The following is a 279,133-nucleotide window of genomic DNA, read 5'->3' as shown; positions in this document are numbered from 1 at the left end:
TTCCATTCCAGATATAACCATAAACTAGTCACTGCAGAAAAAATTTCAGGTTAAATTATATTTTGCTTGCTTAGTCAAAGTATCCATTTATTTCAAATTAAACTTGTGACTGGTTTCTAGTTGAGTGTTTTTGTTGTTTTGGCTGTGCAGCGCAGCTTGTGGGATCTTAGTTCCCTGACCAGGGATCCAACCCGGGCCCGGAAGTGAAAGTGCCAGAGTTCTAACCACTGGACCTCCAGGGAATTCCCTCTAGTTAAGTATTTTAATGATTCCCATTTGAAATTCAGTTGTTTGCCAGAAAGTGATGCTTCATGTTACATCTAAATGTAACTGCTCTCTAGCACCTTCTTGGGGTCTTCTTACCCACCCCCTGCCACCCCCAGTCAGGGTTGTTTTATATACATTTGGCTGGTGCACACAATTTTGGTAATTATATTTTGCCAGAAGATCATCCATTTCATCTAGGTTTTCCAGTATCCTACCCTAAAGTCCTACCCTGATGAAATGGTCTCTAATTCTTTTCATCTCTTCTGATTCTATGGTTATGTTCTATTTCTCATTCCCATTCTGCTTAATCTTTCTTTTTCTTAATAAGGCTCTAAACAAGTTTATCGGCTTTATTGCTCATTTCAAAGAAATTAGCATTTGAATTTATCTCTTTTTAATTTTTCCATGGTTTTTTAAAAATATTTATTTACTTATTTATTTGGCTGCACTGGGTCTTAGTTGCAGCACGCAGGATCTTCGTTGCAGCATGCGGGATCTTTTTTTTTAGTTGCAGCACGCGGGATTTTTAGTTGCAGTGTGCGAACTCTTAGTTGCAGCATGTGGGATCTAGTCCCCCTGCATTGGGAGCATGGAGTCTTAGCCACTGTGCCACCAGGGAATTTCCCATTAATTAGTTTTTATCTTTACTGATTCACCCTTCTTTGCTTCTTTGAGTTTATTTTACTATGATTTTAAAGTTTCTTGGGACTTCCCTGGTGGTACAGTGGTTAAGAATCCGCCTGCCAATGCAGGAGACACGGGTTCGAGCCCTAGTCCGGGAAGATCCCACTGGCCGCGGAGCAACTAAGCCCGTGTGCCACAATTACTAAGCCTGCACTCTAGAGCCCGCGAGACACAACTACTGAAGCCCGCGCACCTAGAGCCCGTGCTCTGCAACAAGAGAAGCCACCACAATAAGAAGCCCATGCACTGCAATGAAGAGTAGCCCCCTGCTCGCTGCAACTAGAAAAAGCCCGGGAGCAGCAACAAAGACCCAACACAGTCAAAAATAAATAAAAATAAATTAATTAATCTTTAAAAAAAGAAAATTCAGCTTAAAAAAATAAAGTTTCTTAAGGTGACTTAAATTGTTTTATATCTATTTTCATTAACAAGTGAGGTAGTTAAGGTTATACATTTTCAAGCATGGCTGTTGCTAGGTCCTATAGATTTTACCACGAAGTGTTCTGTTTATTGCCTGTCCCTAAACAGCTAATGAATTGTCCAAATTCTTATCTCAGGTTTTCCTGATCCCCCCTGCAGAATTCAAGAGTTTGTAACTTCGCTTTTGATTCCCTCTTTTGATCCAGTTGGATTCTTTTCTTTCTGATTTTTACTAGTTTGCCCAAGTTCTAGTGCATCCTATTTTTTCCCTTGTTAATTTGGACGTTCTACTGTACTTTTCCATTCTCATAATGGTTACCTTCCCTAGAACTCATAATCAGACGCATGTTTCTCTCATTATTGGAAAAGAAGATGGCAGTGATTTCCTCTATCAACAAGTCCTTTTTCCCTTACCCCAGTAAACTGCAACCTTACATTTCTTTTTACTCCTCCGCAGGAATTGTTTTTTATTTACTAACGGACACGCATAGGCCGGTGGTTGGGAATATTTTCTCCCTGGGGGTAACTTCCTCCTCAGCTGTGACCCTCTAATCAGATCTGGGAAGATGTAACTAGAAAACAGAACGTAGAGGAGGAAACGCTGCAAAGAGGCCACGCACAAGCTGGAGTTTCCCTGCCGTTTAAATCGGCTTGGACGGCCCCTGGACCTACAACTGAACAGAAAAGCGAGGCCCTCCAGCCATTAAGCCAAAAGGCCCGCTCACGCCGGCCCCGCTCCCCTGTCCAAGGACTGCGATTCCCAGAGCCCTCCGCGACCGGAGGGGCCGCGGCCGCGGGTGCGCAGGCGCACACCTGCCCCCGAGGGTGGGCTGGAAGCGCGCCCCGCAGAAGTGGTCAGATGGGAGCTCCGGGTCCTGCAAGGTGAGTCTTAGCGGCGGCGCCCCGGGTGTCGCTCTTTGGCCCGCGCTGCTATGGCCAGTCCCGGAAGGCAGCGGCGGTTTCTACAGTGAGCACACCCCGCAGGCAGCCCTGTGAGGAGCCGAGGCCAGACCGCGCGGAACGCGGTCTGGGTCCCCACGGTTCCCGCGCCCGGTTGCACGGATTACGTCACGTGTTGTGGAGGGCGGTGGCTGGCCCGGTGCGCCTCTTCTCTTCTCTGGAGATCCCAGGGATTAAAGTGAAGGGTGGGGAATTGTAACTGGTATGGAGGGCAGCCCCCTCCCCAGGCGATCGGGCGGTCCCCTGCCCAGTCCCGTGCGCAGGAGTTCAGCTGGGCGCTGGCGCCGCCGGAGCATCACCCCGAGAAACAGCCTTCTGCGCTCGTCTTCCGCGCTTCCTTTGTCCTCGGCCAGCGCCCCTGTTTGTGTGCCTTTAATGGCCTCTGGGTGCGTCCCACCTCCTTCCCTTTAGACTTTCCTGACGCTGGACACCTTACCCGAGACCACGTCTTGCCCATAGCAGCCGCATCTCAGGACCCTGCTACAGATCCTGGACGTTTGAATAAGATTGCCTCAGGGGCTTCCCTGGTGGCGTAGTGGTTGAGAGTCCCCCTGCCGATGCAGGGGACACGGGTTCGTGCCCCGGTCCGGGAGGATCCCACATGCCGCGGAGCGGCTGGGCCCGTGAGCCATGGCCGCTGGGCCTGCGTGTCCGGAGCCTGTGCTCCGCAACGGGAGAGGCCACAACAGTGAGAGGCCCGCGTACCCCCCCCCCCCAAAAAAAAAAAAAGATTGCCTCATAGGAAATTTAAATTTTTCTTTTGTTGTGGCCACTACAGAAACTTGAGAAAGAGTGGTGGGGCCATCTGGGAGGAGGCTGCCTCTTCAATACCTCTGAGAGTCAGTGATTGAAAACAGGCAAGTTACCTTGCACTGAAAAGTTTCTCAGCTCTGAGCTCTGGAAACTTGGGTTTTGCTTAAAACTTGTTTCTTCCAGTGGGATCCTGGAACATTTTTTTTTCTCCTGCTGTTTTCTCCTGCTATAGCATTTATCTAGTTGTATTATCTAGTGTAGCAAACTCTTTATATATCTGTCTACCAGATTGTAAGCATCTCAAAGGCAATGACTCTTACTGGAATAGGAATCTGGAGAGGAATGGAGAAAAAACTATTAAAGGGTATAGTACAGGGTTTGGCTCTTGGTAGAAGCTGAGTGTGTGTTAATGAATTTAAAAAAAAAAAAAAAGAATGATTTCTACATATGTTACAGGGTGTCCCTGAAAGACTCCTGCTAGTATGGGCCTTCTACAGAGCCAGTCCAGGCTAGGATGGCTGGATCATTAACAGCAGCTGAAACTCTGGCCCTTCAGGATACACAGGATCAAGAGAAGATTATGATGATGGAGCCAAAGGAAGAGGAACAGCCTTGGGAGTATGAGACCAGGCTACATGGGAACCACTCTCCCAGTCAGGAGATATTCCGCCAACGCTTCAGGAAGCTCTGCTACCAGGAGACTCCTGGTCCCCGGGAGGCCCTGAGCCGACTAAGGGTACTCTGCTGTGAGTGGCTAAGGCCCGAGAGGCACACCAAGGAGCAGATCCTGGAGTTACTGGTGCTGGAACAATTCCTGACCATCCTACCGGAGAAGCTCCAGTCCTGGGTGCGGGGACATCACCCTAAGAGTGGAGAGGAGGCTGTGACTGTGCTGGAGGATTTAGAGAAAGGACTTGATGAACCAGGACTGCAGGTGGGAAGGGGAACATACGATCTGTTGTGGGAGCCAGATCAATGACCTTCAGGCTGGACAGAGGGGCAGCAGTAGGGGGAGTTGCCAAGTTCAAAACTCTCTTGGGCCAGGCAGAGCAGTGAGTGTGTGTTTCTGTGTGTTTTTTCTGCCCTCAAGTCCTGAATAAGACTCTAGCTCCTCTTCCTGCCCCTGTGCTGACTCTGAGGAGGCTCTCTAAAGTCTCCTTGGAAGCTTTGGCTCCACAGAAACCGAGTGGTGCCTGATCACCTCCAGGTCCCAGGCCCGGCACACGGACCTGAACAGGAAGAGCCGTGGGAGGAGAAGGAACCTGTGGGAGCAGCCCAGGAGAAACCAAGCATCCAGCTCCAGCCTAAGGAGACCCAGCCTTTCCCAGAGCGCGGTGAGGAGCAGGATTCTGTGGGGAGGGAGAGGAGGAGGAGAGAGTATAAAGGGCATGGAGTAGGTGGTCAAAAGTTGCTATCATCATCTTGGCCTTACTATTAATCTTACCTCTTAGGTGAGAGACTTAGCCTGTTTCATCACTCATAAAATTAGGAATAACGATAACCTACCTCATGTAGTAGCTGTAAGGATTAAATTTCAATCATATCTGGCTGTAAAGCCGCACCAGCATCTCCGGGCTTTAGAGAGCCCTAAAACAGGACCAGAAAATACTTCATTCACTTCCTGCCTCCTCATCTCCACTGCCCTGGGCTACAGGCCAGCCTGGAAATCTTTTCTTGTTTAACTTTCTCATAACTCCCAAAACATACTTTTTTTGGGGGGGGGGTTGTTTTTTTTGTGTGTGTTTTTTTTTGTTTTGTTTTTTGCAGTACGCGGGCCTCTCATTGTTGTGGCCTCTCCCGTTGCAGAGCACAGGCTCCGGACGCGCAGGCTCAGCGGCCATGGCTCACGGGCCCAGCCGCTCCGCGGCAGAACCCGTGTCCCCTGCATTGGCAGGCGGACTCTCAACCACTGCGCCACCAGGGAAGCCCCAAAACATACTTTTTAAGCCATAACACACTCTGCGTGAGACACAGCCTGTCATCACCTTTATCTACCACCTGCCCCCCACCTAAAAGCCCTATTTGATATTCTCTTACGTCTATACTTCCGCCCTTCAGAGTCACCACAAAAACTTCCTTTCCAGCCTGCCTTCATCCCCACAAACATCCTCTCCTCTCTCCTACGGCAAACTCTAGAGTGAGAGCCTCAGGACCACGCACTGTCCTTGCTGAGTGCTGTATAACCTCACGAACCATCGGGAACGTGACATGAATATGTTGCTAATCAAGAAGACTCTATTTAAATACTTCGTTTTACACCACAACCCCACCACCACCAGACAAAAGCATATGAAAATTCAAATTCTTGTTAGCAACAAAATGGGAAAAACTAGAAATGGAGATTAATCTTAGTGTCTGCTCCATAAGTATATTTTTATTTCCCAGCACTTCCTTGCCTTTCTTGCAGAGTTCTCCTTGTCTCCCTTACTTCTGTTTTGTAAGTCTCTCTTCAAAGCTAACTACTGTTTGACTTTTTTTTTCAGCAAGCACGTTTCAGATTTCTTTAACCACAAGCATTTAACCTGAAAAAAAATGTATTTTTAAAGTCTTGCATTACCTTATAGAAATTGCTTTTTGTCCTCTTTAGACTACAGAAAGCATTGCAATTAAAACACAAAAAGCGTTAGAGACGTTTTAAAAACCAAAACGCAAAGCACTCTTCTCTTCGTTTTTTAAGGAGCAGGTCAAAGGGAAAGGCAGAAAGCACCAAGAAGGCAGTCGTCCCTTCAGTAAAGGAGCCAGCTGCTTGGGGATCCTTTTCTGTGGCTAGAGATTTGTGGGGCAGGGAATGACTGGGAAGAGGTGAAGGCCACGGAGTCAGGAGGAGCAGGGTCTTAGCACGTTTAGGAATATCCCTGTTCCCTCAACCTGTGATTCTCATTTTTCCCTTCCCACACAACATCACTTCCCAGTTTCTTGAAAATATTATTTTTGCTCATATTTTTTAAGAGTAAATCCTAAAAAAGAAGGTTCTGCCTTGAAATTTATTTTTCAAATAACATTTTTGCAGTGTTCCTTTAAGGAAGATTTAGAAAAAACAGATAAGGGGGAGGGGGAAGAAAAAAGGAGAAACCTTCTCCCCTACACAATCCCATCACCAACAGACGACCAGTGTTCATATTTAAATGACTTTCCTTCTGAATTCTGTCGTGTGTGTATATTGAATATTTTTTAAGCTTTTATTTTCATGCCAGAAATCCTAATCCAAGTGTCATTTCTCCATACATCCAGAACAGGTATATTTACATTTTCCATCAGTTGTTGCAGAAGATGATGCAGAGCCCAAGGACAAAGGGTCGTTGCCAGAACCACCCATTACTGACGTGGAATCACAGGTGCTCAGAGAAAAACTCACCACCAGCACCTCTACATTTGAAGCTGCCTCTGAAGTTGAGGCCCCTTTAGAGCAGCAGCAGAGAAATCTCAAAGGGGAAAGACTGAAGCAGTCCCCCACTCAGGGGAAAAGCTTCAGGCAGATGGTTGTCACCCTTAAGACAACTCCCACAAGGAAGAAAGACCATGAATGCAGTGAATGTGGTAAAGCCTTCATTTATAACTCACACCTTATAATCCACCAGAGAATCCATTCTGGAGAGAAACCCTATAAGTGCAGTGACTGTGGGAAAACTTTCAACCAGAGCTCAAACCTTATTCAGCATCAGAGAATTCATACAGGAGAGAAACCCTACGAATGTCATGTGTGTGGGAAGTCCTTCAGGTGGAGTGCTCATCTTGTTCAACATCAGAGGGTACATTCAGGGGAGAAGCCCTACAAGTGTAATGAGTGTGGGAAGGCCTTCAGTCAAAGCTCATATCTAAGTCAGCATCTGAGAATCCACAGTGGAGAGAAACCTTTCCTATGTAAAGAATGTGGGAAGGCCTACAGATGGAGTTCTGAGCTTATCAGACATCAGAGAGTTCATGCCAGAAAAGAGCCTTCCCAATGGACTGTGGGTGAGAAAGTCTCCAGACAGAATTGTACTTTTGTCTAATCAGTTTTAGGACTATATTCCATAAAAGTTATAAGCACCTTAAGATTTTTCCTGTGTCTTTCTTGATTTAGGAAAAAATGTTTACCTAGTCCCACCTGCAGCTCATCGCTTCACACCCTCTGTTTGAGATGACTGTATCAAATAGCATGCCTTTGGCTGCGAGTAACAGCCAAGACGCCGACTTCATTAGGGTTCTGGCCCTGGCACAGAGCAGCTGTGCAGGCAGTGGCCATCCTATATTAGTATTATTGTGAATGGGCCTTTGGTCCTGGCCCTTCCTCCGCCCCATACTGAGCTAGTTCTTGGGACAGGGTCACATCTACAAGTGTCCAGGCATGAGACAGAAACCACACTTATTCTTTGAGCAGGGAACGTTTAATACAAAGAAGTGCTAGCTAGTAAAGGGGGATTATCTGTTAAAGGAGGCAACGAGATCTTAATATAGGAATAGCAGCATGGGGAACAGCTACTACCTCTAGGACTGAGGGAGAGCACCAGAGGAAGAAGCAGACCTAGGAGAGCCAACCCTCCCCTGCACCCCCAGCCCAAGACTGGACAGGTGAAATTCAGGCCTGACTGGACAGGTGTGGCTGCCCCAGGGGTATGTGCGAGCTGGTCTGTATGGGCTTGCAACAGCCAGTTCTGCACTTCTTTTCACCAGCCTGCATTGAAATTGGTCATGGTGAGAGTATTCATGCCATGGAAGTCAGGAAACGCTACAAATCAGGGCTTTTTTTTTTTTTTTTGTGGTATGCGGGCCTCTCACTGTCGTGGCCTCTCCCGCCGCGGAGCACAGGCTCCGGACGCGCAGGCCCAGCAGCCATGGCCCACGGGCCCAGCCGCTCCGCGGCACATGGGATCCTCCCAGACCGGGGCACGAACCCGCATCCCCCGCATCGGCAGGCGGACTCCCAACCACTGCGCCACCAGGGAGGCCCAGGGCTTTTCTTTTTTAACTAGTTGTTAAATATTGACACTGGCTGGTGAAGTTCATCAAGGCGCTGCAGGTCAGAGCAGGAAGCCACTGGTCGAGGTGCCCGCAAACTCACCAGAGGACAAGTGCTGCACTGTAAGGACAAGAAGGAAAACTACCAGAAGGACAAGCCCCTTCCTCTTTGCTTTGTCCCTCCAGTGCCCTTTACTGGCAAAGCCTGACACTGTGCCAGCTGGCAAAGGGGAGATGTCGACAGGTCCAGCTCCAGTCTCATAGAGTACGGCAGGGGACGGCAGACTTGGAGTGAGGAGGTGATTACTTGCTAACTGGCCCATGTTATAAGCTCCTTTCCACCTCAGGACCTATGTCCTCATTCTCCATTCCCTAACTCCATGCTCTCCTCCCAGATAGTTACATAAGTCACATTTTACTTTGTCTAGATCTCCACTTAAGTGTCACCTCTTGAGAGAGGCCTTCCCTGACTCTGAGATACAAGTTTTATTTCTCACATAAATGTCCAGACATAAGCAGGTGGTCAGCAAACAGCCCACAGGCCAAATCCATCCTGCGGCCTGTTTTTTTAAGGCCCACAAGCTAAGGATGGTTTTTACATTTTTTTAAGTGTAAAAAGTGGGAAAAAAGAGTAAGTGACAGACTGTGGCTCACAAAGCCTAAAATATTTACTTCTGGCCCCTTACGGGAAATTTTTTTCAAGCCCTGGTCTAAGGAACAGCTCAGTTTAATCTCACCAGGTACGTCAGGGACCCACCTTGCTCCTCTGTCCCCTAGACTAGGATGTGTTTGTCTGCATGGTTGATGCTGGATCATTACCGTATCCACATTCCATCTCCCAGGAAGAGTGAAGTAATGGTCTCAAGGACAGGCAATTTCCTTTAAAGCAGGTGTCACAGAAGGTGACCCAATCCTTTGATGAAGATTCAACTACACAGCCACATCTACCTACCAAGGAGGCTGGAAAACACCTCTAGCAGGGTGACAATTTGCCCAATTAAAACTGGAGAAGGAGAGAACAAATTTGGGAAGACCATGAGCAGTGCTCCACCCCATGGTACATCTCCCCACTTCTGCAGCCTGGTGCTGCGGACTGACTGGGGAAGGAGAGTCCTGGTCCCTGAAAGGGCAGAGCAGGATCTGGGAAGCAGAGGATGTGGTCAAGATGTCAAGGGTATGGATTAGAGCTCTGGTCTTGGTGGTGGTCACTCCAGAAATAGCCATCATTTTGACTGCAGCACCCTGTATTCGTCACTAAGAAGAGCTGAAACCAGAATCTTTTGTAGGCAAAATGTTGACCTGAGGCCTTCTCTTTTGACCTCGTTAGTGCAAAAGAAGCTATTCCAACAGCAGGGGTTCTGTATACTCAGTTTGGTTATATTACAGGAACTAGTTCGGTATCCAAGAGGGGCTCCTGGGAGTTAAAGGTGCCATACTGGTCCAATCATAATCTGTTCGTGTTTCTATGTATGAGTGCCCTGCTCACATGTGCATTTTGGAATTCACTGATAGCAGAAAGTTCCCCTAGCTGTGCAGCTGAATAAACAAAAGAACTTGTACCTGCTAATGAGTGTGGTCTTTTGTCCACAGCAGGAGATAGAGGAAGAAACAGATTGTTTCCCATCTCAGGAAGCTGACAGGCAGCCTGTAGTTGAGAGAACCCTTTCAGCAGCAGTGGTCAGTTCAGCAGTGGTGGGCTCTGGAGGCAGGCAGCCAGTACAGATCCCAAAGCTCAGGACTCACTAGCTGTGGTGATCCTGTGAGTTCATGAGGGCTTCCCTAACAAAGTACAATAGACTGGGTGGCTGAAACAATAGAAATTTATTTTCTTAAGATTCTGGAAGCTAGAAGTCCAAGATCAAAGTGTTGGTAGGGTTGGTTTCTTCTGAGGTCTCTCTCCTTGGCTTGCAGATGACCATCATCTCCCTGAGTCTTCACATGGTCTTCCCTCTCTGCATATCTGTGGCCTAAATTCCTCTTATAAGAGCACCAGTCATCGTGGGTTAGGGCCCACCCTAATAACCTCATTTTAACTTCACTACCTCTTTTTTTTTTTTTTTTTCCCATGGCTCACAGGCCCAACTGCTCTGCGGCATGTGGAATCTTCCCGGACCGGGGCACGAACCCGTGTCCCCTGCATTGGCAGGTGGACTCTCAACCACTGCGCCACCAGGGAAGCCCTCACTACCTCTTTATAGACCCTATCTCCAAATGCAGACACATTCTGAGGTCCTAGGGATTAGGACTTCAAGATGAATTCTGTGGGAGACACAACTCAGCCTTGGGTAAATCACTCTCCTAGTCTCAGCTTTCTCCTCTGTAAAATGGGGGAAATAATAGTACCCATCCATAGGCCGTGATGGGGATTAAATTCAGTAACACCTAGCCCAGTGACCAGAACAGGTAACATTAAAAAATGTTAGCTTATATTAGTGATATGAAATTGTTGAAAGGCAGCAGTATCCTAAGTTATGTCTAAGTATTCCAGAATCTAAAAAACCACCCAGGGAATAAGTTAAGTAGAGAAGGAAAAAGTATTTGATAAACACTTTTTATGTACCTTGATATTCCTGTTCATATGCAAGCAGTTAGAAGAGAAAGAGAAGTCTTAATTAGTGCAGTGGATGCCGAGGTGTGCCCCCCACATTTCCATTCACAGCAGACAGAGTGCTGCCTGCTGACAGCTATCCCTCCCCAGGAACTGCCCTCGTCTAAAGGGAGCTGCCACACCCAAGTGTCTGTCCCCTCCCAGGAGCAGCCCACATCTACTCCATGGGCTTGGGGTTGGGGGTTGGAGAAAAGGAGATGGGTTCAAAGACCTGGCCACCCTTCTTGATGGGAGACATATCTGAAAGGTCCTCCCATACTTCTCTCAAGTTGAGAAGGCTTTCATTGCAGCTGCATCACCATTTAACTTCTCCCTCTGCCCAGCCCATGGCCCCTTTTCTCTCACAGGTGTTCCCAAGAGCATTGCCTCGCAGACTTCCTGCACACTCTCCATTGCAGGCCTGTTTCCCAGGGATCTCAACCTGTGAAAATTAGGCAGCATCAAATAAGCAGAGTAAAAATATGTGAATTGGGACTTCCCTGGTGGCACAGTGGTTAAGAATCTGCCTGCCAATGCAGGGGACAGGGGTTCGAGCCCTGGTCTGGGAAGATCCCACATGCCGCGGAGCCAGTAAGCCCGTGCACCACAACTACTGAGCCCGCGCTCTAGAGCCCGCGAGCCACAACTACTGAAGCCCGCGCGCCTAGAGCCCATGCTCCGCAACAAGAGAAGCCACCACAATGAGAAGCCTGCGCACATCAGCGAAGAGTAGCCCCCGCTCACCGCAACTAGAGAAGGCCCAAGCGCAGCAACGAAGATCCAACACGGCCAAAAAGAAAGAAAGAAATTTAAAAAAAAAAAAAAAAAAAAAGAGAGAGAGAGATGTGAATTGGGGGAAAAGTAAAAATTGCCTGGACTTTCAAGTCGTTCATTCTTAGAGAAGCCACAGATCCCTGCCTAACCTGCTCTTTTGTGTGTCATGCATCAATGCATCCGTTTATTTACATATCCATTCATCAAATTCCAGGTGCCTTACCAGGAAGAAATTTACAACCGAGGGGGAGGTGGAGAGACAAGTAAACAGGGGGGTGGGGTTGTTGGGGTGTGTGTCCCAGCAGGAAGCTGCTGTGGGAGCGCAGAGGAGAGAAGGTGAAGCCGGAGCTCAGTGCTGCAGGTGTGATGTGGAGGGTTAGCAAAGAAGAGGGGGAAAGGGGCTCCGGGCGGAAAGGCCGGGAAGGGTGAGGGAACATTTTCTGGCATACTTGTTAAACTGAGTGCAAGGAACAGAGAGAAAGAGGCTGGAAAAATGAACTGAGGTTCAGCAGCTGGCACAGGCCTTGTGCGCCACCTAAAGGATTTTAAGAGGACAGGAAGCCGGTAATGGGGAGTGACACCATCAGGGGTTTGGCTGTGCACTTCTTTTTTTGTGGTACGCGGGCCTCTCACTGTTGTGGCCTCTCCCGTTGCGGAGCACAGGCTCCGGATGCACAGGCTCAGCAGCCATGGCTCACGGGCCCAGCCGCTCCGCGGTATATGGGATCCTCCCAGACCGGGGCACGAACCCGTATCCCCTGCATCGGCAGGCGGACTCTCAACCACTGCGCCACCAGGGAGGCCCGGCTGTGCACTTCTGAAAGATTATTTAAGCTACTGTGTGGGAAACTGAAAACGTATTTTTCAGGAGGTTGCTGGGGTAACTCCAGAGTGACGTCATGGCTGCGTAAACTGAGGTAGTGGCACAGGGATGAAGAAGAGGAGATGGACTGGAAGGATATGAAGCAGGCAGAATCAGTAGGACTTTGGGGGGTAGATCTGACTTTGCCAGGTGGAAACCAGCCCACTTTCCTTCCTTCCTTAGACTCTAGTTCTACTTATGCTCCAAATAGTAGTGCATATGGCTCCAAGGTTTCCTCCCAAGAGCCTCAGACTCTGTCCAGGAGCTCCACTCCGCAGCCTTTCCCAGACACCTGCCTCTGTACACACTTGAGGGGACCCTGAGCAGCTGCCTGGGCCAGCCTCTTGGGTCCTGGTGGCAGAGGGGCAGCACTATGGGCAGCGTGGGCTGGAACCTGGGGGTCAGGGAGGAGAGCTGCAAACCAGGGAGCAGTAGAAGGGGCCATGGCAGAGGGCTGGACTAGGGAGTCAGTCAGCCTAGGGGCCTTCTTCTCTTCCTCCAGGCAATGAAAACTAATGAAGCAGTTTCTCAGTCTCACTGCCAAACTTATAATACAATGTTACAGGTGAAAAAAGAGACTAAAAGAGATTTAATAATTTTCCCAAGTCACTTAACTTCCAAGTGGCAGAGCGAAAATTGGAACCTAAGTGTGCTCTTACACCCTGTGCTCACAGAGCTCAGGTTGTTTACTCAGCAAAACTGCAAGGAAGTGGAAGAATAAGTGGGGATTTTTGCATGTCTAACTTAACACGTGAAGCAGGAAGAGCCACACTCACTGTTCTGGTCAGCACTGCTGCCGAGATAGGTGGGTGCTTGATCTGAGACCTGACTTTCTCTGCCTCCCAGGGACCAAGGCAAAATTAAATTATTTCTGGTTTGCAAATTAATCCTATCTCCCTAATTGTATAATGGAACAATGAAAAAGGATGGTCTTTATTTCAAAAATGAAAACAACCTTGAAAGAGGTCTGTCACCCACACAATCAGTATAAACAAGAACCTTAGAGATCAAATGAACAAACCTAAATACATAGATAGGACTTCTGCTTCTGGCCATGATGGAGTAATGGGGACTGGATTTACCGTCTCCTCTTAAACAGCTAAAAAACCAGACAAAACCTATGAAACATACACTGGACAACAGGCAGTGCAGGACAGGGAGAGAAGAAAAACAATTGAGATGAGTCCTAGGATTGGCCCAGCTTCCTGTCTGGAGAGTTTCCAGGCTGCAGTACAGAGCAGGCAGACTCCCTGAGGTGAAGGCACAGAATTGAGAATTCAGAGAGGCCAAGGCAGAACACAGTACCAGAGAGGACAGCAGAGCTCCGGAGATCTGCAGGAAGTTCCCCTCAATTCTTCAGCTAAGAACTGATCAGCACATTTGTGTGAGGCAACCACCTGTAGCCAGGGAAAGAACCTCTGGTAAGAAGCTGGTAGGATTCTTAGAGCTCACACAGGTCTGGGAGTAGTCTATGTTCTAAAGAACCAGAGTGGAGAAAACTTGTAATACACAGGGCATCAGCCAGAGCACTCCAAAGGGTCCTGCTTCAGTGATGGGCCACATTACCACTAGAGCGCTGCTCTGTCCTAGCTGACAGGGCATAAAATCAAAGCCTCAGAAGAATCAAACTGCTTCTAAATAACGTACTTGTGTCCCAGCACAAAGCTCAAAAAAATTTAAAGGAATTAAATTTAAAAAAAGAAAAAGTACCCAACAACATACAATTTACAATGCCTGGCACCCAATCAAAAATTAAAGGCATGCAAGAAAAAGGAAAACAGGATCCATAATGAGCAGGAAAGTCGATAGAAACAGATCCAGCAATGACACAGATGATAATTATTAGACAAGGACACTGAATGCAGCTATTATACTCCGTATGTTCAAAAAGGTAAAGGAAAACATGAGCACGGAGAAAGAGAAGAGATATTAACAAGACCCAAACTGAATTCTAGAGATGAAAGATATGTCTGAGATGAAAAATGTACTGGATAGAAACTATCCAAAATGAAATACAGAGATTAAAAAATACTTTAAAAAAATAGATGAACAAAGCATCAATCAGTAAGTTGTGAGACAACTTTAATCAACCTAATACATGTGTAATTAGAGTCCCAAGGGGAAGAAAGAGGAAAGCAGAAAAACATTTGAAGAAATAACAGCTAACAACTTTCCAAATTTGCTGTAAACTATAAGTCTACAGATCCAAGAAGTTCAACAAACACAAAGCAGAAGAAATGTGAAGACAGATACACCAAGGTACTATCAAAATTGAATTGCTTAAAGCCAGTAATAAATACATAGCAGCAGAATTGGCTGAGATATGGAATTTCATTTTAGAAACAAGAACTAAAACTTATAAGCAGTAGAAAGAAGTACTGACTTTTCCTATAAGCACTTCACAATGGAATTCCCACTTGTAAAGGAAGAAATCTTCTGTGATAGACCTGCAAACATAATACATTGGCCCTGACAAAGAAACAGTGTTATAATGGTAATTAGATTCCCATGTCAACTCACAAGGGCTACTTAGTATCCTTAAGGTAGATGAAATAATGTACATTTAAGATAAAGCACAGAAAGAAAAAAAAACCAGGAAATAAAAATAAGTACAATATAGTGGTTAAGATGCAATTTTTATTCTCTTTGAATTTTAACGCTTGTGAGAAAGCATTTTTAACTTGGGGTAAATCAGAGGAGAAAGAAAGTGGGTAAAGGAGAAAAAGAAACTTCATTTATTGGGCTCCTACTATACACAAAGCAGTGGACTGTCAGATATACCATTTTGTACTATACTCCCACAAACTTGAAGCATGGGTATTTTCCCCACTTTATGGATGAGGAAATTGAAATTCAGGGAATAACCAAGATTAGACAATCCATGATGAATTCTGAAGGGACTTCTAGGTGTGTTTGGGGTCTTTACAGGCTGGTGGCACTGGTTATTTGGTTGTTTGCCTTAAAAACAAATGGCTACTTTTCCCTTGATTCACTTGCATTTCCTGCATTACTGCTGTTTCTTTGCCTAATTGGAATTTATTTCTAGCTAATGAATGGGTCCACGTGGCATAGAGAGAAAAAAGGGACACTTTTTCCCAAGGTACCTGAGAAAACATTTTAAGAGAAAAAGAAGCTCTCCCGCTCTCCCTCTCTTCCTTCTTTCCTCTTTCCCTCCCTCTCCCTCCACCATGTGAGGACACAGTGAGAATGTGGTCATCCACAGCCAGGAAGAGAGCTCTCAGTAGGAACCAAATTGGCTGGCATCTCAATCTGGGATTTGTAGCCTCCAGAACTGTGAGAAAATAAATTTCTGTAGAAAGGAAGGAAGGAAGAAAGGAAGGAAAGAAGGAGAGAGAGAGAGAGAGAGAGAGAGGGAGGGAGGGAGGGAGGAAGAAAGGAAGGAAGGAAGAAAGAAAGAAAGAAGGAAAGAGAAAGGAAGGAAGGAAGGAAAGAAGAAAGGAGGAAGGAGGAAGGAAGGGAGGAAGGGAGAAAGGAAGAAAGAAAGAAAGGAGTTAAAGAGGTGTTGCCTGTATTCAATGGACAGAACATCCAGCCTGGCAGGGTTCTGCTGTAGATAGTGAGGCTCCCAACATATGGTTTGTCCTGCAATAGATTCTAATCCTTTCAATAACAAGTCATTTAAAAACTAATTTTCAAGGAATTCCCTGGCCATCCAGTGGTTAGGACTCCACGCTTTCACTGCTGAGGGCCCAGGTTCAACCCCTGCTCAGGGAACTAAGATCCCACAAGCTGCGTGGCTCAGCCAACAAAACAAAACAAAACAAAACACACAAAAACAACTAATTTTCAAGATTATCCTGAGCATAGTACTACATATGAAGAAAACATAAGCCTGTGATGATGCTGAAGCAGCTGCAAAAATAAGAATACTGAATCCCAGCAAATACATTTAAGATGTAGCTCACATGAAGAAAAAAATATAATATATCCAAGAAGATGGAAATAATGTATAAAAACAGAAATGAGATCAAGAAGTAAACAAAGCCTCTTATGAAAGAAAGATTTTGAGGATGGTACAGGTGAAGTATCTGATTTGGGTTTTGTTTTGTTTCAGTGCTGAAAGTTGCAAGGAAAAGAGGTGTGTTTAAAGCAATCTGTGGCTATCTTGTATTTGAGTAAATCGTATAGTGGATCAATTCCCTCAGCTAAAGAACGGTTTTGGTTCAACTGTTTAACGTGTCCCCGTATCATATAAAGAGATACAAAATATATTAGATGGGTGATATAGACCTTTCATGTCATGGCCATCATTTTAGGGGATAAAGGATCTGCATAGAAAAATAAAGGACAACAAAGGCATTATGATTCTACATTCAGTTAATTAAATTTGAAATGTCCAATTCATCATTTATGGCCTCATTTATTTAAGTCATTCATTGGTTAATTTTTGAGTGGCAACCCTGGGCTGAATGCGATACACTCTTCTACAAGGTAGCCCTGTCCTCAAGGAGCAGGACAAAATTAGCTGACGCAAAGGGCATTTCCAGTCTAGTGACATCGGTAAAGAAGAGGAAAGATCAGAGCAAAGTTTCAGGTCGGAATGAAAGTGTCCTACAGTGAGTAAATCCCCAGATCGCTGTGCGCTGTGGATGCTCTGATGCTGAAACTGGTGAGAGTTCTGATCAGAGGTTTTTCCGCATTGGTATTCCAAGGGCCTCTCCAGTACAAGTTTTCTGATGAACTCCAAGGTGGGAATTCTGTCTGAAGGTGGAATTCATTACATTAGCAGGGATGCTCACCAGTGTGAACTCTCTGATGCAGAGAATCTCAGCTCCACCCGACCGCATGAAGACCTCTCGGGTCTTTCCCACATTCGCTGCACTCCTGGGATTCCTCCCACTTGGAAGTCAATGGAGTGGAGTGTGGATTATAGCCTTCCTGTGACTAAAGTTCCGCCCTGTCCCCACCACAACCCAGCTCAGAGAATGCCGACATAACCAGCAGATCAGGGGCACAGAAGCATTTTTCTCCTTTCTAGATGATGTTTTGGGTAATCTGCCCACTCCAATGCATAATCACCCTTCTTAGCAAAAGGCCTCAAATGATCAACTCTGCTGGCCACCCTGCGCTCATTCCCTCCACATCTGTAGTCTTAGTTCCTCCAGCAGCCTCAGAGGACGGTGCTTTCTTCCTTCTTTCTGAAGCCAAACCTGCCTTCTGTACCTTGAGTATGTCCTTTCCCACTGCCACTAAATTAAATTTTAATAATTAGTTATTAGATAAGTATCTTAATAGGCCTGGTTGGAAGTTCGAAAGAACCTGGGCCGCGGCAAGGACTCCATGAACATCTGGGAACGGCGGAATAGATCCCTCCCTGGGATGTGAAACGTCCTCACAAACGACAAATCACGGCGGCCTGAGAGACGCCAGCCCAGGTCCCGTCCGGCGGGCGCCCCAGGACTTGACTTCGGAGTCAGCAGCGCGCAGTGGCCCACTCTCGGGGCCCTCCCGCCTCAGCCTCCGGCCCCCATCAGTCACTAGCAAAAAGGCACCCCGGGCCTCGACCAATCACGCCGCGCACCGCCCCGGCCCGCCCCCGCCCGCCAGGTGGCGCACGGATAAGGGTCCCCAGGCTTCCGAGAGCGGCCCCAGCCTCAGGGCTCGGTGAGGCTCCTATCAATACCTCTTGGTCCCGGAGGCAGTGTCGGCCAGGCGCGTTCGATGACTTAGAGGTTCGTCGGTGTCGGTGCCGGCAAAGTTGGGTCCACCGATGAAAACACTTTCTGCAAAGCGTAGTACAAATAAATAAAACATCAGCATTCTCGTCGGCGGCACCGCAGGAGAGATGCGAGTCGCGGCCGAGCCCCAGTGCGAGGCCCGGGCAGGAGACAAGGACGTTGCAGGGACGGCCAGCGGGTGCAGAGGGGTGAGCTCGCGTCCTGGGGCTCGAGGAGGGGGCCGCGCCTGCCTCGTCGGCCGCCGCTCCCCAGCTCTCAGGGAGGAGGCGGGCTTTCTGCTCCGTGGGAGAACCGAAGCCTTCTCGCCTACTCCCCCCTCCGCAGCGCTGACCTCTACTGCGTGGCTCAAGTCCCCACCAGCCTCGTAGAGCTTAGCCCCCGCGCCTCGCACAGGTCCCAGCGCGTCGTAGGGGCTCAGCAGGTGGTTGATGAATGTGCAGGGGCCCCGTTATTGAGGCTTCTTGCCTCAGGTTATCACCAGAATCACCACGCCCCGCTTCCCACTGGATTTTACTGAGGCTCCAACTCCCGTTCACTTTCAGGGGTTCACCCAGGCGGATAGTCTTGGCATAGCTTCATCCCCAAAGCTGAGGGATGTGATGAGGGAGAGGTTATTGCGGGTTACTTGGTAGTTTTACAGGTAAAAGTTTGATTTCAGGACCGTGTAAAGGACTACAGGGGTCCAAAGATGAGTTTCAGATGGTCCATGAATTCCCTGAATTTGCATGCACATTTTTCCAGGTAGAGCTTTCCTGAGTCTCAAAGACCCCGTACCTAACAACCTAAGGAAACTGCCTCAGACCAGGAGTCACTCAGGAGAACATGTCAAAACAAAACAATAATAAATACCAGCACAGAAATCTCAGTAACATTTTTTTTTAATCCAGAATATCTTTTTTTTTTTTTCCCCCTGCACTGCAAGGCTTGTGGGAACTTAGTTCCCTGACCAGGGATCGGGCCCTCAGCAGTGAAAGCACGGTGTCCTAACCACTGAATCACCAAGAAATTCCAGATCCAGAATACCTTACATTAAGTTGATATCATGAAAAACTAACTGTACCTATCTAGATAAACAAAGTAGGTAACATTTGCCCTGTCATGAAAGATAAAAGACCTCACCAAGCAAAGCAGATCAAGGACCGAGTAAACAGGACTTCCCTGGTAGTGCAGTGGTTAAGAATCCGCCTGCCAATGCAGGGGACACGGGTTCGAGCCCTGGTTCGGGAAGATCCCACATGCCGTGGAGCAAGTAAGCCTGTGTGCCACAACTACTGAGGCTGCGTGCCACAACTACTGAAGCCCACGAGCCTAGAGCCCGTGCTCCGCAACGAGAAGCCACGCAATGAAGCCTACTCATCGCAACGAACAGTAGCCCCTGCTCACCGCAACTATCACACAGCAATGAGAACCCAACACAGCCAAAAATAATTAATTTAAATAAATAAATAAAGGACAGAGTGAACAGCTTACGTAAAATCGGAAGCTACCAGAGCACACGTTGGGGTACTAAGGTGAAATTTATAGGATGGCAGGAAAATGGCATACAAAGTCATATTAAGACCATAATGAAACAATGTACTTTGGAATGTACTTAGAAAGGCATCAAATCAGTAAAATTGTAAAGAAATACTTTATTTACATGAAGTGTTAATATACCAGTAAAACTGTTTAATTAGGGAAGGATGAAAATGTACATGGTTAGGTCTGCAAAACTTCTGAAGGGTATTTCTGGGTATTTTCGTAGGTTTTTGAGATTGTGAGGCCTGGTATTTTTAATGGGTCTAAAATTAAGAAAATTCACAACTTTTCTTTCCTTGATAGAATTCTACTTGTACTAGATTATGACTACCAGTCAATTATATTATGGTCAGATTTTGGCTCCCAAGAAAATTGAGGGGGAGGGGGAAAACAAGGAAAAGAGAAATATTTCTGAGCTAGCTGGGTGTAAGGTGGATAAGGGCAGGTAGTGAGGTTACAGGATGTGTGTATAGTGTATACAACAAGGTGGAAGTAATTTCATTCACCAGAATTTCTCTTGGGAAAGCACTAATATATGTTGGAAAATTCTTCTTAGAATGAGAGGTGAGAACTTCCTCCCTTAATATGATCAGGCACAACAAAAATTGGTCACTAAATTGCCTTCTAATGTTCCAATGAGTGGTCTGTTATTGAAGGGCCTATAAAGGAGCTGAGGTGACAGCCCTGAGAGGGGAGGACAGAGAAAAATCTTCAGTGGCAGTTTGGCAAAGAAGGGACTGCTGAGAACGAGATGTCTAGTAGGATACGAACCCCCTTCTCCACCTCTTACACACAAGAATCTTGAGTAGAGTCCGTATTACTCATGGATATGTTTCTGTGAGGGGATCCTTTCTGGGGAGCTTGAAGAGGTGCTGAGTTCTATATTAAGGGCTGGCAAAGGGTGAATGTGCCAATAAAATATTCAAACACAGGAATAAGAAGTTAAGGGAATAAGTAACATCCAGGTTTCACGTGAGAAAGATATATTTGGGTATAATTCAATTTGAGCTTGAGTGATGAAAAAAGGAATGAGAGCACACTGCACTTGTACACCCTATGGAAAGAGATGAGTTAAAGAACTTCTGCTAACATCTAACTACTAGAGACAGAGGTACCTGGAAGGATGTGGAAACTGTGTAATCAGCTGTTTTCTGTTTGTTTTGATATGGACTTTTTTTTGTCTTTACTGTATTTGTTACAATATTGCTTCTGCTTTATGTTTTGGTTTTTTGGCCTTGATGCATGTGGGATCTTAGCTCCCCGACCAGGGATCGAACCCACACCCCTGCATTGGAAGGCAAAGTTTTAACCACTGGACTGCCAGGGAAGTCCCCATCAACTGTTTTACTTGTACAGCCCTTTTCTCAAGCCAAGGGCATGAGCCCGGGGGTGGGGGCACATATTGGGGTACAGAATAAACCCATTGATGGGTTTTGGCTATGACCAATTGCTTCCAAGGACATGATTTAATTCCATTATATTCAAATTCATGTAGTAATAATGAATAGAAAATGTACAAAGGATTTTGAATAAGGCAGTAATGCATGAACCTATTCACAGTACAACACAGTGCTTAGGAGCACAGCTCAGGGCTGGAGTCTTGGCTCTAGCACTTACCAGCTGTGTGATCATGGGCAAGTTACTTGACATCTCCCCTGCCCCTCACCTTTCAAATTGGGGTAAGAGTACCCACATCACTGATGGTTGTGCAACTCTGTAAATTAACTAAAAAGCATTCAACTGAACACTTAAACAGGTGAATTTTATGGTATATAAATTATACCTCAATAAAGCCATTTTGTTTTTAAAAAGAGAGTACCCACATCATAGGGAGGCTGTGAAAATAAAAATGTAAACTGTCTAGCACTGTGCCTGGCACACAGTAAAAATTCAATAAATACTAGTGATTAGTATTAGTGTAATAAAGAGATTAAAGAATAAAACACTGAAGATATATAGTTAAATTTTTAAAAAAGAAAAAAGGAATTATTCGGCCAGTTGAAACTTGAGATCATTTAGTTCAACTCCCCTCATTTTACAGATGAGGAAATTAGGGATCAGCAGGTGAAGTGCTGTATTCAAGGTCTAGTTCTAAGACCAGACCCCAAGCAAGCTGGATCCCCATTAGTGCAATTCCCACTACCATTCACTGCCTCAGAAACATTGACACATGAAAAATTGAGGATGTGTTTCCTTGAAGAAAAAAAAAAAAAACACATAAGAGAACACAGAAAACACATGTAGAGATGCTGAAGAAAGAGAATTCCAAAGCCAAGGGCAAACTGAGAAGAGGCTGTCACATCCTGGCCTATTAGCCAGGGACCCCAGCAGTGGGGCCCAGGTCATGAGAGCTTAAGTGCTTTGGCAAGGCAGGGTCCTGGTCAGTCAGGTGAACCAGCTCACCACTGTGGCCAGGTGCCTAGTGACAATGAAACTGCAGTCCTCTTTGTTATTTCCCGACACAGGGTCTGTCAGCAGCAGCACAAGCTGGGACCCAAAGTGAATGCAGCAGAGTTCTTGGGAGCACTCAGTCTGAGCGGCCCTGAAATGGGAAGGAGCTGCAAAAGAGCTGCTTCTGCCCATGCTGAGTAGTCTGGCCTCACTTGTTTATTCCCTGGCCTTGCTAATCAGCCCCTCTGGATTCTGAGGGCCTTCACTTAAAATCCTATAAATTGCTTGTCAGTTTCCTCCATCATGGCACCCTCTCAGATGACTAAGGAAGCCTAGCAGGAGATGGGAAATGACCCAAGCTTCCCGCTTCATTAATGCTGCCATCTTCCAAGGGAACCTGATAGCAAGTTTGGAAGATTTTGAAGCTAATAAAAGCTTACTGAATTCCAATGCTAAACAGTGGGAAAGAGAAAGGTGTGTCTTCTAGGCCATGACTTTAACATTTCAGGGGATAATATTCAAGGGGTCAACTCTGTCATTCCTAGGAAGTGGTGGAATCATGTTCCTCCATTTTTCCTGAACAGTAACAATTTGGGCTAGATGGCCAGTAAAGACCCCTAATGTTATGTGATCCACTAGTGGGGAGGGAGGAAGGAAAGGAAAAAGGGATAGTGGAGAATTAAGGCCTGAAACAGCTTTTGTGATTTAACTCAGTACACTGAAACTTCTCAACGAATAGTTCATAAAAGTGCCTCATCATTTTTGACCAACTGTTTAAATAAAAATCAGTAAAAGGACAGAGGAGGTTCTGTCCATTCATTCGATCTGAGAACTTTGGGTACAGACTGAGAACAGTAAGTCTGACTTCAGCTTTTCCACAGGCTTTCATGCTTTGCAGATCATTCCATACAGTGAACACTTTGATGTCGGAGGAGGTGAGAACTCCGACTAAAGGTCTTCTGACATTCTTGGCACTCATAAGGCTTCTCTCCAGTGTGAATTCTCTGATGTATGATAAGTTGGGAATGCTGGCTGAATGTTTTCTCACACTCATTACATTCATAAGGTTTCTCTCCAATGTGAATTTTCTGGTGGAGAAGCAGCTCAGAGTTATCCCAAAAGGTTCTGGCACATTCATTACACTGATGAGGTTTCTCTCCAGTATGAATTCTCTGGTGGACAATAAGGTGAGAGGTCCGCCTAAAAGCCTTTCCACACTCAAAGCATTCATAGGGTTTCTCTCCAGTGTGAATTCTCTCATGTCTAAGAAGTTCTGAGTTTCCTCTAAAGGCCTTCCCGCATTCCTTACATACGTAGGGCTTCTCACCAGTATGAATTCTAATATGTCTAATAATCTCTGAGTTCTGGCCAAAAGTTTTCCCACACTCATTACATTCATACGGTTTGTCTCCTGTATGAATTCTTTGATGCCGGATGAGCTCAGAACTCTGACCGAAGCCTTTCCCACATTCATTACACAGATAGGGTTTTTCTCCAGTATGAATTTTCTGGTGTCTAATGAGGCCTGAGCTATGCTTGAAGGCTTTGCCACACTCATGGCATTCATGATATCTTTCTTCAGTATGAATTCTCTGATGCTGAATAAGCTGTGAGCTAACCCTAAAGGTCTTCCCACATTCATTACATTCATATGGTTTCTCCCCAGTGTGGATTCTCTGATGTAGAATAAGGGCTGAATTCTGACTGAAAGCTTTACCACATTCTTCACATTTATAAGGTCTCTCTCCAGTGTGAATCCTGTGATGGTGGATGAGATGTGAACTCTGAATGAAGGCCTTTCCACATTCATTACAAGCAAAGGGCTTCTCTCCAGCATGAATTCTCAGGTGCCTTCGAAGGCTTGAGTTAGTTCCAAATGTTTTTCCACATTCTTTGCATCCAAAGGGTTTCTCTCCGCTATGAACTCTCATATGCTGAATAAGATGTGAGTTTTGATTAAAGGCTTTCCCACATTCTTTACATGTATGAGGCTTTTCTCCCAGAGAATTTCTATGTGTCTTATTAGGTCCTAAATTCTCTATGAAGTTTTGGCCAGAAGCAGCAAATGTGCTAACTGCCTCTGCTGTAGTATCTCCCTGGTATGTGATCAGGTTTGAGCTAGGATTGTAGGCTCGCTCACTTTCATTATTCTCATGGTCTTTCTCACTTGAGGGTGATTTCTTAAAGATAATCAACCCTGATGCAAAGTCTCTCTCCTCAGGGGACACCTGCTCCAGAATCTCTTCTGTGGACTCTCTGGAATGCTCCTCCAATATGTCTTCTTCACATGCTGCTCCAAACTCGTGACCCTGATAAACCACCTTTGGAAGTTTTTCTAATATTGCCCCATGTGGTTCAGATTCTTCAGAAATTTCTTCCTTGGGAATTACCTCCTTGTTCTCAGTCCCCATCTCACAATCTGAAATGAGAGAGGGTAAGTCTGTGAAGTGGCTGTATCACAGCTAAATGAAGCCAATACTAGGGAGTATGGAGCTTGACATGATTCTGACAGCACCCAAAAGCACTCTCTGTATCTGGTGAGATTACAGGACGCTGTTGAAGAGAAGAGAAAGATATAGGATTATAGTGGACATGCTACACAAAGAGCAGACGCTGACTGAAAAGAGTGAGGGAAATTATCAGAGGAAGAGATTTAAGGAGAGAATAGGAAATGGATGGTAAGAAGATGCAGATAAAAGTTCCATAATATTAACAGTGAATTGAGGCAGAACCTGAGGTTGGTAATAAAAACATTTAAGGAAAATTGTGGCCATATTCATAGATGGTATATGGAAAAGGTTGGGAAAGGGACAAAAATGACTAATATAACCTTTGGGTTTATAGAGGAAGAAACCAGAAATGAGTAGCAAGAACTATCTTTAGCCCAGTTCTGTGGCACTCGCCAGCTCTAGAGAATAGGGGATTGTATACGTTGTAGGGGTTACCTATTCAAAAGGTTAATGTGACTTAGCTACAACAGGGACAGAAGGAACCACCCTTGGCTCCCGTACATTTGGATAAAGTATGGCTCTAGCTTAATTTTCTCCAGATGGTTACTAAATTGTATCAATACCTAATTTTCCTTACTAATTTGAAATGCCTCCTATACCATAGTCTAAAATTCCATATATATCTGGGTCAATTTCCAGGCTCCATTCAGTTCTATTGATCTATTCCCTAACACCAAACTGTTCAACCTACTGTAGCTTTAAATTTTTTAATACGTTAGAGAAAGTGCTCTCTCATTAGCCTTCTTTTTCAAATATTCCTGTCTATTCTATTTCTCCAAATAAATTTTAGTATAATTTTGTAAAATTTCCAAACTTACCCTGATGTTTTTATATCCATCACGTTTCTGTATGTCTTCTCTTCTAGTGAGTTTTTCTTATATTTTCTAACTGGTTGTTATTATATATATGTGTGTGTGTGTATACACATATATATACATACATATAGCAATGTTGATTTTTACTTACTAATATTGTAATTGGTCCCTTTATGTAATTTTCTTAGCACTTTTTTTTTTTAGTTTTTGAAAATTTTATTTATTTTTGGCTGCACTGGGACTTCATTGCTGTGCATGGGCTTTCTCTAGTTGTGGCGAGCGGGGGCTACTCTTCGCTGCGGTGCATGGTCTTCTCATTGCAGTGGCTTCTCTTGTTGCAGAGCATGGGCTCTAGGTGTGCAGGCTTCAGTAGTTGTGGCACAGGGGCTCAGTAGTTGTGGCTCGCAGGCTCTAGAGCACAGGCTCAGTAGTTGTGGCGCACGGCTTAGTTGCTCCACGGCATGTGGGATCTTCCCGGACCAGGGCTCAAACCCGTGTCCCCTGCATTGGCAGGCGGATTCTTAACCACTGCGCCACCAAGGAAGCCCCTCTTAGCACTTTTATAAATCTTAAAGCCTATACTCTTTTAAAACTTCTAAAAGGCTGTGTCAAGGATTTTTAGTTGTCTATCCCAATCTCCACTCTTCCCCACCTCATCTGCAACAGAATAATGAATTTATTTTTGTAGCAATGAGGCTGCCTAAAGAAATATATTCTCAGCCTTCTTTGCAGCTAGATTTGGCTATGTAACCAGTTTCTGGCCAATGAGACAGTAAAATGCAAATGACAGCACGAGGGACTTCTGGGATATCTCCTTAAAAGTAAGGGGATACATTTCTTCACCCTCTTCTTCTATGCTGTGCCTGGGGCATGACATGATAGCTAAAGTGCCATCCTGGACCATGAGTTCACCAGCATACCCTACAGTGGGACAAGAACAGGAAGGCACCTGGGTCCCTGATGACACTGTGGAGCTGCCATACTTACCCTGGAATGCCTGCCTCTGGACTTCTTTTATCTAACAGAGAAACAAGCTTTTCCTTGCTTAAGCTATTATGGTTTTTTAATTTATGAAGCCAAACTTGCTCCTAATTGGTACAATGGCCCCAGGGATTTAGCTGTCCCCTCACAGAAGATCCAAATGCTAGGGAAATGAGCCCAGCTTCTGTTCAGGTATTAAGCAACTGGGAGCTAATATTGAAGAGGAGAGGCCCTTTGCCTAGAGCAGTGCATCTGTGCACCACAGCAAATCTGAGCAACACAATCCTCCCATCAATAAAAGTGTTAATTGCAGAAGGTGATTCTCAAGGAGGAATGGGGCAGCTATGGGACTTCATCCTTATATTGCAGAGTCATGGAATGGTTTTTAAGCCAAGGAATGACACAGTTCATGGTCAGATTAGCATTTCAGGTAGATGCACACAAGTGGCCATTTAGTGGCTGAACCAGAAAGCAGCAGACCAGGACATAAAGGAGATCAGTTAGAAGTCTGATGCAGTCATCAAGGCAAAGGGTGATGAGATCTAACTAGGGTAATAGTGGTAGTGTGAATGAAGAGGAAACAGACTAGAGAAGCGCTTGAGAGGATAAATTCTCTAAGACTTGGGGTATGATTGGATATAGGTGTAAGGAAGGTGTAATTAGATGGATAGTGATACCACCAAGGTTGGGAATATTGAGGAGCAGCTAGGTTAGGGGGGAAGATGATAAATAAGCTGTGTTTTGGACAAGATGAGTTTCAACACATCCATACAGAAGTACCAAGGAATCAGTCAAAATATATTGGTCTAAAGCTTAGAGCAGTCAGGACTAGAGATACAGACTTGAGAGTACTCAGCATAGACAATGAGTATAGTTGTGATAACTGTCAGATACTGAAGACAGAAACCTAGAAAGCCAAGGCCAACATCGAAGAGTACTCCAGTTAACTTCCATGTTCCCCTCCAGATCTTTCAACTTTTCTTCACCCTGTTCTCTGCCCCAGAAGGTAACCTATATAGCACTCATCAAGAGGCCCTCTGGCTTCCAGTTGTGTTCCACCAATGGGGAGCCCTAGCAGGAGGCTGGAAGGAGGGAGGAGAGTGAGGTCAGAGTATTTATCCTCCTGGTTCCTTCCTATGAGATCACCTTGGGTTCATGGTGTCCCTCAATTGAAGCTCATTACTCCTCTCAAGGAATCATCCTACCCAGTTGTCTCTGTGGGCTCCAGGCCCTCCCCTACCTCTTGCCTCTTCTGGCCTAGGGCTGGTGACTACTCTGCTATTGCCAATCCCAGCTTCCTCAGTACCCTGCCTACACCTACATCTTTTATATTTTCTTTGCAAATAAACCCTACTCAAATTATCCTAATTTGAGTGAAGTACCTGTTTCCTGTTAGGACCCTAATGATAAAGGGGTAGGTAGAGGAAGAGAAGCCTGCCAAGAAGAGAAAGAATGGTTAGTGAAGTAGGAGAAGAACCAGAAAAAGTGTCATATAAGTCACCAAGGCAATGGCAGAGGGAACTACAAAGTGTCACACACAGTTGATAGATCCAGTAGGATAAGAACTGGAAAACGTCTGCTGGGACAATTAGGTGGTCACAGATGACATGTGAAAACAGAGTCAATGGAATGACAGAAGCAGAAGCCAGGTGGCAGTGGACTGATTAATTAATTTGTTGCTTCTTTCAAAAAATTTGGGTGATGCCTCAAAGAAATGGCAAGCCAAATGATCAACGTTATTACTGTAATTATCATTAATAAACCAATTTATTTTTTAAAAAATTTGGGTGAAAGGAGAGGACCAAGATGGGCAGTAGTGTAAAAGGTCAAAGAAAGTCAAAGAAGGATTTTCTCTGATGGTAGAGATTTGAACATGCTTATATTAGAAAGGATGGTGCCAGCAGAGAGAAAGGTTAAGAGGGAAGAAAAGATGAGATTACTGAAGAAATGAAGATCCTGAAAGGCAGGAGAGACTGGGGTCAAGTGGTGAGGGAAGGGGAAAGGGGTGATTTTGGGGTGCCCTTTGTACTGACCCTTTTCTCTGCCCAGCCTCCAGTCATCCACAGGATCATACCCTGGGGCCTCCCTAGTCACTCAGGGGTGCAGCCCTGGTAAGCCCTCTTTCCTGACACCTGGAAGGAACCTGATCTCCTACTGAAATCCTGAAGTGTTGGAAGCTCCTTTTGCTACCCCTAAAAATGAACTGGAATATTCTTCAACTTTCCTCCACTCAGCGCCTTCTCTAATTTTCCCCTGGAATAAGGGCAGGCACCCAAAAACTGGATTTCTCCTTTTCACTGAAATTTTTGAAAATTATAGATAATGTGTACCTATGTAACTGTGAGAATCTATTGTAGAGAATTTAGCTATCTTCATCCATGGTACTACTTGAGTTAGAAAGCACTGTCTTATATATATATATATATATATATATATATATATATATATATATGTTTTTTGTTTTTTGTTTTTTTTTTTTTTGCGGTACGCAGGCCCCTCACTGTTGTGGCCTCTCCCGCTGTGGAGCACAGGCTCCAGACGCGCAGGCTCAGCGGCCGTGGCTCACGGGCCCAGCCGCTCCGCGGCACGTGGGATCCTCCCGGACCGGGGCACGAACCCGTGTCCCCTGCATCGGCAGGCGGACTCTCAACCACTGCGCCACCAGGGAAGCCCAGAAAGCACTGTCTTAAATAAATTTCTCTCTAATGCTCAGCCAAGAACAAGTTCCACAAGCTGGCATTTCAGTCCCTATCTACTTCTGACCCCCTCGCTGGCCTTTCCTTTTCACCAGCATGTCTCCTGTAGTTACTTCTTTTCCAGCATCAAGCTCCATACAAAGTCAGCATTCATAAAACCCACATCTGTCCCACACCATATGGAAAATCACGTGTCCACAGTAAAACAAGATGCAAGACACAGAAGTTAGGTATGTGTATCTATCCCCAACTTCAACACCTGGTTCAAAATGCTAGTCCAGAAAGTCTTCCCCAACTAAAATTTGCCCCCTCTGACTATTCTTTTACTTTGCATTCCACCAGTGACACGACATTAATGCCATTTGTTAAATATTGTTTTGTTTAATAGACACCTTCTCATATACAAATCAATGCCATCCTCCTTTTTCTTTTCTTTGGATGCACTGTGCGGCATGCAGGATCTTAGTTCCCTGACCAGAGATCAAACCCATGGCCCCTGCAGTGGAAGCGCAGAGTTCTAACCACTGGACCGCCAGGGAAGTCCCAAAGCCATTCTCCTTTTGGTTGATTTTCCAGAGGCACAAATACACATTAGACCTCGTCCTCATATGGAAACACGCTATTACTCATAGCACAAATTTAAACTTCCAAACATAATTTCCTAAGTTTGTCACTTCTTCACTTTTCTAAATTTGAAATTAGTTGTTTCTGGAGAGAGATAAGATGGATGTGCCATCTTAGGAGTAGGATGACCACTCTTGGTCCTCAATCTGGGGGATGACAAGCATCTACTGTGTCTCCATAGTTCAGAATAGGGTCTTCAACTCTGCAGATCTGGAATTTTTTTTTTCAATGCACTCAGAAATCCTCATTCACAAAATACTGATGAATAAACCAAATATCCGCCTATTAATTAACCATGAGAAATAAAACTTCAAAAGGACCATACTGTCTCCATGAGAAGCCACATAAAACCCTAAAAATTGTTTAGTTGGCTTACAATCATAGCAGGAAGATTTTTTTTTTTAAATGAACGATCCTTAAATAATGATTCTTGGCCTGGAATTAGGTTAGATGCAGAAAAGTCAACTGGAAAATCTCTAAAAATACTAACTTCCAGGTCCCACATCAGACCTCTCAGAGTCGGAATCTCCAGGAGTAGGCAAAGGAATGTGTATTTTTAACAAGTGCCCAGGTGATTCTGATGCCCTATCAGATTTGGAAACCATTGTGTTAGACAGTCTGAGTGACTGGAGTTATCTAACTCTCAGTCTGGTGCATCCATCTCTATCAAGGTCTGGTCCACCAAGCAGATCAACACATATGCAAAGCAGCAGGATTACGGATAACACTGCCAGTTCTTGCTCTACATTCTTTTTTCCTGCCCTCCAACTTGACCCCTCCCCAACCCCTACCCTTAACTTCTGGGAGCAGACAGGGAATATAATACAACCGACTAGGTCACATTTCCATTATGCTTATCAGACTGACCCTAGTTACTGTGACTGGACCTGAGTTTGCCCAAACTGCCTAAATCAGAGTTTACAGCAATCTCTTGGGATAGCAATATCACTTAATCCTCTAAACTTATCTGCCAAAAACATATTGTGATTTTTAGTAAAAAATCATTAAATAATCTATCAGCTGACAGCCTGATTAGGTCTTTTTAAAATGTTGTTAAAAGCAAAGATTGGGGGGAAAAAAAAAAAAAAGGAAAGATTGGGACTTGAGTTATAAAAGGTCCAAGAATCATTTACTTCCTCAGTAAATTGTCCCCCTGTGTGGCACTCCAGAGGTTTTTCCACCCCAGAGTGATATGCCATACTAAAATTAAGGAGGGCATGGGTGAGAGGTATGTCTTTCTTTTGTAAAGGAGGAAAAGAGAAATTGTGAAAAAGGAGGTGGAAAAGAGAAATCTATAGGCCACAGGTCCACTCTCAAGCACACTGGTGGTAGGCAAGGGTACAAACTGAAGTCAAGGATCTAGAGACTGATTTCCATTCAACAATCCATGCATTTACAGATGTTATAGGAAATGTTTGTGGACTCCCTCCATATATGTCATTTGAAGACTACTGCACTTAACAGCATTCTGGGCAGAGCATGGGGTGAGCAAAGCCTCAGAGACTAGGAAGTACAGGAGGAATAAGAAAAGGAACAGAAAGAACATTCTGACCTCAATGTAGCATGTGCAGAGTTGGGGTAAAGAAGGAGAGAAGATAAGTGAGGATGCACTAACCTTCTGGGGAGTAATGAAAGCTCTTACTATGTGCCAAGCAACATACACACATTCTCTTGTTACACCCTTACAACCTCTTGCTGAGACAAGTATGCTGGAGGCATCAGTGTAGAGAGGAGCGAAATCAGCCAATCGGCGTGCTTTCCTGACTTTCTCCAGCAACACTTTTGACAGCCCCAGAGCAGGCTGGGAATCTGGGGACACGTGTGGTGGAAGAATGAGAAAGTGAGGGACTTGAGGATATTAGCCAGGACACAGTTGAGATGACCAACTGAGACAGGGAGACAAATGAAGTGGGGGAAGGAGGAAAGAGTGGAGGTTACAGACAGGGTGAAGGATGTGGTGAGCACACGGATCCAAGGGCAGGAATCCTGCCAACTGGCATGAGGTTTAATTTTGAAATGTCAAAATTTATAACATACCAAAAGTAATATCCTTTGCAACTATTCAAATTCATGATGAAAAAAATGATGAAACATTTTGGATGTCAACTTACAAACATGTAAGGGGATACACAAAGCTTTTCAAATTATTTTATGGGATATTTGAGCAAAAAAGTTTGCAGTGGCCTCGCACTCTTTGCAGGAGATCCGACCTCACCCAAGAGCTCCAGGAGTTAGCTCCAAGTGAGTTAACCCAGTTAATACAATACCATTCCCCTTGCCAGTGACTGTTCAGAACAGAGGAATGTTTCAGGAATGGACAAATGCCTTCATCTGGGTCAATGATACTCTGAGGAAGTTTGCTGGGAACTTCTGGGAATAGTTTCCTGCCGTCCTGAGAGAACCACAGAAGAGACTTCTACATATTGTTGCCTGGAACGGCTGCTGCCATTTCACTACCAGCTGTGGATGAAGGCAGGACGAGCTGAGAAAATTGAGGGGAAACGGAGCCAGCAGGGCCACTAGATTCAGTCATTCCTGAAACCACTTTACCTCTTGACTTCCAATTATGAGAGCTTATACACTTGTATTTTTTAGGCCAGCTTGAATTGTATCCTGTGAGTTACAGACAAAAGCATCTTAATTCATAAAAATACTTTCCCTTAACTTCTGAAAGGTCAGATCCTACTGAATACTCAGTATCCAGTACAAGGATCACCTCCTCCCCAAAGTCTTCACTTACACCTGCAGGAAGGAGGTTATCTCTTGGTCCTCTGAATCAGCATTTCACTCACCTCTTTCTTTGTACTACAGTTATCATGTCGCTTCCTGTTCACTGCTCTCCAATGGCTACAGAATAAAAACTTCTTAACATGGCTCATCATGCCTTCCTGGTCAGGCCCCTATCTCCCTTCCCATCTCCTGTCCCATGCTCTCCAATGACAGGTGGGAGCTGCAGTCATGCTCAGGGTGCTGCAGTTCAAACACTTCTTATTCTTTAAAGCTTCTCTGCCTTTGAGAACAGGTTATTCCCACTTCCTGGAATACTACTGCCCACTTTTTACACTTAACAAACACCTACAAGACTCAGCTCAGACACAGAGAGTCCCTTCTGTCTTCTTCTCTGTCCCTAAGACTCCTTCACCTTGTTGCAGCTACCTCATTGTACTGTTTACTCTATTTTCATCTCTGCTTCCTTCTTCAGACCATGAACAAGGATGATGTTCTATTCATCTTGATATTCCCAGCGCCAAGCACATTTCGGGTACCTGCTAAATATATGTTAAATGAATTTGTGTAAATATCTTATTTACATAACTAATCTGTGACACCTTGAGAACTGGATATTTCATTCATTTTGTATCTAAAGGGCCTAGATCGGTGTCTGACACATAGCTGACGTCAGTAACTATTTGTAAAAATAAGTTCCTTCTGCCGATCTGGATGACACTTAATTTAAAGCACTGTTATCCTCTTTTCCTCTGTCCTCCTGGTTCCCACAATCAAGAAGCCTCTATTAACTCTGCACGGAAACCTGTCTCCTTTCCGTAACTAACCCTCTTAAACCAATATCCGGCCCTGGGCACAGTCTGTCAGGAGGCCTGAAGTTTATGACACTGCCCGCCATTTCGTCCCCGCAGTTTACTTGGGGATGGAATGTCAGAGGAAACCATAGCTCCCATCATCCCCCACGTAAGGACCGCGGAACGGGGTGTCCCTGCTGCTCCCGTGCTCGCGGCTGACAGGCAGGGAACCAGGACGGAGAAGGGCCCTGGCCGAGTCCAGGGTATGTGCCGGTGGGGACCCGGTGGGGGGGTGGGGAGACCATAAAGTCCAAGGTCACAGAGCGAACCCGGGTCAGGCACGGGCCTAAACGTCGGGTTTCAGCGGGGCTCGGGGGCCAGGGGTTCGGGAGCGCAGCACCCTCCTCCCCCCGCCGGGAAAGAATGAGGTCTCACCTCAGGCAGCTACCGCCCCACACGCGCTCCTCTCGGACTCCCCGCGCTGCTCCGCCCGCTGCCTCACAACCCGCAGCTGTTGTCTGGGTTTCACTGGCTACGGGCATCAGCCACTTCCGGTACCCGGGCGGCACTCCAGCCAATCAACGCGCGCCGCACTCCCAGGAGGAACAGGTGGTCGGCAGGCCGGGGTCTCCTCACCCTTTCCAGGCTTGCTTTGCGCCGGTTCTCGCGCTCACCCGAGCCCCATCTCGCCGCTGCCTGCCACACCAGCTCTCTGAAGTGGCCCTGTGCGCCTGGCGATGCCCACTTCAGCCCCAGGATCACTGACGAGCTAGGTCCTCCGAGTTTCCTAGAAAGGCTCCAGGGATGCACTTCCGCCCTGGGATCGGCCGCTCTGCGCGCTGCTGTCGCTCCCCAAGCATTGATCTGGACTTGAGAAATTGGAAGTTGGCTTCGCCTTCTCACCAGGCAGAGATCACGCGACCCCCTTAACGCCCCCACCTGCATCCCTTATCCCGTCACTCCCTCCCTTGAACTACACGAGTCTGGTAAACACAGACCCCTACATCCTAGGAACAGGCCAGTCATCTGCTGGGGGCGAAGGGAGACCCGCTCTTGAAGTCAAGGAGGGCTTACTGGAGGGAGTGATGTTTGGGCTGAAATCTGAAGGTTGAGCGGGAATTACCCGGGTCAAGAGTGAAGGGGACAGCGGTTCCGGCAATGGGAACGGCATTCTCCCCTAGCCTCCTTATTTCTTGAACAGCTTCACCCTTCTCAGCTCAGCACCTTTGTGCTTGTTACTTCCTCTGCTTCTTGTTATTCAGGTCTCACTTCAAAGGTAACTGCATAGGAGAAGCCTTCCATCCTATCTAATGTTGCCTCAAACTATGATACCCCTCCCAAATATCAGTTACAGGGAAGGACTATGATTGGCCTTGTTTAGGTCTGGTGCTCACCCCTGGACTAATCACTGTATTCAGGGGAAAGGGATAGTAGGTTTAGCCAAATCTGGGTCACTTGTCTGCCCCAATTGTGGGGGCAGGCTTCTGTGTTTGCCTCACCATAATCCTATGGAACAGGGAAGGGAGTGACTACTCACAGAAAGTGATATTATGTATGTATCTAGTACACAACCTATCAGAAAAAAAAAAGAAAAAAGAAAGAAAAGGGAAAAGAAAGCTTTTGCTTGAGTTCATGGGATTAGGCCCTAGACTATAGGGTCCATCACTTTAGCCATTCTCACAACAATATCCTTAACTCCTTTGCCCTACTGTCTGCAACTGCATTGGAAGTTTGTTAACCCTGGATCAGTTGAAATGTCCGTTTTCCTTGCCCAGGCTGCTGACAGCTGGTGGGGAAAATCATACATTTCAGAGAAGAACCCCAAAATAAATGTATGGTCTCCACTTCCCAGAGGTCTTTCACTTCTGCCTAGAAATCATCTTCTGTTTCCCTAGTCAGCCTGTCTACCATTTTCATGATTGCTATTTCAACCTTCTTCATTCTGCTTGAACCTCTGTCCAAGCCATGACCCACCATCACAATCACTGCCACCTGCATTCATCCCAAGGAAAGGTGTCCATACTACGAGAGTATCCTGCCGCAGACCACGAATGGGAGACATTTTGTTCTACTGTCTTTATCTAGTACACCTACATTAACAGTCTTCTGTCTGAAGAACCTAGATCAGTAATTCTCAATCTTGGCTGCACATTGGAATCACTTGGGGAGCTTTTTTTTTAAGTGTATGTTTTTATTAGTGAGCAGTATTCAATTATTTTAATGCACCACATTTTTTAATCTATTCACTTATTAATATTCAGGTGGTTTCTTGTTTATGGCTATTACAAAGTTGCTAAGAACATTCGTGTACACTTCTTTATATGCACAGATGCATAAGCTTTTATTTCTCTTGGATAGCTGCCTAGGAGTGGAATGGCTGTATCATATGGTAAGCACATATTTAACTCTTAAAGAATCCAGCAAACCATTTTCTAAAGTGGATGCACATTTTACATTTTCACCAGCAGTGTATGAGTCTTTTTCCTCCACATCCTCGCCAACACTTGATCTGATCAGTTCTTTTTTTCTTTTTCTTTTTAAATTGAGCATTACAATAGAGATCTAGTGGCCTCTTATAGTGGTTTTGCTTTGTGTTTCCTTACTGACTAATTCACCTGGGGATCTTTAAAAATATTAGTGTCTGGTGCCACCCACATAGATTCTGTTGAAAATGATCTGAGATATAGTCTGGGCTTTATTGTTTTGTTTATTTTCCAAGCAATTCCAATATGCAGCCAGCAAGGTTGAAAACCAATAGCTTAGGTCAGTGATTCAAAAAGTGTGCTGTCTGAATCAGCAGCATCTGGAATGATGGTTAGAAATGCAAATTCTCAGGCTCCACCCACAGATCTCCTGAATGAGAAACTCTGGAATTAGAGCTGAACAATCTGTGCTTTAACAAGCATTTCAGGAGTTCTAATGCACTGTAAAGTTTGGGTTTCACTGGTCCAGACATTAACAGTGCTTCATTTGATCACCCCCTGTACATGGGTTAAACAGGAAAAAGATAGGCTGTATCCTCCTGGATATTCCCCTGCCCACCATCTGCTTTATTACATTAGCCAACTTAGGGGCCATCTGGAGTAATGGGGACCTACCAAGGGAAGGAGGCCAAGACATATGGTCCACAAATACCATTCTCATGCCCAGTGTGTATGAGGATGTGTATGACTAGGTAGGGGCCGATGTTTCACTGTCTCCTAACAGGTTCAGGACTTCCATCGAATTGAGTCTTATTACAGGTAAGTATGAGAAGTTTTGCTCCTTTTGAAAAAAAAGGGCAGGTAGGAACGCTGGCCACCCTCTTGAATTCACACAGAGACAGGTTCATGGAAGATAAAAGCCATATAAATAAAAAGGGGGTCGAGCTCTTGCTCGACCTTGTCCCTTCTATCTGTGGAAGATGTGGGAAGGAGGGCTACCAGTACTGGCTACTCTCCTATCTTATACTTCAAAATCGTGTCATTTCTCAGATTAGTTTACAACTCTGATTTAGACCTAGTGCTGATCATAATTATATTTTCTACTGTCTATGGACCATATTCCAAACTACTACCAAACTATTAGTAACAGCACTCAGTGTCCCCTGAGATTTAAATAACATTGTGAATGTAAGTCATTGTTAGGATTCTGGAAGAAATGACCAAAAGCACCAACCCTGCAAACCTTCAGGTCTTTCAAAACCCTTCTCTCCCAGGTGAATAACCCTGGGCCAGGACACAAGGACACTGGCTTGGATAGCTTTCTCTTCCTGTAAACTTCTCTCCTCTTCCCAACTCCCCACATCCACTTCTTTTATCACTATCACCTCTCTCCTTGATCCTGCCTTCCTTTCAACTGCACCAACCTCATAGTACATCCTACAGACCAAAGTCTCACTCAGCATGACACAAACGCGTCTAGCCTTATGTGACTTAACCATTTCCTACAAACATACCTTTCCCCCCATATAGACAGAGCGTTCCTTGAGAGCCAGCACTGTGTTACATGTCCCAGAGAGGTGCTGGCCGTGCTGGGCCCATGTTTAGTAGAAACAGGCTGACCTGAAATATTCATCTCTCACCTCCACACACTAAAGCAACTGGCTGAAGCTGAGTCAAGGCTCAATTAAGTCTTCAGGGAATTCCCTGGCAGTCCAGCGGTTCGGACTCCATGCTTCCACTGCAGGAGGCACACTTACTTCCCTGGTGGGGGAACTAAGATCCCGCAAGCTTTGTGGCGAGACAAAAAAAAAAAAAAAGTCTTCAGTGTTCCCCTTGCACCTCCAGCTATGAAGATGCAACGAAGTAAAACAAAAAGGCAACCTCCTTTCCTAGAGTTACCAATTACCCCAAGGAGCTCAGGGCAACCGATTCTGAGCCTGATCCAGCAAGGTCATGTTACCACTGATCCAAGACAGCAGATTCTTCTTGGGCAAGTTCTAAACCTAAGAGGTGCCTCCAGGGGCCTTGTAAGGTCCACATCTCTTTCTCAGGTGAAACCATGCCCCTTTCACACGGGATGAAATGCAGCAATACCTGAAAACCTTACTCGCCCAGTAACTGCTCCATGGTTCAGTGCCAGGTGGAGAGGCAGAGAAGAGAAGGCTGCCCTGGCAGAGGGGTCAGTGCTGGGCTTTGAGGAAGGCAAGCCGGAGGTGGTGGGAGGGGATGCACTGGAAATAGACAACAGCAGAATGTACAAGGGAGCAAGTGATCAGAGGACAAACCAGGAGCCTCAGGGTACAAGGCTCCTCCTCCCCAGGGCTCTGGAGTCTTCACAAGGTCAGCAAAATAATGAGCCCACCTGCCACCAGGGCTAAGACATCACTGAGCCCTGACAGTGCCCCTGCCCACCGAGCCCCGAATCTGCCTTAGAGCCTGCTCATCACAACACTTCAGGAAACTGCTACTAAGCAGTCTGAATTCCCACATGAGTAGAAATTATTTGCCATCCAGGCCAAGGCAGTCCTACATGAATATTTCTGAGGCTTTATTTTGAGAAACAACATGGGAGGAAAATCAAGTCCAAGTGTCTCCCACCATCACAGGGGCATATAAGTTTCCAATGTGACTAGTGAACCTGAAGGAGGCCAGAATGACTCCTCACTCTGTCTTCATGGTGCTGTTTTCCCAGCTCAAGATACAACCCCTAAAAATCATGGATGATATTCGGAAAAGATGAAAACTCTAACTCGAAAAGATACATGCACCCCAACGTTCATAGCAACACTATTTGCAATAGCCAAGACATGGAAGCAACCTAAATGTCCATCAACAGATGAATGGATAAAGAAGATGTGGTGTATAAGAGACAGTGGAATACTACTCAGTCATAAAAAAGAATGAAATAGTGCCATTTGCAGCAACATGGGTGGACCTTGAGATTATCATTCTAAGTAAAGTAAGCCAGACAGAGAAAGACAAATATCAGATGGTATCACTTATATGTGGAATCTAAAAAATGGTATAAATGAACTTATTTACAAAACAGAAAGACTCACAGACACAGAAAACAACTTCTGGTTACCAAAGGGGGAAGGTGGGGGGGAGGGATAAATTAGGAGTTTAGGATTCAGAGATACACGCTGCTATATATAAAATAAACAAAAAGGACCTACTGTATAGCACAGGGAACTATATTTAATATCTTGTCATAACCTATAATGGAAAAGAATTTGAAAAAGAATATATATATATATATATATCTGAATCACTTTGCTGTACACTGGAAACTAACACAACACTGTAAACCAACTATACTTCAATTTTAACAAAATCTTGGATGAACTATTCAGTCCTTCAGCAAGATCCCTTCTCTATGATGCAACCTTTCTCTCAGGCTAATGCGATCCATTTGCCATCTCCCACGCTCTGTTTATTTGCTCTTCATAGTGTATTTTCTCTTACATCACACACCTGCCCACAATGCTGCCCTTGGGTCCACTGCCACTGAAATCCATAGCTGTGATGACACCTCAGGGTCCTTCTCAAGCAAAAGGATCCCTTTGTCTCTGAGGCTTAATTCTGCTGCCAACACCCACACGTCTTCTCTCTAGATTTATCTTGGGCTTGTTGCCTTCCTCCCTCGTTCAAACTCTCTGCAGTAGTGAGTCATTCAAATGATCCTTAACCTCACTACATTAATGCCATCCATATATGATATCATGATGTACAGATCTTATTCAAGTGGGCAAAATACAAGCTTTGAGGCATGGTTTAAAAGAACAATAAATCCAAACCTTACAAATACCTTACATAGTTTACAAAGCCCTCTCATATAAACTAGCCATGATCAGGGTCTCTGGAAGCTTAGGCTATCTATGGCAACTGTAGAAAAGTCTTTCACAGGTGATGGTGACCCAAATGATTCAGCGACTTGTCCAGGTTTACTCAGGTCAGAAGAAGGGAGGGGGCTTCCCTGGTGGCGCAGTGGTTAAGAATCCGCCTGCCAATGCAGGGGACACGGGTTTGAGCCCTGGTCCAGGAAGATCCCACATGCCGCAGAGCAACTAAGCCCGTGTGCCACAACTACTGAGCCCGCGTGCCTAGAGCCCATGCTCCGCAACGAGCCCCTACTCCGCAACGAGCAGCCACCGCAATGAGAAGCCCGCGCGCTGCAACGAAGAGTAGCCCCTGCTGGCCGCGCAACTAGAGAAAGCCCACACGCACTCAGCAACAAAGACCCAACGCAGCCAAAAATAAAATTAATTAATTAAATTTAAAAAAAGACAAGGGGAGACTAGATTAGCACCCACATCTTCAGACTCTCCCCACTCCAATCTGGCTGCCTTCCTAAAGTCCCACTGAATACACATCTACCTCCATCTCTTCATGGGACTCTGTTTTGTCCAGGCCTGTTTTGCCACTATTTTGACCAAGAGTCAGCTGCAGAGAGGAAATTTCAAATGTGACATCCAGAAAAATCCACATCCGCCTTACATGTACATAAAGTATCTCAGATCTACTGGAATAAAATCCTGCATGATGAGGGTGTTTGGGTTACTTATCTGGCTTCCCTACTTCAAGACCCAGTGCCAAAAAATCACATCCACAAAGACTTCCCTGATTCCTCTCTTCTCATTTCAGTTGCTCCTCCACTGTCCTCCTGACCCCTGGCATTTGGGCTAATTTGACCTTTTGTATCTTGTATTCTCTTGTAAGACTATTTGTCATCTCCCCACCTAGTGATAAAAACCCAACCTGCTCTCTGGGATTTTGCCCAGAGCACAGCACTGACCAGAGACAGTCTGTACATGTTGACTGAGAAATGTTTACCTGGAAAAGTCTTCTGTGATTAAACTGAATTTAAACAATGGCCTTAAGGAGCAGTACCTTAACCCAGAAGACTAAGGGCAGGAATTTGGGGCACAGGATAAAGCTGGTTAAAAGAGCAAATATAGCCAGCTGGCTTTGCAAAGCTCCTTATATCCCATTAGATCAGTAGTTATCATGGGATTCGTAACTTTTTCACAGGGTGGATAAGGAACATTAGCTGACCCTAGCGTCCACAAGTTCTGCCTAATATAGGAGGGTCAGTGAACCAAAATGTAGCAGCAACCAGATGGATCAACCATAAAGCTTGGTAAATTTCATTCTTTAATTTTGGATAGGGCCACCCCTGGATAAGCAACAATCAATCTTATAAAATTATACAGTCTAGATAGTCAAACTAGACCTTTCCTTAATCATGATTGAGTATGTAATTTGACATACCGCGCTGGACCCCAAGGGAGGACACACTGATTCAGGCAGTATCTTTGGTGCCAAGATGTTGAAAGAATCTGGGACTGTTTCCAGCACTAGAGGGCAACTGTTGAAAGTCTCCAGAACCCAGAGGGAAAAGCAGCATCCCTGGAGGAGATGGACAAACAACCTTAAATTAGGCAAATACGTCACACCTCCCATCATCCTAACAAATACTGCTTAATATGAGATGTGGGTTGTTAGCATGAGAGAAGAAAGTGGCTGAACCTGGAGGAAATTAGGATTCATGGAGAGGGACATAAATGATTATATTAGGTCTCGTCAAAATCGGGGGATTCCCTTCCCTTGACAAGGCCTAAGTGTTAAATTACGTGAGACAATGGACATTTCAACCCCTCAGAGACCAAAGGACTATCCTGCTCCTTTAGAATAGCGTGCTCAACAACAGTGCACAATGTCCAGGTATGACTAGATTTGTTTCAGCCCTCAGCTTGTGGGACTAGCCTTCCACCCTAACAGCATCCAACAGATGAATTCTGTTTTATATCCTGAGATATAGAATGTCTACCTTGTGGGGAGGAGAGCCAAAGAGCTTTGCCTAAAGCCAGGCATTTGCTTCAAAGGGGGAGGTGTTCTGACTTCTGAGAAAATCAGCAGAAGCCACATCCATGCAAAACTCCATGACCTCCTTTGAAGCAGGTTTAATGAGCAGATCTTTTTCTGTTCTTTGGTAGCAACATTAAACCACAAAATGTCCTAATTTTAGGGAATAAAAAAAAAATCCCAGGCTGCTCTGTAGACCAAATATTTCAGAATTTCTGGAGGTGAGGTGGAAACGTCAACAAAGCTCCCTGGGGGGATTCCAAAGTGCCCCCAGGATAAGAATCCCTGGTTAGACTATTGGGGAGCCACCTGGATCTGGGACCCAGTTGGCTTCCCTGGAGTTCAGGTGCTCCAGGCAGGTGTAGATACCTGAGTGAAAGTGGCCTCCTGACAGGAAGGAGGAAGAGGGGCAGGCATGCCCTTTAAAGGGTTACGTCCCAGCTCCTGCTTTGGAGAGGCGAGAAGAGTGTTGGATTAAGCATCACAAGACCTGGATTCCGGTCCTGGCTCTACCATTTAGTATTTCTGGGACCTTAATAAGTGACTTAACCTCTTGGCTTCCTTATCTGAAAATGCGCAGACAATATGCCTGATGAGAAAACCACCAAGTACAGAGCTGGCAGTTTTAGGCAAGAAATTAGTTTCTGGAGACATCACATAATTTAAGGCAATTTCCCCAAAAGGAATAAAGATAAAGTGAGCTGGTGTCATCACGTAGCTCATAAGCCTATAATCAATTAATATGTTTTGCTTTAAGGCTATGTTTATGATGTATACAATTTCACAAGGTACTCTCTCCTAAACGTATAGGATCAAGTGGCATAGCAGTTCTTGAAACTTTTCTACGGAGTTTTATTATATCTCACTTTCATTTTTCAATGCTAACATTAGCACCATTACACAGTAAGTACAAGGGTGAGGTTATAGAATGTAAAAACATTTAAAATTATAACAGTACATTTTGCCACGTTTGTAATTCGTTTTACCTTTTTTTTTTTTCGGCCGCACCACGTGGCTTGCCGGTATCTTATTTCCCCAACCAAGGATCGAACCGAGGCCCCCGCAGTGAAAGCACCAAGTCCTAACCACTGGATCACCAGGGAATTTCCTTGTTTTATTTATTTTAAATAAACTTTTTAAAATATAAATTTATTTATTTTTGGCTGTGTTGGATCTTTGTTGCTGTGCGCGGGCCTTCTCTAGTTGCGACGAGCGGGGCTACTCTTTGTTGCAGTGCGCAGGCTTCTCATTGCGGTGGCTTCTCTTGTTGTGGAGCACGGTCTCTAGATATGCGGGCTTCAGTAGTTGTGGCACGTGAGCTCAGTAGTTGTGGCGCACGGGCTTAGTTGCTCCGCGGCATATGGGATATTCCCGGACCAGGGCTCCAACCGGTGTCCCCTGCATTGGCAGGCGGATTCTTAACCACTGCGCCACCAGGGAAGCCCTTAAATAAACTTTTAACTTTAGAACAGTTTTAGATTTATAGAAAAATTGCAGAGGTATTACAGAGTCCTATACACCCCACACCCAATTTCCCATATTAACATCTTTTTATGTATGTATGTATGGATGGATGGATGGATGGATTTATTGATTGATTGATTGATTGATTGCTGGCTGGCTGTGTTGGGTCTTCGTTGCTGCACTGGGCCTTTCTCTAGTTGTGGCGAGCAGGGACTACTCTTCGTTGCAGTGCTCGGGCTTCTCACTGCTGTGGCTTCTCTTGTTGTGGAGCATGGGCTCTAGGCACGTGGGCTCAGTAGTTGTGGTACACGGGCTTAGTTGCTCCACAGCATGTGGGATGTTCCTGGACCAGGGCTTGAACCCATGTCCCCGCATTGGCAGACAGATTCTTAACCAGTGCACCATCAGGGAAGTCCTCCCACATTAACATCTTACCTGAGAATGATACATATGTTACAATTAAGGAACCAGTTGATCCACTGTTATCAACTAACATCCATATCTTATTCAGATTTCCCTAGTTTTTACCTAACGTCTTTTCCCATGCCAGGATCCCATCCAGAACACCACATTGCTTTTATTTGTCATGCCTCTGTAGGCTCCTCTTGGCTGTGCAGTACATTTAAAAATAATAGCTCAATCCACATCACCACAGGAGGCGCAGAAACAAATCAAAACAACTGCCAAGTTCTCATGATACTCACAAAGGAGGCGGTCATTTGTTTACCGGTTCATTAACGTGAACAGTATCCAATTTCCTTCATGAGCTTTCAAATTGTGAATCCTGAAATTTTGTTTTAATTGGAGGAGATTGGCTTTATTTTGCTTTTTGTGTATTAAATGGATTTTATATCACATGCTTTCAAATTACTCAACATCTCATAAAATGCATCCAATAACACCACACAGATATAAGGCAGTTCCCTTATTGAGCAGAAGACAGATTCCATACTGTGGGGCCCACCTCAGGAGACTGTGCTTTTGAAGGTCTAGGACGGGGTCAAAGCTATGTGTATTTTAATTCCAAGGTGGTTAAGTCTCCACGCTCCCAACGTACGGGGCTTGGGTTCAATCCCTAGTTAGGAAACTAAGATCGCGCATGCCACATGGCCAAAAAAAAAAAAAAGAAAAAAAAAGTCACCTTAAATTACTAAGGAACAATCCTTTCGATTTTTTTTGGCCACATCGCACACTTGTGGGATCTTGGTTCCCCGACCAGGGATCAAACCCGTGCCAGGGAATTCCCAGCCTTTCAATTTAAATTCAGTATCCAAGTAACACAGCCAGCCTGGACGCTAAAATTCACACTCAAGAGAATGAATGATGAATATTTCAGTGAACATGTGCGAAGACACATAAGTATACAGGCATCCTTCAGCCTACATGCAGGAGCTGCTCCTAAATTTCATTTTTAGATTAGTTATTGAAACCAGAAATACATTTATTTACCTTCAGAACATTGTTATGACTATTGGATAAGTTTTCCTAACAACCCACAAAAATGTATTTACCCATTAACACAATGAAACATTTAAAAGTGCTTTCCAGGGACTTCCCTGGTGGCTCAGTGGCTAAGACTCCACACTCCCAGTGCAGGGGGCCTGGGTTCAATTGCTGGTCAGGGAACTAGACCCCACATACCACAACTAAGAAGCCCGCATGCCACAACTAAGGAGCCAGCCTGCCAAAACTAAGACCCAGTGCAACCAAATAAATTAAATAAATAAATATTAAAAGTGCTTTCCAGGGTTGAGAACGACTGGTAAAGCATGGACTTAGAGACAGCCCTGCACTCCACTTACTAGCTCTGCATACTTGGGAAAATGACCTCAGCTTTGCACCTCAGTGTCCTCACCTGTAAAATGGGATAATATTAGTACACAGGGCTCTTGGGAGAATTAAGTGAGATAATGCACAAAAAACACTTAGCATATGCCAGGCACTAGAATGTATGCAATAGCAGTTACCAATGCAGCAACTGCTGGTGCAAGTAAGGAGAGGAGAGATTTTCGGGGATGAAGACGCAGTGTCCTCAATGGGCGTCAGGTGGCGCCACAAGCCTAAAAACCAAGTCCAGCCATGCCTGGGAAAGTAGATGAGTGAAAAAGTTGAATCTCAGAGCACCTGTCAACCTGACACAGCTGCCACTTTGAATAGATGTGGTGTCTTAAGTCAGGTGTTAACATTTTAATGGACCCATAAAATTCAATATATAGACCGTTCCCCTCATCCAGATTCTTTCTAGCTACTCCTGTATCAAGGGACATGTTGAAACATGCATTACTGTATGTATGTGTATTACTTAATATAAAAATATCATAACCTGCATCCCAAACAAGACAAGCCATTTCTGTTGGCAAATATGGCATTGAAACAATGGCCCTGGTGGAGAAAGAAAAGAGGAGAATGTAACAAACATTCGTGACAACTGTGGCGGAGATGGGAGGTTGCCTATCCCAGTATCACCCACCCCTCCTAGAATCCCAGAGATGTAGCGGGGCGCATAGCTTCTTGCAATAAAGAGTACAATTCCCAGTTCTCCTTGAGCTGGTGTGGACGTGTGGCTAAGCCCTGGCCTGTGGGACGTGAATGGAAAGGGCAGCTTGTAGGAAATTTCCTTGAGAGACAGATGGCAAGTACCTTCCTCCACTCCCTGCCTGCAACATGGTTTTGATGCCAGCAGCTCCACCTTGTACCTGAAGGTTGGAGCTGCACCCTACGGATGATCCCAAGAGACTATGAGGGCTCCATAAGAACTCTGAATTGTCTACCTCTGGCCTTTTATGTGAGAGAAAAATAAATTTAAATAACGAGTAAGCCATTTTATTTGGGGTCTTTGGTACTCATAGCCAAACACCATCCAACTGATACTCCATGTAAGAACCTGGTTTTGTTTTTAAAGAATACTTCTGTATTTTAAAAATATATGGATAAGGGACTTCCCTGGTGGCGCAGTGGTTAAGAATCCGCCTGCCAATGTAGGGGACACAGGTTTGATCTCTGGTCTGGGAAGATCCCACATGCTGCGGAGCAACTAAGCCCGTGTGCCACAACTGCTGAGCCTGTGCTCTAGAGCCCATGAGTCACAACTACTGAAGCCCATGCGCCTTAGAGCCCACACTCCACAACGAGAAGCCACCGCAAGGAGAAACCTGCGCACCTCAACGAAGAGTAGCCCCCGCTCACCACAACTAGAGAATAAAGCCTGCGTGCAGCAATGAAGACCCAATGCAGCAACAAACAAACAAACAAATAAATAAATAAGCAAACAAAAGATGGGGGAAAACCTAGCATAAAAAAAATATATATATATGGATAAAAAGAATGGAAGATGAATAGAGAAGATGGTGACAGAGATGTGAAGACAACTCTCAAACTTTTAAGACTGAGAAAGAGAAGGGGAAATGTGGACAATAATACAGTAACAAATATCACTAATTTGAGTCTTCTTTCAGTGCAGTCTGAGAAGGAGAAGGGAAAATCCAGAGTGGGAAGACTAAGTGAAGACCCGCAAAGCTTCTGCTGTTGAAACAGCTGGGCTCTCCCACTAGCTGTTTGAATTAATCACCAAATTAGTAAACAGTGGGGCTTAATCAAGACCAAACGTTTCTGAGATGAGAGAGTAACAAGTGGAGGTGAAGTTTAAGGTACTAATCATTCAATAAATCCTTATTGAGTCACCATGGACAGGCACTTTTCCAACAAGTAGTTCGCTTTTATATTTACAGAGACTTTCTGGGATGGTAGTAAGAACTATTAGATAATACACTGTACTTACGTATTTAGTAGTAGTCATTTCCCCTGGGAAAAGGGATGCTTTGAGAGTAAAGACCAGAAGCCCATTAAATGGGAAAGTCACAGATGGGTTCCTCCCAGATAGCCAAAAACAAACAAGGCCCGTTGCCTTGCCTCTAGTCCAGAGACGTCTTTTGTTTGATATTTGGTGAAATTCTCCTTGGGCTGCTAGATTTAGTAACATATAGACAACTATAGCCGTTTGTGCTCTTTTTGATTTGCTTTTTTTTTTGGAACCTTTATCTTTGGGTACTTATAATTGGTTTAAAAATAAAGTTCTGTGACTGAGTTGTTTTTGTTTTTTTGGCAACGCCACGCAGCATGCGGGATCTTATTTCCCAGACCAGGGATCGAACCTGCGCCCCCTGCAGTGGAAGCATGGAGCCTTAACCACTGAACCACCAGGGAAGCCCCTGAGAATTTTTTTGAAAACATAGAAGTCCTTCAAGCCGCCTTGGATCCAAAACAATCTGAAGTCTTCCTGCTCTGCTCTTCCTGGGTTCTCCTCCAAGAACATCTATGTTGGGAGTCCCCAAGACCACCCTCAGATGTGATGATTTGCTAGAATGACTCACCAAACTCAAAAGCTGGTTTATTACAGTGAAAGGATGCAGATTAAAATTAGCAAAGAGGAAAAGGGCATAGGGTGGAGTTCAGGAGAGAGTGGACAAAAACTTCTGTTTCTCCTTTTCCTGGGGAATCACATGGACAGTGCTTAATTCTCCCAGCAACAATGTGTGACAACCCATACAAAGTGTTGCCAACCAGAGAAGCTCACCCAGGCACTGGAGTTCAGGATTTCTGTTGGGGGTCAGTCATGTAAGCATGGAAATCCTGTGTGACTGACCTTAGCTGTTCAGTCTCCAGCCCAGATGTGGCCCAAAGCCCCTAGGCATACAAAAACAGGTGTTCACCATGCATCACATTGTTAGCATAAACTATCTGGTATGGCCCAAGGCCTCAGATATACAAAGATACTTTTAGCAGGCAAGATATTCTGGGCTCAAAGGTTATCCCCCTAGGAGCTGGTTAAGGGTCAGTCTTGAAAATCTTGGGAATGTGCAGAGTTTGTGCAGCCCAGACCTGCTGAGTTCTCCCTCTATTTTTACAATAAAGCCATAAAAATTAATAATAATAATAATAATAATAATCCACCTAACATCTTTATAATAAAGAACCATTACCTGAGCTAGCTTCTGAAAACCTCCTTGGAAAGAGACCAATCAAAGCATATTTCTAACAGCAATGTGTCTAGCGTGGCAGCACTCAGTAAATGAGTCAATGAATACAGGGAGGGCCAATACTGGTGCCTCTGGAGATGTGAGATCTGTGTCTTAGAGCTGCCCAGTTTTTCCAGCTGTGGCTCTGTGACTAAGTCCACTCCTACAGCTCTTTCCCTTGGCTAGCTTCCTCCCAAGTGCTTCCTTCCTTTTTCCTTCCATCCCTTTCTCTCTCCTCCAGCTGTTCCAAGACCCCCAAGATCCAGATTTCCATTCAGTCCCCTCCAAGCAACGCATCCAGGCTCTAGGGCTTCCCTCCAGGGCCAGGAGTAGGCTGAGGCAAGTGAGGCACAAGGCCACAATATTTAAGGTGGCATCACTCTTCGGGTCATGCAAGAGAGCGAGTGCCTCCGTAAATTCTGTACCCCAGGCACTCACTCTCGTCCTGGCACCACATTATGTCTTGAAAGAGTCTCTGCACGGGAACCTGTATCCCTCAGTTTTGCGTGGGCAGGTATGAGAAGAAACACAGAAGCCAGGCCCTGGGAAAGAGTCAAGCATTAATTCATATGCGCATGAATGCATCTTCACTTCCTCCTCTTTAATATACACCATCCCAATAGGTAATTCAATCAACATTAAATACCAGAAAATAACTTTAATGCCAGGATCCACTTGTCTCATTTTTACCAGGGCCCCTCTACCCTTCAACAGTTTCAAAGGCATAAGGGCTCTTTTACCACAGCACCCTGGAATCTTTCTTCCCAGTATAAACTACTTGGTAGGAGAAAATTTGCCAGGACCCTTCAATTCAAGGCCTTCTTGCATTTCCCTGATTCCAGGTAGGAAATTACTACAAGAACTATCAGGAGCTTTGACCCTCATTGACAAGGATGTCTGAACTACTTACATGGCATGACAAGTCAGAATGTTTCCATTAATTTCCAAGAATTGCAACCAGTGCTTTTCCAACTGATGTGGCACTTCTGATGACATAGAAAGAGGAACTGTAGACAAACTTACTTCCAGGAAAAAAAAAAAAAAAAAAAAAAAACTTACTTCCAGGTTTACCATTTGATCCATTATTCGCATAAGAAATACATGAACCAAGGCAGTGCATACAGAAATCAGCTAGCAGCTTCGTGTCACAAAATAAATACAGAGACATTCCAATTGCTCAAGTTTTTATCATCTCTTTTTTTCACAAAGCAGATTCTCAGGCAAAAGTCTAGCTGAGGGTATCCTCACGTTCATTACATTCATAGGATTCTTCCCTGAAATGAATTCTTTGATGTTGCTGTAAAGCTTGACCTAGGTCAGAGAACATTTCCACATTTATTACAGCCAGTTTCTCTCCCATATGAATTCTCCGGGTTTCAACTATAACCGAAGGCCTTCCAGCACTTATGATATTATTCACAGGGTTTCTCTCCAGAATGAATTCTTTGATGTTGAATAAGACTCAAGAGCTGATTAAAGGTTTTACCACATTCAATAAATTATAGGGTTTCTCTCATGAGTAGACTCAGTGATGCAGAATAAGATGTGGGCTCTGAGGAACGGCTTTCCTGCAGTCATTACATTTACAAGGTTTCTCTCCTAAAATGAAGTCTCTGAACTGGTAAGGCTGAACTATAACTAAATGTTCCCCCACACTCCTTACATTCATAAGATTTTCCAGTGTGAATTCATTGATGTTCAATGAGACCTAAGGTGTAGCTGAGGGTTCTTCCACACTCAGTGTACTCATAGGGGTTTCTCTCAAATGAATTTTCCGATGTTGAACAATGTATGAACTCTTCCAGAAACTTTTCCCACACTCATTACATTCCTATGGCGTATTTCCACTGTGAATTCTCTTGATGTTGAGCAAGTCAAGATTGCCACCTAAAAAAGTTTCCCCACATTCCTTACATTCCTAAGGTTTTTTCCACTATGAATTCAATAATACCTAACGAATTCCATTTTCCCTTTGAAAACTCTGGTATTCATTAGGTTTATATGATTTTTCTCCAGTATGAATTACTCTATATGGAGTATGGTATACATTTTTCGGCCACTCATGTCACATTTTCACGTAACTCATTGGTAAAGATTAAAAACAAAAACAAAACCCTCATAAAACTTTGTTGGTGAAGCGGGGTGGGGACATGAGCCCTTGTTCACTGCTGGAAGAATGCCAATTGGTACAAATTCCAAGGAGAGCAAATTTTCCCAAATGAAAAATGCATGCACCTTTGACTGAACAATTCTATTTCTAAGAATGTATTCTTAGATAGGCTTTATTGTGTGTAAAATCACAATTGTACAAAGTTATTTAGTGCAACATTGTTCATAATAGCAAATGGTTTGAAACAGTCTAAATTGATCCACAAGGAAGTGGTTAGACAAATTATGATACATGCATAAAATGGGATACCTTGTAGCCACAATTAAGAATGAGAAAGCTCTTTATAAACCAATATGAAACTATCTTAAAAATAAAAATAAGGTTCAGAATAGTCTTTACCATTTGTGTAACCAAAAACACACAAACAAAAACAAAGGAAGGAAAACCCCACAAATCTGATTGTATATGCACAGCCTGTCTCTAAAAGGATGGAGATCCTTATTCTAGGGAGAAAAACTTTGTTCTGATGCCCTTTTGTTTTGTTTTCTGTACCACACAAATGTACTGGTTATTTTAAAAATTAAATTGAAAAAATCCTGGAATCTAGAAAAGAGACAGATGAAGAGATGTGAATTCAGGCAGGCGATAAGGTTATGATAGAGCAAGGAAGTCAAGAGAGTTCATTATTTAAAACTGTAATCTGTTTCAGTTTCTAGTTCCACATGTACAAAGCTTGGAAATTGCCACTCCATCCTAACAACAAGTAAAGAGCTAAACAAGCTGAAAAATCAAAAACTCTCCTAAGATCCATAAGAGAAGTGAGTTCACAGGGCAAACGACTGCCCCCCAAAATTGGAGAGACAGGCAAATACAGAGAATCACGACATACTGGAGCAGAAACCTCCACCGGAACCAGTGCTGGGCTAGGGAAGCCGCAACTGAAATTGATGAATTACTGGAGGCAATTCTGAGAGTGTGAACAAGTCTTAAGAGTTAAAAACTCTAGGGGTGGGACTTCCCTGGTGGCGCAGTGGTTAAGAATCCACTTGCCAATGCAGGGGACACAGGTTCAAGCCCTGATCCAGGAAGATCCCACATGCCGCGGAGCACACAACTACTGAGCCTGCACCACAACTACTGAAGCCCATGCGTCTAGAGCCCATGCTCTGCAACAAGAGAAGCCACTGAAATGAGAAGCCCACGCACCGTAACAAAGAGAAGCCCCTGCTCACTGCAACTAGAGAAAGCCCGCACACAGCAACGAAGACCCAACACAGCCAAAAATAAATAAATAAAATAAATTTTTTTAAAAAAGAAAGAAAAAAATCTCAAGAGAATTTTAAAAATATTTTGAACTGAATGAAAATTAAAACACAACTTATCAAAATGTATAGGATGCAGTGAAAGCAGTGCTTAGAGAGAAATTTATAGCATTGAACGAATATATTAGAAAAGAAGATCTAAAATCAATCATCTAAGCTTCCACCTTAGGAAACTAGAAGAAGAAGAGCAAATTAAATCTAAAGTAAGAGAAGAAACGAACTAATAAAAATTAGAGTGGAGGGACTTCCTTGGTGGTCCCATGGTTAAGAATCTGCCTTCCAATGCAGGGGACAAGGGTTCAATCCCTGGTCGGGGAACTAAGATCCCACATACTTTGGGGCAACTAAGCCCGCGTGCCACAAACTACAGAGCCCACACACTCTGGAGCCTGTGCACCACAACTAGACAGAAGCCTGCACACCGCAACAAAGAGCCTGCCTGCTGAACGAAGATCCCAAGTGACGCAGCTAAGACCTGATGCAGCCATAAATAAATAAATTAATTAAATATATATTTTTAAAATTAGAGCAGAGGGACTTCCCTGGTGGTGCAGTGTTTAAGAATCCACCTGCCAGTGCAGGGGACATGGGTTCGATCCCTGATCCGGGAAGATCCCACATGCCGCAGAGCAACTAAGCCCGTGCACCACAACTACTGAGCCTGTGCTCTAGAGCCCGTGAGCCACAACTACTGAAGCCCGCATGCCACAACTACTGAAGCCCGCATGCCTAGAGCCCAGGCTCTGCAACAAGAGAAGCCACCGCAGTGAGAAACCCGTGCACCACAACAAAGAATAGTCCCCGTTCACCGCAACTAGAGAAAGCCCGTGCACAGCAAGGAAGACCCAGTGCAGCCAAAAGTAAAAAAATTATTTAATTAATTTAAAAAATATATATCTAAACAACAACGACAACAACAACAACCCTGCAGCTAACATCATACTTAATGGTGAGAAACTTGAAGCTTTCCCACTAAGATCAGGAACAAGGCAAAGATGTCCTCTCTCACTACTCCTTTTCAACACTGTAATGGAAATTTAATGCAATAAGACAAGAAAAGGAAATAAAAGATATACCACTTGGGAAGGAAGAAATAAAACTGTCCTTATTCACAGATGACATGGTTGTTTAATGTAGAAAAATCTGAAAGAATTGACAAAAAAAGCTCCTGGAACTAATAAGCTATTATTGCAAGGTTGCAAGATACAAGGTTAACATACAAAAGTCAATCACTTTCCTATATACCAGCAATGAACAAGCGGAATTTGAAATTAAAAGCACAATACCATTTACATTAGCACCTCAAAAATTAAATACTTAGATATAAATCTAAAAATATACATACAAGATCTGTATGAGGAAAACTGCATACATACTGTTCAAAGAAATCAAGGAAAAACGAAATAATCAGAGAGGTATTCCATGATCCTGGATAGGAAGACAATATAGTCAAGATGTCAGTTCTTCTCAACTTGATCTATAGATTCAATGCAAACCTGATCGAAATCCCAGCAAGTTATTTTATAAAGATTGACAAGCTGATTCTAAAAAGGCAAAAGGCCCAGAAGAGCCAATAAATATTGAAGGAGAAGAAAAAATTTGGAGGACCGACACGATGTGACTTCAAGACTTACTATAATGCTAAGTAATCAAGACATTGTGGCATTGATAAATGAATAGACAATTAGATCAATGCAACAGAGTGCCCAGATAGAACCACATAAATATAGTCAACCAATCTTTGACAAAGAAGCAAAGGAATACAATGGAGAAAATATAGTTTTTTTCAAGTGATGCTCAAACAATTGGATATTCACATGTAAAAAAAATGAATCTAGAATCTACAAACCTTACACTCTTCACAAAAATTAACTCAAAATGGATCACAGACCTAAATATAAAATGCAAAACTATAAAATTTCTAGACGACAACATAGGAGAAAATCTAGATGACCTTGGCTTTGGTGATGATTTTAAAGATATGACACTGAAGGCATGAGCCATGAAAGAAAGTATTGATTATCTGGAATTTACTAAAATTAAGATCTTCTGCTCTGTGAAAGGTACTGTCCAGAGACTGAAAGAACAAGTGACAGAATGTGAGAAAATCAAAAGATATATGTGATAAAGGATACTGTTAAAATATACAAAGAACTCTTAAAACTCAAGAATAAGACCTGATTAAAAAATGGGTTAGGGGGGCTTCCCTGGTGGCGCAGTGGTTGAGAGTCCGCCTGCCGATGCAGGGGACACGGGTTCGTGTCCCGGTTTGGGAGGATCCCGCATTCCGTGGAGCGGCTGGGCCCGTGAGCCATGGCTGCTGGGCCTGCGCGTCTGGAGCCTATGCTCCGCAGCGGGAGAGGCCACAACAGTGAGAGGCCTGCGTACCGCAAAAAAAAAAAAAAAAAAAAAAAAAAATGGGTTAGGGGCTACCCTGGTGGCGCAGTGGTTGAGAGTCTGCCTGCCAATGCAGGGGACATGGGTTCGAGCCCTGGTCTGGGAAGATCCCACATGCCACGGAGCAGCTGACCCCATGAGCCACAATTACTGAGCCTGCGTGTCTGGAGCCTGTGCTCCGCAACAAGAGAGGCTGCGATAGTGAGAAGCCCGCGCACCCCCCACGATAGTGAGAAGCCCGTGCACCACGATGAGGAGTGGCCCCTACTTGCCACAACTAGAGAAAGCCCTCGCACAGAAACGAAGACCCAACACAGCCATAAATAAATAAATAAATAAATAAAGGGCTAAAGAGCTTAGCAGACACCTCACCAAAGAACATACACAAGTGACAAACATATGAAAAGATGCTCCATGTCATATGTCATCAGAGAAATGCAAATTAAAGCAACAATGAAATACCACTAACATACCTATTAGAATGCCCCAAATCCAGAACACTGACAACACCAAATGCTGGCAAGAATGTGGAGCAAAAAGAACTCACTCACTGTTGATAGGAATGCAAAACGGTACAGCCACTTTGGAAGACAGTTGGCAGTTGGCAGTTCTTACAAAACTAAACCTACCCTTACCATATGATCCATCAATCATGTTCTCAGTATTTACCCAAAGAAGTTGAAAACTTATGTCCACACAAAAACTTGCACATGGGTGCTTAAAATAAATTTATCAACAATTGCCAAAACTTGGAAGCAACCAAGGTGTCCTCCAGTAGGTGAATGGATAAACTGTGGCACATCCAGACAATGGAATATTATTTATTGCTAGGAAGAAATGAGCTATCAAGCCATGAAAAGACATGAGGAAAACTTAAATGCATATTATTAAGTGAAAGAAGCCAATCTGAAAAGGCTACATACTGTTTGATTCCAACTCTATGACAGGCTGGAAAAGGCAAAACTATGGAGGCAGTAAAAATATCAGCGGTTGCCAGGGGTTAGGAGGAAGGGCAGGATGAATAAGCAGGGCACAGAGGATTTTTCCGGCAGTGAAAATGCTTTTGTGTGGCTGAACCACACCACACTGACTCCATTCTGTCAGCTCCATCTTAGGACCGCAGTTCTATTCCCTCGCCTTTCTGTGTTCACAAAGAATGCGCCCAAGCCAGATAAGTTCCCTATCAACTTTCACCCTTACCTTCATCTGATATGACAGCTGGAAGAATGTCTTTTGCTGGTGCAGATAGTTAATGGTCATGATACCCCCCGGGGAGAGGAAAAACCCAGGTTTCAGTCTGTGCAGCCATGCTTCTCACTTGGTAGTCAGATTCTATTTTTAGCTTTGGCCACTTTACATCCCCTTGTACCCTCTGGATTGTCCATCTGCCCAAGCCTTCCTACACATATGTAAGTTCCCCACAATAAACTTCATAATTGTACTTCGGAGTTGCCTGCTTCGTTTTTCTGTCTCAAAGTTCCTTCTCAGTTTGGAGGATATTATTCAATACCTCCTCCTCCCTGTATCAAGTCGGTATGATACTATGGTGGATACAGGTCATCATACCTTTGTCCAAATGCACAGAATATACAACACCAAGAGTGAGCCCTCATGTAAACTATGGACTTTGGAACATGTTGATAATGTGTCAATGTAGGTTCATCAATTGTAACAAATGTACCAAGCTGATGGGGGATGCTGCTAATGTGGGAGGCTTGGCATGGGATATCTCTGTACCTTCTTCTCAACTTTGCTGTTAACCTATAACTGCTCTAAAAAATTTAAAAATTGTGTACTTCCCTGGTGGCACAGTGGTTAAGAATCCACCTGCCAATGCAGGGGACACAGGTTCGAGCCCTGGTCTGGGAAGATCCCACATGCTGCGGAGCAACTAAGCCTGTGCGCCATAACTACTGAGCCTGCGTGCTACAACTACTGAAGCCCATGTGCCTAGAGCCCGTGCTCCACAACAAGAGAAGCCACCGCCATAAGCCTGAGCACCGCAACAAGGAGCAGCCCCCACTCGCTACAACTAGAGAAAGTCCATGCACAGCAACGAAGACCCAATGCAGCCAAAAATAAATTTTAAAAAATAAAATTAAAAAAAATTGTGATCTTTCCCACAGCTCCCTCATTTTCTTTCTTTGCTTTATTTTTCTCCATAGAATTTGTCACCATCTGACATACTATTTATTTCACTTATTTGCTTTCTTTATTGCTTTTTCCTTCCATGAGAATGTCCATTGAGGGAAAGGCTTTTTTTCTTACTGCTAAATATTTAGAGCCTAGGACAGTGCCTGGCACAGAACAAGTGTTCTATAAATAATTGTTGACTAAAAGTACAGTTAGGACATACCTAATCAATATGCTTGCTCTTCTGTCTTCAGTAGCAGATCTTGCCTCTACTTCACAATGTGGACCCACAAATCCAGGCTAAGTGCTCCCCCAGGTAATTGTGGGGGTCCCCAAAGGAGGTCTTACATGTACCAATGGACAAGGCTGGTCATCCACAGACTGACACCAGACATTTCATGCACTTCTCCTGCTCAGGACTCCTTCCACTGGGTATCAACTTGTCCTGGCTCCTAGAAACAAACAATGTCAGCTATTATTCCTCTGTTAAATGCTCCAAAGCTTTGAAAGCTGTGTAGAAACTGCTATTATAGAGTTATAAAATTTTTTTAAAGATTTTTTTTGATGTGGACCATTTTTAAAGTCTTTATTGAATTTGTTACAATATTGCTTCTATTTTATGTTTTGGTGTTTTGGCCACGAGGAACGTGGGATCTTAGCTCCCCAACCAGGGATCAAACCCACACCCCCTGCATTGGAAAGTGAAGTCTTAACCACTGGACCCCCAGGGAAGTCCCTAGAGTTATAAAATATTAATGCTGCAAGAGACTTTTAAAATCAGCTAGTCCAAGACTCTCTTTTAGTACTTGCACAAGATGAGACACAAAAAGCAGGAGTTTTGCTCACAGCTCAGTTTGGTGTCCAAGCCAAGCCCAGAAACCAGAGCCAGGACTAGACTCCCCAAGATTCCCAAGCACTCAACGGTTTGCTTAGATATAGTCATAGTTCTGTTATACTTTTTCACTTGGTTCATAGGTTATTTCATCTTTAATTTTCAAAGCTTGGTTTTCTCCTGTACTAATGGGAGGATAAATCAGCATCATTTGGGAAAGAAACAAGAGCCTTAAATACCCTTTCACCCAATAACTGTATTTCTGGGAATTTACCCAGGAAAAAAAAAAAAAAAAAAAAAAGACCAGAATTTGAAAACTTTTGCAATGGGCCCTTGCTGTTTTTACCTACCCAGTGTTTCTTATCCTTTTGTTGGTAACTAGATCCTCCTTTCATCTCCCAATTCATGCCAGCAGGGTTTGAGACTTTCCCTGAATTCTAACCAACCAAAAATACTTATAGAATATGTTTTCCTTTGTCTTTCTTTGATACCTATTCAGAGAGAGCACTTTTTCCATATGCTTATTGGTCAGTTGTACTTCCCATTTATTTATTGAATAATCCTTCCACTCTCCCCCTTCCCACAATTTTGTAATACGACCTTTGTCATTCTCATACTACTATGGGATATCTCTGAGGTATGTCTCTTCTCTTATTAACCTCTCTGTGCTTGCAGGCGTGGCATTCTGAGCTGAGCATGGATGATGAGAATTTCCACGAACAGGAATGGGGCAAGGAGAGCAGTCTGTAGGAACAGGGTGGACAGGCTGTGTTGACAAAGGGGCTCACTGTATGACAACATGGTGCTTCCCAACATTTTTATTCTCAATTTTACTACCCGGGAAATCTAAATTGTGGAGCCCAACATATATTTTAGAACATTTTTCTAATACAAATACTTGTCTTTTAATTTTGTCAATAAAGATATTTGGCAAGGGGAACACTATCAACATCATTTTATTTTAAAAAAAAAAGAAAGAAAGAAGAAGAAAACAAGGAAGGAAATAATTTCAGAGTGAAGGAAAAGCCTTCCCAACAAAGGTAACCTTCTCACACACATTGCACACACACCGTCCGGGGTACCCAAGCACTTCCTTCGGGTCCAGGGCAAACCCCAACGTTCAGGTTGTGTTTGGAAACTCCTGCAGTAATAGAGGAGAAGTAGGGTCTACAACACTCAGAAATGGATCGGGACTTTTCCCCGTGGGTTCAAAGGTGCCTGGGCGGGGAGAACACAAGACTGTGGACAGTCAGACTAAGAGCACGGACCCTGACTCTGATCTGACTGCCCCACGCTTCTTGATGTCTTTCTTTCTTTCTTCTACCAGTCCTGCCTCCAGACCTGATTTCAGACCTACTGGGGGCCTATGATTCTTTCATGAAAGGCAAAGGGAGAATTGTCCTTTGCCTAACTTAGAGATTTATTTTGCTGTAGGGCTGAGACTTCTCTTTGGTCACTGAAAATCACCATCTAACTTGTGGGGTGCAAGGGGGATATTTTAGTGATATTTTAATAGTGACCAGGGACTTCCCTGGCGGTCCAGTAGTTAAGATTCTGCGCTTCCACTGCAGGGGGCACGGGTTTGATACCTGGTTGGGGAAGTTCTGCATGCCGCCTGGTGCAGAAAAAAAAAAAAAAAGTTGGGCTTCCCTGGTGGTGCAGTGTTTGAGGGTCCGCCTGCCGATGCAGGGGACACGGGTTCGTGCTCCGGTCCGGGAAGATCCCACATGCCGCGGAGCGGCTGGGCCCGTGAGCCATGGCTGCTGAGCCTGCGCGTCCAGAGCCTGTGCTCCGCAATGGGAGAGGCCACGGCAGTGAGAGGCCCGCGTACCGCAAAAAAAAAAAAAAAAAAAAAATGTGACCATCGTTTCCTTTAAAATAAACTAGAGCTACACGTGGAACAACTCCTACAGAACACCTACTGAACGCTGGCAGAAGACCCCAGACCTCCCAAAAGGCAAGAAACTCCCCACGTACCTGGGTAGGGCAAAGCGGAAAGATTCCCGCACACCGACCTGCACTCACCAGCCCGAGAGGCTTGTCTGCTTGCCCGCCGGGGCGGGCGGCGCTGGAAGCTGAGGCTCGGGCTTCGGTCAGAGCGCAAGGAGAGGACTGGGGCTGGCGGCGAGAACTCAGCCTGAAGGGGGCTAATGCGCCACAGCTAGCCGGGAAGGAGTCCAGGAAAACTCTGGAGCTGCCGAAGAGGCAAGAGACTTTTTCTTCCCTCTTGGTTTCATGGTGCGTGAGGAGAGGGGATTAAGAGCGCTGCTTAAAGGAGCTCCACAGACGGGCGCGAGTCGCTGCTGAAAGCGCGGAGCCCAGAGACGGGCGTAGGACGCTGGGGCTGCTGCTGCCGCCGCCAAGAAGCCTGTGTGCGAGCGCAGGTCATTGTCCATGCCGCCCTTCCGGGAGCCTGTGCAGCCCGCCACTGCCGGGGTCCCGGAATCCAGGGACGGCTTCCCTGGGAGAACGCACGGCGCGCCTCGGGCTGGTGCAACGTCACGCCGGCCTCTGCCGCTGCAGGCTCGCCCCGCACTCCGTGCCCCTCCCTCCCCCCCCGGCCTGAGTGAGCCAGTGTCCCCGAAGCGGCTGCTCCTTTAACCCTGTCCTGTCTGAGCGAAGAACAGACGCCCTCCGGTGACCTACACGCAGAGGCGGGGCCAAATCCAAAGCTGAGACCCGGGAGCTGTGAGAACAAAGAAGAGAAAGGGAAACCTCTCCCAGCAGCCTCAGAAGCAGCGGATTAAAGCTCCACAATCAACTAGATGTACCCTGCATCTGTGGAATACATGAATAGACAACAAATCATCCCAAATTGAGGAGCCAGGAGTCACTGCTGTGCCTCTGAGGTGGGAGAGCCAACTTCAGGACACTGGTCCACAAGAGACCTCCCAGCTCCACATTATATCAAACGGCGAAAATCTTCCAGAGATCTCCATCTCAACACCAGCACCCAGCTTCACTCAACGACCAGCAAGCTACAGTGCTGGACACCCTATGCCAAACAACTAGCAAGACAGGAACACAACGCCACCCATTAGCAGAGAGACTGCCTAAAATCATAAAAAGTCCGCAGACACCCCAAAACACACCACCAGACGAGGACCTGCCCACCAGAAAGACAAGATCCAGCCTCATCCACCAGAACACAGGCACTAGTCCCCTCCACCAGGAAGCCTACACAACCCACTAAACCAACCTTAGCCACTGGGGACAGACACCAAGAACAACGGGAACTACGAACCTGCAGCCTGCAAAAAGCAGACCCCAAACGCAGTAACATAAGCAAAATGAGAAGAAAGAAAAACACACAGCAGGAGAAGGAGCAAGATAAAAACCCACCAGACCTAACAAATGAAGAGGTAATAGGCAGTCTACCTGAAAAAGAATTCAGAATAATGATAGTAAAGATGATCCAAGATTCTATTTCCAAGATCCAAAATCTTGGAAGTAGAATAGACAAAATGCAAGAAACAGTTAACAAGGACCTAGAAGAACTAAAGATGAATCAAGCATCGATTAAAAACACAATAAATGAAATGAAAAATACTCTAGATGGGATCAATAGCAGAATAACTGAGGCAGAAGAACGGATAAGTGAGGTGGAAGATAAAATAGTGGAAATAACTGCTGCAGAGCAAAATAAAGAAAAAAGAATGAAAAGAACAGAGGACAGTCTCAGAGACCTCTGGGACAACATTAAACACACCAACATTCGAATTATAGGGGTTCCAGAAGAAGAAGAGAAAAAGAAAGGGACTGAGAAAATATTTGAAGAGATTATAGTTGAAAACTTCCCTCATATGGGAAAGGAAATAGTTAATCAAGTCCAGGAGGCACAGAGAGTCCCATACAGAATAAATCCAAGGAGAAATACGCCAAGACACATATTAATCAAACTGTCAAAAATTAAACACAAAGAAATCATATTAAAAGCAGCAAGGGAAAAACAACAAATAACACACAAGGGAATCCCCATCAGGATAACAGCTGATCTCTCAGCAGAAACTCTACAAGCCAGAAGGGAGTGGCACGACATAATTAAAGTGATGAAGGAGAAAAACCTGCAACCAAGATTACTCTACCCAGCAAGGATCTCATTCAGATTTGATGGAGAAATTAAAACGTTTACAGACAAGCAAAAGCTGAGAGAGTTCAGCACCACCAAACCAGCTTTACAACAAATGCTAAAGGAACTTCTCTAGGCAAGAAACACAACAGAAGGAAAAGACCTACAATAACGAACCCAAAACAACTAAGAAAATGGGAATAGGGACATACATATCGATAATTACCTTAAATGTAAATGGACTAAATGCTCCTACCAAAAGACACAGATTGGCTGAATGGATACAAAAATAAGACCCATATATATGCTGTCTACAAGAGACCCACTTCAGACCTAGAGACACATACAGACTGAAAGTAGGGGATGGAAAAAGATATTCCATGCAAATGGAAACCAAAAGAAAGCTGGAGTAGCAATTCTCATATCAGACAAAATAGACTTTAAAATAAAGACTACTAGAAGAGACAAAGAAGGACACTACATAATGATCAAGGGATCGATCCAAGAAGAAGATATAACAATTGTAAATATTTATGCACCCAACATAGGAGCACCTCAATACATAAGGCAAATACTAACAGCCATAAAAGGAGAAATCGACAGTAACACAATCATAGTAGGGGACTTAAACACCCCACTTTCACCAATGGACAGATCATCCAAAATGAAAATAAATAAGGAAACACAAGCTTTAAATGATACATTAAACAAGATGGACTTAATTGATATTTATAGGACATTCCATCCAAAAACAACAGAATACACATTTTTCTCAAGTGCTCATGGAACATTCTCCAGGATAGATCATATCTTGGGTCACAAATCAAGCCTTGGTAAATTTAAGAAAATTGAAATTGTATCAAGTATCTTTTCTGACCACAATGCTATGAGACTGGATATGAATTACAGGAAAAGAGCTGTAAAAAATACAAACACATGGGGCTTCCCTGGTGGCGCAGTGGTTGAGAGTCCGCCTGCCGATGCAGGGGACACGGGTTTGTGCCCCGGTCCAGGAAGATCCCACATGCCGCGGAGCAGCTGGGCCCGCGAGCCATGGCCGCTAAGCCTGCGCGTCCGGAGCCTGTGCTCCGCAATGGGAGGCCACGACAGTGAGAGGCCCGCATACCACCAAAAAAAAAAAAAAAAATACAAACACATGGAGGCTAAACAATACACTACTTAATAACGAAGTGATCACTGAAGAAATCAAAGAGGAAATTAAAAAATACCTAGAAACAAATGACAATGGAGACACGACGACCCAAAACCTATGGGATGCAGCAAAAGCAGTTCTAAGAGGGAAGTTTATAGCAATACAATCCTACCTTAAGAAAAAGGAAACATCTCGAATAAACAACCTAACCTTGCACCTAAAGCAATTAGAGAAAGAAGAACAAAAACATCCCAAAGTTAGCAGAAGGAAAGAAATCATAAAAATCAGATCAGAAATAAATGAAAAAGAAATAAAGGAAACGATAGCAAAGATCAATAAAACTAAAAGCTGGTTCTTTGAGAAGATAAACAAAATTGATAAACCATTAGCCAGACTCATCAAGAAAAAAAGGGAGAAGACTCAAATCAATAGAATTAGAAATGAAAAAGGAGATGTAACAACTGACACTGCAGAAATAGAAAGGATCATGAGAGATTACTACAAGCAACTCTATGCCAATAAAATGGACAACCTGGAAAAAATGGACAAATTCTTAGAAATGCACAACCTGCCAAGACTGAATCAGGAAGAAATAGAAAATATGAATAGACCAATCACAAGCACTGAAATTGAAACTGTGATAAAAAATCTTCCAACAAACAAAAGCCCAGGACCAGATGGCTTCACAGGCGAATTCTATCAAGCATTTAGAGAAGAGCTAACACCTATCCTTCTCAAACTCTTCCAAAATATAGCAGAGGGAGGAACACTCCCAAACTCATTCTAGGAGGCCACCATCACCTTGATACCAAAACCAGACAAGGATGTCACAAAGAAAGAAAACTACAGGCCAATATCACTGATGAACATAGATGCAAAAATCCTCAACAAAATACTAGCCAACAGAATCCAACAGCACATTAAAAGGATCATACACCATGATCAAGTGGGGTTTATTCCAGGAATGCAAGGATTCTTCAATATACGCAAATCAATCAACGTGATACACCATATTAACAAACTGAAGGAGAAAAACCATATGATCATCTCAACAGACGCAGAGAAAGCTTTCGACAAAATTCAACACCCATTTATGATAAAAACCCTGCAGAAAGTAGGCATAGAGGGAACTTTCCTCAACATAATAAAGGCCATATATGACAAACCCACAGCCAGCATCGTCCTCAATGGTGAAAAACTGAAACTATTTCCACTAAGATCAGGAACAAGACAAGGTTGCCCACTCTCACCACTCTTATTCAACATAGTTTTGGAAGTTTTAGCCACAGCAATCAGAGAAGAAAAGGAAATAAAAGGAATCCAAATCGGAAAAGAAGAAGTAAAGCTGTCACTGTTTGCAGATGACATGATACTATACATAGAGAATCCTAAAGATGCTACCAGAAAACTTCTAGAGCTAATCAATGAATTTGGTAAAGTAGCAGGATACAAAATTAATGCACAGAAATCTCTGGCATTCCTATATACTAATGATGAAAAATCTGAAAGTGAAATCAAGGAAACACTCCCATTTACCACTGCAACAAAAAGAATAAAATATCTAGGAATAAACCTACCTAAGGAGACAAAAGACCTGTATGCAGAAAATTATAAGACACTGATGAAAGAAATTACAGATGATACAAATAGATGGAGAGATGTACCATGTTCTTGGATTGGAAGAATCAACATTGTGAAAATGACTCTACTACCCAAAGCAATCTACAGATTCAATGCAATCCCTATCAAACTACCACTGGCATTTTTCACAGAACTAGAACAAAAAATTTCACAATTTGTATGGAAACACATAAGACCCCGAATAGCCAAAGCAATCTTGAGAACGAAAAATGGAGCTGGAGGAATCAGGCTCCCTGACTTCAGACTACACTACAAAGCTACAGTAATCAAGACAGTATGGTACTGGCACAAAAACAGAAAGATAGATCAATGGAACAGGATAGAAAGCCCAGAGATAAACCCACGGACATATGGTCACCTTATCTTTGATAAAGGAGGCAGGAATGTACAGTGGAGAAAGGACAGTCTCTTCAATAAGTGGTGCTGGGAAAACTGGACAGGGACATGTAAAAGTATGAGATTAGATCACTCCCTAACACCATACACAAAAATAAGCTCAAAATGGATTAAAGACCTAAATGTAAGGCCAGATACTATCAAACTCTTAGAGGAAAACATAGGCAGAACACTCTATGACATAAATCACAGCAAGATCCTTTTTGACCCACCTCCTAGAGAAATGGAAATAAAGACAAAAATAAACACATGGGACCTAATGAAACACAAAAGCTTTTTCACAGCAAAGGAAACCATAAACAAGACCAAAAGACAACCCTCAGAATGGGAGAAAATATTTGCAAATGAAGCAACTGACAAAGGATTAATCTCCAAAATTTATAAGCAGCTCATGCAGCTCAATAACAAAAAAACAAACAACCCAATCCAAAAATGGGCAGAAGACCTAAATAGACATTTCTCCACAGAAGATATACAGACTGCCAACAAACACATGAAAGGATGCTCAACATCTTTACTCATTAGAGAAATGCAAATCAAAACTACAATGAGATATCATCTCACACCAGTCAGAATGGCCATCATCAAAAAATCTAGAAACAATAAATGCTGGAGAGGGTGTGGAAAAAAGGGGACACTCTTGCACTGCTGGTGGGAATGTGAATTGGTACAGCCACTATGGAGAACGGTATGGAGGTTCCTTAAAAAACTACAAATAGGGCTTCCCTGGTGGCGCAGTGGTTGAGAGTCCGCCTGCCGATGCAGGGGACACGGGTTCGTGCCCCGGTCCAGGAAGATCCCACATGCCGCGGAGCGGCTGGGCCCGTGAGCCATGGCCGCTGAGCCTGCGCGTCCGGAGCCTGTGCTCCGCAACGGGAGAGGCCACAACAGTGAGAGGCCCGTGTACCGCAAAAATAAATAAATAAACAAAAACAAAACAAAACAAAAACTACAAATAGAACTACCATATGACCCAGTAATCCCACTACTGGGCATATACCCTGAGAAAACCATAATTCAAAGAGTCATGTACCAAAATGTTCATAGCAGCCCTATTTACAATAGCCCAGAGATGGAAACAACCTAAGTGTCCATCATCGGATGAATGGATAAAGAAGATGTGGCACATATATACAATGGAATATTACTCAGCCATAAAAAGAAACGAAATTGAGCTATTTGTAATGAGGTGGATGGACCTAGAGTCTGTCATACAGAGTGAAGTAAGTCAGAAAGAGAAAGACAAATACTGTATGCTGACACATATATATGGAATTTAAGAAAAAAAAATGTCATGAAGAACATAGGGGTAAGACAGGAATAAAGACACAGACCTGGGCTTCCCTGGTGGCGCAGTGGTTGAGAGTCCGCCTGCCGATGCAGGGGATGCGGGTTCGTGCCCCGGTCTGGGAAGATCCCACATGCCGCGGAGCGGCTGGGTCCGTGCGCCATGGCCGCTGAGCCTGCGCATCCAGGAGCCTGTGCTCCGCAATGGGAGAGGCCACAGCAGTGAGAAGCCCGTGTAACGCAAAAAAAAAAAAAAAAAAAAAAAAAAAAAAAAAAAAAAAAAGACACAGACCTACTAGAGAATGGACTTGAGGATATGGGGAGGGGGAAGGGTAAGCTGTGACAAAGTGAAAGAGTGGCATGGACATATATACACTACCAAACGTAAGGTAGATAGCTAGTGGGAAGCAGCCGCATAGCACAGGGCGATCAGCTCGGTGCTTTGTGACCGCCTGGAGGGGTGGGATAGGGAGGGTGGGAGGGAGACGCAAAAGGGAGGGGATATGGGAACATATGTATATGTGTAACTGATTAAATTTGTTATAAAGCAAAAAAAAATAAAAATTAAAAATATATATATATAAATAAATAAATAAAATAAAATAAAATAAACTAAGTGAAAAAAAGCAAGGTGCAAAAGAATACACACACACACACACACACACACACACACACAGGTTTACCTCATTGTATTGTGCTTCTCTTTATTGTGCTTGCATTTTTTACAAATTGAAGGCTTGCAGCAACCCTGCTTCGAGCAAGTCTATTGGCACCATTTTCCAAGAGCATTTGCTTGCTTTGTGTCTCTGAGCCACATTTTGGTAATTCTCCCAATATTTTAAACCTTCCACCAGCAAAAAGATTATGACTCACTGAAGGCTCAGATGATGGTTAGTATTTTTTAGGAATAAAGTATTTTTTAATTAAGATACGTATATCTTCTTAGTCATAATGCTATTGCACATTAAATAAACTACAGTATAGTGTAAACACAACTTTTATATGTGCCGGGAAACCAAAAAATTCATGTGACTCGCTTTATTGTGATATTCGCTTTACTGCTGTGTTCTGTAACTGAACCCGCAATATCTCCGAGGTATGCCTTATATATACATATACTCATATATATAAGAAAAAAGGTGTGTATGTGTATACCTGTATGCGCGTGTGCACAAGCGCACACAAACACACACATTCTGCATTTATAAGAACTGCTGGTAGTTTTGGCAATTGACTCTGGGGAATAAAACCTGAGGCCCTACATCAACTATACTTCAATAAAAAAAGATTAAAAAAAGAAAAAAACAACTTGAGGTCCACCATGGGAAGGAGACCTACTTTTCCTTTTACATATCCTTTCATATTCACATGAATTTTTTTTTTTTTACCGTGCTGTTTTCAGAGTGATTGTTTTAAAATCTTTATTTAGTCTCAAAAAAGGTAACAGATTTTCACTTTGGCATTCTCTTGCCCAGCCATTCTCTCACCCATTTTTTGGTATCTATAAAATAAAACTTGAATAAAGATAAGAAAAACTAGTGATGATGCAAATTATCAGCTATGGACCTTCTAGATTTCTTTGTTGGTCGGCCAAGTTCTCAATGCCTACAACAGAACCTGCTCTCTTCACGTTTCCCTGACACGTGAGATAACCCTTCTTTAGGTGGTAACTGTGGGATTCAGCTTTTACCATCGCCCATTTTCTGTCCTTTCATTTCTCACAGCATTTTAGGTGGTTTGTGTGTTTTAGTTTTTAAAAATTCATTTGACTTGTTACTATTGAAATTTTCAAACACATACCAAAGTCGAGAGAATAACATAAGGAACCTCCAAGTACTCATCACTCTCATTCAGCAAACATCAGCTCACAGTCAATCTTATTTCATCTATAACCCCATCCTCAGTGGGGACATTTGCCTCCTTAACTACAGTTAGATTTGGAATTTGCTTTTCTTGGGGGACAGGGTAGGGGAAGCTTTTATTTAATAGCTTTATTGAGATATAATTCACATACTATAAATTTCACTCCTTAAAGTGTACAATTCAGTGGTTTTACAGAGTTGTGCAATCACCACCATAACCTAATTCTGGAACATTTTTTTCGTCCCAAAAAGAAACTTTGTATGTACCCACTAGCAGTCACTCTCCATCCTATACCTCACCCCAGCCCTAGGCATCCACTAGTCTACTTTGTCTCTAGAAATTTACCTGTTCTGAATAGTTCATAGAAATGGGACCAGAGAATATGTTGGGATTGCTTCTTTATGCCTCTCATAACCTCAGTGACTCAACGATTTAGTCCAATGTGTAAAGCTCAAAGAAGCCTAACCTCTGAACCTCCTGAGGCTGTTAGTCTTCAATCTGGATTCGGCATTCCAACACCGGAATGCTGCTTTTGGGAGTGCCATGTCTCCATGGTTACTGTCCTGAACTCCCTCTCAGCTGCAGGGGAGCACTCAGTGCGTGATGATGGTAAACTGCAGTGTTCTTTTAATGGAAATATAAAACCTGTTCAGGATGCAGTTAAGCTTTCTAAGGTCTCTTCCCCCTTCTCCTTCCGCTCCCCCTTGCAAAGCTGTACAGAAGCAGGAACAGGCCCCCTGTCTCAAAGTTCCTCTGATTGTCCAGTCCTCCATGGAAAATCTTATTGTTTGTCAGAACAGAGACAAAACAAATGTCCTTAAAAGGAAACAAGCAACTGCAGAGGAGGACAACGCTCACCCAGGCAGCCTCCTCCTCACCCCACTCCAGCCTGTACGGAGCAGGGGACAGGCAGACAAGCTTGGGTCCGTGCCGGGGAAGATCCCAAAGAAGGGTGTCTGTAGTCTGTCTCCTCCTTGAAAGAAAGCAGGGCTTGAAAAGGCTCCCTTTCCCTGCAGGCCTCCCCCTGGTGCCAGATGCAGGTACTGTGAAAAGCACCACTCCAACCCAGGCCTTACAACAGGGAAAGGTTCGGAAACAAGTTATTTGTGGTGGAGGGCAGCAAAACAGGCCGAGGGCCAGCAGGACCCAACTTCGCCGTGCTTAACAGCAGAGAATCGCAATCAGAACATGTTTCTTTTCCCTTTCACTCCACTAGTTACGTTATCTCACCTCTTCTCCCTGTAGCATCTCAACCTCTTTCATCTGATAATCCATCCTTAGCCGGTGGAATTAAAAAACCTGTAACACCAAATACTTTTGGTGTAGATAGAAGTGCTTAAGAAAGGCAAGCCCTGGGCTAGCCATTAACCTTGGTTTTCCAGAAAGATAAGAAATAGGTGAGGAAATATTTACATATTAGGGACCACAAAATGTAAGTTAAATTTTACTTGTTCTGTATCCTGTCCTGCAAAAACTGGGGTTCAGGATCTTTTAGTTTTCTTTTTCTTTTTAACCTTCCCATTTTATTTATTTACTTATTTTTTAAATTGAGGTATAGTTGATTTACAACGTTTCAGGTGTACAGCAAAGTGACTCAGTTATCAGGACTTCCCTGGTAGGGCAGTGATTAAGACTCCGTGCTCCCAATGCAGGGGGCCTGGGTTCGATCCCTGGTCAGGGAACTAGATTCCACATGCATGCTGCAACTAAGGAGCCCACCTGCCACAACTAAGACCAGGCATATATATATTCTTTTTCAGATCCTTTCCCCTTACATGTTATTACAAAATACTGAGTATAGTTCCCTGTACTATACAGTAGGTCCTTCCTTTAGTTTTTCTAAAGGGTCAAAGAGCTTTTTCCATCAATATTAGAAGGGCTGTTTTCATGATTCTAAGAATCATTTGTCTGTAGCCTCGAGCCTGTGAATGTTACAGGAATCTTCATTTGTTTGAGTGTTTGGTATAGAAAGCTGTCTTTGTTCACTTAAGTTGTAAACTGTGTTAATCATCACAAGACGTTGACTTTGCTCAGGGACCTGGTCACTATTAACCCTCTGGGACATCACTGCTCTATCTCTAATTAATTCCACTAATAGAAAAACCTCTGTGTGTTCTCAGGAACCTATCTAAAGGCACTCCTTCTTGTAAAAACAAAACAAATGCAAATTAACAAATAAATATATAAGATTAACTGGAAAACACAATGCAGAATCTTGCTTTTCCAAACTCACTTGTATACCCAAACCAAGGAATCCATGCAAATATCTAGAACAATGTAAAGCCGTCTGGGAGGATTTTACAACTCATCGGTCACAGCAGATTTGGGGATGGGGGAAGAAGTCACTAAGTCAGGGAGGGAAAAATTCGAATTACCTGTTGGTGTTTCCATACTGATGACAGCATTTCCTGCTCTGACACTCTTCGAAGGAGGACTGGACTAATGGTTAACACAGTATTCCAGGCTAAGCGCTCACTGACTCCTTAACACAGCCTCATGAAGTAAGTACTACTATTCCCATTTACTGTCGGGGAAGCTGATGCACAGAAAGCTTAAGTAACTTGCCCAGAGTCACACAGCTTGTGAGTGGCTCAGAGTCCATGCCACTGGCCACGACTCTTTACTGAATAAAAGGGAATCTTTCTCTCAGTCGACAAATATTTGAGCATCTACCATAAATTAGGTAATAAAATAAGGGAGCTCCACAAATATGATCTTTGCTCTCAAGGAGGGGAAAATTAATGGGGCTAATTTAGTAGGAGAAACAAGAGAAGTTCATAAATAAATAGTGAAGCAGAACAAGATTAAGTTTCATAAAAGAGGTAAATACATTTTTCCATAGGGGCTCAGAGCAAAGAGGATACACCCTCACCTCATATCTGGTTTGGAAGATGAAGGCTTCACTCAGGAGATGGGATTTGAGCTGGATCTTAAAGGAGAGCAGTATTCTGACCAGAAGACAGTTGCGGAAGGACAGAAGTTGTTCTAGGCCGAGGAAAAGATATGACATGTTGGGGAGTCCCATTTGGCCAGTGGGTTCTCATGTGGACCAAAGTGGATCAGATGGAACAAAGTATGAACTAGAACCAGGTCTCCTGACACCCCGTCTTGGGCTCCTTCCCCTACTCTTCACTGCCTTGTCAATCAGAACATTCACCTGTTGATGACTCGGGCTTCTACGCTTGATAGAACCTCCCCAGGACTCAAGGTCTTTAGTTTAGAAAGAAGTGACTCCTTCCCGGTCTAATTCCTTCAGCTGGAGGTGGACTTCTAGCTCTAGCCTACTGCCAAGAAGCCGATAGTGACTTAATGCTACTCTTTTACTGTTCTCGTGATATCTGCCACACCCACCTTGATATACTCCTTTTATAAGCCTCATGATGGTTTCTCTCTCCTGCTAGTCTTTGCTCAAGGAGAATCTGGGTCTGACTCAAAGATAAACAGGTTCAGTCCCTAACCTCAAAGAGTCCACAGTCAAGGGGAGATGACAAAATTCACAATTGCATCATCACATGGTACATGCAGTAACAGAGATGTGTCCAGGATAAGCTGGAAAAGAAAAGGGTCCCCAACCCAGACTGAGGGAATTGACGTTTCCTGAGATGACAGCAGCTAAGCTGAGACTCCTGGGTGACAGGAGGAAGCCAGTCGAAGGGGGCTGTCAGGTGTGGAGGACCTTCTAGGAAAAACACAGAGGCAGAAAAGTGTGGGGTCTGTAAAGAACAATTTGGTGGGAGGCAGAGAGCTCTCCAGAAAGAAGGCAGGAGAGGAAGATAGAGATATTTAATATGACTTTTGTGTCATCCAAAACACATAGGAAAATGCGTCCTAAGCAGTAGACCCTCCATAGTTTTTTTTTTTTTAATAAATACAATAAGATGATGGATTAAATGTTCTCTAAAGTTCCTTGCAGTCCTCCAAAGTCAATGCTGCTGCTCAAGGCCTCTTTGAGATTTGAGTTCCAAAGATTGCGAGTTTCTAATGGGAGATATCAAACCTCATCTATGGGCTTATTTTCCAGAAAGTGTTCTCCATAGAAGTATCTATTTGGGTGAGGCAGAAGGATGTGAAACCTACCTTAAAGGTAAGCTATACTGTTTTCTGGGTTTGCTCTGCCCTTGGGTGAGTTGTCAAAACAAGGCCCTGGACTGGGGACAATCACACGGGAGGGGTAAGAACTGTGACCCTTTAAAACCACCACGTTGAAGCAGAGGTAATAAATAAGCAAGATAAGCATCAGGCTGATTTGGGCTTATCTCCTCTGACCTCTGAGGCCAGTGTTCCTGAGATAGAGGGGAGGGGACGGGACGGGGGCGCTGTGCTGCCGGAGCAGAAGGCAAACAGCAGGAAGGTGGCAGCACTTACCTATGATCTCCTTCTTAGGCGACTCAGACATGGGATAAATCACCAAAATCAGTACAAAGGGTTTACCCCACGCACAATGGTGCACGAATTAAGGGCCTTCACAGTGCCCACCCCAAGGCCAGTCTTCACAAGGCAATGAGGATTTTGTGTCCACCCTTCCTACCCACCCACAATATTAGAATGTTAAATGCTGCTGTGAGGTCTTCACAATAGGAACCCTAGCAATTGTCTAGGATCCCAGGTACAGTAAGTCCCCTACATACGAACCTTCAAGTTGTGAACTTTCAAAGATGCGAACGTGAGTTCAGGGATGAGTGAAACTGCAGCTTGCCCTCCGTCTCCTATTGTTGGCGATCCTGCAGCTCTACCATCTCCCACCTCCTCTCCCTCCTCCAGTCAGTAACTCTTCTTGCTTGTTCACTCGATGCCAGCCCCTGTAATGCCAGCTGTCGTACTGTACTACTGTCCTTTTCAAGGTACTGTACTGTAAGATTTAAAATGTTTTATTTTTTGTGTTTGTTTTTTATGTATTATTTGTGTGAAAAGTATTATAAACCTATTACAGTACAGTCCTATATAGCCAATTGTGTTAGTTGGGTACCTAGGCTAACTTTGTTGGACTTACGAATAAATTGGACTTACAAACACACTCTTGGAACAGAACTCGTTTGTACGTAGGGGACTTACTGTACTTTGTGGCTAATAGGTAAGGAAATTACAGGAAGGGAAAAGTCAGGGGATGGAGAATTCTTACCACTTGCCCCCTCAGCCATCTGGACTGGATATTATGAGGGACCACGAGGAACCATCATCTTTCTTGGCTGCAGAAGGAAAACAGTGTTAGGTCCCCCTAACTCACTGACTCCCTATCTAAGAAGTGCTATTCAAAAAAAAAAAAAAATTCTTCCCTGGTGGCGCAGTGGTTCAGAGTCCGCCTGCCAATGCAGGGCACTCTGGTTCGTGCCCCGGTCCAGGAGGATCCCACATGCCGCGGAGCGGCTGGGCCCGCGAGCCATAGCCGCTGAGCCTGCGCGTCTGGAGCCTGTGCTCCGCAACTGGAGAGGCCACAACAGTGAGAGGCCCGCGTACCGCAAAAAAAAAAAAAAAAAAAAAAAAAAAATCTTTCAAACTAGAAAAAAAGAAAGAAGTGCTATTCCGCCTGGCAGGTAAGAGCCTTAGGGCTGTTTAGGCACCGTGAGGCCATCCACCAAGAAGCACAGCGATTCTCCAGGTGAGATGGGCATGTTAGACCCCTGCTCCCCTTGGTCATTCCCCCGCCCCCATCCCCTCCGCAGGGCCACCACTCCTATGCCTTGTCCCCCAGCTTCTACTCTTCTGTGAAAATTCATGGTGAATCCCAGGTTTGAAGCACTTCCCACTGAGACCTACGGTGACCTTCCTTCCATCTACGTCCACCCTCTCACCCGAGACGTGAACAAGTGAAACCGAGGGTGGTTTTCAGTCAGATCCATGAAACTCTAACTTCCTTAATAAATAATACACTGTGGGCTTCCCTGGTGGCACAGTGGTTGAGAGTCCGCCTGCCGATGCAGGGGACACGGGTTCGTGCCCCGGTCCGGGAAGATCCCACATGCCACGGAGCGGCTGGGCCCGTGAGCCACGGCTGCTGAGCCTGCGCGTCCGGAGCCTGTGCTCCGCAGCGGGAGAGGCCACGGCAGTGAGAGGCCCGCGTACCGCAAAAAAACAAAAACAGAAACAAAAACAAAAAAAACACTGTAACCTACCTTCACTGATCAGGCTCACCTTAACTGTTTTTACAAAACTTCCATGTCCTCTAAGCTTCACGTAGTCTAAACGATAAGAAGTTTGCCTGAGTTGTCGTCCAGTCAGCTGTCTCCAGTTTGAGCTCTAGCTGGTTAAGACTGGTTGAGACCGCGGGCCTTCCATCTGGGCACGCGCAAGTGTCCCCGCGGTGACCTTTTGACGTCAGCGGGCCCCCAACTCCACCCTCAGAACGTGCTAATGGCGCCATTTTCTCAACACCCGGCCCAGGAAGAACCCTGTAGCTTAGTTGCACCTGCGCAGAACAGAACGTGGATTACCTCGCCTTTTCTTATTCCCATCACCTTTCCCCACGCTCCCCAGGCCTCAGACGGCCTTGCTTCTTTATCCCATAAACACCGCAATCCCTCTCATTCCTGGAGGCGGATCTGAGGTTTGTTCCCCTGTCTCCTCGCCTGCCTCGTGAATAACACTTTGCTGTAAACCTCGGGGTCTCTGCGTTTGGCTCACTGCAGGTGCCCAGTGATATTCTTCCTTAAGGAATATTCCACTTCCTTAAAGAATATTCCTTCCCGTGTCCCCTGCATTGGCAGGCGCATTCTTAACCACTGCGCCACCAGGGAAGTCCCCAGGCACACTTATTTCTGATAATACCTGTTCAAAGCCCACCCCTTGACCCCCATCTTGTGGGTCTTGCCTCTCCTGTAGTCTTTCTAGCATCTGCTTCTCTTCAGTTACAGAGCTTCATTTCTAAGACACAGAGGTTTCTTTAGTCTCAAACTCATTCCCAGAAAGGCATCTGCACTTAATTATTTTCCTTTCCGCGCTCTGCAAGGCCCCTATCCCATAGGCGACTTTGTCTATACATTCTTCTCATTTTTTCCAGTCATTTAAAAATGTAAAAACTGCCCTTAGCTCTCCGGCCATACAAAAACAGGCGGCAGGGACTTCCCTGGTGGCGCAGTGGTTAAAAATGCGCCTACCAATGCAGGGGACACAGGTTCGAGCCCTGGTCCAGGAAGATCCCACATGCCGCTGAGCAACTAAGCCCATGCACCTCAACTACTGACCTGCGCTCTAGAGCGCATGAGCCACAACTACTGGGCCCGCCTGCCGCAACTACTGAAGCCTGCGTGCTGCAACTACTGAAGCCCGTGTGCCGCAACTACTGAAGCCCGTGTGCCTAGAGCCCGCGCTCCGCAACAAGAGAAGCCACCGCAATAAGAAGCCTGCACACCGCAACAAAGAGTAGCCTCTGCTCGCCGCAACTAGAGAAAGCCCGCGCGCAGCAAGGAAGACCCAATGCAGCCAAAAATTAAATAAATTAAATAAATTTTTTTTAAAAAGGTGGCTGGCCAGAGAGACCTCTGAGATGGACAATAAACAAGTGAAGAAGTACAAAGTCGCCTTTCAAAGAGAGAGGAAGGCTATGTGGAAAATAAAACAGGGTGAAATACACTAGAGAGTGTGGGTGTCTCTGGGTAACATGATGGGAAATCAAAGAAGGTTCTCTGAGGAAACAGGATTCAGTTGAGACATAAATGATACACAAAGATGGGGAAAGAAAGTGCTTAGACACTCAGAGATAAAGTGAGAAAGGTGGGTGAAGACCAGATCCTGTGGGCCTCATGAGCCATGGTAAGGAGACTGGCTCTCAATGTAAGTGTCCTGGGAACCACAGATTTGAAAGAGGAGAGAGGCTGTGAGGTTGGGCCCCGGAAGCTTTATTTCTAAGAAGCTTCATATGTGATTCTGATGTACAACCAAATTAAGAACTCTATAGCATCCTAATCATTTCCCCTCAAAGGTCTGACTCTGGATCTTCTGTCTAGAATCTTTTCAAAAGGATATTTCCAGGGCTTCCCTGGTGGTGCAGTGGTTGAGAGTCCGCCTGCCGATGCAGGGGATGCTGGTTCGTGCCCCGGTCTGGGAAGATCCCACATGCTGCGGAGCGGCTGGGCCCGTGAGCCATGGCCGCTGAGCCTGCACGTCCAGAGCCTGTGCTCCGCGACGGGAGAGTCCACAACATTGAGAGGCCCGCGTACCGCAAAAAAAAAAAAAAAAAAAAAAAAAAGGATATTTCCAAAGGCCTTCTTTCCCCTACCATGTAGTGTGCAGTAAGGGCTTCTAGCTGGGTCCTAGTCTCACAGTCCCACATCCTGCCCATTTCATGACTCAAGAATGATCAAGATGTTCTGAATCATAGAGAAAGCAAGCTGGGTGTTTCCTCCATCATGGGAGTGACAGCCACCCGCCTGGTTCTGCATAAACTTTCACAGGAGCTAATTCAAGTGTGGATGCCCTGCCCTGGAATTTAACAAGGATAAGAATCCATCTGACTTTTTACCATATTTATTAAATGTATTTAGTTACTCTCCAATACAGCTCCTGCTGTCTACTACAAGTTATGATATAGCCAAAAGCTATTCATTATGTTTACAGACTATCTCCTTAGTGAGAATTATCCAAGAACTAATTATTATCTGAGAACTCAAGCTTTGATTAAATTTGTAGACTTTTTCCCTCCAGGATGAATTCTCTGAAACTCAATAATGTGAGAAATTCATTTAAAGCAGAACGACATTTGCCTATTATGATACAACAGAAACAGTACCAGCCTGGAAATCTGAGATCTGGTCCCAGACTTACTGGATTCTAAGCAAGTTAGTTAGAATTTCTGGGCCTCATTTCCCTCATGAGTATTAAAATTCTGATAGTGTTTACAATTTCATATACAATTAACGTGCATTATTTTGTGACTTAAAGTCAAATAAAAACCTTACAAGAAAAAAATCAGAGAATTGGGCTAAATAATTTTCCCATATATATTCTCTCATGTGCAATTCAATTCAAATACAGGTTGTAATGCCTTTATCATTTTCACAGCTTCTCTCTTCTGTGGGTTTTCTTGTGTGTGTGTGTGTGTGTGTGTGTGTGTGTGTGTGGTTTGGTTTTGTTTGTTGTTTTATTTTGTTTTTGTCCCCCCCCCCACCCCTCCCTGCAGGGCTTGCAGAATCTCAGTTCCCAGAGCAGTGGATAGAACCCATGCCCTCAGCAGTTAAAGCACATAGTCCTAACCACTGGACCACCAGGGAATTCCCTCTGTGGGTTTTCTTCTCTGAAATCTTCCTAAAGTGATTGTCTCGCTTTTGCTATGGGAATTTCCCTTTAAGACACTAACATGCACTCATTTGCAGATTTCTGAAAATCCTGTTTCCTGGTCATCATTCTTTTTCCTCTGCAGTCCCACACAACCTAACATGCTAAGCACATAGTTGGTGGGTGTTCAATAAATACTTGTTGAACAAACATTTTAGGGTACATTTATAGGAGACAACAAGAGATCCTTTGTGGTGAGGAAATGTGGATTATTACCCTTTTCTTCCTTCTACTTTTCTGTATTTACCGAATTTCGAACAAAGCAAACCACAATCCAAAAGCTCCTCTAGTATGGGGGCATCGTTGCCCCTAAGGTTGGTCCACTTCCCTTGCACCGTCCCTTTGTCAGAGGGTGCCCGATGAACGTCCCTTCTCTTTCCTTTCTTTGGAATTCCTGATCATCCATGATGGGGAAGAAAATACTAACTCTGAAGGGAGTCAGGTCGTTCCCTCTGGAAAACGAAGATGATAGCTGGTCTCGGAAGAAGAAATGCCCGCAGAGCTCCAGGCCCTACACTCCACACCCATGCCGCTCTCTTCGGGCCCCCGAGTCCCCCAGCCTCAACCTTGGGCAGCTCCAAGCACGCGGGAAAGGGAAGCTCAACCTAGCGCCGCGTCACGCCCAGCCTCCTGCGCGTGCACGCCCCCCGGAGACTCAGGAGCGCGCAAGGCCGCGCTGTCTCAAGGCTCTGTGAACGCGCTAGCGAAAAGCTACCCGCAAGCGAACGTGCGCCCTTTCTCCCCCTGGCGGACAACAGTGGAACAACAGGGCTTGGGGGCGAGGCTTTGGTGGATACGGGGTACCAGGCATCGCGGAGGGTTGAGCTGGAGAACACCTCTGACATTTTGGGGGACCCGACCTCATTTTGCGACACCTCTCTTCTTTTTCCAGTCTTCATTTCCAGTTCATAACAAGGGAAAAGGGAAGGCACCAACCTTGAGCTCCCAATATGTGCCAGACCCTTTTCCTGTATTATCTCATTAAATCTTCCCATTGATTAGTCCTGTTTACAAAGAAGGAAACTGAGGCCCAGAGGGGATGACTTACCCAGAGTAACACAGCTAACTAGTGATGAGTCTGGAACCCAGGTCTGTGTGCCTCAGAGTTTGACTGCAGCCCTAACCTTTTGGAGATGGGGTCCTGGGCTTAAAGAACGAGACCTTGCTTCTCCTCTCTGGCTGAGAAGTCTCTGTAAGAACTGCTAGAACCGTTTCCATGGTCATTTTAAAGAAGCTTAGCTCATTAGGCATGAGAACTTTTCAGGCTGGTCCACGTGCCTGGGGCATAAGGCAGGACCCCAGCTGCAGCCTAAGAACTACGGGAGCTCAGGGCAAGACCGTCCCAGGTATCGGAACACACAGTCCTCCAGGTTCGGGGGCAGAGGGAGCATAAGAAAAGACCTAGAAGAGTCGAGATGGAAATCCTCCTTGATGAGGCTATCGGGTCACTGCAGGTTAATGTCAGCTCCTACAACTGTGGGATTGTTTAGGGATGAGAGAAGCAGCTTCTACAACATTCATCTGGTGACCAGATCTTTAGGAGAGACATACTATCCAGATGATGCCACAGTCTCCTCTTGCCTTTCAAGAGAGACAGAAATGGGTGGGAGGAGTGAGAATGTGTATAATGAGGCAGAGGCTGCTGGCCTGAATTTCCAAGGAAACCAAGGGTAAAACTGAGGGAGCTAGAAAGCTGGCAGGTTGTCTGCGTGACTTTTGTCCACGATCCTGGAGGAGGCTTACAAATAGTGGTTCTCATTTCTTCTCAGGGCAGCTTTGGAAGAGACCAGAAACTAGAGGCAGACTCATGTGAGGAGAAGGCAACGTGGTTTCTAGAAGGAAAGATGATCATCCTAGAGGCATGAGACAGTCTGAGCTTCAGTCAAGTTGACCTGAGCTGGAATCCTAACTTTGCCTCTTAGGAACTGTATCACGTTGGGCAACTCATTAATCTATTCAAACCTCAGTCTTCCCATCTGAAAAATGGAGAGAAAAAGAGTCCTTTACAGTTTTAAGTCTGATATGCATAAGGGATGCTAGCATGTGTAGAACAGATAAGAGATTAGTGGGCAATTCTCTGAATAAAATCTAAAATTCATCACATTTTAAAAGACTGAGCTGAGGGCTTCCCTGGTAGCACAGTGGTTAAGAATCCGCCTGCCAATGCAGGGGACATGGGGTCGAGCCCTGGTCCGGGAAGATCCCACATGCTGCAGAGCAACTAATCCGTGAGCCACAACTACTGAGCTTGCGCTCTAGAGCTCGCGAGCCACAACTACTGAGCCTGCATGCCACAATTACTGAAGCCTGCACGCCTAGAGCCCATGCTCTGCAATGAGAAGCCACCACAATGAGAAGCCCCTGCACCGCAACGGAGAGTAATCCCCGCTCCCCACAACTAGAGAAAGCCCTTGCGCAGCAACGAAGACCCAACGTAGCCCAAAAAAAAGATTGAGCTGGAAGAGAGAAATGGATAAAAATGGTAGAATACATTTATACAAGGTAGTCTTGAGGGGAAAATAATCTCACTGTATTTTAAATTAGTGAGCTATCTCTCCCATCTCAAATCCCACAAACTGCCTGTACCACTCAGCTTGCTCTGACGTGCAGAGAACTTTGTAGTCTATCATTTTCTTGCTCACATTTAGTCTCCTTGACCAGATTATAAACTGCTCAAATAAACACAGTCGACAAACCATCCATTACATTCCAAATCTTGGGTCACTGTCAACAGATCCCTTAAGACCTGGCATTCAAAGTTGCCAAAATAAAGGTAGCCAGCATCAGGGTGCAGAAACCAAGAGTAAACAATTGTAGCCTTGCCCAGGGCTGCGGTTTGGCTGCAACTGGGATAATGTCTATGGTTTTGGCTGCTTGCACCTCAAGACTGACATCAGGAAGCTGTGGGCAAGCAGCTCAAATTTTCAAATGGGTGGGAGTGTTTTCCTAAGGTTGAAAACATGGGGATTCTGGGGTTTGGCCTGGTGCAGGCAGAGCAGTGTTGCAATTTAACCTGCAAAACATGTACAATACGGCACTGCCATGGACAGGCTCCTCCAAGCCAGAACCTTAAAACAAGCAGGCAGCATCCTCCTTGAAAGCAATCTTAAGACAAAATACTATTTCGAATACTGAATGCGCCCTGATAAAAGGCAGGAAACACAAAGGGGATGAAATAATCAGGTGGGTGCAGTAAGCTTGATTAACACGTTCATTGTAAAACACGCCCAAGACAGAACAGAACCTGTTGTGGCTGCTTGGGAGACCTTTCAAATAGCTAAGTGATTCAAAGATGCAGAACCACCCCACTGCCCTGTCCCCCAAATCCCTCTATTTCCTGTTAGGAATGGCCAGTTGGGCGTTGCCAGGCTGAGACTCCCTCTTCCTCCCCTCTCATCCCTCCCTCACCTCCCTCCAGGACAATGACAGCAGTTTTGGGGGCAGAAATGGAGACACTGGGTAAGCAAAAATGAAAGGGATATAAGGAATGGGTTACACACTCAAGAGGAAACGTGATGCTGAACATTCCAGAAACCATGATGGAAACATTCTTCTACCTTAACCTGAGTGGTGACCTACGCAAAAATTCACTGAGCCGCACTTGAGACCTGCGCACTTTACTTTTATATAATCTAAACCTCCATTGAAAACCAAAACCAAATGACCACCAGCCGCAAGCTCCCTGTTTTCCATCCTTTATTGAAAGGTCCCACATCCTCAGGGACCCCAGGCAAACCAGACGCCAGACAGGCCCCCCAAATATAGCAGGAGGCCTGAAAGGGGAGAGGAATGACTTATGATCCCACCACACCTCCCTGGAAACAGAACCCACCACAGACGGACAGACAGGGCAGGAGTGGGAGAGACCCTACCCTCCTCTAGGTTCTCTCCCCTTTGTCCCCAATTGAAAAGAAAGTCAAACACCGACTACGTGGCACCCCCGCCCCCCACCCACCCTAGCAGCGTTTGTGGGACCCCCCACCCCGCAAGGGGCAGCCCCGAGGCAGCTTCCCGTCACTCTCCTTCACTTTGGTTCGCTCCTGGCAGCTCCGTGCCCTCTTCCTTCCTCCCTCAGCCTCCGGCCCAGTTACCCCTACATCTTCTATCACCTACTCGGACCTTCTCTCTGGTCTCTAGGGCCTCCTGCCCCAGGGCTTCTGGGGAAGCAGCATCTCCTCCCAGCGAGGGGCTCCGCCAGGCCCTCTCTGCCCAAGATGCGGGGCTCACACGGCCGCCCCACTCTCCTTGAGGTCAGGGGCTGAGCGCTGCCGTCTCATCCGCGGGGGCGTAGTGTATGGGGGGTAGCGGGGCCCTGGGGGCCTCTGGGCTGGGTATGGTTGGGGCTGCTGGGGATAATAGTTGTGCTTTTTGGGCTGGAAGTGCTGGGGTTCAGGCTGTGCAGAACCCCCTCCCCGGGACCGGCCCCCTCCGTCCAGGGAATTCCTGCGGGGACGGTGGGACCTGCGGGGACTTGGAGGCCTGCGGGCAGGGGTGGCCAGAGAGGGGGTGAGCTCCTCAGGGGGCTGGGGTGGCGCTGGGGACTCCCCGGCCCCCGCCCCCGGCCAGGACTCGCGGTGCTGGGGGTTGCTCTTGAAGGGGAAGCGAAGCTTGCAGTCGTGAGGGGGCACGAAGCGGGCGGGGGGTCTGCGCAGCCCCCCGCCCCGGCCCCCGGAGCCCTGCAGTCCCTGCAGCCGCAGCTGCTCCTGCTTGAGCCAGCGAAGGCGCCCCCGACGGAAGGCGGGGTCCTCCTCCATCAGCCTTGACACCCGCTCCCAGCTCGACAGGGGCGGCGAGGAGGGCCGTGCGGGAGGTGCTCGGTCACTGGGGGCTTCCTGCTCTGCTGCCTCAGACCCTTGGGGCTGAGCCCACGTGGCCTCACCGGCTTCTTCATTCTCATCCTCGTGATCCTGGGAGGGAGAGGAGGTGAGAGAAAAGGGGTCACGTGAGGAGAGTGAAGTCCTGAGGACGTGCAGATTCGGGAGGACAAGCTGGAAGGCCCTGGAGCAGCTGGACGTCCGGGGTCCTGAGAGAGAGGGGCATGGGGATGAGGAAGCTGGAGGGACACTGGTTTAGGAGCCCGGACCCAGAGTCAGGTGGCCGACTCAGTCCAGGTCTGCCACCTCCTAGCTGTGGGTCTGGATCTCCAGCTTGTAGCCTCTGTGCCTCAGTGTCCTCACATGTAAGACGACATCAACAATAACAGTACCTATCACATAGGGCTGTTGTAAGATTACCTGAGAAATTCTACCATGCCTCACCTAGTGGGCACTCAGCAAATACTGCTGAATAAATGATGTGCCCTGGGGATACAGCAGTCAACAAAGAGGGAAGAAAAATACCTGCCATCATTTTAGTGGACGGGCACAGTTGATAAATAAATAAGAAAAATATATAGTATGGTACATAAGCTGTACTTCCATAAAATGTTAAATATAAATATATGTATTTAAGTTATTTAATATATATTATTTACATTATATGTAAGTACCATGTTACATATTTTATATAAATGTGTATATATGTATATATTTTATACACATATAAAAATATATATTCACATGGAAAAAACCAGAGCAAGGAAAAGGACAGGAGGCCAGGGTGGGGGTAGATGCAGTGAAAGGACAAGAAGAGATTCATGGAGAAGTTACCATTTTAGGGAACACCCGAAGGAACTGAGGGACGAGCTCTATGGCTCTGAGAGGGAAGGGCGTTCTGGGCAGAGGGAACAGCAGGTGCAAAGGCCTTGAAGCAGGAGTGCACCCAGCAAGTTCAAGGAACAGCAAGGAAGCCCAAGGGTCTGGAGAGGGGAGAGTGAGGAGAGGGGTAAGAGCTGCATTTGGAGCCGTAAGCCTTCAACAACCATGACTGCTGTTATGACTGGCTGCCTGTCATCCCCCCTTAGAAGGCAAGCGGGAGCACGGCAGAAATTCTGTCTGTTGTGAGTAACGCCAGTAGCTAGCACGATGCCTGGCACACAGTAAACACTCAACTATTTACTTGTTGAGTGAATACATGGAAAACGGATAGGTGATAACACTCCCACTCGCAGGGCCACTGTGAAGGTTTACATGGTGACACAGGAGAAGTGCTCAGCACAGCGGCTACCAGAGTAAAGGAAGGGTCACCCAGGAGAGGGGTGGTTCTAAGAGTGGACACCTATGGAAACACTCATTAAGTGGTAACTTAAGGACTGTACCCTTTGTTATCAGTGGTTCTCAAACTTCGTTGTATTTCAGAACCACCCGGAGTACTTATTATAAATGCAGATGTGTCCCCAAAGATGCTGACTCAGTAGGTCTGGGGCAGAACCCAGGAATCTGCATTTTCAGTTAGTGCCCTGGTGATTGTGAGGCAGGTGATTCACAAACTATGCTGTGTTCAACTTCGATAAGATTTTTTACAGGAAGAGGAGGAAGGAGGCTGGACTCTGAGGTGGGAGGTTCAGGTTGCTACAGGGGAGAGATGCAGGCGGGGAAAAGCCGGGCAGGGCCCGTCCTACCTGGGTCAGGGGGATGACCCTCTCCATGCGAAGCATGCGGTCCCTCAGGGCCTGCAGCTCGCGGTCCTTGCTGCTGTTCTGCAGCTTCACCTCCTGCAGGATCCCCGTCAGCTTGTCGATGTGAGCCCGGAGGTCCTCCACCTCTGCGCCGCGGGCTCCCTCCTCACTGCCGCCACCTCCACCTCCGCTGCCTTCCTCCTCGCCCACCGTGTCCCAGACATCCCGGGCCACGGCCCTCCAGGCGTCCCCGGGCCCCTCAGCCTTGCCATAGGTGCGGCACAGCTCCCGCATCTTGAGGGCAGCCAGAGCCTCGATCTCGGCCCGCCCGTGGCGGAAGTCGGCCAGGGCCACCTCGTAGCAGATCTCCTTCACTGCCTGCATCTTCAGGTCGGCCATGGTGGCCCAGCGGGGGTCTTTGCCCTGCAGCCGCCGTCGCTGCGGGATCTGGTACACCCTGCGGGGGGCCCTGCGCTTGCCGCTGCTGGGCAGGCCGCAGCGCTTGACGATAGTCTGGACCGTGGTGGGCGGCAGCTGCTCGCGCAAGGACGAGATGAGCCGCCAGCTCTCTTCACAGGAGCGCTTGTCGGAGTCGTCCCCGCTGTCAGAGTCCGCGTACTGGGGCCACAGAGAGGGAAGACAGACGGGGAGAGGGCTAAGGGCACCCCAGAGCCATGTGTCCCAGCGACATGGAAACACCGTGGTCAGAGTGGCTCGGTGCTGGGTGCACGGCTTAACCTCTGCTCGTCTGCACAGCGGAGGTAATGACGGCACCTCCTCACACATACGTTTTCAGGATTAATGCGCTCGGAGCGTGTGGCACAGAGAAAGTGAGTATTAGCTGTAGCCGTACCAAGTATGGGTTTCGTGTGTATATATCGCTCAGGATGCGGTTAAACATTTAAAAGTAAGTCCATTCAAAGAACAATCTTTTTTTTTTTTAATATTTATTTATTGATTTATTTGGTTGGCTGCACCGGGTCTTAGCTGTGGCATGCGGGATCTAGTTCCCTGATCAGGGATCGAACCCAGGCCCCCTGCATTGGGAGCATGGAGTCTTAACCACTGGACCACCAGGGAAGACCCCAAAGAACAATCTTAAGTAAATAACAACACGGGCGGTACTTGGATTTGGTAAAAATCATAAAGGTGGCACAGGTTCAGCTAGAGTCCAGGAAGCCTCAGTCACCTGGGAGGAACCCTAGTTCCCTGCATGGGCTCCTCCCTGGGTCACATTTCTCTCCTGTCTCCTCCTAGATGCCACCTCTACCCCCTTGCCCCGGGCCCACTCCCCACTCTGGCTCAGGCAGTGTGACCAAAATCAAGAGTCAGGCTGAAACTCTGCCAGGCCGGCTGCTCCAGTGCCCACCAGCCCACCTCCCACCTCTGCCTGCCCCACCGCACCCCTGGCCAGCCCCTCACCAGCCGCTGCTGCTCCAACAGAAGATCAGCCTCCTCCTTTTCTTTTCGGTACTGGTTCTCTAGATCCTGCAGCCTGGGATTGGGTGAGGAGGGGAGGAAGAGCTGTGAGGTTCTGGAGCCACCTCAATAGGGCGTCTGACAACAGGAGGGCGCTGGGGGCTGGGCACCTGGGAGGGACGATCAGCAGGGACCTTGGGCACAAGCACCCTCCCCACGCACCTCTTCTCCATCTCCAGCTTGATGTCAATGCCTTGCTGCTCCAGCAGTTCCTTCTGGGCAAAGTTCCAGTCGACGGGCTCGAAGGGCGGTCCTGGGGGCGGGGGGACCCCTCGCTCCCGCTCTAGCCGCGCCTGCTCCGGGTGATTGAAGCGGAACACGTGGTTCTTGCCCATCACAATCCTATTCCCTGGAGATAGGAGGATGGAGAAGTGGACTCACTCGCCCACAGCAGCACACCCCTCCGCATGCCCGAGGTGCACATGCGGAGCACATGCACATGCACATGTGGGCCTTGCCCAAAAATCCCAGGAGCCCCAACACAATCTCTTCCATCACCCCAAATCCAAGAGCGGCTGGAGCTGAGGCTCCCCTAGCTGACCCCAGGAACCGCTCTATCCCTGACAGCCAAAGGAAATCAGGAGCTTGGCATCCACTTCCTGTTGCCCTGAGGCAGCAAGACAAACCAAAACCTGACTCCCTCTCTCTTCCCTTCCCAGTTCCATCTTCACATTCCCACGCTGTTTCTTATTTGTTTTTGGGTCCTGCCCAGGAGTCACCCAAGAAGCTCTTCCTTGCACAGCCAGGGCCCAGGACCCTCACTGCCCCCTCCTCTACCTGACTTCAGCACCACGGGCTCAGTCACAAGTTTCCCATTGACGTAGGTCTCGGCTCCTTCACAAGGCTCCAGGGTGACCACCACTGAGGCAGGGAGAGAGGAGAGGGAGCGATCAGACCCTGGGGGAGGAGGGGTATGGTCACAGATTCCCACCCTGCATTCCTCCCAAAACACACATACACCCCCAGTCCCACCACCCAGTACCTGTCAGGGGTGCCATGGCCCCTCTGGTGGCAGGCAGCACGGGAAAGGAAGAGCAGAAGGAGGGTTAGAGCCCCAGCTACAGTTCCCAGGAGCCTCTGAGGGGGCTCCCTTCTCACCCTCTGCCATCCTCCCCAGCAGCGGCTTAGCAAACCCGGAATTCTCAGAGGGTGTGGTCTCTCAGGTCCAGCTGGTCGGCAGGCCCTGTCATTTCTGCCTTCCAGATGACCACTCCTTCCTTCCCAAACAACACTGCTACTGGCCAGGTCTGGATTCCTCCAGCAGGCTCCTAGCCCCACTTCTGTCTGATGCATCTTGCACACTGCTACCTAACTAATCTTCTTAAGCCACAGTCAAATATCTTCAGTCAAGATCACTATATTCCCGGGAGGAGATAAAGCCAACCCAACCCAAACATCTCTCAAGGTGCTCCTTGTACAAATCACCAAGCCTGCTGTTTGCTGGGACATGAGGATGCCTGAGGCACTTCCCTGTCCTTGAGGACCAGTGCCCCGTTGTCACAGAGGGGCCCCCGTATTCCAAAGACCCAGACTCTATGACTCCTTAGCTGAGGGACAAAATGGGATAACAAAGTCTTTATTTACAGAGTGGCTGAAAGGCTCAAATAAAGTGATGTGGGAAAGAGAGTTCTTATTTACCTTACAAGGAACAGGGAAACCAGAATGAATGGTAACGTAAGACAGAGACGAGCCTACGGACGCTGTAGGAGTACAAAAATAGCAAAGAGTAACTCGGCTTAGGGGCAGAGGGCTGGAAATGATTATGGGAAAGTGGTAACTCCTGAGCTGATGCTCAAAGGGAAACCTGGATGAAGGGGCAGAAACGATGGAGAAGAAGATGTCAGACAGAGCTACAGCATCACCACGTCGGTGCCCAGCAATGGAGGAAGGTGGCAGAGAAGAGGACGAACTGGCTATAAGGGTAACAGTCTAGCCCCGCCCTTATTTCCCACCACGCCCCAAATTCATCCATCCGTTCCACAAATATATTGCACCCCTATAATATGCCAGGCACTATTTTAGGTCCTGGACATACAGGAGAGATAAAAACCAAAATGCCTGCTCTTACAGAGATCACTTCCACTTGGCAAGAAAGATGATAAACAAGTAACTGAGCAAGTAATCTAAAGTCAGGATTGGGCGGGGATAGTTGTTATGGAGGGAAATGGGGCCAGGTGAGAACCCACACGAACCCACAGCGATCTGAACCGAGGCAGCCCAGGACTCACAGCACAGGTCCTAGAGTCTGCCATGCTGCATCCCAATCCAGTTCTGCCATCTTCTAGCTGTGTAGTCTTGGGCAAATTCCCTAACCCCTGGGAACCTCAGCTCCCTCACCTGTGAGCTACGTGCAAAAATGCAAAGGCACAAAGTAGATGGTAAGTAATAACTATTCTTCTGTGTTCACACCTCTATCCGTGCTGCCTGCTCTTCTAGGCGTCTTTGGTCAAGTATTAAATCTTAAAGGCCCAAGTGGACTAACCCTTTATATAGCCTCCATCATTTGGGGCACAGAACCATCTGCTGCTTCCACTGTGATGTAACCTATTCAAGCCCATCACCTCCCCAAACACACCCTGAGTTCCCGAGGGTGGGCTGCCTCCACGGGCCTTGTGTGGTTTTGGTATCACCCCAGCACATGGCTTGAGGGAACCACAGAACAGGAACTCGGCAATAACTCACTGGGCTGAACGGATTCAATAGCTCGCAGCCCACAGGGCCGGAAGCGTTTGCTGCCGCCAGGGACTTGAACGAGACCAGAACAACTGCATTAATCCACTGACCAGAAAATGGAATTGAAGTCCACCGGGCAGGTCTTCAACCTGAGCTGCAGGCCACACGAGAGCATCTTTTCTTATTTTAAAACACACGCTGACCACGGGTGCCCTGTCTCCTGTCCCCCAGAAGCATCAGACCTGAGGCACATAGCACGGGCTCCAGGTGAGGGAGAGCTCAGGTGTGACACAGCCAACCTCCCTGCCTGACTCACTTCCCAGAGCTTAACTTCACTTGGGCACAACTGAACCCAAATCAGTCCATTAAAAAAAAAATGACCTGGACTTCCCTAGTGGCACAGTGGTTAAGACTCCATGTTCCCAATGCAGGGGACCCGGGTTCGATCCCTGGTCCAGGAACTAGATCCCATGTGCTGCAACTAAGAGTTTGCATGCCACAACTAAGAAGCCGGCGAGCCGCAACTAAGGAGCCCATGAGCCACAACTAAGGAGCTGCCTGCTGCAACTAAGGAGCCCACATGCCACAACTAAGGAGCCGGCGACCCACAACTAAAGGAGCCCTTGAGCCACAACTAAGGAGCCCACCTGCCGCAACTAAGGAGCCCATGTGCCGCAACTAAGAAAACGGCGAGCCACAACTAAGAAGCCTGCCTGCCGCAACTAAGGAGCCTACGTGCCGCAACGAAGAAACCAGCGAGCTGCAACTAAGGCACCCGTGAGCCACAACTAAGGAGCCCACCTGCTGCAACTAAGGAGCCGGAGAGCCACAACTGAAGGAGCCCTCGAGCCGCAACTAAGGCGCCCACCTGCCACAACTAAGACCTGACGCAACCAAATAAATAAATAAACATTTTAAAAAAAAAGACCGAACCAGAACAAAACGGTGACCTCAGAATATGCCCTAAGTGGTACTTAACCACGAACATTGTTTTGTTACCTGTCAGACAGACTACTACCTACACCCCGAGGCCTTGTGATTCCTAAAAGCTTTTGCTGCTGTGGCCAAAAACAGCTAAAAACCTCTGAAAGTTTTGGAACCAAAGGGAGACATGGGCTGACTAACTGCCTGAAACTTTGGTAGTCATAGCTACATAGATAATCAGGTTTTCAGAGATAAATTCAGATATCCCACTGAAAAACCTACAGGTTTTCATAAAAAATGACCAGGGTGCTATTTGAGGCTAAAAAATTAAGGAAGAGAGCAGGATCTCTCTTCCCAAAACCTCACCCTCTGCAGCCACAGTCTTCTGTTTCTGCCTTGGGGACCCTCACCACTCCCAGCTCATAACAAGAGTCTGCACCCTGAGGGCAGGTGCAGATAGCAGGGCCCCCACTGCTGACCAGGAGTTCGAAGCCCCCTCTCAGGGCGAGGACACATCCTCTCATGCGGCGGCTGCACTCCCAGTGCCCGAGCCAGGGCTCTGTATTCAGTGAGGGACCTGTCTCTCTCTCTGTCTGGTCACTCCAGTCTCGCCCCCTTAGCCATTACCTTCTCCGTCTGGCTGAGGGATGCTCCGGAACAGACAGTGTTGCTCCCGAATGAACTGCCCAGTCAGCTTGATGTCCACATCGACCTGGCCGACCCTGGGGAAGCAATGGCCAACATTTTCTGAGCATGTGCCAGTCATACATACACCAAGCCCCTTCTGAACACAAGTTCAACCAACTCAGTAAGCCAAGTATAATTATTCCCATTTCACAGATGAGGAAGCTGAGGCTCAGAGAGGTAAGTAACTTGCCCAAGGTCATGCGGCCCGGCAGCGGTGAAGCTGGGATGTGAGCCCAGATCTGCCTGGCTCCAAAGCCCACATCCTCACTGTTATACAGCAAAGGAGGAAGGGAACCTGGAGGGGGGTGGGTGCCCTCAGCCTTGGTTCCTGCATCCTTCCCATGATGATCACCAAGGACAGCTGAACAGCCTGTGTTGGAAGAAGAAGGACCACCCTCACCCCTTTAACTCCAGGTGACGACCTTGGAGGCGCTGAGCCCCAGGGGTGCATTAGCCAGTGAAGTTACCTGTCATGTGAGCACTGCCCTCAACAGCATGGGGCCAGGGTTATGTTTCCCTTCTCTCTCCCACCCCAAGGGAGGGTCCCACTAAGCGATGCCCAGGCAGTGGTGCTGGGGGCCAAGAACGCAGCAGTCCAAGCTCCCACCCACTCTCTGCCCCAGTAGATCAGGACCTATACCCGCCAGCGCTGGGTTGGTTTGGTCCCAGGAGATCACTAGAGAAGGAAGTCGCCAGCGTGGCCCTCCCTATGCAACCACACCCTAAAAGGAGAGGCTGCCCCACAGGCTGAGCAAACGCTACCTGGTGACACCATCTTTGATGTGGTAGAGCAGACATTCAGACATCAGGGGGTCTTCATTCAGGTTCACCAGGTGTGGAGTCTGAGGGGGAAGGGGCGGCAGTCAGGGGAGAGCCGCCAGGGGTGCGGCCAAGAGGGAGGGAAGGCGCTCACAGACATCCCTGCAGGCTCCCCGCTGCGCCCCTCCCCCTCACTCGGAGGGCGAGCTCTCCCACCCCCTGCTCCCACTCACCCCAATGCCTTCGGGGCAGCCTGACCCACCCTCTCCTCTCACACAAGATGCCCCCACCCTTCTAGCCCCTCCCCAGGCCCCATTTCTTCACAGGCACCTGGACACACCAGTCTCCCTGACCCGAAACCTTAGAAGCCACCTGCCCTCTCTCTGCTTTCCCTGTATTCCCTCTGACCCCAGGGCTCATCACTCCTTCCCTCAAAATATATCTTGCCACGTCGAGAGGGGACTGCTCAGACCTCTCCGGCCCACGCACCGCACGCCTGCCTGACCTGAGTCTGCTTTTTATGCCGGTACTCCTGGGCCTCCTCTACAGCAGGGCCCCAGCCCACTTATCCAAGCCCCTTTCCGGGGCCGCCTCTCCCCTTCTGTGCTCGCACCCAGTGGACTCTGAGCACTCACTCCAAAAAGCCAGCCTCATCCCTGCCCATCCTCTCGCCTGGAACAGCCTCCCTCCTGGCCCCACCTCCATCTCCACCCGTCAAAATCATTCACTTCCGGTCCCTCACGGTCTGTCTCAAATGCCACTTCTTCCACAAAGCTTTCCCAAGCCTTCCACCCGAACACAAGATCCCCTGCCTCTGTTCTGCAAGGATATACCGTGGCCTTTCTATGTGCAAGACCCCACTGAGGTGCCCGGCAGGACACAGAGATGAGTCACACCCAGAGGCTGCTGCCCCGTTGGTCAGGAAATCAGAGTCAACTTGGGGAGATAAGACTTGGAGTGGAAACACCATTGCAGGTGAGCAACACATGACTCATAATAGACTTCCTGAACTTTTCACGCCCTCACTTAGCTCATTCATTCATTCATTCATTCATCCCACTGTATTCTGGGAGGGGCTCATATACAAAAATGAATAAAATGAAGACCAATGGGAGCTCATGGGGGTCAGGGGAGCTTCATGGAAAAGGCAGTATGGGAGCTGGTCTCTGATGATGAGGAGGATGTGGACATGAAGAAGGAAGAGTATTCCAGGTGAAAGAAGAGTCTGAACAAAGGCACGGAGGCAGGGGAGCACAGGGTGTAGGGCAAGACAGCCAGCAGTCAAGGTCAAATATTTCTCTGGGAGCCCCCTGAACAGGAAGCCCAAGGCTATGTCCACGGTGGATGCGTTGTATATCTGTGCGTCCAACGATGACTCTGCAACACTTCCTCTTCTCCTGAGGGATGACCACGCCCCTCCCGACACTGCAGTGTCAGGCCTGCTTGGGAATGACAAACGTGGATGGGTCCTGGAAGCAGAAAGCGATCTATCCCTCGGGAGAGGGGACATGATTTAGGGCAGTGCTTTTCAATCTTTATTCAGCCCTGGAACCCTTTGTTCACAGGAAACCTTACCTAGAAGCCTAACACGTCAAGCAGATAAGCAGAGAGCTGCTCAGGCCGAGGTGGGGGCAGGGGACCCATAGTCCAGTCCTGCTCCCCACTCCCCATTCCCTGTGAAGGAAGCTCTGAGCCAGGTTTGAAAATTACTGACTTAGGAAGTCCTTAGGCCTGGTGGCGAGGTCTCAGGAAAGAAGGGGCTTTCCCTAAGGCCCTTGGCTCTCTCCGGGACAAACTGGAGCTTCTGCCCCAAGGACCCAATTCTCCACTCGACATTTCCTAGGCTTGAGTCACCCCCACCAAACCCGTTTCTCCTGTGAGCCTAACAGCTTTCTCTCTGAAATCCACGTGACTTTTAAACTTATGAGAATGGGTTCATTCTCGCCACCTGGAGAAAATGCAGAAGTTACCTCCCCTAAGACACTTTTTTTTTTACCAATCAGATGGGCAAAGATCAAAAAGTTGAAGAGGATGAGGGAACACGGGCTCTCTTGTATGATGCTCTTGGGAGTATAAGTGGGCATGGTTAAAATCTCTGGAGGCACGCTGGCAAAAGAGATCAAAGTTTTACCTGGCTACTGGTGGACCCCAAATCTCCACTTCTAGGAATATGTTCTACAGACAGCAGACTATTAGTAAGACTATCTTCTGTAACATTGTTTATAGTATCAAAGAATGGGAAACGACCTAAATGTCCATCAGTAGGAAGCTGGTTAAAAGAAATTATCCTACGTCTATACAATAGAATATTCTGACACTGTGGGGAAAAAAAAACCAAAAACGGACAGAACTGCGATACACTGATATGTGAAAAAGTAACATGTCAAGTATGGAACCAGCACCATGGCAAAGAGGGGCGATGTGTGCGTGTGTACGTGGATGATTCTAACACACACCTGTACGTGCAGAGACTACCTCTAGAAGAACACATCAGGAGCCAGCAACAGGACTCGCCTCTGGGAGGGGAACTCGAGGGTGGCAAGGAAAGAGATTTCCTTTTCACCTCACTGTACGAAGTAAACGTTCCCGGCGGGGTGTGCCACCTTTACAAGAACAACTAAGAACACAACAAAACAGAAGCCCCTCCTGTTGGCCCCAAGCTCTAGCAGGTGGCACCCTGCACAGTGTGAGCCTCCCCAGGAAAGAAAAACCCATCCATTAGCCTGTCCATCCCTTTCTACCTTTCCCTAGCCCTGCAGCTGTGGCAGAAGCTCCACAGGTACCTGGCACCCCCAGGTGGCTGGCAAGCCACGCGGAGAGCCCCCTGCAGTCCCTCCTCCCAGATGTGCGCCTCTGGGGGATCCCAAAGCCCTGGGTGCCCAGCCCCGGACCTGACCCCTCAGCCCTGCCTGCCACCCTCAATCACCCACCGACAGCCCTCTCGCCCCTGGCTGTGCCTCAGGCCAGGCAAACCCCTCTCCTCTGTCCGGATCCCTGTTCAGTGGTCCCTGCTTGCTCAGTCACCCAGACGCCTTATCCGTATGAAAATCGGAGGGGTCCCCTTCCAGTAACCCACTGCCTGGAAGAGGTGTATCTCACTTAGAGCCTGATCCTATGATGCTTCGTACCACGGCCCTGACAGGTGTGGCTGGCTCCATTCCAGGGCTGGGACTGGAAGTTCCTGCTTTGCCCAAACTGGCCTCTGCATCACCACTTCACCAGTGTGCACCACTACAGCTGTGCTGGCCGTCGGAAGCCAGCGTCCACTCTGACTGGTTGGTCCCCGTGCTGTGCTGGTTGCTAAAGGTTTTGAATACCATTCCTGCCTCCAACTGAGCCTGATCACTCCTGCCCTGCTTCTTTCCTTCCTTCCCCTCCACAAAGCCTTACTGAGCGCTTACTACACAGCGGGCACATGACAGGTGCTGGTGCGCCCCACTCGGCCGACAATACCCCACACTTGCTTGGCCCGATGTTCTCTCTGCTCCTCTCTACCACCACCCCCGTCCATCTTTCAGGCTCCACTTTCCAAACCACCTTCTCCAGGAAACCAGTTTCCATACACCTCCAGGCTGCACTGATGCTTCCATCTTTAAACCTCTCGCTGCGTTTACAAGCAACATCCTACAGGTTAGCGCTTACTCTTCTCCTATTCCTTTTACAGTCTTGTCTTCCCAAGTTATCCTTTCGAAACGTACTTTTTAGGTTTTTTTTGCATTTGTTTGCTTGTTTTTGAATAGCTAACACATACACAGGTTACAAAATCCAAATGATACAGAAGAGCACACGGTGGACAAGTCGCTATCCCAACCAACCTGCCACCTCCCAGGGTCCTCTCCCTTCCCCCTGGGGTAAACACCGTAACCAGTTTCTTATGAATCCAGAGATACATTCTACGCATGAACTCATACACGCACGTGTGTGGGTTTCTGTTTATAAATACCTAGATTCTAAGCAGCTCTTGAAATCCCCCTAAGGGCAGAGACCCTGGCATCCTGTGGTCCCTAGATGGAGGGAGAAGACAGGGACGGCCGGACAACAGAGAGAGGAGGAGCAGGAGTGGGGACAGAGGTGATGGAGGGACAATTCAGAGACCTGAGATCAGAGGTAGAACTCATGACCCTGCCACCCCAACCCTCTTCTTTCAGCATCCAGAGTCTCCAAGGCCTCCTCACTCACCTTCTTCGGAGAGAAGACGCCCACGGTTCCCCCATCTTCCCGGACAGCCACCCCCATCTCAGCCAGCAACGCTTCTCTGTAGGCAAAGGAAAGGCAAATATTGGTCTTGTCGTCGGTACCCACGAACCCCTCCCCTGCAGGGCCTGACCTTCCCTCCCCACCCCACTCCTTCCAGGGCTCCAGCTGTCGGCCCCACCCTCACACCTCTCCATCCTCAAGGCCTCCGTCTTACGTAGCTTCTCCTCCCAGGTCTCATTCAGCTCAGCTATAATCTTCTCTGTCTCCTGGGGGCACAAGACAGGCAGGGATCAGGACAGTCTGGGACAAGCACCTCCCAGGGGTGCTGCACTTCCCAGCAGCCCCCAGAGCCCCACCCCTTGCCAGCTCCAGCTTCCCACCTGCAGTCTCTCCATGGCCTCCTCAGGCCCAATCTGGGGCTCGGCATTGGGGGAGAACGATGGCTCCAGCTCCCCGTTGTGTGCTGCGGGGGACGAGGGCGAAGCTGGGGCAGAGGGAGACGGTACAGCTGGCAGAGCACCTCCGGGACTCCCCTCATCCACCTTCAGGCCTAGGAGGGAGAAGAAGGTAAAAGAAGGAGGCCAAGGAAAGATGGAACTGATCGGAAACAGAGACGGTCTCACAGGGGACCAGCCTGGAAGGACTGCAGAAGACCCATGGTCCACCTCCACAAAACAGGGAGCCCTCTTACTGCAGCCTTGACAAATGGACACCGAGTCTCTGCTTGTTCCCCTCCAGGGATGGAAAGCTCATTACTGAACAAGGTAGCCAGTTCCTTCCATTGCAGGATGACTCGTACCATCAGAAAGTTTTTAGCTGACAACTTTTCTTAGCTGAAATCTGCCCCATGTTACATGTAGCTCTGTTTCTAGTTCTGCCCTCCGGGATGAGAAAGACTACACTGCTTTTTTCTTTTGCAAGACTACCCTTCAAATGTACAGAGGCGAACATCGTGTCTACCTTCTCTTCCCAAGAACCCTTATTCTCCCCACCGTGCCCCTTAGCACCCCAACTCCTCAATGGGATGGACCCCAAGACTGAATGCAGAGTCCACACCGGACACAGCCAACACGGATCATAGATTCTCTAGTACAGATGCCATTTCACAGTAAGGAGGCTGAGTCTTAACGTTTCAGAAATTAGTCCACTGTTGACTATTATTAAGCTTACGGTCAATTTAGTTCCCAATGTTTCATAAGAACTTCTGTCAAGGCAGGTGCCCAGCAGCCTATCCTTAATGACTTACTATTCACACCATAAATGGCATGACTTGCCATTTACTCCTGCTCCTGTCGTTTCAGTAGTTCCAGGAGCCTGTCAAGGTCCCTCTGAATCCTGCCTGCCTCCCCCCAGGAGGATCAGTCCCTCCCAGCTCTGTAACACCTAAAGGCGTGACCTGTCCCCTCTCCACATCTGCATCTAAGTCAAGGGGCACTTGCTGGGCTTTCTGGGCAGTGGTCCCTCCCTGGTCCCAGGCCTGGGCAAAGGCAAATGAGGAGGGATGAGCTGGGCCAAGGAGCCTCCCTGAGCTGCCCCTCCCGGAGTCCCACCTCCCAGGGCAGAGGCGGAGAGCCCCTGGGCCATCAGCAGTTCCCTCAGCCGGGCCACCTCCTCCTGCAGCTCCCGGATCAGCCGGGCATTAGGGTCCTCATTGATGATGGCATTGCAGCGAATCTGCTTGGTGCGGTCGGCGTACCTGGATGAGGAGGAGCGGGACCGGTGAGGCCCAGACATGGGTGACCTTGGTCTGCTGCCCAATTCCCTCTCCCTCCCAGGTTTCATCATAGTGCAGTAGAGCTGAGGGTCAACCCTATCTCATGGGGAGGGTCCTGAGCTACCAGCCGCTGAGCTCCTGGCACTTTTCGTGTCCCACCCCACCCCTACTAGAGCCCCACCTTAGGGTGCTAAGAGTCTCCTCGTAATTGATGTCCGCGGGGCTCAGGGCTGCAATCATTGCTGTGCGTGAATTCCCACCTATGAATGGAAAGGAGGGGAAAGCTTGAGCTGGGCAGGGTCCTAAGAAAAGTCAGACTGGGTCACAGGGTCAGGGGGCCTCATCGCTCAGGCAGGGGTCCAATAGGGTCACTGTCCAAGGCAGGGTAAAGCTAAGAGTTGTGGAGCTAATCGTGAAATCTGGTGGTCAGAGGAAGTGGGGGTAAGGTCAGGGAGACATCAGACATCTGTGGGACAGTCAGAGATCAGTGGGCGGAGGATGAAGTCAAAGGTGGGTGTGAGGTCAGAGAGCAGTCATGGGTAGCCAAGTCAGTGAGGCCCTTGGCTTGGCAGGGAGGGTGTGGCCTTGATCTCAGCATCAGGACACCTTCAAAGGATGCCCCTGGGGACCAGGGGGAGAGTCAACGGACCACTGGAGGATTTGAGGTTCCAGGGGTGTCAATGGGGCTGGTATCAAAAGGGGGTTGGCAGGACTGGTGGCAGGTCGGCAGAGAGAGACAGAGAGGAGAAGCCCCTCACCCAGATTCTCCTTGAGCAGCCAGGTGAGCACAGAGTCCCTGTAAGGGATAAAATCCGACTTCCGCTTCTTTGATTGCTGAGGGACGGAAGGGGAAGGGGGTTATGGTGGGCCACCCGCTTTGTCCGCTTTCCCAGAGCCCTTTCTCTTCCCACGCCCAGGTCTTACCATATCCGCAAGGGCCGAGATCACCTTCCCTAGAGTGGTCAGGGACTTATTGATGTTGGCACCTTCCTGGCAAGAGGAACATGGGGAATGAGGCCTTCTTCTCCCACTCCGATCCCCTTCCCCCGCTCCTCCCACAGCCAGAGTCCCACGTTGTAATTTGAGACCACTGCACACAGCCCCCAACACTGCCCTGTCTGGCCCTCCCAAGCCCCTCACCTTCAGGCGCATGCCCCGGGCCCCTGAGGAGTCAGCCCGCTCACTGCCAGCAAGGTCCACCAAACTGATCTTACTGACCTGGGTCAGAGGAAAGAGACAGGAGGTGACCGGGTCAGTGTGGGGCAGGCATATCAAGGGAACACCCAGCAAGGGGACTAGGTAGTTGGTAAGGGATGGAGAAAGCCAGAAGTGGGGGACGGAAGGGGGATACATAAGATGACAGTGAGGGTTTGGTTACTTGTCTGTTTCTTCATTTATTCAATCACAGATATTCACATGCCCACTGTGTGCCGGGACAAGGCACACAGTGGGCTCCAAGACCTGCCCCAAGGAGGCTAGCTAGAAGAACAAACATGCAAAAGGAGACTATCCCACTGATCTGACAGGGGAAGCACGGGGGGCTGTGGAAGCTCAGAGGAGGCACTCAGCCACGCCTGGACGGGGAGGGAGGACGCAAGGCCCGCTGATCACATCTCTGTCTCTGTTACCAGGTGGGATGGGGTGGCAGCGGGTGCGGGGGGGCCTACTTTCTCTGAGTCCAGTCCAGTGAGCTGATCGTGGCAGCGCTGTGTGAAGACAATGGTGAAGACGGCGTGGGAACGGCTGCTGGTCTCATTCATGTTGGTGGCGGCCACAGTCCTGGCGGGGGGGGCGGGGGGGAGGGAATGGTCAGTGGGTCCGGCCCCTCATCTTCCTAACCCCGTCTCCCTTGCCCTCCGCCCCATCAGCGCCTGCCTCACCGCGCTTTATTTCCACAGTCCATGAGGTCAGCAATGTCTGCGTAACAGGTCACAGCCAATTTAGACAGGTCCTGCACATAGGGGCCCAGGATGGGGTGCTCTCGGACCCTCAGAGAGCCCCGACTCTTGGGGTTCAAGAGGTCTCGTACCCTCTCACAGTAGATCTCCATGTAGCTCACCTGAGTGGGAGAAGCAAATAAAAAGCAATAAAGGTGGGCTTCCCTGGTGGCGCAGTGGTTAAGAATCCGCCTGCCAATGCAGGGAACACGGGTTCGAGCCCTGGTCCAGGAAGATCCCACATGCTGCGGAGCAAACTAAGCCCGTGCGCCACAACTACTGAGCCTGCGCTCTGGAGCCCACGAGCCACAACTACTGAAGCCCGCGTGCCACAACTACTGAAGCCTGCACACCTACAGCCCGAGCTCCTCAACAAGAGAAGCCACCGCAACGAGAAGCCCGTGCACCGCAATGAAGAATAACACCCGCTCGATGCAACTAGAGAAAGCCATGTGCAGCAACAAAGACCCAATGCAGCCAAAGATAAATAATAAATAAATAAATTTTTTAAAAAAGTAAAAAAGCTAACAACCATACCCAATGTGAAACTTAACCTGGACTCGACTGGATACAATACAGGTAACCTACACTGAGTGTTTACTATGTGTTACTAAGCATTTTACATGTGCAAGCTCACTGAGCCTCTCAACAACCCTAGGACGGGACCCCTGATCATTATCATTTCAGATAAACACGCTCAGGAGCCGAGAGAGAGATCGTCTGCCCAAAGCCACAGTTACTAACTGGTAAAGCCTAGAGCAGATCCCGGGCTGCCTGACTCCAGAGACTGCACTTGGTCTTAATCGCTCTCCTCCTCCCTACCCAGGGGACACTGTGGCTCCCCTCCCAGCCCCCTCCCAGCCCCCTCCCAAGACCTGGGCTTACCTCCACAGAATAGGATAGCTGAGCGCTCTGGTTCTTACTAACACGAGAGAAGAGGTCCTCACAGAGCTGGAGGGGGACACAGAGAAGCACAAAGATGCTGCTGTTCATGGCACACCTATGGCGCCCAGCACCCAGGCCAGGCCAGGTCTCAAGTGAACCTGTTTAACCCTTACCACAGCCCCAAGGGAGGGATGGGATCGTTCCCATTTTACAGATGGGAAAGCAACCTCTGAGAGGTTCACACTTGCCCAGGGTCACAGGCTAGTATTCAGTGAGCCAAAATGCAAGCCCGGAGCCTGTATGCAAGGTCACTATGCTGCAGTCAGAGAGATTATGGTCAACTTTCAGTTCTCCACAAATGGCTTTTCCTACAGTAAACACCTTGACTACGGTACACAAGCCTACCTGAGAACTACAGTCACAAGTAATTACGAGACAAGGTAAGACAGCAGCAAGTGGTAGAAACAAGGTTCAAACCGTGGGCGCTCTGCCGCCAAAGGTGTGGCTGTTCTCACTGAGCCTTCTTGGCCCTGATGTCCAGGTTGGAGCCAACCTCATCCCCCATCACCTTCCCTAGTACTAACAACCTCAGAGAGCCAGGTCTCTGCTCCACAACGCTTAGAACCCAGCCTACTCCCCTGGGGGCAGCTGAAGATGCTTCAGCCCTGGCCGCCCTGCCAGGCCCTGAGTGTACCTGGGGCACGATGCCCTGCTGCCCTGGCTCCTGCCGCCCCATCATGGTGTAGGATTTCCCAGCCCCGGTCTGCCCATAGGCAAAGATGCACACGTTGTAGCCTTCAAAGGCATGGAGCAGCATCTCTTCTCCAATATCCCGATACACCTGTTGCTGAGATGCAAACTGGGGGTCCTCGGCCTAGGTAAAAGGGGGGCAAGAAGGACAGCAGGAACCCTAGATGACTTTGTCCTGGGTATCTAGGCGCCCAAAGGTCTTGTGTGCCCCCACCCCGATCACGGTCCTAATCATCCCTGAGGATCCTATCTAGTCTCCTGCCAGCCCTAAATTATCCCAGGGATTCTGCCTCCCCCATCCTGGTCCTAGTCACAAGTTCAGGGTCCTACCCACCCCCACCCAAGGGTCCTGGTCTTCCCAACCAATTCCCTGGAGGTCCTATTTCCCAGCAATGCCCCCTCCCCAGGACCTGAATCCCCCGTCCCTCTTTGCTTAGCTCTTCCCCCAACCTAACAACCTCACCGAAGTGTGTGACCAGTAGGAGTAATCGAAAGTGAAGCTTTTGGGGGCATCCTTGCTCTGTCTGGGATTGATGATGGCTGAGAAAGCAAAGGAACGAAGACCAAGGTCAGGTACTCCCGGCCGCTGCCCACTCCCCACAAGCCCTCAGAAGCTGGGCATCCCACCCCCCACCTCTATCCTAGCTCATCTCTCCCCTTTAATACTCCCCACCCCCTCCAGCCACCAAAGCTAATTTTGGCTTCCCAGGACCCGCCCCCCTCCCGGCTGCCTCCCTGGATTGGGCAATGGAGGGCTCCAGGCCAACATTCCCCCTCCCAGGGACTGGGAGCACGGAAAGGCCAGCCTGTCCCAGCCTCCTTCCTTACAATTAGCACCTGCTCCGTGCCCAGCACAGCCCTCCTCTTGGTTCGGCCCGCCAGGGCTGGCCCGTACAGTGGGCCCGGGCTGCCCTGCCTGTGCCCAGACGGGCCCCTGGGACTCACTCACAGGTGGTGCTGCCCTGCATGCTGACCACACACTTGGCATCCTGGCTGGTCTCACGGGCGTTGAAGGGCCGAACCCTCACTGCCACTTTCACCGAGGCGCCAGCCATGGCTCCAGATACTCCCACCCTCCTCAGCTGGAGGACAGAGATAGAAGAGGAGGTCAGAGCTGTTGGGAGGCAATGTCTGGGGTACCCAGACATTGCCTCCCAACTTCTCCTAGGAACCAGTCTCTCCACACCCCCTTCCCCGGCTACCCAGCCCCTGAAGGACCCAGTTTCCGTTTCCTTGGCCTTCCTCCCCAATGGCACTCTGCTCAGGGACTCCCGGAGGTGGTCCTGCCTCTCTCCCCAGCCTTTTCCCAGCAGGCAGGGACCTGGGATGTCACCCCAGAGTTACCTGGTGTCCTGGCCCCAGACCAGGGGGGCTGTATCAGTTCTAGCTGCCACCGGCCCTCGTAGGAGGAGCCCCATCCTACACTGGGGGCCTGGCCACGCCAGCTGGGGCTGTAGGGGAAACCCTGGTTGAGGGGGAAGAGTGGTTAGGAGGCACCCGTGGCTCCAGACGTGTGTCTGGGGTTCCAGGGTTGAAGGACAAGGGGTGGGGGGTAATGCTAGGAAAGGTGAGGATGGCTGTTCCTCTGGAGTGGTCCAACGCAATGTGAATCCAAGGGCAGGGACGGTGATATTTTTATTCCTCATCACTCACAAGTGAACTGAATGTTCAGAGACAGAAGAGAGAAAGAGGCTGGACAGAGCAATTCAGAGAGAGGGACACACGGGCAGAGACACTGAGGGTGGTGGGAGGCGGGGAGAGGAGAGGCAGAAAGTCCCAAACACCAAAAAAATGAGAGAGAAAAGAAGACTGAGGTCATGTTACGAAGGAAATAACGGAAGAAAAGTAAGGGGACACACAGAGGACAGCAAACACAGAAACGTTAAACAGGTACGGGAAAAGCACAAATTGGAAGCCCAGAAGAGAAACAAGATGCGAGAAAATCCCAAACATAAGACCTGCCCTAAAATTCCCCCACAGGGTCAGCCAGGGAGAAGTAGAAACCAGCTCCCACCTAGGGTCCATAACCTCCACACAGAGGGAGGGACTGCTGATGAGCAAAGTCCAATGGCTGGAGATACAGCCCAGAACTGGGATCCACAGATCCTGCCTATAAGCCCCAAATCCCTTGACCAGCCCCCAGCACTTCCTCCTTAGGATCCAGGACAATGGGCAGGAGAGGGTGGGGTCATCCTGTAACCATCCTACCAACCACCGGGGTCCTCTGTTGGAGGATCCAGAATACCTGTGTTTATGGGAAGGGAGGATAGCAGTAGGGTCCCCCTGAAGAGGGAGATAAGGGAAAGGAAGCAGGCAGGTCCCAGCTCCAGCCCGGGGCTAGTGCTATGGCATCCACTGCCCTGGGGAAAGTGCCAGTCTGGAGCCCAGGAATGTGGGTGATCCGGTGCCCACACCCTGCGAGGAGAGGCTGAGCAGCCCACACCCACGGACAACAGGGTGGGAGGGTTGTGAAGAGAGATCAGAGATGCTGAGCCCCCTTCTGTGGCCCCAAAGGGCCTCAAACCCCTGTCCTGCTGGGCCTCACCTCACCAGCCTTTCTGGCCAGGGCATGGGAGGGGTGAGAGGGCTGGTCTGTCCCAGGACAGGAAGGGAGTAGCTGAAACCACAGAGGCTGTCTCAGGAAGAACAGCCCTGACCCCCAGACCCTGATCAGGGGAGGGAAAGGACACTGATGGAGACACGCAATTGTAACGCCGTTGTGGCTAACAGGGCAGGGAATGAGGTGGCACTGCTGGTGGATGGCGGGGTAATGGACCAGGAGAGAGGTACAGGGGTCGGCTGGTGCAGCGTAATGGGTCAGTGGGGTACAGGGAGTAGCCGCGGCTGGGGTGAGGCCGAGCGACCCGAAAGGGGGCCTAGGGCCACCTGCACCTTGCTCACCCAGCAGTTTTCACACAGGCCCCCGTCCCGGCCTTTCTGGGCGGCCATGCGGACAGTGTCCTCCGGTCCAGCCAACCGACGGCCGCCCCGGGCCTGGCACCTCTCTGCGCCTCCGCGGGACAAATAGCACATGATCCCGGCTCCCGCGGCCAGCCGGCCCCCGCCGGGTGGTGCAAACCGGGACCCCGGCTCCCCGCCCCCCAGCCCGGCACATTCCTCCGCGGGCGTCCCCTCCCTCACCCCCCCTCTCCCACAGCTCTCACCTCGTCGCGGCGGGGCTCCCGGAGCGGCTGGGCAGAGTGCAAAGGGACAAACTTTCCGGGAAGCGTGAGACGGGAGCGGGGGCAATCCGGGGCCGGTTCGGGGCTGCCCCCGCCCCTCGCCGGGTCCCCGGGCGGCGGGCGGCGGACTCGCGCCCCGGGGGCGGCAGCAGTAGCGGCGCCAGCGGCCGGCGCCCGCCCGGGCAGCACGAGCTGGGGCGGGAGCGAGGGGCGGGGGACCGGCGGGCGCGCGCGCGCGGTTGGGCGGGCGGGCGCGCGCCGTCCCGAGAAGGGCTAGGCAGTGACCCGGACAACTGTTAAAGGGGCAATGTCCCCAGGACTGCGGGGCCCACTGGGCGGAGACGGGGTAACCGAGCTGCGGACACGGGAGGGCGAGCAGGACGCAGGCACTCAGGAGGGTGGCCAGCGCCCAGAGAGCCGGGAAAAGTGGAGGCCGACCCCGGTAGGAGACCCAGGACCCGGACCCGCGCACGTCGCCGCCGTCCGAGGCGCGCTTAGGGGGCGGACCCGCCCGCAGGGCCCCGCCCAGGAGGTGGCTCGGCGCAGGCCCCGCCCCCAGGCGCGCGGCGCCGGCCGGCTCCGCCCTCGGCTCCCGACGCTGCCTCGCTCCTCCTCAGCGCCCGGCGTATAGTTCTAGAACTCGCCGCGCAGCTGCCGCAGGTACCCTGGCCAAATGCAGTCGGCGGCGGCACGGCCACCCAGGCGCTGGGTCCCTGTCTGGCCCTCACGTTCGACAGGCCCCGCAGGCCCGGGTCGTCCCCTCAGGCTTGGGTGCCTTCTCAGGCCCAGGCCACCCCTGCCTACCCAGCCTGGCCCCCGCGGGCCTCAGGCAGTCCTTCAGGCGCGGGCCCACCACCTGGGGGCCACATCGACTCCTCAGGCCCCCAATTGTGCCTTCAGGCTTAGCTGTTCCCTACGCCCCAGTCCACCTACCAAGGGTCCCCTGAGCCCACTAAGGCCTGGCCTTCCCTCCAGGCAGGGACCTACCCCCCCAAGAACCCCAGGCTCTGACCAGCTCCTCAGACCAGCCGGACCCCTCAGGTCCTCAGCTGCCTCGTCAGGCTCAGGCTGCCCTCACAGCCTTGGCTGCCCCCGGGCCAACTGTCCAGTCCTCTGTCTAGCTTCCTTAGGCCCATTCTCCTCATAGATCTGGGTCACCCACGTAGACCCAATTACCTGAGGTCTGAATGCCCCTCAGCTTCCACCTGCCCTCTAGTCCAGCTTCCCGTGCTCTGGCCCAAGACATCCAATTTAGACCCCATCTGCCCTTTCAGCCAGATTTTAACTACGGCATTTGCCACCTCAGCTCTAAATACTCCTCTCTCCATTCTTCACTTTGCCTAACTCCTTTCTCAGCCCATCCTTAGTTGCCTTTGGATAAATACTTATTCACCTGCAACAGTTTCCAATTTTCTGACATTTATGCTGCCTGCAGGCACTCTCCTAACTCATCTAACATTCTTATCTGCCTTTCCTGCCAACCCCCCGCTGGCTGTCAGGTCACCTTTGGCTGTCCCGAATTCTGGCTCTGTGTAACTGACCTCTCTGCTCACCTTCACCTCTAGACATTCCCAACTGCCTCCTCCTTCCTTGTCACCAACTGACCACTGTGTCCACACTTACCTTTTATTAACCCCTCATACCTGGTTTATTTACCAACCCTGAATTCTCTAACTGACCCCAGCCACCAGTTCTGTACCAACTATCCCCAAATGCCTCTGCCCTATCTAGTCCACCTGTCACCCTTTTTCATTTCATTATCCCATGTTGCCAGTTAATTCACTCCACTGCCATCTGTAAATTCCACTTACTCTGTATGTTTGGCTTCAGAACATTTATTTTCTCTTTTCTCTTTTACCACATCCACATTTCCTGGGTCTGCCATCTTGAACTTGTATGTTCAACTAATAGAAATGTTCAGTACTTGAAATACCTTTTCAGCTCTCTCTTTTTTTCTGGCCCCATACATCTTCTTTCCAATCTCTAGACCTGCTACAGGTTCATTCCTACAGCCATTACATGAGTGAATGATTCATTTTCCATTATCCCACCAGCACCAATGAGGAGACTCAGTCCAGCCACCCAGCCCAGTCCAGTCATGCAAGCGCAGGAAGATGGAGACAACCTTATCCCTTTTGTCACGTGAGTCCTCCCCACCCAGTGGGGAGGAGGGAAGATTGCATGCCTGGGTTCTTCCCTAAGAGGAGTAGGAAATGAGGAACAAGAAGCTCAGTGCCTGGTCTCAGGGGATTGGTGATTTATTAATTTATTCAGCAAATTGCTTTTGAACACTACAATGTTCTAGGCACTGTATATTAGGCATTGGGAATTCAGCAATTAGAACATAGGGGTCCTGCTCATAGAGCTTACATTCTAGGGGGAGGAGATAGAATGTGCATACAAATAAATATAATTTCAAATAGTAATGAGTACACGAGAAAAATAAAATAGACGTACAACATAATGTAAAACAGACTGTCTTGGAGACACAAGTTTATATAGGGTGATTGTGGAAGAGGAGGAGGAAGTGAGTTTGAATTGAGATCTGAAAAATAAGAAGGAGCCAGTCTGATAAGAACCAGGGAGCAAAAGAAGGAATAGTAGGTTTTTAAAAAAAAAAAAAAAGCCCAAGAAAGAAACTAGCTTGCTGCCTTCTAGGACCAGGAAGCAGGTTAGCGTAACTGAAACTTAGTGATTAAGGGAAAAGTGGAGTAAAGTCAGACAGGCAGAGGCCAGATCATATAGGATCTATAGGATCTTATAGGCCATTGAAAAGAGTTTGAATTTTATTCTAAGGACAGTAGAAAGGTTCTTAGTAAGGTAATGACATAAGCAGACCTTTTTTTTTCTTCAACTTTTTTATTATGGAAAATTTCAAACAACTGCAGAAGTAGAGAAAATAGTAATCATGAACCTGGAGTATCCCTTTTAGTCAGCTTCAGTAATTATCATTACATAATCTTTTTATTGATACACCCATTCAGCCTCCTGCTACTCAGACTATATTGAAGCAAATCTTAAACCATGTATCATTTCACATAGGCATTTTAAAAAAGATTATTCTTGGGACTTCCCTGGTGGTCCAGTGGGTAAGACTCCGTGCTCCCAATGCCGGGGGCCTGATTTTGATCCCTGGTGGGGGAACTAGATCCTGCACGCATGCCGCAACTAAAGATCCCACATGCTGCAACTAAGATCTGGTGCAGCCAATATAAATAAATTTTTAAAAAGATTATTCTGTGCAGAAGAGATTATTGAGGGATTCAGATGGAAGCAGGGAATGGAGGAGGAGGCTATCTCTGTAGTCCAGAGAGGGGAAGATGAGCTGGAATATGATGGTGGGAATGGAAATAGTGAGGAGTAGTCAAATTTGAGTGTATTTTATGGGGGAATTCCTGGGCAGTCCAGTGGTTAGGACTCCGTGCTTTCACTGCCAAGGGCCTGGGTTTGATCCCTGGTTGGGGAACTGAGATCCCACAAGCCGTGTGGGGCAGCCAAAAGAAAAAATGATTTTTTTTCTTTTTTTTTTTAGTGTATTTTAGATGTAGAACTCACAGAACTTGCTGATAGATTGGATATGGGAGGTGAGGGAGGTAAGGCATACCAGATTTTTGGCTCTAGCAACTGGGCATTTGGGGTGCCTTTCAGCGAGATGGGGGAAGGCTAGGGAGGAGATGTTGAGTGGGCAGTTGAACCTGCAAGTCTGGAGTCCAGGGGAGGAGCCAGAGCAAGAAATGCAGATTTGGGAGTCGTAAGCACATTGGTGGTTTAAAATCATGGCCTGAAACAACAAGGTCCTACTGTGTAGCACAGAGAACTATATTCAATATCCTGTGATAAACCATAATGGAAAAGAATATTTAAAAAAGAGAATGTGTATAACTGAGTCACTTTGCTGTGCAACAGAGATTGGCACAGCATTGTAAATCAATTATACTTCAATTTAAAAAGATGATAATAAATGAAGTCATGGCCTGGGTGAGATCACCTAAGGAGGAATGGAGATAAAGAAGATAAAGTGATGGACGAAGCCCTAGGACACTCTTCTAGAGAGCAGGAGAGCAGACATCAGTCAGTCTGGGGGCTTTAGGAGTGATGAGAACTGTTCTCAAACAGCTTTGCACACCCCTCCCTACCTAAAGGATATTAGTATTTCTGAGATGGGGAGGTAAAGCGGGGGTGAACAGAGGCCCTGCTCTCCTGGATACTTGCATTGACTAAAAGGAACCTGTCGCATCACTTGAGTAGTGGGGGCCTTCGTCTTTGACAGCCCTGCTTGCTCAGTATGATGTTCCCTGGTTGTGAGGTGTACTCGTTTGAGATTCAGTGAGATCTGAAGCTCAAACAGTTGCTAATCGCCATGCTCACTCCAGCTCCAATCTCCTTTCAAATCAAAGGCCTGACCACCTTCCTCAGCTAAAATGGATAAGGGAGGACAAGGTCTGAGGGAGCCTGGGCAGCTGTATGGTCCCGTAGTAAGATAAGACTCCTAAATTCCTGGAGTGAGTAGATGCTGTAAGGGAAGAGCCAGACCTGAGCCTACCTTGTCCTCACCTCAGGTGTTCCAGTGTGGTCAGCCGATCTCCACCACCCAGCTTGGCTTCCCGGAGCCTCAGACTGACGACCCAGTGCTATGGAGACACCTTCTGGGAGAACCTTAGTCAAAGGCCCAGGTGGGTAGAAATGAAGAAAATGGGGATTAACTGGAGGGAGGGAGGGGAAGCTCTACAATTTTAAACTACCATAAAGCCTTATGGTAGCAATAAGCTTTAGCCTGGGGATAATTGCCCCACCAGCTGATGGACATTTTAGCTCCTAATGTCAAACAGGTGGTTGGGAGAGGTTGTTAGAGAAACAGTATGGATGGGGGTGTTCTCTCTGTACTTAGCCCCCTTTTTGTGCTTCACAGCCCCACCTGGATGGAGGAGCAGTACATCCCACCCCTGCTGGTATGACAAACTTTCTGCCCTTTGACACCTCTCGGTTAAAGTTGCACCCACTGCTATCCTAGCCCCAGCTCTCCTTATTACCCTTTCCCTCTGGTGTCCCCCAGCCAGTGCACTGACAAGGCCCTCCTTCCTAGTCCAGTCATCATGTTTTCCAGATCACAGCTGTTTTTGTGATCTGGGCTTCCCAAGACCCCTGACTCCCTATTTCAGTCCCAGCTCCCCTGACTCAGTTCTGCCTTCTAGCTCCTTTTCCCCATTCTCTGGCACAGAGAGCCGCTGGTTGCTCCCAGCCTGGCCTGTACCCCCCTGGGGGGCTCCCACCCCCTGAGGTGCTCTGCAGAAGAAAGAGAAGGAGGCCACATTTGGTGGGAATGCAGCAGGGATCTGGGGGCATCCCAGCCCGGGTAAGGGCTGTCACTTATCACCTGGAGGATCTAAGGAGGCGACAGAGAATCATCAATGAGTAAGGAGAGACATTTGGGCTCTGGGAGCCAAACAGGGTATGGGGACAGGACGGTTTGAACTAAAGAAGAAGTGGAGAGCTTTGAAGGAATTGGAGGTTGTTTGGGAATGTGGCATGGTCTTGGTGAGATTGAAGCAAAATTTCTATAATATGGGAAGGAGGGAACTAAGGGATGGGGGATGAGCCACATGAGCCGAAAGGAGTGGAAACCAGGTCACTGAAGACAGGAAAGCACTCCATACAACTGGAGGATAGTGCAGAGCTAGAGGTCACCTCTTGAGCCCCTGAACTGAAAATACTTCAGTCTGAGGGAAGCAGAAAGTTGGGGGTGGAGAGTTGGAAGTCAGATGACAACACTCCTGGGTCCCAGCAGGAAGTATTTCAGGGCAGAAAGGTGAAGAATGGAGAGAAAGGAAGCCTGGCCTCCAGGCACCTCTTTCCTAAGTCTGAAGTCTCCACAGACTGAAGAAGGCCCAGTGGGGCAGCTCTAGGGCTGCGCCTGAGCCCCTGGTGCTTGACGACGACGGCTGTGGACTCCCCAACACCACCGAACACCCTGGTCTGGAAGAGGAGAGGGCAAACTCTCCACGCGAAGAGGAGCACTTCCTCGCTCCTGGCAGGGCCCAGGTATGGTTGAACAGGAACTTGGTGGGGCGGTAGAGGGTGATGTGGATGCGTGGTCTTGCATGGAGAGACAGCGGGAGCCAAGAGGCACGTTGGATAGCTGGATTTGAGAGGAACAAAAACAAAGTAGACGAGAGCCAGAGACTTGGGAGTGCCTGGGTTTGGGGACTAGGAAATCTGGAGAGAGACCTATTTTTTGATTCTTCCTTTTTTTCCCTTCAATTTCTCATCCTTACAGCTGTTTTGGTCTCCCTGGAGTCCCCTGGGCCAGGAGGGGTCTTGTCTCTCCGGGCGGCCGAGCTCTCTGGCCTCCTTCAGCACTGTCACAGTCAGTAGGGACCCCCTTTACAATCCCTGGGGGGTGGAGTGGCGGTCTGAGGAGTAAGGAGAAACCGCCCACGCCCAAGGTGCTAACGTACTCCAGGGCCCACGACTAGCTCTGGGCGCTGGAATCTCCAGCATTTCTGACATCAAGGCATTCCCCCTTTCCCTGACCTTTCTCAGTTTCCTCTCCCATCCTCTGAACTAGGCACGAACGGGGCTCCCTTGGCCTCCCATCTCTACCCGCCCGTCTCACAGGAGCTCCCCAAGGCCTGTCGTCCCGCAGGCCGGCTCTCTGCCACTGTGTTCTCTTCTTGTTCTGTTATTAAAAAGCAAGCAAGTTGAGTCCGGAGTTGTCTTTCTCTCCGCGAAGTAGTGATGGAGAGGCTCGTGGGGCGGGAGGGCTCCTTTCACCTTCGTGAGGACCCCGCTAAAATGAAGTCGGGCTGTGTCCCCCAAATTCAAGGAGTTGTGCCCGAAAAAAAGTCCTGCCGGCTCCAGCGTCCCCCCGCCCACCGCTGCCCGCCGCCCGCGCCCCACTCCCCCGGCCGAGGTCACGTCAATCGGCCCAGCTTCCGCCTCCGGGACCCCGCATCCTGCCCCTCAGCGCTGCTGCCCCTTCCGGGACTTCCCGGCAGTCCGTCCCTCCGCCTGGCTCGGGGCCCTGGAAGCCAAGTCCCTCCAGCCAGCGCCCCACCCAGCGCCCCACGTGTGCTGACCCCAGGTTCCCGTCCCGACCCCCATCCCCTTAATTGGGAGGCCCCGCCCCGTGCGCAGTGACGTCGGACGCCGCTGTCAGCCGGCGCTGGGGGGGGTCGGTGTGGGGTAGAATGGCCGCTGCCGCCGTCACCCGCGGGACCCCGGGAGGTAAGAGCCGGGGCCTCTCGCCTGCCTCTCCGCCCCCGCGCCAGGGGGCGCAGCTCCACCGGCCCGGACGTTGCGCGCCGCCCCGGGGACCACCGGCCCTCTCCCGGTTCGCCCCCACTCCCCGCTTCCGTCCTCCTTCCCCGCGCCAGGGGGCGCAGCTCGGCGCAGGGCCCCACGGCGGACCTGCCGGGCAGTACCGTCCCGGGGACCCCCGCACCCCGGCACCCGCACTGCCCCTTGCCCGCCACGCGTCCGCGGACTTTGCTCCGCATCTCCTGCAGGACATCCCTCCGTGCGGGAGGGAGGCGGGACCCTCCCACCTCGGAGCGTCTCCGGGGACCACCGCCCCGCCGTGGGGGGGCCGCCCCCGGGCCCGCTTCGCACCCTGGCCGGCTCCCCATCCCGGACTGCGCACCTGCGCCCTAGGGCGGAGTCCTTAACCCAACCCAGGCTCCAGTGCTCACAGCCGAGCTCGGACGGGCCTCTTTCCCCTCCCCATCCCCGGACACCTGGTGGAGCCCGCGCTGAGAGCATCCTCCAGCCTCCATCTGTTCCCCCAGGAGGGTGGGGGCCCAGGCTGGAGCCAGAGTGGTAGATGGGCTAGAATAGGCCTGGAGGCTGAGGGAGGCAGAGGCTTTGGGGAGAGAGGTGCGGCGGGGTGCACAGGGCGGTCAGCCTCAGGATGGAGGATGGGTTGTCCTGAGGGTGGGTTGCTGGGTCCTGGCGTCTAGCCCAGATTCTACCAGGCCCCGACCAATCTGGAGGGAAGGGTGTAGGTTAAGATCAGTTGTCAGATCTGCCCTTCACCTTCGAAAAAATCAAATAGAGAAGTAACTCAGGGTGTGTCTTCTAAGGCCTAGCTCTCCACCCGGACTTAGATCTCCTGCCCTCCCCCCAGCATCCAGGCTCTCATTTGCCAAAGCATCCTCCAAGAACCGGATGCTCTGAGTCCCAGCCCCAGGACCTGACCTCACCGTAGCCCCAGACCCGCAAGAGCCCAACGCCAGCCCCGCCGGCCTTCTCCCCTCCCCCACCCTGCCGGTCTCTTCCTGATTACTCTGTTCTGTTGTGTCTCCCACTCGTGTTGGTTCCTGGCACCATGTCTGGGTTCTCCCTCTCCTCCATTCCCTGGCTGTACTCTGACATCATAGTCCAGCCCCTTCCTCTCGCTTCCTCATCTTTCTTAGATATCACAACCCAGTTCTGTACCTGGTCTCCCACCTCATCCTCCTCATCCTGGATAGTGTGGAGGCTTCTGCCATGACCTTGTTCTCTCCCATCCCAGCACAGACTCCCCCTCCCCCCGGCCCCTCAGGCCGGGGGTGACCTTGCCCCCTGGAGCCCTCACCATGAATACCAAGGACACCACCGAGGTTGCTGGTGAGTTCACAATCCAGGTTCCCAGTTTGGGCACAGCCTTTTTTTCTCCCCAAGTGGTGGTGACCTTCTAATTCTTGGATCCCTGCTCTCCTTGTCATCATTTCATCCCACCCTCCCACCCCGCCCCGCCCCGCCCCACCCCACCCCATGCTCTGGATTTGGCCCTTTTCCCCTGGATTATCACAGGGATATCGGGAGCAGCACCCTAAGTCCTCCCTTCTCATCCCCTCTAGAGAACAGCCACCACCTGAAGATCTTTCTACCCAAGAAGCTGCTGGAGTGTCTTCCTCGCTGTGCGCTGCTGCCTCCAGAGCGGCTCCGGTGGAATACAAATGAGGTTTTCTAGGGAGCCTGGGGGATTAGGGCGTAGCAGGGCCTGGTGGGCTGGAGGAGTGTGAATGGGGGTCTTGCTGTGCCTGTCGACATTCTCTAGGCTCTTTGAGGATCATAGGAGAGGTATAAAGCCCTGCATCTTGTAGTAGCTCGCTTCTCCTTGGCATATCCACCTGTGTAAAGATACTATCTACCACTTACAAAGTATTTCCTACAAACCAAGCACTGTGCTCAGTACTTGTCCTGCATTATCTCATTCAGTCCTCCAAGGACGCTGTAGAGCAGACGCTGTTGTTATCCCCAAGGTATAGATGGGAAAGACCAAGAGGCCAGCCTGAGACTTTGGAAAGGGGACACCCACCTGAGTGCCTCTTCTCCTGCAGGAGATTGCATCCTACTTGATCACCTTCGAGAAGCATGATGAGTGGCTATCCTGTGCACCCAAGACAAGGTGAGAAATTTTGTGAAGGTGAGGTGTGGCAGGGGTCCTGGGTTCTGTACACAGAACTCGAGGCCAATCCTTCCCTCCTCAGGCCTCAGAATGGCTCTATTATCCTCTACAACCGCAAGAAGGTGAAATACCGGAAGGATGGTTACCTCTGGAAGAAGCGGAAGGACGGGAAGACCACCCGAGAGGACCACATGAAGCTGAAGGTCCAGGGCATGGAGGTAAGCGAGGCCTCCAGCTCACCTGCCCTGGTCCTCCTTCTCCCCACTAGCTGGGTTCCAGCCCTGCCAGGGCTTGGTGACATTCTCTGTCTACCACCCTCCCAGTCACTCTTCCCTTCTCACTCACTTTGGGTCCGCTAGGTGGTTGCTTAGCCTACTCTCTGCTTCCCATTTCCCTCCATGACCCAATTCTCCAGGACTTAGGCCACACCTCCCTCTGGAGGACACAGATGCCCAACCCCCTTACTTCTCTTGCATTTCCTGCAGGGGTCCGAGTACTGACCCTCTAAGCACAGGTTTCTCTTCCCTCAAATCATTGCTCCTCATCTTGGATGCGTTGTTGCCATGCCCTCTGATTTTTGGATAGTTCCATATGGCAAATCTGGTCCTTGTTGTAAGGCCCTGGCCCCACTGTTCCCTCCTCTCCGTCCCAGGGTGACTTGGGGTGCTGGGATTTGAAAGGTGTGGGGAATAGGTGGGGGTGGGTGAGGGTGAAAGAGGAACTGGTGGAAAGATTGGGATTCCTGCAAAGGGACTGAACAGAGGAAGAGTTGGGGAGCAGACTAGCCCTCCCCCCACCCCAGCCTGTCTCCTGGCAGTGTCTCTATGGCTGCTACGTTCACTCTTCCATCGTCCCCACATTCCATCGGCGCTGCTACTGGCTGCTCCAGGTGAGGATGGAAGAGCTCAGGGAGACAGAGTCTACCTGGCTCTTTGAGGGAGGTGGGGGCCTGCAAGAATGAAGTGGAAGGATGACTAGGTACTGAGTGGGAAAAGGAGACTGGGAAGAAGAGAAAGGGGTTTGGGGATGGAGAGAGCCAGAACTTGGGCGGTGAGGTTGGGGGTGCCTGGGAAGAAAGTGAGGACTAGGAGGCTGAACCCCTGGGCGGCAGGACCCCATAGCACTCTGCGTGTACCTTTGTGCTCTCAGAACCCTGACATCGTCCTTGTGCACTACCTGAACGTCCCAGCCCTGGAGGATTGTGGAAAGGGCTGCAGCCCCATCTTTTGTTCCATCAGCAGCGACCGTCGAGAGTGGCTCAAGTGGTCCCGGGAGGAGCTGTTGGGACAGCTGAAGCCCATGTGTAAGGCAGCAGGGCTAGGACAGCTGTCAATGGGGAGAGTGGACATAGGGAGCTCCCAAAGGGGCCAGGGTTCTATACTCAGGAGTCTGTGGGGTGACCATTTCCCCCCAAGCCAGGAGGGGTCTTTCCTGGGTGGGTGGGTGGGTACCAGGGTCCCTGGTGTGATCTAAGGTGTTGGAATATGGAGGGCAGCTGTGAGCTACAGGTCGGAGCCGTCTTGAGGCTGCTGGCCTCTGTTCACCTGGCCAGAAGGCTTAGAGCATCTCAGGTGCTTGGAAGAGCCATCAAGGTTCCCTGGTGACTATTTTGTGGGGGTCCCACAGCACTTCCCCCCAACTCTCCTCTAGTTCATGGCATCAAGTGGAGCTGTGGGAACGGGACAGAGGAGTTCTCTGTAGAGCAGCTGGTGCAGCAGATCCTGGACACCCACCCGACCAAGCCTGCACCCCGAACTCACGCCTGTCTCTGCAGTGGAGGCCTTGGTTAGTGACCCCTGACCTTGGAACCCTCCTCCCTCCTAGTGTGCTGCCCTTTCTCACACCAGGGGGATGGCTGGGATTTGCATGCTTATTTGCATGTCTTTTGCATGTTCCAGAAAGATGGGCCATATGAGCAGAGGCCTTCCCATCTGCACACTGCCCAGTTCCTTTTACTTGATTCCTGGAAGCCCAGGCTCTCTATTTGCTTTCTTCATATAGCGGCTCCTGGCCACCCTAGCACTACCACTTACACACAGGCTTAGCTTTATTCTTAGTTGGTATCCACTTGGTTCTGTTCTCTTGTCCTTTTTCTGTGCCTTTACCTATTTCTCTGAGCTATTCCCCCAAGCCCTCAATCCTCTCCTGCGGTGCTCCTCCAGGGGGAGGGAGGGGGAGGAGAAATATTTCTGCTGCCTCCCAGTGGCCATAATCAGTATGACACCTCTGGTATTTAGTGACATCTCAGGAAATGCATGAAAGCTTTCCAGTAAGGGAAGGCTGGAGAAAGATGTGTCGTATCCCTTCTCTCCCCACCACCCCTTCCACTGCAGGTTCTGGGAGCCTTACCCACAAATGCAGCAGCACGAAACACCGCATCATCTCTCCCAAAGTGGAGCCCCGAGCTTTAACCCTGACCTCTGTCCCCCATCCCCATCCCCCTGAACCCCCTCCACTGATAGCCCCACTTCCCCCAGAGCTCCCCAAGGCACATACCTCCCCATCTTCTTCCTCTTCCTCCTCTTCCTCCGGCTTTGCGGAACCCCTAGAGATCAGACCTAGCCCTCCCACTTCCCGAGGGGGTTCTTCGACAGGAGGCACCGCTATCCTCCTCCTGACGGGACTGGAGCAGCGAACTGGGGGCTTGACGCCCACCAGGCACTTGGCTTCCCAGGACGATCCTAGGCCTTCCATGAGCTTGGCTGTAGTCGTAGGCTCTGAGCCCTCTGCCCCGCCAGCTCCTCCCAGCCCTGCCTTTGACCCGGATCGTTTTCTCAACAGCCCACAGAGGGGCCAGACATATGGAGGAGGGCAGGGGGTTAGCCCAGACTTTCCTGAGACAGAGGCCGCCCATACCCCCTGTCCTGCCCTAGAGCCCGCTGCTGCCCTGGAGCCCCAGGCAGCTGCTCGGGGTCCCCCTCCACAGCCCAGAGCAGGCGGGAGAAGAGGAAACTGCTTCTTCATTCAAGATGACAACGGTGGGGAGGAGCTCAAGGCCCAGGGGGCTGCCCCACCTGTACCTTCACCCCCTCCTTCACCCGCACCCTCGCCTGCCCCCTTGGAGCCATCAGGCAGAGTAGGAAGAGGGGAGGCCTTGTTTGGAGGAGCTGGCGGGGCCAGTGAACTGGAGCCCTTCAGTCTTTCATCATTCCCTGACCTCATGGGAGAACTCATCAGTGACGAAGCTCCGAGTGGCCCTGCCCCAGCCCCCCAGCTCTCTCCTGCTCTTAGCACCATCACAGACTTCTCCCCAGAGTGGTCCTACCCTGAGGTGAGTCTCAGGCTTCTCTCCTCCCTCCTGCATCCCTCTTACCCCGTGGTCTGTGACCTAGTTTCCCTCAGTTCCCACGGCTGCTTAGTTCTCTTCCCAACCTCTGTTTTTCATAGAGTGTAGCTCCTTTTCTGTTTTCATAGGCCCTCTGACTAACCCTTTCTCCCTCCCTCCTCCTTCTACCTGTGAATTGTGATTGTGTGAGTCCCTCAAGTGCCCCAGGGGACTTCATTCCTTGGTGACCGTTTCATGGGGTGGGGTGGGGCCGGGGAGGGACTGGGACGACTCAGCCTGGAGAAGAGAAAATACAACTGGGATGTGACCGCAAACTTTGGGAAGCTGAAAGCCTGTGTTCAGCAGTGGAGAAGTTCTGCTTTTTGCTGCTCCAGAGAGGGAAAGCAGGAACTACAGTGGGGGTCCAGAGGGGGCCTGAGAAAAGGACTTCCTTCCAGTGACAGCTATCTGCAAATGGGTTGGTAGCCTTGGGGGAGGCAACGAGCTCCCCATTTCTGGCAGATTCAGGTAGAGGACAGGAGTGTGGGAAGAAGGGACAGTGGGTTGAGTTCCCTCCACTGGGTCCTGTCCAATCCCTGCACCCCAGACCCAGGAGTGTACAGAGGACAGTAGATACTCTCTCAGGGTCTGATTGAATGAATGAATGAGTGAGTGAGTGAAGGGATATTCAACAGAGAGAGCTCCAGTCACACTGCTCTCTGACTTCCGTCTGCAGGGTGGAGTCAAGGTGCTCATCACAGGACCTTGGACAGAGGCCGCCGAGCATTACTCCTGCGTCTTTGATCACATTGCAGTGCCAGCCTCACTTGTCCAGCCTGGTGTCTTACGCTGCTACTGTCCCGGTATGGGGACTGGGAATGGTAGGGGAAGGGACTAAGATAGGACAGTTAGGACTTCCAGGAAGCACTGGGAACAAATGTGTTGGGTTGTTCCTGAGAGTGGAAGGACCTCATCCAGTCCGGGGGCTGAGCCCTGTAGTCCGCCAGCAGGCAGATGACTCTGGGCTTAGGTGTCAGAAGGTCTAGTTCTGGCCTAAGAAATCTACTTTTTAGCTGACTGGTGACCTTGGGTAAGTCTGTTCCTTTTTTAGGTCCTTGGACTCCCCTCCTGTAAGGTTAGGCATTTGACCCAAGTCTCTAATGTCTGTCCAGGCCCTCTGGCCCCAATCCAGGGAGTTCTTGGGAGAATGAGAAGGGAGAGATGTTGGTCTCCTCCAACCAGTCTTGGGACTGAAGGACATTGGCTTCTAGACCTGTGCTGTCCAATATGGTGGCCATTAGCCACAAGTGCCTATTGAAATGAATTAAAATTAAATAAAATATAAAATTCACTTCTCTTTTTTTTAAAATTAATTAATTCTTTTTTCCTTTGGCTGTGTTGGGTCTGCGTTGCTGTGCGGGGGCTTTCTCTAGTTGCAGTGAGAGGGGGCTACTCTTCGTTGTGGTGCACAGGCTTCTCATTGTCATGGCTTTCCCTTGTTGTGGAACACGGGCTCTAGGTGCGCAGGCTTCAGTAGTTGTGGCGCATGGGCTCAGTAGTTGTGGCTTGCGGGCTCTAGAGCTCAGGCTCAGTAGTTGTGGCGCACGGGCTTAGTTGCTCCGTGGCATGTAGGATGCCCTTCCTGGGCCAGGGCTCGAACCTCTGTCCCTTGCATTGGTAGGTAGATTTTTAACCACTGTGCCACCAGGGAAGCCCTAAAATTCACTTCTTCCATCACACTAACCACATTTTGGGTGCTCAGTGGCCACATGTGCTAGTGCTACCCTACTGGACAGTGCAGATGCAGAATGTTTCTGTCACTGAGGAAAAGTTCTTTTGGACAGCCCAGGTCTAGATGTCATTGCCAAGGCTCATCTCTGCCCTTTTGCCACCAACTTTGCCCCTTACCCGGCACTCAGCAATGTTGCTGTGGGACCCTAAGGACCACTAGAGTGACAGGTTGACAGCTTTGCTGTCTATGAGTGTGTCCTCCCCCAGTCTCAACAGCCCTGTTCAATGGTGGATTTCAGGAGAGGGGCTGAGACCAGAGAAGCTAGGAATTGGGAGTCTCAGCTTCTGGTCTTGGGGCCAGGGCCTGGTGGTTTCATTCTCCAGGCTATAGACATTGAGACCCTGGGAAAGAGCTCTTATTAGACCCTGTTGGTGAGCAGCTAATTCCTTTCCTGCATCTTAGTAACAGGGTTATGACCTCTGGACCTTGATCTTGGGGAGTCAAGAGATTTCACCCTCATCAAGTTGTTTCTAAGTATAGGTGTTTCTTGATCCTCTGCTTCTCTACCTTGGTGCTGAACAACAACATCCTGAAGTACAGGGTCTAGAGTCCAAGGGGTCTCTGGCCTATAGTAGGTATTAAGTTCTCAAATGAAGGGAACCCCTCCCCAGTTAGTGCCAAGGCCACTGAAGCCAGGAGCCTCTGGGGCCCACAGCAGGGGGAGTAGGGGAGGTAGATGTGAAATGATCACCTGTGACCCTGACACAGGCGGTCAGAGAAAGAGCCCAGGAAAGAGAGCCCCCTCGCTGATCCTTGCCCTCCCCAGCCCATGAGGTTGGGCTGGTGTCTTTGCAGGTGGCAGGGCGGGAGGGACCCCTTTCTGCTTCTGTTCTCTTTGAGTATCGAGCCCGCCGATTCCTGTCACTGCCTAGTACTCAGCTTGACTGGTTGTCACTGGACGGTGAGTACCTAGCCCTCTGACCCCACAACCTTTGAGCATGTCATGCTCCTAGACCCCTCAGGACTCAGGCAGCCACTGCCTTGCCCCTATTTTACTACTCTTCCCAGCTCCTGCTTCATTAGTCATTTCTGAATGAGGCAGCAAACTTCCTTCATCTCCTCTTCCCTGTAAATCTTGGAGCCAGCTTTGTCCCAGTGCCTGTCCTGTCCTCTGCATCTCAAAGGATGGGAGGGGCAGCGACAGGGTGTAGAGCAACATACATGGGGTAAACATGAGTGTATATATGTACCTAAACACGTATTTAAACTTTCTTATCATTTTTTCCTCTAATTATAAAGATAGGCATTTATTATAGGAAAATTTGAAATTACAGAAAAGCACAAAGTAGAAAATGAACATTGACTATAACATTGCTCAGTAACATACAGCACCTGTAATATATTTTCTTATACAGAGGTGCACATACATACACATGTATGTGTGTACGTGTGTGTATTTGTTTAAATCCAGAACTGTGTTTGTCCCTTTTACTGGCTATCCCTCCTGTGGCTTTCAGAATCGTTTCTCTCCGCATCTGCTTCTTAAGGTTTGCTTGTCTCCGTCTCCTCCTGTCCCTATCTAATCTGTGCTTTACCGTCTCTCCTGTGGGTCTCCTGCCTCCCTCTTCTTTCCATTTCTCCTTGGACCCTTGTCTTCACTTCCCGTCTTCCTTATCGCCTGTTCGGTATGTCCCCCAGATCTCCTTTGCGTTCTCTCCTCTCCTTGTTTATCTCTTCCACACTCTCCTGTCACACCTGAGTCTCTGCTCATCCCTCTCCACCTCCTCCCCACTGTCCCCTCTCTACCTTCATGCCCTTCTGTCCTGGCATCTCAGAACATCCCCAGCCTGCACCGGTTTCTCTGTTTCCCCATGGCTCTGACCCCCTCCTGCCTCCCCTCCTTGTCCTTGTGTGATCTCAGGAGGGAACAGATATAGCTTGGGACGTGTGCATGTGCGCGTGTGCGTTTGTGCATGGGGTGGTGGGGGGAGGAGGAGGAATGGACGTGGCCATCCCTCTCTGTCACCTCCCCTCCCCGCCATTCTCTTTGTGGACAGCTGCGGGGGGCCAGGAGGAGGGGGTGGTGCTTCTCAAATCACAGTCTCTGAGCTCTTTGGGGCAGTGGTTAACAGAGAGGAGGGACCCTGGAGGCCTTGAGCCCCAGCCCACTACAGAGGTAGTGTCTGGGGCAAGAAGGGACAGAACCGTCACCTGGGAGAAGGCTGGGAGCGTGTGTGTGTGTGTGTGTGTGTGCGCGCGCGATCTGGGGCAGCTAGGGCTGGATTCTCTGTGGGGAGTCCTACTGTCCGTGTGTCTTGAAGGACACAGTCTTGGTTCTGGATTCAGGTCCTAGGTCGATGGATAGTATGAAGACCCCTAGTTTGAGGACTGGTCCTGGGGGGCTGTATTCAGAAGGTGGGTGGGTAAAGGGCCGTTGTTTGGAGAGGAGGAAAGGATATGCTTGTGTCTTCACCACCCAGACTCTGGAACAGGGTCCAGTTTTGGTGTCCAGGGCATCCCCTGGACTCTGCCCACTAAGCCCCCCATGTCCACTCCCTCTCAGACAACCAGTTCCGGATGTCCATCCTGGAGCGACTGGAGCAGATGGAGAAGCGGATGGCAGAGATTGCAGCAGCTGGGCAGGCCCCCTACCGGGGTCCTGAAGCCCCTCCGATTCAGGTACCTCCACGAGGAGGGCACTCGACGGTAGGGAGCAGGGGGAGGGTCTTCCTTAGAAATAGGCTCTAGTGTGTGACTCCCCTCGCTCTCCGGCCCAGCCAGCCCTCCTCCCTGTCCCTGACGCCATCCTGCTCCCACCCCCGCCCCACGGCAAGACCGGCTATTCTGGGCACCCTCTTGGCATGACAGGCTTCAGACTATTTCTGGCCTGAAGGAGGGTGGAGGTGAGGGAGAGGGTGGGGGAGGGGATCCAGGGAGTTGGGGCTCAGTGCTCTGGGGGTCCCAGGTCTCGGAGGGAAGAAGGCTGGGAGAGGACTCTGAGTTCTGAGGGGGAGAAGTCATCTGTGGATATGGCACTGATCTGAGCCAAAGGGAAGGCACAACATGGGCAAGTGGGTGTGAGGTCTGGCACCTGAAGGAAGCTGCCTGTGGGTGGGGGTGGGGGACACCCAGGAACTTGAACTGGGAGGACTGATGGGCCATCAGAGATCCGAGTGGTGGGAACCTAGACTGGGACGTGTGGGGAGAGGGCAGAACTGGAAGCTGAGAGGACAGGCGTGGGGTGGCTAAGGCCATCCCAGGCTGGGGATGCTCAGGTCTCTACCTAAGGGTGTGTGCACCACAGGATGAAGGCCAGGGGCCCGGGTTCGAGGCACGGGTGGTAGTCTTGGTAGAGAGCATGATCCCACGCTCCACCTGGAGGGGTCCTGAACGTCTGGCCCATGGAAGCCCCTTCCGGGGCATGAGCCTGCTGCACCTGGCTGCTGCCCAGGGCTACGCCCGCCTCATCGAGACCCTGAGCCAGTGGCGGTGAGCCGGGGCCGTGGGTGCAGGGCGGGGGTGCCCAGGGACTGAGGAGGAACTGGAGCCCTGCCATGGGAGCTGGGGTCACTGTGGAAAGGAAGAGGGGCTGGAAGAGGGTTTGCACTTGGGGGAGTTTTAATGTCCCCTGACTTACAACGCTGACCTCTTGACCTCCTTACATTCATTAATCTCTTTGACTGCTTATCCCACTGACCTTAGTGCTTCCCAGTCCCTTCGATTCTGAAGTTCCTACCGGGCGCCCTTTCTCCCTGACTGGACCCTGTTGTCCCTTTCCCAAACCCTCCAGGAGTGTGGAGACCGGAAGCTTGGACTTAGAGCAAGAGGTTGACCCACTCAACGTGGACCATTTCTCTTGCACTCCTCTGGTGAGGATGCTGGGTTCCTGAGTGCACGTGGGCAACGGGAAACGGGAATGGTTCTTCAAAGGGAAGATCCTCTGAGGGATACAGGGAAGGAGTGAGGACGGGCCCCAGGCCTCACCTCCACCCCCACCCTCTTCTCCTCAGATGTGGGCTTGTGCCCTGGGCCACCTGGAGGCTGCCGTGCTCCTTTTCCGTTGGAACAGACAGGCACTGAGCATTCCCGACTCTCTGGGCCGCCTGCCCCTGTCCGTGGCTCATTCCCGGGGTCACGTGCGCCTCGCCCGCTGCCTTGAGGAACTGCAGAGACAGGAAGCTTCAGCTGAGCCCCCGCTTGCCCTGTCGCCGCCCTCCTCCAGCCCAGACACTGGTGAGGGTTTAAGAGGGGACCGTGGGTGGGAGGACAGGCCAGGGGAAAGCCAGAGGGTGGGAGACAGAGTGCGAGAAGAGGCAGCGGGGATGGGGAGGTAAGAGCAGCAAGGCCAGGGAGTTTGAGAGCAGCAAGAGGGCAGGTGGCGCCTTCTGCCCTCACCCCCTTCCCTCACCTCGCAGGTCTGAGCAGTGTCTCCTCGCCTTCGGAGCTATCGGATGGCACTTTCTCCGTCACATCAGCCTATTCTAGTGCCCCGGATGGGAGTCCTCCCCCTGCTCCTCTGCCAACCTCTGAGATTACTATGGAGATGGTCCCAGGCCAGCTCTCCTCTGGTGCCCCAGAGGCCCCCCTACTCCTCATGGACTATGAAGCCACCAACCCCAAAGGGCCCCCACCCTCACCGCCTCCTCTCCCACCGGCCCCAGATGGTGGGGCTGCTCCAGCGGAAACTGACAGCCCACCAGCTGTGGATGTGATCCCGGTACCACTTACGCTGATGGAATTATGAGGGCTAGAAGTAGAGTGGGGCGCGGGGTGGGGTGATGCCGACCATTCCATGAAACAGAATCAGAGTCTGGCTGCAGTTTGGGAAGAAGGGGCCATTTACTCTCATTTAGGGACAGGCAAGTTTATCCTCTGCTTAGCTCCTGTCAGAGCTTGTGACTCAGGAGTCATGAGGCATCGGGGGTTAAAAATTCTGGGGAATATCTTCAGTTAGAGCCGGGTTGTAGGGGTTACTTGTTTTTTTTGTTTTTGTTTTTGTTTTTTTGTTTTTGTTTTTGTTTTTTTTTTTTTTAGTTTCTGCTTTATAACAAAGTGAATCAGTCATACATATACATCTGGGGTTACTTGTTGATCCACGAAGGGACAAGGTTCTTTGGGAACGAGAGCAATGGCAGGGAGTGGGGAGGAGTGAGGAGCAGAGAGGTTGGCAAGATGGAAGCATCTGGCAATGACCTGGGGCAAGGGGGTGGGGGGGGATGCTTGCACAGGGTAAGAGCTAAGAGAGTCTTGTGGAATGAATGAACACATGAGAGAGTGAATCTTCAAGTGCAGCAGCATACTCCTCCACTAGGACTGGGGACATATCTGCTTTAGAGAGGCTAATGGATTAACTGGGTAGCACTGGAGTACAAAAAATGTAGACAGCTCCACAAGGTAGGCTGCTTTATGTGTGGCCAGCAGGAAGTGCTGCAGGCTTTAGGCCTGGAGCAAAGGCAAGGCTGGAGCCATTCAATAAGGTGTCATGTGATTGGCAGGCTCTGAGCTGATTCTTGGAGAGTGGGATGGGGTGGCGGGCATGGCCAGGTCTGTGGGAGCTGGCATGGGGCAGGCCGGGTGGGACAGTGGGCAGTCAGCCTGGAAGGGTAAGCCCTTCATTTGCCCAGTTCCTGAATCCCCATGTGGTATATGTCCTTCCTAGCCTATGTTTTCCATGCCTCAACACAGAGGGCTGTACTCCTGAGTGGGACCTCAAGAAGTATAAATGAGTCTGGAACACTGGCGGAGAAAGACAGGGTTAGCAGGGACAGCCGTCCCTGAGGCCTCATCGTCTGGTGCTGAGAGGAGGAACAAGATAGGAAGTGGACTGACGCTACGGCCTTGGCCGGAACAGGCCGGAACAGCTGGCAGTCGGGGCCCCTCGAGGCTCACCCAGCTTCTCCTCCATCCAGGTGGACATGATCTCACTGGCCAAGCAGATCATTGAAGCCACACCAGAGCGGATTAAACGGGAGGACTTTGTCGGGCTGCCTGAGGCCGGAGCCCCAATGCGGGAGCGGACGGGGGCTGCAGGGCTCAGCGAGACCATGTCCTGGTTGGCCAGCTACCTGGAGAATGTGGACCATTTCCCCAGCTCAGCCCCTCCCAGGTGACCAGCTCAGGACAAAGCCTCCAGATCCTTCTTCAGAGGAACATGGGAGGGAGGGAGGAAGCTTCCTCATGGCCAGAGCTCCATCCTGGCTCAGGCCCCAGAGCCTTTGAAAAGGGGATTGGCACTGGCTGCTGAGTTCTGAAGTCACTCTGCAGGCTCTGCTGCTGGGGCTGTGCCTTCACAGCAGTCTCCAGGTGGGAGAAGAGGGACTGCAGATGCCCCATGGCCTCTCTTCTCCCTGTTCCTGCAGCGAACTGCCCTTTGAGCGGGGTCGCCTGGCTATCCCTCCGGCACCTTCCTGGGCAGAGTTTCTCTCTGCGTCTGCCAGTGGCAAGATGGAGAGTGATTTTGCCCTGCTGACCCTATCGGATCACGAGCAGCGGGAACTGTACGAGGCAGCCCGAGTCATCCAGACGGCCTTCCGAAAGTACAAGGTCAGGGGGCTGGGTGTTTCAGGGGATGAATTACACAATCTTGAACAGGGAGATTACGGGTTCCCAGGACTTTGGGAGGGACAACAGTCATCCACACAGGCCTGGGATGGGGTGAAGGGTCGGGGACCCCAGGCAAGTCGGAAGGTTAGGTCAGATGTCCGTTAGGTGGGCAGTTAAGTGCTGAGACCTCCTTCTCTCCCCTTAGGGCCGGCGGCTGAAGGAGCAGCAGGAGGTAGCAGCAGCTGTGATCCAGCGCTGTTACCGGAAGTACAAGCAGGTGAGACGGTCCTCTCTTGAAAGCATACCCACCAACCCACACCCACACACACCCATTCCAGCCCAGAGCATCCAGAATGCTGCCGGAGCCCTAACTCCCCTTCTCTCTCCACAAGCTGACCTGGATTGCACTTAAGGTATTAGGCGTGAGACCTGGGTGTGAGGTTGTCTGTGATGATTCAGCCTTTCCATGAGCGTGTGGATTAGAGAAATAGACTTGCATCAGCTGAACTTGGGGGTGACCCTCAGGGGTTTGGGTCTCTGTCCACTTCAGCCCCTGCCCCTCCTCCCCACTCCTGCAGTTTGCACTCTATAAGAAGATGACCCAGGCGGCCATCCTGATCCAGAGCAAGTTCCGAAGCTACTATGAACAGAAGCGGTTTCAGCAGAGCCGCAGGGCGGCGGTGCTCATCCAGCAGCACTACCGTTCCTACCGCCGCCGGCCAGGGCCTCCCCACCGGCCCACGGGCACCCTGCCTGCCCGCAACAAGTACGGCGCTAGCCCTCCGGCCCTTCGGCCCTCTCTGCCCACCCACTGTGTCCATGCCCACTGTCCGTGGACTCCCGACTCATCAGCCTGCCCCCCTGCCTTTACTTGCCAGGGTCCCTAAGGGGCGGACGGCAGGGGATGCCTGAGTGTCGTGTGAGGTCTCATCTTTTCTTTCTTCCACCAGAGGCTCCTTTCTCACCAAGAAGCAGGACCAGGCAGCCCGGAAGATCATGAGATTCCTGCGGCGCTGCCGGCACAGGTGCTGCCCTTTCCCTCACTGGATTTGGGCCTGCCACCTCCCCCACCCCATCTCCCCGATCTGCGGGTCTCCTCTGACTCCTTCCTTGTTTCTCCGCAGGATGAGGGAATTGAAGCAGAACCAGGAGCTGGAAGGGCTTCCCCAGCCCGGACTGGCCACCTGACCTCTCCACTGCCTTTCTCATCACCCTGGGGGCCGCTTCTTGCAGTCTTAACAGGGACAGGGCTCTCTGGGGGAGGGGGAGCCCCCTGTCGGCAGCTTTCCCGTCACTTCTCTTGGAGCCCGTCCTCGGTCTCCACCCCCTCCCCCTCCGAAGTGCTGAACTCCCTCTCCCACCCCCGGCTCCTTCTCCTCTTCCCTCCGGGTCGTGCCCCCCCTCTTTTAGTCCCTGGCTCCAGAAGACCCACGCCCCACATACCTGCATCTTCAGCTGTGACCTCCGGAGCCCTGCCTGCCCCTTCTCCACAGCTCCCTCCCTGCCTGTACCCACCTCGGCCCCTTCCTGACTTGCCTTATTTATTTGTTCGATGCGTCTCTGAATGTATCCGCCTCGGTCCCACCTCTGCCTTCGCTACGCGCACGCCCCTTGTGTTTCAGGGCTGACCGTGCCCCCACCCCGACTCCGCATGTCTGCGTCTGTCTCCTCCCTTTCTGGCCCTGTCTTCCCCAGTCACCCCGACCGACTCTGGCCACCAACCTCCGGGCCAAAGGGGGGTGTATATAGGAACGCGTTGCGGAGTCCCGCCCCGTCCCCGAGGGGAGGGGGCTTGTACATAATGTAACATACAGAGTATAGTGAAGAATCTATTTAAGGCGCCGCAGGGAGGGCTGCACGGCCGGGCTTGTGGCTCCAGGCGCGGCGGGGGCCTCCTGCCGGCTCCACGAGCACTTTCTACTTGTGCATGGGCTTGGTTTCTACGAATTGCCATTAAACATCGCTGCACCAGCCAGCCTCCGGCCTCTGTCTGCGGGGGGCGGGGCCTCGGCCGGCGGGAGGCTGCGGGCGCGCTGGGCAGGGATCTAAGCCGCGCCGGGGCGGGTGCGTGGTTTTCCGCCTCCGACGTGTTTCCGGCCTTAAAGGCATTTTGCCCTTCCCTTTAAGACGCGCCGCCCCCCTCTCAGTCACTCCCAAGATGGCGGACCTACTGGGCTCCATCCTGAGCTCCATGGAGAAGCCACCCAGCCTCGGTGACCAGGAGACTCGGCGCAAGGCCCGAGGTGAGGATCCCAAATTCACAACCGGCTTTCTTCGCCCGGTTCTCAGGACCGCACTCCTACCCTTTTGGACGACCCCGCCTTCTCCACCTTGAAAGACCCCTCACGGGCCCCTTCAGAGACCCCCCGAGTCCCTAAAAGGGGTGCCAAACCGCCCGCTGTTGTTAGCGGACGCTGATTGGCTACCTGAAGCCCAGCGCCAGGCCCCTGGCTCGCTCTACCTTGGCCTTCCGCAGTCCTTGTTTTCAATTCGCCGATGGGCCCGCCTGTCCGCCGGTGGCGTGCTCTGATTGGTAGGCTGCCTTCAACCCCACCCAACCCCTTGGTTTTCCTCGGCCCGCCTTCGGATCGGAGGGGGGGTTGAGTTCGACCGCTCGGCCCCGCCCACCTCCTGGCGCTCGAGTCCCTGAGCCTCGTCCCCTTCCGATTGGATTCAGGACACGCCCATCCGCAGTCCTTTCTCCCCTATTGGCCACCTCAACTTAAAGGTCTACCTATTAAGTTTTGTTCGACCTTCCTCTAGCCCACCCTACCCTCAGCACCTCTAACTGGGTCCTTTCGGCGCTCTTATGCCCCTCCTACTTGGGGCCGCCCTCCAACCTTTCTCTCATCTGTCCCCTTAAATTTCCGAGCTCCCCGGGCGGGTCGTGAATGTTGATTGGAGGGATGAGAATGCCCTTACCCGGTCCGATTGGCCATGGTCTCCCCGCCTGTGTTCTCCGAGTAACTTCCCAGCAGGCGGCTCAAGTTGGGCTGCAAGCTTAGGGCGCGGCCCGCCGGGTGGTACAGGCCTCTCTTGCTCGCTTTGCGGAGTGTGAATGAGTCTGACAGAATGACTGACTACCTTGGGGAGGACACCGGCTCCCCACCCGTCCGAGGGAGGCCAGGGCTGCCTGGGTGCCTTCAAAGGGCTCAAAGGGCTCAAGCTGCTTAATATCGTACTAACATCCATATTTACTGAATGGTTGCTAGGGGCCAGGGTACCCTCAAGGAGCCCACAGTCTGGAGCATCGATGAAATGCGCATTGATGAAACGATCACACAGGAGTTTAATAACCAACTTTATAAGTGCTCTGAAAGAAAAATAACTGTTATGAGAGGGGCTACCCAGGGGTCCTAACCTAGTCTGCAGTGGGCTGAGATGTGAAGAATAGGTAAGTCAGTAAGTGAGAGGGGAGCACAGTGCTCCAGACAGAGATTTGAAAGCTCTGAGGAAGGAGGGAGCATAATGGGACCTGGGAACGGGAATTATTTAACACCATGACTGACTAGGTGGGTTCACCAGCGACCGTTGACAGACTAGGAAGCTGAAGTTCAGAGTTTAGTCAGTTGCCTGCCGTTACACTGTTACTAAGTGGTGGGGTTTCAAAACCCATGTGTGACTTTTAAGGCTACGTTCTTAACCATAGTCTTATGCTACCTCCCCAGATGCAGAGAGATGACTCATAAGCCAGTTCGAGAACAGTCAGTGGCCAATATGGGGTGTGCTGATGGTCAGAGCCCTTGAGGTGGGAGAGAGGAGAGCTCCTGAGCTGTCGGGGCCCTGGGGCCACAGAGAGTAACTGGATAGGAGATGAACAGGGTCTGTAGCTTCTAGGAGCCCATAGTGGGGTAGGGAGGACAAAAGTCACACTCGGTTAGCTCTCAGCACATGCCGTAGTGGGTGTCTGAACCGAATGTGCTTGGGCCCCAGAGGAAGAAGTGAGTAACTCTGACTCATGGTGGATCTCAAAGTTTGCAAGAGGAGGAAGAGCATTTCACGCAGTAGGAACAACATGTGCAAAGACGTGAAGTGATTAAGAAAATGGGAAGAGGTTCAGTGCAGCTGAAGGAATTCCAATCCTGTGGAAGAAGTGGGCCTTAAGGATATAAAGAATTTGAAATGGCGGAAGAGAGAAGAGGGGACAGTGAGACCCAAGGGTAGGGAGTTCCCTTTACAGCTCACCTCAGACAGCTACACCCCCAAAGGAGAAGAGTGTCAGACTGGCCATTTCAGCTTCATCTTGGCTGTAGAAGTAAAAAGTGGGGGTGTTACACAATATAGGAAGTTAAATAATTTCCCCTTCCCTATGCAGACACTGAGATGATAAGCTCCTTGAGACCAGGGCTTGGTTTGTTCTCGTTACCTCCCCAAGTGCTTTATAGTTCTTGGTATGTCGCAGGCATTAAATAAATGTTTGTTAGTTGGTTTCCCCAGTAGGTTGGGAAATGGGGTTGAGCATGATTCTAATCTTTGGTACTCCCACTAAACTGTGAGCTCCTAAAGGGCAAACCTATGTCTTAATCCTCTTTGTACTCCAGGTCCTAGCACAGTGCCAGGTATAGAGGAACTATCAATAAATGCTTGGCAAATAAACAGTAATCCTACCTTCCTAGCCTGATACCCTCCCAGTGGACATGAGATCCCTTTTGAAGCCTTACAAACTCTCCCCACCCATGCTTCCACCTCGGCCTCATGCTGCCATTTCTCACCCCCAGAGCAGGCAGCCCGCCTGAAGAAACTACAGGAGCAAGAGAAACAGCAGAAAGTGGAGTTTCGTAAAAGGGTGAGAACAACTGGAGAGATCAAAGGCAGCCTCAGAAAGGACTTCCAATAAGTTAGAATTGGAAGGTTGAAGAGTCAGTTTGTTTGGAAACTGTCTTGAGAGAGGTGAAACCCGGAAGCCAGTGGCACGGTGGCTGGGAAAGGCGTGGGAGGCCAAGGCCTGTTGGCCCGGCAGGGGAGAGGGATATTGGGGTGGGGCCATCATCTCATACCTTCTTCCCTTTTTCCTTTACCAAGATGGAGAAAGAGGTGTCAGATTTCATCCAAGACAGTGGGCAGATCAAGAAAAAGTTTCAGCCGATGAACAAGATAGAGAGGAGCATACTGTGAGTGTCTCTGGGTGGCCAAGGAGGCATGAAAGGGCCAGACGGGAGGACCCTCCAGAGGAGGGCGCTGGGCCCCTTCGTGGCTCTACATAGTTTTTCCCCTTCGCTCCCCCTTCCCAGACACGATGTGGTGGAAGTGGCTGGCCTGACATCCTTCTCCTTTGGGGAAGATGACGAATGTCGCTATGTCATGATCTTCAAAAAGGTAAAAGGGGGGGCCTCCCTGGTGGCGCAGTGGTTGAGAGTCCGCCTGCCGATGCAGGGGATACGGGTTCGTGCCCTGGTCTGGGAGGATCCCATATGCCGCGGAGCGGCTGGGCCCGTGAGCCATGGCCGCTGAGCCTGCGCATCCGGAGCCTGTGCTCCGCAACGGGAGAGACCACAACAGTGAGAGGCCCGCGTACCGCAAAAAAAAAAAAAAAAAGGTAAAAGGGGGACCTCGCTGGTGGTCCAGTGGTTAGGACTCTGAGCTTCCACTGCAGGGGGCACGGGTTCGACCCTGGTCGGGGAACTAAGATCCTGTGTGCCACGCTGCACTGCACCCAAAAAAAGGTAAAAGGCCTGAGTTCCCCGCTGTCTCCTCTCTCCTTTTCAGCCTGTGCCCCACGCTGGGGGAGAGGAATGAGATGAAACATGTATGTGGAACCTTGACCCCATCATCTCCTTCTTTCCCAGGAGTTTGCACCCTCAGATGAAGAGCTGGACTCCTACCGTCGTGGCGAGGAGTGGGACCCCCAGAAGGCTGAGGAGAAACGGAGGCTGAAGGTGAGTTATGCCTGGCAGTCCCTGGGGTCCTGCAGCCCCCCACCTGGGAGGGGTTGGGGTCAGGCCCTGAGCTCTGGTGCCCCACCTTGGCACCCCTAGGAGCTGGCCCAGCGGCAGGAGGAGGAGGCAGCCCGGCAGGGACCTGTGGTGGTGAGCCCTGCCAGCGACTACAAGGACAAGTACAGCCACCTCATTGGGAAGGGGGCAGCCAAGGATGCGGCCCACATGCTACAGGCCAACAAGACCTACGGCTGTGGTGAGGCCACAGTGGGGGCTGGGAGGGCAGGGGAGAGGAGCACAAGATCGGGGGAGGGGAGGGAAGCCGAAGCACAGGGCTCCTAGGCCCTCCCACCCTCCCCTCTGCCCCCAGTGCCTGTGGCCAACAAGAGGGACACACGCTCTATTGAAGAGGCCATGAATGAGATCCGGGCCAAGAAGCGTCTGCGGCAGAGCGGGGAAGAGTTGCCACCTACCTCCTAGACACCCCAGCTCCCTGGGGCAGGGCAGAGGGCAGGGAGGGACGAGGCTGCTGCTATTAGAACCCATCCTGGAGCCCCACCTCTGAAGCACCTCCTAACAGCTGTCACTCAGGCTGGGGGAAGCAGGTGTTTGATTTGTCACTGTTGGAGCTTGGATGTGTATATGTGTGTGTGTGTGTGTGCGTGCGTGCGTGTGCGTGAATGTACAGGTGGGTATTTAATCTGTATTATTCTCTGTTCTCCCTGGAATTTTCTTCCCCATGGGGCTGGGGTTACTTTACATTCAGTAAACACTGTTTGACCCAATGTCTTGGTTTGTTTGAACAGAGAAAGGTGGGTCCTGGAGAGGAAGAGAAACAATTATAGATTGAACAGTATAAGATTGTTTTTGTGGGCCAAAGATGGCGAAATATTGGCACTTTTGTAGAAATTTATAAAAGATAGTATTTTAAGAGCACAGTCACTACAGCCAAATGGCCTAGGTTTGGATCCTGGCTCTGCCAGTTACTGTTACCTTGGTTAAAGTATTTTACCCTTTTGTGCCTCGGTTTCCTCACCAGTAAAATGGGGATAATGTAACTATCTGATAGGACTGTTTCAAAGATTACACAGGCTGGTATATGTCAAATATTTAGAATAGTTTCACATTCTACAAGCTCCATGGAAATGGTAGCTGCTCTGGTTACACTCTCATCCTCCCCAAGCACTTCGGTTTCCTAAGGACGAGCACTCGGACTGCACACTGCGGTGCCCTCTGCAGACCGTGCGCTTCAACTCATGGGCAGGTCTGATCCCGCTGCCCCCCTCAGGGTGATGTCAGGCCTTGGCCCCCCATCCTGCTCCCCTTCTCCGGAGCTGGTTCAGTGTTCTGTCAGTTCCTCTTCAGCTTCATTTCACATAATACACCTGCTTCCCCCAGCCTCCTTCCATAATGTGAGCTTTGTGGTTCTAGATCCAGCCCAACTTTCTGGCCAGTCCCTCACTTCCTCCTTGTCCCAGCAGGTTCCACGTCCGTTTTCCCTTCCTGCCCCTATTTCTCCACCTCCTGTCTCATGCAGCCCAGAGACCAGCGTCTCCTCCCTCCCTCCCACAAATGAGCAGGCCACTGCCTTGGTTGGCACCAGTGTTTATTTCAGGGGGAAGGGCTTGAAGGCCTAGATCTGTCCTGTGGGATCCTGGGGCCTCCAGCTTCTCACTTGGCCTTTGGGTTACGGAACTTGTGTCCAGCAAAAACAGCCTTGTCCCCGAGAGCCTCCTCAATCCTGGAAGGCAGACAAAGTCAGGGCTGTGATATTCCAACCCAAGGGCCCTCAGCTCTTTACACCCAGGCCTACTGCACCCACTGTACCTCATGAGCTGATTGTATTTGGCCAGACGCTCTGAGCGGCAGGGGGCACCAGTCTTGATCTGAAGAGGGAAGAGGAATTCCAGGAGTTGCATGAGACTAGGGACGAGGGATTGGGCCTGGCCCTGAGGGAGCACCCTGTGGTGGCATTCAACTCCAGGGCAGGAGGCCAGGGATCCCAAGAAAACTCAGACAGTCGGCAGAGGGGGGGCCACGAGTACCTGTCCCGTGCAGAGCCCAACCACGAGGTCAGCGATGAATGTGTCCTCGGTTTCCCCGGAGCGGTGGCTCACCATCACCCCCCAGCCGTTAGACTGAGCCAGTTTGCAGCTAGGTGGAGAGGACACTCAATAAGGTCCGGTGGGACCTCCTCAGTGGGAAAGCCAGGGGCTAGGTGGGGCTTTTCCCTTCTGTTTTGGGGAGTGGGAGATTTGAGGGGAGGGTGGTGACTAAGTTCTTTGGGAAGCAGGAGAGAAGGGGAGATTCTTGATCTTGAATTTGGGCTCCTGAATGCTGGTGGGAAGAAGCAGAATCTGGGAGACAGGGATGTCATAGGGTCGGGGTGGGGATGAGGCATGGCAAGGCAACAATGGCAAAGCTCTTGGGGTGAGGTCAAGAGTTAATCAAAGCTTTGAGGTCGAAAGGGTGGGGTGGGTCAGGAGCCAAGGGAAAGTCAGACTCGGAGTTAGTGGGCAATACTGTAGCTGGACTGGGTATGGGTGGAGGGAGGCCGTGACGCCCCAGGGCCAGAGGCACTCACGCCTGGATGGATTCGGTCACTGAGCCGATCTGGTTGACCTTCAGCAGCAGGCAGTTGCAGGCCTTCTTCTCAATGGCCTGGGCAATCCTCTTGGGGTTGGTGACTGTGAGGTCATCCCCCACGATCTGGATGCTGACCCCCGTGAGGAATGAGGTCCAGGTAGCCCAGTCATCCTGGTCAAAAGGGTCCTCGATGGAGACCACTGGTGGGAAAGGGGAGCAGATCCGGGTTAAAGGTCAGAAGGGCCTCACAGAGGAGTGACAGGTCCGAAGAGTTTGGGTGGAGATTGCAGTGGCGCTAAGGATTGGAAGGACTGAGTTGGTGGCAGTGGAGATGTCGAAGCCAGCGTGTAGGGCAGCTGCTGGAGACTCAAGCAGGAGTGATGGAACACCCAGGGTCTCACCAGGATAGTTCTTGATGAAGCTCTTATACAGCTCCCCCAGCTTCTCCCCAGTGATGTGCCGTGCGGGGTCATCAGCTGACTTGAAGTCGAGATCATACTTCCCATGGCGATAGAACTCAGACGCTGCCACGTCCATGCCAATCACCACCTTGTCGGGGTAACCAGCCGCCTGGATGGCGGTCTTCAGCAGCTCCAGGGCTGGGGGAGGGAAAGAGAGGACCTGAGGCTCTGGTGCACCCCGTCTCCATGGGGACCCAGGGGTTCTGCCCCTCCGAGTGCTCACACTGACCTTCATTGTTCTCCAGGATGTTGGGTGCAAAGCCGCCCTCATCACCCACATTGGTGGCGTCCTTCCCATACTTGGCTTTGATGACCCCCTTGAGGTGGTGGTAGACCTCGGCACCGATGCGCATGGCTTCCCTGAAGGATCTGGCTCCCACGGGCAGGATCATGAACTCCTGCATGGCCAGCTTGTTTCCAGCATGGGAGCCCCCGTTGATCACATTGAAGGCCTGAGATGGGGAGAGGGTGCTTAGACCTGGGCATCGATGTGGAATCCTGGATCCCCTACTTACTGAATGGTCTAGGATGAATAATTTTACTCCTCAGAGACTCTTTCCTCATTTCCATAACATGGGGACACCACCTGCTTGCCTGCAGAATCTTATGTGTTAAATTAGAGCAACTGGATGTAAAGTTCTTAGCCTGTGCCTGGTGTAGCAGCTAACACTGATACGGCACTTACTACAGGCCAGGCACTGCTCTAAGTGCTTTACATATATTTTATTGGCTAATTTCATTCTCAAAACTACCCTGTAACTAGGTACAACTTATTATCCCTCACTTTACAGATAAGGAAACTGAGGCATAGAGAGATTAAATAAACTTGCCTAAAATCACACAACTAGTAAAGGGACAAAACCAGCATTCGAACCCAGCAGCTTGTCTCCAGAGCTCAGGCTCTTATACAATCTAGTTAGTAAGTAACAATAAATGCTAACATTATTATTGCAATGAAATTCAAAGGATTTCCATAAAGAGCAAATTTGGTTTGATAAGTATTAAAGAAGATACGAAAATAAAATGCCAAGATCTTTGCCGTGAAGAAGCTCTCGATCTGATTTGGGGTTGGGGCACAGGGCAGAATGAGGAATTGGAGTTACTGAGCCCGGGATTGGAATGTGAAGGAAGCCGGTTACATCAAGGGAAAGAGGCAGAGAGAGGTTGAAGGGAAGGTTTGGATTGTGGGAAAGGGGGAGGGCTGGACCGCAGCAGGAGGGCGTCCATTTCAGGAAACCATTTCTTTGGAGCTGGGTCTGAAAGGTGGACTTTCCAGGGGCTGCTTATGCTCTCCCTGCTGGGTGGGGTCACTGTGGGATGCGCCGGGGCAGCTGCACTCACAGGGACCGGGAGGATCAGGTCTGGGTTCCCGGCGAGATCTGCAATGTGTCGGTAGAGCGGGACCCCCTTCTCAGCTGCTCCGGCCTTGCACACGGCCAGGGACACACCCAGGATGGCATTGGCCCCAAACTTGGCTGGAGGAAGCAAATACAAAGAAAGAGTGAAAGCCCCTCGCACAGGGTTTAGGGTCAGCTCCTAGAACGTCCCTTCTGGTCACCCCAGAAAGAATCCAGAACTCCAAACCACTGGGCACTGAGTTTGTTAACAGATCTCTCCCCAACAGCCTGAGGTGCTCTGGGAACACCCAGCCCAGGGGAATGTGTTGGCTTCACGGTTGTGTCCACAGCCTGGCCCAAGCCTGGCACAGGGCAGGCATCAGGAAATGCCTGTGCGATGAATACAAATCCAGCCAGTTACGGTGTGCCCCAAAATGCGAGACACAGAAATAATCCTAACCAAACCTCAGTCCGCGGTCTCTCCCCTGCCCCTCCCACAGCCCATCCCGTCCCCTGTCCCTAGCCCTTCACTCACACTTATTCTCTGTCCCGTCCAGCTCAATCATAAATTTGTCAACTTTTTCTTGATCCACCACGCTTAGTTTCTGGAAGGGCAGGTTTGAGGAGGGGAGAACAGAGGTTAGATTTCTCAGGAGTCAGGGTATGTGCTGGAGCAAAGAGAAGTGCAGGTATTTGGAGCAGATGGGATGGTTGGCCAAGCCTGAGCTGCCTGGGACCGGGTAGCAGGTGAGGGGGAGAGAGGGTCCTCCACTTGCCTTTTCCAGCAGTGCGGGGCCTAGAGTCTTATTGATGTGTTCCACAGCCTTCAGGACCCCTAGAGGCCGAAGCACGGGGTTCAGATCTTCTACTCAATTAGGTCTTTTCCCGTGGCCCCCAGCTCCTCAAGAGCTTTGGGTTCCCATCCTCTACCCTGTGCAAACATCGCATACCACGTCCTGAAACCACCCCCTTGGTCTTTCCTCACCTTTCCCCAGGTAGCGAGATTTGTCTCCATCTCTTAGTTCCAGAGCTTCATAGATACCTGTGGAAGCTCCACTGGGCACAGCTGCTCGGAATCGGCCTGAGGTGGGAGGAGTTGGAAGATCACAGAGAGTCAGTCCCATTCACCCCCAAAGGACTGATTGTCTCCTCTCTGAGCCCAGGGGCAGGAGGCAGTGCAGAGGGAGGTGCGCTGCTCCCTGCTGGGGAGCAGGCTGGGAGAGGGGATCCCAGAGAAAGGAGTGGATGTGGCACAGAGTTGGAGGGCAAAGGCAGATGGAGCCGGGGTCTTCCCAGGTAAACCCGTTCAATGGGCCTGTGTTACCCTTGGCCGTGTGCAGGTCCACCTCCACCGTGGGGTTGCCCCTGGAGTCCAGGATTTCTCGGGCAAAGATTTTCTGCATGGCCATGGCTGCAGGGCGAGAGGTGTGAGTGAGTGTGGATGGTGACCCCTTAAGGAACCCGAAATCCCTTGCCCTTTAAGAGTCTTGCCGCCCCAAGAAGGCAGGTGCTGGAGCTAAAAATATCCCACAAAAAGGTCACAGACCAAAGTGGCAGGCGCAGCCCCTCCCCCACTCAGAACAGCTCCTATTCCACTCTCCCGTCTTAAGAATCTGGAGGCCTCTCTTAAAACCACTACTTGCTCAACCCCACCTCCTGCAAAGATGCACTTCTGCCTTCTCCCACCACCCTCTGGCCAAGTACTCTATTCTCCACGGATTCCTAGCCCTCGGATGCTCTCCTGTTAGTCTACCTCATTTTCCTGCTCCTCAGCCTTCTCCAAATCCTCAGGGGCCCCAGATTCCCCCATCTGGCTCCAACTCTAACCACGCTTCTCCATCGTCTCTGCCTGCCTCTCTTCAGTCTCGCTTGTTTCCCTGTCCTTGGGCACCCCCATCCTGCTTGCTCCAACCCCTCCAGGCTTCTCAAGCACCCCCAGTCCCAGAAGGAAAAGAATGCTGACATTTCCCCCCTCCCTTCTCCAAGCGGCACCACCCTCACCTTTTACCACCCCTATCCCCCGGGGCTGAAAGATTCACCAGACCTGGGATTTCTTCGCTGGGCTCCGAGTCTTGGTGGCAGCTGGGACAGTGTCAGCTCACCCCCTCTCAGGCTGGGCATTTATCCTCCAGCCACCCTGTACCCCAGCCAGCCCCGCCTCTCACCCTCTCCAGCTTCCCCCTCCAGCCCGGCTGGCAGCCAAGTGCCCACTATAGCCTAAAACAGAAGCCTTTGGCCCTAGACACCTGCCTCCTTCCCAAAAGATCAATGACTACCCCCTCCTTTCTCTCTGTTCCCCAATAAAAGTCCTTATTTTTAATTCCACTCCTGGGGAGAAACAGCGGAGGGGCTTCAGAATGGGGCGGGGGTGTTTCTCCTCTCCCCAGGATTATATTCCTCTTTTGCAAAGGTTAAAGAGGAACTATTGCCCTTTAGGAAAGGACAGGGGTAACCTGAGTCCTGCAGGGCTGGGGAGGGGGTCTGGAAGAGAGGCTGCAGGAACGACATCCACACGTGCTCAGCTCACTTGGAGGGCGGGGGACTGCCTCTGTCCTCAATGGGGGCAGGGGCAGGGGGTTCTGGGCAAGCTCTGAGCTCTAAAATTGAACTCCCCACTCAGAAGGTGAGAGTCTCACCTCTCAGGGTCCCCATTGCGGCCTCCCTCGGCTCCACCCCATCCTACCCTCTCTCGGCCCGCAAGGGCAGTGGGGGAGGGGACAGGCTGACGAATTTAGACAGGCCCTCAGAGTTGGCGCGGCGCCCTACTGATAGCGCTAGGACAGCACTTATTGCCCTGCGTGGAGACAGTCAGGAGCCCTTTCCCCACCAACCGCGGGCGCTTCAGGTCGTGATCCCAGCCCATCAGTGAATGATGCTGAATCAAAAGTGAAAAAAATGAATGGACGAGAAGAGGGGGTGGCCCTTTCCGAGCGTCTGACCGCCGGGGGCCAGTCGGGTGGTCGGCTAGCAGCATTGCAGGGAAGTGGGTCTCTGCACTCGGTGACTCTCTCCGCCTCGGCGGGCCTGGCGGGAGTGAGGTCTGCCCCGACTCTGGCTGCAGCCCCTGCCGGGAGCTGAGGGCACGCCCGGGCTCCGGTCGGCCGGCCGGCGAACGAAGATCATCGGCTTCCCTGCTCGTCGCCCCCAACTCGGAAGACCTTCCCGCCGGCGCCGCAGCAGCCGGCGCCCAGTGACTCAGCCCCGGGCTCTCTCCCGAGCTCCCCTCCCTGCCCTGCCTGCCCCGCGGTGTGTCTCCCAGCCCCCACCTCAGGATCCCTACCCCCGGTCTTCCATCTCGCCCTCCCCCCCTTATCTCTGGCCGCTCCCTCTCCGGAGATTTCCACCCTGGGGAAGGGGGTGCGGCAGGCCAAGGGTCAGGAGACGGCGAGCGGGGAGCGCCGCCACGTGCCCGCATGCGGCCCCGCCCGAGCCGGCCAGTGACTCAGCCACCGCGGCTGTCGAGGAACACGGGTTCGGGGACCGTGGATGCCCCTGGGGTTCGGAGTAGCCGCGAGGGCACCGCGTCCGCTGGCGAGGACCGGAGAGGAGCGGAGCCCCTTCCCGCCCGGGAGGTGCCCCTCCCCCGAGGGACCGGAAGTGGCCAAGCCCCTCAGCTGCCCGGGCGGCCAGCAAGGGCTAGTTCACCTAAGCAGGCCGCCGGGTCCTGCCCCACCCTCTTCCCGGTGGGCGGTGAGTGAACTAATCGCACACAAGTTCTTACCATAAGTTTAACTGAAAAAGAAGAAAAACCTTAACGGGCCAACGTAGAAGGGACTTTCCCCTCTTGAAAAAGTTGCAATCTTGAAACCGCTTAGTATTCTTCCGCCTTGAAAAATTCTTCCGCCTTGAAAAATAAGCCCGCCCGTCTCGCCCCACGGTCCCTCAGTGACCTCTGCAGAGACGGGCCAAGGGGCACGGCCAGTGACCCAAACTGCTGACCGGGGGACGGGCGGAGCTGGGACGTGGGGGTGAGGCCTGAGGCTGGAGTTGATCCAGCGCGAGGGATAATCCCCTGGAGTCGAGGTGGGCTCCAGCCAGTGCCACTTGTGCCGCCCGGGTAGATGCTGGGGACAGAAGTGTCCCTGGTGGATGCCTTCAACTCTGAAAACGGCCGGGGTATTTTGTCAAATTTCCCTTTACTCCCTTATTTCTTGAATAAATAAAATCAAGGGGGGGGGGCAGAAGCGGCAATGCGCACGCCTCGCCCCCGCCCCTTCCGCCCGGCGGGAGACACGTCCCCGGCCGGCCTTCCTTCGCAGGGGGTCCAAATCCGGTGCGCCCGGGCGTGCGCCCGCGAAGCCAGCCGCCAACCCCAACCGCGCCACGCGCTTTCCCTCCCGGCCCGGGCGCAGGCGCGGGCGCAGGCGCCGCCGCCGCCCGCCGTTCCTTTCCCCCAACATCCCCCCCCCCGGCAGAGGTGGGGGAAGGGGGAGTCATTCCGTTTAACCCTGAGTTACCCGAATCCTCTTTAATTTGCTAAATTTGCAGTTTGCTAATTCTTTCTCTTTTCACTTTCCTTCCTCCCTCTGGCTCACTCCCTTTCCGTACACCAAAGTCTGACTGATATTCTATGCGAAGTGGAGGGAGCCCTAACCCTAACCCACCCCCGCCCCCCATCCTTTTTGCGTCGCTTTCCATCGAACTCTGCAAATTTTGCAGTAGGGGGAGGGATTTTTTAAATTGCACTTGCAAAGTTCGCTATCTGGGCAGGCGAAGAGAGGGAGGGAGGGAATGGGGAGCAGGCCCCGCCCCCACCGCCCTTTGCAAATAAAAATCTAGGGGGGTGGGGAGGAGCAGGAAGTGGCGGTGCGAGGGCTGCTGCACTGCTAGCAGAGCCGCGGTCCGGACAGCAGCGCGTGCCCCAAGCTCTCTGCCTTCCCCCGCCCGCCAGCCCGAGGCAGCCCGAGCCCAGCCCGTGGCCCCAGCAGCAGCCCCGAGAGCACCCCAGTAGCAGCGCCATGGCCGGCTGGAACGCCTACATCGAAAACCTCATGGCGGACGGGGTGTGTCAGGACGCGGCCATCGTGGGCTATAAGGACTCGCCCTCCGTCTGGGCCGCCGTCCCCGGGAAGACCTTCGTCAACATCACGGTACTGCGAGGCCTGCGCGGAGACTGGCCGGGCTTGCACCCTGAGGGAGGGACTTGGGTGGTGGCGGGCGCGGTCTGGGGAGGGCAGCGAAAGGCCGTGACCCGGTCCTTGCCCTGGAAGTGGCGCGAATGGCGGCTGCACGTGAGCGGGTCCCTCCGTGGCCCCCTGAGTCCTACGCCCCGGGCGGCGGCGCCCAGCCAGCCCGCCGCTCCGCTTTCCGCGACGGGGCGTTACATCCGGGACACAGGGCGGGGAGGGGCGCACCGCCCGGTGCGGCGGCCCACTTCCGCCTCCTCCAGGGTGGGTCGGGCACGCACCGCAATTTCCGCTCGGGATTGTGATTGAGAAGGGACTTGGGGACCCCTGGACCCCTAGCTCTACTTCCGGCCGCCAGCTCGCGCCCCCTCCACCATTGTTCCTCCTTATGGGGGAGGTAGCCCCAGTCGCATGGCCTGGGTCCCATGCCCGTCCTCCGTGGGCTCCCTGCCCCTCCCAACTCCGTAAGAGAGGGCTAGGCCGCCACACGACCTCCCCCAACCCCAAGTCGGCACGTTGGACTCAACATTCCTGTGAGGCCAGCCCCGGAAGTCCCCTCGCCCTCCCTTCCCGCCATCCGGCGGGGCCTGGAGCAGGGGAACTTTGTGAGAAGTTCTAGGACAGTATATAAGTGAAGGAATATGGGACGACTACTGCTGTCCCCATCACCACCTCCTCTGTCCACACTGCCCGGAAGTGGGGAGGGGGAGCGGAAGTTCGAAATGGGGGGGAAGGGGATTTCCGGGCGGGAGGGGACCGGATGTGGGGATTTGGGGTGTTATGGGGGAGGGGGAGATACGTTCCCTGGGGTATCTGGACCCGAGAGCTGGCTTGCCGGGTCTGGTCCCAGGTCCCCTCCAAAAGTTTTCAACTTTCCCGGAAAGCCCCCAGGCATCTGCTTCCTCATCTTAGAGCATAAATACCTGGACCTAAACTCTAGGTTACTTGGAGACCCAGGCGTCCGGGCCCCTAACAACTCCTGCAGAACCTTTGACCAAATAAGGGCAAAGTTGGTTCGCCTGCTTTGCCCGCCCCCTCCCTTTCCCTCTTCGCTTCTGCTTTTCCTGAAGGAGTTCTGAGCATCCAAAGGCTCCCCACTCCATTCCACTCCATTCTCTTAACTGCTTTTTGGCCCCCTTTATTTCCTGGGTTTGCTTTCCCTATTAAACGACATCTAAGTTTCCAGAGGAATATGTTGTCCCTTCTTATTACCGTTCTCTAGGTTTGAAGATCATGATCTTTTTGTGTACTAACTTCCAACAGTCCTGAGTCTTTGAAATTTCACGGATGTGTACAAAGCAGATAACATACACATCTCCCCCCCAGGGGGTTTAGCTTCCCGGAGAAATGGAAGGCAGGTGGGTCCTTGGAGAAGAAGGTGGGAACCTTGGTGTACTGACTAACTTGATGGGTGCTTGATTCCCCTTCCAGCCAGCTGAGGTTGGTACCCTGGTTGGCAAAGACCGGTCAAGTTTTTTCGTGAATGGGCTAACGCTTGGGGGCCAGAAATGTTCTGTGATCCGGGACTCACTGATGCAGGAAGGGGAATTTACCATGGATCTTCGTACCAAGAGCACCTCCGGAGCCCCCACCTTCAATATCACTGTCACCCTGACTACCAAGAGTGAGTTTGAGTCTTGCCCTTTCTCTAGTTCCAAAATCTCTAATGTACTTCCTTCTATTAATTTTTTGGGTTCTTCTGTGTGGATCACCCAGTATGAAGGGACCAGACCAGTTTCTACTCCCAGCCTGCTGGAAGCTGGGACATTGGATTGTCCCTTCAGTTCTCAGTTCCTCATTTTACAATGTAAAGAAGTTGAACTGTATTACCTCTTAAGTTCCTTTTTGTCTTGAGCCTTTTCAGATGAGAAACTTATTTTCTTGGAGGAGGTAGACTGTTAGTCATAAGCCAGAGCTTAGCTCTTGTGTTTTGAGCTCTTTTCTTAAAACGGAGGTGGCAGACTCATCCACAGCCATTTCTAGCCTGAACACGAGTCAACTGTCCACAAGCCTTTGACCCCTAAATTTTACTGTGTTCCTTTCCAGCCTTTAAGCTTGATTTTCCTCTTTTGAAAAGCCCTATTGTTTCAGGGTGACTGACAGCCTGCCTGTGTGTGGGGGGGTGGGAGAGATGAGGTTGGGTTACAGCCCCCAGGGCTGGACAGCTGCTGAACAGCTGGCCGGGGGTGGGATTGTGACACCTGGGTCCTAGCCTCCTTTCTCTTTCCTCCAGCGCTAGTCCTGCTGATGGGCAAAGAAGGTATCCACGGTGGTACGATCAACAAGAAATGTCATGAAATGGCCTGCCACCTGCGGCGTTCCCAGTACTGACCTCGTCTGTCACTCCCCACTGCTTTTGCACCCCTCTCCTTCCCACACACACATACACCATTTTTATTTTTTGGGCCATTACCCCACACCCCTTATTGCTGCCAAAACCACATGGGCTGGGGGCCTGGGCTGGATGGACAGACACCCTTCCCCCAACCCATACCCCTCCTGTGTGTGGTTGGAAAACTTTTTTTTGGTTTTTTTTCCTGAATAAAAAAGATTATACTGACAAGGTGCTGTGTGGTTTTAGCCTGGGTGTCAGGATGGAGGACAGCCACTGTGATCTGCCTCCTTCATCCTGGCTTGGGGTCAGAAGCAGCAGAAGGGTTGAGGCACTACAAAGTCTAGGATTTTGAGCTTGCTTTCATGTCCAGGATTAAACACCTGCTTCCGGCCTACCTGGCCAGGTGGGCCAGCCCTACCTAGGTCCTCAGTGTGCTAACTGAATTGGTGGATAATGGAATAGAGCCATCCAGACCAAGAGAATGGGTTCAGGCCTGCGGGCAAGGCAGAGGCCAGTTGAGTCATCCTCACATGTGGGTGGGGCTCCCCCTCTCGGAGTCACAACAGATGCCTATTGGGGCTGCCCTGTAGACGACAGGTTAGCCTCCCAGCACTCCCTTGCCCATGTATGGCAGAAAGGGACAATGCCCCAAAAGGATAAGAAGTTTACCTGTGTGAGAATGATCTCACCCTTAGTCCACAAAAACAATTTTATTAACCCAATAAATGAAAACCCCATCCCTTTGTACCCCCAACCCCTTCAAGAGGATAGAGTTGGGTAAGGGAGAAACCTGGGGTGGAAACGACTCCTATTCCTCGTCTCCTATTCCTCAATGTAGAAGACCGTAGCGAGGAAGAGGAGCTGTGCAAATAGGTCATCAGAGGTGGAGGGGAGAGGGGAAGGGGACTACTAGACCAGGATGGCAGCTGCGGAGGTAGAGGGTGAGGGATCTGTGGAAGACCCAGGAAGGACGAGGGGAGCCGGGGCTAGAGAGCCGAAGGAGGTGGGAGGGGTGGGGGTGGAGCCCAGAAGTGGGGTACGTTCGGAAGCAGGGTGGTCCCTCGGCTCCCCTTCCTCGTCACCCTCTTGCCCCTGGGTTTCTTCCTCCTGCTCCTCATCCCCAGGACCCCGATGAACAGGCTGCTTGCAGATGGGGCAGGTCTTCCGGGTCTGAGTGAGCCAGGGGTCCACACAGCGGATGTGATAAGCTGCCAAGAGGAATGAGGTGAAGCGTGTGGTGCCTGCTGGGGGCAGGGGGGCACGGGCACAGGAAGTGAGGGCCTCACCGTGAGCGCAGGGGAGCACCCTCAGCTTGTCCCCATCCTCATATTCATCCAGACAGATGGCACACACATCATACTGATCTCCTGGTGAAAGAAGAAAGGAGTTCTTCTACTGAGCCATCCTGGACCAGGGCCCACAAGAACTCACTCTGGGAGGCCTGTGGCGGAGCTAAGCCCTGCAAAAGTTATTTTCTCTGGTTCTACAGAGCCAGTGGAAGAGCTGAGACTGGAGCAGGGTAGAACATGAGGAATCCTGGGTTAGAACAACTAAAGAGAAACAGGTAAGAAGGGAAGTGGTTTTTTTGGGGGGAGGTGTGAGGCTGGAGAGAGAGAGGGTGGGAGGAGCAGAAACGGGGCAGGGCTTCTGCCATAGCCTTATATGGGCACTGGAGGCTCCAGTGCCTAAGACCCAGCCCCTCCTTACCTGTGTCTGCCTTCTCTGGAGGAATCTTCCCCACGCCTTCCATTTTTCTGCTTTCTCCACCTTCTCTCTTATGAGCAAGGTCCTCCATCCCCGCCCCCCAACTATTACAGTTAATCATTTTTGCTTTCCGTTTCCTGCTCTAATCCTGTATGTATGCATAAAAAGAGGAGCAAAGGTGGCATCTCAAGCTGACACCTCCCTGCCATCTCTGCCTCTTTTCTCCTGGGCTCCAACTCCTTCAGAACCAGGGAAATAGTGGGAAAGGCCTTCTCTCCTCCACCCTCCTCACCCTTCTGATAATCATGTGTAGGAATCTGTTTCAGTTGCTCTTTGGTCAGTCGATTCCTCTGGAGCCGTTTCCTGTGCTGGATACAACGAACTATCTGGTGAAAGGGGGAGTGGATGGATCAGTCTTAGAGAACAAATCTGGACAATCCCGTACAAACCAGCCCTATCTTGCAACCCCAGAGCCAGTGTGGCTTTAAAGGCCTCAGCTCTTCCCATCTTGGTCCCTGAGCTACTCACCATCACTGCTCCCATGGCCAAAACCAGCAGTCCCACAATCCCTGTGAAAGGGATGAGGTAATAGCCCAAGGGGAAGCTATTGTCTGGGACCAGAAGCACCCGAGCCCTGGGAAAAGGAAGACGAATATCAGAGGGGCAGGAAAGGCAAAGGGACAAAGAAAGAGGGACAAAGTAACTGGCTCTGGACAGGGCCCACAGGGGGGGAAGGGGATGGGAAGAAAGTACCAAGAGGCAGAGCATGACGGGCCTGAGGCTGAATGGCTGGGGCATGGGCTTGGACTCCAGGTTGGCATGGAAGTGCGGAGGGAAGAGTGGGAAGGAGGGACACGTCCTACCCCTTCTCGTAGACAAAGAGGGCACGCAGGTACTCGGAGCTTCTCTCCCCAATAAACACAGACGGGATCCAGATCTGCTGCTGGATTTCCTCTGCAGGGATTAGGGCATTACACTGGGGACCCAACCTTCCATACGAATCCTTGGTAACCCTGGCATTTGGCTTTCTTGCCCCATTCTACCTAAAGGACCGATTTCTTTTCCCTAAGGCTTCAGCCCTCCCGCCATCTCTCAGTCTAAGCTCTACTGAAAACCCAGCTGTCCAGATCCTCCAACCTTACCACTATTCCACACCATATTCAGAAGTTCATTGGAATTCACATTGTGTACCACAGCTGCACCATACCCAGCCTTCTGAGCATTTAGGACCTAGGGAGACAAGGCAGATAAGGAGCCATCATGGGCCTTGCCACCTTTCATTCCTGGTGCCTTTTTTACCCTCAGCCTCCCAGCTCCCACTCCACATTCAGCAACCTTGAGGTCAAAGTTGCAGTCGAATCTTCGAAGCAGTGCAATAAAGACTGACCCGTTGACCGGGGCTGGGGGTGGTGGGGCAATGGGGCTGCAGGCATTGTCTGGGTGAGCCTCCACAAGGAAGCCCTGAAGAAGAGAAGCAAACAACAGCTGGATTTCATCTCCCTAGGTGCTGCTCCCCACAGGTCCCACCAAGCACAATGGCCCCCACAGGTCAGTGGGGTCTGAGCCCACTGGGGTCTGAGCTCATTCCTGGGGTCTGAGCATCCCACCAAAGTCAGACATCTACCTCTTCTCTTAGCCTCCTGAAGATGCAATCACATCAAACAACATCCCTTTACCAGACCCTCCATCATCCCTCTCCCTTTCCCAGATGAGCTGATATATACTCCACACTCCTAGCTAATTATTGTGCCTTCCAGTTTCCCACTGATTGTAATCCAATTCTCCATTCATCCATGTCACTTTCTCAAGTTGTTTCACATTCCCTGCTCTAATACATAGTCCTAGGGAACATATTCCCCTGTTTTAAAAAAACACAAGACCAAACCCAAATGGAGTTATTTGTGACCCCCATGTCACCAAACTCAATACTTAATTATAATTTTAGCCTCCCCCAGGAATGGAATCTTAAACCACTCTATCTGGAATTACTTGGTCAGCACTAGTGAGGTAATCTGCCTGGTAGACCCCTGCAGTCCCCTAAAGAAAGGAAATCTTTGCCACTAGCAAAAACAATCAAATCTTTGCTAGTATAACTTCCTTGCCCCACCCCCTTCTGCCTATAAGTCTTTCATTTTGTATGGTTCTTCAGAGATCCTTTCTATCTGCTAGGTGGAATGCTGTCTGATTCATGAGTCATTAAATAAAAGCCAGTAAGAGCTTTAAAATTTACTCAGTTGAATTTTTTTAACACCTCCCTTTAATTTTCCAATTACCCATTTCACAAACAACTATACTGATATCTATGGCCCAACTGAGTTCTTGCTATGTGGCAGTCTTTGTGAAAAACTACAAAATTGCTTATCTAATTCTCACAATAATACATGTGATAATTTCTATTATTATCCCATTTTACAGTAAAACAAACTAAGGTTGAGAGATAATTTGTCCAAGGTCATAAAACCAGTAACTGGCTCTAGAGACCCTATTGATATGCACCACTCGTCCTGCCTTTTATCTTAGTCCACTTTCAGTCTCCCTTCTAAGGCTCAGAGTTCTAAGAGGAGACTTTGTATTCTCCCTCCAGATTCTGGATTCCACCACACTAGATGTGTTCTTGCACTTAGTTCCTAACTTGACTCTTCCTACCTCCGGCTTCCCCCAAGAAAGGCTCCTCAACCCCTACCCAGCAGAGAGAATTCAGGGAAACAGGAAAGAGGGAAGAAAATCACCTGAAGTCCCTCCTGGCTCAAGGCAGCCCCAAAGAGAGCTGGGAGGTCTGCAAAGTCCATGCTGGCATTGTGGTCCGAGATCTGCGGACAAAAAGAGTCCATGTTTGCCCTTCAGCCTGCAAGCTCTCCCTTCAGCGCCCTTCCCCTAACGTCCCCTCAGACTCACCGCTCGAATGAGCCCCCGGGTGGGGGCCGCTCCCCACAGCACAGTGGCCACAACCACAGGAAGCGGGAAGGCCGCAGGGTGCATGGCAGCGGGAGGGGAGAGGCGGAGGAGGCCGCGTCCCGATAACAGGAGCAGAAACGGAGTTCTGCGCCCTCTCTTGCCCTCCTTCAGGATCCCAGGGGTCCAACCACCCCCAGGTCCCACTTCCCAGCTACATGGGGGCGCGGGGAAGGACCCCCGACTCGGGGAGTGAGACAGCCAACCCGTTTAATGGAGCTGGGAGGGAGACACCAAAAATACCCCTTTCTGGTACAGGAATAATACGGGGAAAGGGATCGGAGGCAAGCACAGGTGACAGAAAAACTTCTGGAAGGGTGGGGGAGCTCAAGGAGGTGGGACTTCCGGCCAGGTGGGCCGTCTTTCCATCCCCTGGAAGAGGATTTCCGGCAAAGAAAGTCGGGCCGCTTCCAGCAATGGACGCTCAAGACGAAGGACTTCCGGTCCTAAAAGGCCGATTAAAAGAAGGGTTAGAGGTGGAGGGAGTGCCTGTGGAGATGAAAGGAGCACCGAGGCCCCAGAAGACGACTCAGTCGCTTCTCCGCTAGTACCCTGGATCCCTCAGCTGCCCGGTTTACAAACCTCTTCTCCTCCCTCTGGCCGCCGCCGCCGCCGTACCTTCAAGTCTCGCGAGAGTCCTCACCACACTCCCTCCCACCTGCTGACAGCTTCCTGTATCTATCGCGAGAGACCGCCTATCTCTGGCCAGTCTAACTCACTCGATCTCGCGAGATCTTCAAATACCCTCCTCTCTATTTTCCCGCGACTCCAATTCGATAAAAATTGCGCCTATGCTGCACCCCATCCCCTCACCCATTCTTGAAGCTCCTCCTTCAGCTCCGCCTTACTCCCGGACGCCTTTGCGCTCGCGCCTGCGCCTGCGCCAACTTCCAGCTGGCGCTGGACCTGAGCGCCAGGGCGTGCGCGCGCGCCCTCTCCTCTGTTGCGCGCGCGGTGTCACCTTGGGCGCGAGCGGGGCCGCGCGCGCACGGGTCCGGGAGCTGAGGGCCATTGAGTGGCGATGGCGGCGACGGCGAGTCCCGGGGCTAGTGGGGTGAACGGGAAGCCCCGTACCTCCCCTAAGTCCGTCAAGTTCCTGTTTGGGGGCCTGGCCGGGTAAGCTCAGGCCCCAGGGATGGGACAGGAGGATTCAGGGACGGGTGCCAGGAACCGGGCCCTGTTCTTTGGGTGTGTTGCAGTGAACCGAGGTGACACGGGGTCATTGCTGTCCCCATCGTATTACGAGGTCCTTGATAGGCTGCTAGGATCTTTTCACCCATCGCAGGGCCCCTTCTGGGCTGCATACACGGCCCCCACCGGGCCACCAGAGTTTCCCAGCCCATTGCTTGGCTCTGCGGGGCTGTTTGAGGTTTCAGGTCATTGCATGGCTCCTGCTGGACTACGTGGAGTCCCAGGTCATGAATGCCCACCTCTCCTCCTTGGGTCGGACTGCATGCAATCTCTGGGTCACTGCTTGACACCCTGGGAGCTGCATGGAACACTTTCATTGCATGGCCTCTACTGGACCGCTGGACTTTTCAGACCCATTGCTCTTGGTACACGCAGAGACTCTTGTACACATGCCCAGCAGCCTCCTGAACATGTAGTCAATCGCATGGCAGGCCCTGCCCTTTGTGATCTCTTGTTGCTGGGCTCCAGGGGGCTTTCGTAGATCTGGGACACCTAGCTCTTGACTCCACCCCTGTCTTCCCCCAGGATGGGAGCTACAGTTTTTGTGCAGCCCCTGGACCTGGTGAAGAACCGGATGCAGCTGAGTGGGGAAGGAGCCAAGACACGAGAGTACAAAACCAGCTTCCATGCCCTCACCAGCATTCTGAGGGCAGAAGGGCTGAGGGGCATTTACACCGGGTACTGGGGCCAAAGGATGGGGGTAGGGTGTGGGTTGACAGCTCTAGACTTCGGCTTGATGCACTGACTCCTTCACTTCCCAGGCTGTCAGCTGGCCTGCTGCGCCAGGCCACCTATACCACTACTCGCCTTGGTATCTATACCGTGCTATTTGAGCGCCTGACTGGGGCTGATGGTACACCCCCTGGCTTTCTGCTGAAGGCCCTGATTGGCATGACTGCAGGTGCAACTGGTGCCTTTGTGGGAACACCAGCTGAGGTGGCTCTTATCCGCATGACAGCTGATGGCCGGTGAGTTCCAGGTCTGAGCCTGCCCCAGCCCCATTCCCTGGAATCTAGAATGAAAGAACTGATTTCTTATTCTAGATTTAGAGCACAGCATTCACCTGTTCACAGCATTCTGGCCCCCCTTTCTTTGCTCCTGTGGGGGCAGGGTGGTCTATCCCAAACTTGGCCTCTCCCTACCTTCCCACCAGGCTTCCAGCTGACCAGCGCCGTGGCTACAAAAACGTGTTTAATGCCCTGATTCGAATTACCCGGGAAGAGGGCGTTCCTACACTATGGAGGGTGAGTGAAGGGGCTGGAGACTGGGGATGTGGGGTCAGGTCTTGGGCATTTCTGACTTCTCCATCCCCCCCACCCCAGGGCTGCATCCCTACCATGGCTCGGGCCGTCGTCGTCAATGCCGCCCAGCTCGCCTCCTACTCCCAGTCCAAGCAGTTTTTACTGGACTCAGGTGAGACCCAGAGCTGGGCCCTCAGCTCCCAGCCTAGCCTGGGCCAGCTCTGAGCTGACTGCCACCCCTGCTCTGCCTCCTCCAGGCTACTTCTCTGACAACATCCTGTGCCACTTCTGTGCCAGCATGATCAGCGGCCTGGTCACCACTGCTGCCTCTATGCCTGTGGACATTGCCAAGACCCGGTGAGTATGCAGACCTGGGCCTGGAGAAGGACGGGAGAGCCCTCTTTATGTCTCTCATGCTCCTGCCTCCTCTCCTTCAGGATCCAGAACATGCGAATGATTGACGGGAAGCCAGAATACAAGAACGGGCTGGTGAGGAAGCAGGGCTAGGGTCTTGGGCTGCCGGATTGGATGTCCTGGGAGTGGGGGTGGGGGATAGCTGGGTAAGAGGAAGAGGGTCCCAGAGGCCAGGTCCCAGCCTCAGTGCCGTGCCTGCCTGGCTGTCTAGGATGTGCTGGTGAAGGTCGTCCGCTACGAGGGCTTCTTCAGTCTGTGGAAGGGCTTTACACCATACTATGCCCGCCTGGGTCCCCACACTGTCCTCACTTTCATCTTCTTGGAGCAGATGAACAAGGCCTACAAGCGTCTCTTCCTCAGTGGCTGAGGCGATTGAGGGGCCTGGAGCCGCTGTGCCGGGGCTCCCACTCGCCCGCTGCTCCTACAGTCAGTGTGCCCCCCAGGGGACCTAGACTCTGCTGCCCTGGGCCCCTCTATTTATTTTCCCTCCACAGTATGGTTCCCTCCTCTGTGATAAAGGACTTTTGGTCTGTCCTGCCCCTGCTCCAGCTTGCCCTCCTTGTCCTAATCATCATGATCTCTCTGTCCCTGCCTGTGCCCTGCACGGAGGTGCGAAGCTCCCTGCAGATTTCTGGCCTCCTCTTGGGTATTAGTTTCAGGGCACATAGTACAGCAGAAGGTCCCCCTTCTCAGTGGGGAAATCAAGGCAGAGCTGAGGGGACAGGAGAGAGCCGAAGCTGTCAAGATGATCAAAGGACTGCAGTGGGAGGACATGGCCCTTCCTTCCTCCACCTCACTGAGGACGTAATCAATAAATTGGATTGATGACACCACCCCCAAATCTGGAGAGCTGTGGGCGCAGGAGGGGGAGGAGACTGGACAAAGAAGCGGATGCCCCTGGAGAACAGGAACTGGAGTTTTTAAGAAAAATTATTAAAGAAAAAGTTCCCGCTGTTTTTATGCAAATGTTATGTAAATCAGTCATGTTGCAGCAGCTGAAGGGTGAGAAAAACCCAAACTCCAGGCCCTGTGTGTTGCTTCCCAGCCCCTCGCTCAAGAATGCAACAGACGCCCAGGTCATCTCATGTAATCCCCAGGAAAAACCTCTGGGGTCTGGTGACTGTCTCTGCGGCCTGAAGAGGGAGGGAATAGAGTCTGAGAGGGGAAGGCTGACCTGTCAGGGGCAGAGTGGGCACGGAGCCGGGCCCCCAGAGCCTGGAGGCTTGATGTGGGCTGTAAGCTGGGGAGAGTGACTGCCTTCTCCATTTCTTTAGGAGATGTGTGACTCCCAGGCCCTGCCCTCAAGGAGCTTAGGAACCTCTTGGGGCATAAAAGGGCATAGGAAGGTCAATGGGAAGGAGGGCTGGGCAGCACGAGGCCCCAAGGCTTCTCCCGAGCCAGGCCAGGGGACAGGTAGGCCAGGGGACAGGCAGACGGCAGGTGGGAACTGTCGCCTTGGCAGAACCTCGTCAGTAGAAGAAGTTGAGCTCAGCAGCCTGGCGGTGCAGCCGGGCCTTCCCACCTCTGCCTCTTTTCTTACCCTCTCCGTGCACATGCTGGCCTGGGCCACAGGGCCCGCTTTGAGCCACCTGAAGCCTGGACCTTGTCCTTAAGGAGTGCCAAGTCCAGAGGGGAGGATGACACAGGGAAACTGGGAGTCAGCAACAGACCGCTGCAGGGTGATGTGGGGCACCCGGGCCAGCCTGGACGAGGGGAGACGGTGCACAGTACCCGACTGGCCAGGGAAGTGGGGCGGGGCAGCACTACTGGCCCACTGAGAGCAAAGGCTTAGAGGAGAAACGCGGGGGAGCAGGTGATCTCTGCAAAGTTTGTAATAGCTGGAGCACAGGCTGTGAAGTGTCTGCTGTGGGAGGGGAAGCTACACTGTTAGATGGGTTGGTGCACGGAAGTCCTCGATCGCCAAGCTCGGGAGTTGTCCTCTATATCAGGAAGAGTTCAGAGCAGGAGAAAGATGCGGTCAGGGTTTCAGATTAGGAGGATTCTTCCTGCACCATCTGGAGGAAGGGGTCTCCGTGGAGCCAGAAAGGCTCAGCCCTCACTCCCATTCTCTGGGCCCTAAATGTTGGCTTGGGCTGGAGGCAGGAGAGAAAGCCCTACCCAAGGTGGTCAGGTGAATGGCAGAATCCATGGCACCAGGGGAGAGAACTGGGCTCCATCTGCCTACCTGCAGGCTTGACAGCAGGAAACCGAGAGTAGTTCAGTAAAACCCACCAAGATGGCACTCACTGCCAGGCCCTCCCCTCCCCTGTCCTGCTGCCCTGGGCAAAGCAGGAGAGCTGTGTTTCTGAGGCCACAGGTGCCGGGAGGCACCCACCCGTCCTCCTAGTACTGCAGGTGGCAGGCAGATAGCCTCAGTAGTACCACTGAGCTCCCAGGAAACTTCTGGATCTTGAGCTGGAACTTGCTTGTGGTTGGCCTGGTGGGTGGTTACCCTTGGAGGAGGGAAAAGGCAGCCCAGGCAGGGGAAGTGCAGGCCAAGACTAGAGCTTTTGGGGGTGAGCAGTGCAACTAGGGTGGGGCACCTGGGGCCTTGGGAATGCTGGTGATGGTGCCCTAGCCTCGTTTCCCTCTTCAAAAGAACGAACATTCTATTTTAAAATTATTTTTATGATACAAATAATATATGATGGTGGAAAACCAGAAAATGCTAAGCAGAGGAATAGAAAATAAAACCACCCGTATTTATACCATCCAGAGACAATCAGGGCTCATATCTTGACATCTCTTCCCAAGTTTCCTTCAATACATGGATACATGTGGGAACCGTGCTATATTCTGTTTGTTGTTTGCTTTTTCCTAAAACTTCCCCAAAGTGATGGTAACAACCTAGTGGTCTGGGAACCCCGCCGTCCATGCAGCATCAGGAGCTCTCTTTGTTCTGTGACCCACCCAACTTCTCCATCTCACTACCTCTCCAGATATGCTGGGTCTGGGATTGTGTGCCCGGGGTGTGCAGAGGAGGCTCCTGACAAAGAAGCAGTAACGAAGCCCTCCCCCGACCCTGTACTCTGTACCCACCCGCCCCCAGCTAGATCCCAATAGGAAAGCCCATCAGAGTCTCTCTCGAGGTCCCCAAACCACCCCCCCTCAGAGGCTGTGGCCGGAGTACCTAACAGCCACTGTCCCCAGCAGGTCCTGACCACGACCCACGCTCAGGGCTGAGGGCCGCCGTCCTGCCAGCAGGGGCCCCACACGGCCGTTAGGCCGCACCCACAGGAAGAGGCTAGAGCGGAAAGTGGGGAGCGAGCCTTGGAGGAAAAGCAGCCAGGCCCGGGCCACTGTCACTTGCCTTCCCCTCTGCAGCTCTAGATGTGAGGTGTGCGTGACTGTGGCCAGGGCCTGTGGTTTCACGTGCTGGACCCAGAACAGCAGCAGGATGAGGACCACAGAGGCAAACAGGAGCCAGAGGAGACCCAAGATATAGAAGCCCAGGAAGAGGCAGCAAAAGTCAGAGTTGAGAAAAGGGTCGTTTCTGGAACTCTCCGCATTCCACTGAGCCACCCCCTGGGCCTTCAGGAGGTTACCAAATTCAGAGATGGTGGCTGTGGCGGATTCTAAGATAGTGGGAAGTGAAGTGGGTTTTGTGGAGGTTAAGGATATGGTGGGTTCTGAGGTCTCGCTTGTGGGCTCTGGGGTGCTCGGGCTTGTGGGCTCTGGGGTGCTCGGGCTTGTGGGCTCTGGGGTGCTGGGGGCTGTGGGCTCTGGGGTGCTGGGGGCTGTGGGCTCTGGGGTGCTCGGGGCTGTGGGCTCTGGGGTGCTCGGGCTTGTGGGTTCTGGGGTGCTCGGGGCTGTGGGATCTGGGGTGCTCGGGCTTGTGGGCTCTGGGGTGCTCGGGGCTGTGGGCTCTGGGGTGCTCGGGCTTGTGGGCTCTGGGGTGCTCGGGCTTGTGGGCTCTGGGGTGCTCGGGCTTGTGGGCTCTGGGGTGGGTTTTAGAGTTTTGGAGAATGTGATGGGTCCTGTAGAAATTCGGAACGTGGTCTGTTCCTTAGTTGGAGGCAAGGAGGACACTTGGGGGCCTAGCGGAGCAGGTGGCACTGAGTAAAGCAGGCCCCAGTGGGTGGTGTGGGCACTGGTGTGGGTAGAGGAGCTGCCCGCAGCCCTTGTGGTAGGCACCTTGTCATCCTCTTCGTAGACATCGTAGTCTATGCTGTCCCTGTCGCCAGGGGTGTGGCAGCCCTCTCCTGAGTAGGTGTAGACAAACGTGTTGGGCAAATTGACACACCCCACGCTCGTCACGTTGGGGGTCATGGCCTTGGCGTCCACACCCTCCTTCCATATGTACACATTGTTGGCATTGTCCTGCAGCCAGTGGCTGAAATAGAGGATCCCACAGTCACAGAACCAGGTGTTGTCGTGGAAAAAAGCAAAAGGCAGGAGGAGGTCCCCAAAGAAGCCCTTTGGTATCGTGCGCAGCAAGTTCCGCTGGAGGTAGAGGGTGTCAAGTTCTTCCAACCCATCCAGGAACCCAGGGGGCAGCTCACTCAACCCGTTTTCAGCCAGGTTGAGCTTCTTCAGCTTGGGTGTGGGCTGCAGGAGTCCAGGGGGCAGAGTCTTCAGCTCGTTGCCACGCAAGTAGAGCTCATGGAGGTGGCTCAGGCCATTCAGGGCATCAGGAGACAATGAGGCCAGCTCGTTGAAGGAGACATCCAGGGTATAGAGTGCTGGCAGCGCCCGTCCCAACAAGGGCAGGCTTCTCAGCGTATTGTGGGATATAATCAGGGTCTCCAGCCGGGGCAGCGTCGCGTCAGTCAGCAGGCTGGTCAGCTGGCTCTTCTCCAGGTGCAGCTGAGTGAGGTGAGTCAGATTCACCATGGACACCATGGAGAAGGTGCCCAGGGGGTTCCCACCCAGGCGGAGGATGTTGGTTTCTGCTTGCAGATCTGGAGGCGGTGCCTTCAGCCCCTTATTTTCACAGTTCATTTCCACCTCGCTGGCCACTTTGCTGATGCCACAGATGGGGTGGGAGTGTGAAGGGCTTGGCAGCAGGAGCAGCAAGAGGAAGAGAGGCATGGGGACCTGTGGGCAAGGGGGGGTTGAGTGGGCACCCCTCCGCCCCCCGGCAGTACTCCTCCAGGGTCCCTTCCAGAAACTCAGCTCCCACACCTCCCCCATCCACTCCCCTCTCCTCCCCTTGCCCCCCAAAGCCTAAACTGCAGCTCCAGGTCTTTGGCTGGTATCCATCCCTCAGGCCCCCTCCTCCCCCGGCCCCAGCTTACAGGCCAGCAGAAAGACCTCCGGAGCCACAGAGCTTCTTCCAGGGTGTGACTTGGTCCTTCTCTCTTCCAGCTCCAGGGAGGGCCTGGTCAGTGGCAGGAAGGGGGTGGAGATGGGGAGGAAATGCCAGCCTGATAGGGGCTCCTGGGACCCGGGGAACGGTCTCGCTCCCGGACACAGGCCTTTATCACCTCCTTCCACAGCTTTCCCCAAGCCCTCCTTTGGTCCTGCTTTTGCCTACTGTCCTTCTACACCAGGAGATTGGGAGTGGACTCCAACCACCACTCTCTTCCAGCTTTTAAAAAAACCTCTCCAGCTGCCCCTCTCATTTCCGCTTCACAGCTGCGTTCTTTTTTCTTCTTTTTTTTTTTTGTTTTGGCCATACCACACGGCATGCGGGATCTTCCCCGAACCCGTGCCCTCTGCATTGGGAGTGCAGTCTTAACCACTGGACCGCCAGGGAAGTCCCACAGCGGCATTCTTCAAACTGCCTAACTTTTACCCTCGCCTCCCTCTCCCTCCTCATCCCACTCTAGGCTGTTTCTCCCCCACCCCCAATCCACAGACTCAGTTCTTACCATGGTCACCATTGACCCCCAAGTCTCTCCATCCACTGGGCACTCCTCCACATGATCTTGTTTTCCGAAGCCTGAACACCTGTGGCCACTCCCACTTTGGGACTCATGACAGTAATTTTTCCTTTTTTAGATTTTTCTTTTTAAATTTATTTTTAAGCTTATTTTTTATTGAAGTATAATTGATTTACAATGTTGTGTTAATTTCTGCTGTTACAGCAAAGTGACTCAGTTATACACATATACACATTCTTTTTCATATTCTTTTCCATTATGGTTTATCCCAGGGTGTTGAATACAGTTCCTTGTACTACACAGTAGGACCCTGTTGTTTATCTGAGAGTAATTTTTTCTTGGTTTTCGTCTTGCCTCTCTGGCTGACCCTTCTCAGTGTCCTTTGTGGATTCTTCTTCCCCTGCCCTTCATGAAAAATTAATAAGTTAAAATTATTCGGTCTTTGGCCCTCCTCTTCTCTTATGCTACACAAACACCTGAGAGTCTCCTCATCCATTCCCTTGCCTTCGACCACCACCTGTCCCCCAGTGACTCTCAAATCTTTGTCTCTAGCCCAGACCCCTCTCCTGAGACCTGAACACATATGTCCCACTGCCTTTTGGATTTCTTGGCTCTCCCAAAGGCCCTGAAGCAATATGTTCAAAACTGAGCTCATCATGTGTCTCCAAACAGCTAATCCTCCTGCAGTTGTCCAACCTGGTGAGTGGTTCTGTCATCCACTCGTTTATCTAGCCTTTCAGCCAGTACAAACAAACTCCCTGATAGTCATCTTTAACTCCACCCCTCCATTCCCACATGCAACCTGCTACCAAGTCCAGCTGATTTTACCTCCTTTTTTTTTAAGAATTCTTTTTTTTAAATTAATTAATTAGTTTATTTATTTGGCTACGCCGGGTCTTAGTTGCAGCACACGGGATCTTCGTTGCCTCATGTGGGATCTTCACGGTGGCATGCGAGATCTAGTTCTGTCCAGGGATTGAACCCAGGCCCCCTGCATTGGGAGCGTGGAGTCTTAACCACTGGACCACCAGGGAAGTCTCTGATTTTACCTCCTAATGCCCCTCAAACCCACCCCTTCCCATCCCCCCTGCCACCATTCCTTGTCCAGGGTGCCATGTTCTCTCCACTGCTTCACTGCAGCAGCCTTCCCGATACTCTCCCAACTTTCTAACTCCCCTCCTTCTCCCCACCCAAGTGGTCGTTCAGAAATGCAGATTTGCTCATATCCTTCCACTGCCTGAAAGTCACCAATGGCTCCTTGTAGCCCTCAGGAAGGAGTCTAACGTCCCTAACGTGGCCTACAGGGTCCTACGTGATCTGACCCTTGCTCACCTGTCCAGCCCCATCTCTTAACACTCCACCTTTCACTCTAGGTTATTCTCTTTCTTGTGCCTGGACCCTTCTTCTCACCCCTTATCCCCTTCTGCCTAACTCTTACTTATCTGGAAAGTTCCAGCCCAGAATTTCTTCCTCTGGAAAGCCTTTTAGGATTTCCCAAGACCAGGTTAGGTGCCTGTTTCAGAAAGTCAGCCATCATATCTGTTGGTCCATGGCCCCTTCCAATGATGAAAATGTCCTATCAACTGTCCCTAGAAGGGGCACCATGCAGCCGCATGAGCCTGCCCCTATCTGCTGACTGGTGACTGGACAAGGGGTGGACAATTGAGCCAGATGCAGTTAATCCATAGACTTGCCATTTATATAATTTGCCGGCTGCAAAAAGTACTTGAAAACATGGAGGAAGTGAGGCACTGAGCAGCAAGAAGTGAGGGGGAGAGCTGCGTAGACAGAAGCCCTGACCTGGAGTAAGGCCCCTAAGGCGGTTGGGTTTTTTGCCACTTTGGCACCAATTAGGATTTTTAGTTGTAAGTAACAGGAAATGTTCTGCCTAATTTAGGCTGAAAAGGAATTTATTAAAAATACATTCTGGACTTCCCTGGCAGGCCAGTGGTTAAGACTCCACGCTTCCACTGTGGGGGACAGTGGTCGGGGAACTAAGATCCTGCATGCCGCATGGTGCGGCCAAAATAAAAATAAAAATATGTTGGCTACTTCACAGACTTCTCAGTGAGGGCTACAGAACCAGGCGTGGGACTATGTAGCTAGGAGCAGTGCCCAGAACCAGGCTGCAGAACCAGTCTGGTGAGCAAATCTCTGCTCCTGCTGCAAGACCAGTTTGCTGAAACTTGCTCCACTGCAGCTGCTGAGCCAGGAACTCAGTGTTACCACAACCTCCCAGCTGCAGAGAGAGAATCCTGCATCATCCCTACCCCTTTGTGATACTCGCTCCTGATTCAGAGTCTGGGTGTGAGTCTGATTGGTCTTGTACCTGTGACCCAGCTGCAAGGGAGTCTGGGAAAGCAAGTATCTGGCATTTTCAGCTTCTGTAATAGGAAGCAGGTTCTGCTTCTCCAAAGATTTCTAAGTTGAAGGATTTTGCAGACATAGAGAAGAGATTCATATACTTTGGCACCTACTGAAATGGTCCTAATGTTTTATTTTCTTCACATGTCGACGTCCTGAATTCTTTCTAATTTTGCATCTTTGAATGTTTGGGATTAATCCTACTTGGCCATTATGAATTATTCTTTAAATATAATTATAGGTTGGTTTGCTCACATTTTATTTAGAACTTTTACATCGAAGTTAGAAGATAGGAGTGGCCCATAGATTTCTTTTGAGGGGACTTTGTCTTATTCTGTTCTTTTGTTTTGTTGTCAGAGTTATACTGGCCTTGTAAAATAAGTTGGAAATTATTAGAGCCTCTGGAAAAGTTAGAGATCATAGGGATTTTTCCATGCAGTTTTGGTGGAATTCACCTATGAAACCGTCTGGACCTGATGACATTTGGGGGAAAGCTCCTTGAATACCTTTCCAATTCCTACTCTAATTGTTTGTCTATTGAAGTTTCTACATCTTGAGTCAATTTTGGTAACTGATATTTTTCTAATAAAATATCTATTTCATGTGGCAGTCCAATTTATTATTGCAAGTTTGAGCATTTTATACTTTTATCATTTGTTAAAAATCTCCATATCTGTAGTTATGACCCCAATGTTGTTTATTTGTATTTTTGCTCTTTCTCTTTTCTGTCTTCCTCCCTGCCCTTCTTTCTTTATTCAGCAGACTTGCCAAAGATTGGTCTATTTTATTGGACTAAAGAACCAGATGTATTATTTTTACTAGTCAATTGTTGGGTTTTTTTATTTGATGACAGATGTCTACCTTTATCTTTAATAATTTCTCATACTTTGAGCTTATTTTCTTTTTTTAACTAATTTATTTTTATTTATTTATTTATTTTTTTTTTTTTTGCGGTATGCGGGCCTCTCCCTGTTGCGGAGCACAGGCTCCGGACGCGCAGGCTCAGCGGCCATGGCTCACGGGCCCAGCCGCTCCGCGGCATGTGGGATCTTCCCGGACCGGGGCACGAACCCGCGTCCCCTGCATCGGCAGGCGGACTCTCAACCACTGCGCCACCAGGGAAGCCCCAACTAATTTATTTTTAAAGCATTGTCTTAAAAAAATTTTTTTGTTTATTTCTTTATTTACTTGGCCACACCGGGTCTTAGCTGCGGCACACGGGATCTTCGTTGTGGCATGTGGGAATGTGGGACCTGTTTTTTTAGTTGCAGCATGCGGGCTCTTAGTTGCGGCGTGTGGGATATAGTTTCCCGACCAGGGATGGAACCCGGGCCCCCTGCATTGGGAGCACAGAGTCCTAACCACTGGACTACCAGGGAAGTCCCTAAAATTTATTTTATTGAAGTATAGTTGATTTAGAACATTTTGTTAGTTTCTGATGAGCTTATTTTCATGTTCCCTTTCTACCTTCTTTTTTTTTTTTTTTTTTTTTTGCGGTACGCGGGCCTCTCACCGCTGTGGCCTCTCCCGTTGCGGAGCACAGGCTCCGGACGCACAGGCCCAGCGGCCATGGCTCACGGGCCCAGCCGCTCCGCGGCATGTGGGATCCTCCCGGACCGGGGCACGAACCCGCGTCCCCTGCATCGGCAGGCGGACTCCCAACCACTGCACCGCCAGGGAAGCCCCCCTTTCTACCTTCTTGAGTTGAAATCTTCTTTGACTTATTTTCAATCTTTCTTGCTTTTCAGGGAAATTCACTTTATACTTTTCATTTGAATGCTGCTTTGTGCCATCTCACATTTTTTATCATCTAATACCTAAGATGAATATTTGCAATTTATATATCCAGCATCTGTTCCTCTAAAATAAGAGGACCCCCATTTCCTTTTAAGAGATTACACCTCCCCAGATTAGTGCAAACTTGATGGCAGTAGGTATTCTGGCCTCTTGCTTTGGAAACCAAAATGTCTTTGGAAGTTCCTTCCACTAGATCCTTCCTGTTACCACCTGAGTTCAGCCCAGAGATGTGACCTAATCATGGACAACCATACTCCCTCTCCTAGGACTTCAAATGGTGAATGAGGGGACAAAAGAAGAGAAAATAGAACTGGACTTGATTCATTTCAACAAAGTGCTCAGGAAAAGCTGTAGAATAGTTCCTGCTACTAACTCCTCAGCCTACCTAATCCCTGAGCAGTCCTGGATTTCCAGTGTTCACTTGTACCCCATGAGCTTCTGCATCTTTCCAAGAAGTCTGTGTTGGATTAAGGTAGGTAGAGTTGATTTCTGTTGTATGCATCCAAAGAAATCCAATTCAGGGCTCTGGTTGTGGTTCATTTTTAAAGAGACTGAGCAGAAGTCGTTAGTTGGAGGTCTACTCAAGACCCATTCAGCTTTTCCTCTTTTTTTTCTTTTGAGAAATTACTCCTACCCCATCCTTAGAATTTTTCGTGCGAATGACTCTATCCCAGCTGCATGAGTGAACCTAAGTCAGTCACTAGACTTCCTCCCCTTTGACAAGTACCCTGATACAGCTGGTCAGGGTATTCCATGGTCAGAGTGATTGGTCCAAGCACAGTCACAGGAAGTAAGTTGGTCCTTTCATAATGAAGCCCAAGACTTCTGTTGGATGCTTGAGGTATACATACTTTCTTTGGCTATAGACAAGGAAATATGTAACCCCAGGTGAGCTGTTGGCACCCATCTTGTTATCACAAGGGGATCTGGCCTTAGGATGAAGCTAATGTCAGGAGAGGTATAACGAAAAAAAAATCTCCTTGGCATCATTGAAATGCTGTATCAAACCAATTTTGAAGTTCAGTGAGCCAAAAATCCTCTTATTTATTTCTTAAACTGATTGGTATTGGAATTGTTACTTGCAACATAATGGGCTTAAAGATTGTATTTTCTATTTTTTCTTTTCTTTTTTTAAAAGTAGAATTACTTGCAAAGATTTTTTTTTAATTTCAGGTAGACTTTTAAAAATTAAACTTTTTATTTTGAGATAATTATTGATTCACATGCAGTTGTAAGAAATAAGACAGAGATTCCATGTACTCGTTACCCAATTTTCCCCAATGGTAATATCTTGCAAAACTGTAGTACAGGGACTTCCCTGGTGGTCCAGTGGCTAATACTCTGTGCTCCCAAGGCAGGGGACCCCGGTTCGATCCCCCTTCAGGGAACTAGATCCCACATGCCGCAACTAAAGATTCTGCATGCCGCGACTAAGACCTGGCACAGCCAAATAAATAAGTATTTTTTTAAAACTGTAGTACATACAATATCACAACCATGATACTGACATTGTTCTGTCAGAACATTTCCGTCACCATAAGGCTCCCTCCTTTTGCCCTTTGATAGCCTCACCCTCTTCCTTCCTACCTCCCCACCCCTCCTTACCCCCTGACAGCTACTAATCTGTTCTTCATTGCTATAATCTTGTCCTTTCAAGAATGTTATATAAATGGGATCATACAGTACATAACCTTTTGGAACTTTTTTTTTTCCACTCAGCATAATTCTCTGGAGATTCGTACAGGTTGTTGTGTGCGTCAGGAGTTCATTTCTTTTTATTTCCGAGTAGTCTTCCCTAGTATGTATGTTCTACAGTTTATCTGTTTACCAATGGAAGGACATGTAGACTGATTCTAGCTGTTGGCTTATTACAAATAGATCTGCTGTAAACATTAATGTGCAGATTTGGGTGTGAACAGAAGTCTTCATTTCCCTGGGAAAAATTGCTCAGGAATGCAATTTCTGGGTCATATGGTAGTTGCATGTTTATTTTGGGGGGCTTTATCTTTGGGTTATTCTTTGACTTTATCCTGTTTGGGGTTGCTCAGCTTCTTACATGTGTAAGTTTATGTCTCTTGCCAAATTTGGGTAGTTTTCAGCTATTATTTCTTTGACAACTGTTTCAGCTTCATCCTCTTTCTCCTCTGTTTCAGCCTCATCCTCTTTCTCCTCTGTTTCTGGGGCTCTGTTGACACAATAGTAGATCTTTTGTTATAGTCCCACAGCTCCCATGGGAGACTATGTTTTTTTAGTCTTGTTTCTCTCTGTTATTCAGAATGGGTGATTTCTATTATTAAATCTTTCAGCTCACTGATTCTTTTCTCTGTCCCCTCCATTCTATTGTTGAGCCTGTTCCCTGACCTTTCATTTCAGTTATTATATTTTTCAGCTCTAAAATTTCTATTTGGTTCTTCTCTAGATCTTCTATTTCTTTGCTGAAGCTTTCTATTTTTTCATTTGTTTCAAGCATATGCATAATTTCTTGTTAAAGCATTTTATCGTAGCTGCTTTAAAATATTTTTCAGATAGTCCTAACATCTCTGTCCTTTGTGTGGTGGCAGCTACGAATTGGGTTTTTTCATTCAGTTTGAGCTTTTCCCAGTTTTTGGTATGATGACTAAATTTTTTTAAAATAAAATTTTATTTATTTATTTTTGGCTGCATTGGGTCTTCGTTGCTGCATGCAGGCCTTCTCTAGTTGCAGCGAGTGGGGACTACTCTTCGTTGCAGTGCGCGGGCTTCTCATTGCGGTGGCTTCTCTTGCTGCGGAGCACAGGCTCTAGGTACTCGGGCTTCAGTAGTTGTGGCTCACAGGCTCTAGAGCGCAGGCTCGGTAGTTGTGGCGCACGGGCTTAGTTGCTCCGCGGCATGTGGGATCTTCCTGGACCAGGGCTCAAACCCGCGTCCTCTGCATTGGCAGGCAGACTCCTAACCACTGCACCACCAGGGAAGCCCCATGATGACTAATTTTTTTTTTTTTTTTTTGTGGTACGCGGGCCTCTCACTGTTGTGGCCTCTCCCGTTGCAGAGCACAGGCTCCGGACGTGCAGGCTCAGCGGCCATGGCTCACGGGCCCAGCCGCTCCGCGGCATGTGGGATCTTCCCGGACTGGGGCACGAACCCGCGTCCCCTGCATCGGCAGGCGGACTCTCAACCACTGCGCCACCAGGGAAGCCCCTATTTTTAATGAAACATGGACATCTTAAAGTTATTTTATGAGACTCTGGATCTTATTTAACCCTTCTGTTTCAGCTGGCTTTTTCTGCCACTACTCTAGCAGGGAAAAGCGTGTTGCTGCCTTTTTACTTTTACTGCCAGGTGGAGGCAGAAGTTCAAGTTTCCCATTCAGCCTCTTGACATCTCATGGATGAAGGTGGGAGTTCTACTTCCCCATGTGGTCTCCACTGCCCCTTGGGTGAGAATGGCCTCAGTACTGCAGAAATGAGTGAAAGTTTTCTCTCCAGGAGGGCTCCTCGGACACCACCCCAGCAAGGATGCCTCGCGACTGCCAGTCTAGATGAAGTCCAGGCTCCCACGTAGTCTCCATGGACCCTGAGTGTGAGAGGCCTCATTACCAGCGGGCTGGGGTGAAAGTCCCCTCACCCTCCTTGGCCTTCTTAGAAACCACCCTGGCAGAGATCTTGGGGTGCCTCATGGCAAGCCTGGGGAGGGTGGAAATCTATGCTCATCACTTGGTCTTTGCTGGTATGGGTGTGGGTGAGGCTGAAGTTTTCCTGTAATATTTGGCTGGAATCGAGTAGTTCTTTTCAAAGTTTTCTGTCTTATCAGGCTGCCCCTTTCCTGCCCCTTTGGCTAGAGAGAGCAGACTTTTGTTGGGGCTGTGTCTGTGGTGTTTCCAGGTTGCTGATTTCTTTACCTCCAAGTCTGGGACATTCAAGGGAAAAAGAAAACCCAGGGAACTCACCATCTTCATGCTATTCCTTGGATCCTGAGGTCCCTAGCCTTTCTGCCTTCTTCTCTCCATCTTCGTCTCTTGATGTTTGCTTTATACTTAATGTCTAGTTGTACTTAGCAGGTGGAATAGGAAAAAGTAAATCTATTCCATCATCCCAGGAGCAGAAAGCTCTCAGGTGGATTTGGCTAACTTTTTATTGCAAACTTCTAATTATTGTAGTTGACAATAAACATCACATGTATATTGTGGTGGTTAATTTTATGTATCAACTTGGCTGGGACTCACCATTTGTTAACATTTTGTCTCGTTCACTTTATCACTTTTTCTCTCTTACGTGTTTTTTCCTGAACCATTTGAGAGTAAGTTGGAGACATCATGTCCTTTACGACTAATATTTTAACATACTTCCTAAAAACAAGGACATTTCCTTACATAACTGCAGTATAGTTATTAATTTCAAGAAATTTAATATTGATACAATACTATTATCCAATACATAGTTCATTTTCCCATCTTGCCAATTGTCTGAAATACGTCCTTTATAGCTTTTTTCCCCAGTCCAGGACCATATCTCTTAGTTTCCTTTAGTTCCTTAACCTGTTTTTATTTTTCATGACTTTGGCATTTTTGAAAACTATCATCCAGTACTTACACAGAATATCCCTCAGTTATGTAGAGTTGCCCTCAGTTTATCTGATGCTTCTCACGATTGGATTTGGGTTGTTTTTCTGTCAGGAATATTACAAGAGTGGTGTGTCTTTCTCATTGCATTATTTCAGGAGATACGTTATATCAATTTGACCCATTACTGGTGATGTTAAAACCTTGAGAGCTTGGTTAAGGGGAATCCACCCAGTCTCCATTATCAAGATACTATTTTTCCTTTTGTAACTAAGAAGCCCTTTTTGGGGGAGACACTTTGATAGCATGTAAATATTGGGTTCCTAATGAAACTTTAGCCAGGATCACCCATTGCACGAATCAATTATGGCTGTGAAGGTTGAGAAACTTTTTTTAGGTGATTTAACTTCATTCCTTTTCCTTGTAACCAAAAGAACCCAACTAAGGGCTTCCCTGGTGGCGCAGTGGTTGAGAGTCTGCCTGCCGGTGCAGGGGACACGGGTTCGTGCCCTGGTCCGAGAAGATCCCACATGCCGCAGAGCGGCTAGGCCCGTGAGCCATGGCCGCTGAGCCTGTGTGTCCGGAGCCTGTGCTCCACAACGGGAGAGGCCACAACAGTGAGAGGCCCGCGTACCGCAAAAAAAAAAAAAAAAAAAAAGAACCCAACTAAAACAAAAATTAGAATCAGAAGTGTGGTTTCGGGACTTCCCTGGTGGTCCAGTGGGTAAGACTCTGCACTCCCAATGCACGGGGCCCAGTTCGATCCCTGGTTGGGGAACTAGATCCCACATGCATGCTGCAAGTTAAGAGTTTGCATGTTACAACTAAGGAGTCCACATGCTGCAACTAAGTAGTCCACATGCCTCAACGAAGATCCCGTGTGCTGCAACTAAGACCTGGCTCAGCCGAAAGAAAGGAAGGAAGGAGGGAGGGAGAGAAGGAAGGAAGGAAGGAGGGAAGGAAGGAAGAAAGAAGTGGGGTTTCATGGAACTGAACCTGAGTGTCAGCAGGTGGAATGGAATATTTCTATCCAGTGTTTGTACGGTAAAGCCACTAGCTGGGCCAGCCCCTGCGGCCTCTCGGACTCTAAGCGTGAGTGCTCCGTCAGTGATGGTTTGGTGGCTCTAGCTCTGGATCATTTCTGGGAGGGGTGGGTAATTGTTCTTTGAGCTCCCTAGACTGGATTTGTTACTTCATGTAAGTTCCCTACAACCCTGCCAAAGCTATGATGATACTTTGTTTTAATGTCTGTCTACCCCTCTAGATGGCAAGCTTTGGGACAGCAGGCACTCAGAAACATGGCCTGTGCTCTAAGGGGTAGAAACTGCTGCATGGATTGAAGGGAATGACCACATCAAATGAGACACCTCCTTGGCTTGTCTCTCTGTGTCTCATACCTCACTTTTATATGCTTCCTCTAGTGTCTTTTTATTATAGTCTTAACAACAATCCTGCCAAAATACTACCTGCACATTTCAGCAAAAAGAGGCCATTTTTGGAGAATGTACTCGCCCTGCTCTGTCACTCAACAACGCCAGTCCAGCCACATTTCTGCAGGGATCATGTTCACTGTTGTGTATTTTGTTCACTGTTGTAGCTCCAGTGCCTGGCATAGTGTTTAATAAATATTTATCGAATAGTGAATGAATGTAAGCAGAGGAGGCAGACAACAGTGGGTAAGGTCTGTGATGTCCTTTGTTGAACAGAAACTCTTTTCTTATTTATTTATTTAAAAAATTTATTTTATTCAAGTATAGTTGATATAGGATGTTGTGTTAATTTCTGTACAGCAAAGTAATTCAGTTTTGTATCTATATATATGCATTCTTTTTCATATTCTTTTCCATTGTGGTTTATCACAGGATATTGAATATTCCCTGTGCTATACAGTAGGACCTCTTTTATTTATTTATTTATTTGTTTGTTTGTTTGTTTGTTTATTTGGCTGTGTCGGGTCTTAGTTGCATCATGCAGGATCTTTTGTTGCAGCTAGTGGGCTCTTTGTTGCGGCATGTGGACTTCTCTCTAGTTGTGGCGCCTGGGCTCCAGATTGCACGGGCTCAGTAGTTGCGGCACATGGGCTTAGTTGTCCCGAGGCATGTGGGATCTTAATTCTTCCACCAGGGATCGAACCTGTGTCCCCTGCAGTAGAATGTGGATTCTTAACAACTGGACCTCCAGGAAAGTCCCCAGTAGGACCTTGTTGTTCATCCATTCTCTATACAACAGTTTGCGTCTGCTAATCCCAAACTCCCAATCCATCCATTCCCCCCACCACCTGCAACCACAAGTCTGTTCTCTATGTCTGTGTGTCTGAACAGAAATTATTATTTTTTGGAGCAGAGAAAGGTTTATTGCAGGACCATGCAAGGAGATGAGTGGCTCAGGCCCAAAGAAACCCCAAGCTCCTGAACAGAGATTCTTAATTTTAATGTATTCAAATCCATCAATGTTTCCCTTTATGGTTTGTGGGTTTGGTATCTTGTTTAAGAAGATTCCACCTCAGGGTCACAAAAATACTCTCCTACATTTTCTTCTGTTAGCTCTGTAGTTTTACCGTATGTTTTAAAGTCCTTAATCTCTCTGGAGTTTACTTTTGTATATGGTATGAGGTAGGGATACAGCTTTTTTTTTCTTCTTTTTTCCTCTTTTTTCCTCCATAGCATGAGGTGGCTATGTACCCTATCTGCTAATCTACCTTGATCCCACTGACATCATCCGACCTTTATCCTATATCAAGCTTCTATAGGCACATGGGCTGTTTCTGCACTCTGGTCAGTTTCCTCCTCTTGTCAGTTACTGAGCAATACCACACAGGAGCCTGTGCTCAGCAGCGGGTGAGGCCACAACAGTGAGAGGCCTGGGTACTGCAAAAAAAAAAAAAAAAAAAAAAAAAAAAATTAGGCATTGCACTCTGAGCTTTTCCTATTTCAAATTATGCAATCGTGCTCTTTCTCCTTTATTCCACTAATGTAATTAATAATAGTAGTAGATTCTCTGAGGATAAACCATTTGAATTGGTAGAAATGGTCTCAGCTGCATGTAACAGAATACCAGCAATTGTATCTTAAAACCTAAGGGCAGTAACTTCTTCTAATTTTTTTTTTAATTTTATTTCTTTATTTTGGCCGCTCATTGTGGCTTGAGGGTTCTTAGTTCCTGACCAGGGATTGAACCCGGGCCCTTGGCAGTGAAAGTGCGGAGTCCTAACCACTGGACTGCCAGGGAATTCCCAAAGGGCAGTAACTTCTTAACAAGCAGCCTGGAGATGGACCATCTCAGGTTGGTCCAGCAGCTTGATGGTGTCATCCAGTAGAAGGGGTCCATCTTTCTATTTTGCCATCCTCAGCACACTGGCTTTTTGTCCTCATGCTAGTCACCTCATGAGTGCAAGCTGGCTACCACATTCAAAGGCATAAATCTGGTGGTGAAAGGGAAAGAGCAGGAAAAGAAGCACAAAACTGCTTAACCATAAGTGACTCTCCTTTCACCAGAAAGGTTAATGTTTCCCAGACGCCTCCTCCCCCAGCTGACTTGTCCTGGTGTCATTAGTCAGAAACGGATCACGGTGCCTCTGGCTGCAAGAGAGGTTTGCATTCTGAGTGTCTGGCAGGGGAGCAGGGAATGGCTGTGACTAATGGTGACTCAGCCCTTGGGTCTGGGGCACACACGCTGTTCCCAGAAAGATGGGGTTCTGTCAGGGAGGAAGAATGTGGGGTGGCACATCATCCTGGCATTCCCAGGGCAAACTTGACTTAATCGGATTGGATAATTTCTTTTCCAATAAACTTTGGATTTGGTTGGCCCATATTTTATATAGGATTTTCACATTTATGTTCCTAAGTGAGTGAAGCCTATATTTTTATTTTCTTGTCTGTCCTTAGCTGGAGTAAAAATCTCATAAAACTGGTTGGCTTGCCTTATTTTTCTATTTTCTGGAACAAATTATATAAAATACAGATGATCTGTTCCTTGAAAGTTTGGTAGAATTCATCCACAAAGCTACCTGGGTGTGGGTTCGCTGGGAGAAGCGATCTTTCACCATTTCATCACTAGCTATTCTTTATCACTGCTTTGTTCTGCTTCAGTTTACTGATATTTCCCCCTTTTTTTGGGTATATACAGTCAGCCCTCTGTATCCACAGGTTCTGTGTCCATGTATACGGAGGGCTGACTGTATTTAAAATGGCCTTTTAGAATTATAATACCAAGGTCTGTGCTCTATAAATGCTCTGTAAGTAGTCCTCTGTTGTGCATTTAAACAATGTCTTACTTTAATTTTTTAAACTAATAACCTTTTTAATTTTTTTTGGCTACACCACGTGGCTTGTGGGATCTTAGTTCCCCAGGCCCTTGGTGGTGAAGGCGTGGAGTCCTAACCACTGGACTGCTAGGGAATTCCCTAATAACCTTTTAAAATTGAGAAGTAATTTATATATGCAGAGAAATACACAGATCTGAGGTGTACAGTTCCATGAGTTTTGACAAATGTGTCCATCCGTGTAATCACCACCCCATCAAGATAGACAACATTTTCATCTATTCCCTTGTGCCCCTTCCTATCGGTCCTTGCAGCCAAGCAACGCTTGATCTGGTTTGTGTGCAAATCTTTGGCAGACATAAGCTTTTCTCTCTCTCAGATAAAGTCCTAGGAATGGAATTCCTGGGTCAGGTAGGAAATGCATGCTTTTATAAATTTATTTATTTTTGGCAGCGTTGGGTCTTGTTGCTGCGCGCAGGCTTTCTCTAGTTGCCGCGATTTGAGGCTACTCTGTTGTGGTGCACAGGCTTCTCATTGCAGTGGCGTCTCTTGCTGTGGAGCACTGGCTCTAGGCACGCAGGCTCAGTAGTTGTGGCGCATGGGCTTAGTTGCTCCTTGGCACGTGGGATCTTCCCCGACCAAGGCTCGAACCCATGTCCCCTGCATTGGCAGGAGGATTCTTAATCACTGCGCCACCAGGGAAGTCTCGCCACTACTTTTAATATTAATAGTATAAATACTAAGAGTGTTAATAGTGAGAGTTTAGGAGTATGAACCACTGGATCTAACACACTTCATTTATAATTGCCTTTTGCATCCTCTTGGCTTGAGGAGTCCCATTTCATCAGGCTGTCAGGAACTGGGAGTTCTTAGTGGTTTTTCTCTGATTTTGAATCATTTTCTCCTGGGCCTTCAAAATTGGCGGAATCCTGGTGGTGCATCTACGCATCTACAGTGGCATCACCTCTGAAGCCAGGCCCACAAGGTGTAGAAACTTCCCGTGAAGGTGCTCTCGGTTCTTGGCTGATACTGAGACTTTCCTTCCTGATTCATTTTCTTGTCTTCTGTCCTGAAGTGAAAAGTTGATTGGAGGGACTTCCCTGGTGGCGCAGTGGTTAGGAATCCGCCTGCCAATGCAGGGGACACGGGTTCGAGCCCTGGTCTGGGAAGATCCCACTTGCCGCGGAGCAACTAAGCCCGTGCGCCACAACTACTGAGCCTGCGCTCTAGAGCCCATGAGCCACAACTACTGAAGCCCATGTGCCACAAATACTGAAGCCTGCGCGCCTAGAGCCCATGCTCTGCAACAAGAGAAGCCACCACAATGAGAAGCCCGCGCACCGCAATGAAGAGTCCCCGGCTCAATGCAACTAGAGAAAGCCCGTGCACAGCAACGAAGACCCAATGCAGCCAAACATGAATTAATTAAGTAAGTAATTTTTAAAAAGTTGATTGGAGATCTCATTTAACAAGATGACGAGTATGAACTTTCTTTCCTGTACCAAGTCCCAAGGACTTTTTTCTTCTTTCCCAAGTCGGTACAGAGAGCGCTGCCCTGGGAGAGCGAACCCTTCACCCCGGGCCTCCGGGCGCCCTGGGTGCGCTCAGTGTCCCCGGCTTCTCAAGAGTCCCCCAAGGGGACAGCTGTGCTGCCTCCCTCCTCTTCCTCTCTCTCTCCCTCTCTTTCCCCTACCCCTTCATATCCGCCCTCCCTTTTTGAAGGTATTTATTATGACTCTTTACCCTTTTCATCTCTTTCCAATGGAGCCAGCCACCCTTCCACTCTGGCTTCCAGTTCCCTCCGACACCAAGACCAACCACCTCCTCTCTCCCCAGGGGTTTCTCACAGTTTTATAGCAGAGCGTCTACATTTGAGGACAGAGCCAACAGCCCAAGTGAGTTCACCACCTTGTCAGCTTTTTAGGGCTTCTGTGAGCACTTTATTAATAAAGGAGATGTCACTGGTTGCAGGTATTTTCTCCCACTTTGTTATTTGCTTGCCTTTGATTTTTTGACCCTACAGAAGCTTTCTGCATTTTTTTTCGTCTTCTTTATGGCCTCTGATTTTGGGCTCCAGGGAAGGGAAGAAAGACCTTCTCTCCAGGATGACGAATACATTAATCCTTGTTTCATTCTAGGACTTTCTTGGCTTCAATTTACATTCAAATATCTGATCCACCTGGTGGAAGAGATGAGGGTCTGGTGGCTATTTTGATGATTGGTTCTCCAGTTGCCCCAAAGCATTTATTTGATTAACCTAGTTTTCAAAAAAAATTTTTTTTTTTGGCCACACCATGGCATGTGGGATCTTAGTTCCCCAACCAGGGATCGAACCTGCTCCCCCTGCAGTGGACGCATGGAGTCTTAACCACTGGACCTCCAGGGAAGTCCCCTAGTTTTCAACATTGGTGTAATATTTTATCTTCATTATATTTCAGATTCTCATATATTAGAATAAATATTATTTTGTTCATTGATATGAATGAGCAGTTTTTAAAAAATATATACATATAGATGACCAAGATAACTGCTGAAAAAACCCTCAGTTTTCTTAATCAAGACATGTAAATCAAAATAATGAGACAGCAATGTTCACCTGTTGGTTTGGCAAAAAATTTTAAGTTTGAATAGGCTGTCCTGGGGAGGGTATGAGGAAACAGGTATCCCCATGTTATGTCGGTGTGAATGTAAGTATGTGCATGCTTTTTGGAGAACAACATGGGAAAAGGCATCAGTAGTTGCTTTTTTCTAATGCATGAACTCTTTGCCCTAGTAATTTCACTGCTAGAAATTTACGCTATGGATAAAGGTCTGCCAAAGATAAATGCATGCATATGGTTGCATAGTATGTGATTGCAAAACCCAAAATGGTTAGCTTCTTAAATGTCTATCCATTGGGAACTGCATAAATTATCTATGGTACATGCATGCAGTAGAACACTGCAGCGGTTAAGGAGAATGGGGAAGACTTGTGTGGATGATACAAGCCAATCTCTACAATACGCTGAGTGAGAAAAAGCTACAAAATAGTAAACATACTCTGATGCTTCTTGTATACGTGAAATAAATAAGTAAACATGTATGTATGTATATATACATACATATATTCACACACATATGCTGGACTTTGGTCTAGGAGAATTTGATTTACAGGAGGCTATTAACCTTTGGGAAGAGGAAAGTTTTTGATTTTCACTGCTTCTTTCTGGACTCTTCCATTTTTCTAGCGTTGGCATGTATTGCTTTTTTATTGTCAGAGAGGTTTTTCCTGGGCATTTTTGTTTTCTTTTATACCTGTTTCGCTTTCTTTTTTTTTTCTTTTTTTAATCAATTTTTTAAAATATTTATTTATTTAGTTAGTTATTTATTTAATTGGCTGCGCTGGGTCTTAGTTGTGGCACATGGGATCTTTGTTTCTGCGTGCGGGACCTTCGTTGTGGAATGCAGGGTCTTTTTTAGTTGTGGCATGCAGAATCTGTAGGCATGTGGGACCTAGTTCCCTGACCAGGGATTGAACCCGGGCCCCCTGCATTGGGAGCGTGGAGTCTTTACCGCTGCACCACCGGGGAAGTCCCTCAGTTTATTTTTCTTAAATCTTAATATTTTTAAGCCAAGAAAAGGGGGATTTACTGGAAAGATACTGAGGTACCTCATTCAATCAAAGGAATTGTTGGGCAACCAGCCTGCAGGAGGAGACAAGCACAGCTGGGCCTCAGGAATTTCTGGAACCAGGGGCTGGGATGCTGGAGGCCCTTTCTTGTCTCTACTCGTCTTTGAGTATCGGCCACATTCTCTCTTACTCCACGTAAACTGCAAGGAATGAACGTGGCTGCCTCATGCATCTGAATTTCACATCTTGCATCTCCTACAGCAGGGAGAGACTGACTTCCTGAGATCCTGTTTAACAAAATTCCCAGGAAGGACTTTCTTTAGTCTGGCTGGGGTCAGGTGTCCTGCCCTGGACCCGTGACTCGGGCCGGGCGGTGTCTCTAAGTACCTGGCAGTTCCTCTGGGGTCACATGGTTTGAGAAGAACACTTCTCAGTAGAAGGGAGGGTGCTGGGAAGATTACACATTCATTTATTCTTACTCTTTTATCCAGTAAACGTTTATGGAGCCTGTTATGTCCTAGGCTCTGTGCTATGTGCCATGAACACAGGAACCTAGCAAAGTCTCAGCGATCCAAGAGCTTAGGTCCCAGTGAGGGAGACGGCCTAGAAATCACTGCCCTGTCCTGGCTCAGCCAGACCCACTCTCCCTGTTCATGAAAGAAAGAGGAGCCCCTCTGTTGCCTGTGGTGGGGCCTCGGCAGGCCAGCTTGGGGATGTTTCCCCTGTGAGGTGCTGATGGCTAAGGAACCCAGCTGGCAGCCGGGGGCAGCGCAGCTGTTCCGAGTTGCCAGCCAAGAGCCAGGAGGTGAAGGGAGTGGCTTCCTGTTGAGCTGAGATCTTTGGCTCCAGCTTGGAAGTCAAGGCGTCCCCAGAAACAAAAGTGCCAGGCAGCCCACTGAGGTTCTGTGGAATTTTCATTATAACGCACAGAACCCAGGCCTAGATCAGGTGCTTGACTCCACCAGTGTCGGCGTCTCAGGCCCTCAGGCAGTGGTCATCCTGAGCAAACACGGGAAAGATGCTGGCTCAGCTCTGGGCCCAGCACTGGCAGGAAGGGACCACTGTGGGGTGGGGGAGGGGAGGGGCACGGTAGGTCAGAGCCCCTCCTGGAGACTCCCCAGATTTCTGATGTGCTGACTCTGCAAGAAATGCCCATAGGATTCACTGGTCTGAGCAAGACCTCCACCCAGGAGTTACAGACCTGGCCGAGGACTGCAGCAAAGCACTCTCCTGTAGAACGTGATAGATGCCTGGGGCCAGCGACCCAGGCTGCAGTACCTGGGTTTGGGCATCAGGGGCTAGGATTTCTACTCACTGTCCCTCCACCCCAGACTACTCTGACATGCAGGTTGTTGGTCCAAGCGTGGTTTTGTCCCACTATCGTATCTTATATGATGTGATGTGTGTGTGTGTGTGTGTGTGGTGTATCATTTACACATGATGTAGTGATGGTGAATAAACTGAGGATTTAGCCCATAGTTTGGGGAATGGACAGAAATCACACCTGGAGGAGACTGTATGTAAATCTGAGGACACTGGACTCTGAGGATGAGAGCTTTTTGGAAGGGCCCCTGCCACCATCACTTTTGGCAGCAAGATATCATGTATCAATCCTGCCGGAAAGGATACAGTGCATCTTCAGTTGTGGCAGCGAGAATGGAATCATGACAGGGTGTTTTGGGAGCTAAATGTGTAGGAGGCGGGCTGGGTTGGTAAGGGATGGAAGGCACTGGTCAAGTGGCCACACACACCACCCTCGGTAAACAGGGTGTCTTAGGCCCACCCCAGCACCCTTCCATGCCTGCACCCGAAGCCTCATGGTGTTGGGCAGCAAAGGCTGAATTGGCTGCACCTGAAGAGAAAAGCCGAGGTCAATTTGTGGCCAAGACCTTAGATGAAATGATGCAGAAGCCACGAGAAAGCATAGACCACACAGTAGAAAGAGGATATACAAAGGAGAAAGAAAAGGCAGGTGTGAGAGGAGCCCAGAGCAGACAGAGCAGAGGCAGGACTGGCGGGTCCCCAGGGCTGCCTTGGCCTCTGACATTGGTCCATGTAGTCCCAGTCCATGTGGAAACCTACAGGAAACCTAGCTGGTGGATCTGACTCTTGCAATGCAAAGAAGCTAAGGACCCTACCTACAGCCTCCATGGTTTCTGCTTTTCACCCTGTGAGGTCTCTCCCTCCTCCTTGGGACCATGGCTTATTCATCTGTTTAATCAGAGCATCTGGCCCTGTGCAAGGAACTTGTAGGTGCCTATTAATGTTTAAATAAATAACTGTACTTATCACAACAAGCCTTGGCCCAGCCCTCACTGAGAGGCTGTGGAATAAGCAGCAGCACAGATTTTAGATTCAGTACCCGTATCAGCCATGTGCAAGGAGGTGAGCTGGGCCAAGGGGGTTCTTTCTGGGCGTCTGAAGTGGAACACAAGCAATGAAAAGGCAGTTAACAGTGGGAGCCAAGGCTTCAAGGACATGTGGCGAAATGGACAAGCTGTGTGGACATTCATTGTTCTTGCTTGTAACAGGGGGGCGATTATGAAGGAGCTCAGAAGCAGAAGAAGGAGATCCCAAAATGGTGGACATGAAAGCGTTTTGCAACCTGTGAAATGAACACAGGTATCCATGATCAGTAAAGCTGATTATAGGGAGTTCTCCGGTGGTCTAGTGGTTAGGATTCCAGGCTTTCACTGCCGTTGGCGAACTGAGATCTCACAAGCCGCGAGGCATCGCCAGAAAAAGAAAAAAGAAAGAAAGAAAAAAAAGCTGATTATAATTCTCATGCATTTTTTGTTTTTGTTTCTTGTTTTTATTTTTTCAGTGTAAATATCATCAGGTATAATCTCTATGCTTTCTTTTTTTTTATTACTTTTTTTTTTTTTTTTTTGCAGTACGCGGGCCTCTCACCGTTGTGGCCTCTCCCGTTGCGGAGCACAGGCTCCGGACACGCAGGCTCAGCGGCCATGGCTCACGTGACCAGCCGCTCTGCGGCATGTGGGATCTTCCCAGACCGGGGCACAAACCCGTGTCCCCTGCATCGGCAGGTGGACTCTCAACCATTGCGCCACCAGGGAAGCCCGTGCTTTCTTTTTTTTTAATTTTTATCAGAGTATAGTTGATTTACAGTGTTGTGTTAGTTTCAGGTGTACAGCAAAGCGAATCAGTTATACATATACATATATCCGCTCTTTTTAAGATTCTTTTCCCATATAGGTCATTACAGAGTACTGAGTAGAGTTCCCTGCGCTATACAGTAGGTGCTTATTAGTAAGTCTCATGCATTGTTGCCAATCTACTTGTGTGACTGTAATAGGGAGAAGAAACTTTGTATTCTCTTACAAGTTAATCACTAAAGGAATGTTGCCTATAAGTTTAAATTAGACGTAATGGCCTACCTCTGTGAACCCTGCCTCCCATGTAATGAGCATGAAGCTAAAATACCTTTGTTTAGCTAACAAGGAAACTTCCTGACCAGGCCCACCTGTGAATAGCTGCAGCAAGAGAGAAATCCCTTCTGGAGTCTGGCCAGAACCAGAACTTTAACCCCTCCTCTTTTAGCATAAAAGAAGCCTGAGTTCTAACTCAGGGAAGGTGGTTTAGTGGGATGCTGGTCCACCATCTTCTGTCTGCCGGCTTTCTGAAAAAAGTCACGATTCCCTGCCCCAGCAACTTGTTACTCCATCTGTTGGCCTGTCGTACGGCAAGCAGTATAAGCCAGCCAGGGCTCTTGCTGCTCGTGGCCAGCCAGCTCTGCTTGGGGAATTTTGGGGTAAGGCCCTAGCAGCTGCTGGGACCGCTTGTCCTGAGGATATTCCTTTTAAAGTTCCCTGAAGGTGCACTGGCTTCCCCAGCTCTTGGCAGTTGGAACAAAGGAATCAACATCTGGGAGCCGACGGGCTCCATACTGTAGGGTAAGTCACTCCAGTGTGTAAAGCTGGAAACTTTATTTCCTCTCTGTTTGGGGCTTTTTTTCTCTAGAATAAGCCAATTTGTTTTGAGTGGGGTACCATGTTGGAAAGAGGATAAGGAAATAGTTGGTGGGCTTTTACCCGATTTGTGAACTGGTTCATTTCTTTGGATGTGCTGGTTTGTGTGTGCTGGGTGTTTTTGTTTTTTGGGGTTTCTGTTGTTGTTGTTGTTTTGTTTTTGGCCGCGCTGGATGTTAGTTGCCACATGCAGGCTCTTTTAGGTGCGGCATGTGGGATCTAGTTCCCCGACCAGGGATTGAACCCGGGCCCCCTGCACTGGGAGCGCAGAGTCTTAACCACTGGACCACCAGGGAAGTCCCTGTGCTGTTTGTTTTGTCTTGTATTTATGTCTTTAAAAAATGGGGGGCTTCCCTGGTGGCGCAGTGGTTGAGAGTCCGCCTGCCGATGAAGGGGACATGGGTTCGTGCTCCGGTCCGGGAAGATCCCACATGCCGCGGAGCGGCTGGGCCCGTGAGCCATGGCGGCTGAGCCTGCACGTCTGGAGCCTGTGCTCCACAACGGGAGAGGCCACGGCAATGAGAGGCCCGCGTACTGCAAAAAAAAAAAAAAAAAAAAAAAAATGGGGAATGGGGCTTCCCTGGTAGTGCAGTGGTTAAGAATCCGCCTGCCAATGCAGGGGACACGGGTTCGAACCCTGGTCCGGGAAGATCCCACCTGCCGCAGAGCAACTAAGCCCAGGCACCACAACTACTGAAGCCCATGCTCCACAACAAGAGAAGCCACTGCAATGACAAGCCCGCACACCACAACGAAGAGTTGCCCCCGCTCTCTGCAACTAGACAAAGCCCGTGCGCAGCAATGAAGACCCAATGCAGCCAAAAATAAATAAATTTATATTTAAAAAAAATCCTGTGTTAGTTCCTGGGGCACTGGGACCTGGTCTGGTATCACCATCTAAGATGCGACCCAATTTGGGCCAGGAGGCACTCCTGGGGCAGGGCAATTTCCCTTATGCTGTTATCCCATAGGGGCCTGAATGCAATCGGCCAGCAAACTGGGCTTCTACAGATGCAGAGTCCTTTCTCCCCCTCAGACTTGTTCATAGGGAGGATCCTTTATATGAAAGGAGACTGGTCATTGATCAGGCCAGGGAAGCAACTCCACCTAACAGACCCACATGGTACACCTGAAGCCCACTGGACCCTGATGAGAGAGGAATGCCCTTATCAGAGCACTACCATGAGTGCATCTTGGCAAGGCTTTGAAAAGGGGAATCCAAGCAAGATTTTGAACGAAATTCACCAAAAACCAAATGAAGATTTATCAGGCCTACAGATGTTACACTGATGCAGATCCTGAGGCCCCTGAAAATACTGGAATGGTAAATTTGATCTTCATTGGGCAAAGCGCCCCAGACATAAGAAGAAAATTACGAAAGTTAGATGGTAAATTTGGAACGAACCCTTCTCCATTGGTAGATCTTGCTTTTAAAGGGTTCAACAACAGAGAACAACAACAGAAGAAAGAAGATGCAAAAGACAACACCATTTTTCTGTCAGTGGCACTCGCCAGAAGGTGAGTGACCCAAAGAGAGGTCAGCCACCATTGGGAAAGGAACAAATGCACTTATTGTAAGGAGGAAAGGTACAGGAAAAAAAAAGGTTGCCATAGGCTAAATAGGAAGGAAACCAATAAAAGTCAGGAGCCTCTCAGATGGTAGAAAGAGAGGAACACCCTGATAAACAAAGAGACCCGGGGGGGGCTCCCTTGCACTTGTGCCCAATTCCAATTTCCCCACAGGAGTCCCAGGTAAAATTGACAGTGGGGAATGAGCTGATTAACTTTGTTACAGGTGCAACATACTCTGGTAAACACCAAGGTGGCACAGAAAACATCTCAATCCATCCCAGTCACAGGAGTCCTTGGAGGGGTACAAAATTGCTCATTCTTACAACCTTTAGAATGCCAACTAGGGAACCTTACCCTGAAATAGTTTCTTATAGATGCCAGAGTATCCAGTCCGTCTTTTGGGGCAAGATCTCCTGTGTAGAAAAGGACAAAGAAGGGCCAAAGAGTTGGGTTTCAGACCTCCCCAGATGGGGACTCAGCACAGAGGAACCTGGCAAATAGACTTTACTCAAATCCTCGAGCTGCAGGAAATTTCAGATAACCTGCTAGTGTGCGTGGACACTTTGTCACAATGGGTGGAAGCATAGCCCACCTGGACAGAAAAAGCCTCAGGAGTGTTTAAAGCCCTCCTTAAGGAAATAATCCCCCAATTTGGATTAAAGCATTGCAAATTAATTGGAAAATATATTTATCCTGGAGACCACAACTGATAGGAAAAACCAAGGAAATGAACGATACATTTAAAAGGAGCATTGCTAAAATATGTCGAGAGACTAATTTAACGCGGGATAAGGGCTTGCCAGTTGCCCGGCAACTCTGGGATCAGAGTGGCTCCCAGAAGCAGGCTTAAATTAAGCCCCTTTGAAATGCTGTACAGTAGGCCATTCAAGGTGTCTGCCCAGGCAGGAGAATCTGCAAATGCTCTAAAAGACCCAGCAATTGCCAATTATATTAAAACTTTGGTCACTATACTAACCTCTGTTCATGAGTTTGCCTCCAGCAGTTCTGCCTACCCAACTAACGTAGCCTTACATCCATTCTGACCTGGGACCGAGTCTTCCTTAAAACCTGGAGAGAACCAGGGCCTGAACTTCAGCTGAATGCAAGGTGAATAGGACCACACATGGTATTACTTACCACACACTTGTCTGTAAAGTTAGCTGGGGTAAAGCCATGGATTCATCATCACACTCGGATTAAAGCAGCGCCACTGTCAAAAATGACCCAATTTCTTTTTTTTTATTTTTATTTAAAGGAACTCATTTATTTATTTATTTTTGGCTGTGTTGGATCTTCGTTTCTGTGCGAGGGCTTTCTCTAGTTGCGGCGAGCGGGGGCCACTCTTCATCGCGGTGCGCGGGCCTCTCACTATCGCAGCCTCTCTTGTTGTGGAGCACAGGCTCCAGATGCGCAGGCTCAGTAGTTGTGATTCACGGGTCTAGTTGCTCCGTGGCATGTGGGATCTTCCCAGACCAGGGCTCGAACCCGTGTCCCCTGCATTGGCAGGCAGATTCTCAACCACTGCACCACCAGGGAAGCCCATGACCCAATTTCTGAGACGCCTAGAGAGTAATGGGTTTGTGAACCCTTAGATGACTTAAGGTTGCTCTTTATAATCTCAATACTTTAAAAAATTTTCATTGTAGCTGAAGAAGGGTCAACCTATTTGTTTAATTTTGTCCAAATAGCACAGGAATTTAGTGTAATTCTGGTACAAAGTTAATTAATAGATAAGTATTGGGAACTGGAACCAATACCCCAAATTAAATTGCAAATTAGACAACAAAGGGCTAAGGGGTTTCATCAGGTTCAAACAGTTGTAGATAAAAAAGGAAAGGGATTGTACAACTGACTAAAGATTTTAAGGAATAGTCCCTGTCCAAGGCTGATCAATTCCATTCCATAATCACCTCTTTGTCACCCCTGTTCAGCAGGTAGTAGAGCGGTCTTTGTCCTTTTTCCCACAGGATTGTAGAATGGATCATTGACAGTGGGGAGTTGTAATAGGGAAGAACCTGTGTGTTCTATTACATTAATTACTAAAGGAATGTTGCCTATAAGCTTAAATCATACATAATGGCCCATCTCTGGGAACCCTGCCTCCTAGGTAATGAGCATTAAGCTAAAACACCTTTGTTTAGCTCACGGGAAACATCCTGATGGGGTCCACCTATAAGTGGCTGCAGGAAGGAAGAAATTTTTTGTTTTCTTGGCTGTGTGTTGGGTCTTCGTTGCTGCACACGGGCTTTCCCCAGTCGCAGCGAGTGGGGGCTCCTCTTCGTTGCGCTGCACGGGCCTCTCACTGCGGTGGCTTCTCTTGTTGCGGAGCACGGGCTCCAGGTGCACAGGTTTCAGCAGTTGTGATGCACAGGCTTAGCTGCTCCGCGGCATGTTGGATCTTCCTGGACCAGAGCTTGAACCCGTGTGCCCTGCATTGGCAGGTGGACTCCCAACCACTGCGCCACCAGGGAAGTCCAGGGAGGAGGAAATTAACATATCCCCTCCAGAGTCTGGCAGGAACCAGCACTACCTCCTCACCTTTTAGCATAAAAGAAGCCTGAATTTTGACTCAGGGAAGATAGTTCATTGAGACACTAGTCCACCATCTTCTTGGTCTACTGGCTTTCCAAATAAAGTTGCTATTCCTTGCCCCAACAACTTGTCACTTGATTTATTGGCCTGTCATGAGGTGAGCAGGAGGCGCTTGGACTCAGTAACGTGAACTTGGACCTGACCTGGAGTCCTCTTTCATACGTTCTGGATGAGGGTAACTGCTTTGCTGGATCGGTGTGAGGAAGCAGTGTGTAAGGCAGAAAAAGTGCTTCCTATCTCATAAAGAAACATATGGGGAGTTTCTTAAATAAAGCAGATTCCTGGCACCCCATCTCTGCCATCTTACTAAATTGGGATTCTTTGGGGATGGAGCCTAGGAAACTGAATTTTAAATAAGCATCTCCAGTGATTGATTAGGGTGGTCCAAGGAGACTTAGGAAAGACTGAAAGGTGTGTGTGTGTGTTTGGGGTGGGGAAGACAGTACTTTCATATGTGGCCACAAGGTGGTAGCAGAGAGACGAGAAACTGGTGTCTCCGGTGAGTGCTCCGCCCCCCCCGCCCCCCACCGCCCCCCGACCGGCTGAGAGTGGGCAGGCATGGGGTTGGGTTGCAGGAGGAGGTGGGCCCTGTACTGTGGCACCCTCTCCTTTGCCAGGTGGAGTTTGTTACTGCAGACTAACCCCCTGTGACCGCCTGTCTCATTACCAGATTTTATGGACGCTCTGCTTTTGCCAAACTCTGCAGGCAGAAACTGCATTAATGTGACCTTGGCTGGGCTGTGGGTGGTGGTGAGTATGGGCGGCAAGCGATGTCACCTGCACAGGGCAGCTGACTCAAAGGACACCAGTGCATTATTGGAAAGCAGGGCCCTCCATACCCCCACTGCCAGGCTTGTGGTTCCAGGTGTTTCTTAAAAGACCTGTCCACCTGCATCAGGCCTGTTCCAGTCATGAGGGGATCGGGTCTGTGGCTGGGGAGCTGGCCGAAGCCCAGGCAAAGGCTGCTGGGATGGGGTGAGGGCAGGGAACTCAGGATGGGGCAGCTGCCTCTGGAAGAAGCCAAGATGTCCCTGGCTGCCGTAGGGGTAGTAAGAGGATTAGGTGTCAGTCCCTAACCCAGCCCGGAACTAACACCCTCCTCCACTAACAGCCCCCTCCCCCACACTCACAGCACCCTGGCCTGCCCCCGTCGGAGGCTGCCAAACTCAGAATAACCCCGGGGACCAGACGGTGGGATGGCAGCGGCTCTGCTCGGCGCTCTGCTCCTCTTGCAGCTGCTCGGTATGGACCAGGGTCGGGGGAAGTGGTCGGACACACACACAGGATGCTGACATAAATTTAGGGACAGGACAAAGAGACTGAGATGTAGACGGAGACGCGATATTTGGTCCCCAGGCACATCACTGGTTCGGGAGACAGACACGTAAAAATACACAGCCTCAGACAGAGGCAGACAGAGAAGCAGAGCCATGCAGATCCAGAGGCAGAGAGGAGAGGCTCCTTAGCCTCTCCGTTTCCAGTGACCCCACTGCTTGGCCCCACCCCCAGGCAGAGGTGAAGGGAAGAACGAGGAGCTGCGTCTTTACCACCACCTCTTCCACAACTATGACCCAGGACGCCGGCCAGTGCAGAAGCCTGAGGACACTGTCACCATCACCCTCAAAGTCACCCTGACCAACCTCATCTCACTGGTAAGATACCCCACCGTCACCCCAAGCGCCATCTCTGAGCCTCAACTCCCACTTCTGGTCCCAAGCGCTGAGCTCTCTCCTAAAGCTGGCTTCCATCATCCTAATCTCCCATCCGCAGAATGAGAAAGAGGAGACCCTCACCACCAGCGTCTGGATTGGAATCGTGAGTGGAGTCTGGGGAACAGTGTGAGGTCTTGTCCAGGGGACCCTTTTCTCCCAAACTCCTCTTGGGCACCAAGGCACACGTCCTTCCGTCCCCCACCCTTAGGACTGGCATGATTACCGACTCAACTACAGCAAGGGCGATTTTGGGGGCATAGAAACCCTGCGGGTCCCTTCAGAACTCGTATGGCTGCCAGAGATTGTGCTGGAAAACAAGTGAGGACGGGGCCAGACTGGAGGGAAGCCGGGGCCCGGGGGGCTGGGTTGGACCTGGTTGGGGCAGGTTGCTTGGAGGGAGAGGGGGCCACAGATCTGCTCAAACCCTCGGTTTCCCGGAGCCCACAGTATCGACGGCCAGTTCGGTGTGGCCTATGAAGCCAACGTGCTGGTCTCGGAGGGCGGCTACGTGAGCTGGCTGCCCCCAGCCATCTACCGCAGTATCTGCGCCGTGGAGGTCACCTACTTCCCTTTCGACTGGCAGAACTGCTCACTTGTTTTCCGGTGGGAAGCGGCCCGGACCTTTTTGGAATTACGGGGGCAGGGGGTGGGGCCAGGTGTGGGCGCGGCGCGGGGGCGGGGGGGAAGTTCGGGGCGGGGCTTTGTGCTGGAGGTGGAGCTAGACATTCGAATGGGGTAAGGTCGCCCTAGCGGGTTAGAAGTAGGTGTAGAAACCCAGGGGTGGAGGCGAGGCCTGGGTTGCCGGGTGGAGCTTAATTCCCCTGCCAGATCCCTGCTTCCAGGGCGGGGCCTGAGGCTGAGGCTGAGGCCCGAGTCCCAGCCTCTGCGGTGGGGGGTCCGGGCCCCGGCTCCGCAGCTCGCAGACGTACAATGCAGAAGAGGTGGAGCTCGTCTTTGCTGTGGACGACGATGGCGACACCATCAGCAACATAGATATCGACACTGAGGCCTATACTGGTGAGGCCTTCTCCAAAAAACTCGCTTCTAGACGGGTCCAGAGAGGAGACTTGCAGAGTGGGGCTGCCCCAAGCCATCGATGCTGGGATTGACTTGGCAACCCTGCTTTAACTTGACCCTTTCCTGAAATCTTTTTTTTTTGGCAACAATTTTTTGTATGTTAATTTTTTTTGTTGTTTTTATTTTTATTTATTTATTTATTGCTGTAATGGGTCTTCGTTTCTGTGTGAGGGCTTTCTCTAGTTGTGGTGAGCGGGGGCCACTCTTCATCGTGGTGCACAGGCCTGTCACTATCGCGGCCCCTCTTGTTGAGGAGCACAGGCTCCAGATGCGCAGCCTCAGTAGTTGTGGCGCCCGGGCTTAGTTACTCCGCGGCATGTGGGATCTTCCTGGACCAGGGCTCGAACCCGTGTCTCCTGCATTGGCAGGCAGATTCTCAACCACTGCGCCACCAGGGAAGCCCCCGAAATCATTCTTGATCGTCGGACTAGTCCAGCTTTCTCGATTGTGGTGATTCCCTAACCTCTCTGGGACTGCCCCTTTCTGACCAGCCCAAGCAATCCAGACCACCTGCCCCACCCACCCTTGTCCAGACGGTTTGCATCCTCTCCTCGCCTGGAGTTGCAGGCCCCCCGCGGTCAGATGAGGGGACAGAGCAGAGCAGCGCGCCCCACCCCCGAGAGCCAGCTGACCGCGCCTCCCATCCTGCAGAGAACGGTGAGTGGGCCATCGACTTCTGCCCCGGGGTGATCCGCCGCCACGACGGTGGCTCTAATGATGGTCCAGGGGTCACTGAAGTCATGTACACGCTCATCATTCGCCGGAAGCCGCTCTTCTACGTTATTAACATCATCGTGCCTTGCGTGCTCATCTCGGGCCTAGTGCTGCTCGCCTATTTCCTGCCGGCACAGGGTATGGAGTCGCCCAGACCCCAAACCCGGGCTCCCTCCTGGGGGGCGGGGCCTGCTCTCACCAGGCACTCCCTCCAGCCGGCGGCCAGAAATGCACCGTCTCCATCAACGTCCTGCTCGCCCAGACCGTCTTCTTGTTCCTAATTGCCCAGAAAATCCCGGAGACATCTCTGAGCGTGCCGCTGCTGGGCAGGTGGGGGCAGAGTGGATCCCGGTGGTGCCTACGTGGGGCATGGCCAGTGTGAAGGGCGGAGCCAGACGAGCATGGGGTGGAGCCAAGGGGCTCGTTGGGGAGGGCAGGGCCCAAACCTAATGACTCTGGGAGAAGCCTCAGCTGTCTCATCCCCATCTGGGCTTTATTTGGATGCGGGGTGGGGCTGGGATGTGGTGGCTTTTCCGGTCCCCCGTCCTCCGTACTGCTGCTGGACGCCACCTGGAGGTCTCCGGAGTATCTCTGTTGGGGGCGGGCCGGCTTAGTGCCCACCCAGCCCCGCCGCCTCTGGCCCCCACCTCTCCCCCCATCTTGAACTCACCGGTTCCCCGGGGGTGCCGAGGCCCAGCTGGCGTCGCCACTGTTGCAGGAATGAGGCGGATCCCTGCAGACCTCGTCCACACAAGCATAGCCGCGCCCCCTGGAGCAGAAGCCGGGCGCTCGCGCCTGCCGCAGACCCCGCTTGCCGAGCCCCCTGCCCCGCGGCCTGGGCTACCCGGGCCAGGGCTCCACCCGGATCCCCGGCGTCTAGTCGCCGCACCTCCTGCTGCACGCACGGGGCTGAGATCTTCAGTGGGGGTACAGGAGTTGGCGGGGGTGCAGAGGTCCCTGCTCCTGCCGCTCGATCTCCCTTGCCCGCCTCTCCTCAGCACCCCCGGCACCCCACCTCTAACAAGGTGGCCCCGAAGTTCACTACGCTGGCTGCGGCTTCTCTTAGCACCAGCCCCAGGGTGGGCTTCGGGGCGGGCGGCTTCTCTGGCTCGCGGCTCCAGGGACTTCGGCTCTCTGAACCGCTGCTCCAGATATTCATGGGCTGCGGCCACAAGTTCCAGGGAAGATAGGAGCGGGGGCTGGAGGGCCACCTGGAAAAGCACAGGGACTGCGGGGTCATCAGGTCATAGGGCAGAGGTAATGGGGGGACGCTGGAAACCTTCCCAGAGCGTTTCGAGGTGCCACCCTTGAGGGTGGAGGGTGGGTATCGGCGCACCTCCGTGGAGCTGTGGAAGTGGCAGACCCACAGCAGGGTTTCCAGGGAGCTGGGGGTCCCCTTCATGGTTGCCACCGGCCGTGCGAGGGGGGAGAAGGGCGGGGGGGGGACGCGTCTGGCCCCGCAGAGGAGCAGCAGCTAAGGGGCATAAGTCCACCCCTTGCGGAGAGGTGCGTTTGTGAGGGCAGAGGACTAGTGGCCGCCTCTGTGGCTCAGGGGAAGTGGGGAGGCTGCGACGTCACCAACTCCGGGCTCCTCAGGTACCTCATTTTCGTCATGGTGGTTGCCACGCTCATTGTCATGAATTGCGTCATCGTGCTCAACGTGTCTTGTCGGACGCCCACCACTCACGCCATGTCCCCGCGGCTGCGCCACGTAAGCACCGGGTTGGGGGGAGCTCCGGGCGGGAGGCGGGGCTTCGAGCTAACCTCCCGGCCGCCCGCCCGCCCACCCACCCACCCCCAGGTCTTACTGGAGCTGCTGCCCCAACTCCTTGGCTCGGGCGCACCCCTCGAGGTACCCCGGGCCGCCTCGCCCCCAAGGCGGGCATCGTCCTTGGGCCTACTGCTCCGCGCGGAGGAGCTGATACTGAAGAAGCCGCGGAGCGAGCTAATGTTTGAGGGGCAGAGGCACCGGCACGGGACCTGGACTGGTGAGCAGTGGCCCGAGCGGGCCAACGGGGGCACCTGCAGCGGGAGAGGCTCCTAATCACCCCCCACCCCCCGGGGTCGCTCCCACCAGCTACCCTCTGCCAGAGCCTGGGCGCCGCCGCCCCCGAGATCCGCTGCTGCGTGGATGCCGTGAACTTCGTGGCCGAGAGCACACGAGACCAGGAGGCCACCGGCGAGGTGGGGCAGGAGCGGGAGAGGCTGGGTGGGGAGCAGCTGGGGGTCTCCGCTCTCCCTGACTCGTGCGCCAGCCTCCTGCAGCTTTTAGGGACTCAGCTTTGCCCGCCCCTTCCCCAGGAGGTGTCCGACTGGGTGCGCATGGGGAAGGCTCTCGACAACATCTGCTTCTGGGCCGCTCTGGTGCTCTTCCTTGTCGGCTCCAGCCTCATCTTCCTCGGGGCCTACTTCAACCAAGTGCCTGAACTGCCCTACCCGCCCTGTATGTAGGCCTGAGCCTGCGGCCACGGTGACAAACGTTCCCACCCATCTCCAGGAGGAAATCTGAAAAACAAGTTGCTCCCATTGCTTTATTACGATCCTTTCGTACTGCCAATGATAAATCTGTATTCAGCTTTGCAAGAGTCGTATGTGCACACGTGTGTAGGCCTGGCCACCGGGCAGACATCAGGAGACGGCAGATGGTTCAGGCAGGCTCTTGCATGTCAACCCTCCAGAAGGCAAGAACCGTCCTCAATTCATTCTTCCTGACCTCCCCGTTTTTCTTGGGTCCCAGCTCCATGTGACCCTCTAAGAGATCTTTATCCAGTTGTTGCCAAACAGGAGAGACCCCCCCTCCCCCGCCCCATGCAGGACTTGAATATAGAGAGGCTCGAGCCAGGCACCTTCGTGGCCTGGCCAGGCTGGAGAGGGTGGAAACCAAATGGCCCCTGTGCAGGGCCCCACACGTTTAAGGCTGAGGATGCTCTTGCCCTCCCTCAGTTGCTTCCTCTAGGTTTTCTTGGCCCAGCAGTACCCATCCACCCCCTCTCCACCAAGGCTCACTCACTGCAGATTCCACACCACCCTGCCCAGGTTCATCCCAGCAGTGCTGGCGGGCCCTGGCTAGTACCTGGGATGCTGAGAGAAAACAGAATGACGTAAGTCCTGAAATGGTGGGAGCTGGTTGAATGGTCTTTATTAACAAATGGAGATCTCCAAGGCCACTACATTGAGAAGTGGTGGGGGCAGGGAGGGGCCGGGGCTACTTGCTGCTCACACTATATACAGATGCAAGCAAAGGGGGTATGGAGGGTGAGAGCTCCCTGCTCCCTCCCTCCACCAGGGAAGGGCAGAGGCTAGAAGAGACAGGGGTTGGAAAGGGGTAAATGTTTTGGCTGGCGGGGTCCCCCCTCCATTCCCTGGGGTTTGGGGGGAGGGGAATCATTAAAGTGCTTTCAGAAAATGAGGAAATGGTCCCTGCCCCTGGAGTGGCTGGTGACCCCCCTAAAACCTAGGGCCCAGTGACCCCCCCCAGGGTCTGGTACATTCAAGGGGGGAGCCGGCTCCCCTGACGTGCAAATAAAGGGGCCCAGGGCCCTGCCGAGTCAGCAGCAGTGGGGTATGGGGTCCAAGCCCCAAGCACTCTCCTCTTAAGTGGAGAAGGGGGGTGGGGCTAGGCCCACTCAATTCCTGGTAAGGGGAAGCTGTGCCTCTCCCCAGAAGTTGGGACAGGCACAGTTTTGGGGAGAGAACATGTTGGGGAAGAGGATGGTCACGTGATCACAAAAGCATCAGGGGTCAGAGGTCACGTTCCCAGCAGGCTCCAGTGAATCAAACCAGTAAAAGCAAAGCCCAGGAAGGGAAAAGAAGGGCGGCCTGGGAAGTCTGGGTGTGGGGGGGAGAGCTGGTCCACGTGGGACAGCCCCGTCCAGGGCCCCGTCACCAGTTCATGATGCAGTTACGGTTCAGGGTCATGAAGTAAACTTGGCTGCTGCCCCCGGAGCGGACTGAGGCAAAAAACACCTGGGTGGAGTAGGAGCAGAAGTCACCAGGGATGTGTGTGTGTGGGGCGGGGGGCGCGTCTTAGTTAACTGGGAGAAGGGGAGAGAGAGAGACTGCAAAGCGGAGTCCCTCAGAGTGCCCCCCAGCCCCTCTGAAAGGCGGGGACACTTGGGGAAGTGGGCAGCAGGCCGACCTCCCGGGTGAAGGAATCTGGAGAGTTCTCAGAGAGGGAAGACGAGGGAAGGGCAAGCTGTGACCACACAGTGCGCTCCCTGGAGACCTCCTTCCAGGAAGAGCCAGAACCACCCCTCCCCCAGCTCTGCCCAGGGGCCCAGGTCCTGGGGGCGCACCCAGTGCAGGAGCCCGGGCCCCTTGTCATTCCCACCTTGTCGTTGCGCTCACACAGGAACTTGAGCCTCTGGGCTCGTTTGTGCATGAAGACCCCGTCTAGGTGGCCCGTCTCCACGGAGCGGATCTCAATGGCTTTCTCACCCCAGCCCATGATCTGGTTGGAGCAGATATAGGCTGGGGGGGAAGGGAGTGGAGGGGCAGTGAGTGGGCTGCAGCCCAGGTCAGTCGGGGACACAGGCTTGGAGGGCGGGCACCTCACTCACCCACAGAGGTGGGCATCTCTCCCCACTGCAGCACCACGTCCTTAATGATCCGCCCATACGTGTTGACATAGACGCCCTCATCCTCGTAGCACAGCAGCATCTCCATGCCATCCGTGTTGGGGAGGAAGATGATGGCGTGGGGCGTGATCTGGCTCTGGATCTGGGAGGAGAAGGTGGGCTGGAGGCCCCAAGTCTGGGGCACAGACTGGTGGCCCCAGTCTGTCTGCAGCCCTGCCAAGCTTACGTGCACAGGGATGTAGATGTCATAGCTGTTCCCCGAGTCGACATCCACAGCATGGAAGCCGGCGCTGGAGCCATAGATGACCTTGAGCCTCTGTCCCTCCTCTACCGTCAGGTCCACCAGCAGAGGGCGGTGTGGGAGGTCAGCAAAGGACTATGGAGGACAGAAGAGCTCAGGGGACGTGGGTGGAGGAGCCAGACCTCAGAACAGTGTTGGGGGCTGAGGATGGGGTTACCTTGAAAGCCATGAATTTGTGGTAAGGTTTGGGGGCCCAAGCATACACCTCCACAGAGTTCTTCAGGGCAATGACCAGGAATTTGATGCGTTCATATTTCACTGGGGGCAGGAAAGAAGAGGGATGCAGGAACTTCCCTTCTTGGGCTGCAGCCCCTCCCACAGGTCTGTCTGTACCCCCAGCTGTGTGTCCCCCATCTCTGGCTACAAGGCCTTCTTAGCCCAGGCCCCCGTTTCTTTCTCTTCTCATAAACAAATGTGCCCCGGCCACTGTGTCGTGACCTCCTCACCAACACGGTAGTGCCCGCAGCCCTCCATGTCCCCCACAGTGGTCCAGCCCTGCTTCTTCTCCACTTCTGGGTCATTGTGCAGGATCTTGTTCCGGAGCCAGGACAAATAATATACCCGCAGTTTGTTCCTTTTCCCTGAGGGACAGACACACACACACACCCCTCATCGGAGGTCCAGCTTCTGCCTCCCCACCGTCCTTCGTGTGCGAACCACGAGGGGTGAGAAAGTGCAGCCCCACCTTCCAGCTCCTGGACCAAGGCTGCCCTCCTCCCAGACTGAAGGTGGTGACGGAGGGCCCAGGGGCTGAGCCCCCTTCCCGGCCCTGCCCTGCACACACACCTGAGATGGTGATGAGCAAGTTGAGTCCCTCCAGCACATCCATCTGCTGGAAGCGTCGCCGCCCGATGAGTCCATACACCTTGCCCTGCCCACTTCGGTCCAGCAACATCAGCCCGTTCTCCGTGCCCACCAGCAGGTTGACCCCTGCAATAGGAGCCCTTGGGCAGATCAGAGGCAGAGCCAGGCCCTCGCCTGACCAGGAGCATGGGGGCACACCAGGCCCCACCTTTCCTTCCCGGTCCTGGCTTACCCCAAAGGGCCGCACAGAGGATCTCGGAATTGAACCGCTTCTTGTACTTCCGAATCTCGGGGGTTTCGCTGTGGGCCCGGGTGTTGGTGGGATTCACGTTGACCACAGAGCCTTTCCTCACGTCATACTGCAGCTGATCGAGCCGACTGCCCTCTCCACCCACCAGGGCTGCCAGAAGGATGAGAGGAACGGGCAGTGGGCTGCAGCCCTCTCACCCCGTCTCTCTTTACTCCACACCCCAGGATACTTCGAACGAAAGGGAAAGACTGGAGAACGGAGGAGGCACCTGGAGGAGTTTAAACAGGGCCAGAAGGACTGGCAAAGTCCTCGTTCTGTCATGCGAGTCCCTGGGCCACCACTGAGCATTTTTTCTCTTGGGTCAAGGGGGGCCCTTGGTGCCAGGGCAGGTTCAGGCCACAGGGGAGGCCATGACTGCTTTGTGAAGCCCAGTCATCAGAGGCCCACCCGTGCCCATCTCCAGATCTCTCGTCTCACCTGTGATGGGGATGGTGTCCCCACTGCCTCCAGGCTGGTAGATCCCCAGGTCCACAAACATCGTGAACGAGCTCTTGCCAGGGGCCTTTACCAGCCCACGAGACTGGTACTGCGGGGTGGGGGCGGCAGTGAGGCAGACACACCAGACCCCAGCCCTTGCCCTCCCCGCTCCTGTTGTACCCTGGCCAACCAGCTCCCCGGGGCTCCACCCTGCTGACCACAGCGCCCCCGGCACCCCTGGGCCTCCTGCCCACGGCCAGTGATCTCTTCTCGCCCTGTGGAGCCACCTTCACTGACTTACATCACTGCCTCCATCCTTCAAGGGGGGGCTTTGACCTTTGCTGCTCTCGGTGGGCGAGTGGCTGGGCTGGACCACATCTGGCAGGTTCGTGTAACCGTTGCTATCAGCATGCAGCAGGCTTCGCTCCTCTTCAGGGGTCTAAAGGAACAGAGAGAAGGGGGCCAGTGCTGGGGCCAAGGAGGTGCACGGCAGGCTGGGGAAGAACGGGGGGGCCCACTCACGCGCTGGACCACCATGGTGCCACCCCCATAGGGGGTCTGGGTCCCGGCTATCTCCTCCACGTCATGGACCACCATGGTGCTGACGCTGTCTGTGTCTCCATCGCTGCTATGGGAGAGAGGAAGGTCAGGAGGCCCTCCAGGCCCTGCCTGCCACCCAAGTGCCACCCGAGTGCCACAGGGAGCAGACAAGAGCCGGAGGACTGGCGCCTTCAGTGCCTGTTGGAACACGATGCACTCAGCCCTCACCCGGCAGCCCCTGCCCCCTGCCCAGCACGTGGGGAGGGCTGGCCGCACAGAGGCACCCGAAGGGGCCTCCCAACTGACAGGACAGTGAGAGAGAGCTGGGGACACCATCCCCCAGCCCCGTACCCCATTCTCTAGGGAAGGGGAGGAAGAACTGACCAGCAGTGATAGCCGGGGGCCCTCCTCTGGGAAAAGGGAACCACTTTCCCTCAAGCTGGCTGCAGCTCCCCCACCCCCAGGACGCCCCGTACCGGCCCCCGGGGGTATCTCTGCTGCCCTCTGACGGCTCGCCGTTGCTCTCCTCCTCCTCGTCCTCGCTGCTCTCCACCTCTTCACTGGATGACGAGTAGTCCATGGCCTTCTTGGGAGGCCGGGGGGCCTCGTCCAGGGTCCGCTCTTTCAGCAACACAAAATCCTGCAGGGGAGGAGCTGTGTGAGGGGAGAGGCGGTGGTACGAAGGAGGCCAGAGGAGGGGCTCCGCCAGCAGGCCCTGCTCACTAACCTCACCAATGGCTCGCTTATAGCTCTGGGAGGGGCCGTGGGGGAAGGAGCGCAGCCAGGAAGAGGCAGGAGAGAGGTTAAGAAAGGTTAGTAACTGAGAAGCGCCCCCGTTAGCCCACAGACCCTCCAGTCACAGATTAATGAAGCCCCTGACCCTGGAACCCAGCTCCCTGGGGCTCAAGAGGCTCCACATCAGCCCCAAAGCCCCAAACCGGGAGAAGGCAGGGCCGGAGGTGCCACCCGATGACTTACTGCGGGCCGGCCTGGCCGCGAGCGGTGGTCATCGGGCTTGGCTTTGTTCCCAGGGGAGAGCACGGGGGAGCTGTCCAGTTTGGAGGCTAGAGGTGGCGGGGTGGGGTAAGGGAGGTCACTGACACCTGCACAGGGGGTGGCCTCAAGCCCAGCCCGCTCCCCACCCTGCCCCCACCCAGTAGAGAGCAGCCAAAGGCAGGGTCCACCCTGATGGAGGCTGCCCGTGAGGCCGGGCTCACGTACCTCCCACCCGGTTCCGCTCCAGTGAGCCAGCCTGGGGGAGGTGCCCGTGAGAGGCGGGGAGGGCGCTGTCCGAGCGCTCCCAGCCAGGGTCGCTCCTCCTGAGGTCAGGGTTGCTGTGGGAGGGGCAGAGGCAGGGTCAGGGACACGGGGTGTCTCCACCTGGGGAGGCTGAGCTGCACCGCAGAGGGAGCCATCACCAGGGGGAAGCAGGTGGCAGAAGTGAGGGTGGGAGTGAGTAGTGTGGGGACAACTCCATTACCTACAAGCGTTGGGCGGGCCAGGGGGCTGAGCAGGGGGCCCTGGAGGCTTGGGGTTGCCCCGCTCTGCCCGCCTTTGCAGATAGATTTGCCAGGCGGAGTTGCTGCGAGGTCTGTGGAGGGAGCACAGGGGTGCCGGGGGCGGGGGCAGGGAGGGGGCTGAGGTGACTGGGTCGGGGCTTGCCCACCCCTAGGCGGGTAACCTGGCAAACTCCCCTCTGCCCCCCACGCCGCTCCCTGGGCTGCCGCCCGCCCGCACCCAGGGGTTACCTGGCACGGACAGCCTGGGCTGGCCGGGACCCTCCAGCCCCACTGGTGTTAAGGGCAGTGGCGATAGATGAGGTCCTCTGAGGCACCTGAGGAGAGGAGAAAGGAGTCAGTGCTCTGTGCTGGGCGCCTGGCGGACACTTGTCCTCATGGAGATGCTGGAAGGGGGCTCTCCCCACCTTTATGGAGAAGCAGATGCTGGAAGGGGGCTCTCCCCACCTTTATGGAGAAGCAGACTGAGGTCGGGGAAGCTAATGAATTTGTCTAAGGTCACGAAGCTGGGAAACAGCAGAGCTGGGATCTGACCCAGAAAGTCTGGCCCCTGGTGCTCCCCAAACACCCTGGGCACTCTTCCACTCCCATATGCACCATGGAATCACCGGGACACACTCGGGTGGCGGCCTGCTCACCCGACATTAGGGTAACACCTGTGGGACGCGCCGTGCTAGACGCCTTGCCCTTCTGTTCCCTTCCAACCCCGAACCCATGTCCACCTCGCCTGCTGCCCACCCGACCTCCATTCCCCTCCCTTACTATTTCTCTGCCCTTTTTTGGCTCAGCAGGGCTGTCCTTACCTTGGGAGGGGCCTCATTATCAGGCCGGACCCAGGCTGGGGGGTTCGGGCTGGGGCCAGGCCCTTCGGAAGTGGGGTCTGAGTTCTGGCGGATGACAGCTCCTCGGGCACTAGGCGTGGCAGTGGGTGCGGGCACGGCAGGGTCGGGGTCGTGTGAGGCTGGGAAGGCAGCCAGGTTTCGGGTGGGCTGGTCCTGCAGGGACTGGGATCGGGGTACAGGCGCTGCATATGGCTTCAGTGGGACCCGGTGTGCCACCAGGCTCTGCGGGGAGAGACCAGGGAGGGTGGGCTGCCTGCTCTGTGGCACGTCCCCACCTGGGAGCTGGGGCTTGGGCTGGGAGGAAGGGGCAAGTCAAGCCTCTGGCTTCCAATTATCCATTGAAAGGGGCTCCTAGAGCCCAAGAACAGGTAAGACACAGAAACAGATGTGTGCAGCCGCCTGTCTCTGCCCACGTATCCTGAGGTCTGTGATCCCTGGCTAAGGGCGTGTGCATGTATGTACTCGAGATGTAGCTGTGCTGCGTGAGGCCCCCTGCGTCTGCATGTTAAGACAGGAACAGGGAGAGACTCACCTTGTGTGGTCCCTCCTGGGGCTCCACCGGCCTCTGCATAGGAGGAGTTTGGGAAAGGGGTCCTGGGGGCCCAGGGGAGGCCTGGGGGACGGGGGGCTCAGGCCCTGTGCTGCCTGGCTTGGTCTTGGCCAAGGGAGAGTTCTGCTGCTTGTTCATCCTCGTTCTCTCTTCTACCTGTGATGCAAGAGGATGCCAAACAGGACAACTTTTGTCCTGTTCTCAGAATCGAGGTCCAGACCTCTCCAGCCCTCCGCTTGCACCGCGTGCGCCTTTCCCCTTCCCAGCGCCCGCCTGTGCGGAAGGACCATGCTTGCAGCTATCAGGCCCCAGGCGGATGGAGTCTCAGGCGGCAAAGGAGGCAATGAGTACCTCTCGGGCCCAGGCCGGTTTGTCGGCAGGGTTAATGCCCCGACCGTAATGATACAGGGGCTTCCTGTCCCCGGGCAGGATCTGCTGCTGTTGCTGCTGCAGGGACTTGAGGTAGGCGTGCTCCTGCTGCAGCTGCCTCTGCAGGCGCTCCGACTGCCGCTGCTCCTCCAGCTGCTTCCTCTTGTATTCCTGGGCCCAAGGGTAGGGAGAGAGGGCTCAGCAGGGTGTGGCCCTGGAAGCTAGAGCACGCATGCCCTTCCTCTTCTCCAACTGCCTAGAGAGGCGATGTCTTCCCTCGATGCTGGGGTGAATCCCTTCCCCTGAAGGGTTCCCATCCCATTCCAGCAGAGACACTCTGAATACGCATCTTCCCAGAGGAAGCTGGGGACCCCGTTACCAGCAGTAGGGCCTGTTCCTGGAGCAGCTGTTGCTGAAGGATCTCGAGCTGTCGCTGCTCCTCCTCTAGCCTGTGACGGATATACTCCTGGGGGGGTGGGGTGGGGGGCAAAGGGCAGGGAAAGAGGGAGAGGCAGAGGGGGGCGGCGGCGGCGGCGGAGGAGTGGGCGGACAGGGTCAGTGGGGTGAGGATGAGGAGGCGGTAGAGTAATAGAGAGGCGGGGCGGGGGTGGGATAAGCCCCGCAGAGGGCAGGGAATGAGGAGGAAGCCGGGGTGCAGGCCCCACGAGGGAAGGTGCAGGGGGCAGGGGGCAGGGGTGGGGCAAAGAGATGGGAATGAAGGCACAGAGACAGGAGGAGGGCAGGGAGCCAGGGTGGGGGGTTGAAGGGTGGGAGAAAACAGAGAGAAAGAGTGAAGCTGGAAAAGATAGGAGGAATCTCGGGGTAGGGGAAGAAGGGGAAGGGGGCTGGGGAGCAGGGGAGGCAGGCGGCGGGAGCGGGGGGGCAGCCCGGCGGGGGCGGGGGTGGGGGTGTGTCCGGTGTGCGCTGGGGGCGCTGTACCTGCTCGCGCTCGGCCTGCCGCCTCTCCTCCTCCCGCCGCAGGGCCTGCATGTCCTCCAGCCGCCGCTGCTGCTCCTTCTCCTGCAGCTTCCGCTGCTCCCGCTCCCGCCGCTGTTGCTGTGGGGGTAGAGACGTGTGGCCTTCAGGGCTGCACCAGACACAGGGACAGCACAGCCCCAGAAGGCGGACCCACCCCGGCCCACTTCTGGAAAGCGGATCCCTACTGGACAGTGCGGGCTGGTCGCCATCTCACTGGGGATGGAGGTGAGAGAGGGTGGCTTCAACTTGTTTCTACAAACCTACCTACCCTCACGTAAGAGCCCACGGGGGGCGGGGGGGGGCTTGGCTTGCGAGAAACTTCTGTCTAAGGTGGCTGTGGGCTTCGGCCTACAGCTGCTGAGAGGTTGACTTCTGCCCTTGGGCGGGCCGAACTGCATAAAACTGTCTCCTATCCACTCCTCCACCAAACAAACAGAACCTAAAGTCAACAACAACCTCCCCGCCCCCCAGCCCCACTCCTGGCCTCTCGAATCTCGGCCCAAAAGCCCAAAGGGAGTGGGCCGTAGTGCTAGCCCTCAGCCACCAGAGGGCACCAGGGGCCCATGCACAGAGAAGCAACTTCGGGACCTGGCTGGCATCCTTAAGTGAATGTGACCTGCGCTGCATCACTACTAGCCCAGGTCACATTCTCTTAATAACTTTCACAATCTTTCTGCTTAAAAAAAAAAAAAGAAAGAAAGAAAGAAAGGGAAGGGAAAGAAAGGAAAGAAAGAAAGAGCACAAGCCCTAAGGATCCAGCAGGCCTGCTTCAGGAAACACCTTGGTAGACACAATTTTTGGTTACTCTGCTACCTGAATACAGTATTTATTAAGAAGAATTTTTACTAGGTTTTCCTGCAAATCATTCTTTTGTTCAACAAAGATAGGGGTCTACTCTGGGGAGCAGTACCTGGGCAGTGTGGATGCTTCCATCTATCTCCTACTGCTTAGGTAACTTTTAAATTAAGTTCAGCTCTCCATGAGCTTTGGAATCATGTAATTGTTTCAACAAAAAACCCATCATTTAAGGCAAAATTTTAACCAATCTATACACCTCTTCTTCCCCACCATGAACCCTCCAAAATAAATACATTTAAATGTATATGCATACAGATACAAAGTATTTCTTAAGTTGGTGATTTAAAAAACTGCCCCTGGGCTTCCCTGGTGGCGCAGTGGTTAAGAATCCGCCTGCCAATGCAGGGGACACGGGTTCGATCCCTGGTCCAGAAAGATCCCACCTGCCGCGGAGCAACTAAGCCCACGCGTCACAACTACTGAGCCTGCGCTCTAGAGCCCGAGTGCCACAACTACTGAAGCCCACGCGCCTAGAGTCCGTGCACCGCAACGAAGAGTAGCCCCCGCTCGCCGCAACTAAAGAAAAGCCCACGTGCAGCAATGAAGACCCAACGCAGCCAAAAATAAAATAAATAAAATAAAATAAAATAAATTTATGAAAAAAATTAAAAACTGCCCCTATTTAAAAATGAGATTCTCAAAAATAAATAAGATTCTCTATAAATTAAAATGAATTTCTCCCACCCACCTCCAATTAGTGCGATTGACAAGCCTGTACAAAGCAAATCTAAGCCCAAACAACAAAAGTAAAAGGAGGGTCTTTAGAAGGATCTTCTTCATGTTCAAAGGGAGCAGCTGCTGGAGAGACCGATGCCCAGGGCACTGAAGTGTTAGTACACAGACCCCCAGCTCCCCGGGACTGAAGGTAAAGGAGCAGACAAACCCGGAGTGGAGGTTTACGTGCAGAAACAAGGAGGGGGGAGAGTGTGGCTTTTCAGAAAAATCTCTGCTCTGAAGGGACGCTGATGGCACAACCACCCACACAGGGCTGGCGGGTACGCCTAACAGAGGACAGAGCCCTCCTATACAAATCTGAGAGCAAGAGGCTGGGAAGGCCCCACGCACTCCCTCTTTTCCCTGCTGCCCTAGGGGGACCAGGGGTAGGACCAGTAACCTGGTCAGGAAGCCCTTCCGGGAGGACCCCGCCCCCTCAACACCCTCCGCCCCTCTAGTGCCCCGCCCCCTCAACACCCTCCGCCCCTCTAGTGCCCCGCCCCCTCAACACCCTCCGCCCCTCTAGTGCCCCGCCCCCCCAACACCCTCCGCCCCTCTAGTGCCCCGCCCCCTCAACGCCCCCCCCCCCCCCCCCACACCTCCTCAACCCGCCGCCGCTCTTCCTTCTGCTCCTCTATGCGCCGCTGCCGCTGGTGCAGCAGGTGCTTGATGTGCGCCTCTGGGTCTCGCTGTTGCTGCTGCTGCAGCTGCTGCTGCTGCTTTAAAGCCTCCGAGTTGCTCTTGTTCTCCTGCTGGAGCCGGAGGAATTCCCTGCGGAGGGTCGACTCCCCCGGCACATTCATGATGGAGCTGGGTCAGGGCCGCACACGGAGGATCGGGGTCAGAAGCCACCCTCATCCCTGGGAGCCCTAAATGGGCGCTTCACCCGACCAGACCAGACGGTCTGCCTCTGGTCACTCCCGGGTGACCGGAGACCTGCCCTCCCTCTGCCCCCTTTCAGGCCCCGATTCCTCTAACATCCCAGCCTGCAGCCCTGAATCCCCCTCGCACACCTCTTGCTCATTCGTTTGTTCCGTTCCATCTCAGCACCCAGGGATTCCGTCTTATGGGTCTACCTGTCTGTGCCCACCACCCCCAGACTGAGTCCCCAAGCCAAGGACCACTGTTGCCCCCACAGACGGTAAGCGATGGTCCCCAGCCTCCACCTGCCAAGCCCACCTTGGCTCTCCTTCCTCTCCATGGCTGTCGTCTTCCTCTTCGCTGCCACTGTACTCATATTCTGTCTCCTCTGCAGGGGGGGAGATCACTGCTGTTTCTTCACCCAGTGCCCCAGACCCCACCCTGGGCTAGGGAAACCTTAGATGGGGATAACCAATAAGGTCTGTCTGGATGGCCATGCTCCTGGGTCCCCACCCGCCTCCTTGGAGCAACGGGGTGATGGTGGGTCGCAGGTTTGGGCCTGGACGCAGATGCGGAATTAGACCCCACCGTGGGCGGGATGTGGTGGGAGGTGTACATGCACTCACACATGCACATGCTCAGCATGAGCCCTCATGTGGAAGGCGGACTTAAATCAGGTGGTGACAGAGGAAAAACCCCTCTGGGGTTGGAAGTTTGGGAAGGGAGATCTCCTTGGACAGGGAGAGCTGGGGCTGAAGGGGGGGCTGAAGGGGAGCCAGGAGGAGCCAGGGCTGGTGAAGAGGAGCAGGGGCTGTGTGTGTCCCAGACCCGCCACCTCCCTCTGCCCACTGACCTTTCTCGCCTCGTTTCTTCCGGGATCGGTCAATGTGGTCCTTGAGCTGGATGCGGACCTGCCGCTCGGTGGGCTGGTCGCGGATGAAGGGGAACTTGAGCAGCTGCTCCGTCGGTGGGCGGCTCAGGTAAGTCTTGATGAGACACGTGTCAATGAAGTCGATGAACTTCTTAGACCTGGAAACGATGGTGGCTCACACTGGGAGGGCCCCCTCGGAAGGGGGGTGATTCCAGGAGGAAGGGGGATCCACCCTGACTTCCCTCCTGTCTCCCCCGTATCCCAACACCAGGCTCCTGGCTCCCCAGCTGCAGTGCCGCCCTCGCCCGCCCCCTCTTCTCTGGTGCAGACCCAAGCCTGGGTGCAGGGGGTGAAGTGGAGGCCTTGTCCGAGGGCCTCCTTCCTAGACGCCAACCCCCCAGAGACCTACCATTTCTTGGACTTGAGCCTGGGTGGCGGGTTCCGGGGGATGAGGAAGAGGGCTCGCATGGGGTGCATGTCACACAGAGCTGGCGCACGGAAGAGACGCAATCAGCCCCTCCCGCCCGGCCAAGAGCCTGGAGTCCTTCTCGCCACAGGCCTCCCACGACCCACCTCCTCCCTATAGCTCTTTCTGGGCCCTCCCTTCTCTCCCAACCACTGCACTTACGGGGGGCTCCCTCTGCCATCTCGATGGCTGTGATTCCTAAAGACCAAATGTCACTCTGTGGAGGCAAGAGAAGAGGGACAGGTGAACGTTCCCGGCCACTCTTCCTGGTCCACGCCCTTCCTGAGGCCCCTGTGCTCCAACCTGCGCTGTCTTCCAACTCTCCCACCCTTCCCGTCCGTACTTTCCTGACCACAAAACGTCCCTCAACTTCTCACTGCTAACACGACCCTAGGTCGTCATTTTGCTCCCCAACCTGCTCAAGCCCCCCCTATTTTCAATCCACCCACCGCCCCCACCTCCTTCCTGCCCTTGGCTGCCTCCACGCGCCTACTCTCTGCTCCATACCCTGTAATCGTAGGTGGCATCAGGGTTCTCATCGCAAGCGATGACCTCGGGGGCCATCCAGTAGGGGGTCCCGATGAAAGTGTTCCGCCTGCCCACGGTGCGGTCCAGCTGCGCGCTCACCCCGAAATCCACTGGGAGGACAGAGGGAGAGGCTGTGATGGAGCATCACGTCTGCTCCCTCGTCTGTGCTGGCGTCCGCGAGTCCTACCTGGCCACTCCCGGCCATCTCTTTACCCCATCAACATCCCAAAGACCCTGACTTAGTCTTCCTGCGTCTGGGGGAAAAACCAAGGTGAAAGGACCAAGGGACAGCATTCCAGGCGGAAGGAGCCAAACAATCCCATCTCCCCAGAGGGGCCTGCACGGCACCTGGGACCTAACAGGGAGCAGGCAAGACAAGTTCTCGGGTGACTTTCAGCAGAAGGACAGGAGCAAACCTCCCAGCCCATGGGTCGTTGGACTTGAGCCACTGGAGGGAATGAATAAAGGGGCTCATCCTGTGCTGGAGGTCAGAAGGCGTCGGCGTACCTAGCTTGACCTCGGCATTCTCCGTCAGCAGCACATTCTGCCCCTTGATGTCTCGGTGGATCACCTTGTGGGCGTGGAGGTGGGCCAGCCCCTGGGGCAGGAGAGGGGGAGGTAGCCTTTGTGTTAGAGGACAAGGATGTGAGCCGAGGGGAGGGGGAGGCATCAGTCTGGTCTGGGCTGGGCTGAGGGAGCTGCCCCTCTCCACCCAGGGGCCCAAGTACAGGCTGAACTTTGGGGGGAGCTTCCCCAGAGTGGTGGCTCTGGAGAATCCAGCTGCCGGGTTGCAGGTGGAGAAGGGGCAGTGCCGGGGAACAGAGGCGCCCATTTCCCGAGTGTTCTCCAAGGTTGGCACTCAGCCTCCACCCCCACCGGCATCAGGCCCTCTCTACTCCTTCAAGAGGGCACAGTTCCATCTCCTTCCCCGTGCGTGCGGGGAGGGTCCACGTCCAGGGAGACGCTCCACAGGGGCTGGCCCAGGAGGAGGAGGCGGGGAGGGCCCTGTCACTCACCCGGAGAATCTCCCTGCAGATGTAGGCGATACAGTCCTCCTTCAGGGCGTTCCCTTTCGTGTTCTTCACCAGGTCTGTCACAGAACCAGCACCACAGAACTCCATCACCAGCTATGGTCCCAGGGAGGCACCGGAAGGAAAAGCATCTGTCAGGCAAGGCCTCCTTCCCCTGCCAGGCCCCTGGAGGAGGACTGGAGTCCTTGGGGCCAGAACTGGTATGAGCTGGAGAGCAGGGGCCGTGAGACCTCCCATAAAGGCTACAGAACTTGCTGAGATTAGGGAAGGAAGGGGACACAGCTGGGAAAGACAAGGCAGGTGGGCTGAGGGAGGTTGTCTGGGACCTGAGTAGGAGCCCAAGGAATCCCTAAAATTATAGACAACATGATGTGGGTTTGTGTATTTTCCTTGGGGAAGGGTCCAAAGCTTTCATCAGATCCTCACTGGGATCCATAAACCCCAAACAGTTAAGAACCACTCCTCTGGGGCAGGGGTCGGCAGTCTATGGCCAGGAAGCTAAGCATGGTTTTTACATGTTTAAATGGTTGGAATAAAAATCAAAGAAAGGGGACTTCCCTGGTGGTCCAGTGGTTAACACCCGGTGCTTCTACTGCAGGGGGTGCGAGTTTGATCCCTGGTCAGGGAACTAAGATCCCACATGCCACGGCCAAAAAATTTTTTTTAATTTTTAGAAAAATCAAAGGAAGAATCAGATGAAATGCAAACCTTAGTGTCTTACGTAAAGATCTTTGGGAATCCAGTGACACTCCTAGTCCCATGTGTGCATTATCTATGGCTGAGTTGAGTAGTTGTTGGAAACTCTGTGACCCACAGAGCCCCAGATATTTACTAGCTGGCCCTTCACAGAAAAAGTTGGCCAATCCCTGACTGAGAGAGAAGAAAGGGGCTAAGAGTCAGAAGTCCCCAGGTCTGCTGGAGACAAAACAGTGCATGGGGCTACCAAAGAACCGCAGGAGGGAACCTGTGAGACTTCGGCAGAAACTCCGCAAACAGGCAGGGCCGAGGCAGGGAGATGAGAAGAGCTCCCGGCTGGTCTCCTCTAGGGACCCAGAGGCAGCGGCCAAAAAAGTGCCAGGGGATCAGTATGCCTGTCCAAATGTTTTCACTGTACATTTTCTAAAAGCCGCATCTAACGCAAAAAAAACACGTTGGCTGGGATACATACATTCGTGTGCACACTAGAGGTAATTTGCATACGGCCCGCATCTGGGGCCTCCAACTCCCACAGCAGAGCACAGGGGGAGGAGGGGAGGATGGTGTCCATCAGGTCCACAGCGGGGCACCTGGTCACTAGCGCTCAGCTTCTAGCCCTCAATGATCACCCACTACACACTACCTGACGTGTTACTCACCTTTCTGTTTGTGTGTGTGTGTGTGTGTGTGTGTGTGTCTGTCTCCCCAAAAAAGACTAAGTGCCTTGGAGGCAGGGACCACAACTCATGACTATCTGTGCAGGGTACGTAGAGGGTGCTCAGTAAGTACTTGTCTGGCAACTGCTGGGAGCGGGGACCTGGCATGCGCTCCAGCCCCCCAGCCATGGCTGTGCTCCCTTCTGCCCTCTCCTCTGTGCTGGGTTGAGCACCACAAAGGGTGAGGCTGGGGAATCAGCTGGCACCAGTGCCCAGGCTAGGGAGGGCAATGACTCTTAGGAATGTTCTTGGCCAGGAGGGAATTTGGGGGAGGCCCGAAAGAGCTACAGCAAGCTGTGGCTGAGTAATCGTCCATAAAGTCTTGTGCGCTGCCGGGAGGGGTTCGGGTCTTGCCAACACCCACAAATATTTTGATGTGTTGCTTTCCCAGGAGCTGTGCACAAAGGCGGGAGAATGGATGGACTAACTGGGGGAGGAGCAGGGGGGCAGGCCAGGGGCGCTTCTCACCCAGAGCTGGTCGTCGTTCCCAGGGGGGCTCTTCTTGATGAAGGCCCCGTAGTAGGTGGCGATGTTGCGGTGGTGAGAGTATTTTTTCAACATGTTGATCTCCTGTTTGATCTCTTCCTCCTCATCCTAGGTGAATCCGGGGAGGTGAGCCCTGAGAGTCCCCCCCAGCCCCCTTCTCAACGCTCTGACCCTCCCTCTGCCCCACACAGCTCCCTACCTCTGTGACATCCATGACCTTGATGGCAGCCAGCTGCCCGGTCTTGACATGGCGACCCTGCAGGACAGAGAGCCAGGCATGGAGGCATCAGGAAGGGCTTAATTTGGGAGAGGCCACAACTTTTGGCTGTTTTCTGTCTTACAAAGTGCCCCTCATGGTGGCTAGACACCTCAGTTTATGGGTTGGTCATAGACAGAGGGCTACAGGAAAACCACCGAGGCTGGATCCCAAGTGCTACGCTGGATAAGATGAAGGGTCCCCTCCCCGGAAATGCTCGAGGGGGTGAGTGAGAGACCGTTGCGCTCTGCTCCAGGCTCTCTGGCTTAGACGTCCCCGTTTGAAAGTTAGAATGGGGAGTAAAAGATACCTCTCATCCTCAGACAGAGCTGGAGGGAGCTGGGGGACGAGGCTGGCGGGGCTTTGCCTCTCCAGCATCTTCTATGCAAGACAAACTGCCTGGGTGCTTTCCTGATCCATCCCCTCTGGTGAGGAGGCCTTTCCCAGAATCACCCCCCCCCCCCGAGGCTTTTTATTATTGTCCACGGGAAAGAATAAAGATAGAGCTGAGATTTTAGGGAACTCGGAGAAACACAGAAGGGCTGACTGACATGTCAATGCCATCACCAGTGCTAATGGGAAGAGACTTCTAGAGTGTGTCCCTGCCATCCCCCCCCCGCACCCCATCCTTCCGAAATTCCTAGCAGGAGCCATCTGAGGCTTGGGTATGAAAGTCCAAGGCCTCCTGGGAAAGAGTGGGGTGGGGGTATTGCCAGCCATGGATTATTTTTATCCTCGGCAGTCTTTCACGACCCCAAGCCCAGAGAAGCAGTAGAACACAGAGCTGCTATTTCCATGGCAACAACTAGGCAAGAGATGGGGGGATTGGGGGGGGCGCCTGCTTCCCAAAGCTCACGGGGAAGAAGGGTACGAGACAGGCAGGTGGTCCCAGTGACCCAGGAAACGCAGGCCCCTGAGATACAGAGGGGACTCGTGAAAAGACCGAGCATCGCATCTGGAGACAAAGCAGCCAGGTATGTGCTCTGGGGCAGCACCTGCCTTGAACATCTCTCTGCTGCAGCTGCCTCCCCCCAGTCAAGTGTGACCAGTGGTCAGACCACGTGAAAGGGCTGGGCTGGCCAGGCTAAAAGCCACAATTAGTGGTCAAGGAAATGCCACTTCTGTGTGGGGAGAGGAGGCCTCAGAAGCAGAGGGCCTGAGCTCGGGCTCCAGCCCTGCAGCAGGCCACTCGGGATCTCCAGAAAGCTGTTTCCCCTCTGCAGAAGGTCACCCACTAGGTCCCACCAACCCTGAGTCCTGTGGTCTCAGGAGAAGCCAAAACTGCACCTCTGCGCTCTGACACACACGTCCCCAGACCCCTCCCCCTGCTCCGTGTCCCTGTCCCATACCCCACCCAGCTCCAGACTGTTCCTGCCACACCCAGAGCTAGTTCTAAACTCAGAGGCAGAAGCCAGCCAAAACACCCCACTTCTTGCTGCTTCCTTCCCTCATGACTTTTATCCCTCTCCTCTCCCTCCCTCCCTGGCCCTCCCCCACCCTTTGCCAGGGCCCCCCGCCCCCCTCAAATCGCCAGGCTGGGGCCCACTCCCGAGGAGGCCCATGGGGGTGGGCCCCGCTGCTGCACACAGAGCCTCACCTTGTACACCTGCCCGTAGGTTCCATTGCCGACCACCTCCACCAGCTCAAAGATTCCAGCAGGGTCCTGGGGGGGGAGGGAGGAAGAGTAAGGCGCCAGCACCTCAGAACAGGGCCATGTAGCGAGAAACACGGAAGAGCTATTCAACCAGGAGACGAGGGTGAACACGACTACGTGGGGCTGCAGGGGGGCCTGGCGGCCAGGTGCCCTCTTCCTGGACTGGGCCAGAGTTCATGTTCTAGGGGAAAAGTCAGAAGGAGGGGAGAGAAAACGGAAGTCAGAGCCCCTCTGGCTATTCAGACATGCTGCTGCTTCCAAACTCGGTGACAAACTGAGAGCCTGTGGCCTCGTCTGCACCATGGGGATACCTGAGTACCCACCTCTGGGCTGGGGTCAACTTCAAACAAGGCGATGCCCATAAAATGCTTAAGACAGTGCCTGGCACAAGTTATTTCATTTTAGTTTTTATTATTTAGTTAGTTAGTTTTGGCTGCATTGGGTCTTCCTTGCTGCACGCGGGCTTTCTCTAGTGCGGTGAGCAGGGGCTACTCTTCCTTGCAGTGCGCGGGCTTCTCATTGTCGTGGCTTCTCTTGTTGCGGAGCACGGGCTCTAGGCGCCCGGGCTCAGTAGTTGTGGCTTGCGGGCTCTAGAGCGCAGGCTCAGTAGATGTGGCGCACGGGCTTAGTTGCTCCGTGGCATGTGGGATCTTCCCGGACCAGGACTCGAACCCGTGTCCCCTGCATTGGCAGGCAGATTCTTAACCACTGCGCCACCAGGGAAGCCCTCTGCTTCTTAATAGCAGCACCATCTTCACCGAAGTCCACCTCTGCAGCATCTTCTCCCTCCCTTCCTTCTCCACCTCACACTCACCCTGTCCTTTCTCCCTTCAAGATGCCCATTTGTCTCCTCCTCTCCATTCCTGAAGGTGCCATCCCTTCACTCCTCCTTCCCGGAGCTCCTGCCTCGCCATCCTGCCTTCTGCTGCTGCTGCCAGAAACAGCACTTTCCTGATCTTACTCTGCCCAGGACGGGCGTGGCCACCCGCTGCTCATGGAAGGGAGTCCCAGCACCTAAGCCGGATATTTGAAGTTGCCCTATCATTAACCAACTGATAAATATTGCCTGAGTGAGTGTCTACATCGGCCCTGCACTAGGCTGGGCCCTAATCAGGGGAGACCTGTCAAGCGACTTTACCTTCTTTCATTTACCCATTAAATATTTATTGTGCACTGACTGCATCACAAGTCCTCAATTAGGCACATCTCAATGGTATATGAGAACCATGGACGGTCCCTCAAGGGCCTTATGATTTTACAGGCAGGCCAAGCACCCCAACATGGACATGTGGCGGTTTATTTATTTATTTTATTTTTTTTGCGGTGTGCGGGCCTCTCACTGTTGTGGCCTCTCCCGTTGCGGAGCACAGGCTCCGGATGCGCAGGCTCAGCAGCCATGGCTCACGGGCCCAGCCGCTCTGCGGCACGTGGGATCTTCCCGGACCGGGGCACGAACCCGTGTCCCCTGCATCAGCAGGCGGACTCTCAACCACTGCACCACCAGGGAAGCCCCACGTGGCGGTTTATGATTCCACGCCATGAGAGCGATCGAAGGCACTCAAGTCTGGAGCAGAGGCAGGAGCGCTGGAGAGTGACCTTCTAGAGGGAACGGAGCTGTGTGTCTCTGAGCAAGTATTTAACTGTCTGGGGCCTCATCTTCCTCACACAACTGAGAGGAAGCTGGACTGGGTAAAAAGTCTGCTCTGCAGTTTCAGGGGACAGAATTAAATTCAGAGTGGGAATCTCAGGCAGGCTCCCTGGAAGAGGTGGTATCTGAGTGGTGACAAGAACTGAAGAGTGGGGAAGGCCAGGCCCTGCTGAGGGACAGTAGTTTGGGTTTGGATGTTGAGTGTGAGATGTTAGGGGATGCACAGAAGTAAATGTCTAACAGGCAGCTAGAAACAAGGGTCTGGAGATAAAGATTTAGAGGACGTTTGTGAGTGTGAGACACGGTGTCCAGGATGAGTGCACAGGGAAAGAGGACTAGAAGGGCCAAGGCCAGCCTCTGAGGAAGGGCCACGTGCTGCACACCGGTGAACAGAACAGACACCAGAGGGGAGGCGGTCAAAGAGGACTGAGAGAAATGCCACTGGCCTTAGCACTGGGGGAACCACTGGGCATCCCTGTGGAAACTGCAGCTGTGAGAGAAGGCAGACAGCGGGGGCTGGGGGAGGCAGGGTGATGAGGAAATGAAGGCTCTGGGTGCAGCACCCTCTCTGGAGAAGTCTGACTTTGAGAGGAAGGGGGAAAAGCAGAGGAGGCAGCAGGGTCAGACACAAGGGTTTGCAAAATAGGGAAGATCTCTCATGCTTATGGAAGGGAAGAAGACAAAAAGAGAGGAGGCTGATGATGCCTGACGAATTGATTTTTTAAATGATATACATGTGTGCATACGTATGTATGTATGTATTAGTATGTAAACTGTATCTTCCACTGGATTACAGCAATGATGAAAGACAACAGTGCCTATTTCTCCCTGACACACATACCCAAGGATTCAGAATGCCCAGAAATGAGTAATACCACAGTTCAAACACGATTCATGCCATTGATCTGGCTTTAAATGTGGGCCCTTCAAATAGCTGCCTGGCCTTGTGCCTGGCCACCCTCGTCGATGATGATCTGGAAGAGGCGCCCCCAGAGGGAGGCGCTCTGCTCCTGGGAAGCCACCGGGCGGTCCTGGTCGCCTCTGCACACAGGCACAGCTCTGTAGCGATGCTACCGTAGGCCTTCTCCAGCTCTTTCCCTTGGTGCTCAGGCTCTTTGTTCTCAGCAGCCTGGTTCTTGTCCAGCCCGCTGCTGGGAGGTGGAAAGGGATGGGGACAAGGGTGCGGGTAACTAATGAGGGAGGGAGAGAGAAGGACAGGAAGAGATGAGACGTGAAGAGACACTGGTCTGTTGAGGTTAAAGAGGAAGGACGATGGGGGAGCTCCATGAATACCCAATGACCTTGACTTAAATGATTATGTCGGAGGGAAGATCATCTGCTAAGTAGGAGTGTGGGGCTTGAGGAATGAGGTGGAAAAGCTTGGAACAGATGCTACACAGGGTGCTTTAGGATATGTAAGAATCCTAGGATCCTACTCCAGAGATTCTGATGTAGCACCATAGGTCTGGGGTGAGAAGCAGGAATCTAAATGTTTAACAGATCCCCTGGGTGATTCCAATGCAGAGGGTCAATGGATCCATTCGGAGAGACTGAGCTGCTTTAGGGAGTTACTAACAGGTGAATGGAAGGTACAGGACTGTCGGTGAGCAGCAGCGATCTGAGTGGAGTCACAGCGGTGGAGTGCTACTGCTCTCTCCTACAACAGCTCTGCAGCAGCTCCGTCTGCACTGACTCAACTCATGCCCCTTTTTTTCTATGTTCATGTGGCCAACCCTCCCTAAAAATGACCTCTCTTGTCAGCCAAGCCAAATCCCAAGGTTTTTGTTTGTTAGTTAGTTTGTTTTTTTCAAGAAATCTTCTCTAGCCACTCTAGCCCACCACAAGCTATCCAACCCATGAATTTCAACCTCAATTTCACATATTAATCTCATCCATTAGACTGATCAACGAGTTCAGCAAGGTTGCAGGATGCGAGATCAATGTATGAAAACCAACTCTATTTCTATACACTACAATGAATGATCCAAAAAGGAAATTAAGAAAACAATTCCAGGGCTTCCCTGGTGGCGCAGTGGTTGAGAGTTCGCCTGCCGATGCAGGGGACACAGGTTCGTGCCCCGGTCCGGGAAGATCCCACATGCCGTGGAGCGGCTGGGCCCGTAAGCCATGGCCTCTGGGCCTGCGCGTCCGGAGCCTGTGCTCCGCAACGGGAGAGGCCACAACAGTGAGAGGCCTGCGTACCAAAAAAAAAAAAGAAAACAATTCCATTTATTTACAATAGCATCAAAAAGAATAAATCGAACCAAAGAAGTATGAAACATGTACACTGAAAACTATAAAACACTGTTCAAAGAAATTAAAGAAGCCCTAAGTAAATGGAAAGCTATCCTGTATTTATGGATCAGAAGACTTAGTATTGTTAAGACCTACACATTCAGTGCACTTCTATCAAAATCCCAGCTGGTTTTTTTTTTTCAGAAATTGACAAGCTTATCCTAAAAATCATATGGAAATGCAAGAGATCCAAAAGAGACAAGAAATCTTGAAAAGGAAGAATGAAGTTAAAGGACTCACACTTCTCAACTTAAAAACTTACTATAAAGCTACGGAAATCAAGACAGCGTGGAAAAAAAAAAAAAAGAGACCGTGATATTGGCATAATGATAGACATATAGATCAATGGACTGGAATTGAGAATCCAAAAATAAACTCTTAAATTTGTGGTCAATTGACTTTCAACAAGAGTACCAAGACCAGGACTTCCCTAGTGGCGCAGTGGTTAAGAATCCACCTGCCAGTACAGGGGACACAGGTTCGAGCCCTGGTCCAGGAAGATCCCACATGCCGCAAAGCAGCTAAGCCCGTGCGCCACAACTACTGAGCCTGTGCTCTAGAGCCCGCGAGCCTCAACTACTGAGCCTGCGTGCCACAACTACTGAAGCCCGCGCGCCTAGAGCCCGTGCTCCACAACAAGAGAAGCCACTGCAATGAGAAGCCTTTGCACTGCAACAAAGAGTAGCCCATGCCTGCCGCAACTAGAGAAAGCCCGCACACAGCAACGAAGACCCAATGCAGCCAAAAATAAATAAAATAAAATAAATAAATTTATTTTAAAAAAAAAGAGTACCAAGACCATTCAATAGTCTTTTCAACAAATGGTGCTGGGACAACTGGATATCCATATTTAAAAGAATGAATTTGGACCCGTATCTCATACCATACACAAAAAATTAACCCAAAAGGGATCACCTAAAAAGGTAAGAGCTAAAACAATAAGAAAAATCAAAAGAAAACACAGGAGTAAATCTTCGTAATCTTGGATCAGGGAATGGTTTCTTACATATGACACCAAAAGCACAAGTAACAACAACAACAAAAAAGGTGAATTGGATTTAAAATCTAAAACCTTTGTGTTTCAAAGAATAGCATCAAGAAAGTGAAAAGACAACCCACAGAATAGGAGAAAACATTTGCAAATTATATATCAGTGATAAGGGACTTATGTCTAGATAAAAGACATATATCTGATAAGGGACTTGTATCCAGAATACTAAAAGAAACTCAAGAATAAAATAACTCAACAATAAAAAAGAGAAATAACCCAACTTAAAAATGGGCAAAGGATCTGAATAGACATTTCTCCAAAGAAGATATACAGTGGCCAATAAGCACACGAAAAGATATTCTACATGAGTCACTAAGGAAATGCGAACCAAAACCACAACAAGACACCACTTCACACCCACGAAAGTAGCTATAATCAAAATGACGGATAATAACAAGCACTGACGAGGATCTGGAGAACTTGGAAGCCTCGTACATTGCTGGTGGGAATGTAAAATTGTGTAGTTACTTTGGAAAACAGTTTAGCAGTTCCTCAAGATGTAAAACAGAGAATTATCACATGACCCAGCAATTCTACTCCTAGGTAGATACCCAAGATAATTGAAAACATATGAACACACAAAAATCTGCACATAATATGTTCACAGCAGCTTTATTCATAACAGCCCAAAAGTAGAAACAATCCAATGTCCATCAACTGATGAATGGATGTGATATATCCATTTATGGATATTCCAGTAATATGATATTCCAATAATGGAGTATTATTAGGCAATAAAAAGGTATGAAATAATGATACATGCTATGGCATGGATGAACCTTGAACACATTATGCTAAATGAAAGATGACAGTTAAAAAAAAAAACCCACATATTGTAAGGCTCCATTTATGTGAAATGTCTATAACAGGCAAATCCATAGAGACAGAAAGTAGATTGATTAGTGGTTTCCAGGGGCTGGGAGGAGGGAGGAATTGTAGTGACTGCTAATGGGTACTGGGTTTTATTTGGGGCTGAAATGAAATGAAAATATTCTGAAATTAGTGGTGATAGCAAGTCTGTGAATACACTAAAAACCACTTTAAAATACTTTAAAAGGGTGAATTTTGTGCTATGTGAGTTATATATCAATAGAGCTGTTATTAAAAATAATAATCCCAAAGCCCCTATCATAATGCTCCATAAATTATTGTTGATTAGTGACAATTTCCATTCTAAGAAAGCTACCCTACTAACATGAAAGGGAGCCCCCCAGAGTGCTTCTGGTCTAATAACACATGTGAAATAGTCCTGAGACAAACACAGACAATGATAAAATATAACCATGTATATGATATAGAATTAGGCAACCTGGTTTCTATTCTTGGCTCTGCTGCTAACAGGCTGTGTGTCTGGGGGCAAGTCACTTAACCTCTCTGGGTTCCCTTTCAACAAGAAAACTTTCCAGTTCTAACTCTATGATTCTAAATGCTCAAGTCCACACTCCACGGAGCTGCCAACCAGATGACTATGTATTACTTCCTTACTGTGTGCCAGGAGTTGTGTTAGGCTCTGGAATATAGCAATGAGTGAAATGGGGCAGTCCCTGCCGTAAGGGTGTTTCCGCTCTGATGGGGGAGGCAGACACTAAACAACTCTACAATTCTTTAATTGTAACTGTGGGTACCGCTCATGTGCCATGGAGAAGCACAGGGTGCTAAGAGAACAAACTTGACCAAGTCTGGGGAATCAGGGAAAGGCTCTACTAAGGACGACATATTTAAGCTGGGGTCTAAAAGCCTTCCCAGGACCCTCTGAGCAATGAATGCTATTATCTGTCCTATCCCTGTGGCCCTTATCTTGAATACCTCATGAGATCTCCCACATTGTCTGTCTCACAGATCTCTTTCATTGCCCACCCTCCCCATATCCCTCTAATAATTAAACAGCTAACAGTTTTTGAGCATTTTCTTTGGTCCTGGTACTGCTGAGCACTTTAGAAGTATAATCTCATAGCAAACTCTAAGGTAGGTGTTATTGGCATATTTATTTCACAGGGAAGGAAGTTTAGAGCAATTAAATGACGTGTCCAGGATTACACACAGCCAGGAAGTGATGGAGCCAAGGTCTGACCTCAAAATTTGACTCCCAGGCCTGCTTTGCCCTGATCAAAGCTCCTGTTGCCTAAGGCACCATGTTTTCAATCATTTGATCCCTTTCTTGCCCTAGACATAGCTCATGAGTCCAAGAGATGGGCTCCTGGTCCAAAGGTAGCCAGTCCAAGACCAAGAGAAGAGACGAACGAGGGCAAATTTCCCTCTCAGCCATTCCAACTGAAACTCGGAGGGAAGATGCCAGATAGGTACCTGGAGAGCCAGGGCTGCAGAGGCCATTCTTATCTCAGTAAAGGAAAGCAGAGGCTGTTTGTGAGCAGAATGGAGGGAGAGGGAAGTGGCGGGGAGACTGACTGGTTCTCCCTGTGCCCTGGTGCTACCATGACCCAGCTCCACCCTACATTTCCATCTCCAAGGAACTGGCTATGTATGCTGCATGCAGTTCATGTGCTCGGACTGCGGTGAGATTCTGGACCTTGAAGTAAATAAAAATCAGCAGTGACAGCCAGTGCTGTTGTTCTAAGAGCTTTACACATACCACTGAATTTAACCCCACAAAACTCCACGACATTGATACTATTATGATTCTCATTTTACACGAGTGAACTGAGGCTCAGTGAACGTAAGTAACGTGCCCAACAGCTAATTAAGTGGCAGAGCCAGGACTTGAATGCGTGTAGCCTGGCTCCAGAGTCTCTGCTCTAACTATCCCTTTATTCAACCTCACTCGAGCAGGTTCCCTGCAACCGAACAAGCCAGATCGCAACATCACCATTTAACTTTTCTCATGATTATGTCTCATCTCCCCAAGTAGAAGAGAAGCTCTTTCAGGGCAGGAACCATGCTCAGGTGATACCTGGGTACCATCTGGTATGAGAGCTCTGCAGACTTGCGCTTATATGGGTGCCCAAATGTTTTAGTATATTACCTGGGCAGCTTGGAATCTGTATCATATGCAAAATCACTTTTGTTGCATTGTGAGCATGTGGAGTGACAGTCTGTGGCTACTTTCTTTCACTCACTAGGGTTTATGTTACTAAGCATTTCTTATCCTCCATAAATTTTATACATTAGAACTCTATAAAGCCTTCAGTTGGTGGAGAGGTTGAGAAAGGCAGCATAAAAGTGTTGGAATCCATTACTGAAGACTGGGGCTCTGAGCCACCTGACAGACTCCTCATCCAGGTCAAAAACTGCCAGAGAGATGTTACATGGCACCGGGCTTTAGGTCATATGATGTCATTTACGATTTATAATTGTACGTGTTCAGGTATGAAGAGACAGCAGTGATGTAACCTGCAATAACTCTCCGGGTAGATGTGCCTCCAGGTGCAATACAAAGGACCGCATTCCGCACGCGCATTTCATCCCAACACGCACGCGCACACATGCAGTGACATGCAGCTCATACAGGATGCTGCCCTCACACGACTCTCGAATCGCCTGGCGCCTATTCCTATTTTCCTTACAGCACCAGGTGCATTTCTAAGTACCCGTGAGGTGCTCAGATGCTTGTTGATTTAACCTTTAAATGCCAGCAGAGCAAGGTAGAGGTGGGTTTGGTCAAGGAAAGCATTCTGCAAGAAGTGGAGGATAAAGAAAAGAGCTGGAGGGGCTGGAGGGAGAGAAGAGGTGCCGAGCTGGGTGGGTAAAGAGGAGACACGCAGTGGGAGGCGGGGCAAGGGGGCAGACGGAATGGGTTGTCCCTTCAGACTCTTCTCCTCCAAGTCCCCCTTTAATGATCTCGAGTGGGTTAAGTCTCCCCAGCTGTAGCCCGAAGACTTCCTGAAAGGCACGGCCTTGCGCTTCAGAACCTCCCCAGCATCTGACATGCTATGTGCTCGATAAAAGCCAGCTAAACAAGAGGACTGGGCACGGAGTCTTGATCCCTTCCAAGGCGCCGACCTGCATCTTCGTCGTGGGCTCTGCTCACCAGGACGAGCCAGGAGAGAACTGGGCACAAACTGGCCTTGGGCTCTTTCTTCCTTGCTCTGTGGACCCTCAAGGGGCTCCCTGGATCCCCCTCCAGCTCGTATCTGGAGACAGCACAAGGGGAAGATGGCGAACAGAGCTCTGACAGACAACAAGGCAGTTACTCTGACCCTGGCCAGCACCAACTGGCATTCTCCTTTTCCTTCTCTGGAAACCAAGGAATCATTTTAATGCAGGAGTAGGACTGACTGAGATTAGGTGAAAAATGAACGCTGTGACTATTTCCCAAGCGAAAAATGTGAAAGAGTTTATGCATCGATGTTTGAGGACTAGCTGGGATGGGGTGGCAGTGGGGATAATAATAGCTGAAGCTCAAGGACGCACGGCTGCAGGACACGGGAAGGAGAGAAGGAGGAAACCCCAACTGCTCCCTCACAATTAGTGTGTGGGTACCTAGAAATGTACAGGAGCGGTCTGGGGTCACAGTGGAATCAGGATGAAGGGGTGGGTGACAGAAGGGGCAAAAGGAGGCCACCCCTGAGGTTTGGGGTCATTTCATTCATTCATTCATTCATTCATTCATTCATTCATGGCTGCATTGGGCCTTCGTTTGGGGTCACATTTCTATCTGTCTGTCTATCTATCTATCTATCTATCTATTTATTTATTTATGGCTGCACTGGGTCTTCGTTGCTGGGTGCGGGCTTTCTCTAGTTGCGGCGAGCAGGGGCTACTCTTCGTTGCAGTGCGCGGGCTTCTCATTGCGGTGGCTTCTCCTGCTGCGGAGCACGGGCTCTAGGCATGCGGGCTCTAGGTGCGTGGGCTTCAGTAGTTACGGTGCGTGGGCTCAGCAGTTGTGGCATGAAGGCTCACTAGTTGTGGCTCGCGGACTCTAGAGTGCAGGCTCAGTAGTTGTGGTGCACGGGCTTAGTTGCTCCACGGCGTGTGGGATCTTCCCGGACCAGGGTTTGAACCCGTGTCCCCTGCATTGGCAGGTGGATTCTTAACCACTGCACCACCAGGGAAGTCCCAGGGTCACATTTCTTGAAGTGGCCCAGAGCTGGCAGATCAGACCCTCAGCTCCAGGGCTGTTCCACCGATAACACCTCTTCTAATACATGCGTCCACCTGTGCTGCTTCAGATCGTCCACCTCCAAGTGGGGAGAGACGTGTGTGCTGTGTCTGCTCTGCACATAGATGAAATACCCTGAGGGGTACAGGGGTTTTTGAAGTATTTAACAAATGCAAACTGTTATTATCAACATTTGCAGCTTTTTTTTTTTTTTTTTTTTTTTTTTTTTTTGCGGTACGCGGGCCTCTCACTGTTGTGGCCTCTCCCGTTGTGGAGCACAGGCTCCGGACGCGCAGGCTCAGCAGCTGTGGCTCACAGGCCCAGCCGCTCCGCGGCACGTGGGATCTTCCCGGACCGGGGCACGAACCCATGTCCCCTGCATCGGCAGGCAGACTCTCAACCACTGCGCCACCAGAGAAGCCCCTGCAGCATCTTTTTAAACTGCCTGCCAAAGACTGCCTTCTTAAACCTTGGGTTTACCTTCTAGGAGCTTATAAATCAGACACTAACACAGAGAATTAACATGTGGAGAAGAGTTACATATGCTAAAACATCAGGGGTAAGACTGCTTGTGAGGCAACTGCAGGAGAAGCAGGCCGGATAGGAAAATCTGTCCCCCACTTTTTTTGCTGACCCATGAGTCTTAAAGTTACAGGATTTCTGAGCTGGAAGGGCCCATCCATTGAGAATTCCAGGAGATTCTAGGAGGCTGCTGGAATGGTAGAAAGAACTAGAAAGACCTAGAACTCTAAAGCTTGGGAAGGGCTGTGAATCCTTGGGAAAGAGACAAGGGAAGGTCTGGTCTCTCCTGTGCTTCAGGCCCGGCAGTGATTATTCACTGGGATATGCCCTGGCAGGTCCTCCTGCTGAAACCAGCGTGGTTCCCTAACCCGGGCCAGGTGCCATCCACCCCAAATGGGGGAGCACTGCCAGGAGGCGGGTGCCGGTGCCAGGGTCGGGGGGGACAGGAGGACAAGTGCTGGGGGGGCCCACAGCCCCACCCCCTCCTATTACCAAGCACACCAGGACTCCACAGAGGACCACAGACTCAGAGAAACCTGTGATACAGATGGGGGACGGGAAAAAGAACCGCGGGGCCACTAGGGAAAGAGAATGGGAACTTGCGGTCCACAGAGGGAACCAACGAGAGCCGGCAGGATGGAGTCCGGAGCCAAACCACCCTCTTGCCTGGAAGAACGGGGCTGCCAGAGCCTGTGGAGCCTCTATTTATCTAGTACTGAGACTAGGCTGGGTGGAGAGGCCCTCCCGCACTCCCTCCCTGAGGAAAACAATAGGCCTGTTTTCCTGAGCTCTTCCTGTGACCCAGCAGGCCCACACAAAGAGGAAGAAGGGGGGCAAAGGCAGGGCTGGTACCAAGGCACAGCCTGGGGGAGGGGCCCTTCAATCTGCTAGAAGCTCATCAGCGGCCTCAAAACCACCCGACCCCCAAACACCAACCATCTAAGCACCAAAACACTGACTGCCGTACAAATGCAGCTTTAAACCCCATCCCTCAGTCCCACTACCAACCAGATCACTAACCCTAAACCCCTTCTATCGGAGCCGCCACCAGAAAGAGGCAGACAGGTTTCCCCAGCAGCTCGAATCCCACAGAGATGCAAGCACACTCAGTGCTGGCAGAGGTGGGGGCGGGGCAGGGGGCAGGTGTTCTGGTGGAGGGTGGACACTGGATGTCCTTCAGTTAGCTGTGAGCAGCTATATAGAGGATGTGCGTATATGTATGCACAGGAGAAGAAATATGGGAGGGTGTGTGTTTGGGAGAGAGAACGTGGGTTAAGAGGAGGCAAATGGGAATGAATGTGTGGGCTGGGGGTAGGGGAGTGGCAGGAAAAGTTTCATCAGGTCACCTCTTCCTTCATCCCCAAGCAGAGAAAGCAGACACAGCCCCAAGGACCCAAGGGGTCCAGACGCCTGCCTCTGTCAACAGAAGGTGGCCCTCCGAGGCCTGAGTCAGCCTCCATCTACCCTCTGCCAACCCAGGGAGCGTGTCGTGTTACCCCCATTCCTACCCCAAGGGCTCAGTATGGAAAGCGGGCCCAAGGCCAAAGCATAAAGACAAATACTCCCGTGGGAAAAAGGAAGTCGGCAGCAGGATCGTCATGGCACCTGCTCACTGGGCCAACAAACTGGGCGGAAGAGAGCTCGAAAGGAAGGTTAAAAACCTCCTCAATTCCCCATTGTCCGCAACGTCCAGTAATAAACTGGACGGCCTTCAAAAAACTCCTTTTCCAGCTTTCATCACTCTCTAAAACTGACGCTCCACTCTGCTCTGGATCAGCCTACCCCTCACACTGCGGAACCGAATTGCATCCTTTTATTCTGGTTCCACACTGTGAAGTACTAGTCCTCTGTTTATCGGCAGATTTGAAGTATTTTTACGGGAAAGGAGTGCAGGAGGGGAGGAAATCAAGTGTGCCCTGGGAGGAGACGGGCGGGAAAGAAACCAGGAGAGAGATTTATGTGCTGGCAGAGGGTAGTCTTTAAGTCACTCCTCCTGGGTCTCTACGCCAGAAGGACACACGCACGAACATGAACGCGCACACACACACACACGTGCATGCGCACACACGCACACACACACAGATACACGCAAAGGCAGAAGCAAGTCCAGACCCGACACACACATAGACACAAATACCATGCTGATCAGAAACCAGTCAGAGCAGACAGGAGCCTGCCTGAGCCGGGCTGGGAGCAGTTCCCCTCCACACCTCAACGCCTAGGTTCCCCACAGACATGGCTGCCCCAGACACAGGCCCTGGGCTGGGGGCTTTATCCAGACCAGAGGTCTTCATGGATGGAGAGGCCCACAGGAGGCGGGTAGCAGGGAGCTGGATGAAGGAGCACAGGAGGGAAAGTCAGGCAGTCGGGGAGAGAGGGGAGGAGGAGAGGGGCCCAGGATTCAAGCAGCCTTGTGCTGGTTCTAAAATGGCCGCAAGCAAGGCAGGGGACAGATGGTCTCTTTCTGAGGCTGAGCTGGAGAAGTGGGGAAAGGGAAAGGGAAAAAATTACCATTGCAGTCAGAAATTTAAAAATAAACCAAAAAACCTAAAAGATAAACAGCCTGCTTCTGAGGTTTCGCCTGCCTCCAGAACCTAAGGGAAAACAGAGAACTGCAGGCCTGGGGGGGACAACCCCCAGCCTCAGGTCTGAAGACTGCTGGAGGTCATTCTAGCCATCCCCCTGCCCAGAGCCGGAAGATCTTGCAACGTCTTCTAGGCAGCTGAGGTGGCATCCTCCCTTTACCTCTCTAATACTCACTTCTCAAGTCTCAACTTTTTAAGGCCTTTGCGTCTAAAATGCTACAAGCTATCAGAGTTGGACCTTGGCTCTGCCACAAGAATCAGTCTCTGTAACCAGGAGAATCAAGTTCACCGCCTCCCAGCTGCTGCCACTGCTGCCATCAGCCAATCACCTAGCTCTCCACAATATACAGGCGCTTTCACAGTCATTATCTCATTTGTGCCTCTGACCTGTAGGGAAGCCAGGCAGGAATTATTACCCCATTTCACAGATGAGAAAACCAAGGCTCCAAGACATTAAGTGTTTTCAAAGTGGAACCTGGTTAGTCTTCTGATGGCAAATCCAAGGAGGCATGGCACACACACCCCAGTGCTTTGTCCACTGGATTCCATTTGCCTTCTGTGGGCCAAAGAGGTTCTTCCTTAAGCTCAGATCTGACTGCCTTACAGCTGATGATCCCAGGGATGGTTAATCTGGAGCCCTGCCCGTTCCCATCCTGAGGTTATTTGTTTCTTGCTGGTGTGGGGAGGAGGCAGAGAAGCAGGAATGCACTCTACTGGATTCCTCTCGGTTCTTCTAATACCCCTTGCCCCTTCTCACCTCTGGGTCTTTGCACATGCTGTCCACCCTTCCAAGGGCATCTCTCCCCTCCCCTTTACCTGCATGCTCCATGCCCATCCTTCCAGACCTCAACACAGACATCACCTCCTCCAGGAAGTTTCCCTGACTATCCTGCTCCCACAGTACTCTGTACGGCCCCTTTCATGGCACCAATTACATTTTTGTGATTGATTCTTTAATTGTCCGTCTTCTGCAAGACTAAGCCTTAGAGGTCAAGGCCACATTCAATACCCTTCTGTTGAATGAATAAATATAGAAACAAAAGCCAGTTGGTGTTATCCACAAGAACCATCCCCTTTCCCTCCTGCAATGGTTTCTAACGCTAGGTTTTGAGTTTATCTCCATTTTTCCAAAATAGTCCATAAATATTCACTTAAAAGCAATGTACTAGGGCAGCTACTAAAAGTGAATCCTCTTTTGTTAGGTGAGTCAGCGCCCCTAATTTATATGCTTGGTAAACATGTATTACTAGAAAGTGGACTTTCTTAAGGCACAAACTCCTATATAGCTGGCTAAACCCAAATGAAAACATTAATAAGGAGCCAACGACCGCAGGAGGCAACAGGACAAGAAGAGGTAAAGGGGAAGCATTTGGAAAGGAGAAAGAAGTGGGCAGAGGCTGGGTTAGGTGAAGGGCGGAAGAAAGACGCATCTCAGACAACTTAAAAGAAGGTTCCGAAGTATAAGAGAATAACTTGGGGAAATATTTTCTTAGATGAAGCAGAAAGGCAGCCAGGAGTCTAGTAACATAGAATGACAGGGAATGGTTAGTGTTTATACCTCACTAAGAATCAGAAGGCCTGGGCGTTGGTTCTGATTCTTCCATGTAATGGAGGCAAATCAGCAAATCACTTAAGCTCCCAGAGCCTCTTTTCCTTACCTACCCAACCCCATCCCACAAGAGTTCATGGATGTAAAAACATTTTGATATCCACAAAGTGCTACAAATTTGCAGTCATTATGAAGAGACTTGCCTCCCATAGAGCAAGAAAAACACTGTCAAAAGGTGATTTACCAAGACTGTTGGTGTTACTGGGATTTAGAGTGAAAAGTGGCAGCTCGGGAGAAAAGAAACAAGATAAAAAGGTAGAATTGTGAGGAGGGCAGGTGAGAGAGAAGGGAGAAAGAAAAGACCGATGGCCTTGGAGGTAGGGCTGAAAGGGGTGGGGGGAGGGGTGGTCCCTGGGAAGCGATGCTCGGGAGAGAAAGGGCAGAGCACGGAAGCAGGAGGAGGCTGGAAGGGGGAGATGTCAAGCCCATTCAGGCTGGCAGACACCAAGCTCACACAACAATAATCAGGGGCTGGATAATAATAAGGCTTCTCACTGCTGGTTTTCCACTGCAGCACAAACAAACCATTATACCTCATTGCCAACAGCCTCCTGTGGGAGTCAGGTGTCCCCAAATGCGAGGCAAGAGGCTGGAGAGGCTTCATGACCGAGAAAGCCTGTGACTTGTCTAACCCCTGTGTGGCTTCTATCTAATTCCAGATGGGAGACCAACCAGATCCCATGAGAGAGGACTTAGGAAGGAAGGCTCTGACAGGGGACAATGAAAAGACACCTTGGAAGGAAGGGTGGAGGGAGCAAAGCTGAGTCAGTGGGGAGAAGAGCAGGTGCAGGGTGGGGCCCAGGGGGCGGGGGAGGAAGGACTAGTCACCCGCATCACAGACTTAGAAACGGTTATTCTCCAAAGGGTGGAGGCCAGATACTCTCCGGCCCCACCAAGGACCAACTCAGAATAAATTACAGCCCAAAGGATGTAGGTGAGAAAGAAGGAGGAATTTCCTGCCTCTTTTTTTCTAAGAAACCTTCCCTGGATGCATTCATGCCAACTTTAGGGCCCTGTGACCAGTTCATGCATTCATTCAACAAACATCAAGTGCCTGACAGATACTAGAATGTGGCAATGAACAAAACAGAAATGGACCCCTCCTTCGTGGAGCTTACAGGAAGCAGACATTAAAGATGCAATTACACAACTACATAAACTCAACTGTGATAGGCTATAAGAAAAAGTACACGGCACTATTAGAAAGATTAAAGGGAGTTCATGATAGGGGTTGGGGCGGGGGGGCGGGGGGTGGGCAGTAAAGGGCTGCTGGGAAGTGATAGTCGGAGTTAACTGAGCAAAGGTCAGGGGTGGGGAAGGCCCAAGGCCCTGAAGCAGAAAGAACCTTTAGTCTCCAGGCAAGGCCAGTGAGGATCCTAGTGGCTAGGCGCCCCGCCTGAATCTGTGCCTTTCCATAAAGCACTTTACACATTTTTGTGCGAAAGTCCTGTCTCTCACATCTGAACAAAGCCATTGTATCCCCATCAGAATGTCCCGAAGGGTGGGGTGCAGGTTTCCCCACTCTGGCTGACTGCTTCCTCTGGGTGGGCCCAGAGCTTTTACACAAAAGGGCATGCAGGGCCAGAGGCACTGCTCAGCCACTGCTGGAATTCCTGACTCAGGGGGCAGGACAAACAGGAGTTTCAAGTTCAGATATTAGATTTTGAAGTTGCTCTTTCTTCCAATGAAGCCGGAAGATGGTAGAAAACTCTAGGGTAGGGAAGGGGAAGCCAGGCCCACACCTGGGGACTTAGTGACTCACCCACCCACAGCCGTTAAGATTGCACTCAATACACTGGGTGGTTTTCTCTTTCCCAAATAAAATGTGAAGGAGGAGAGGAATGTTACCAGAACCTTTCTGGTAACTTTCATAAGAGACACCCTTTCTGAGCACTTTCACAAGAGAAATCATGTGGCTACCACCTATCTAATGAGCAGTTACCAAGCTAAGCACTTTACTTACACTTTTATTTAACCCTGAAACAGCCCTGTTAGGTGGGTCCTGTTACCCTCATTTGACGAATGGCGAAAATGAGGCATGGGGGTAGTTATGACCTTGCCAGGGGTCACACAGTAGGTGACAGATCTGGGATTAGGATTCACATCTGTCTCCAGCGTCTATGCTTTTGGGGGTGAGTGATGATGGGGAAGGCCTCACTATAGCAGGTTCCTCTCTATCTTCAAAGACCAAGTAAAAATGCCCTCTTCCCAGGTCAGTCCTCACTTGGTCTGCCTGCTCCTCCCTCGGCACTAACAGACTCAGGAAAGTCTAAGGAGTGCACGCACATATACTGAAGTTCATACTTCAAATGGTCCTTCAGACCTTTTTCTGAACCTTCCCTTTATTTTGTGTTCTTCCCGGATGCCCAGCCCCACGTCCACACCCCAACTTCACCCCACCCTGAACTCTCTCCACAGTAGCTGCTTGTGTTTCCCAGACCAGCTGGGAGACACCACGCTCAGTTATCCCACCCTGACCAACCCCTCCCCCAGTATTGTTTCTCTCAACTCCCCCTTTGCCCAACTTCACACACATAAGTGCACCTTTCCTTACATATACTACACTGCAAAGCACACATCTGATCCATTCATGTGTTTAAGTCAGTGTTGAGAACAAACAGACCACCCCACACAGTAGGCACGCAAAGATATTTAGGAAGGAAGAGAGGAAAGAAAGGAGGAGGGGGCTCTTGGATCTGGGGGAGCTTAAGGATTATCTGGTCCAGTAGTTCTCAAAGGCAATCTGCATCAGATCACCTGGGAAAACACACATACCAGGGCCCCACCCTGGATGGACTAAATCACCTCCGGAGGGCAGGGCCCGGGTGACATGTAGGTTAAAAAAAAAGCTACCCAGGTGATTCTGACTGAGCCTCTGATTAAAAGCCACTGTTCTCATCCCCTTGTTTTGCAAGTAAGGAAACCAAGTCCCAGAGAGATGACACGCATCCTGTAAACTAGAGGGAACTGAAACGGGAACCATGTGTCCCAGCTCCTAATTCCACACTGGCTCTATGCATCACGTTGCCTCAACGCCAGCAGCCCCTGTGTCAGCAGGCCTCCGTCAGGGAGCTCTCTGGAGACATCAGTATCACCCTATCTGAGCAGGTTACAAGGCCAGGGCGGGGGATGTGGGCAGCAGCAGGGGCATTAATCACTGACTTGTGAAACACACCTCCTCTGCACAGAATGCACCTTGGACTCCAGGCTGACCAAACACACACGAGCCCTTCGTTTCTAGTGGGGCCTGGACACTGCCGCAGAGCAGTACGAGTATCGGGAGTCAGATCTAACTAGCTCTGGGACCCTGGCCTGCTGCTGGCACCTTTAGAAATGTAAGATGGTCTATGGATGCTCTGCTTTAAACACAGGCACTTAAACCACTTTTTGCTTTTATTTATGATGGTGAAGATAACCATATCGAGGCAGGCACAATGCCAGGCTGCGGGGTAACAACTAGGGAGGCTGTGAGTCAGGGAGTGCAACGTTCCTCCATTCACACTTTGAGTACCAGGGGTGGGTGGACCAGGCTCAGTCCAAGAAAAACAATCAAGCCTAATTCATACCTGGCTCAATCTAAGAAAGAAATAGGCTTTAGATTGTAGTGAGAGGGACTGAGGTGAGAAGGGCCACTGGGCAGACCCTGGAAGGTGATGCTGAATACATGTAGCTTCCTGTAAGCTTGTACACAGAAAACAGAGAAAAGACTATGAGTCCTCAGAACCTGGGATCCGACTCAAGGACAGGTGATCTAGGGAAACAGCCCTGAACAGGGGACCCTAAGTTGCCACCCCCCACCTACTGGCTAGAGGCCCCTGTGGCCTGGATCTTAACCTGTTAGGCCTCTCTATGACACAAGGCTCTCCTGCCCTCCTCTCTTCCTGGGTGACTTGAGGGCCAAGCGTGTCTCTCCTTCCTTTTCCCTTCTTTCCCCATGAAGTTTGATGAGAAACTAGAAATCGTGTGGACAAAGTGAGGAGGCCGGGCAGGCCACTGAATTGGTCACCTCTGTTCTAAGAAATCCAACTCAATTCTAGGTCACGCTTTGGGTCTGTCCAGGGGTGCGGACACCACAGAGGGATACAGCCTGACCCGGCTCCAAACTGTGCAGGCCTGGAGGCCCAGGAGGGTGACATCAAAGGGGCCTCAAAGGCTGCCCATGATTTCCCCAAGACATCTTTAGCAGCTAACCACCCCTTCCCCCTGTAAGAATCAGGGCCTTTTCTGTGGCCCATCATTCCACGGGAAAGAAGCTCCTGAGTTCATACTGCCTGATATTAAAAACCTACCCTCCCTTTACTTGATGTCACCCACGTATGAGCTTTCAGTTCCTAATGATACATGAATACGTGATGTTGAATAAAGCTTCCAGCCAAAGTTGCACCACTGGCCACCCCTCGGGAAAGGTGGAACACAGGAAGGACAGAGATACTCTACTGGGTCCAAGGTACTCATCTAAGGATGGTTTTCTTCTACTTCCAGGGAGACGCCCAGTTAACACATGAACCCCTCACACACAAACACATAAATGTCGTTACCTTTTATTATCTTCATGCCCTACATGATCTTCTTTCCACCTTCCTAGAGCAGCTACCCACCAGACCCCCAGCATGAGAAGTAAGAGCTGAGAACAAGCAAGATGATGAATATAAGTACAAGAGAACCAGAAAGCAAATGATAGCTGGGAGATGGCAAAAGGAGCTGAATATGGAAGAGAAACCCTCAACTTCTCTTTCTGCTGCCTAATCCTTTTGTGATTCCATGTAGCCATTTCATTTACAATCCCTCTCGGAGGTGACCGCCTTGCACTAGAGCCAGGAGGGAGGGGGGGTGTCCTGAGTTGGCTGATGACACATGGACTTAAACAGGCCACTTCACCTGACTCAACAAACAGTAAACATCTGCTATGTCAGCCCTCTGCTCAGCTCTGCACACACAGAAAGGGAGGAGACACAGAATGGTGGTTGCCAGGGGCTGGGGGAGGGGAATGGGGAGTCCATGTTTAATGGGGACAGAGTTTCAGTTGGGGAAGATGAAAAAGTTCTGGCGAGGGATGGCGGTGATGGTTGCACAACAATGCGAATGTGCTTAATGCCACCCAACTGTACACTTAAAAATGGCTAAAACGGGGGCTTCCCTGGTGGCGCAGTGGTTAAGAATCTGCCTGCCAATGCAGGGGACACAAGTTCGAGCCCTGGTCCAGGAAGATCCCACGTACCGCGGAGCAACTAAGCCCATGCGCCACAACTACTGAGCCCGTGGTGCCACAACTACTGAAGCTCGCATGCCTAGAGCCCGTGCTCCGCAACAAGGGAAGCCACCACAATGAGAAGCCTGCGCACCGCAACAGAGTAGCCCCTGCTCGCCGCAACTAGAGAAAGCCCGCCCACAGCAACAAAGACCCAACGCAGCCCAAAAAAAAAAGGCTAAAATGCTAAATTTTATGTTATGCACATTTAACTACAATTTAAAAAGATTTTTTTAAGGTGGGAGGGATGAGATAGTCTTCCTCTCCTCTCTCTGAAGAACAGGCCTTCGGAATCATTAACTCTTTCCTCCAGAATAAATCTGAATTCTTGTGCACGCTTTCCCCTCCTATCATCAGAGTACTGTGCCCGGCAGCCTGACATCTAGAAATCTCTACCAGTTCTGGGCACAGGCCCCATGGAGCTTTGTGTTCCCAGCAGGTGCCCACCAACGCCAACCCACCAGCAGTTCACAAAGGCTCAGGCTAAAGTCATTTACTTAGAAAAAAAAAAAATTTTTTTAAAGTCACTTAATCCATCAATCAAGTCACTCCCTCTTCTCAAAAAATGCACCCATGTGATTAAAACCTGTCCTCTACCAAGACGCAGATCTAGACCGTGTGCTCTTGCAGGTGGTGACCACTTCTCATACAGGCGGCCTCCAATCCATGAAACAGGCCATGTTCCTAAGTCTCCTGATACTTCACCATAGAAACTTTACGGACAGTGTTATATTATCCCAAGTGAGCCCACAAAGCCTGTTTCCCACAGGCCACACATTCATGATTAAAGCCAGTTGAAAACAATGCTGCTCCAGGTACATAGTCCAGAATGTCAGCTGCAGGGTGCCCTCCCCTCAACACACACCCACAGACAAAGACACCTGCCACCTGGGCGCAGGCCTCCACCAGCACAGGGGCGCACAGGCTCAGGTTCTGGGTTGAGTCTGAACCCGAGTCTTTTTTTTTTTTTTACTTTTTTTGGGCATGCCACTCTGTATGTGGGATCTTAGTTCCCCGACCAGGGATCGAACCCATGCCCCTGCATTGGAAGCGTGGAGTCTTAAACACTGGACCACCAGGGAAGTCCCTGAACCCGAGTCTGAATCTGAAATCTGCCGCTTACTGGCTGTCCAACCTTAGGCACGTTATTTAACTTCCAAGTTCTGAAAGCCTTGGTCTCGTCATCTTGAAAATGAATAAAATATCCCACTTCAAAGGGTTATTGTGAGGGATAATGAGATTATATAAGGAGAGAACATACTGCATAGTAAGTATTCATTATTATTCCTATTCCACCCCAGAACCCCTTCTGAAATGAATCCCCATTAAAATACAAATGACTTGTTACAGAGCAATTTTTGTTCTGAACTGAAGAAAGAGAGGAAAAGAGGGCTTCCTAGAGGTCTGGAGGGATAAAGGAACTGGCAAACTTCTGAACCACAGGCTGCCTGGCCCCCCCAACCCTGCTTTGTGGGGTTGAAGGTAGTTTCCACAGTGAAGGACCTTGTGAAGGTTAGAGGGACCTTCTCCAACTTCACCAAACCTTAGCTAGACTAGACCAAGAGCCCATCCAGTCCTGCCCTCCTAAGTTGGATTCAGAGAGTGAGAAGTGATGGTGGCTCTGCTGCACGGCTGCATCGGTGCATCCCCGCCACTCACCCACCCCCAAAGCTCTGCTCTTCTCCAAAGGATACTAGGCAAGTGGTCTTCCCTCTAGTTATTCCCTGCAATTTGAGCAACGACACTCACTCAGCACACCCGTCTTCAAGGGGCCAACCGTATGATGCAAAGACACGAGAGAAGAGATACATACGCCAGCCTCCTCTCTCACGCTGTGACCACACACCTACCTCCGCCTCCCCTCCCGCTGCTCAGGCTTTTGGGTGCCCCTGCCCAATCGTTTTGTTTTGTTTTAATTGAAGTATAGTTGATTTACAACATTATATCAGTTTCTGGTGTACGGTAGAGTGATTCAATTATATACATATATATTTTTCAGATTATTTTCTGTTATGGGTTATTACAAGATATTGAATCTGTCTGAATCTTTTCTTGAAGACTCTTCCGTGAACATGCAGAACTGAAGACCAAGCACGACATGCTTTCAACCACTTTCTGACAAATGTGCCTTGAAAGAGAGAGTGGGTAGGTGGTGAAGAGAGAACATGAAAATCTTCTTCCTTGCAGTCTGGCTCTGGAGCCCGCCCAGTTTACCTCCAGAGGTGTTCGGGCAAATAAAAGCTGTGAGAAGAGCCATGTGCCATGCACACAAGTAATTTACAGCCTACATTCCTCTCTCCACCCAGGAAGAAGGAAAGGAGGGGACTTAGGACCTACTTCCGACTTCATGGAAGAAAACATGTCTAGTCCTTCACCTGACCTTTCCCACGTCCATACAAGTTCACAAGAGGCATATTGGCAATTTGGGTGGAAAAACAATTCTTCACTGTGCTGTTCAGTCATGGCAGGGTGGTTAACATCCCTGATCCCCACATACTAGATGCTGTTAGTGCTTCCCAGACAAAGTGACAATGAAACTTCCCTCCCTAACGTATCCAAACACCCCCAGGAGGGCAGTGCCACCCTAGCTGAGAAGCACTAAGGACCTGTACTGTTTTGTGTTACACGGTGCCCAGCACATACAAGGCACTCCAGTGGGAAAGTCACAAGAATACTTAGCTCCAGGGACTTCCCTGGAGGTCCAGTGGTTAAGACTCCATGCTTCCACTGCAGGAATCTTAACCCTGGTCAGGGAAGGGTTTGATCCCTGGTCAGGGAACTAAGATCCCGCATGCTGCACAGTGTGGCCAAAAAAATTAAAAGAAAAAAAAAACACAAAAAAACTTAATTCCTTATCTCTACCAAGTGAGTAATTACTGAACCCCTACTGTGTGCTCAGCATTTTTGTGGGCACTGTGAGCATCAACAGGAAGGATGGATCAGGGTTCCTATATGTAAGGAAGTGACAGGGAAAACATGACCATGAAATATTCAATATGGGTAACATATGCTCAAATGCTAAATTACAAGGGCTATGAAAAGGTGGAGAAGGTGACCAGTGAGGGCTGGCTCGGTCAGGGGAGGCTTCGTGGGAGAAGTGGAAGTTGAGGTGGCTTGAAGGAGGTGGAATTTTCTTCACACAGCCCTGCTGATCCTCAATCTGTCCCTGCAAGGACCGCTGTTCATAGAAAACCCCTCCAAGCCTGTGGTTCAGCAAGCCCAGCCCTTCAGATCCTGTCCTCGGATGATTTCTGGTGGAAGAGGGTGTGAGAAGTTTCCCCTTCTCTCTCAGAAGACCCGCTACTGTCAGGCCTGCTTTCAGGAGGCCCTTCTCATCCTAAAGGCAGAGCAGAGGTGCATTCACTGCCACATGCACTGACTGAGTCAACAGACTCTGAGTGGTTGGGATGCTTCACTTATCACCGGCGGCAGCGGTAAGACTCTCCTGCCCCCGGGACACGCACTTCCCTCCTCGGTCAAAGGACTTCTTGCCTGCTCCCTTACCAACCTTCAACCTTCCTCTCAGGCAAAGAGTCTCCATGTCCTCCGCTCATCCCTCTCTCCACGGGGTGTGCCACCGAACGCTTCCCACAGCCCACCCCGCCCTCCTGACATTTCAGCTGCTCCTGGAGGCTGGCTCCTCCAAGAAGCCCAAGACTGTGGTTCTCCAGCCCTGTTTCATTTCAAACGTGCAAAATCAGCAACACTCCCCCTATACACCTCACTCATCCTTGACTTGTACAACAATGTTAAACTGAGAGTTGCATACACACACACACACGTGTGTGTGTGTGTGTGTGTGTGTATATATATATATATATATACAGTATCTACCTAATGTTACGAAGATTCCCACATCCCACAACCACAAAAGCTAAGCCAAGGATGGGCCTACTTGTGCTTATTCCTGTGAGACTTACCGACATTCCAACCCTGGACACTCGGGCTAGTACCATCGATTCAAACACACATACACACACACACGTGAGGAGATGAAAATGTTAAGTAGCTTGATGGTAGTTATTTCACTATCTCTGTGTCTATCAAAACATGTGGTACACCTTAAATACACACAATTTTTATAAAAAATACAGTATAAAACATCTAGCGGTATACCTTTCTCCCTTATACACCCGCTTTGGCCAATCGTCACACTCACGCACCCTCTGCAGAGCGACATGCGAGTCCGCACAGACCCAGTACTCAGAGACGCTCCTCCCAATAAATAAAAATGACAGGGCTTCCCTGGTGGCACAGTGGTTGAGAGTCCACCTGCTGATGCAGGGGACACGGGTTCGTGCCCCGGTCCGGGAAGATCTCACATGCCGCGGAGCGGCTGAGCCCGTGAGCCATGGCCGCTGAGCCTGCGCGTCCGGAGCCTGTGCTCCGCAACGGGAGAGGCCGCGACAGCGAGAGGCCCGCGTACCACAAAAAAAAAAAAAAAAAAGACAGTTATATGCCCTTTCCATATAATACCCTTACCCTTTGAAACAAACTTTTTTTTTTTTCCCCTCCCATAGGAAGGTTCAGAAGAAATCCTTTTGGAAATTAAGCCTGGAGTTTCTACTGCATCCTCAGACCCCTGGCCCTTGGTTGCTGACCACATGCTCCACCCTAAAAATGGCCCTGATCCAAGGTCTCCCAATTCTGGCCATCGCCTCTACCTGCTGGTTCACCTCTATCTACTCTTTCTGTGGCAACGCTAGCTTGGTTTTTCAACATGTGATTTGTTTCTCTCTCAATCTACCAACCAAATATTTGTCTTGCGAAAAGTAAAAACAATTCTTTTATGGGCTCTCATGGCATGCCAAAGTTTTCTGCTACAGTCCTTATCATGACTTGCAATTTTATGTATATGTAATTATACATATATAATTATTTTATTAATGTCTCTCCCCACAACTAGACTGTAGGAAAACCATGTCTATCTTGTGTGTCATTGTATCCTCTGTGCCTAGTTCTAGCTCTTTCCTCAAGCAGAACAGGAAATCCTACCCACCATTAGCAGGTACATCCTCGGCTGGCTGTCTGGCCACTGGGCAATATCTCTAGGGGCTCCTTGGATCACCACAATTCCATCCCTTTCTTCTCTCCTCCCTCTGCCATTCCCTACCCTTATTAAGAACAAAAAGCCTCAAACACCTTTTCAATTACCCTCTAGAGGAGCTTCCCGTAGATGGAAGAATCCCAGACTCAAGTCAAGAACTGGTTGGTTAGGAGAAGAGCAGGAAGAACAGGAGAGAGGAGAGAATGAATATGGGCTTCTACCACGTCATGTTCTTGTATCTTCCTATATTCTGTGGGCATTCAAGAAATGCTTTGAGAGTTCACTTGTTAACCTGATAACTTTTTGTTCAATTTCTTCAACCTACTAAAGAAAAAACTGAGGGAGCTGTGGGTGCAAAGTGAGTGCTGGGGGAGGGGAAAAGACTGCATATCAGATTTCAAGATGACTGACCACGGGACAACAGAAAATGAGTATAATTCACAGCAACCAGATTTAACAAAAACTTCCTGACCCTGAGGGTTCTAAGATAATGAGGAAGGCAATAACAGGTTAAAAAAAAAAAGGGGGTGGGGGGAGAGCCGCAGCTTGCAAAGGGATTGCTTAGAGGGATGCTTCCAGAGGTCTGATTAAATAGCTCAGAATAGTATGAGCACACTATTACATACTTCCCGTAGTATCTAGAACCTGATTCTCAATAAAACAGACCAGCAATGCTTGGTGACTGACTGATGCAGGAAAGAAAATTAGTCATAACTTTCTCTGGTACAACTTTGGAGACAGAAAGATTAGTCTGGCAGACTCTCAGATGGCTTCTGGAGATGCTCTGCAGCCCCAGAACTGTTTTATGTTCCTGGATTGAGAGGTCACTGCATTCCTTATTCATAGACCAATGCCAAAGTACAAGCTTGTAAAGAGTGGTTGCACACTTCCTGCTATCTTGTCCCCAGGATGACAAGCAAGGACACTCAACATACCCAAACTGTGTGAGTTACCCCCTTTTAGGCACACAGTTCGGAGTTGAAAGGAATGGAGGCCATATCTGAAATCAGGATTCTACACAGCAGAGTCTTAAGTGAGCTCCTGGGATAAGCGTGAAGGGGTGGGCCAGCCTGCTCTCTTGCTGACCTTCTTACTGTTCTCTTAACTGTGAAAACCTCACTTCTTCAAAGACCCTCCCCTCCGTGTGTTACGAAGGGCCATGGCTCTGGCCTATCCCGCAGCATAAAGGGTGGCGACGCCCCTTCCCTCGTTTGGGGGATGGCTGAACACCTAGTTCCAGCAAAGTTCTCCGCAACCTTCCTTCCACCCTCTTGCCAAAGCAGCTTTTCACTTCACTCCAAGTGCCACTAGCTCCCCAAACAGCCCCACTCCCATCTGCGGTTCTCTAGGAAAAAAGTCCCCAGTCAATGCCATTGCTTCTGCTGCAGGAGGTCAGTCTCCCCGTCCCCTGCCTGAGGCATCTGTCGCCAACATTTGGACAGCGAGCACATCAGAGTGCAGCAGTTGCTCAGCAGCCTAGAAGTACATGCCCAGAACTGCCAGCTTTCTGAGTGGTGCTGGCTCCACAGCCTCGTGAAGAAAAAAGGAAGGGGAAGCGACTCCTCCAAAGAACAGACACAACAACATAAGATCATTTGAGAAAGAACATCTCTGTCAGCACTACTACCCGGCAACAAGTCCCTCCTGACTGCACGTCATGGTATTATTTCAATACAGCCACACTGCGCACAGCTCCATGGTTCCAAGGACACTGCAGTCTAAAACCTCCAGCTGGCTGGACAGTAAAGAGAGGCTGCTTGGTTTATGAAGTGGGTCAACCAAAAAGAGCAATGCAAAAGGAGAGAGGTCACCCCGGGGTCTGGTCCCTCCTTGTCCCGTCCTCTTCCACTGGTACTTATCCTTTGTGAGAAGCCAAGAGTTCCAAGTCAGAAGATTCTCCTGGAATATAACCAAGCCTGGACACACAGAAGGTTTGACAAAAGAGGCCCGCTTTTTCTCTTGGAAGGTCCTAACTTTACTTCAAGGACGTTGCTCCGAAGGAGGCTTCCAGAACTCTTGTTTACCACAAGGTCTGATTCCAAAAACAACCCAGAAAAGATATATTCTTAATTGTGTGTATATAGACGGCAAGAGAAAGCCTAACAAGCATGAGACTTACTGAATGCTTTCTCTAAGCAAGACTGTGCTAAGAGCTTTCACTTGTTATGATACGCGTTTATTCAACAAACAGTTGAGCCCCCACTATGTTCAAAACACTGTTACAGGCACTGGGGATGCAAAAATGAACAGAACAGTCAAAATCCTAACTCACACTGAACTTATATGTATATGTATATCTATATCTATATCTATATATATAGATAGATATTTTTTTTTTTTTTGGCGGTATGTGGGCCTCTCACTGTTGTGGCCTCTCCCGTTGCGGAGCACAGGCTCCGGACGCACAGGCTCAGCGGCCATGGCTCATGGGCCCAGCCACTCCGCGGCATGTGGGATCTTCCCGGACCAGGACACGAACCCGTGTCCCCTGCATCGACAGGCGGACTCTCAACCACTGCGCCACCAGGGAAGCCCTGAACTTATATTTTAGTCGGGGTTGATGTATATAAATATATGTCAGCTGGCAATAAATACTATGAAATAAAACAAAGCAGGCTAAGGGATGCTATATAAAAATTTATATGAAAAAGAAGCAGGGGAGGAAGTGCTATTTTAGATACACTTGCGCTGGAAGCCTTCTCTGATTGTCATCTGATAACAATTAACAGTAAGGAGGAGGGCTTCCCTGGTGGCGCAGTGGTTAAGAATCCGCCTGCCAATGCAGGGGACACGGGTTCAAGCCCTGGTCCGGGAAGATCCCACATGCCGCGGAGCCACTAAGCCCGTGCGCCACAACTACTGAGCCTGCGTGCCACAACTACTGAAGCCCATGTGCCTAGAGCCTGTGCTCCGCGACAAAGAGAAGCCACCTCAATGAGCAGCCCCCGCTCCTCACAACTAGAGAAAGCCTGCGTGCAGCAACAAAGACCCCATGCAACCAAAAAACCAAAAAAACAAAACAACAACAAAAACAATAAGGGTGATCATATAGTCACGACGTGCCAGGAACTGAACTAAGTACTTAATATGCAGTATTTCACTTAATCCTCAGCAACTCTGAGTTCAGTACCGTCACCACTATATACAGATGGGCAAACGGAGCCTTAGAGAGGTAAGGCTCTTTGCAGACTCTGCAGCAAACTAGGGAAGAAGGGGGAGAAAGGCCAAGGTTACACAGTAAGTGAGAAAGCAGGCAGGGACTTGAACTCAGGAACACAACCCCATGCTACTGGGCTGGCGGACAAACAGAGCCTCAGAGAGGTCAAGCGTGCCTGTGGTCACAGTGTGGTAGGTCCATCTGCCCCTCCACACATGGCTAAGAGATAATGCAATTCAATTTTCCCTAATATCAGACTATTACTCTCATCACCAGCTGGAAGACAAGCCCTATCTTGAAATAAGAGGAGAAAGACAACTTGGGCTCTTTGACGCCACCTAATAAATGCTGAATATGTTCCTCTCCCATCCCCTCCCCAGGCCCCCAACACGAGACGATGTAGGTACAGGGAAACACGCTTTTCTGCTAATTCTCCAGGTTGCCATTTCTCACTGGAAAACAGACAGAAACAGAACAGGAGATGACTGAGAGAGCTTCTCAACAGTGCCACAGGGGCTCTCCGAGGTGGGGCGGAGGGGACAGGCTCTGAGCAAAGGCCGGCAGCAAGGAGAAAGCAGGGCTTCTGCAGCCCCATTTCAAAGAAAGCACTCCCTCCAGCCCTGGAGTACTGGGGTGGTAGTGGGGGAAGGGCAATGCTTTCTTAAGCATCATGGGGCAGGAAAGACACACACACTGGGCGCAGGTCACAGGCTCTCTTGATGAAGGGAGAGGAGAATAAAACAGGAGGCGATTGAGGAAAGAGGCTAACATTGCCTCAAGTAGAGAATTCCAGAAGGGAAATACCAAATCCAAGTCAGATGGTGTTTGCAGAATTGCTGGAAATCCCAGGTTGAGGGTCCAGGCCAAACTACCAGAAGAGGCTAAAGGGAAAGAGAAGCCCAAGGAGAGTCCCACAAGGTTTAAACCAAAGGTCATGGTTTGGACCCACCTTCTTTTTTATTATATTTAAGTCACCACAGCACAGGAACCTGTAGCCAGAGTTAATCAACAACCAAGGTGGGAAGGGAAGATGGGGGCTCATCCTAAAGACAAGCTCATTAAGGGGAGCCTGGATTTCCATCTTATATCCCAGCTGGCTTAACTTGAGAATCGCAGTTTAAACTAATCTTAACAATCTCCCTCCTGGGCTTCCCTGGTGACGCAGTGGTTAAGAATCCACCTGACAATGCAGAGGACACGGGTTCGAGCCCTGGTCCAGGAAGATCCCACATGCCGCGGAGCAACTAAGCCCATGCACCACAACTACTGAGCCTGCGCTCTAGAGCCCGTGAGCCACAACTACTGAGCCCGCGTGCCAAAACTACTGAAGCCCACACGCCTAGAGCCCGTGTTCCACAACAAGAGAATGAGAAGACCACAATGAGAAGCCCGCGCACCAAAACGAAGAGTAGCCCCTGCTCGCCGCAACTAGAGAAAGCCCGCGAATCTCCCTCCTAAAGCCTTCAGACCCTCTTGCCACCCAACCCCCCCCCACACACACACACAGTGAGAGAGAGAGAGAGAGAGAGAGAGAAATCAGTGCTCCGTCTCCCTCCTCAGCAACTTATCACCTTATCTCCAGCAAGTCAGGTCTCCTAGCCCAACACTGCACCAAACAAATTATGACCTGAATGGCAAGAAAAACTGTGTCACCCAGAGAAACCCAATTAACGACATGACTCTGCTCTCTTAATTCCCCTCTCCCTTCCAGTCATATCCGGGGCACCTGTGTGGCTGACCGCCTTTTCCCACTACTGGCCATGTTCCCTGGCTAACTCAAAAGCCAGAAGACGATTTCAGCAGGGGCCTCCTGAGCAGCTAACCCAGAGATGGGAAATCTTGCTCACCCCAACACCCTGACCTGTTGAGAAAGCCGGAAGGACACAGGACAAAAACACCCCCTGGGGGACAGGCGGGAGTCTTCACCTTGAAATCACTCAGTTGCCCCTTAAGCCAGGGCTCCCTGCTGAAGAAAAACACATAAATGCTGCTGAAAGCCCCCAAATGAGGGCATGCAAGAGCCCCAGGAGGGAAAACGAATATTTCGAAGAAATTCCTGCTGCAGTTGTTTCCTCTGATCCCTTTTCGAATGAACCCCTCCCTGGAGAAATCTCCATCGCCTCCCCCTCCCTCCAGCAAAACCATGAATACCCAGGCTTTTCCAAACCACATGCTGCATGTGTTTGTGTGTGTACAGACATATAAACAACCTCTTCCCAGCCCAGGCCAGAGTTTCTGAAGACAAGAAACGCGTCCCCTCCTCCCCCAGTGCACTTGTCTTTCCTCCCAGCCCCACGCTGCTGCAGAGTTGGTAATGTAATATGCGGGGACCCTGAGACCGGAAATGCCTGGTTCTGGACTGCTGCACTTGAAACGCCAAGGCACGGGGAGAGCTGAGCAGGGGATGAGGGCGGCGGTAGGAGGTGTGCGGCGGAGAGGGGAGGCTGAAGTGCCTGCCGACCGGGAAGAGATGCAATTCAGGGCTGGGCGAGGAGGAGAAAGGGTGATGAGGGGGAGGCTGGCAAGGCAGGGGCAAAGTCAAAATTCGAGGAGCCGAAAAAGAGGAGGGGGAGGAAGAAGATCTAAGTAAGAGCAAGGGGGGAAAGAGGCCTCAAAGCATGTCAGGGGCCAGGGAGGGGCATCACGGTAAAGATTCTGCAGGCTCAGAACCAGAGGGTGACCCTCAAACACCTGGGAGGAAGGGGATACGGAACCTGAGTAAAGGTAGAGGAGGAGGGAAGAATGGGGGCGGGGCACCCCAGGGCGGGGACCAAACTGGCTCCCAGAATCTGCAGCGCGTGGAGAGCGGAGGGGAGCGGAGGGCGGAGGCCTGGCAGCAGCGGGCGCCCGGAAAGGGGCGGGGGTCGCCGCGGGGCTAGGCTGGGGGGCAGCGCGCTCACCCGCAGGGCGGACAGGTCGATGTCGTCCAGGCTGCGGGCGGGGGCTGGGTCGCCCATGGCCTCCGCCGGGAACGGGGCCCCGGGGCCGCTCACGCTCCGGCTCGGTTATTCCGCTGCCGCCGTCGCCGCTTCTCCCCCATCGGGGGATCCCGGGGGCGGACTCCACCGCGCCTCCCGCGGAGAACCGGGAGGGGGAAGGCCGGCGGGAAGACCGACCCACCGACTGACAGGCGATATCGCCCCAGAGCCCGCAACCCGAGCCTCCCGACTCTCCCGCGCAGGCGCAGAATGGCCGAGCACCGGGGAGGGTGGAAGAGGGAACGTGACGCGAGCGCGCCGGGTTCCCCCTCCCCCTCGGCGCCGACACCTGCGCGCAGGCGCAGGAGAGAGAGCGAAAGGCGCGCGCGAGGACTGAGCGACCGCGCGAGCCTGGCGTGAAAGAAGTGGGCGGTGGCCGGGGCTGCCGGGGAGCGCGCCCACCAGCTGGTGCGCGTGCGCACACGCGTTTCCTTCTCTCCCCGTATTTTTTGCCCTTTCTCTCCCCCGTTTCCTTCTGAGCTCTCCTTTGACGACGCCTTTCCTTCCCTTTCCCTCCTCTTTCGTGTGCCCAGCTGCCAATCAAGCCACCCACCTCTCTATTTGCGGGGGGAGGGGGGCGGGACCCAACACCCTCTATTACTAGGGGAGTTGTTATGGTAACTCCCCACGCGAGGGCTGGGTGGCCTCTAGATAGGATGGGCTGTCCACCCACCTAATTGCCATGGCAACAGTGGAGCCGCTGAGGGAGGGGCCTCTTCGTGAGACCTTGGCTGGAGAAACCACCTGGGGGATGGGGAGTGGAGAAGAGCGCTGGCTGCCTCAGGAATGCCCCTGACCCCCTTCCCCGGCTGCAGCGGGGAGGGTTGAGAAGGGGATCTCAGATCTCAGGATAGGGAATCCTACCGCAGACCTTTGTCTCTGCACCTCTAGTTCTGTACATAGGAACTGTTTCAACAATTATTCATTGACTGATCCCTGGAGCTGTGCGAGGGGGAGGGGTGGCAAGGGGCAGTGGAAGGGAGCAGGAGGGATCTATGTCTAGCCCCTTCAAATCTTGCTTGGGTCACCTAAGGTCTAGTCATGTTGGCATAGCACCCCCAGCCATTAGCCTCACTGGAGGCTGGGTAATGCTATATAAAGAACAAGGGGTCATGTTCTGCCACTGACATGCTGTGTGACCTTGAACAAGTTGCTTTGCTTCTCTGGGCCTTTCTTTCATTGTGAATTTGAAAGAAAGAGAAGGCCGTTTGATCTTTGAGATCACTTCCAGCAATGATGGTATCTCCAAAAGACCCCACTGTCAGTCTTAATGTAAACATCACTTAGAAGAGTTTGAATGAAAAGTCCTTGGAAAGAGGCAGACATCCTCCTTTCTGGACCCTTCTTCTTTGCACAATCCGATGCACATCCAGTCTTGCTCCTCTCCCCCCCCCCCCCCATCACGCCCAGTTTACCTTGCTGTTGTCCTTGTCCAAGCCATAATCATCACCTACCTCCAATACTCTTATTAGCCTCCTGCTTGGTCTTCTTGACTGACCTCCTTAGGTCAATTCTCTATGCTCAGAGTGCATGATTTTTCTAAATCTCAAATCTGATGTCAATCTTCTGTTTAAGATCCTTCACTAGCTCCCCACTGTCTTTGGAGCCTCAAGTGTGGCAACCATGACCCTTCAAGATTCTGCCTGCTTCTCCTGCCCTGTTTTTCAGTACTCCACCATTCAACCTCACATGTTCTAGCCATATGGAAATCCTCTACACGCAGTTCCCAGAACTCAAAAGACCCTCCTCAACCATTTCTTCTCCCCCAGAATATTCTGACCATGCCCATTCTCACTGACTTTTGCTTTGTCCTTCATGTCTAAATCACCTCCTCCATGAAGACTTCCTTGACCCCCTGAGACTGAGTTTGGCTCTCCTGTTTTAGCTACCTGGCTTAAACCCATGGTAACATTTAACACTTTGAATTGTAAATGTTGAATCTCCTTAAAGGCAAGAATTATGTCAGCCTTGTTCAACACAGGGCCTGGCACCCACTAGAGGTTCAGTAACATGCAAGTGAATGAAGGCCTCTGTGTCTGGGTAGGCACTGTGAAATATAGTAACTCAAGGACAAGAGCATGGGATAGTAGGAAAAAACACAGTGCTTGTGCAAGTCATTAATCTCTCAGGCTCAATTCTATCATCTGTAAAACAGATAATAACAGGAAGGTTAGGATAAAATAAAATTAGGTATGTGAAGCACTTGACATATTCAAGGTCCTCAGTAAATTTACTAATGCCTGACTCAGGCAGTGTTTAGTAAAGACATGCTGAATCAAAGAATGAGCAAATTAAGATCACAGAGGTAGGACAGATGGCCACCCAAACCTCAAGAGGCAGTCTAACCTGGGGGGTGGGGAGGATAGAGAAACAAGATTGGCCCTGTGCTGATAATTATGGAAGCTGGAGTATTGATGTGTGGGTACCTGAGGTTTCATCAGTCTATTCTCTACTTTTATGTATATATGAAATTGTCCATAATAACTTTAAAAGAGACAATGTGGTAAAGGAAGCCCTGGATCAGGCATCAAGAAAAGTTAAACTATTAAAAATAAGACAAATTTTGGGGCTTCCCTGGTGGCACAGTGGTTGGGAATCCTCCTGCCAGTTCAGGGGACACGGGTTCCTGCGCTCTGGGGCCCATGCTCCACAACGCGAGAGGCCGCCGCGATGGGAAACCTGCGCACCGCAGCTGGAGGAGGCCCGCGCGCAGCGGGGAAGACCCAACGCAGACAAAAATAAATAAATAGATAAAAATAAGACAAATTTTGGATCCCTGGGGGTTGGACATTCTGCACAGACCCAATCACCCTCAGGGCCTCCCACCCACCTTGGGAGGCTGGATTCATTCTCTTCACCCTGGGTCTAGAGGCAACTCTTCTGATTGCAGGCCCACTGCTATTTTTCCCTACACTGTGCAGGCCTCCATTCAAGAAACTCCAGGACCAATGAGTGGGGAGCAGATAGACCAGCAGACAGTATGAAGCAGAAGCCCACCTACCCCTGGCCCAGCCCTGGGGCAGCTGCTGCCTCCACTCCACTCCACAGTTAATGAGGTAATGGTCCCCTAGGGAAAGAGGCCCTTAGTGCTGACAATGAGGCTAATTAGCAGAACGCCAATTAGTACCTGGGGACTGGCTATACATGGGAGGGGGAATTTCTTGTGTGGAAGTGGCTTCTTCGGAGGAACGGAGGGCTGGACTCAAAGGAGAGGATGGGAGCAAGGCCACAGTATCCCCTCTCTCCACGCCATCATCCACAAGCACACCCCTCCTCCAGGAAGGCCTCCTAAACTGCTCATTCTATTCCCCTCTGTTTCTTCCTGCTCCTGTGGTCAATTCTGAGATTGGGGAGTGAGGCTGGGGGAACAAAGGGCAAGATCCAGGACTGTGCTAAACTTTTTTCTAATTGCAAAATATTTCACATATACAAAAAGATATGGAAAAATATATATAAAGTTCATATCCCACCACCCAGCTTAAGAAATAAAAGTCACCAATTCATTCAAAGAGCTCTCTCTGTATACCCGTTATCTTATCCTTTTCTCTCCACCTGCCGTGGGAGGTAACCCTCCTCAGTCCAGTGTGAACTACATTCTCTTGCAGACTACACCATCTATTTTCTCTCTTCCCTCTGGAGCAGTGCCAACCAATAAAACTCTGTGCAATGACGGAAATGGTCTATACCTGCACCATCCAATATGCTAGCCACTAGACACGAGTGGCTCCTGAGCACTTGAAACATGGCTGCTGCGAGTGAGGAACTAAATCTTTACCTATTTCTAATTGTAATTAATTTAAATGTAAATAGCCAAATGTGGCTGGTGGCTACTGTACTGGACACTGAGGCTCCAGGACATACGTGCCTGTCCCACGAGGGTGGGGACTTTGTTGTACTCACTGCTGTGAGTTTAGAATGGTGTCTGGCAAAGAGCAGGTACTCAATAAATATCTAAGTCAATAACTGAATCTTTACAGCAAGCCAGTTATTAAGTATTATTCCCATTTCCCAGTTGGGATCACTGAGGCCCAGAGAAGTGATGTGACTTGAGAAGCTCACCAAGGTAGTAAGTGACAAGTCCAGGATTTGGGCCCAGTTCTTCCTGACCTCAAGCCTATACCCTTATCCACTCCCAGGGGTTTCGCTAAGCCTCTCCCCTTGCAGTCACTTGAGGAACAAGAGGCAGCCCCTCTGGGCCCTTCTTTGGGCGCCTCCCTCACCTGAAGCTGCACCATCAGCTCCACTGTCCTCCAGGAGTCCTGGTTTGGCCCCACCCTTCTTTTACCCAGGCATCCCTGTGTGAACACCTAGTCTTCCCAGCACCTACTGACAGAGCTCCCGAAGCCACAGACAAGCGGAGCGGAGATGAAGTCACAGAAAGAAGAAACCAGTGGTGTGGAGAGAGGATGAAGGGGCCTGTGGTGCTGTGTGTAGGCCTGCGGGGGCAGCTGAGACAAGCACTCAGTTCAGCCAAGGAAGAGGCAAGGACCTTTTCTAGGCTTTTATTTATGAAATGCGTATTGAACTGATACAAAGTTAGTGTCTGTCATTAGCTGGTGGAGGGGGTTAGTGTGCATCCCCCCACCCCCGTCCCCTCACCACCATGGGCACTGAAGCCGGGAGTGGCTCCATCCTTCCCTCCACCTTGGCTGTAATGAACTGGGAAAGGCCCTGGGGCAGGGAGGGGGTTCAAGGGCAGGAAGACTAAGGGAGAGATGGGAAGGCCCAGGGCAGAATCTGGTCCTCCTGGAGTAGGAGGCTGGCCCCAGGCATCCTGGCAGGAGTTTTGCTTCTCCTTTGTAGCAGTGGTTTGAACTGGGCAGCGAGGAGGATGAACTTCTCTGGACCCTCTTCTGTCTCCCCAGCCCGGGCTTGAGAGTGTCCTCTTTGGCTACTTCTCAAGAAAGGGTCCTCTGTGACTTCTCTAGTCCCCTCCGGGGATGCCTGCCTCCCCCAGGTCTCAGAGGCACTGCCCTCGGTCCTCGGGGTGAGGGGGCAGGGAGCCAGATGAGTTAGAGCCCAGCGGCTGGTGACCTCTCCCGGGCTGGAGCCACAGCTATGTCCACACTTCTAGGGGTATCACGCCCTCCTTGCTACCCAGGGGGGGCAACAAAGACTCATCCTCCAGGAACTTGAGGGGGAAGTGGACCAGGTGGCCCTGGACCTGGGTGAGTTCAGACTGGGCCAAGGGAGGGCTGACCGTGGCCAGCGGCTCCACGGCCACATACTCCCGGAGTACCCGCAGGGAGCGAGTGGCGTTGGACGGCAGGCAGCGGAAGATCTGTGGGCGGGGGGCATGGAAGCCAATAAGGCTTGGGGAGACTGCCCAAGAGTCCAAGCCCAACTAGGCTAGACGCCCCCATGCCCACCATATCCCTCTACACTGACCCTGAGCCACTGAATCCCATGATGTCCCCAGACTCTTATCCTCTTATGAGGATGGCTGTGCAGGGGCTCCTCTCTATCCCACCCTAGACAGGATTATCCGTGAACTTCCCCCTGCCAGCACCCCTGCCCACCCCCTTTGCCCACCTGCTCATAGATATTGGCATTGCTCTCAGCTGTGTCTTGCCACGACTGGAAGAAGTCATCACAGACAGGGTCTCGGAGATCCAGGTCCCGCCGGGCATCTGCCCCAAGAATCACGCTGCAGGAGAAAGGGGTCCCAGCAGGACCAGATTAAGATCCTTTGAAAGCCTGAATAGCAGAAAATTATAATGTGCCTACCTAGGTATTTCAAAATAGAAGCAATGTTAAACAGTAAAATAAGTGTAAACGAGTCCAACAGAGCTTTAGTTTGTCTCTACTTTGGCGACTATTTTAATGCTTTAAAAGATATACCAAATTACTTTTGAAATATTTGTTTCTCATTTTTTTGGTATCCCTGCTTTGCCGGTACCTTAAACTGGATGAGTCTGCCTCTTGGGAAATCCAGTACTACCTCTAAGCAATCCTCACACTTGCTCAAAAGGCAGACCCTCCCCCCTTCCGCCTCTCCCACCACGCTGTAGCACCCCACCCCGGCCCTACCTGAAGCAGTGTTTCCGCAAACTCAAGGCAAACCTGCCCGCCTGATATTCCACACCATTCATGAGGGATGCCTCCATCTCTGTGTCCTCGATCAGCACAGCCAGCTCACTGTCCCGCTTCCCCAGTAAACTCCGGTCATTGATGTTTGCAGAGCCTGGGTGGGGGGGTGCGGTGCAGGACACACTGCGTCCTCCTGAGCCCAGGAGACCCCATCACCTCTACCCAAGAACCGGCCTGGGGGCAACACGCCTTCTTTGGCCTCCATCCCCAGTTGGGCCTCAGCTGCAGTCTCCATCACCCACCTCCATCCCGTTGCCCCTGGCTGGGCCCTGCTCCACTTCTCCCCACCCTCCTCTTGTTGCTGGGGGCCGAGATCCAGCACTGACCAATGATGACTGTCCGGTCATCTGCAATGAGCATCTTGCTGTGGATGTAGATGAGCTCTGAGACCAGGTGCCTACCCAGCTCTCCATGTGTGCGAAGCCCACAGATGGAAATATAGTCCCGCCATGCTGTCCCCACTGTGGGTAAGAGATGGGGGGAAGGGGAGTGAGGTGAGAGGTACTCTCCATGTGCAGACAGAGCCCTGTCCCATCTACCTCCTCACTTCAGAAGCCCTGGTCTATATACTTCTCTCTGCAGTATCAGGCCACCTGCGGGCTCAGGCAGTAGCCCCAGAAGCATGCAGGAGTGATAGCCTCCTTCCCTCCATCCCTGGGGCTCCAGTCCCTCAATCGCCCCCTCCCCGGGGGTCCAGGGCTTGAACCCCCAGCTCCCAGCACTCACTGGCTGCTTTGAGGCGATGTAGAATTGAATATTCCCCACGACACAGAGTCCTGAGGGAAGAGAATGGGTGAGGGAGGTGGAGACTGGGGAGGAGATGGGGGATGTCAGGAGAGAGGTGGACCTCAAAAGTCCAGCAAGAAGGGATCAGGACGGAGTCAGGATGGAGGCATAGGTAGGATGGGGCCATGGAGAGGCAGAGTCTGGCTGAGGGGAGCGCCGGGGGTCACCTGTAAGTGAAGTGCAGAATGGCCTGGATGGAGTTACCACCACCTGTGGAGATGTCGCCCTCGAACCCAGGGAGCAGGGGCAAAAGCATGTAGACTCGGAAGCACTGCCCCTGTCTGGAGAGGGGTGGAGTCAGAGGTGTGACCTCTCCCCCAAGCCCCACCCATCCAGTTGGGCTTAAACCACACCCACAATCCTCACACTCTGGCTGGTCCATCTTACTTGTGGGCCTTCAGGATTCTGTCCACAATCTCATCGCCCACCTTGTTCAGCACCGTCCGCCCATCTGAGCAGCTAATGAAGAATTGATTCTGGGGCAGGGACCAATGACAGACATCAGCAGTCCGGCCCCAGCCCCTGCCCTCAGCTCCCCACTGCCATCCCCACCCCCAGGCTCCAGGCCCTGGCCCCAGGCTTCTGCATTTCTCCAGGCCCAGCTATGCCAGTCCTCAACGACTGATGCCACTGACATCCTAAGTCTCTCCCCTGGGATGTCCCCTCCGTTATCTGCCCCACCCTCACCCCAGTCAGACCTCAATGTAGAGGAAGTGCTGGCTCTCCCTGATGGTGTGCAGGTAGGCATTGAGGATGGAGTTCTCCAAGGTCCCCGCTGACCAGCGGTCCACTGACCGCAAGACCTGGGGGGGACGGCGAATATGATGTGGCCCCTGAGCCCGGGAGAGGAGGGGTCTGGCGGGGGCTCTCAGGTCAGGGAAAGTGGGCCGGGGCATTGGGCTGAAGGGAGGGAGGCGAGGGCAGGCTGAAGTCGGAGCCTCACCTGCACGGTGGCGCACTGCACTCCCGGGAGCATGAAAGGGAGCTGGTTTGCAGTGCTGGTGGACTTGGGCAGCAGGTAGGGGTACATGGGTATCTTGTACTTGGCCTTGGTGGTCTGAGGAAGAGGGATGGCAGAGTCAGAGGGAGGTGATGAGCCGCCCCAAGCTCCCTCCTGCCCTCCAGCCTCACAGGAGGGATTGAGCACCTTGGTGAAATTCCAGCGCTGGATGAAGTGCCGGGCAAGGTCCCTGGCGGGTGAGCCATGGACCACCACCCCGACGTCACGCCATGGCATCCGGGGTGTGGTCTCCCTGTCAATGAAATCTGGGGGTCCCAGGAGAGTCAGGGGAGAGGTCAGGGATGGTCTCTTGCGGACACTTGGGGCAGGGAGGAGGAGGGTGCATTACCCTTGACCCAGTTCATCCCATCCTCAGTCCCAGCCCTGCCTTCTGCCCCTGCTCCCAGCTCTCACGGGCTTTGGAGGAAGGGGACTCCTACCCTCAAAAGGCCGATCCAGCTGGACCCAGTCCTTAGTGTTAAGATTGCTGTAGTCCTTGCCCAGCCAGAAGAGTTGGTTGTGAGAGAGGTCTGGTGCAGCTGGAGGGTCTGAGCATGAGGTAGGAGGCTGTAGGGGGAACACACCCAAGCCAGGGGCAAGGAGAGGTCATGGGGCCATACAGAGCCAGGCCAAAGAGAAGAAAGGAGCACTGGAAGACTGGGAGACAGAGAGACACACAGAGTAAGAATGAAGCAGAGAGAGTTTGATTCCCCGGTCCTCCCCTTCAGATGCATTTGAAATCCCTAGAGGAATGGGGGGAGGGGTGGGTAACGGACATGGGGAGGGGACTGGGTCATAGTATATTCAAAGCAGGTTCTTGGGGTCCCAGAAAGGCCAAGGAACCCTGAGTGTGGGCTTGGAATGACTGGAGGGGAAGGCTGGAGCCGGGAAGTGGTGTGGATTTAGGCTAGCTGAGTTTGGGGGAGCTCAGGAAGGCCTTGGGGGGTTACCTGGGGGGCAGCTGACTCAGAGGAGTCCCCAAGGTCAGTCAGTCTGTAGTGCAGGTCATCCCAGCGGCCATAGGCGAGGTCCAGCCCCCCCAAGAAGGCCACTACTTGGTCCACCACCAGGAGCTTCTCATGATGGGCCCACAGAGTCACCTGGTCTGGGTGGCGCATCACCTAGAACAGGTGTGGGGGAGTTCAGGAGAGTGAGCTTAGGTGGGAGAAGAAAGAGGAGGCGTTGGGGGAGAGAATGGAAAGACGGAAGGATGAGATGTTCAAGGAAAGGGAGGGTTGAGGGGATGGGAAAGTGTGGTGAGGAGGGCTGCAGGGAAGGGGTCTCTGAGTCCTGAGAGTCACCTTTATGTTGGGATGCAGTAGCATCAGAACCTTCTTGCTATAGCCACTGTTGATGTTCAAGGCCAACTCCACTTCCTTAAACAGCAGTATGGACACCCGGACACCCTCCTCCTGGTGGTCAGTGAGGGAATCAGATCCTAATGCCTCCCTCGGAATGACCCCTTCCCACCCTCCCAAACCCTTCCCCATGCTCAGGATTCCTGTATATTCCTCCTCCCTGCGTGGAGATCCTCAAAGCTCTGCCACTTACACCCTGCTTTGATGCTTACAGCAAACCTAGATTGAATATCTTCTATCTGCTCACCCATCCACACATCTACCCGCCTACCCAGCATTATCTATCCACCCATTTTCCCCAAAATTTACTCATCCCCTTATGTACCATCTATCATTCATCCATCTACCTACCCACTCTCCTACTGACCCACCTTCCCAACCTCATATCCTTCTATCTATCTCCCTTTCCATCATCTACCCATCCATTCACCCACCCACTCTCCATCATCCACATATCTTTCCTCCCACCCATCAACATCTATGGATGCTCCCAACATAGCAGACACTATGCCTTGTATTGGAACCAGTGATATTAATCAGCCCAGGGAGAGAGACAGCCATGTCCACCCTGCAGTAACACAACAGAGTGTAATGGATACTGGGAGGAAAGTCTATACCAGGTAGAGGAAGGGCAAGAACAGGGAGGTGTCAGTTCTCCTCAGGGAAGGGGAGGCGGCAATGTTTGCCAGACACTAAGCCAGGATGGGCATATTTCCTCCTCCTCAAGTTTCAGATTCCCTGCCTTCCCCCATGCTACAGTCCCTTCTAACCAATCTCCACCCACAGGCCACCCCGCCACCATACCTCCCCTCCAGCCCAACCACTCTCCTCACCGCCTTCTTCTTGAGCATAATGTCCAGTCTCCAGTCATCTGAATGGGCCGGACGCTTCAGGTAAATCTCAGGACTCAACCTGGGATTCAGGGCAGCGGGTAAGGGCAAGCTAAGTTCCCGACAACAGTCACTCCTCCCCTTCCACTCCTTTTCTGACCCATAAGCTGATCTGTTGCAGGCCCTCTCCTACCGCTTCTTGCTCAGGCTTTTTCCCCACTTACCACCAGTCTGTGATGAAAATCTCTTCTTGAGCTCGCAGGATGGCATCAGCTGCAGCAGCAAAGTAACCTGCCCCATTCACAAACCTGGGGGGAGGCCAAGCCAAGGAGGTCAGGGGAGTCAGAAGCCAGAAAGCTCTGGAGAGCGAAGACCGGAGGACAGTCATGGGTCAGAGGTGACAGCAGGGTCAAAGACCAAGAGTGATCAGAGAGGTCAGACAGAAGCAGATATATCAAAGTGGGATAAATTTGCCAGTACGAGCTAAATAAAATTACAAACTACAAAAGACACAACAAACCAAAGAAAGTGACTAAAGATTGGGAAGATTAATACATCACATATAAAGAGTTCCAACATATCAATAACAAAAAGACATATAGGCCAACTGAACAAAGAATAAGAACTGATATGGTAATCCCCTGGCCGTCCAGCAGTTAGGACTCTGTGCTTTCACTGCGGAGGGCACGGGTTTGGCCCCTGGTTGGGGAACAGGGTCCCACAAGCCACACGGCACGGCCAAAAAAAAAAAAAAAAAAAGAGAACTGATAGTTCACAGGGGGAAAATGGCTAATCATAGATGAAAAGATGTTCAACTTCATCACTAAACAAGGAAATTGATATTAAAATGAATAACACTTTTTAAATTCACTAGATTGGCAAAAATTAAAATTGCAGGTTACATTCAATATTAGCATATGGGGAAGTGAGTATTCTCATAGTTTGTGAGAATATACATTGGTTTTATAGCTTTTTTAGAGGACAGTTTGGTAGTATCTATCAGAATATTAAATCCACATACCCCCGATACCATTAAATGCACTTTGTAATTCTATATCTAGGAAGACATCCTATTAAGTGCTTAACCAGATTATGTTCATTGCAGTATCGTTTATAAGACTGAAAGTGGGAAATAATGTAAATGCCTAATCTCTAACACGTGTTAAGTGAAAAAAATAAAACAAAGAAGAGAGTGCATGATCTAATTTACATTAAAACAAAAAGTAACATATATGCTAAGCACATGAAAATATGCAGGAAAAGATCTGGGAGGATAAATGTCAAACTATCACCAGGCATGCTTCTGGGGAGAAAAATGGGATTTGGGGGTGGGGGTGTAGAGAAGAACTAAGGGCCGGGGGTAAAGGCTTGTGCAGTGAACTTTAATTTTTTTTACTTAATATGTTTCCGTATTGTTAGACTTTGAATAACTAACAGTCCTGTTTGATGGTGAAGAGCAGGGTCTTGACCCAAACTACCTGGATTTGAATCCTGGTTCCACTGTTTACAAGGTGTGTGACCTTGACAAGTTACTTAACTTCTCCTTGCCTCAGTTTTCTCACTTGTAAAGTGGATATAACAACTGTACCTGCTTCACGGGGCTGTTGTAAGTTCATAAACATAAAACACTCAGAATGGTTTCTGGCACACACTAAGCGCTACATAAGTATTAGCTATGATCAGTTCTTATGTTAAAAAATAGGGCTCCGCTGGTGGCGCAGTGGTTGGGAGTCCGCCTGCCTATTCAGGGCACACGGGTTCGAGCCCTGGTCCGGGAAGATCCCACGTGCCGCAGAGCAACTAAGCCCGTGCGCCACAACTACAGACCTTGCGCTCTAGAGCCCGCGAGCCACAACTACTGAGCCCGTGTGCCACAACTACTGAAGCCTGTGCGCCTAGAGTCCGTGCTCCGCAACAAGAGAAGCCACCGCAATGAGAAGCCCGCGCACCACAAAGAAGAGTAGCCCCCGCTTGCTGCAACTAGAGAAAGTGCTAGCGCAGCAACAAAGACCCAACACAGCCAAAAATAAATAAAAATAAAATAAATAAATTTTTAAAATAAATAAATAAATAAATCTCTATCCCACCCCTCTAGGTCGTCACAAAGCATCGAGCTGATCTCCCTGTAGGGAGGGTGGGAGGGAGGCTCAAGAGGGAGGGGATATGGGGTTATATGTATACATATAGCTGACTCACTTTGTTGTACAGCAGAAACTAACACAACATTGTAAAGCAATTATACTCCAATAAAAAAAATCTCAATACCACCTCCAAGAAAAATTCTTTCCATGACTCCTCTCTGCCTATGATAAAGGTTAACCCCCTCAGCTTAGCGGGAGAGGCACTGATCAGACCCTGCGACCCCCAGACTCTTTACTGACCACTGCTCCTCACGCTGCAACAATAGTCAGTCTTTGTGGTTCCCAAACACACTGGGCTATTTCTAGCTTCTCTGCATGGACTGCCCTTCTCCATTTTCTTTATCTTGCTAAGGTTAACCTCAGGGTTACTGCCTTCTAGAAGCCAGTCCTGACATCCTACGCTGGGGCAGATGCCCCTCCTCTGTGCTTGGTACCCTGTATCTACCACCGGCGTGGCAAACTCCCATTGTTTCGTGACTGAATCACCTACTGAGTCTTATCCCTGCCACTGGACCTGGCACATAGTGGGTGCTCAGAAAATGTTTATTAAATGGACAAATAAATCAGAGACATTTGAGATCACTGAGAACAGAGAGGGTCAGTGTGGTGAAAAGAGGTTAAAAAGGTCACAGGAGGTCGGAGAGGTCGGGGTCAGAGATTACCCAGTTTGGGGTTCAGAAAGATCAAAGGGGAATCAGAGGGATCAGCATGATTAAAGAGGTCAGGGGGTCAGGGAGATTTGACAAGTCAAAGGGGGAGGTTACTGAGGTCAGAAGGGGTCAGAGGAGATAAAGAGGATCAAGGACTCAGAGAACATCAAGGAGGTCGAAAAGGCCACTGACAATTTCAGAAAGGATGTCAGTGTCTCACCACCGGGCCAGGGTCCCAGGCCGAGGTGGAGCGTAGCTTTCGTGCCGGTGCAGCTGTACAAAGTCTCTGCCCGGGCCCTGGGCCAGCTCAGTGATCTCCTGGGCCCACCACTGTGCCTGCCGATAGCTGCTGCACTTGAGAATCAAGGACCTGAACGGGAACAATGGGTGGACCACAATCCTCACCCTCCACACCTCTGGCCTGGCCCAGAAACCTCCCCTTTAGCTATCACTTCTTTCCTACCTCTTCCCTTAGTCCCTACTTGACTTCACAGGGACAGGGAGCGTATCTGCCGTATTCACAGTTGGGTCCTTGGCACCTAGTATTGTGCCAGCCACTTAAGTTTGTTTTTTGTTTTTTGTTTTTTTTTTGGCCATGCTGCACTGCATGTGGGGTCTTAGTTCCATGACCAGGGATCAAACCTGTGCCCCTTGCAGTGGAAGCATGGCATCTTAACCACTGGACCGCCAGGGGAGTCCCTTAAATTTGTTGAATGAATAAATGAATGAATGGAGTGCCCTATCTTTTGCACCAAAAGTCCTTCCCCCAGGCTTATACTCAACTCTCTTTCTCTGGGCCCAGCCTCTAAGAGCAGCCCCAAGCATCTGACTAGAACAGTTCTCTGGTTCCAAATCATGGCCGGCTCTAGGGAGGTGGGAACGCCTTCCTTTCTTCCATGGTCTCTTCCACTTAACTCCTCTTAGGGCCCCAGGCTGGCTCTTCACTCACCAGGTGTCTGTCCACACCAGGGAGGCTTACCTGTGGGAGGTGTCGATCCGGACCCCGTACCGTGCCTCTGTGCTCCTTTTCCCCACCTGTACCTCGAAGCCAGGGTCGAAGAGCTGAACAAATGTGATGGTGCCGGTCTCGAGGCACATGTACAGCAGGAAGGAGTCCTTCACCACCAGCCACCTGGAGTGGAAGGGCTCTGACCATGCCTCCATGCCCCTGGGATCTCCTTCCTCACCCCCACCCACTGCCCAGTGGCTCTGCTCAGGCCTCACCGCTTGGACCAGCGATAACACACTTGGTCTCGGCCACAGCAGGTGAGGCCAGGAACACGGTGGCCACTTGAGCGCTTCCGGATCACCCCCTCCCTGTGGGGAAAACCAGGAAGAGATGTTGGATGAGGCTGGATGAGGGATCCAGACCTCCAGCCCACTGTGCACTGCTCTTTCCCTATTCTCAGCCAGGGAGAGATCCAGATGTTGGCAGATGGCGGGTGAGGGGTGTCAGACACTCACAGTCCTTTGGATCCAAGGTCTGGGATAAAGGACAGCTGACTGACTTCCAGAAACTCTGTCTGCAGAGGAAGAAAAAGGCTCAGAGGAGAAACTTATTTTCAGCCCCTCAGACTCTATCGACCCTGGTCCTCTGCCCCCTGCTCCATCTCAAGAGACCTGGCACCAGCCTCTTGACCTTACCATGGCATGGTAGTTGCGGTAGAAAGACATGGTCAGGAGGCGGTTGAGGTAATTCTCCAGGTATTTCTGAAGTAGGGATGGGAAAGAGAGAGAGACAGATGGGACCAGAACCATTTGCACCCAAACACCTTCCCAGAGGACCTGGTGTCCGGTCCCACCTGTTTGCTGGATGCATGTCTGGCGGAGCCCTCAGGACCTGCTCGGGGTAGAGAGGGCATCTCTCTGTTGTTTGCCTCTTGGTCTGGAGAATAGGCAACGGCAAAGCTGTGGAAGGGATGGGGGAAGGTCAATAGGAGGATGGGAGGCTGGGTGCCTGGATTCCTGAAGCACTGGAGGTGGGGTCTTGGAAGAGGCGAGGGGACCTCGAGGCTGGCAGAAGGAATGCCCCCTACCCTGAGGATGGAGACAGAAAAAGGTGGGAGGCTGCCAAGGGTACTTTGGGCATCCAGCCCTGCTGAGATACTGGCCCAGAACCATGGACAGGGAGAGCTGAGCAGGGAAGGTTTCCTGGTAACCGGGGTCAGAGGAGCATGCCCAGTGGCCAGAGGTGGGGGAGGAAAGCAGCTGGGGGAGGAAAGGCTGTGGTCTGGGGATGAGACAGACAGAAAGCAGCAATGGGGGCTGGGGCAGTGACATCCCATGCTGCTCCGCGGTGAGGGGGCACCTGCCCTTCACAGGAGGCAGTCTTGTCCTTGTCCCCCTCACCGAGCCAGAGGGAGCAGACTCATCAAGACTTTGTGTCTCAGGAGGTCCCGATGCAATTCCTGGAAATGACGGAACTTCTTCTTGGTTGTCCAGGTAAAGTCACCGTGAGTCAAGCGGACAGAATACAGAGTGCAGGTGCCCACCTGGGGGAGTGAGGAACTGACTGAATGGATGTTCCCTGGTTGGGTGGCAGCCCCCGCTCTGGCCAGCACTCCCCTTAGCCCCCTCCCTGGTGCCAGTCCAGCCACCTTGGATCCACTGGTGTATCTTTCAGTGCCCACCACCTGGGCTATGACGGGAACCCCAGGGGCAAACACCAAGGGGTGAATTTTCAGAGGCTGGAGGTCGTAGATGGCCAGAAAGGGGTGCATCCGGTCAGCTGACAGGAGAGAAAGTGGAAGAATGTGGACTCCAGGAGGTCTCAGCACCCCCCCTCCTCTCCCTGAGGGCGTCCTCCCTGTGTACCTGGGTCCTCTCCCTCCTTCAGAGTGTCCACCTCATCGGGCTCCATCTGTAACTGGCTGGAGTCCAGGTCACCCCCAGAGGGGAAGAGGCTCTCGGAGATCGCCGCCATCCTAGGAATATGGGGAGGCTTCAGGAAGGTTACCTGCTTTGCAGAACCCTGCCCCCCATCGCACCCCACGGTCTTCCATATCCCACAGGTCCCCCGCTCCCCCCCACCTGGCTCCCGCTGGCCCCCACTCTCTCTGATTATGGCGCATCGGCCTGTAACGCCCTGCCAACCCGCCTCTAATCTCCATCCCTTATCTCGATCCTTCCCGCATCCAGAATGCCTGAGTCCCACCTCCCGTCCCGTAACCAGGGTGCCGAGGAACACCCGGCCAGGCCCGGATGGCCCCAAAGTGGGGCAGAGAAGAAGCCAGGGGAGGGGCCCCGGGGGTTGCCAGGGGTCCCGAGCCACCGGGGCTCCAGCCAGGCCAAGCCAGCTGGAAGAAGGGGTCCAGGCGGGAATGAGGAAGTTACGCATTCCCCGCCCGGGAGGGAAACCCCGAAATCTGAGCATGAGGCTGAGTCAGGAGGACCCGCAGCCCAAGCTCATTTCCGTCCCCGGCCGATTTCCTCGGCCCGGCATCTCCGCGGCTCCCCCTCACCCGGGCAGCCCGAGCCAGCGGCAGTGCAGCAGAGTCAGAGCGGGAGCCCACACCCCAGAGGGCCAGGGCGGGGCGGGCGCTCAGGGCCTGCCCTTGGGGGCGGGACGGCCCCCGGCCTCGCCTCCTCGGGATTCTCGTCGGTCCTGTCCCGCCCTCGCCGCCCTCGGCCTGCCCTTGCAGTCCTGCGTGCGGCCTGGGCGCTGGGGCCGCCCTCGGCTCTGCGGGACGGCGCTACCCTCCCCGTGCATCGGTGCGGCGCCGTCTGCCGGGCTGTCAGTCTGTCCTGCGCCGTCGGTCCGTGCAGGCCCGCTCCTCCCTGTGGGCGCTTGGCCCTGCGCACCCTCCTCCGCTCGGGCGCCGGCCCCCCCGGGGCCTCTCCGGCCACCGATCCCGCCAGGGCCCCTGGCGGGACGCGCCTCCGCGGCAGGGACCTGGCTGTGTCCCCTTCCCGGGCCGGCTGAGAACCACGTTGGGCCGGCCTAGCCAGCGTTTGTAGATGGAAGGAATGACGAAAGGCCCGAGGGCTGGTGGCCACAAATTCATTAACGTACGCAAGCTTGCATTCTTTCATTCATTCACTATTTACTGCGTACTTGCTCCGCGCCAGACTCTGAGCATACAGTAGTGAATAAGACTATCACGGGACTTGCTCTTCTGGAACTAACAGTCTAAGGGGAAACAGGAAAAATTTCAGGTTCTAATAGACAAAATATTTCATTTTTTTTAAAGTAGATTTCTTTATCTCTTCTAGATGGAAGAGTGGGTTGATGGATATTTCTTCATGGACATTTGGGTTGTTTCTAGTTTTTGCCTGCTGCGAATAAAGCTCCTATAAACATTCCTGGGTAAGTCTTTGTGTAGAAATATGTTTTCGTTTCTCTTGGGTAAATAGCTAGGAGTGGAGTTGCTCCATCATTTTAACTTTTTAAGAAACTAGCCAAACTTGTTTGATCTCTAATTGCACACATTTATATAGAGGCAGGGTGAAGAAAGTGACAAATAAAGGCTATTTTTAAATGGTCATTAAAAAACACTTTTTAAAAAATAGATCTTCATTGGAGTATAATTGCTTCACAATACTGTTTCTGTTGCACAACAAAGTGAATCAGCCACATGCGTACACGTGTCCCCATATCCCCTCCCTCTTGAGCCTCCCTCCCATCTTCCCTATCCCACCCCTCTGGGTCATGGCAAAGCACTGAGCCGATCTCCCTGTGCTCTGCTGCTTCCCACCAGCCAACTTTTTTACATTCGGTAGTGTATATATGTCGATTCTACTCTCACTTCGCCCCAGCTTCACCCTCCCACCCCAAGTCCTCAAGTCCATTCTCTATGTCTACCTCTTTATTCCTGCCCTGCAACTAGGTTCATCAGTGCCATTTTTTTTTAAGATTCCATATATATGCCTTAGCATATGGTATTTGTTTTTCTCTTTCTGACTTACTTCACTCTGTATGACAGACGCTAGGTCCATCCACCTCACTACAAATAACTCAATTTCGTTCCTTTTTTGGCTGAGTAATATTCCATTGTATATATGTGCCACATCTTCTTTATCCATTCATCTGTCAGTGGACATTTAGGTTGGTTCCGTGCCCTGGCTATTGTAAATAGTGCTGCAATGAACATTGCGGTACATGTCTCTTTTTGAATTATGGTTTTCTCAGGGTATATGCCCAGTAGTGGGATTGCTGGGTCATATGGTAGTTCTATTTTTAGTTTTTTAATGAACCTCCATACTGTTTTCCATAGTGGTTGTATCAATTTACATTCCCACCAACAGTGCAGGAAGGTTCGCTTTTCACCACACCCTTTGCAGCATTTATTGTTTCTAGATTTTTTGATAATGACCATTCTGACTGGTGTGAGGTGATCCCTCATTGTAGTTTTGATTTACATTTCTCTAATAATTTGTGATGTTGAGCATCTTTTCATGTGCCTCTTGGCCATCTGTATGTCTTCTTTTGTGAAATGTCTATTTAGGTCTTCCGCCCATTTTTTAACTGGATTATTTGTTTTTTTGATATTGAGCCACATGAGCTGTTTGTATATTTTGGAGATTAATCCTTTGTCTGTTGTTTCATTTGAAAATATTTTCTCCCATTCTGAGGGTCGTCTTTTTGTCTTGTTTATGGCCTCCTTTTCTGTGCAAAAGCTTTGAAGTTGAATTAAGTCCCATTTGTTTATTTTTGGTTTTATTTCCGTTACTCTAGGAGGTGGGTCAAAAAAGATCTTGCTGTGGTTTATGTCAGAGAGGGTCTTTCCTATGTTTTCCTCTAAGAGTTTTATAGTGTCTGGTCTTACATTTAAGTCTTTAATCCATTTGCAGTTTATTTTTGTGTATGGTGTTAGGTAGTGTTCTAATTTCATTATTTTACATGTAGCTGTCCAGTTTTCCCAGAACCACTTATTGAAGAGGCTGTCTTTTGCCCATTGTATGTCCTTGCCTCCTTTGTCGTAAATTAGGTGCCCATATGTGTGTGGGTTTATCTCTGGGCACTCTATCCTGTATCATTGGTCTATATTTCTGTTTTTGTGCCAGTACTATACTGTCTTGATTACTGTAGCTTTGTGGTATAGTTTGAAGTCAGGGAGCCTGATTCCTCCAACTCCAAAAAGCACTTTTTAAATAAGTGAAATATCTTAAGATAGGGGGTAAAAGGAACTGCCAAACTGTTTTCCAAAATGGTTGTTGTGTTTTACATTTCCAAAATCTATGTATGATAATTCCATTTGTTCTGCAGCATGGCCAACGTTTGATATTGTCTATCTTTTTAGTGTTAGCCATGCTAATAACTGTAAAATAGTACATCATCATAGTTTTATTTGCATTTCTCTGATGACTAATGATGTTGACCATGTTTCATGTGCTTATTGACCATTTTTATATCTCTTTTTAAGTGTTCAATTCTTTCACTAATTTTTTTAAAAACCATGTTATTTGTCTTATTAGTGATTTGTAAGATTTCTTTATATATTTTGGATACAAATCCTTCATCAGATATATGTATTGCAAATATTTTCACCCAGAATGTGGCTTGTCTTTTTAAAATAATGGTGCCTTTTTGGAATTCCCTGTTGGTCCAGTAGGACTTGGCTCTTTCACTGCTGGGGCCCAGCCACTCAGCATGGCCAAAATAAATAAATAAATAAAATAATGGTGCCTTTTGAAAAGCAGAGGTTTTTTATTTTGATTAATTTGTGGCCTGTAGACTATTACTCAGCAATAAAAATGAATAAAGTGTAAAATGGTACAGCCACCTTGGAAACAGTTTCAAAGTGTTAAGCATAGAGTTACCATGTGGCCCAGCAATTCCACTCCTAAGTATATGCCAAAAAGAATTGAAAATGTATACCTTCACAAAAACTTGTACATGAATGTCCACAGTAGTATTATTCAAATAACGAAAAAGTAGACACAAACCAAAATGTCCATCAAGTAATGAATGGATAAACAAAATGTGGTGTATCCCTACCATGGAATATTATTCAGCCATAAAAAGGAATGATGTACTGATACATGCTACAACAGGGATGGACCTTGAAACATTATGCTAAGTGAAAGAAGCCAGACACAAAGGACCACATATTATATGATTCCATTTCTATGAAATGTCCAGAATAAGTAAATCCAAAGAGACCATAGCTGGGACAGTAGCTGGGGAGAAGGACAGGGGAGTGACTGCTAATGGGTACAGGGTTTCTTTTGAGAGTGATGAGAAGGTTATAACATTAGTTGTGATGGTTGCACACCTCTGTGAATATAGTCAAAAACCACTGAATTGTAGACTTTAAAGGGTGAATTATATGGTGCATGAATTATTTCTCGATAAAGTTGTTTTTACAAAAAAATACAAACTGTTAATACATACAACACGGGTGAATTTCAAAACCATTATGCTGAAAGAAGCATACACAAAAGAGTAGTACTATATGACTCCATTAATATAAAGTTCTGGAACAGAAAAACCAATCTATAGTGATGGAAATTGGATCAGTAGTTGCCTACGGCAGGGAGTGGGGAAAAAGAGGGACAGTAAAGGCCACACAGGGAACTTGGTGATGGAGATGTCCTATATCTTGATTCGGGCGGTGATTACATGGGTGTATGCGCTTGTCAAAACTCATAGAACTGTACACTAAGATGTGTGCATTAAATTGTATGTAAATTTTTACTTCCATAAAGTTAATTTAAAAAACAGATTTTCCAATATAAAATAAAAATTAAATTTAAAAAGAAATAAAATAAAATAACAGATTTCAGTCAGGCAGCATAGTCAGCAGTGCTTTCCAACCTTTCCCACATCATGATACCCTTAGGGAATGATAATATAGCTCTTGGAGGGCATTTAGAGTCCTTGGTTAGCATACTGTGGACCTGAGGCTCCCAGCCTGGGCTCTGGCTGCCCTAAACCTGGCTGAGGGCAATAGCTGCCAGGAACATGCTTGGAAAGCTCAGTGTGGCAGTTAACAGAGTGGACTCTGGGGTCAGACTGAAGAGGGTGAGGGAAAGTACTGCTCTTCTGATAACTGCCTGTGTGACCTTGGGCAAGCTACCTAATCTCTCAGTGCCTCTGATTCCTCATCTCTGAGATCAGCATAATAATAACACTTACTTTAAAAGATCATTGACGTTAAAAAAAAAAAAGGGACTTCCCTGGTGGTCCAGTGGTTCAGACTCCCAATGCAGGGGGCATGGATCCAGTCCCTGGTCCGGGAACTAATATCCCACATGCTGCACAGCGTGGCCACAAAAAAAAAAAAAAAAAAAAGTCATTGACACGATCAAGTGAGATAACATGTAAAAGTCCCTAGAATCTACTTGGCACAGCATAATTAATCAATTACAACTATTTTCATAAAAGGGGTTGAGAGCTACTGGACCATTTGAGAACATAACATTTCCCTAACTAGTAAAGTTTCTTGTTCTAAAAAAATAAACTATTCTTTAAATTTTTTACATCTTGGGCATTCTAAATACAAGTGAATCTCATTCTAAAATATAGATGAGGGGCTTCCCTGGTGGTCCAGTGGCTAAGACTCTGAGCTCTCAATGCAGGGGGCCCGGGTTCAATCCCTGGTCAGAGAACTAGAACCCACAGGCCACAACTAAAAGATCCCGCACGTGGCAACGAAGATCCCACGTGCCGCAACTAAGACCCGGCACAGCCAAATAAATAAATAAATAAATAAATAAATATTAACAAAAAATAAAATAAAATACAAATGAAACCCCAGCAGGGTCCAGCCTGGCACCCTTGTTGTCTGGCATTGCCGCAATGAATTTTCACTGCATCTGTCTGTGCCGGCACTTGTGTGTCTGTCTCTACCATGCCTCCCCTCCTAGTCTTCTCCTGCTTCTCCATGGGGATCAGAGACAACCCCAAAATTAAGGGGGCACAAAAGGATAGGTGTTTGAGTGGGGGATCCCCCACCCCTTCCCTCCTCCCTCTCCTCCCCCTTCCATCTCCTGGCGCCTGTAATCACCAGGCGGTCTGAGGCTAAGTGGTAGCTTTGCCCACAGTGGAGGGGCTTGGAAACCACACCCCTCCTAGGGCGCTCCTGGCCATTGTCAGCATCCCGGTCTCGTCCATTATTGAGATGGATCTGAAGGGGGCATGGTGTTTCCCATGGTGTGGGTGCCGGAGACAGCGGGGGACTGAAAGAGGAGCAGGTACGGGGGAGACAGAGGAAAAGGTGGGCTGCCAGGCAGACAGACAAACTGCACTGGGGAGAAAGGTAAGTGCTCAAATCAGGGAAGGGAAAAGGATAATCTGCCCCCCTGGGCGGGAGGTGGATTTATCACTTCGTCAAAGGATTGGCTAAACACTTCGCAGGGCCCAGTGCGAAATGGAGAAGTGGGACCCCCTTATTAAAAAAAATATGAAGAATTTCAAGACCGTGACAGCAGAGCATTACACCAAGCATGGGGGTCCTTCTGAGTGTGGCCCCGTGTCCAGTGCATAGGTCACGGGCCAGGGAAGCCAGCCCTGCTGCCAACGTCCCCTCTCCTCTCCCTGCTGCTGCTAGTGATACTCACCCCCTAGGTTCCCTGGCCTCTTTCCTCCGCCTGACACACAACTCCCTTCTTCCCCCTCCAATCTCCCTTTTAGGCCTGGATCCAGCTGCCCCCCCAGATCCAGATCCCAGCCCAGCTGTAGCCTCCATCGTGGCTGAGGGAGGGATACCGTCCCTTGGGTCTGGCGCCTACTTCAGCAGGAAAGCCCGTCTCTCCTTCCGCCACCAGCTGCATGACATAGCATCGGCCAACGACTCCACCATTTGAAGGGGACAACCAGGGGCTGAACTTCCAGGAGGCCTTGGCAACCTTCCTTCCCCCGCCTTCTCAGTCATCCCAGTGTCCGGCTCCCACAGACCCCTCATGACCTTCTTATTAAATACACTGAGAATTGCCAAGTGCTGTGTGTATGTGCATATGTTTTGGAGAGGAGATGGGGACCACGACACCAGGGCTGTTATGGGGCTGAGGTGGGAAGTGCAGCATGGGGTGGGAGTGAGGACGCAGGAGTGGGGAACAGGAGGCAGCTGACCTCATGCGGCGCCCAGGTGTGCCTAGCAGGAAGTAGGTTTGCTGAAATCAAGCTTCAGAGTTGAGTGTGGTGAGAGCAGTTTGGAGCGGGTGCGGGGTAGGCAGGACAGCAGATGGGGCTAGGGCACGTATTCGTTCAATGACTATCAAATGTCCACTCCCTGCCAGGCATTGAAAATATATCAGTGAATCAAGCACAAGGAATTCTCTCTTCTCACTGAATTTGCTTTCTGGTAGGGGAGGCAGACAATAAATAAATAAGCATGGTAATAGGAGCTGGCGGTTAAGTACTGCTACGAAGAAAATTAAACAGGTAATGTGAGAGCAGGGTGGAGGAGGGTGGTGTTTCTTAAAATTCAAGTGGCCAGGAAAGGCCTTTCTGTTGAGGGATGTAGAGTTCTCAGGATTGCGGAGTACAAGGGAAAGAGGAATCAAGATGCCTTGAGACAGGGAGGACCGGGAGAACAGGTTTTGCAGAAAATCAAAAGTTCTGCATTGGTTCTTTTGAGATACACATCTGGGGTGAGAGATCCTTCTTCACTTAATTCAGGACCTCACCACCTCCTTAGGAAGCCTCCTCTGTACCCCCCGAAATCCTCCAGGGGAGGATTGTATTCTAGAACCAGGTTTTCAAATGTGGCTTCCACAGTTCCCTTATCCATAGACTGGAGAAATGTAGATTAGGGCAAGACTGTTGGTCACTGTCGATGAGCACTTGGCTGGAGTGGGGACCATCTTGCAGGGGCCAGAGCCGGCTCTCAGTTCTCATCCGTGGGGCTGAAAGGTAACTTCCCATCACCTCCGCATGGGAATGGTGGCTTCTGGAGCCGACCCACAGCACTCCCAGTGGCCGCCCTCTCCCACTCAAGGTCAAACTGAAACTCCATGTGCACCAAGGTCCAACTTCCTCCCAAAAGCCAAAGAAGTCACACTGCTGCTTCTGACAAGATGAGGTGACAGAGGTGACTGTGAAGAGAGGGGACTGTGAGCCTGGGTCGGACATGTGGAGTCCTTCTGACTTTAGGGCCAGTAGCCTTGCAGGAGGCAGGCTGAGGGGAGGTGACTCCAGTCTCTCTCAGAATTCTGAGTTCCCCCTTAGGCTTAAACAGGGAGGGGAGTGGGTCATTTGCTGGGAGCCCCTACACCAACCACACTACTGTCACAAAGACCTGGATACGGTAACGAAAGTGTGGGGCATGATGGCCTGGAGAAGCGTCCTCTCCAGCTCCCTCAGGGCAGTGGTTTATACAAACAGAAATGGGCCAGAGAAGTTCAGGCTTGAGGTTAAGAAAAGAACCCCAAAGCACACAGATTCTCACTGACAAACTATTTATTGAATTTTGTCATCAGTATGGGGTGTCTCTTGTGCTATCTTAGAATCCTAGGATTCAGGGAGGTGGTAAAGTGGCAATGGTGAATTTGGGAATCTGGTCTCCCAAAAGTACCTGCCGCTCTACCCCTGATTCTGCAATGGCTGCCAGGCGGATCACCCCTCCACTGGAGCCATCCCGCTCCATGGCCAAAGCGAGAGCTGTGGAGAAAAGAAGAAAGTTGGGATTGGAGTCAGATGCTGGGATCATGGCAAGGAAAGAGGAATGCTGACCTGGCTTGAGTATGGGGATTTATGCTCACAGACCCAGAAGCCGCAGTTCTCACCATTAGCAGTGAATTGCAGACATTCCTCCTTGGTCATGCCCTCCCGGTAGGTAGCATCAACATAGCCATAGATATAGGAACTCCCGGAGCCCCCGATGGCAAAGGACTGTCTTACCATCATACCCCCCATGGGTACCGAATACACCTGCCAGACGGAGGGAGGAGAAGAATGTCACCATTTGTACCCTCCCCACAACACACGTATGTTCGCCTGTCCACTGCAGAACTGGTAGGCGAAAAGTTAATAGTAAGTGTGATGTAGAGACTGGAAAGAGAACTAGAAAATGCCTGCGGTGGGGAGAGAATGAAAGGCATGGTTCCAATGTTCTCGGGGTGGTGGTATCTGACCTGCCCCCCTTCTTGGGGGTCCCAGCCCGCAATGATGATTCCTGCCATCAGGTCTTCTCGGTATCGGTAACACATCTCCTTAAAGAGGCTGGCTGCTGTGTGTACCAGCGGAGGCTCATTCAGCTCGATGCTAGAGGGTGAAGGGAGTCATAGGGAAGGCAGTGTCAGGACCTGGAAGTCAGACTATTCTGCTCCTCAGGTCCCAACTCCTTTCAGATACTTGCTCCCCCGCTGCCCACAAGTACCTGTGGAAACCAAGCTGATAAGTGACTGCGTCAGCTACTGCCTGGGTATCAGCTGCTGAGCCTGAGCGGCAGCAAAAAATACGGTCGTGAATAGGGGTCAGCTTGTCAGTCACTCGATTGGCAATGTACGACCTGCAGGATAGCAGAATAGTGAGGGAAGGACCCCACCGGTCTCCTACTTTCATCTTTTACCATCCACTCCCTCAACAGGAATTCCAGTATTTCCTGTTAGTTCTCATCTAAACTGAAGCAGGCTGAAGAACTTTTGCAAGAAGTTCACCAAAAGGTGAAGAGAACTACGAAGCAGTAGAAGCTGGAACAAATCCTTATCTCCCGGGAGGGGCGAAACCTCCCTTCCCACAGTAGTCTATGGAGGGTAAGGATGGGCTGGCAGGCAAGGAAGGAAGGAAGGGAAAGATGGGAAGAAGACCTTTCACATATCTGTCCTGAGCTCACCCAGTGGTTGTTCTGGAGTCGGCTCCTAGAACCACGCCCCCTTCAAATTGCACGGCCATGATAGTGGTCTGGAGAAAGAGGAAAAAGGGGTGAGTCTGGGCCTCTCCACATTCTCCAGCATACACAAACCTTAATGATCCGTCTATCCAGTCCCTAGAGTATGAGAGAAGTCGTGCGCCACCAACACATCGTCAAATCTCATGGGGTTCTCAATACCCCGCAGAATACCAGAAATCCAATCTTCAAGTTCCCAAAGGCCCACCCTGACCTTAAACTTTAGTCCTGCAAGATTCCAGAATTCCACGCTTCAGCCTACCTTCCACCTCCTCCCACACCACTCCTGCGTCCTTAGGATACCTCCTCCCCTGCCTGAGCGCATCACACAGACCACCTCTCTCCCCCACCCCTCCAGTTCTCCCAACCCACTCCAGCCTTATCTTTCCATCTCTTCAATCCTTGTGCATATCTCGTGAACCCCGAGTGCTTCCTCACCCCTGTTGAGACTTCCCGGTTTTCCCAGTCGGGGGTAATGGCCTCAGGCCCCCAAGCTGGTGCTGGCCGCGCTCCCCGAGCAGCTACTAAGGTGGCCGCCATCTTCCTCCTCCGGTACGGCCACAAAGCAACTGTCGTAAAGCGCTCCGTCACTCTCTTTAGTCGTGCTCTGAGGCCTTCTGGGGGGCGAAGCTGCGCCATGGTTGACGGCAGAAAGGAAAAGAAATGTGTAGTGAACGTTCTTTGCGACCGTGAGAGCTTGATGGCAGCGTGGGTGGCAAACAAAGAAACAAACAAAAAAAAACAAACAACAAACAGATCCAAACCGTCTGGAAAAACTACTTTCCTATCGGTATACGCGGGACTGATATATCCGATCGGAGTTGCGATTCAAAGAGACTTCAGGATAGACTTGAGCGTCTCCGATTTAGAATGACCGCACTATGTTTTCATTTCTCTTAGGTTTATACTTAGGCGTATATACTAGGAGTGAAATTGTTGGGTCATTTAGTAACTTTTTGTTTAACATTTTAAGAAACTGACAGCTTTTCCACAGCAGCTGCCTCGTTTTACATTCTCACCAGCCATGAATGAGGATTCCGATTTCTCCACTTTCTAATTGTTGTGGTGCATTTTTAATTTTACCCATCCTAGTGGGTGTGAAGTGATATCTTGTGGAGTTGTTGTTGTTGTTGTTTTTGCTTTTCCCTGTGATGAGTGACATTGAACATATTTTCATGCGCTGATTGACCATTTGTATATCTTCTTTTGAAAAATACCTATTTAAGTCCTTTGCCTGTTTTAAAATTGGGTTATCTTTTTATTGTTGAGTTATGAGGGGTTTTTTTTCCCTTCACGAGCAAAGCATCAAACTTTTTCTTTTCTTTTTTTTTCTTTTCCGTACCGCGCGGCTTGTGGGATCCTAGTTCCCCCACCAGGGACTAAACCCCGGGCCCCTGTAGTGAAAGCCCAGAATCCTAACCACTCCGTCACTAGGGAACTCCCAACATCAAACTTTTTTTAAAATTGAAGTATAGTTGATTTACAATATTGTGTTAGTTTCAGGTGTATAGCAAAGTGATTAAGTTATATATATATATATGTATTTCCATTATAGGCTATTACAAGATATTGAGTATAGCTCCCTGTGCTATACAGTAAATCATTGTTGCTTATCTATTTTATGTATAGTAGTTTGCATCTGTTAATCCCATAATCCTAATTGTAAGAGTTCTTTTTATATTCTACATACTACACCTTTATCAGACATACAATTTGCAAATATTTTCTCCCATTCCATGGACTGTCTTCTCACTTTCTTTTCTTTTTTTTATTTTATTTTATTTTTTATTTTTTTATTTTTTTTTTGCTTTATAACAAATTTAATCAGTTATACATATACATATGTTCCCATATCCCCTCCCTTTTGCGTCTCCCTCCCACCCTCCCTATCCCACCCCTCCAGGCGGTCACAAAGCACCGAGCTGATCTCCCTGTGCTATGTGGCTGCTTCCCACTAGCTATCTACCTTACGTTTGGTAGTGTATATATGTCCATGCCTCTCTTTCGCTTTGTCACAGCTTACCCTTCCCCCTCCCCATATCCTCAAGTCCATTCTCTAGTAGGTCTGTGTCTTTATTCCTGTCTTACCCCTATGTTCTTCATGACATTTTTTTTCTTAAATTCCATATATATGTGTCAGCATACAGTATTTGTCTTTCTCTTTCTGACTTACTTCACTCTGTATGACAGACTCTAGGTCCATCCACCTCATTACAAATAGCTCAATTTCATTTCTTTTTATGGCTGAGTAATATTCCATTGTATATATGTGCCACATCTTCTTTACCCATTCATCCGATGATGGACACTTAGGTTGTTTCCATCTCCGGGCTATTGTAAATAGGGCTGCTATGAACATTTTGGTACATGTCTCTTTTTGAATTAAGGTTTTCTCAGGGTATATGCCCAATAGTGGGATTGCTGGGTCATATGGTAGTTCTATTTGTAGTTTTTTAAGGAACCTCCATACCGTTCTCCATAGTGGCTGTACCAATTCACATTCCCACCAGCAGTGCAAGAGTGTTCCCTTTTTTCCACACCCTCTCCAGCATTTATTGTTTCTAGATTTTTTGATGATGGCCATTCTGACTGGTGTGAGATGATATCTCATTATAGTTTTGATTTGCATTTCTCTAATGAGTAAAGATGTTGAGCATCCTTTCATGTGTTTGTTGGCAGTCTGTATACCTTCTGTGGAGAAATGTCTATTTAGGTCTTCTGCCCATTTTTGGATTGGGTTGTTTGTTTCTTTGTTATTGAGCTGCATGAGCTGCTTATAAATTTTGGAGATTAATCCTTTGTCAGTTGCTTCATTTGCAAATATTTTCTCCCATTCTGAGGGTTGTCTTTTGGTCTTGTTTATGGTTTCCTTTGCTGTGCAAAAGCTTTTAAGTTTCATTAGGTCCCATGTGTTTATTTTTGTCTTTATTTCCATTTCTCTAGGAGGTGGGTCAAAAAGGATCTTGCTGTGATTTATGTCATAGAGTGTTCTGCCTATGTTTTCCTCTAAGAGTTTGATAGTGTCTGGCCTTACATTTAGGTCTTTAATCCATTTTGAGCTTATTTTTGTGTATGGTGTTAGGGAGTGATCTAATCTCATACTTTTACATGTCCCTATTCTTTTCTTTTTTTTTTAAATTAATTAATTAATTAATTTTCGGCTGCATTGGGTCTTCATTGCTGCGTATGGGCTTTCTTTTTAGTTGCAGCTTAGTTGAGCTTTCTTTTCAGTTGCAGCTTAGTTGCTCCGCGGCATGTGGGATCTTCCCAGACCAGGGCTCGAACCCGTGTCCCCTGCATTGGCAGGCAGATTCTTAATCACTGCGCCACCAGGGAAGTCCCTGGAAGGGAGATTCTTAACCACTGGACCACCAGGGAAGTCCCAGATTTTGTATTTATTCTTCAGTCAGGTTTGGTAGTGTGTGTCTTTTTAGGAATTTGTCCATTTCATTTAGGTTATCTACTTTCTTGGCCTACAGTTGTTTATAGTATTTCCTTATAATACTTTTTATTTCTGTAAGATCGTTAGTAATGTTTCCTCTTTTTTTTTTTTTTGCAGGATCTCAGTTCCTGACCAGGGATTGAACCTGGGCCACAGAAGTGAAAGCCTGGAATCCTAACCACTAGGCCATCAGGGAACTCCCCCTCTTTCTTTCTTCTTCTTTTTTTAAATTTATTTATTTATTTATTTATTCATTCATTCATTGGCTGTGTTGGGTCTTTGTTGCTGTGCGCGGGCTTTCTCTAGCTGTGGCGAGCGGGGGCTACTCTTCATTGTGGTGTGCAGGCTTCTCATTGCAGCGGCTTCTCTTTGTTGCGGAGCACAGGCTCTAGACACGCAGGCTGCAGTAGTCGTGGCACGCGTGCTCAGTAGTTGTGGCTTTCAGGCTCAGTAGTTGTGGCTCGCGGGCTCTACAGTGCAGGCTCAGTAGTTGTGGCACTGAGGCCTAGTTGATCTGCGGCATGTGGGATCTTCCTGGACCAGGGCTTGAACCTGTGTCCCCTGCATTGGCAGGTGGATTCTTAACCACTGCGCTACCAGAGAAGTCCCTCATTTTTTTTTTTTAATACTCTTTTGTATTTTCTTCTATAAATTCTTTTTTTTTTTTGGCTGCATTGGGTCTTCATTGCTGCGTGTGTGCTTTCTCTAGTTGTGGTGAGCGGGGGCTACTCTTCGTTGTGGTGTGCGGGCTTCTCATTGCGGTGGCTTCTCTTGTTGTGGAGCACAGGCTCTAGGCACACAGGCTTCAGTAGTGGCAGCACACAGGCTTAGTAGTTGTGGCTCACAGGCTCTAGAGTGCAGGCTCAGAAGTTGTGGTGCATGGGCTTAGTTGCTCCACAGCATCCTCTCTTTCATTTTTAATTTTAATAATTTGAGTCGTCTCTCTTTTTCTCTTCGTCAGTCTAGCTAAAGGTTCATCAATCTTAGTGGTCTTTTCAAAGAGCCAACTTTTGTTTTAGTTGATTCTATTGTTTTTCTGTTTTCTATTTCATTTATTTACACCCTAATCTTTATTATTTCCTTCCTTCTGCTTTCTTTAGATTTAGTTTGCCCTCCTTTTTCTTTTCTTTTCAGCTGTGACACGTGGCTTGCAGGATCTTAGTTCCCCAAGCAAGGATTGAACCCAGGCCCCATGCAGTGGAAGTGGCGAGTCCTAACCACTGGACTGCCAGGGAATGCCCTGCTTTTCTTTTTCTAGTTTATTAAGGTAGAAGGTTAAGCTGTTGATTTGAGATCTTTCTTCATTTTTAATATAGGCATTCATAGCTACACATTTCCTTCTGAGCACTGCTTATGCTGCATCCCAAGTTTTGGTATGTTTTGTTTTCATTGTCACTAACCTCAAAATATTTTCCCTGTGATTTCTTCTTTGACCCAGTGGTTGGTTAGGAGTGTGTTTTTTTTTCTTTTGTTTTGTTTTTGTTTTTTGGGGTTTTTTTTTGCGGTACGCGCAGGACAGGGAAACTAAGGTGTGGAGAATTAGGGCACACATAACCTAATGTTTTAGGGGACTATAGAAGGGACTAGGGGTCCTCCCAGAAGGAGTTCAAGTTTGACCAGAGAGGGTCCTGGAGGCACCCGGAGGCTCTGTGCTCCCAGGGGTGGGTGAGATTACCTGACGTAGGAAGAGCAACGTTGATAGACTTTCAGGTATTTTCGGAGATGTCCCATGTATTGATCGTTAGGAGGGGAGTGGGAAGAAATTCTTCTATCACAGGGACAACTTCCAGCGATGCTACCTTCATTGCCATCTCCTGAGCGGGACCGAGGTGGTCAGCACAGGTTCCCAGGTCCAGGGGCTCACGCAGCGGTAAACTTAGCCTCCAACCCACAGCCCCACTGCAGCCTCTCCCCTAGACCCGGGGATCTGAGCCCCTCCCACCCCCAGGGCTCAACTCACACATCACACTCCCCAAACACGTCCATAATCACACCTGGGCCCTGGTGTTCCCCAGCCCATCCCCAACCCCAGGCAGCTGGCTCTCCCCCTGCCCTGGCTGCCTTGGGGACCCTGGCTCCCCACTTATTCAACTCAATCCCGCGGCCCTCGTGCCCCCCATCCCCGTCCCCGGATTCGGGGATATGGGCACCAGCCGGGCCCCTGACGAACCTGGAGGAGTGTGGCACCCTACAAAGAGTAGGAGCAAGCGGAACCGGAGTTCCCAACCCAGCATCATCTCGGGCCCGCCTCGCCCTGTCTGACTCCCGAAGACGTGCTCCGGAGCCTGACGTCCAGCCGGTGTCTCAATGGCTTCCGCTTCCTTCTCCCGCTACGCCTGAGATTCTGCGGGAGACGGCGGCCGTCGGCACCAAGGCCCGGCCGAGGCGAGGCGCGAGGTGGCGGCGCCTCCCTCTGGGCGCCCTCACCGTCTCGAACCGATAAGTGCGGTCAGGACCGTTGTAGCCGCGTGATCGCCGGCCTGGGGCGGCGGGGAAACTCCGGGAGGCGGAGCGCCTCCGCCCGCGCCCCCGCACCCAGCCCAGAGCCCCGTCGAGGGGGCAGCCAGGAATGTCTGAAGAAGGCGAAAGAAAGCGGAAGAAAGTCCAGGCTGCAGGGCCAGGCGCGGCGGACGGGCACTGACCACTAGGCTGATCCGGTTCGGCCCGGGGATGTCAGCCCCGCCCGCCCGCCCTCCGCAGGTCAGTCGGCTGGACCTCCTCCTTTGAGAGGCTTTCACTTTTCGGGCTCGGCTCCGGCGCACCGGAATCCAGTCACGGATCCAGTTACATGGCTGGAGTGACCGCGGCAGACGAGTCCGCGCGACCAGCAACACAGACACTGACTGCCCTGAGCGCCTCCGCGCCGCGCAAGACACGGGGGGCGTGGCAACCCGAGGAGCCGGCGGGGGGCTCGGGCAGCCTGACGTCACGCCCCACCCCGAGGTATTTACCTTCAAAAAGTGGTGGCCGGTACCGGAGAAGCGGACCGGACGGGAGGGGCTAGGTGTACCGGGGCTCACCGCCAAACCTAGCCAAGCCGAAGAGATGCCCTAGCTCCTGTCCCCCTCCTCCCACACCCCACAAACGGATCCAAAACTCCTCCCTCCTCACCAAACCCTTGCCCATAGGATTAGCCCTCTCTCACTTCTATCCTCAACTCAAACCCTACCTTTGAGGGTTTGAGCCGCAAATTTTGGGCCCCAAATACCATCTCCCTCCCGACTATATCACCCACTTTCAAGTCTGGACCCCATTCTCACCCTGAATTCCCATCCTCCGCCCTGAAAACTCCTTTCTCACTCCTAACACTCATCCATAGATTCCACCCTAAGTGACCCTCAAACCCACAATCTCCCATTTTATGACCCAGCCCCAAACTCTCCCGAGTACCTCTCTCTCACCACATATCCCTCCCTCTGCTCAGTCTGGGCCCAGGCCTTGTGCCCCTGAAGACATGGAGTTTGTGTCTGGATACCGGGATGAGTTCCTTGATTTCACTGCCCTCCTCTTTAGCTGGTTCCACAAGTTCGTGGCGGAGCGCGGGGCCGAGGGGACCACCCTTGAGCGTTGCTGGCGGCAGCTGGAGGCTCAGATCAGAAGCCTACCCCAGGACTGCGCCCTTTGGGTGCTCCATGTCTTGCCCAACCGTAGTGTGGGCATCAGCCTGGGGCAAGGGGCAGAGCCAGGCCCTGCACCAGGCCTGGAGGCTGCCTGGCTCCTGGGAGACGAGCCCCCACTCCACCTGCGGGACCTAAGCCCCTATGTCAGCTTTGTCAGCCTGGAGGAAGCGGGGGAGGAGGAGGAAGAGGAAGAAGAAAATGGAGAGGAGGAGGGTGCAGGCACCGAGAAAGTAGAAACAGAGGAGGATGGGGAGCCAGCCCCTACCAGCAGGGAGACCCCACAGGAAGCAAACCCCCCAGGGGAGGCAGAGGAGGCCCAGCAGGAGGCAGGAGGTGGCGAGGTTGGCTGCCAAGAGGACAGGGCGGAGGACGAACCAGGGCCTGAGAGGAGGAAGGGACAGAGAAATGGTAAGAACCCAGGGCTGGCCCTGCCCTGCCCCTGCCCAGGCGTACTCCCCTTCAAAGCCCTCCTCTGCCCCTCAGAATCCAGCTAGGAGTCACAAATGGGTGGCCCTCAGGCCAATCTGGCCTAAAAAGGTGTCTTCATTGATCCACAATGTTCTTTGTTTTTTAAATTTGAGCCAACATTTAAACATTAAAAGAAAAAACTTCCAGAAGTCTGGAGTTACCCCTTCCCAAGAAAAATGTAAAGTCCCCACAGCAGGCCCACATTTCCACCTGGCAGCAAATGCTGGTTCTGTGTAGCCACAGTCCCCTTCCGATGAGGCATGCCCTCTCTCCCTAGTCCCCTTCGCTCAGTCTCCTAGTCCCCGTGGGCATTTGATTTGGTGTCCCTGACCCTGACAGTCTGCCCCCCACCCCCGCCCCTGACTTTTCCCTTTTTCCCCAGAGGCGGCCCCCCTGCACCCTTCCTGCATCCTACTGGTGACGGATGCACATGGCACCATCCTGGGCATTGACCTGCTGATGGATGGAGGGCAGGGGAGGGCAGGCAGGGGCTCAGGGACACAGAACTTGGCTCCTCGGGCCTATGCTCTCCTCTGCCACAGCATGGCCTGCCCCATGGGCTCTGGTGACCCCCGAAAGCCCCGAAAGCTTACTGTGGGAGACGCCCAGCTGCATCGGTACAGAAACCTGGTAGAGGGTGGGGAAGCCTGGGGCCCTGGGCTCCTGAGCCCCCCAGCCTGATGCCGTCTCCACCCCCATTCAGGGAGCTGGAGAATCTGGTCCCAAGGCTGAGAGTGAAGCAAACCAAGACCCCGATGCGGACATGGGGTCCCCGGCCCGGCTTCACCTTTGCCTCCCTTCGGGCTCGAACCTGCCATGTTTGTCACAGGCATAGCTTTGAAGTGAAGCTAACCCCCTGGTGAGCAGCCTGCAGAGATGGAGGGAGCAGAAGGAAGACCCCAACAGTCAGGCAAACAGAGAGGAAGCAGGCTGGTGGGGGGGCCCTGCAGACAGACAGAGTGAGGGATAGGGAAACAAGAAGATGACACACACACAAAAAAAGCTGTCATAGGCAGAGAGAGTACAAACAGACTGAGCGTACGGGCAGCCGCAGGACAGATGGACAGCAGACAGGGGACCTACAGACACTGAGTGCCCACCCCCCGTGACCCCAGCCCCCAGTGTGGTGCTGTCCTGTACTGCGGAGAGGCTTGTCTCCAGGCTGACTGGAAGCGATGCCCAGATGATGTGAGCCACCGATTTTGGTGCCCAAGGCTTGCAGCCTTCATGGAGCGGGCCGGAGAACTGGCAACTCTGCCTTTTACCTACACCGCAGGTACCCTAAGGAGGTCAGGATGGGTGGGGGAAAGTGGGACCCGGTCTTTGGAACTGGGGCCCCAAGTGCCTGGGAACAGGGTCCTGGGCTTGAAGGCTAAGTGTCTGGGGCTGGAATCTAGATCCCTGTAATAACAGCTGGGTGCTGGGTATTTGGGGCTGGGGGCTAGACCCCTGGGGCTGGACACAGGATCTCTGGAGCTGAGAACTGAGTGCCCTGGTCCCTGAGAGAACTTATGGGAGTAGGGATTCAAATACTTGCTTCTCAGCTTCACCACTAACTGGTGACCTGAAACAAATCGCTTTACTTCTTAGAGCTATTTCCTCAACTGTGAAATGCGCAGACTAACAAATGTTAAAACCCATGGAATTGTTATATGGGTTCTGTGGGCTACGCTGTAGACACTCAGAAATGTTAACAGTTCTCTGCCTGACTAGAACCAGACTCAGACTCAGGGTCCTGGGGAGAGACTGAGGAGAGCCAAAGTCTGGAATCCTGGCCACCAGGCCCTCAACCCGTCCCCTCATCCTTCTCCAGAGGTGACCAGTGAAACCTTTAACAAGGAGGCCTTCCTGGCCTCACGAGGCCTCACTCGTGGCTACTGGACCCAGTTCAGCATGCTGATTCCAGGCCCTGGCACCCCCGGGCACCCAAGGGGCAGCACGCCATCCCTCAGCGCTCTTCTCAGTGGTGCGTGGGGCCTCTCTCCAGGCATAAGTCCCTCAGACTACAGGGAAGGACGGGAGGGCAAAAAGTTGTCCGGGTCCTAGCTAACCCCTCCACATACACACCAAACCTCACCGCCACCACCAGGGCATTTCATGCCTCTCCTCAACCCTCAGAAAAGTCACCCCTGCCCAGCCCATCCAGAAGCCCCATCCCTAGGCAGCTCCCCATTCCTCCTGCTGCAGCTCCAGGCCCTCTCTCAGGGAACACAGCTCCTTTGGAAGAAGGAAGAGGCCCGGTGGGGACCTCCCTGACACCAGGCTCCTCTTCTTTCATCCTCTCAGGAGATCCCTACCAGCTTCTTCAGGGGGATGGGCCTGCTCTGATGCCTCCTGTGCCCCCAGATCCACCCAGGGGCCTCTTTGGTGAGCTGGAGGGGCCCTGAGGGAGCTAGGGGTAGGGACGGGGACTGGAGGGCCAGCAGTCTCGGTGGTTGAGAAAAGGGGCTATTGGACAGGAGAGGTGGGGGTCCACAGGCCTGGGGCACGGTCCCCAGTAACCCACTCTCCCCAGGCTCGTGGCAGGATTACTACACATGGCGGGGCCTCAGCTTGGACTCCCCCATGGCTGTGCTTCTCACCTACCCGCTGACTGTGTACTACGTCATCACCCATCTGGTGCCCCAGTCCTGTAAGGAGGGCAGAGGCAGGGGGAGGAGTGTGTGGAGCCAGGGGGGGCCAGGGGGGTGGCAGGGGACAGGAGGGAGGGGAGGAGGAGACCATATTCTTAAATGGCTAGCTTATCACCCAGTCCCTGAGCTCAACATCCAGAACAAAAAGTCACTGAAAATCCACGTGGTGGAGGCTGGGAAGGAGTTTGACCTCATCATGGTGTTTTGGGTAAGTCCCTCCAGGCCTGAGGGTGGAGCATTTGGGTGTGGAGGTGGATGCAGGGTGGGACCCAGATCTGTCCTCTTTGCCCTTCAGGAGCTCTTGGTCTTGCTCCCCGACGTGGCCCTGGAGCTGCAGTTTGTGGGTGACAGCCTGCCCCCTGAGAGTGACCAGCAGAATTTTACCCTGCAGAGGGTGAGGGCTGAGGGGGGCCCTGCTCTTTAGCCCTAACCCTCCTGCTGTCCTCCCAGCTGGGCTCTGCCCTTCCGATCCCTGCCTCCTCTCCCCTGTCTTACTTGATGCATCTCCCAGTACCGTAACTTCCACCGGCTTCTCCACCCCACTCCAAACTCCCCAGGATGACCTCGAAGTAGCTGTCCGTCCTGGTTCCGGGGTATCAGCACGGCTAAGCTCTGGGACTAAGGAGAAGGGGCGCCGCAGGGACCTGCAGATCAAGGTGTCTGCACGGCCCTACCACCTGCTCCAGGGGCCCAAGCCTGACTTGGTTATCGGTAAGCGCCTGGGGTAGGAGCATGGGGGAGGTGAGAGGAGGCCCTGGGAGCCAGCTTCTCCCTGCTCTCCTTCCCTCCGCAGGATTTAACTCTGGCTTTGGTCTAAAGGACACTTGGCTGAGCTCGCTGCCCCGGTTACAGGTGGGGGATGGGACAAAAGGGACCTTCTCTCACCTCCTGCCCGGTCCCTCCTCCTCTTCGGAAAGTCTCTTCTTCCCCATCATCTGCTCTACAGACCTGGGGTGCGCCAGCGGGTCCTCCTGCCCTCCTCTGTGCCTGCCTCGTGCCTCTCCCCATCCCGGTCCGTCTGGGTCCTCGGGAGGTACGTGGGGTCGGGAGCCTTTCTGAGTGTCTGAGGCCCCGCCCCCACCCCAGTCCCTCCGAGTGCCGGCCTTCTTCACCGAGAGCAGCGAGTACGGCTGTGTGATGGACGACCAGACCATGGCGGTGGCCACGGGAGGGGGCGCCAGCCCTCCACAGCTCAACCCTTTCCGCTCCCCCTTTCGCCTCAGAGCGGCGGACAACTGTATGCCCTGGTAAGGCCTTCTTACTCTCTGGCCACGCAACCTGAAAGGCCCACCTCTACCCTCGTCTCTGCGGTCCTGGGACCCTCCTGGCCCAGCCCTACACCCTGCTTTCGCCGCCCGCACTCCCACCACCCCCGCTGGAGGGTCTCGACAACGCCCACACACCCCTCTTTAGATCCAGCTCACAAAAACCTCTCCGACTCCTCGTTTCCCAGCCCCGGCCCCAACCCCTCCGCAAAAAAACGCCAGGTTGCGCTCGGGCTGGCAGAGCCCTAAGTTTAGCCCCACCCCCTGAAACTCGGAGCCCACAAACCCCGCCCCTTGGGAAAATCCCGGCCTTTTGGCCCCGCCCCTGACGGCGCCGCGCCCCCCTCAGGTACTGCAACGCCTTCATCTTCCACCTGGTCTACAAGCCTCCGCAAGGGAGCTGGGCCCGCCCCGCGCCACGGCCCGTTCCTCCCGCCCCGGCCCGTAGGCGCCAAGGAGAAAAGAAATCTGGGCTGGGGGCCCGCCGGCGGAGGTGAGGGCGGAGAGGTAGAAATCCACCCCCTCCCCTAACACGCCTCAGAAAGGAACACGAAACAGGCGAGGCCGAGGGGGAGGGCGTAACACGAAAAGGTAAATAAAATTACTTGTTTGAAAGCACTGAGTCAAAAGCTCATAACTGGGTCCTTAAATGGAAAGAGGATTAAAGGATTTACGGATGACATTTTCTTCCATCTTTCTTCAGTTCCTCGACAGCTGTCCCCTCTCTTACTTGGGATTCTGACCCTCCTGGGTAATCCCAAACTTCTTCTAATGTGTGTGTTGACAAGGCATTTTCCGGCCCCAGTAACAGGCAGGGACCGGATCCGAGTCAAGCAAGACCAAGAAACAGAAAGTGGCTTCTCTCTGGGAGGGGGGGAGAGGGGGCGGGGGCGGGGGCAGGGGAGGCATGCAACCTCCTAGGGGCACTCACAGCCTTGGTTTAGAGTCAGTGAAAGACCCCAGCCACCCAACTGTCCAAGTTAGAAACTTCATGGCCATCCCTGACTCCACATTCTCTCATCCTTCACGTCCCATAAAGAACCAGCTCCAGCTGAGTCAGGCTGCTGGTCACTCAACATCCAGCAGTTTATGTCCAGTCCCACTGCAAATGCCACCATATCTCGTGTTCCTTCCAAAACAGACATTCGAAACATTACTCCCTGCTTAAATCCCTTCAATGACTTTCCTCTACTTTTAAAATCCCCGTGAGTCTGGGCCGGGCTTAATGACCCTTATCACAAAGAATACAAAGGGAAAAATAGTGGAGAAACCTGGCAGACACCACCTGCACCAAGTGACTAGGTTTACAGGAAATAAGAAGTCATGTTGACGTCATGCTCCCTGACATGATGCAATAAGGCCACATCCCCTCTGTAGTATTCTTCCCCCAAATCCATAACTTTAGACTAATCATGAGAACACGTCAGACAAAACCAAACTGTGGGACAGTCTACAAAACCCCTGACTGCTATTCTTCAGAAGTATCAAATTCACGAAAAGCAAAGAAAGACCAAGAAACAGTGACAGATTGGAAGAGACTAAGGAGACATGACAACTAAATACGATGCAGTATCCTGGTTTGAACCCTGGAACAGAAAAAAAAAATTAATGGAAAAACTGGAGAAATTCAAATAAAGTTTTCAGTTTAGCTAATGGTATTGTATCAATGCTAATTTCTTAGTTTTGATAAACACGCTGTGGTTGTAGAAGAAGTAATAAGGAAGATGTGTGAGGAGTATTTGGGAACACTCTACTGTCTGTGCACCCCACCTATAAATCTAAAATTCTTTCCAAAAAAAAGTTTAAAATTTCAGACTCTTTAGTATGGCTTGTAAGGTGCTTCTATTTCTGTCACCCTCTTTTATTATAACTATCTTATTATCAAAGTTTCCAAATATACACAAAAGCCCAGAAGGTTCAGCATAATGAGTCGCTATGTGCCCATCACCCAGCTTCAACAATTATCAACATTTTTCAAATTTTGTTATTACTCCCTGTGATAATGTGATAATATAAGAAATATATATTTGGTCTGCGTGCCCCATTCCTGGCACAAGAGCTTCTATAATCTGAGTGACAGAGGTGAGAGGAGCATCTTTTGTTATTCATAATAAGCCCCTTTCAACCATACCTGAGTTTAATAAGGTAGCTCTAGGTGGGCCCTTATTTAACTTCAGGATGGAAGTTAGATACTAGAGGAACCAACCACATGATTAGAGGGCTGAAACGTTCAGCCCCACCCCTTGCTCTCCAAGGGAGAGGAGCGGGGCTGGAGATTAAGTTAATCACCAAGCAACCTGCATAAAAATCCCTAAACGATGGGGTTCAGAGAGCTTCTGGGTTAATGAACACACTGAGGTACTGAGGCTGGCACACCTGGAGAGAACATGGAAGCTCCAGGCTACCCCCTCTTCCCTCACCACACCTTGCCCTATACCTCTTTTCCATTTTGCAGTTCCTTTACAACAAAGCAGTAATAATCAGTAAACTGTTTTCCCAAGTCCTGTGAGCCATTTTAGCAAATTATTGAACCTGAGAAGGAGATCACAGGAAGCCTCAGTTTATAGTCGGTCGGTCAGAGGGCCCAGGGCTTGCAATTAGCATCTGAAGTGGGGGCAGTCTTTTAGGACTGAGCCCTTAACCTGTGGCAGTCTGTGCTCACTCTGGGTATTTCGTGTCAGAAGTGATTGAATTGGGACTTCCCTGGTGGCGCAGTGGTAAAGAATCTGCCTGCCAACGCAGGGGACACAGCTTCAATCCCTGGTCTGGGAAGATCCCACATGCCATCGAGCAACTAAGCCTGTGCACCACAACTACTGAGCCTGTGCTCTAGAGCCCATGTGCTGCAACAACTGAGCCCGTGTGCTGCAACTATTGAAGCCCACATGCCTAGAGCCCGTGGTATGCAAAAAGAGAAGCCACTGCAATGAGAAGCCCATGCACTGCAACGAAGAGTAGCCCCTGCTCGCCACAACTAGAGAAAGCCTGTGTGCAGCAACGAAGACCCAACGCAGCCAAAATAAATAAATACATACATACATACCCTGTTTAAAAAGAAAAAAGAATTGATTGAATTGCAGGACACCCAGTTGGTGTCAGGGTAGTTGGAGAATTGGTTGGTGTGAGAGAACAAACAAAAACAAAACACCTATTTGGTATCAAAAGTGCTATTAGTAAAAACAGCTAATAGTTGGTGTCAGAAGTGAGATTTGCTAGACTGGCCCTAGCTCACAGAAATATGTGGTTTGAGAGGAGAAAGGATAAAAAGATGGGAGATACAGAACCTTTGATTCCTGGGTGGCCATGTGGTCACCCATGGCATGGAGCAGCAGCTGTGCTGCACTCAGTTACTAAAGGTAAAAGTAACAAATGGAATTTAAAGTTGGATTCAACTCCCAGGAAGTTGTTTCACTAGATGCATAAGGAAATGCAAACCAATAAGAAAAAAAGTGACATATACAATCCCTTGGTGATTATTTGTAATAGCTAAAATGAAATTTAAAAAGAGTTCTGGTTTGGACTTTGGTGCTAGACTAAGCTCGGGTTTGAGTCAGTCTGAGTTTTGGCCACTAGCCTCAAAGCTATCCAGTAAATAATTAGGCTGGGACAACAGAAAGTACCTCTAAGGCCTCTGCTCACCAAGAAGGTAGTCAGCATGGGGGGAAGGCAAAAACCAAGGATCTACTGATACCAGGAATATAGTTGTGCAGGAGTTGCTTCATTTTGTAGATTGGTATCATCAGCTTCCGGAAGGACCTTTACTAAAATGGATTATGAGAGTGACTAATTTAGGGGCAGTATCTTTGTTTATAAGTGTTCAGGATAGAACAGCATGTTTGGGTTGATACAGGACCCACAGTTCACTATTAAACAATCATAAATGGCTGTACGCCAACCAGACACACAGGAGGTTATTCCTGAGGAATAACCCTAAAGCTATCCAGGACCCACCAAAAGTCACCTCATTAGCATAAACTCAGGTATAGTCAAAGGGGCTTGTTATGTATAACAAAAGACACTCCTCTCACCTCTTATCACTCAGGAAATTCCAAGGGTTTTACACGCTTTTGAGCCAAGAACCTGGGATGAAGACCAAAATATGTATTTCTTACATCACAATATCACACACCCCCAGCTGTTTCCCAGAGTGTTTTAAGGCACACCCCAGACATCAGTTAGCTCACTTATATGCATCTATAACTAATAAAGACTTTTAAAAAATGTAACCACCATGCCATTATCATACCCAATACAATTAACAATTATTCTTTAATATCTTATCATAATACCCAGTTCATATTCAAATTTCTTGAATTATCTCAGAAATGGCTTTTACAGTTGGTTTGTTACAATCAAGAAATGAATAAGATCTACACATGGCTTTCGGTTGTTATCTCTCTTAAGTTTTTTTGTTTTTTTCTATAACAGACCTCCTTCCCTTTTTTATTTTCAGTCCACTGATTCAATGAGAAACTAAATCACTTGTGCTGTAGAATGTTCCTCATTCTGGATCTGGCTGATTATTTCCTCTGGGTGTTTTTTTAATCTGTTCATCTATATTCTTTAGTTCTATAATCTGGCAATTAGATCTAGATGACAAGGCCCTTTTAATGTGGCCGCTGCCAACCTCCACAGGCTGATCTCATCCTGCTTCCTGCCCCCTCCCTACCCTCGAGCCAGGGGCTCTAAATGAAGACACCACACTCTCTCAGTGTGGAAGTTCCCTGTTTTCTTGCACAATTAATGCCTTCTCAGCCTAAAGCTCACTTCCTTAGGAAGGGAGGCCTTCCTTGACCCCAGATGAGGGTAGACACCCCCTGATAATACCTTGTAAATCCCCTACAGCCATAAAAGGGCAGTCTAGGTCCCTGGTGGATTGAGGGGAAAGAGAACTTTTCCCCACTCCCTTGGCCAGAAAAATAACCTCTCCCTAAGTTCCTGCCATCTCCTACATGAAAGCATATTGTTATCTCAGAGCAGCGGGATTACTAAGGATTTGTTTACTCATTTTGTTTTGCTGTCCTGCTCATTTTTCTTCCGTGAACACACAGTACTTTTGTAATAAAAACGTTTAATTTACAAATTTGCCCACCTTAATAATTCACGTACTAAATACTGATTGAATGCACACACGGCTTTATGTTAGAGATGCAGTGGGGAAAAAAAAAACCAAGAGAATGGTCCCTGCTTCCATGAAATTTACAAGGATCCCTTACCCCCATCACTCTCTATCACATTACTCTTTTCTTTTCTTTGAGCACGTATTACAGTTATTTTATTATGTCATGCATTTATTTATGTTTATTACCCCTCCTCCTCTAATACACACTAAAAACTGAATTCCATGAAAGGGGAGACCTCGTCTGTCTGATTATAACTATGCCCCAGCACAGTGCCTGGGATGTGATAGCCACTCGGCATTTACTAAAGGAATTTTATTTTTTTCCGGCTGCACAGCTTGAGGGATCTTAGTTCCCTGACCAGAGACTGAGCCCTGGCCCATGGCAACGAAAGCACCGAGTCCTAACCACTGGACAGCCAGGGAATTCCCTAAAGGACTTTTAGAAACCTATTCCTGCTATACTGGAGGGAAAATGGACTATGAGAGGGTAAGACTTGAGACAGATCAGCTAGGAGTTTTTGGTAGCAATACAGGCAAGAGCTGATGGTGCCTTGATGCTGGAGAGAAACAGGTTAAATCCTAGGGCTAATGAGGAGGTAGAAATAACAGATGGTGAGCAATTATACTGGAACAAAGGGAGGGCAGAGAAGGAGCTGAACGTTCCCAGCCAGGACAACCAGATCGAAGGAAGTGCTGTGTGCTCACAGTGGGGACACAGGAAGAGGGATGGAGTTAGAGCGGTCGGAAGGGGTGGGAGAGAAAGGTAGTGAATTCAGGGTGGACTTGTTAAGTTTGAAATGCACATGGGACCTCGTGGTAGAGATTCTGGTAGGCAATTGACATGTGAGATGGAACTCACACAACTAGGAGAGTGGATGAGGAGCCTAGAAAGAAGAAGGGGCCTTCAAAACAGAATCCTGGTGGAGGTAAGGATGGTCAGAGGAAGAGGAGGCAACTAGGAGAGGGAGAAGTGCTGAGAGCAGTGGAAAACCAGGAGGCTTCAGAAACAAAGAAGGGTGCTCAGCTGTGCCAGACACTGCTTAGGCCAGGTCAGATCAAGGTGAAGAAATGTCCCCTGTACTTCACAACAAAGACAAGAGAGTATTCAACAGAGTGGTGGTGGCAGCCTTGAGAGGGTGGAGAGTGAGAGGGAGGCGAATTAGAGGCAACAATTGGGTAACTTAGAGAATACAGAAGACCCGAAAAAGAAAATTCAAATGGCCCTCAATCCCAACACCTAGAGATAACCACCGTCCTCATTTTGGTGTGTTTACAGTCTCTTTTATCAAAATGTACATATTTTTACAAACTTTAATCATACTGTACATCATGCTAACTAGCTTGCTCTTTTAATAAAACAATATGTTATGAACAGCTTTTGGGGACTTCCCTGGTGGCGCAGTGGTTAAGGATCTGCCTGCCTATGTGGGGGGCACGGGTTCGAGCCCTGGTCCGGGAAGATCCCACATGCCGCGGAGCAACTAAGCCCATGCACCACAACTACTGAACCTGTGCTCTAGAACCCACGAGCCACAACTACTGAGCCCTCACGCCACAACTACTGAAGCCCTCATGCCTAGAGCCCATGCTCTGCAACAAGAGAAGCCACCGCCATGAGAAGCCTGTGCACCGCAACAAAGAGTAGCCCCCGCTCGCTGCAACTAGAGAAAGCCTGCGAGCAGCAACGAAGACACAACGCAGCCAAAAATAAAAAGTAAATAAATAAATAAATGTATAATATGTTATGAACAGCTTTTTATGTCATTACACAGTCTCTTTGTCTTATCTGTCTATACAGATGGCTGTATATTAGTTTACTTTATGAATGTGACATGGCCTAGTGGGACATTTAGGCAGTTCCTAATTTTTCTCTATTTTAAAGGAAGGAGGAAGTAGAAAGTGTCCCAGCTGGGAACCAAAGCAGGACCCAAGACTGTCTGGGCCTCCCCGGTGGGCGGGGAGTTGATATGCCTGAGACACTTCGCATGGAGTTTCCGGCCAAGGAAGGAGGAGGGCAGTTTGCAGGGACCGAGGTAGAAGCATAGGATGAAGAAGACAACATGGGCCTGTGTGGGGTGCTAGTCCCAACCCAGCCTCGTGGACACAGATCTGAGGCCTAGAAGACAGGAACCACAGACAGAAGCCAAAGAGCTGCTGTAAAGCCGAGGGGCATGAAGGACACAGCATAGCACCTAGAGCCCAGGAAGCAAAGTCATACGCTTTCACTGTCAACACACCAGAAGTCCACACTTGCCAACATACCCGTTGTCACCTTGACTTATCCCCACATGACTCTGTTCATCCCCTCTTGGGTTCAATCTCCTACCTCCTCCCTTTCTTGCCCCAGATCCTCTCATTGGACCCTCTGGGATTTAAGATCAACAAGATGCCCCAAATCATCCACCTCTTCTCTTGGTTTTCCCTTTGCCTTCTTGCTCTCAGAAACTTGGTGCTCCTCCAAAGCCACTACCCGCTTGCAACCCTTTGAAGAAACATTTTTTCTCCCACATTCCACAAATTCTGAGATGAGGCAGTTGTCTTTCTTATCGTATGTTTTTTTTTTTTTTTTTGTGGTACGCAGACCTCTCGCTATTGTGGCCTCTCCCGTCGCGGAGCACGGGCTACGGATGCGCAGGCTCAGTGGCCATGGCTCACGGGCCCAGCCTCTCCGTGGCATGTGGGATCTTCCCAGACCGGGGCACGAACCCGTGTCCCCTGCATCGGCAGGCGGACTCTCAACCACTCCGCCACCAGGGAAGCCCTTACCGTATGTTTTTGCTTCCAAAAAATTTCTCCTCCCTCCAAAACCCCAGCCTCTTTGAAGCACATGCCAGGAGACTAGACCAGCCATTACCCTTCCTGTGGCAAACATCTTGTAACATCTACCAGCTTCATCAAGGGCTTAAGCATTTGGCTTATGTTTACTTCTCCATCATTAATCATGTCTTCATTTGTGTAACTAAGACATCCACTGAGATAATCCATCCAACAGCCCAACCTCTCAGCTCCTTGTCCTCTTCTCTTCCACCCCTCCTCAGCCACAGGCTCCAATGGCCAAACCCTAGAGCCCTGTCATTACCAGTAACTGCACCTCTTCCAACCTCTGATTCCCAGCACCACACTACTATCCATCCTTCTAGTCCCCTCTCTGATATCCTCAGTTCAACAATCCTTCAACCTTTCAGGTTCTTTAGCCCACATTTTCACTGTCCATCACCCTCTTCACATCTTCACATCCCACTTCACCCAGTTTAGGTCCATGACTCTAATGATTCCTTCGCACACACTCTTAATGCTCT

At 50.5% G+C, this 279,133-nt stretch overlaps 16 protein-coding genes and 1 long non-coding RNA gene across 36 annotated transcripts; 8 read left to right on the top strand and 9 right to left on the bottom strand.

Annotated features, from left to right (window-relative positions):
- Positions 1–80,211: 80,211 nt before the first annotated feature.
- KIF1C (kinesin family member 1C) lies at positions 80,212–99,793 on the bottom strand (the record flags this gene model as incomplete). The annotated part of the gene is made up of 21 exons (XM_079725183.1): positions 80,212–81,144; positions 82,737–83,351; positions 84,156–84,228; positions 84,375–84,561; positions 84,990–85,073; positions 88,437–88,531; positions 89,259–89,338; positions 93,435–93,510; positions 93,639–93,718; positions 93,833–94,002; positions 95,003–95,148; positions 95,348–95,426; positions 95,925–96,000; positions 96,091–96,156; positions 96,307–96,384; positions 96,834–96,945; positions 97,047–97,225; positions 97,989–98,054; positions 98,683–98,862; positions 99,202–99,278; positions 99,688–99,793. 21 exons carry the CDS (start codon positions 99,791–99,793, stop codon positions 80,461–80,463), a joined length of 3,309 nt encoding a protein of 1,102 aa, XP_079581309.1. The 3' UTR covers positions 80,212–80,460.
- A 1,637-nt stretch (positions 99,794–101,430) lies between these two features.
- On the top strand, positions 101,431–108,571 carry INCA1 (inhibitor of CDK, cyclin A1 interacting protein 1; the record flags this gene model as incomplete). Its single annotated transcript, XM_079724694.1, has 7 exons — positions 101,431–101,524; positions 103,975–104,062; positions 106,480–106,593; positions 106,830–106,869; positions 107,139–107,332; positions 107,794–107,959; positions 108,195–108,571. 7 exons carry the CDS (start codon positions 101,431–101,433, stop codon positions 108,339–108,341), a joined length of 843 nt encoding a protein of 280 aa, XP_079580820.1. The 3' UTR covers positions 108,342–108,571.
- Positions 108,572–109,107: 536 nt separating this feature from the next.
- CAMTA2 (calmodulin binding transcription activator 2) lies at positions 109,108–124,036 on the top strand (the record flags this gene model as incomplete). 6 transcript variants are annotated; one of them, XM_079726077.1, is made up of 23 exons in its annotated part: positions 109,108–109,144; positions 110,435–110,524; positions 110,758–110,861; positions 111,241–111,308; positions 111,391–111,526; positions 112,111–112,197; positions 112,458–112,611; positions 112,959–113,093; positions 113,642–114,579; positions 115,310–115,436; positions 117,132–117,266; positions 118,869–118,984; positions 119,610–119,794; positions 120,096–120,174; positions 120,316–120,538; positions 120,721–121,022; positions 122,215–122,411; positions 122,665–122,848; positions 123,054–123,125; positions 123,241–123,261; positions 123,427–123,614; positions 123,799–123,873; positions 123,973–124,036. In XM_079726077.1, 23 exons carry the CDS (start codon positions 109,108–109,110, stop codon positions 124,034–124,036), a joined length of 3,717 nt encoding a protein of 1,238 aa, XP_079582203.1. The 6 variants fall into 6 exon arrangements, with proteins under 6 accessions (XP_079582203.1, XP_079582204.1, XP_079582208.1 ...); XM_079726079.1 differs by lacking the exon at positions 109,108–109,144 and having other exon boundaries at positions 110,494–110,524; positions 112,126–112,197; XM_079726078.1 differs by lacking the exons at positions 110,435–110,524; positions 123,241–123,261 and having other exon boundaries at positions 112,126–112,197.
- A 346-nt stretch (positions 124,037–124,382) lies between these two features.
- Positions 124,383–129,509, top strand: SPAG7 (sperm associated antigen 7). The gene is made up of 7 exons (XM_079726084.1): positions 124,383–125,091; positions 127,567–127,634; positions 127,871–127,959; positions 128,080–128,164; positions 128,635–128,724; positions 128,824–128,980; positions 129,095–129,509. The coding sequence occupies exons 1-7, from the start codon at positions 125,007–125,009 to the stop codon at positions 129,202–129,204; spliced, it is 684 nt and encodes a 227-aa protein (XP_079582210.1). The 5' UTR covers positions 124,383–125,006; the 3' UTR covers positions 129,205–129,509.
- Positions 129,510–130,327: 818 nt separating this feature from the next.
- Positions 130,328–135,763, bottom strand: ENO3 (enolase 3). Its single transcript, XM_079726268.1, has 12 exons — positions 135,745–135,763; positions 134,433–134,519; positions 134,094–134,189; positions 133,885–133,943; positions 133,644–133,713; positions 133,113–133,246; positions 132,001–132,223; positions 131,712–131,909; positions 131,309–131,510; positions 130,770–130,878; positions 130,552–130,610; positions 130,328–130,465 (listed from the first exon to the last, which is right to left on the bottom strand). The coding sequence occupies exons 1-12, from the start codon at positions 135,758–135,760 to the stop codon at positions 130,396–130,398; spliced, it is 1,323 nt and encodes a 440-aa protein (XP_079582394.1). The 5' UTR covers positions 135,761–135,763; the 3' UTR covers positions 130,328–130,395.
- A 2,158-nt stretch (positions 135,764–137,921) lies between these two features.
- On the top strand, positions 137,922–140,797 carry PFN1 (profilin 1). The gene is made up of 3 exons (XM_079726038.1): positions 137,922–138,198; positions 139,666–139,858; positions 140,468–140,797. The coding sequence occupies exons 1-3, from the start codon at positions 138,067–138,069 to the stop codon at positions 140,563–140,565; spliced, it is 423 nt and encodes a 140-aa protein (XP_079582164.1). The 5' UTR covers positions 137,922–138,066; the 3' UTR covers positions 140,566–140,797.
- A 467-nt stretch (positions 140,798–141,264) lies between these two features.
- On the bottom strand, positions 141,265–145,844 carry RNF167 (ring finger protein 167). Of its 2 annotated transcripts, XM_079725858.1 has the most exons (10): positions 145,808–145,844; positions 145,169–145,671; positions 145,003–145,083; positions 143,609–143,734; positions 143,416–143,503; positions 143,137–143,227; positions 142,802–142,907; positions 142,566–142,659; positions 141,856–141,936; positions 141,265–141,777 (listed from the first exon to the last, which is right to left on the bottom strand). In XM_079725858.1, the coding sequence occupies exons 2-10, from the start codon at positions 145,250–145,252 to the stop codon at positions 141,479–141,481; spliced, it is 1,050 nt and encodes a 349-aa protein (XP_079581984.1). In that variant the 5' UTR covers positions 145,253–145,671; positions 145,808–145,844; the 3' UTR covers positions 141,265–141,478. The 2 variants fall into 2 exon arrangements, with proteins under 2 accessions (XP_079581984.1, XP_079581983.1); XM_079725857.1 differs by lacking the exon at positions 143,609–143,734.
- A 402-nt stretch (positions 145,845–146,246) lies between these two features.
- Positions 146,247–149,025, top strand: SLC25A11 (solute carrier family 25 member 11; the record flags this gene model as incomplete). 2 transcript variants are annotated; one of them, XM_079725765.1, is made up of 8 exons in its annotated part: positions 146,247–146,308; positions 146,942–147,094; positions 147,178–147,384; positions 147,570–147,660; positions 147,739–147,829; positions 147,915–148,014; positions 148,095–148,146; positions 148,283–149,025. In XM_079725765.1, 8 exons carry the CDS (start codon positions 146,247–146,249, stop codon positions 148,436–148,438), a joined length of 912 nt encoding a protein of 303 aa, XP_079581891.1. In that variant the 3' UTR covers positions 148,439–149,025. The 2 variants fall into 2 exon arrangements, with proteins under 2 accessions (XP_079581891.1, XP_079581890.1); XM_079725764.1 differs by having other exon boundaries at positions 146,247–146,341.
- Positions 149,026–151,179: 2,154 nt separating this feature from the next.
- On the bottom strand, positions 151,180–182,866 carry GP1BA (glycoprotein Ib platelet subunit alpha; the record flags this gene model as incomplete). The annotated part of the gene is made up of 3 exons (XM_079725662.1): positions 182,792–182,866; positions 153,309–153,391; positions 151,180–153,108 (listed from the first exon to the last, which is right to left on the bottom strand). The coding sequence occupies exon 3, from the start codon at positions 153,100–153,102 to the stop codon at positions 151,180–151,182; it is 1,923 nt and encodes a 640-aa protein (XP_079581788.1). The 5' UTR covers positions 153,103–153,108; positions 153,309–153,391; positions 182,792–182,866.
- CHRNE (cholinergic receptor nicotinic epsilon subunit) lies at positions 179,815–184,803 on the top strand (the record flags this gene model as incomplete). Its single annotated transcript, XM_079725663.1, has 12 exons — positions 179,815–179,860; positions 180,128–180,270; positions 180,389–180,433; positions 180,539–180,648; positions 180,778–180,933; positions 181,247–181,347; positions 182,059–182,259; positions 182,337–182,451; positions 183,718–183,832; positions 183,923–184,109; positions 184,199–184,305; positions 184,423–184,803. The coding sequence occupies 12 exons, from the start codon at positions 179,815–179,817 to the stop codon at positions 184,570–184,572; spliced, it is 1,476 nt and encodes a 491-aa protein (XP_079581789.1). The 3' UTR covers positions 184,573–184,803.
- LOC307067453 (uncharacterized protein C17orf107) lies at positions 182,732–183,523 on the bottom strand (the record flags this gene model as incomplete). The annotated part of the gene is given in 4 exon segments (XM_079724901.1): positions 182,732–183,037; positions 183,137–183,233; positions 183,235–183,332; positions 183,458–183,523. Coding segments are annotated over 4 exon segments (567 nt in total).
- Positions 184,804–185,248: 445 nt separating the features above from the next.
- MINK1 (misshapen like kinase 1) lies at positions 185,249–233,747 on the bottom strand. 8 transcript variants are annotated; one of them, XM_079725175.1, is made up of 33 exons: positions 233,582–233,747; positions 202,407–202,472; positions 200,753–200,809; positions 200,536–200,661; positions 198,641–198,751; positions 198,132–198,222; positions 197,604–197,734; positions 197,259–197,313; positions 197,040–197,118; positions 196,613–196,788; positions 196,078–196,147; positions 195,498–195,708; positions 193,288–193,404; positions 192,728–192,814; positions 192,331–192,519; positions 191,962–192,135; positions 191,391–191,651; positions 190,819–190,904; positions 190,551–190,661; positions 190,292–190,404; positions 190,049–190,134; positions 189,547–189,710; positions 189,053–189,158; positions 188,832–188,969; positions 188,531–188,639; positions 188,036–188,203; positions 187,786–187,929; positions 187,446–187,580; positions 187,157–187,257; positions 186,925–187,074; positions 186,681–186,840; positions 186,452–186,591; positions 185,249–186,087 (listed from the first exon to the last, which is right to left on the bottom strand). In XM_079725175.1, the coding sequence occupies exons 1-33, from the start codon at positions 233,636–233,638 to the stop codon at positions 186,004–186,006; spliced, it is 4,053 nt and encodes a 1,350-aa protein (XP_079581301.1). In that variant the 5' UTR covers positions 233,639–233,747; the 3' UTR covers positions 185,249–186,003. The 8 variants fall into 8 exon arrangements, with proteins under 8 accessions (XP_079581301.1, XP_079581305.1, XP_079581302.1 ...); XM_079725179.1 differs by lacking the exon at positions 190,551–190,661 and adding an exon at positions 189,798–189,821; XM_079725176.1 differs by lacking the exon at positions 192,728–192,814 and adding an exon at positions 189,798–189,821.
- Positions 233,748–238,159: 4,412 nt separating this feature from the next.
- Positions 238,160–249,452, bottom strand: PLD2 (phospholipase D2; the record flags this gene model as incomplete). 3 transcript variants are annotated; one of them, XM_079725856.1, is made up of 24 exons in its annotated part: positions 238,160–238,940; positions 239,192–239,306; positions 239,690–239,843; positions 240,076–240,210; positions 240,476–240,525; positions 240,703–240,816; positions 240,923–241,011; positions 241,234–241,338; positions 241,479–241,592; positions 241,683–241,801; positions 241,976–242,102; positions 242,486–242,656; positions 242,837–242,947; positions 243,727–243,805; positions 243,948–244,031; positions 246,735–246,884; positions 247,494–247,646; positions 247,739–247,831; positions 247,979–248,037; positions 248,159–248,224; positions 248,317–248,422; positions 248,864–249,006; positions 249,112–249,242; positions 249,329–249,452. In XM_079725856.1, 24 exons carry the CDS (start codon positions 249,435–249,437, stop codon positions 238,716–238,718), a joined length of 2,802 nt encoding a protein of 933 aa, XP_079581982.1. In that variant the 3' UTR covers positions 238,160–238,715. The 3 variants fall into 3 exon arrangements, with proteins under 3 accessions (XP_079581982.1, XP_079581980.1, XP_079581981.1); XM_079725854.1 differs by having other exon boundaries at positions 240,476–240,558; positions 249,329–249,437; XM_079725855.1 differs by having other exon boundaries at positions 239,723–239,843; positions 249,329–249,437.
- A 717-nt stretch (positions 249,453–250,169) lies between these two features.
- LOC307068101 (uncharacterized protein C17orf114) lies at positions 250,170–256,392 on the top strand (the record flags this gene model as incomplete). Of its 2 annotated transcripts, XR_013811431.1 has the most annotated exons (3): positions 250,170–250,522; positions 250,727–250,820; positions 256,089–256,227. XR_013811431.1 is itself a non-coding variant. In XM_079725763.1 (2 exons), 2 exons carry the CDS (start codon positions 255,577–255,579, stop codon positions 256,259–256,261), a joined length of 246 nt encoding a protein of 81 aa, XP_079581889.1. In that variant the 3' UTR covers positions 256,262–256,392. The 2 variants fall into 2 exon arrangements, 1 of the variants encoding a protein (XP_079581889.1); XM_079725763.1 differs by lacking the exons at positions 250,170–250,522; positions 250,727–250,820 and adding an exon at positions 255,577–255,649 and having other exon boundaries at positions 256,089–256,392.
- Positions 256,393–257,852: 1,460 nt separating this feature from the next.
- Positions 257,853–259,858, bottom strand: PSMB6 (proteasome 20S subunit beta 6). Of its 2 annotated transcripts, none has more exons than XM_079725356.1 (6): positions 259,723–259,858; positions 259,231–259,298; positions 258,775–258,906; positions 258,530–258,659; positions 258,182–258,326; positions 257,853–258,056 (listed from the first exon to the last, which is right to left on the bottom strand). In XM_079725356.1, the coding sequence occupies exons 1-6, from the start codon at positions 259,822–259,824 to the stop codon at positions 257,914–257,916; spliced, it is 720 nt and encodes a 239-aa protein (XP_079581482.1). In that variant the 5' UTR covers positions 259,825–259,858; the 3' UTR covers positions 257,853–257,913. The 2 variants fall into 2 exon arrangements, with proteins under 2 accessions (XP_079581482.1, XP_079581483.1); XM_079725357.1 differs by having other exon boundaries at positions 257,887–258,076.
- Positions 259,859–262,775: 2,917 nt separating this feature from the next.
- On the bottom strand, positions 262,776–265,118 carry LOC307067772. Its single transcript, XR_013811424.1, has 2 exons — positions 264,897–265,118; positions 262,776–264,540 (listed from the first exon to the last, which is right to left on the bottom strand). It is a non-coding gene; the product is annotated as an uncharacterized lncRNA (long non-coding RNA).
- Positions 265,119–266,162: 1,044 nt separating this feature from the next.
- On the top strand, positions 266,163–271,348 carry LOC307067660 (zinc finger MYND domain-containing protein 15-like; the record flags this gene model as incomplete). Of its 2 annotated transcripts, XM_079725174.1 has the most annotated exons (13): positions 266,163–266,754; positions 267,197–267,431; positions 267,518–267,673; positions 267,930–268,090; positions 268,628–268,780; positions 269,101–269,181; positions 269,330–269,446; positions 269,567–269,655; positions 269,743–269,841; positions 270,005–270,158; positions 270,241–270,299; positions 270,534–270,694; positions 271,062–271,348. In XM_079725174.1, the coding sequence occupies 13 exons, from the start codon at positions 266,181–266,183 to the stop codon at positions 271,207–271,209; spliced, it is 2,187 nt and encodes a 728-aa protein (XP_079581300.1). In that variant the 3' UTR covers positions 271,210–271,348. The 2 variants fall into 2 exon arrangements, with proteins under 2 accessions (XP_079581300.1, XP_079581299.1); XM_079725173.1 differs by lacking the exon at positions 269,330–269,446 and having other exon boundaries at positions 266,181–266,754.
- Between the last annotated feature and the right edge of the window lie 7,785 nt (positions 271,349–279,133).

This window comes from Hyperoodon ampullatus, assembly GCF_949752795.1.
Source record: "Hyperoodon ampullatus genome assembly, chromosome: 19".
Taxonomy (NCBI): Eukaryota; Metazoa; Chordata; class Mammalia; order Artiodactyla; family Ziphiidae; genus Hyperoodon; species Hyperoodon ampullatus.
This window is presented reverse-complemented; position numbering and strand designations above follow the sequence as displayed.

What these genes read in the sequence shown, in the direction of transcription:
- SPAG7 (XM_079726084.1), top strand. Translation starts at nt 125,007, where the DNA reads ATGGCGGACCTACTGGGCTCCATCCTGAGCTCCATGGAGAAGCCACCC. An exon ending in AAGTGGAGTTTCGTAAAAGG is followed by an intron (nt 127,635 to 127,870) that starts GTGAGAACAACT and finishes TCCTTTACCAAG; the next exon opens with ATGGAGAAAGAGGTGTCAGA. An exon ending in AGGAGAAACGGAGGCTGAAG is followed by an intron (nt 128,725 to 128,823) that starts GTGAGTTATGCC and finishes TGGCACCCCTAG; the next exon opens with GAGCTGGCCCAGCGGCAGGA.
- MINK1 (XM_079725175.1), bottom strand. Translation starts at nt 233,638, where the DNA reads ATGGGCGACCCAGCCCCCGCCCGCAGCCTGGACGACATCGACCTGTCC. An exon ending in GAAGAAACGAGGCGAGAAAG is followed by an intron (nt 196,148 to 196,612) that starts GTCAGTGGGCAG and finishes CCCCCCCTGCAG; the next exon opens with AGGAGACAGAATATGAGTAC. An exon ending in GGACACCATCCCCATCACAG is followed by an intron (nt 188,204 to 188,530) that starts GTGAGACGAGAG and finishes TCCTTCTGGCAG; the next exon opens with CCCTGGTGGGTGGAGAGGGC.
- PSMB6 (XM_079725356.1), bottom strand. Translation starts at nt 259,824, where the DNA reads ATGGCGGCCACCTTAGTAGCTGCTCGGGGAGCGCGGCCAGCACCAGCT. An exon ending in ACCCCCAAGAAGGGGGGCAG is followed by an intron (nt 258,327 to 258,529) that starts GTCAGATACCAC and finishes TCCGTCTGGCAG; the next exon opens with GTGTATTCGGTACCCATGGG. An exon ending in TCTGCAATTCACTGCTAATG is followed by an intron (nt 258,057 to 258,181) that starts GTGAGAACTGCG and finishes TTTTCTCCACAG; the next exon opens with CTCTCGCTTTGGCCATGGAG.
- PFN1 (XM_079726038.1), top strand. Translation starts at nt 138,067, where the DNA reads ATGGCCGGCTGGAACGCCTACATCGAAAACCTCATGGCGGACGGGGTG. An exon ending in AGACCTTCGTCAACATCACG is followed by an intron (nt 138,199 to 139,665) that starts GTACTGCGAGGC and finishes TTCCCCTTCCAG; the next exon opens with CCAGCTGAGGTTGGTACCCT. An exon ending in TGTCACCCTGACTACCAAGA is followed by an intron (nt 139,859 to 140,467) that starts GTGAGTTTGAGT and finishes TCTTTCCTCCAG; the next exon opens with CGCTAGTCCTGCTGATGGGC.
- RNF167 (XM_079725858.1), bottom strand. Translation starts at nt 145,252, where the DNA reads ATGCACCCTGCGGCCTTCCCGCTTCCTGTGGTTGTGGCCACTGTGCTG. An exon ending in ACTGCAACTTTGACCTCAAG is followed by an intron (nt 143,504 to 143,608) that starts GTTGCTGAATGT and finishes TTGTCTCCCTAG; the next exon opens with GTCCTAAATGCTCAGAAGGC. An exon ending in GGTGCTCCCCTGCGCTCACG is followed by an intron (nt 141,778 to 141,855) that starts GTGAGGCCCTCA and finishes TCCTCTTGGCAG; the next exon opens with CTTATCACATCCGCTGTGTG.
- ENO3 (XM_079726268.1), bottom strand. An exon ending in ATCTCGCTACCTGGGGAAAG is followed by an intron (nt 133,944 to 134,093) that starts GTGAGGAAAGAC and finishes TTCGGCCTCTAG; the next exon opens with GGGTCCTGAAGGCTGTGGAA. An exon ending in CTTCATCAAGAACTATCCTG is followed by an intron (nt 131,511 to 131,711) that starts GTGAGACCCTGG and finishes CTTTCCCACCAG; the next exon opens with TGGTCTCCATCGAGGACCCT.